A 218536-nucleotide genomic window follows, 5' to 3' on the forward strand; every position below is an offset into this window, starting at 1 on the left:
CGCATTAATCCGATAAACCGTTTGATTCGCGTATACACACGAATTATATTCACACGTAACAAACGATACACGTGCACACGAAATGTATGAAAATTCTATCCAATAGCAATGGGCGAACAAGCGGAAATTCAGCGAGAAAAAAAATTGTGAATCAGAGCGAGAGAGTTTATTTCATGAGCGAATTGTAATTACTATATATACATATATATACGCATATATTATATATACATACTTATATATATATACATATATATATACATCTTGTAACTATACATAGAGTCCTTCAGGAAGAATTTGTACAAACCCGCTGGAATAAGGCACCAGCAAGTCTGTGATTTTAGCTTGGTTAATTCAGTATTTTTTTAAATAAAACGAGACAAAATCAAGATAAACGATAAAAAAACAAGATTCGAACTTTGAAAGAGAACTCGTGCAAGAGAGACGTGAGCAAGAGAATGTGTTTTTTGTATGAGAAAAAAGTATAGTCGTTTATACTGTGTTGTGTGTGTGTACGTGCGTGCGTGCGTGCGTGCGTGCGATGTATGAGTGGGAAAAGTTAGTATGACGCGCGGTTGTGGGAGAAAGAGGAGGGAAGGGTAAAGAGAACATTGCAAACTGCAAACGGGAGATATTTATTGCATGGAAATTGTATAAAAAAAGAAAGAAATATCGTACATGGAGATTACATAGACGCAAAATTTAGAATTTGAAATTTTGACACAGTTGCGTACTATCGTTGTGAGCAATCCGCGTTCCCGATTTTACTACAATTGTAAATATGATATTAATGTACATGTGATGTATTTCCTTTATAAATTAACAACGATGGTGCGTGGAAAAGCGAGAATTATTTATCTTGTTCTTTTCTTCTCTTATAGGCGATAGTTAACTATTTATTTTATTTCATGTTTTAGAGCTATAAATTCGTATGTTGCGCGGATGCAAATACAATTTGCTTGTAAAAATTTCTGTGTAAAAGTATTTTATTTACAATCTCGCATTTATTTGAATGCGCGCGGATATTTATACGGAAATTACATTAGTATTCGCGCGCATGAAAACTCGTAACATTTAATTGGAATTGTACATGAAATTATATGCGTCTTCCGTTCGCATTTTTCATACACGTTCCCTCAGCTTTCTCTGTCCGACAGTCGAGTGTTTGTGTTTCTGCTTGCGAGAAAGAAGAGTCGAGATGTATAGTAAGTAAAAGAGTTCTATAGTGAACGCGTAAATACGTACACTGGGGTTTTCCTCGTTCTTTACAGGCCCACGATATCTTTAATGTGCTAGTGTTGAAAAGAAAGTGCAAAAAACCACGTCTGTGGATCTTGACTGCATTCTGCTGCTTTTACGAGTTCACTATACGCATACGTCTCTTCTATTCGCTATACAAGGATCGTGAAATTAGAGTACATGCTACGTATTTTTCTTTTCTGTGGAATTGATGCTTTTGTTGGGACACCAGGAAGGAGAATGCACGAGATAAAGAAAAGGAGAGAAAGAGAGAGAATGTTTTAAAAGAAAAACCGAGCGATGAGTAGAATTGTTCGTGAGAATGAGAGAGAGAGAGAGAGAGGCTGCGAGTACATCGAGGGAGAAAACGGGGGATGGAGAGTAAGAGAGCGTGAGGCCCGGCAGGGGTGCTCAACTCGGGTGAATTGGACCGTGGGTTCCATCGTGGTAATATAATAATTGTGATGCCGAATTATTGTACTGATTAGAGAGAATTCATAGCGATTTTAACACACGTGCAAGCTAGAGAGACGAATGAAAAATTTGTAAAAAGAAAAAGACATCGACCCAAGGTCATCGAGATCCGAATTCAGCGGCCCTGTTGGCCAGTGCACAAGAAAAAAAAAATAAAATACATCCACACATGCGAACTAATTGCGAGCGAGATGATCTATTCGAGGAAATTCTGTATAAAAGAAATTCGCTTTACCCCCGATAGTCAAAGAAAAAACTGAAACAAAGAAACAAACAAAATTCGCGTTGAAGACGCAAATGCACATACACATGTACACGTACACTTTGATGAGATACATGGAACAGACACGAGGAACACGTTACGTACACTCTCGAATCTGTAGACTAGTAGGTTTACGATTAATTACTATGAATTATAATTATTATATCTATTACTACATCAATGTATAATTATATTTAGTTTTTAGGTTACAATGTCTATCATTTCCCGCTTGTACATATGCCGTGAGCTCGAAAAAATTAAATCTTTATCAAATAAAAACTATAATTTTTTCGACTGTTTTTGTACAGAGATAATAAAAACAAAAAGGCCTCGTGCTTATGAAATTTCAAGAATACAAAACACCGCTGTCCAGTATTTTGATTTTTCATCCACGTCCCTCAGATTACCGTTTCCTCCGCAAACATTTATCGCTGTTTAAACGTTTACAGAAATTGGGCACAATTTTTATAAATTTTTTTTATGTAAACTCCAATTTATGTTCGTTCAGAAATTTTTATTATTATCACGTTGACTCGAATGCGTTGCGAAATTGTTTACAGTAACAGAATCTTAACATTTACGCAAAGGTGTTGCTATTAAAATTACTATAAAAAACAAGTACACTATCGAATTAGTGAATATTTCTATTTGTTACACTATAATTTGAACAAATTGAAGACATTCCAGATATGGAAGACTGGTTTAGCAAACAACGTGTTGACTTTGTAAATGAAAAGTATTTGAATTATCTTACATTTCATAGAATTTTTTCAACTTGAATTTAACTTTTTTAAATAAATATACAGGGTGTTCGGCTACCCCTGGGAAATAATTTTAATGGGAGATTCTAAAGGGCAAAATAGGACGAAAATCAAGAATACCAATTTGTTGATCGAGGCTTCGTTAAAAAGTTATTAACGTTTAAAGTTCCACACGTACTGAACTTTTTTCTCGAACATGCGCAGGATTTCAGAGGTACATATGTGTATTCATAAAAAATGATTGTAATCGAGTCCCGCAATTAAAAATAATTTTTTCAAAATGATTTGGAATTTTTATTAATTTAATTCTTTAATAATTTTATAACGAAGCCTCGGTCGAGAAATTGATATTGTTGATTTTCGTCTAATTTTGCCCTCTAGAATTTCCCATTAAAATTTTTCACAGGGGTGCTCGAACGCCCCCTCCTCCCCAACCTTTTTCATGTTTTTCTGAGTTTTTGATAATTTCAAAGAATTTTAACGTACACGTTAAGAAGTTCTGTTTTATTCGATTAAAATTATCTGTGTGCATGATGGCCATGAAAAAAAAAAAACCAGCCGCGATTCAGATAAGCGTGTATGGCATTGGCGATAAAAGATCATTGGCACTCATCGGATAACGATAAATAAAACGGGAATGCGTAATTGATAAAATGTCGCAACAGTACCTCCGAAGGCTCTTACTTCCAGTGATTATTCACAAAATAAACATATGCCAGACGCTGAAAATATTTGCTATAATTTTCAAGGGAAGGACCGAAATCTTGTCCACCTTCGATTTTAATCTAGTTTTGTAACAGATCTCCGGGTTGCTATGTTTAAATCATTAGGTGTAATAACTCGATGGCGTTAGAGATACGAGTAATTCAAGTGACGTATGTACTAGAATGTGTACTATGAATATAAATCTTTGTCACATTGTTTCGTCCAAGTGGCCGTGGTGCAGATTATACATATGTAGAAACGGGGGGGAGTACATTGCTCTAGGTCGTGGGTTGAAATCTCGTTTACCAAATTCTTCTCTTTTTTTTTTTAGTAAATAGAATTCATTTTTATAACTGCAATAACGATTACTTGCGACGACGAATCGTACTCATATATCTATAAAAAATTATAGGAATATGTACAGAGAACTTAAAAATTTAATCGATACCTGTACTATTCTATAAAATAAGTTATTGGTTACGTAATATGGTATAGATACTACGTTTATCCTGATTTAATAAATGTGCAACAGTTTTATTTTCTATTCGACGCTGAATTTTACACAGTTGCAATTAATTTTATATTTCGCCCATAAGCCTGAAGTAACTATAAACAAGTTGAAAGAAAAAAATTACTTTTTAGCCGATGCAATGATTTTTATTTTATTTGTCGTTCGGGCAGATAATTGTAAGTTTGATGATTTCTCAATTAGCTCGGTTAATCGTCGTTTTACCGTACTTTCCACAAAACGACAGTCGTGGCTAATTAAAAGTTTCGCGCGTCTGTTTGCTTTCTAACGATATTATCCCAACTGTGTCCGTCGCGGCGACTAGTTTTTGCCCATCCGTGCGAACTTGAAGACAGTGGTCCGTTATCGGGGTACCGTTCTACGCAAAAATCGCAGGATGGATGGCTGGGTGACAGGTAAATCGAGAATTGCCGTGAAATTAACGGGCATTAGTTGGTCGGCCGGCTAAACTGGTTCCGCGGGAACGATATACGTATTTGCCATGACCGATGGTAATTACAGCTGGGAGAAAGGGTATCGAGTGCTACCGCGAGAATTCGATACGCCATTTTTACCGCTGTAAGTCGAGCTTTCAAGTTGAAGACCAACCTCGATTCGCGTCGAAAGGAGAGTGCGTCGGGGTGATCGACGCTCGGATATTAAACGTATCTAGGCGAAAAAATGCGTTCTTGTCGACGACTCTGTAACCGGTCTTTCCGTCCGTGTATTATCAGTAAGAAAAATCCGCCGGTATCGATAAAGATATCTTGATACCGACGCAATTAATATATCGTAATTTCAAAAAAAAAAGCGCGAAACAGAAGCTTGCTTTCGAAACAAGAAAACAACCACGAGGCTGAGTCGATTTACAAAAATTGATAATGGAAAAAGATCCTTGTCACGCTTGAATTACGTGTTTATCGTTAACGTAAACTTTCTATATTTTCAATCTCTCCCTATGTACATTCTCTTGTCGTCAAACTTTTATTTTTTATCATTATTATTACGCTTGCGTAAAAATATTTAGAAACGTGTTACGAAACTTAATATCGCGGTGATTTTTTCCAACGCGATAATTCTAATGTGATTTTACAAATTATGAAAATGTCTGTCGAGGAGTCTTGGCGATTTTTGCTATACTTTTCGGTATAATTATTTATTTTTTGGACAATTTTGCTTGCACAGGCGTGCTATTAGAGAAACTTTCACAGTGTTCGGTTGTTTTGTATCATTGACGCAGGTGTTGACGCCTCCTAGAATCATAAAAAAGTGTCAAAAGTAAAAAATCGATAACTCTGCACGTTTGAAAAATTAAATGATCGTTGAATACGTTTAATTAAGAGGATTAAAGGGGCGCGTTTAATCACGAAGCGTCGAAAAATCAGTTTTTATTACACTTAACTTCCGTGCACGCTTTTATTTACCGTAATATTTTGTGAAAATGCATCAGTTAGGGGTGGAAGTAATATGGTAACGTACTGCATTTCACCTAATTAAGAGAAAGTCTGATACACATGAAATCAGAGGACTGCACATAATTTCCAAACGCGCTCCATCAATTTATTCATTATTTGATTTCGTTTCGAATTCATTCGCAATAGCAACGAATCCAAAATTATTGTATTATTCAACGATGCAAACGCAAATGATATTTATAATATTTATAAAAAGGGAAATTGATATTTAAATTTCTACACGGTATTCTACATAAATATTTATACGGATTAATATTAGATTTGGGCATAATTTCGGCGTGACACACAAATCTATTTCCAAAACATCTTTACGTCGTTGGATTACTAAATTTAAACGAATCTAATAACATTTGTGTCAATTTTCACTAATGTACTCGTTCATAAAATAATGAAATGCTCGCTGGTCAGGTCCGATAAGGGTCAATAAAGGTCAATCTCGGTATCTTTAAATTAAATTTTACGCTCGTTGGCCAGTTTTCCGAGCGCGGCGCAAATTGTCGGTGGGTTTAGCGTTAATCCGCAGTATATTGGCTTAGAAACGGCTCGTCCCAGTTTCTAATAATCAAGCCTGTATATTAGATTTTACGGAGAACGTTAGAAAGGCAATGACGTCGGAGAATAGTCTCGTCGGTGGAAATGTATTCGAAGGAAGACCGCCGAATCCACGGGGGGTGCGCGTGTGGCGCGCGAGTGGAGCGAGAATAACTTTATGCAAGTGCAACGCGGTGCTCGGCCGAGCAACAGTTTTTCGGCCGGTACGGCAAAGGAGATCGAACGACGTTCGCTCGGAAGCGAGAGAAGTTCACCGAGCGTGACACTGTTTTCGCAGAAGCGAACGCGCGCCGGAGGTTAAACTCGGAACAGCGTGAACCGCGAAAGATCGCTGTCGATACGAACAAACGATCCTTTTTCTTCTCTCCTCGGTTCGGCTCGAAATTAATTCACGACGGAAGGGGTTAAATTCCATCGTCGAGAAGCGAGAAAACACGGTTCAACAACCCGTTCGCGAGCGTTAAGGTTTCCTCGGTTCGGGGCACGACGATGTGGGACAAATACGAGACGGTATCGCAAACAGGAGAGAGAGAGAGAGTGAGTGGGGTCCGTGGCGTGCGAAATGACGGCGAATTATTGTGCCGAGGAAGAAGAGGAGCCACAAAGGATAAAAGGGTGAAGAAGAGTGGGAGAGGGACGGTGAGGAGGTGGTGGAGATGGAGGAGTAAGAGTAAGAGTAGGAGTAAGAGGAGAAGGTGGAGGAGGCGACCGATAGTTGTCGTAAGGGTCAGCGTCGGTTGTTGCCCTGGCCCCTTAACGTTGCTTGGCCCGCTCGGTTATTGCTTCCCCCTCCCTCTATCGCTTTAGAATCGCAATTCTGTTCAACACCAACACAACGCCGCGATTCCTTCGCCTTCTCCTTTCTCTTTGTTACAACTTCACCCCTTCTTGTCTGTCAAAAAGTAGGGTTTGTATCAAATCGCCGATAATGTTTCAATCGACACCGTTTCGCACCGACATTGATCCCATCACGCACGAAACCATTCGAACGATGACACGTTTATTATCAATATGTACTAGATTCATGGAACCCGGTTCCATGCTCACCAGTTATACAACTCGTAAATATTTCTTTGCAATTTATATTGTAACGGTATGAATATACATGTATCCTGATTTAAAGAAACTACGCATCTTTTATCTTTTCGATAAAAATTTAGCGTTAAACGGCAACACTGATCGTACAGTACAGTGTATAGACATAAATTTCATTTAAACGAAATAACATACATGTCCGTGTTAAAAAGACTTTATTATTCGGTTTAGAAATTAATTCTCGGCCCCTGCATTAAATCACCTATAACATTTATTCAAATTGAGCCTTTCCCCCCCTCCCGTTCCCCTCTGTGTTGATACCATGATGACTCTTCTTCCCTCGTCACAAATGCTTTAACGCGTTCGCTAGCATGACTCACCATCGGGCCGGACTGCAACTTGTTAAGTATTCGCACGTTTCTCATGATTGGACCATTATTGTCAATCATGAACTACGGTCGTGTTAAATAAAAGGTTTATAAATCTTTCTATCGATGTCAGAATTCAAGACGTTGAAAATATACTTTTTTTTGTTATTTGTTACAAACTACGTTGGAACAGATAACTGCTCGGTATATATATAAATAGATTTCTACTTTACATAATAACGTTACAAGTTCGGACGCTAAAAATTACGACTGTACCGTTACCATATATCGAACATCAAAATTTTTCGCTGGTGGTATACAAATCGCGCATTCGGAGATTTCTATGACGCGAGAAGAAAGTTAGTCGATAAAAAGTATATTTTTATACGCGTTGTCCGTTTCCTTCTGACTCCTGTATCGTCCCGTTTCCTTTCACCTAAAACTGACGCAACGATTCCACGCGGCTTTTAACGATATCGAATCTCATTTGCTATAATCTTTGGCATGGATTACCATTATTACGTTACTTCTGTCATTACCTTGGTATTAAAACACTTCCTAGACCGTTCTCGCGTTCTCGCGCTCTCGCGCTCTCGTGCCTTTTTATCCCGGAATCCATTCGTCTCTCCTAACCCGTCTGTACTTCCATTCGCAAGAAAGTTTCTGTTTCATTTTTCGTTCCTTTTACGGCTATACGTTTCACTCAGAGCCTAGACATACTAAGAGAGGGAGCCCTGCTGCGCCATCGTAATCATTACGATCCCCTTCTCTCGACATAAGGAGGAATTGTTGCGTAACAGGTTCAAAAAAATTAATTTCTCAATTTTAGTAATTCGGTTTAATCATTACGGAACTCGTACATGTTATTTTTTAACAATTTATGTTGAATCTCATCGATGCAATAACATATTTATCGAGAACCAAACCTTGACGACTTTGAAAAAAAATAGTCTGCATGGTAGAGTTCGTTGAACGAGGGTTGAAAGTGCCAGTCCAATCACTCTACATGTTCCTGTTAAAGAGAACTCATTAAGATAACAATTGTATGGTAGCGTAACAGTGCAACCTACGAGAACACGTTCCGAAACTGACATACCGATAACGAAATTTACATAATGGATTATGCAATTAAAAAAAAGAACACCTATTATGATATTCAATTCGTAATATAAATTATACATATAACTTGTTCTTTTCGATAAGCTGCTCGATGAATTGGGCTCGAGCTGGTGTGGCGTAACGCAGAATTGTAAGTTGCACAAACAAATAATGGGAGATTCTAGAGGGCAAAATGAGACGAAAATCAAGGATACTAATTTGTTGATCGAGGCTAAATTGTTTTTTTCCAAACCGGTGTGATCGAAAGATGTTAACTCGTTCCCTGATCGATATTCATGGTCCGGGTGATAGAAGTTTAGCCAATTACAAGGGACATTATTCGAAACTGAGCGAGGTTTCCTTTATCCTACGGGCGTTAATGGCGGGTACGGTTACGACGACATGCCAGAACTTGGAACGTTTGAACAAGTTTCGTAACAGCGCGGCTCGCGGCTCGCGGCTCGCGGCTCGCGGCTCGCGTCGCTCGTGTGAATCGCATTGTGTGCGGTGGGGTAAAAATACCGGAAACGGTTCAGTTGACCTCAGCATCCCTCGCTCGATGTGGGTCGCGCGTTACGCGAGAATTTCGAGCTCCAAAGTTAACAAAGCGGCTAAACGCCGGAAATCTTGAGAAGTATGCGTGGCGACGTCGTGTACGACTACCAGGGAAGAACCTACTTATTCACAACATTTACATTGCGGAACGACCCTCTGTAATTTCCATGGGCAAGCCAGTGCGTATCCTGTTTACATTATCCGCGCAAATAAAATTCCATCTTTGCCGCAATCGTATCATTTTAAAGCGATTATTGTGTATTTTTAAATATTAACTGATCTTCATAAAAACGTTAAATACGTCCATTTTGTATATTTGTAAAATATTCGGGCGGTAGTGTTTGCGCGAAACCGGCGACCATCAAAGTGTTAGGTTACGACGTTCTTAATTACAAAACTCGAGTGTTTGCCGACAGATACGTATCCTTGTTGTTCGTAGTTTCACAGTCAACAGCTTGTTAAAGCCAGATAATCTCGTTGCGTATGTTTTGCCGTTTGTTTTCCACGTAGTGCGTTATCTCGGCACGGCGTCGCAACGTTAGAAAACGATTAACGCACGAGGTTGTGTGACGTTTTCTTTGTGTCGTTATCAGCCTGCCCGTCGGCGAATTTTATACCAAAGGGATCTGCGTCGCGTTTTCAAAGTCATCGATTCACACCTGGAAAGTACATCAACCGACGGAGGGGTCTACCTCTCCTTACGCTTCTCTTATTGTCGAACTGCCTCTTCTCACACTTTTCCCGCCATTGCATTGTCCTATCGAGTGTGCTTAGCTTTGCAGACTCGTTCGTGCGAAATTTAAAAAAAAAAATTACGGCTTGCACGATACTTTTCCCTAATTTTGAACGAAGAAACATTCTTAACTCTTTGGGACACGATTAAAACTGGGATTAAAAGTGTCCCACCTTTTTGATGCACCGTGTAATGCATGCTGGGACATTTTATTGCGACAACTATTACTATCTTTTTTTTTATGTTTTTACATTATGTGATTATACCTCTGTTGATATAAAATTTCAATGCAACATGGGTCTGTTTTATTATCTGAAATCCTGTGCGGCAAAGAGTTAACTCTGTAACGGCGAAATTCCCATAAAGCCACATTGTGTGCAACAACGCGATGCTTTGGATATTGGCCGACGCGCGGCGTTCGAGTCTGAAACCGGCCAATGTTGAAGGTCTTCCAGGAAATCTCGTGTGGCCCTTTTCTTCAAACAGTACGAGTAGGACAGAGATGCATAACACGGCTCGTCGATGTCTCGCAGTAGATTTAAAAACATAAACACAGCTGGCTGGCCGCCGCGACAAACTGAGGTTAATTCCAGCTGGAGCTGGTGGGAATAACAACCAGCGGACTTCCAAGGCATGGCTATGTTTAGGGTTATGGATAGAAACGATAGTATAATACGAAGAAAACATTTTAGGAGTTCCGTATCGAAACATCGAGTCGATATTATTTATTGAGTTTTGGTCGTTGCCGTACGAGCGTACCGATCGCGGTAGCACGAACGTTCCGTTTCCAATTATGCGAACACGTCATGTCCCCGCAAAACACGGTACATGCGCTTCTAGCAGACGCCTGTACGTTGCAACGAGTTTCGCAAATACTGCGGTCGTTAACCTTACGCGAAAATGGATAAGGCGGTTCGACTATGGCAACGTCGCCGCTCTTTATAGACACCGAAACCGCGCCGTGAACGTAAGTGCTTTTAAATGTACGTCGAAACGTATGCTCTGCATACGGAAACTCCCGGTAAGCGTTACAATTCTTTTCGATGTACATTTCGTGACATTAAAGGAACCAGCAGCGGGAGTTTGATTCCCTCGCGTTCGCGTAAAGTACATTTTCAACCAAGATACATGAAAATATGCACGTAATCGTGTAATTGGATTCTTTATTTTGCACATATATTATTCTAAAAATTTTTCTAACCTCTTTCCGCTGAACGTCTTTTTACGAAATCTTTTTTTAGTTTCGACGTCACGCTACGTGCACATCGATGCATTCTAATATGCGCTTAACGGTAATAACCACGGTGCTGGTTAAACTAAACGTTTACAAACGTAAAAACTCGCCAAGATTCTCGATCGGTTAGCAAGATGGAGGGGTGGTCGCGACTAGAAACTTTTGTCGTGGAATTTAAACATCGACGTATTTCGATTCCAAAAAATTTATTTATCTTCCCTGATCGCTGGAACTGAATAAATTGTCGAAATTGATACGCGTCAGAAATCTTTTTTCCATCGCGTAGCGAATATTGAAAAGAGAAAAGATAAACGTCAGGTAGGTAGAAAATAGACGAAGCGTTTCGCAAGATAAAAAGAACGGATACTTGGCGTAAAGACACGAAAAAAGATGGTAGCTGGAGCGGAAGTGATTGTAGATTAAGAGAAAATTGTAACGTACGACATCGTTTGGAATACGGGAGTAGTTCCATCCAGTAAGTAAAGTACATAGGTTGCTGAAGTATCTAGGTACATTTGCAAATACTGCTGCTGTGAACGGAAGCTTATGGCACGTAGATACGTGTTCGTGCATTGTTCTACATACGTATTCAACGCAGCATTCGTAACCTCCGGTAGGTCGTACATCCAACTAATACGCGGCGTGAATCACTGTAGTTTACCGCCTTGAATAACTCTCTTGCTTATAATGCTACAGAAACAGTATTTCTACTGGTATTCTGTAAAAACAACATATTTTCACATTTGCGAGGTCTATTCATAAAGTCTATTCTTTTTCCCAACTATTGCATGTATGAATAAATTTAAACAAGATTAATATATACTTGAAAAATTACTTTTAATTAAATCGTACGTTAAGAGGTTAAGGACTAATTTGTTAAAAGCATCGGTATTGTTGTTTATTCGGCACAGTTTACAATATCATATTACACTAGGCACTCGTATGTATGTATGTATGTATGTATGTATGTATAGCCTGTTATCTATACTAACCTTAATTGGATAGCAATCACATAGATAGGAAAAGTTGAGTGGATTTGTAGATGATGTAGTAATGAGTATTTCTAGCGGCGAGTACATATGTATGTATTTCTTTTTCTTGTAACGGAATCGTTTCATCTTAGCGTTGACGGAAGGAGCATAATGCGATAAATATAATCATATCGCGTGTTGTATGGTTTGATAAAGAAGCTTGAAAATAGAACTGGTGTAAAATTACGTCCGACAGGCAGGAAAACACTCGTATAAACATGTTTGACTGCGTCGGCGGCAGCAATTTCAGACATTCCTTCGGACCTATTGAAGTGGTATGAAATGTAATACGTTTGTTTGTGTCGCTACACCACTCAGTCACCATCAATGGCAGCCAATACAGAATTATTCGATGAAATTTCGATGCTCGCGATTCCATGTAAGTACCTTTCGTCACGCTTCGCTCAATTTATTTATTAATAATTAATTGTTACCGTAGCAAAATATCAATAGTAGTAATTTATAAATGACTAGAAAACCAATATTTCTTCGAATATTTGAGAAAAAATTTACGTAGCGCCGCGATGTCTTGAACCCCACCACAGTCTTTTTCTGCGCGATCTTTCGAATCTGTGAAATGTCGGAAATTTGAGAAAAGATAATTGCGTAATCAGTCATTATGTGATTGGGCGTACACATATTGTTAGCTGGTTCAGAGTTGCATAATATCGATGTGCTGCACGATCGTAAGTAAGTAAGCAAGTACGTGTCGTGTTCGTTCCTGCTCGCACGTACGGTCAGGATCAGACATGTTCGTTCATGTTTGCGCATGCGCACCGTGCTCTTTCCATCTTTCAGGCTTCGACGTAGTACAACGAAGCGTATAACGAGATAACTGGTCTTCTAACGAGATTATCGCCCGAGCACCGACGCTGCCGAGTTTTTCAGCTCACGGCGACAAGAAGGGAACAATCACAAGCAAATTGTCTTATAAACGTACTTACTGTCGGTTGTTTCTTTATTTTCTATTATGCTATCGAACCCCTTACAGAGTTACTGGCAACGTTAATATGCAAGGTTCGTCCATATTGACTGCATTGTTGTTACTAAATACGCCTGGATACAATGATTATAGGATTACTGTTATTACAGATGTTAGTCGCATTGGATACAAGATGCAATAAACTACCTACAGGTTCATTCCTAACCTCTTTTAACGTTCAGACGTAAACATTTTTCAAACTTACGGTCCAAAATGCATAAATCTTTTTTGCATGAAAAATATTGAATTTCTAACCCATATAATGGTATATTTTCGTAAAGAAGATGTCGAAATCTACCAGTGTACAAAGTTTCGGTTAAATCGGTGACCCAAAGGTCTTGCTCTCTCCTTGTAAGTAGGTTGCCTAAATATTTTTGCTTAATGTGATGTTTTTCACAACTACGAGCGAAACGCAAATCCAGTTAGTCCTCGCGACGGACCATCGGAACAGATATTCCTGATAAAGAAATGTTTAGTATTTTCTTATACGATGGGACTCGATCTCTCATAGCAATTTCTGTTGCTCGTGTAATTTAAAATAAATAAATTAAATAGAAACAGATATGCGAACAATGTCGACAAATCCGGCGTTAAAAGCAGAAAAAGTTGTTGGAGACGCAGACGAGTTTCTTCTGTCAACTTTCAATTTCTAGTGACAGTCACCTGCTACGTGAAACGTATTTTTTCCGAGGCTGGTTCTGTGTGCAGTTGTTTGCATTATGGGTTTGCATACGAGTGCGTTCATTAGACGTTTCGAAAGTCAGCGTCTATGGTTCACGGACCTTTTTATGGCCGACGTAAGTGACTTCATTTCTGTGACTCATCGTTTTGCGCCTGGCATTAGAAACTCGCCTATAAATGGCTTATCGTTAAACGCGTTAGAAAAATGAAATAACTATTTGTAATGGATGTACCTGTTGCCAACATACGAATTTATAGTGTAACGATATATGTACATACTATGTAGAGAGAAAACTGTGTTTTCGCTTGACTCGAGAAACACGCGTAACAGATATCAGAAAATAATAAAAATTTAACAAGTTATTTATCGATACATTCAGGCTGTTACGTGTCAATGAAATGTGGTTACAATTTATCAATCGACAACAATGTCGGGATCACGTCGTTTCGTAATTTCAAGCGTGACTGTCTACGTAATTCTATACTCGGATTAAAACGCGACTGGTCAGCATTTGCGTGTTAAAAATTTTCGTTTCCAAATCATGAGCGACGGCGTGTGGCCTTTGATCAACTTTCACCGGTTTTTATTAACCGCTAATTTGTCGATATACGTGGTTTTAATGTCAGGAATATTAAAAGAAATTACGACCAGAAAAGTCCGCCCCGCCGAACTTCTTGGAACTCGATCATTATGATACAAAAAAATCTTCCAATCCGTTAATTATCGTAAATTAATTCTGTTGATAATACTTGTAACTTGGCTAACTAGCTATAAAACACAAATGTGTCATTGAATGAAATTCGACATTATGATAACTTTTCACGTAAAACCAGTCTCCTGCGTGAATATTTATTTATTATAATGGTATTAATTCGTCGACCGAATGTTTTATGAAAAATCTCAATATTTCCAAGTCTGCGTATTTATTAACATTTTATTGATAACAATAGAAACATTTATTAAGCTTCGCTACAGAATTTCTGTACAATTTTGCATTTGCTGCTAATTAATTTCGACGTTGGAGTGTCCTTTTATTGAAATTTCAATGTAATTTAATTGAATAGAAGCTAATTTCGTAAATTGAAACTGACTTTTGTACAAAAATACATTCGATTTATTCTATTAATTAACGTTCGATATTTTATTTTTGTATTATTTCTACGCAACAGAATTTTCGATGTTTTTACGGACGTTCGGTCAAGCTATTTACTAGTTATTTTATAAAATAAACACTTATTATATTAAAAATATTACGATCGAAGGAAATATCTATGTATAAAAGGTTTGATTAAAAATAATCAAAGCAACTTTAGTGCAATGCTGGTATATTAAAAACAAATATTATAATATTATTAGAAATTATTGGAAATTGCACGACTTTTCTTTTCTTTTTTTTTTAAATATTTATACGTTTTTGCAGGGACAAAGCTGCTAGCAGAATGAGAATCAGCGAAGGAAATCCTGCGGAGACCACTGTGCTTTCTTCAGAATCGATGACCACTTCCGCCGGAAGCTCCGGCGACGATTATCCGACGATTTCAGAGCCTCCCCTGCCTCTCGCAACATTCTCCATCGAGGACTGTGTTTACAGAGGCGAAGGAAATGCTAACGTCGTTATTGCGCTGTCACAAGTAAGTCGATAAACTACGTTCCTTAGCTTACTTGGAACACGCGATCGATACTTTTCCTATCATTTCGTCGTTCTCACGGGCCACGTATCACACACATTGTTGCGAATGGAAATCGCCGATCAGTTTTGCTCGACACCATCGATCTCGGTGAGAATTATTTTGGTAACCAACGGAGGAAGTTATTTAGGAAAATAACAGTTGGAAGTTGGCGTTAAAGTCCGCCATAAGCGTGGGGGTCTTTATTATCGTTCGTTTCGTCTCCTTTCGATTCATGTCGCAGGGGAAATACTGGTCGATAACAATTTTGTATTGTACCGTGAGTTTTTGTTCTTCTGGCAGTCGTCCATATCCTGTTTCATTCTTTTTTTTTTATTCCGTTGTATCTGGGTTACGAGGTCTTGGTATGGGACTGATTTCTCTTCGTTTGGTGTGGGTGTTGTCGCTTCTTTTGCAATAGTCTGCTTTTTCGTTGCCCCGTTATGCCAGTAAAAATCTCATTCGAGCAACAGATAACAAACAAACGATGGACAATAACTGGTGTGTGTCGGAGGGAGAGAGACCTCCTCGTTGATGCATACACGCACGCACGCAAGCGGCGTACATATAAAAAAATAATCTTATCGTTTATATGCATACTCGTGGCTAAATTCTAACAAATAAGATATAAAATTTCATTCTTACATATTCTAATAGAAATAATAATAATTTACTCGTTAACAACGCTATTTCGAATTCAAACTTGTTTATCATTTAGAACGGGACTTGTGTGCTCGATAGAAATTTTATAATACATTTTGTTTATCATTTTAGGTGTTGGAAACACTGACAGAGTGCAAGAATTAAAATTCAGTGATGGAAACAAACAGATTCGGAAACATTAGATTCTTCTTTACATTTCCATTCTTTTCTGCAGACTCGAAGAATTGTGAAATAAAAATGAAATATCAAGTATTTCTAAATACAGAATTAGGAAAATATCGATAGTACTAAATATTATCACCTTGCTACGTCTCGTTACGTATTCATCATCAGCTATGAAGTCCAGGTAGAGACTCGCACCTTCCCTTCTCCTCAATATTCCTTTCAGGTAGCCGTACTACAGTCGCTTATGAGCGATGCGGTGAAAGAATATCGACGAGGAGGGAAGATGAGTTGTCCGTCCTCCCTGGGATTGCCGCGACAACGTAAGATACCTGCTGGTTCCTTCACCCTCGACACAATATCAAAACACAAGCGAAATATTAATACCATTTTACATCAAGGTTGCAAGTACATATCTGTTTGCGCAAAACTTTCTTTTTATATTATAGACTGTTCGTATGTTATTTGTACCGTTGTTATCTGATCTAGGGTCATCCGATGGACATGGGAGAAGAAAATTCGTGTTATAGAGAGGGTAATCGGGATCGCCGGTTGGCTCGAAAACGGGGAAGGTAGCGATTTTTATCCCGAGCCGAGGCGGCCTATCCACGCATGTGCCGCGTTCGACGAGGAAAGTGAATGGGATACACCGAGAATGAACGAAACAGATCAATAACGAGCTGGTTCTCGCATTAGATACCCTCCGCGGTTATAATTTTAATGCAACACGCCACAGGCGCACCGGCGCGGCGCGGCGCGGCGCGACTCGACGCGATGCGGCGTGTTGCTCGTTGAACCTTTGTGGTCCTCGAGTTCAACTCAATACGGAATGTTTCCCACTAGCATTATTTAATTATTTCATCGGTATTTCTAACGCAATATGATAAAATCGATACTTTTGTTTATTACTCTGTTAGTTATTGTAAAGTCTAGGGATTGATCCAGCTCCGTGTAACAGAGTCTGTAACATATGAGTAATTTTGTTATTCTTTGTTTTTGTCTTACTCGAAAGGGTTTTAAGGAAATGTTTTGCCTCGCGGTGTCGATCACCGGTGACCGGGGAAAGTTTATCGGTGGATATCGGAGCCACAGCACTTTGCGCGTCAAGTATTGTGTAAGTACCTTTTACACATGAGGTGAAGTTCTCGTCTGTAGCAGTTATAAAGTTTTACAACACGGCGACTCCCCGGTCCTGTGTATGCGCGCCAAAGCGAGCAGGGTACGGTTTTTATTCCAGGAATGGGACCTTCCACGCTGGGGTCAAGCTTTGCACATGCATAACCGTTCAACGAGGCGAGTGAACGGGATACACCTAGAGCGAACGAGACTCAGGTTCACTCGAATAGCCTCGGTCGAAAATATGTTCGTTCGGATAGATGAACAAATATTTTATGCTATCTTTTTTATACTGTAAACCGGATAAGCTTGTAATACCGAAAAAAGTATCTCTCATCCCGCGATACCGTCAGTTTGAACGGTAGCTGGTTGGCTATCAAAGGAACATAACAAGTTACGAACTTGACCGGATAGTATACGAAGAATTTTGGGAGCAATTTTATACTACCTAACTGAAACCCACTGGTCAAAGGAATGAAACCAGCGCGTGCATGCATCTGGAGAAACTATGCCAGTTGCTTGTACGGGTAAAGTTAAACAAAATCCGAGTGACCGTTGCCATGGCAGAACTGCAGTTACAACAGAATCACCGTAGAGAAACGACTTAATAGCCGAAACAAAAAAGAAAAAACCACGGCGTTTCTTGCGAAAGAAAACTTGAGCTCGAGCGAGGCAAGAAGAAATAAAAGAAGGCTATTCTTCGTCGGAGAAGGAACAAAGATTCCTTCGGAGGAAGACGCGTTGACTCTGATGCATTTTCCGTGGTCATTTGTTCTCTGAATTCATAGAAGGGTGAGTTGGGTAGAAAAAGGTTGCTCGTACGTGTGCCATTTGTAAATGGTTGAATATCATCTAGCTCCGCGTGCAGGGGCAAGATGGAACATCGTCGAGTCGTTTATCCTTAATAACGTGGTATCGAGAACACCAGAACTCGCATAGGTGGAAATAGGTATGCAGAAAACCGTTTTAATACGTAAAATGAGTAGAAATGTGGCGTGACCACGATAGTTGGTTTGCGAATTTTCAGACTGCTCGGAGAGTTTGGAAACGGTCGATTCCGGTTTGTTGAAAAGATCGGTTATCTGTGAAAGTACATCGAACGATTCGTACGCTCCCCATCCATACTTGAACGTTCGTTTACAATTCGCGGTGTCCATTCAGCGCATAAACATCCGCCTTCGCACTGCCGACGAATCGTAAATCACTCGTCCTCGCCCACTCTCCGACAATTACGCCTATTTCCTATTTGTCTCGCGAAGCTTTATTTTCCGCGCGGTGTTCGTCAAAGTGCAGATAATTACACGGAACCTATCGCGCTTCTATCTAATCGGTTGTAGATCGCGATCCGACACGGTTGCGCAACATTCCACTCGACGTCTTCATGCAAGTGTAAGTACATACCTACACGGCCAAGCGCAAAAAACCCAACGAAAAAACAGTAGAGGAGGGGGACGGAGTCGATAGTACACGATGAGCGATCTTAATTATTTGCATAATAAATCAAGCGACGTTAAAACCATGATCAGTCCCTAGAGGTCGAATAACATATTTTCAAAGGTAAAGTAGTTGGAAATAAATCCACTGGTATTTTGTTATTTTTTTCTATACCGTATACATATGCATCTATAGTAGTATACCATATAAGTAAGTAAGTAAGTACATAGTTGCGCCCGGATACAAAATGAAGTTGAAGAAAATAGAGCGACGGTCAGCGAGTGACTGAGCGAGCTAGCGAGCTTTTGCGTCGCTGCGCACGTGTACCGCGCATATACGAGTGGGAGAATAAGAGATATAGTTCGACTGGCTAAAAGAAAGAAAAAGACAAGAAATGGCCGTTGGCCGTTGACCTCGACAACTAGGTGGGAGGGAGAATTGTTAGGTGGTGGGAAAACTAAGCTGCTTAAGTGGGGATCTGATGAATGATCGATGAACTTTGCATTTCAGAACCGTAGGAGGTTTCGTGGGGGTAGCTTCGCCAAGTCCAGTTCGTGACGTTTATATCGCCGATTTGGTTCGAATTTTACTCCCGGTACAAACTATACAATAACAGTACGCTAAACGCATAGGTAGGGCTGCTCGAAGTTTTTCCGAAAAAATTTCCGAATCTTGTATCGTTCGTCATACGTGTCTTTCAACGTGCGCAAAAAAAAAGTTCTGGTTTTAACAATAATTAATTTTCCTACTCGTAGATTTTTTCCTTTATTATTACAGATAAACGGTTCGTATCACCAGATTTTCTGGTACACGAAAATTCCAATAAAATATGCTTCCTTTGGTTGGTTTTAATAGCATCGTAATTAAAACCGATGAATCTATTATAAAACAATATTAAAACTATGTAAACAATGTTAGCTGTTCCAGACTGTCAAGCATTTTAATTACTTTTTTTTTTTTACCCCGTTGTTTGTCCGCTGTTTAATATTATTCCGCATTCGCGAACGTCTACGTTGTTTCCGGTATATTTAGAAATAATGTACCTATGCTTAGGAACGATTCGATATAAAAATTAATTTTTCCCTGCGACGTCGTTGGAACCTACCTGCAACCCACATACTGTCTTTTAGTAGCTGCATGCATACTTACTTGGCCGAACGTGGGTGACGCACGAGAAACTTGCAGCCACGTCAGCCAACAGACGAGAACAGCCGATATATCGATCGAACGTTTATGAGAAACGACAAGCACCTGAGAAGTTTACATGGACACCAGAAAATCTGATGTTCTAGATTTTATTTTCGCTCGAGTGTGTTGACGTCGCTCTCTTGTACCAACTTTAGATCGATAACGGTTCAATTTGCGGTTAAACATTCCCAAAAATAGAAATACAATTCTGTCGATGAGTAGTTGATCGGTATTGCACGGTGCTGAATACTTGCCAAACGAGTTAAAAGCCAAGCTATTAGAGTAACTTGAATAACTTTAATCGTACGTTTATAAACCGTGTCCATTGTTCTATCAGATTTATCGCGAAGGGGTAAAATTAATTGCAAAAATAGTATTTATACTTTTCGATCTATAAGGACGGAACATTTTTCTGTACTACTTAAGAAAGATAAAAATTATTTTAAGTCCTTATTCATTGTAAAGCATGCAAAGCGATCCAAGCAGCTACGAAGAGAAAGAAAGCGTGTCGGATAAATTTCCTTTTTTCTCTCTCTTTCTTTGTAAACAAAAATTTGTATGGTTCAGAACCACTGATTTATATAATACCATACTTTTGTAGAACTAGTATATGTAGACTATCGTGTATTCAGGCGGTGCATGATCCAAAAAAGGTTGGGAAACGCTGGATCAGTCCATACCCTTAAATAGAAATCAGGAAACAACAAGGTGAACTAACAGGGCGTGTACGGTCTATCGTGCGTCTCCGTGTTATCTTAAAGTTAACAATTTTTCGCACTATTGACCTGCATAATTTCTTGAATCTCACCGACCATTCATTTGTCCCTGATAACAGATAATCAGCTCTGCCGTGCGGGTATGCAAAACATACCGTAATTTGTTGCATTCTGGTCATGCAACTCACCGTGCTTAATGATCCTTTAAGTAATTGAGTTTACTGTCATAAATATTATAGCGCGCAAAGACAAGCAATTTCTTTCTTCCGTAATAACCAGCGAGGCCTCGCGTAGCTTTTACAAAATTAGATCTCAAGAGATAAAGTTCTTTTTCCAGTTTCTAAAGTCGAAGAAAAAACGTCTACTTGTATTGTAGTACTTTCTTGCGACTCGTGAAACTTTAAGTAACACAGCCGAGTATCTCGTGAATATTTGAAATTAATAACAACGTATGTTTCGTGCGAGCGTTATTGATACAGGAGAATGTTGAACCGTGTGGTAATAACCTCTTGTACCTACTAATAATAGCGACCCAATTTACTTGCAGCGAGGCGCAATATTTGTCAAGTGCAACTGCGATTCTCTTTTAAATGGAATCGTGTTTCTACGTTTCTAATTTTTCTTTACGGAATAACCGTATTTGGGTATTTGGTGAACTTTTATTATCCAACAATTTTACCAGTCTCTGGCAGAGTTTTGTTTAGTCGGAATAACGTAGCATGTGTCTGAACCCCAACGCTGTTCCTCTCTGTTTCAGGAGCACAAGGTAATTCGATTCCGGAAGTCGTTGCCGGACGATGTTCCACCGGATGGCGGCAAACAACGCGCCGAACGAGAACTGGAATTCGTCAAGAGCGTAGCTTCCTGCTTTTTAGGCCCGTACGCACAGATCCCTAAGATTCTTCGCTACGACGTGAAAGACATCGCCAGACTTTCGGAAGCCATTCAACCACTTCGACCAGGTAAAAACGTACCCTCGAACATTCTCTCGCAAACCACGCAGAGTGCGCTCCTACGTCTAATCGTTTTTAAATCTCTTCGAAACGCATTCGTGTCTTTTGGCGCTCGTTGCATCGAAAATGATTTCTTTTTAGTAAGCATCGTGACTCACTGGACAAACGTCAAACTTTCAGTTATATCCACCACATGGTTTCATTTAAAAGGAAATTATGTTGGGAAAAAAATATATTCAACTAAAGTAATTTATTTTTCGATCTTTTTCCAAGGACTTGTTGAACCGTCCCTCGTCCCAGGCGTATCGTAAATTGGATGTTCCTTACGACGTGCCACAAATTCAGTGCACAATCAGAAACGCACAGGTAGTGCGGCACATTCAGAATCGATTTCTTTTGCAAAATCCGGGAATGCCTGGGGCTCGTAAACTTGAAAGGGCAACCCGCCACGTGTAACAAATGCAGATGGTCGTCTCGTTGTTACCGGGAACGACAGGTGTTGGACCGAAGTAACACCAAGTCTCGAGTCTCCCATAATCTTCTAACCTTCGTTGACCGTTCGAACAGCTTAGACTTTTTTCATCCGCGTCCACCGGCTGCTTCCAACTTTCTTTTCGGAAGAAAAATGCGAGGCTTGCCACCGCTCGATGATCAATTCTTCGATATCTCCATTGTAATTTGCTATTTATTTACACCGCTCACAGTGCACCGGTAGCCTGAAAACAATGAAAAGAAGGTCGAGTACGGCTGCCGTTGGATGAGAATAGTCGAAGAAAAGTAGCTATAGGTAAAAATGAAACCGTCGAGGAGGAAGGGCCAACGAAAATTTACAACGTGCATCTCGCGTAGAGGGCTACTCCCAGTCGGGCCAGGCGGCAACCGCAGCTGCTGCTGCTACTGCTACTGCTACTGCTGTGCACGCTCTCGAAAGGATGACGACGTCGCCAGACACTCTCGAGAAGACATTAAACCAGCTCCATCCATACTCGTTGGTGCCTCCACGGAGAGACGTTCACACTTGACACGTTCCGTGGAGAAACACACGTGTGCGATCAGTCACTCGTACGAAAAGGGCACGACCCCCGGGGCAACATCCGTCGAGTTCTTCTTCGGGAAAGCTGATGCACGGCCTATCGAATCGCCTCCTTTCCCGCTACCCGTCACTTAAATACCCCTTTCCCGAACAATTAATCCTCTCTGCCCGGAAGTAGAAAAATATTGTCAGACGCCAGACGTAATAAAAGACAATCGTTGCGAGACTCGACTTGACTCCGCGTCGACTTTCGAACGCTGTACACTCGCGAACAAAAAGACAGGAGACGGGTGTCGCGTTTCGAACGGCACACTGGGAGTATTTCGTGACCTCCCGACGAAACGTTTCACGTAGGGTGAACGTGAATCAAGAACGACAGTGGATAACCTTTTGGACGAACGGAATTCCATCGAATCAATTTTATTATCGCAACGCTGACCGTCGTAATATTTTTTTAAACGCACGAGGAATATTTTGTTTGTACCCTGTGCGAGAAACCTGCTTTTAACAAGATAAACGTCGAGCCGACAGGAAGAAATTAGAACGATATGAGAAACCGTTCTTGGAGAATGGAAACCGCTCGAGTTACGAAGAAAACACGTTATACAGGAAGCCCGAATAGGCTCCCCTTCTGACTCTGAGAGACACGGACTTCGTTTAGACTTTGTTTTTCAATAACTCTCCGTCTTACCGACCGAATGTTTAAATTACCAATTATTGGGACATAATGTGCATTGTAATAGGCAATAAGCGCAGCAATAACTTTGGAATATATAATAACGTCGTAAAGATAGTTTTTCAATCCACCTGTTAAGGATAAAATATTGCTAATAACTATTCACGGGTAACCTTCGTTCTTGTTGATTCTATCATCGTTCGTAATAATTGTTCGGCAGAAGCCACCACAGTATCATTGAACTTAAAAAGCGAATAAAACCTACTTGAGTACATATGCTAAATGAAATTACTACGAGTGATCAAAAGAAAGAAAATTTATGCACCGAGTGAAAAGTAATTTAAATTAATAACGAGTTTATATTATACATATATATTTTTTTGTTCAGATTCAGATCCATCGGGGATTGTTTCGAACGGAGCAATATAAATTTGGAAGAATAAATGCATTTTAAAATAAATAAAAATTTCTCGAACTTTTCGAACACGCCTCGTAATTTAAATGCCTCGCCTTCGAGTGGACTATACCAGCATTAGTCTTTGCCGTGTAGGTACTGTTCGCGGAGTTGCAACAGCACGAGTTTCTATATCTTCGAACATACATGTACCAAGAAACAATACAAATTACAACGCCAGTATTCGAATCTCAGTTAAAAGGTCACGAGTCATGAGAAACGGGAATGAGTATGAAACTCTGTTCCCTTTCCTTCAAGTTGTAGAAATCTTGCGCAACCGAAATCCTTAAAAAAATATCAGAATTTCTCTCGCGAGCGATGAAACGCGAGGCAACCGATAATTAAGTAACAGATTCGAAAATAAAAACACGAGAGAGATATTTTCTAGAGGAGATTCTAGAGGGCAAAATAGAACGAAAATCAAGAATACCAATTTGTTGATCAAGGTTTCGTTAAAAAGTTATTAAAAAAATTATTTCTAGCTGCGGAGGTCAATTGGAATCATTTTTGGCGAGTGGACAAATAGCCGTTTTACTGGCGGAACTTTGAACGTTAAAAACTTTTTAACGAAAGCTCGATCAACAAATTGGTATTCTTGATTTTCGTTCTATTTTGCCCTCTAGAATCATCTCCCGTTAGAATGTTCTTCCAGGGGTGGCCAGACACCCTGTATAATGAATTATTTATCGACGCGCACAGGCTGGAAATTATAATATTTTTCGACGATATCCGATCTCGCGAAATGATTGATTTGTTTAAAAGCGAGCAACAGGTATTGTGGTGTTATCAGCGATGCGATATTGCGCACTGGCGATATGGAGATATCGATTTCATGTCCTAGAACGTCAACCGTAGCTAGCAGGCTCATGTATTACTTGTACGCGAAGACGACGAAAAGCGTTGTGTGTTTAGCCATTACGATGCCAAAAATATCAACGTCAACAGAATCCTCCGGGTCATCGGCAACGCCATTTTACGATCACGCGTCGACCGACAGATTAATCTGCTCTTTCAGTCCTTTTCAAATTTTTCCTATTTATCATTAGCCGTTTCTTTTTCTTTCGATGAAGCTTCAAACGTGATGCCACGCCCATAATATTCAATATAAGCTATCTTCGGAGATAGTAATTTTTTGCGCTATAAATGATTACGTAGCTTTATCACATATTTTAATATGTTGTCGAGGAAAAATGATTAAATTCAGTTGGTAGAAATATTTTTATCTTTTTATCGTGTATGCGTATAATAAAAAATTCATTGAAATTTTTTCGTTTCTGTCTTCAGATAAACGCCGACACACGGATGTTACGGAGACTTATGCGACACAATACCCAGACTACACTTTTCTTAGAACGAAATGCGACGAGCCTAATCTATTTCGAAGCAAAAATACATTTTGCGTGGAAATTAAACCAAAGCAAGGATACTCGAGAGACGCCGATAGTAAATTTCAAAAATGTCCTTATTGTTTAACTCAATATTATAAGGTAACACGATGATTCGATAGTAAATCTTAATGTTAACGTATTTTATGAGATTCGATGAAACTTTAGAGAATCGGTATGAAAATCAGATTTTTGTTTGATAATCTACGTATTCTTCGCCATAATTAATGATTGTAAATATTTTTTTTTTTTTATTGCAGCTGCAGAAAAAGGTAATCGCAGCCCGAAGTACTTACTGTCCGTTTGATTTATTTTCTGGGGTAGAGGAACGCATGAAATCAGCATTAAAAGGGCTCCTGATATCCCCACAGAATAATCTGAAGATTTTTAAGGACGGTGTAGTTGTTTACGATCAAGAATCATCGTTAAACGATCTCGTATGTGTTTTAGCGGAATGGCTTCACAATTCTGTCGCCTGCACGAACAAAGAATACATCGATCAATTCTGCGATTTGATCTGTGCTGCCGTTTTGCATTCGTTTGCCAAAGAAGAATTCATGCCATCTTCCGCGTACGAAAAATGCGCGCGGTCTGCCCAACAACAAGATTTCGAACCGATCTCGTACGTTAATCCAGATATAGTAGCAAAGGCCAAAAAACTTGTGCATTTTAGCAAAAAGGTAATTAATATTGGTTTCAAATTGTTGCAATAGACTCGGTTTAAAAAAAATCTAGCCACCCTGTTATGTGGCTAGCAACCGGTGGAAAGGTTCAATTCCCTTCTTACTTACGCGTACATGATTCTTAAAAGGGGGCGCATAAAATTATTGTGCTGCCGACTGCTGGATCGTACGGATAGTAGTAGCAGCAGCATACTCGTGCGTTGCTCAGACGGTAATCAGTAACCAATAGTGTGGGATACTTTTTTTCGGGGCTATTACAGTGGTTGTTTTAACGGGGAGGGAATTCTACCGTAAAACGCGTACGTTTTAGCTTTAATATCTTGTAGAAAAATTCTCCTAAAAATCATGTAATGCTCTTACAGCCGTGCAATGTAAAAGGTGGAACTTTACCTAAAAATTGTGTGCTAGAACGAATCCTCCATATGCAGAAGCTACCCTTTATCAGTTCAGAATACGTTTACAACATATATTCAAAGTTTCGACCATTATTAACGGACGATATAATATATTCTAATTTAATAAGAACACAGAAGTTTCACAAGCAACGGATATTATCTTCTTATAAATCTACAGTAAGTTTTTATGTATTATTTGATTATTTTCTTTTTGGTATTTGTAACCCAGACCCGAACCCGAAATGTCTGATACCCCTAATATTTACACGATTATTTCCAGAGTAATGTTATGAAACGTTCGAACGTGTCGCAGGAGACTCGCTTGAAAACGTATATCAAAGGTATTCTGCATTCCAAAAAAATTAGAAACTAACGATTGTGATAAAAGTAGAAACGTTAATTCAGAATCTATTTGCTTTTCAGACGACGAGCCTAAAGAAAATGTTCCTCTTTCCCAAAAATCAACATCACTGCCCATGTACTTGCAAGACAATAATTTGTCATGTGATAAGTCTAACATAATACATAGCGAAACTAATCCACATTGTAATGAAAAAGAAACGAATCTTTTTATAAGCTCCGAGAACATATTACGCTTACAAAATTATCTTCTGTTCTCGTGTGCTAGGGATTGCTCGATATTGATTGCATTTCGAGAGCTCAATACGTAAGTAACAAAACAATTACTATTACAATGTTCGTTTCAGTCTCTAGTATAGTTTCAAACCACCGCAAGTTAGTTTGAATAACAATTATGAGAAACCGGAATTAATGGATTCGATTTTGATTGCATTTGAATGAAATTCCCAAGTACACTTATATAAAAAGTTATACAAAGGATTTTTCTTAATACAGGAATACCGAATTCTCAACCCTTAACGAGGGGGTAATAAAACTTTCGGATGGGCTATGCTTTCTTTGCAACATTGGAGTTTCAGATTTAGAACCGAAAAGTCTTCGTTGTATCGAGAAACATCGTCAACGGGATACTAATGTTTTAAATGCTGTAATATCTATTTTTGAGAAGGAACTTATAGTTGAAAATCAATCGTTGATGCAAAATTAACCATTGCAATTATAATTTCTCTTCAACAAATGTTAAAGACTTTTATCGTACGACTTTTTTTTTTTTTAATCAAATTATGTGTATCACGTACTTATAATTCGCGTAGATTTTTAACTGTTGCCGACGAGTGTATTCTGTCTTTCAAAATACATTTAACATTTTTATTTATGGTTCTGTACCATGATACTGTAACATGATACTGTTTTATTATGACAATAGAGTAACGAGAAGGAGTAAGGGTGTAGTCAGGGTGGGGAAAAATGGGGCACTTGCCCCCTACTATTTATTTATAAATAAATAAATTTTTTAATTCAATGTTCTCTGGATACAAATGGCCAGAAATGCCTGCTATTGATGCAATCTCGCAATGTTTATCTTTACCGTCATACAACGTTTCTGAAATTTATGATTTCCATATCTCTACAACATATAGTACATACAGCTATGCATAATGGTGAGGAATTTCGAATTCCTTGCATATTTTAATGTTAGATGGATTATTCTTTCTAAACAAATTACCGTGGTAGAATAAATTTTACCAGAAAATACGGAAATGCGAGTTATTCGATTTAAAGGCTATTGACATCACTTGTATCTATTTTAAAATGAACAAACTATTTATGTTAAAAATACATGTACTGTATACGATTTTAGAATTATTTATAAATGTAAACACTAATATTATATTTACAAATAATAACAATACTCCAAATGAATGTTACATCTTTAGCAAAATAATGGACAAAAAGGAAAAGTTATATAATATTTAAATTAAATTTTGTTATCAACGTATATACATATATTTATTCCCTGACTAAAATTTATCTTCCTCTATCTGTCTCCATATATCTGTTGTAAAATAACATGGAAACATGGAAGTCTTTCACCTGTTCTTAACCAAAGTTTAGCAAAACTGAATAATTAATGATCAAAGATTACGATTAATGGTAAAATTATACTATTAATCATGATTATTAAATAACTCTTGAACTATCAGAGCATACGTATCTTAACACATTTTATACAGATTAAAAGGCTGCATTGAAACGATACGATCAAAAATTATAGAGTTCTATTCAAAAGAAGGATGTAGTTGCATCTTTTAGATGCATCAATGCATAAGAATTAATAAGATTACAGATAATTTATGTTCATGTTCACATTCTACAGAATTTCCTTGCACCCAGGATATTGTAGTATATAAAAAATAGCATCTTTTTGTGTGTCTCTTCGCACTAATTGCAAAATTACAAAAAATTCTTTATTTTTATTTCTCTGAATATTAAATAATTCTTGAAATGCCTGCGGAAACATTCTCCGCTGTCAACGAGTATATTTACTTACATTGGCAGGATTTATGCTGCAGTTTTTAACGTCAATACACACCGGAAAATATTAATTTGGGTTCTTGAAGAGAAAATCACTAACCCGACATCCATTAAAATGATGTATTCACGGATATAATGTAGAAATGAACAGTATTTCTCCACGATAAAATTCTAGTAGTTTACATAAGGATTAGTCAAGTTTAACCCGATAAAACTATTTATTTAATAACATTAAAAAAATAGTTATGTACGAACTATTCTCTTATTGGGTATTTTTACGCGGGAAAAAAACTGCGTGGTTATGATGAGCACCAGTGATGCCAGAAAAGCACCGTCGGGTGCACACTCTCGCATGCCAGATACGCGTACGTGAGCTCGTGGAGTTTCGGAAAGACGACAAAGGCAACCTGACGCATGCCCTCTTTCTCGATTCTCCGAAGCTGCCCGAAGTAATTTCGGACCGCTTCGTGGAAGTCGAGAGAGAAAGGCTCACATTTGCCTTCTCGCTCCCACACAACTGAAATCCGATCTCCCGTCAACGGCATACGATTTGGATTCTCGACTGCCCAGGCATTTTTACTTTCCGACCTATGTACTTAGGCGCACATAAGCAAAGTACCCATAATGAAAAAAAAATTTTGTAAAATTTATTTTACGGAAATACACGTTTTAAGACCTCCTGATCATATTTTAATTATTGAAAAAAAAGAAATTTTTTTTTATTCCCATGTATGAGCACACATACATATGTATATTATTAATACGATTTTTGAAAATAAATAAAGTAAAACTTATCTGATTGAAATTTTTTGTAGAAGTTGAGCTGATGAATACCTAGAAAAAAGTATTAGACAACATTTAATATTGATTTCGATTAAAAATCAAATTTATATTGTTTTAAATTCGCAGCCATTAGCTCGGTGTTACCCATAATGAAGAAGTTGTTCTTCAAAGGTAACACCGATTACCAGGTCTCACCACGAGGAGGTTGCTGCGAGTGGAGACCCAAAGTGAGATCGATGGAACAAAGTTCGATCGACCTTCCTTTTTACACACTAGATTACGCAAAAAAAAAGATGCCAAGTAATTACTGTTCTAAAACAAAGGAGGAAGGTAAATTGTGGGAGACGCGACACGACGAAACGCGACACAATACTGCACAGTGCAGTAGGAACATGAGGTGCGACACGTACCGAATAGCGGGTCAAAAGGGGCAGCTCGTTACCTCTTAGCAAGTCCAATTGAAGGGGAGGAGAATCGACGCACCAGACACGGGTTCCCCATTTCTCCAACGCGTCCTGCTGGGAGCCCGTAGGACCCAACCCGGGACGTCTTACACAGGAGAGAGATCCTGAGTCGGGGCTACCGCAGACAGGAACAGGTCCCCTCTACGGCCGATGACTCTTTCCCTAGAATTGTCTCACCAGAGGACGGCAACCGACCCTTCGAACCATCTAAACGGCCGATCACTTGCTTTCTACATTAAAGCAGCGGTGACCGGAGAAACGAGACTGGAAAAGAAGCTATTAATGAATTCATTACTTGGCAATCTACGCAGTAAATAAAATAATATACAATGTAAATTGAAAATTAACGTCGTAGGTGGAATTAATGAGATTAAGGAATTGAAATGAACATAGGAATGAATAAGAAAGGAAAAAGAAATATTCGACGTTAATTTTTACACTCGCGCCGCGCCTTAAATTTAATGCCCTTACGTGCAGATGAATCCGAAGTCCTCCCTCTAAAAATTTATCTGAATAAAAACTAAAATAAAAATTAGTAGTTAAACAAACAAATTAATTAATAATAAATATAAGGACAAAGAAACAAATATACAATCAAGAAGAGAATCATTTGGAAAATAACAACCCCACGATGTTGAAAATGAGGAAAATGAGGAAAATGAGGAAAAATAACAACCCAACGATGAAGAAACCAAGAACAGAATAATTTAAAAAATATCGACCCAACGATGTAAAAAAACGATGTAAAAAAGCTGAAATAAAAATAATTGATTCATTAACGAGACGAACAACCCAAATAGAGTACATCACCTATATATATATATAAACAAAAAAGACAATGTTGGGATTAGTTGTATTAATATAATTACATGTATACCAAACGGTGATCCTTCCTGGTCAGCATCGCAGAATCAGAGAATCTGAAACAGAAAATACGCGTGAAAGTACCCCTGGCGGTTACAGGAGTACTGAAAAGAGTCGATCAGCTGTGCCCGTTTTTATGCAGTCGGACAAAAGTAATCCCTAGCCAATCAGCAGCCAGACCGCTGGGGGCGACACTCCGATAGGGCGGCACTTGCTTCACCTAAGTTGATAAGAGACCCCCCTGTGGCCCTCGCGCGGGAGTTATCTCCCAACCACCAAGCAAGACGGACCGTATCGAGATGAAGAATTTAATCGAAAATTTACATTCGATCAAAATCGAAGATGGCGGCCAAGAAGATGTTTCACGAGCAGCGGCCAAGGGACAAAACCGGTCTTTTTAAAGACCAAGAAAATCTCATTTGTGGGAACAACTTATGCAATGAACTGAACAACTTTTATATTTAACAACTCAGAGACACTTTACATCTCTGTTTTGTAACAACTTTTATATTTAACAATTCAGAGACACTTTACATCACTGTTTTGTAACAACTTTTATATTTAACAACTCAGAGACACTTTACATCTCTGTTTTGTAACAACTTTTATATTTAACAACTCAGAGACACTTTACATCTCTGTTTTGTAACAACTTTTATATTTAACAACTCAGAGACACTTTACATCTCTGTTTTGTAATAACTTTTATATTTAACAATTCAGAGACACTTTACATCTCTGTTTTGTAACAACTTTTATATTTAACAATTCAGAGACACTTTACATCACTGTTTTGTAACAACTTTTATATTTAACAACTCAGACACACTTTACATCTCTGTTATGGAACAACTTATGTAATAAAACTGAACATGGTATATTTGCCTATACATATAGGAAGGAAATTCGTCGTTAGTATTGTCGCCCGTCAATGCACTTAATTATGCAAGATCAGTATACTATCTAATTTTATTTTTTATTATACCGGTTTGTAATATCGTAAAGATCAATGCAAAAACATTATGCACAGCTCTTGTATTTCTTTGATTTATCCAAGTAGTGAAAGTATAATATTTAACAAACTTTTGATTCAAATAACATAACGAATGACACAAAATTTGAGTACCTGTTGCATACAACCTATGTATAAATGCATAACTAATATTGATATACGCATAACGAACTTAGTTTGTGATATGAAACATTAAGAAAAGTGTAAATTAATAAATAGGTTTCAAAATGGGTATTCCGGGTTTAACAACTTTTATAAACAATCGTTCAGATCGTTATTTGGAATATTTCGAGCTACGTGATACGTATTTAGTTATTTAGCTGTCAAATATATAATTCGTACAAGTGCAATTGTGTTTTTGTCGGTGATTACGATAAATTACGCTCAACAAGTATCGGATTTTTTTGACGATTTGATAAAGTGCAATGCACTACCATTAGTTTTGATCGATTGTGGTTGCGAGGATAAGAAACTGCAAACAGTTATATCTAGAACTAGAGAAAAGGTTCGTACAGCATCATCTTATTCTCCGATCTGTCAACAGAAAATGAAATTTTTTCCTTTACATATTTAGGAAGTTTTCAAAGATGTTACGAGAAAGAAGAATATTCGTCATGTGCAATGCTTATTCGAAGCTGATAATGCTATAGCTACTGTAGCAAGGATATTGAATTGTCCTGTATCGAGTTATGATTCAGATTTTTATGTGTTTGGGACATTGTACATACCATTTGATACATTGGACAATTACACGGTGAAAAGTTCAACTGGAAATGGTTACACGAAACGTTGTAAAATTTATAAAGTTGAACACTTATTAAATTCTTATAGAGGTCTAAGTCAATCTACACTGCCATTAGCTGCAATATTACTAGGCAATGATTATGTAAAACGTGGTACATTTAGAAACTTCTTTCGTTATTTAAAGTTACGACGAATAACAAGAAAAAGGTATAGTAATCGACAGTATTGTATAGAAGCAACTTTACAATGGTTGAGCGGATTTTACACCTTGGACAGAGCAGTCATTGGAATACTATGTAAATCACCTAAAACCGTAAGACAAAAAATATTAAGCATAATAGAAATCAATATAAATGGCTATACAAATGCATCTACAGAAATACTTGCTTACTTCCATTGGGGTTTTCACAGGAATATGCAGCTCGTGCCACAACACATTCCATAAACAGAATTTTTAAATTTGATGGAGATGTTAATAGTCTAATGTACATGGAAGAAACTGATAAAAATGGAGACTTTGAATCACCCGAAGAAAAAGAAGAAGAGGAAGAAAACGAAGTTGAAATATTAGACATGCTTAAAGGGGTCAGAATCTGCTACCAATAATGCACTAGCTGATGTACCTAATTTGTTTGTAGATGAATATCTTATGGGCAATTATCCTGCATATTTTATGGACTTGTTGGTTCGACGTTTATATATTTGTCTTGTACAAATAGAGGATTATTCCTATCCATTGAGCAATGTAATAAGTTTAAAAATTATTAGAGTTATATATGCATTTCTGTAATCAGGAATGAATAGAAGGAGAGGTTTCATGAAATACATGATGAGAGACTGTAATAAAAAGCTGAAATGTTACGAACTAGAAGGCACTGACACTAAATTTTCTTCCCCATTACTGTCCCTATCTAATCTTAGAGAAGTACCATTAAGGATTCGAAGAGAAATTTTAAATGATACATTAGAGATTAGAAACATAGAATGTATACATATACGGACTACCACCAGAATGGATGTTGCATATTGCATGTGCTCGGTATTGGATAAAACAGGATCAGTTATACAAATCAGATAAATGTTTGGTGTATTCTATATTTGTCTGTTTATTATTCAATTATAATCGATACAATAATTGGGAAACATAGAATTATACATAATTTTCAAAAGAAATATGGTACAAAAATTCAAAATATAAAGCAGATAAGAAAAACGAGTGCGTGTAAACCACATTATTCAATACATGTTGGTACACTTTATGAAGCTTGTAAAAATGTTGATCCTGATGATTGTTTAATGGCAGCACCATTTCTTATTTCCCATTTCGAGATGAATCGAAAATTGTATACAAATCCAAAAAAATTTAATAGATCTATTGTTCATGCATTTGCGGTGTTTGAAAATTGTTTGAGACACAGTATGAATTTGAATGCATTATTAGGCTACCCTTATCCACAGATTGAAACGGCCAATTTATTCAATGGTACTCTATTGTACAATATAGCTAATAATTTTAAAACACAGTACGACATGGAAGGTTATATAAATACAATCCTCGAAAATTCTCCAAGCCTATGGAGGGTGTTTTTTACACTTTTATCGACAGTAACGCCTTTGTTTGCATCATATCTTCAAAATGAAATCAATCTCCGTAAGAAACAAAGACCAAAGTCCAAAGAAAAAAGCAAAGTCCGACCGAAATACAGACGATAATGATACAGAATATTTTAGTGCAGACGAAGATATGTACTTTCGAATCTAATAGCCAGACTATTCTCGGCGTAAAAACCATGAACACAATGTATAGAACCTAATTTATATAAATTTAATCGTCATTTTTCCTTTTTCTATGCATCATTACTACTTATTATCGAAAATTATTGTCATTATTCATTACAATAATTTGTAAATTCAATAAGAAACGAGTACATTCTCATGCTGCATATATTTATCATTTCTAACCTTTAGTAAAAGCTGAGTGCACAGACGGCAAATTATTCAATCATTTAAACACGTTGTGGTTATTCAGTCCAGGATTAAAAAATAATGTACAAACATGCGTCATTGATTTTTCATTACCATTTGAATTTAAATTCAAGTTATATAGACACAAATATATAACCAAAGCCCATAATGAATGAAAAATTGACACGTAAATACACGTTTCAAGACCCCCTGATCATGTTTGACATAAAACAATACTTTGGAAATAAATCGTTTGAATATAGTTTATCAAGTAAGACTTTCGAAATTATTTTCAAACGATTTATTTTCTAATTGTTCTACTATTTCAAATAATAATTTTTTGATCTTACAGCAAAGAATGTTTACTTAATATCAATTCAATAAATTCAATTTGTATTTGTATATTTTTCGCCTATATAGGCAAATATACCATGTTCAGTTTTATTACACAAGTTGTTCCAAAACAGAGATGTAAAAAGTCTCTGAGTTGTTAAATATAAAAGTTCTTCAGTTTAGTGGTTCCCACAAATGAGATTTTCTTGGTCTTTAAAAAGACCGGTTTGTCCTTTGGCCGCTGCTCGTGAACCATCATCTTTGGCAATCTTCGATTTTGAGTGAATGGAAATCTACAATTAAATTCTTCATCTCGACACGGTCCGTCTTGCTTGGTGGTTGGGAGATAACTCCCCGATGAACGCCGCAGGGGGCTCTTATATCCTAGGAGCACGGACCCTCACGAGAGACCGAGCGACATCTGTGCAATTTTGATACACGAATTGTTAACGAATTGTCCCCCAACATAAAATTAAAGAATCATTATTTCGATAATGATATACTTATAGGTATATATAAAGCATTTCTACATATTCTCCGTCGAAACACGCGTTGTTTGCAACTTGAAACATTAAGATCCTTCAATCCGTTCAAAAGTTATAATGTTTTAAAGATTCAGAAATGTTCGCTCGAAATTTCATGCGTATGGTTAAAACATTATAACTTCTGAACGGATTGAAGGATCTTAATGTTTCAAGTTACAAACAACGCGTGTTTCGACGGAGAATATGTAGAAATGCTTTATATATACCTATAAGTATATTATTATCGAAATAATGATTCTTTAATTTTATGTTGGGGGACAATTCGTTAACAATTCGTGTATCAAAATTGCACAGATGTCGCTCGGTCTCTCGTGAGGGTCCGTGCTCCTAGGATATAAGAGCCCCCTGAGGCGTTCATCGGCGAGTTATCTCCCAACCACCAAGCAAGACGGACCGTATCGAGATGAAGAATTTAATTGAAGATTTCCATTCAATCAAAATCAAAATCGAAGATGGCCAAAGATGATGGTTCACGAGCAGCGGCCAAAGGACAAACCGGTCTTTTTAAAGACCAAGAAAATCTCATTTGTGGGAACCACTAAACTGAACAACTTTTATATTTAACAACTCGGAGACTTTTTACATCTCTGTTTTGGAACAACTTTTATATTTAACAACTCAGAGACTTTTTACATCTCTGTTTTCGAACAACTTATGTAATAAAACTGAACAAATACAAATTGAATTTATTGAATTGATATTAAGTAAACGTTCTTTGCTGTAAGATCAAAAAATTATTATTTCAAATAGTAGAACAATTAGAAAATAAATTGTTTGAAAATAATTTCGAAAGTCTTACTTGATAAACTATATTCAAACGATTTATTTCCAAAGTATTGTTTTATGTCAAACATGATCAGGGGGTCTTGAAACGTGTATTTACGTGTCAATTTTTCATTCATTATGGGCTTTGCTTATATATATGTGTCTATATAACTTGAATTTAAATTCAAATGGTAATGAAAAATCAATGATGCATGTTTGTACATTATTTTTTAATCCTGGACTCGTTAATGGTACTTCTCTAAGATTAGATAGGGACAGTAATGGGGAAGAAAATTTAGTGTCAGTGCCTTCTCGTTTGTAACATTTAAGCTTTTTATTACAGTCTCTCACCATGTATTTCATGAAACCTCTCCTTCTATTCATTCCTGATTACAGAAATGCATATATAACTCTAATAATTTTTAAACTTGTTACATTGCTCAATGGATAGGAATAATCCTCTGTTTGTACAGAACAAATATATAAACGTCGAACCAACAAGTCCATAATATATGCAGGATAATTGCCCATAAGAAATTCATCTACAAACAAATTAGGTACATTAGCTAGTAGTGCATTATTGGTAGTAGATTCTGACCCCTTTAAGCATGTCTAATATTTCAACTTCGTTTTCTTCCTCTTTTTCTTCTTCTTCGGTTGATTCAAAATCTCCATTTTTATCAGTTTCTTCCATGTACATTAGACTATTAACATCTCCATCAAATTTAAAAATTCTGTTTATGGAATGTGTTGTGGCACGAGCTGCATATTCCTGTAAAAACCCCAATGGAAGTAAGCAAGTATTTCTGTAGATGCATTTGTATAGCCATTTATATTGATTTCTATTATGCTTAATATTTTTTGTCTTACGGTTTTAGGTGATTTACATAGTATTCCAATGACTGCTCTGTCCAAGGTGTAAAATCCGCTCAACCATTGTAAAGTTGCTTCTATACAATACTGTCGATTACTATACCTTTTTCTTGTTATTTGTCGTAACTTTAAATAACGAAAGAAGTTTCTAAATGTACCACGTTTTACATAATCATTGCCTAGTAATATTGCAGCTAATGGCAGTGTAGATTGACTTAGACCTCTATAAGAATTTAATAAGTGTTCAACTTTATAAATTTTACAACGTTTCGTGTAACCATTTCCAGTTGAACTTTTCACCGTGTAATTGTCCCAAACACATAAAAATCTGAATCATAACTCGATACAGGACAATTCAATATCCTTGCTACAGTAGCTATAGCATTATCAGCTTCGAATAAGCATTGCACATGACGAATATTCTTCTTTCTCGTAACATCTTTGAAAACTTCCTAAATATGTAAAGGAAAAAATTTCATTTTCTGTTGACAGATCGGAGAATAAGATGATGCTGTACGAACCTTTTCTCTAGTTCTAGATATAACTGTTTGCAGTTTCTTATCCTCGCAACCACAATCGATCAAAACTAATGGTAGTGCATTGCACTTTATCAAATCGTCAAAAAAATCCGATACTTGTTGAGCGTAATTTATCGTAATCACCGACAAAAACACAATTGCACTTGTACGAATTATATATTTGACAGCTAAATAACTAAATACGTATCACGTAGCTCGAAATATTCCAAATAACGATCTGAACGATTGTTTATAAAAGTTGTTAAACCCGGAATACCCATTTTGAAACCTATTTATTAATTTACACTTTTCTTAATGTTTCATATCACAAACTAAGTTCGTTATGCGTATATCAATATTAGTTATGCATTTATACATAGGTTGTATGCAACAGGTACTCAAATTTTGTGTCATTCGTTATGTTATTTGAATCAAAAGTTTGTTAAATATTATACTTTCACTACTTGGATAAATCAAAGAAATACAAGAGCTGTGCATAATGTTTTTGCATTGATCTTTACGATATTACAAACCGGTATAATAAAAAATAAAATTAGATAGTATACTGATCTTGCATAATTAAGTGCATTGACGGGCGACAATACTAACGACGAATTTCCTTCCTATATGTATAGGCAAATATACCATGTTCAGTTTTATTACATAAGTTGTTCCATAACAGAGATGTAAAGTGTGTCTGAGTTGTTAAATATAAAAGTTGTTACAAAACAGTGATGTAAAGTGTCTCTGAATTGTTAAATATAAAAGTTGTTACAAAACAGAGATGTAAAGTGTCTCTGAATTGTTAAATATAAAAGTTATTACAAAACAGAGATGTAAAGTGTCTCTGAGTTGTTAAATATAAAAGTTGTTACAAAACAGAGATGTAAAGTGTCTCTGAGTTGTTAAATATAAAAGTTGTTACAAAACAGAGATGTAAAGTGTCTCTGAGTTGTTAAATATAAAAGTTGTTACAAAACAGTGATGTAAAGTGTCTCTGAATTGTTAAATATAAAAGTTGTTACAAAACAGAGATGTAAAGTGTCTCTGAGTTGTTAAATATAAAAGTTGTTCAGTTCATTGCATAAGTTGTTCCCACAAATGAGATTTTCTTGGTCTTTAAAAAGACCGGTTTTGTCCCTTGGCCGCTGCTCGTGAAACATCTTCTTGGCCGCCATCTTCGATTTTGATCGAATGTAAATCTTCGATTAAATTTTTCATCTCGATACGGTCCGTCTTGCTTGGTGGTTGGGTGATAACTCCCGCGCGAGGGCCACAGGGGGGTCTCTTATCAACTTAGGTGAAGCAAGTGCCGCCCTATCGGAGTGTCGCCCCCAGCGGTCTGGCTGCTGATTGGCTAGGGATTACTTTTGTCCGACTGCATAAAAACGGGCACAGCTGTTCGACTCTTTTCAGTACTCCTGTAACCGCCAGGGGTACTGTCACGCGTATTTTCTGTTTCAGATTCTCTGATTCTGCGATGCTGACCAGGAAGGATCACCGTTTGGTATACATGTAATTATATTAATACAACTAATCCCAACATTGTCTTTTTTGTTTATATATATATATAGGTGATGTACTCTATTTGGGTTGTTCGTCTCGTTAATGAATCAATTATTTTTATTTCAGCTTTTTTACATCGTTTTTTTACATCGTTGGGTCGATATTTTTTAAATTATTCTGTTCTTGGTTTCTTCATCGTTGGGTTGTTATTTTTCCTCATTTTCCTCATTTTCCTCATTTTCAACATCGTGGGGTTGTTATTTTCCAAATGATTCTCTTCTTGATTGTATATTTGTTTCTTTGTCCTTATATTTATTATTAATTAATTTGTTTGTTTAACTACTAATTTTTATTTTAGTTTTTATTCAGGTCAATTTTTAGATAGAGGACTTCGGATTCATCTGCACGTAAGGGCATTAAATTTAAGGCGCGGCGCGAGTGTAAAAATTAACGTCGAATATTTCTTTTTCCTTTCTTATTCATTCCTATGTTCATTTCAATTCCTTAATCTCATTAATTCCACCTACGACGTTAATTTTCAATTTACATTGTATATTATTTTATTTACTGCGTAGATTGCCAAGTAATGAATTCATTAATAGCTTCTTTTCCAGTCTCGTTTCTCCGGTCACCGCTGCTTTAATGTAGAAAGCAAGTGATCGGCCGTTTAGATGGTTCGAAGGGTCGGTTGCCGTCCTCTGGTGAGACAATTCTAGGGAAAGAGTCATCGGCCGTAGAGGGGACCTGTTCCTGTCTGCGGTAGCCCCGACTCAGGATCTCTCTCCTGTGTAAGACGTCCCGGGTTGGGTCCCACGGGCTCCCAGCAGGACGCGTTGGAGAAATGGGGAACCCGTGTCTGGTGCGTCGATTCTCCTCCCCTTCAATTGGACTTGCTAAGAGGTAACGAGCTGCCCCTTTTGACCCGCTATTCGGTACGTGTCGCACCTCATGTTCCTACTGCACTGTGCAGTATTGTGTCGCGTTTCGTCGTGTCGCGTCTCCCACAATTTACCTTCCTCCTTTGTTTTAGAACAGTAATTACTTGGCATCTTTTTTTTTGCGTAATCTAGTGTGTAAAAAGGAAGGTCGATCGAACTTTGTTCCATCGATCTCACTTTGGGTCTCCACTCGCAGCAACCTCCTCGTGGTGAGACCTGGTAATCGGTGTTACCTTTGAAGAACAACTTCTTCATTATGGGTAACACCGAGCTAATGGCTGCGAATTTAAAACAATATAAATTTGATTTTTAATCGAAATCAATATTAAATGTTGTCTAATACTTTTTTCTAGGTATTCATCAGCTCAACTTCTACAAAAAATTTCAATCAGATAAGTTTTACTTTATTTATTTTCAAAAATCGTATTAATAATATACATATGTATGTGTGCTCATACATGGGAATAAAAAAAAATTTCTTTTTTTTCAATAATTAAAATATGATCAGGAGGTCTTAAAACGTGTATTTCCGTAAAATAAATTTTACAAAATTTTTTTTTCATTATGGGTACTTTGCTTATGTGCGCCTAAGTACATAGGTCGGAAAGTAAAAATGCCTGGGCAGTCGAGAATCCAAATCGTATGCCGTTGACGGGAGATCGGATTTCAGTTGTGTGGGAGCGAGAAGGCAAATGTGAGCCTTTCTCTCTCGACTTCCACGAAGCGGTCCGAAATTACTTCGGGCAGCTTCGGAGAATCGCGAAAGGGGGCATGACCGGTCTGTGGACTCTACATATATTAATAACGAATCAAAATCAGAATATTATACGTGCTTTTTATTTTGATTCGTTACCTTTCCATTAATTCTTTGTAACGTTATACATAATTGCAACCACTCTAATATATTACTCATATCTGATTAATTTCTTAACGAGTACCTGATAACATTCTTTAACCATTTTTCTACAGATTTTGTTTCAAATTAATTAATTGGAAACAATCATTCGAAGCAGTAATTCTTTTGCAGTAATCGTTATATTAAAAATTTCGAAAATATATGGCACCATTTGTAAATTGGAATTCGAACTACTAAAATGTTAACAGTAGTCTAGTGAGTCGATGAGGAGATAAGCGAATGAGACTAAAGAAAATTGAGGAATATTGTGCGAAACTTTTTCAAAGTCAAAATATGAAACCTAAAAAAACAACTCTTCTTTATGTGTACAGAATCTATGGAGAATAAATGGAGCTGATGCAAGAACCTTAAATTGAACCGATATACATTCATACATAGTTTGACTTTTAAGTTCTTCGTAACAGTTACTCGATCTGAACTTTTGCTTCAAAGTGATTCGCAGAGTTTCGAGTAAACGATAAAGAAGAATATGAATATGAAGGTTTCTTTCTCGATTTCTCGAAGCTGCCCGAACTCACATGAACAGACTTGTGCATTAGTGTGTAAGAAATGGTGCGAAAGTGAAATGTGCGATTGTTGAAAAGTCGGTGCTGTAATAAATATAATACGTCGTCTGTCCACGATGCGTTCAATTTATCTCTATGAGTCTATGTTTTAACACGGAGTAGAGTTTGATCAGTATCTAATAAAAATAATAAACCGATATCGCAATGATAGAATCTTCAGCATGGAACGCAAAAAAAGACGAGACTATATACAAAGCGGTAGGTTCGATACATTTGCGAAAATATGGACAGTTTTTTGAACAGTTATCAGAAAAAACTTGGAGAAAAGATTCTACGTTAGAATATTTTATGGAAGGTCCTCTTCGGCTAATATATAAACCCGTTGAAGATGTCAGTCTTATATTTTTGATAGAAATGGAAAATAAATTTTTATTAAAATTACTTGCCACTGTTGCTGGTACATGCAGAGAAATTAGACTTCTCGAAATAGAAGCTAAAACTTTCTACAAAAAATTGTTTACGCATGGAGAAAGGGACGTTGAAAATAATCAGAATAATATCACGTCTCTTCTATCCGATTTGCAAGATCTGTTTGTTTTTGTGAACAGAGTATGGACTGTTGCTCATTTAACAACAGAACAATTATCCAGTCTAGCAGGTAATCCTAACGAAGTTTATTTACCTGTACTGATAGAACATTTCATTGATTTATTCGTAATTGTTCTGACATTGGATGAAATTATTGAATCTCAACCGTCGTTGTTGGAACAATGGAAACAGTACAGAATTCATGTGCATTCTATTATGCATAATCCGTCGCAGTTTGGTATAGTAGAATCCAAACTCCATACGTTTGATAAATTGTTAAAGGTACTACAAGAACATTTATTAAAGAAGGTGATATTTTCTAGAACTATCGAACGTGTAATGGACATAAATAAAAGTAGTATGATGAACGAGCAAATTACTAATTATCTCAAAAATATAATGTCGGATGTAGAGAATAAGTCTAACGCAAATGCAGCATCGAATAAAAATTGGATCAGAGTAAATATCGGTGTTGTTGTGTTGACAAAATCATTTGGTACTTGTGATAAAAAATTAATTAAAAGAGTAATGGAAAATAACAAAAAGTTTTATGCCGTAACTTTGATCGGAAATGTTATATGGTTACCCGGCAAATTTTTGAGCGATTTTCTACCAAAGGAAGCCAGCAATTATACAGTTAGTCCCCAAGCGGGAGAAAAACTATTAAGCTTAAGGACTCAAAAATTGTCTCAGACCGTCAATAATTTAATTCATAAGGCTGTCTCATGGTGCATAGAAATGCCAAATATTATGAAAACTCATCTTCAAGTTTCAGACATTGAGCAGAAACAATTTTTACTTGTAGATTTAGTTAATTTGTTATCCCAAATTAAAGAGACTATATCTTTTATAATGAATATGCACGCGACGCTTATTAAACCAATGAATCGTAACACAGTTCATTTGATCTGTAGATTAATAGAAGTAGAAAAGTCTTTAGAAAATACATTTTATATATTGGGGCCACTTATAGTGCAATCGCAAAGTCAAGTGTTACAATATCTGAGTTACAATATTTCGATCGTGTTAGAGAATGCACGGAAAAGTTTGATACAAAAAGATAAAGGCTATAGCAAAGAAAGATTGGACACATTGTCGTTAATAGGTTTAAGCATAAAGATATTAAATGGTCCGGCGAGCGCGGATAGAAGATTAATAATTAGATGTGCATTAGCGTGTGCTACTCAATTAACGGATATATTTAAAGAAGAGGAAACGGTGAAATTAAGATTTTTATTAGACAACTATGATACCATTGCCGAACTGCATGATGTTATTTCCGAAATTTGCGATTATTCCATATTGCTACATCATCAAAACATTATTCCAGCTTACTTCTCTTTTGTAACCGATAGTAATTTAAATATAAATCATATTGTACATCTGTTTGGTGCATTTAACAGTACCATTAGCGAACAGGAAGGATTAGATTTAAAGGAGAAAAGAATCGTGCAATTAAAAGAAATGTTAATTAAAAACATATTAGAACCCGTTTGCAACGAGATCGAAATAGACTTGAGACTTCATGTCCATGCACATTTAAAATTGGATTCTACCAATCCATTTAATTTTGGAGTAAAAGATGGTGGCAGAGTAGTACAATCGTTACCGTTACCTCTGGCTAATAGTATGATATTTGCCAAGAGATTTATAGAACATTATCTTGATGACATGTTTTATAATCTTACTACGGTGAAGCTGCACGATTGGAGGACCTATGGAATGATGCACGCCCTTGCTCATTATAAACTGAATCTTGATACCGTACAAAATTATTTACCCACTCAAACCTTGGAACAAGGTCTGGATGCCTTAGAAATTATGAGAAACATTCATGTATTTGTTTCGAAATATTTGTACAATCTAAACACACAAACTTTCATTGAACATATTAGTAATAATAAACATTTAAATACCATTGGAATTAGGCATATAGCGAATTCTATTAGAACACATGGAACCGGCATTATGAGTACAACAGTTAACTTTGTATATCAATTTCTTCGTGTAAAGTTGCACACGTTTTCACAATTTCTTTTCGACGAACATATAAAATCAAGATTAATGCGGGATATAAGATTTATTAAAGCTCAAAGAGAAAACGGAGAAACGCCTTACACGTACGAGAGAGCAGAAAAATTTCAAAAAGGCATTAGAAAATTGGGAATGACGGCCGACGATTTGAGCTATTTGGATCAATTTCGACAGTTGATAACTCAAATTGGAAACGCATTAGGATACGTGCGATTAATCAGATCCGGTGGATTGCACGCAAGTTCGAACGCTATTTCGTTTTTGCCAAATATCGATTCGCCCGTATCGTTCGAATTATTGTGCAAAAATTTAAATTACAGTATAATAACTCAAGCTGCGGCAAGATGCTTAGAAGATGATATTACCAATTTGGTACGAAATTTTACAGAGGGCATACAATATTTTAAACTTCTCGTCGATGTATTTGCGTCTGCCTTTCGAGATACGGAATCGCACCATTTGCAACAATTTTATGCCATTGTACCGCCATTAACGTTAAGTTTTGTGGATAATTCGATATCGAACAAAGAGAAGATGTTAAAGAAAAATCAAACAGGCGCGGCTTTTACCGACGATGGTTTCGCGATGGGAATCGCGTATATAAATGCTCTGTTGGATCAATCGTCAGAACTCGATGGTTTACATTGGTTCAAAACGGTCGAACAACATATAAATGCTGAAAAACAAGCTGCAAAAAGTAAAAATGATCATGGTGATGAAAAATTGCAGCAAACGAGAGCATTAACATTGAAACGCTTAAGAGAAAGAAGTGCCGAATTTCAGTTACTCTATTACAGTTTGTCTGGGGCCAGAGTATTCTTTAAACAGTCTGATATATAATACTTTAGAACGAAAAATAATGCATATTCAATAAGATTTGAATTGCTTATCGATCTTATACTTAATTTTCCTCGATATTTTTCATTATCGCTGTTTAAAGACCGTTAAATTGTACATTATACGATTATACAATTATATACCTAATAAAACCAGCTTTAAAACATTTTCTATTATAAATTTTATTTTATTTTCGTAATCCTTTTGTAACATTATAACAACGAGAAAATAAAGATATAAATTAGTACGTTAAACAAGGTTTAATTTACCAAAGGGTCTCTAAAGACTGTAGTTTCTTTTTATATCTGTATATTTCAGCTTAGTATTTTTCAAATTTATTTTATGCCTGTGGCACGGTACCATTCTTCAATTTGCAAATACTAACTATGCTCATTTGTATAAATATTTTCTAAACGAACAAGATTATAATGGTTGATATATTTACTTTTAAATAAGTAATGGCTAGATGAATTGACTAGAATTAATTACATTTACAATTATAGCTGTAAAGAACTAAGCGTTTTAGAAAATTTACTTATACACACGAAATCATTATCACTGCTCGCGGTAATAGAAAATCAAGTCTTTTCTACATTAGTGAATTCAAAAGTCTTTCATGATACTTTATATGCTACGAGAAAAACTTTCCTATTATAAATTAAATACAAAATCACAAACCATCGTTTTTATTTTTAACACCTGCACTAACTTTTTTTACTGTTTGTTTAGTATCTGTAAATATTATTTGCCTTATACATTAACAACATTTACTGTCGACTATAAACAGTATATTTTAAATAAATGTAAATTGTTTAAAACTTCTATTTAATAAAATGATAAATTTAAAAAAATAATATTAACATTGTAATGATCAATTTTACAAATAGTGTGCCATGCATAAAATTTCAAATAACCGTCACCATTTTGTGGTAACAGAAAAAATAATTGTTTTATCAAAGCTTCACAGATTTTTATCTTAATAGTATAACTGTAGTAATTATTGTTACTATCTAAGTGTGTACTTATCTGTAGTAAGTTATTAAAATACGAAATATTTTGCAGCTTTCCATTTTCTTTTATAGAATATCGAAGGATACTGTTTTTATATTCTACGTTTTTTGATCTTTCCGAGTTTGAAGTCTGTCAAATCATATCCAAGCAATCCAATAAGTATCGGTGCATAATTACCGCGTATAACGTAAACGTGAATTGCTAATTAATTTCTAGTTTACACAGGTTTTATAAGCAAAACGATTCCAATCTAAATTTTCCTTGTTATTTTTCATTTAATCGTATCGATATAGATATGCTTCTTTGTTGCTTTTGGATAATACACGCTGAAATTGTCTTTCTTAGATAAAATAAGAAAGATGCTAAAATTTTTAAGACTGAGATCTAGATGACTCCTCAGGATCCAGTAAGTCATCGCAAGAAGCTGTTGGTGGTAATAGTTGCCGGCCACCGCGTTTTTTACTACGTGTAAACACTTTGGTAAGTTGTGCAAACTTACGCCGAGACACTACAAGAACATGCTCAGAGTAACAATGAGAGAATCATATAATTATTAGTAACTGTATATAGCGAATAAATAAACTTCCATACTTTTGCCCATATTTTTAAGCCTTTCTTTAAAAAGGTCTTCATCGTCGTGACCAACCTGACCACTGCATTTTTCAAGATTCGTTCCTGGTATTTTTGTATCTGATTAAAAGTAGTAATTATTTTTAAATGTTATTTACACGGCGGTTATAAACTGCAAAGATCGTAATACTACATTGCATACCACTTTCCAAGGTTGATAAGAAATCTTCGTTCCAACGTAATTCAGCCATGAATTCTTCGTTCTGAAGAAACATGGCGATGCTCTCATCTTCCAGCATAGAGTAATCCGTTAAATACGACGAATCAACATTTTCTTTCGGAACTTGGGAAAGTTTAAGAAATGTATCCGGTAATGGTCCTAGTAAAGCAGGTTGCCATTTATGTATAATCCTTAAAGATTTGGCAGCATCTATTTTTGGTGATTTAGAGGTACTTGGTGATTTTTCATTTTGTTCTAATTCGCTTCTGATTTTTTCATTTTCATTGTCGGTACTCATAGCAAGTAATTGATCGATCGTTGTTTCCACGGCCCCTTGATTAGATCTTAATACAGCCTAAAAGACAATTAAATAAAATAATATCGAGCTGCGTGTTACATTAATTTTTATAATTATTATAGTATGAAATTTAAAAGAGCGCAATGAAAGATTTATTATAAATATTATGTTCGTTTATTAAACAAGTTTACCTCGATCACATCGTCATCCATTTGTGGAAACATATTTTTAAAATCAGCCATAGCCTGATAAAATTCTAAGGTGGTTTGCTGTTGTTGTTCCATAGCAGAAGCCATTTCTTAAATTATTACAAAATTTCTAATCTAAATGGTTAATTGTTATTATATAATCTTTGAGAATCGGTCGTAGGTTTCGCGACACGATTATCAATTATAGTCTTACCTTAACAAATTACGAAATTAAAATGTTTCGAAAACATGAGTAGATAAATTGTTGTCCATAACGATATCAGTTTTCGATTACTATATCCACGTTATATTACTTAGTTTGAATGATAATTTACATTTTACAATACTTTCTCGCTTAATCGATTATATTATTATACATCGTAATTAATTAATATTATTATATACCATTAAATTACATAAATTGTCCATGCATATTATTGAATGTAGCATTCGAGATCCGACAATACCGTTTCATAACAGTAAAGGAAGACTTGTCAACTGTCAAACTTCGGCAGATCCTTTCTTATTTATATTATAGAAAACAAACTCGTCATTTTATCTTTTCATTTTAACGATGAACATGGAGCAACGGCATTGTAATAAATCTATACTCTTGCGTGTTACCAACGTACTGTACGACGCGCGCAGCGAAACCCACGCCGTAACGGATCCGAGCAAGAACTAGGTGACCGCCGGCGACGACCATGCCATGCCATGCCACTAACCAAATAAGTAACACACGCGGCTAACACCAGCGCTCCCTGCATTCATTCTAGAAAGTTACAGTATTATTACATTACAGATTACACAGTGACTAGAGTGCGAGGCTATGCTGAACGAGAGGCAGCAAAGCTGCGAGTGTTTCATTATGCATAGAACAGATAGACAGAGACGCACTGAAATCAAACTCATGTTATTTGCAAGTACATATTTCGCAAAGCTACTGCAAACCAAGCTACATGCTAGAATTATTCAACTCTCTCCGAGTCGGGTCCTTCGGGCTCCCGGCGGGCTCCCAGCGGGCTGCGTGCCCGAAAAATCCAGTTATCAAGGGCAGTCGATTCGATCCTTTTAAACAAAATAATTATTTGGCATTGCTAAACTAGAAGATCGAAGGAACTTTGCTTACTTCTATCACTCTAGTTTAGTAATCTGGTTTCTAAGAACTTGGATTTCATCTATCCTTCTTCGGGTCTCTGCTCGCAGCAACCAACCTCTTCGTGGTGAGACCCGATATAATCGGTGTTCCCTTACCCACGATGAAAAGTTCTTCTTCGTGGGTAACACCAAGCTAATGGCTGCGAATTTAGAATTGTTTCTTGAGACATAAGAGGAAATTATACCGTATAAAGTTTTATAAGATCTAAGATCTCATTCCGTTAAAAAACAATAAAATTTCTGTAATTTTATTTTCTGCCTCGCTTCATCTTGCGTTTGTCGTGTAACCTGTTGGTAATGTGTAAATACTTGATTGTAATTAATATTTATATATTTTTCAAATGTTGTCGACGCAATATGTATTTATCGATTCGCCCGCATAAATAACTATTCACCGAGTTTCATAATAAAGGATAATTCCTCAAGTGTTTCTTAATTACGTAAGTAAAGTTTTATAACGAAGAGAGTGATAATTATTTTTCGAATATATTGATATAACATTTGTTTAATTTTAGTCACCGGTTACACACAATTCCGTTTTGTTTGTAAGAATATCATTGCTTTTTAAGACGGATGAATGAATATCAAGGATTTTAATTAAAATAATGTACATCAAGAACATTTTTCAATATTTGAAAGTGTCATCGGTGATGTGAGGCGGGTTGCGAAATGCTAACAGCGAAACCATGCTTCGGCGAACACCCTTGTACCTTACACTGTACTTGGTTTACCGAGAGAACGGCTTATTCAAATCAGAATAGTCGAATAATTTCGTAAAGTACATTAATATCGCTATGGCGTATTGTACGCTTTTTTTCTGTTTTTAACATTTGACAATTGTTCATTTTCATCGGAAAAAAACATTGTTTTGAGAAAAACTAGCGGATATTTTGCAAAACACGTGCGATGCGCCATAGATAATGATATTTTATACGCTTGTGCCAAAGTAAAAGTATGTAAATCCGTTGAACAATTTTTCTGAAATGGTGTACATTGTTTTAAAAAGAAAAGAACATTGTTTCTCGCATAAATCTTTACATTATCTATTTCAATACATTCCTAAACTATAATAGGGTTCCTCTCGTGACACATCAGCCTCTGCTGCTTTCTAAAGTTTGCTATCTAAACGCAATTCGAGCCTCTTTTGCATTATTTGCAGCCATTGCGCGTAATCGTCGTTCGGAAGTCGCTGCACGTGTCTCAGTCTCGGCAAACATTCGCAGCGTTCAGACCAAATTTAGAAATCGATGACCTCTATTAATTGCAAAACGCTATCGTATCTATTATTCAAAACGCAGAAAGCCATTAACACCGCTATCTCAACTATTTCAAAGCCACCCCCCGTTGGTGACTCGTTCACACTTTCTATATTATTTAAAATATTAAAATAATTTCCGATTATATTACAGGACGAAAGGGTGTTTACTGGTGTCGAGTGGTCAGATTGTCGAGGTACCTACTAATCAAATACCATTCGACTCGGAGTGCGCGCTTCCATAAAAGTGGCTACATCTTCCTCGTTGTTTTGCATTTTCAAAGAAACTGTTCGCATAATAATTACACGTCCCACTAAGGAAGTTTATGGCCAATTAATAAAAAGTAATACGATTGTACACTGCCTCTTGTAAATATTAGAACACTCGACCGAAACGTGATTAATCTTTGGATTGTTAGAAATCCAAGAAAATAAGTATTCCGGTAATCTCCTGGGTATCGTTTTAAACTTTCAAATTGAAATAATGTTTAAAAAATTTCGGCCAAGCGTTCAAACACGTACGAGCAGCAGGGCAACGTAATTAATTATTTTGCTATCGAGATTTTACAGAAATAGAAATACATTACTGCCTCGAAAGATGCTTGCCCGTCAGATCTTTGACCTTGTAAATTGCTAGCCTCACCAATCTTCCGACTACATATGCCCGGCGGCCAGCGCCCGAAAACGATAAGGCACGTGCTGAGTCATCCACTAATGAAAAATGAAACTTTTATTTCTTTATTTTATCTTTACGAAAGTACTTTTAACGTATTGGCAAGATGTTTTCCAATAAAAGGGAGACCAAATACGACGTCGTTTCAACGATTTTTAGTCAGTCTGACTATGTATGTACACCGGGCGGTATTAGAACCTTTCGCTACTACCGATAACTTGGGATCTATTCGCATTACCGGTCCGTTCTCGATCATTTAAACTGTACGTATTTACAATTGTATGCGACATTCCCGGTCGAAGCGTGAATCAAACGAAGAAAAGGCAAAAGCGGAACTTGAAACGGACCGGATAATCCGAATAGGGGATCCTAAATCATTCACCAGGAAATAATCTGTGGTCACGTCGTACGACTTCTCGGTGGTCTTTCGCAAAGTATTCTGCACACGGTACAAGAATCGTTGTACTGAACATTTGTTTAAATTACGTTGTTAGAAATGCTCTCTTTCATTTAATACGTTGACTGTCACGGTGGGTGATTACTGGTGGAAAAACCCTTACAATAAACGAATCCTAATACAACAAAATAACACACGAGTACTCCGTTGAATTATCGAACATTTCTATTTGTTACACGTTTGAAAGAGCGTCGATGACGTTTACAGATAAAGAAGAAAGTTGCCCGCTACGTGGCAGTCAACGCGTTAAGAAATAATTTTGAAAACAATAATCGTACATCTGAGACAACGAAGTAATAAAATATTATTGCTTGGGCACATGCCGCTGGCGGCTCGTACGACCAAACTGCGTAGACGTTTCACGAACGAACCGTACGGCCATATTGCGTACCGTAGCGAAAGTATTAATTTCTGTCGCCCAAAGAGAATAATGATTCTTCTCCTTCCTTCTCCTTCTCGGCAAGCTTCGCGAGTCGTCGCGCGGCTACAATTCTACATATACGACAGGCCTGGCCTGGTACAACCTGAACTCCGGAGCTTACAGAGCTTCCCGCCGCCCTCGATTACATCGTAAAAGAAAACCGTCGATACGCGATCATCCACTGGTTCACAGATCATATTCACCTTTTTGCAAATTTTCTTAACCAAGATAAAATCCAATGTAAAGTTATTGTTCCAGAATGAACAATTTTATTGCATCTATGCAACGATACTTAAACGAGGAATAATATAAAATACTTATTTAACGCTACAAGTATCAATTGGTCGCCTGTTGTTTCTGCCACTCGGAAGGTGAATTTCTTAATTTACAAAAAGATGAAAATGATCTGCAAGAGTTAATTTACAATTTCTGTCTCTTATAAGTAATGGTGGGAGACTAAACGGCGTGAGGGACCCCTCTCGTGAACAAGCCTGCTATATCATGTTACTGCAGCGATACATACATATGTATAACGCGATGCGCAGAGTTCCTATAACGCTGACTGCGTGACAAAGCGATTCGTACGTAGGGTATTTCACGCAAGTGGGAAAGGCTAGATCTTTCAGACAAGTAGACAATTTTTTGGATCTCTAACCAACCACGTTTACAGATTATAGCTTTTCCTAATTGCGTGGGACAACCTGTACATTGTTTAGTTGGCGAACAAATATAGCAATCTACTTTATGTCGGTTGAGTACAAACGGCTACGCAGGTTTATAGACGCGTGTTAGCTACAAATTTATAAACGTACAATAATACTTCGCTTTAAGGCGCTATTCAATTCTATTCGTATTTATTAAATATATTAAAATAAATAGATTTTAATTAAAAAAATATACAGCCATCAAAGTGTTAAGGTTTACAATATGTATAATATTATTTCTCTCTCCAATCCATATTATTCATACTTTTGCATTCGTTTAGGCCTATCTTTAGGCATTCTATTTGCAATCGTTTAGGCCTGTTTTCTTTTAGGCCTGCTGCTGTTAGGTATTTAATAAATAATAATGCAAGTACGTTTTCAAGCTTTCGAATACACTGGCATTTAATTAAAGGCTGCGACTCGATTTACAGCGAGAGTTTGGAACCGAATCCGCTATATTTACGAGGTATTATTGTACCGTTTGCTGCCTATACTGTCAAAATTCTAACGCCCATAAAAACATCCCGCCAGGTCCGCTCAGAATTGTTAACAGTTTTTTTTGTTGTTGCGGGATCGCTATATTTATTCCACCAAGTACAGTGAGTCCTCGAATTATGTGGATTTGTAAATAGGCAGTTATACTCCCACTTATTTCTTATTCATATTTTTATGTGCGTATGTATTTACATATTAAATAAAGTTCTCTTTTCTCCAATTTTCTTTCCATAAAGTGGTAAAATTGGATTTGTTTTACTTTAATTAACTTTTATAACGAAAATTGTATAGTAAATGTGTTGCAAGAAGAAAGATCCGTCCTGATAGAAATTGCCAATCATATTTTTAATCTGGTTGCGATCGTTCTTTTTCCTTGCAACGCATTCGATTTATACAATTCGATACACGGAAAGCTCCAGAATGAACCAACTGTGTAAGTGGAGGACTTACTGTGTACCTAAATACCTAATCTACACGCGGCTAACCTACGAATCCAACGAATCGCAGGAATCGCCATGAAATAACAATGCTCTTTCGATAGCTTCGTAATATTTAAAGATTAAAATAAGTTACGAATCCAAGGATTCAAATATTATTTATTTAAACATATGCTTTGAGAACAAACTCCGATACATGTAACCTAGTAACGAGCGTGTATGAAAACGAAAAAAGCACAATGTTTTACCAACAACTTCCTCGATAGTTAAAACTTATAATCAATTGTCGATCCAACGAACAATTATTACTTATAGAGTATGTAGGCATTGCATTTCGAAAATAAATTCTTATATGTGTAACCTAGACACGACGAGTGTCTATGAAATGAGAACAATGCTCCGCGATATTTAAAGTTTAAACTAAGTTATTGAGAATAATATTGAATATATTAATAATTGCAGAATAAAGAACGAGGTTTCTCGGTGAAAAGCTTAAAGCTGATTTTACTAACGAATATAGGCTCCGTATACATACATATAAATTCTATGTATATGCAAAAGAATACATTCTCAAATAGTAATCATATGTATATTTCATAAAGAGCAGTTTCATTCTTGGATCAATAGCTTATTTCGAACTTTAAATTCCATGGAGCTATTGATAGAGCATTGTGATTTCATAGTGATTCATACGACTCGCCGCACCTAGGTTGTTAGGTCTATGGTGGAGTCAAGAAAGAATCGTTGGCTGCTAGGAGAAGTTTAAAAAACACGAGCCACCATTTTCTACCTTACTCCTACCGCCTCGGATATTCATAGCGTAGTATTCCAAACATTTTACGATTATCGTGGTTGTCAAATAACGGTCGTTAATTTTATCCGAATTTTCGTTAATAATATTTCTTGTTACCATTACCGTTGTTATTACTATCACTTACGAATATCGATAAATTCAATATCTAAGGTCCATTTCGCCAAACTAAACTCATAAAAATAAAGATACATGCGATATGCTCGTTCAGTATCCACGTCATCGGCCATGGCAGTAAGAAGGGGAAGAGTTCTCCGGAACAGTGCAAATGGCGGGAAGAAGTCTCCGAAGTCAATTCTGTCGTTGATTACACCACAGGTTAAGTCTTACTGAAGGTTTCTATCATGCGGTCAGTAGTAGCATAATGATTCTGCGCACCTACGTCGCGCAGCCACACGAGCGTGCATCAAGTACCTTCGCCGCGCGAGAACGAGAAGGTATAATGTAAGCTAAACCGTTTGTCCTTTGGCGAATCGAATCCATGTAATCCCTGGTACAAATATCTTGCTTGGTATTTCATTCTTTCTCGCTGCTCACTTTCATTCCCGTCTTCTGCAAGCCGTCAAGAAGCCGTGAGCGTAAGGATCAGCCACAGCCCGAGTTACAAAAGGTCGGTCCCTGGAATAGAAATGATACCAAACCTCGAAAGATGGTCATCGCCAGACCCTAGCCGTGAGCATCTTTCAAAGTAAGTACTACGGTAACGTAACGATGAGACGCCGGTGCTAAATGTAACCTGGATATAGTACGTCGAGACTCCACGTTTCAAAAAGATGCTGCTACGATGAAAAAAATAATCGTACAATATACAAAATTATACTTTCCGTCCATACTTTTCATGTTATCTTTCGAAAAATTATGCTAGCGCATTCTTCAGAATCTTCTGATTAAAATGAGTCCAAACACGACATAAATCAGACTGCTTTAAATTTATTCTCATTAGACATGTTTTTGTTCGACATACCTTAATTTTTGTTGCAATTTCCAACCAACTTGTCCTTTTCTTCCATATTTACTGCACTGTTTCTTCGATTCACATGCCAATCGCTAAGGTTGCGAACTGCTACTGCTACTAGTATTTTCTCCTTGGCTTATAGGATCCAATGAAACGACGTCTCCTCTGCTATCGATACTGCGGCTAAAATTAATTCTATTACCCGTATCGTCCGGTTGTTACTCGATTACGCTAAGAAATGATGCCTCACGACAGAAATCAATCGCTTACTCTCTATGAACAAAAGACGTAATACTTCTATCAGTCCGATCGGTCCAATAAACAGAAGTTTTGCTTTTCGATGCTTCTTCGGATTGATTACCATCCGTTCGTTTACTTTTTTCTGTTGAGGTTTCATTACTGCTCGATCCTTCGGATTCATCAACTGGTAGACACGTCTCTACCATTGCATCCAAGCAACTAACTAACAACTGTGCACTTTTAGCTGTGCAATTCGACTAGAAAATATTATTGATTAAAATTTACGATCTCCGTATTTTTTACATACCAACGTAATTAATTTTACTTTTGATTCTATTAGTAATTAAAATTAAGCATTTATAGATGACATATTTACTTACGTTCGTGTATGGGCCTGCAAATCTCCATAAACCACCAAACCCGCAACTTTGTAAATAATGTAACTGTTGTTGACTTGTATCCTCAGATGCGATCATATTCTGTATAATTGCTTGTACAGAGTTCAGTATACCTTGATCATGACACGAGCAAAGTACACTATTAATTTTTGCATCCAGCAAATTGTGACTGTAAACGAATTCACGCTAATTAAAATAAAATTAAATCATATTTAGAGCGACTTATAGTATATTAGCGTTTAACATATATATTCTGAGAACATTTTTTAAGAATAAAAACTTACATCACTGGAAATACCTTTGGAAACACTACAGAGGCTTCTGCAAGATATTCATAAAGGATCCGTTGCTCATTTTCGTCGGACGAGTTTTTCACCAAAGTAACCAAAACGGTTAAAACTAAAGTTTGGGTTGAAAAGTCTGTCAGCACTTCTGGATCGAGCAATACATTGTTTTCGTTGCTCACGCTTACTCTGGCACTTCGATTCTGTAGAAATTACAAAATCTTTCATCGACGTATAGTTTTTCGTTGCATTTCAAATCAATAAACTGTTTAAAACACTTGGCGGATAATAAAAAGTTAAGCAAGGTACTTTTTGAGGGTATTTTACTTTGTAAATAATAATAATAATAATAATAATAATAATAACAAGTATAAAAATAACAAACGATATAGCTAATTAAAATATGATTAATTGAACCCCTTTAAATGGTTGAAACAGTTTTTTGTCAAAGATTTATACCTGATGAAAATCATGATCCCCCGTGTTAAATTATGGTTGAAAAGAATAATTTTCGTGGATGCATGTATGCATAAGTACTTCCTTGTGAAATAACACTATACATATAAAATAATGATAAATACCTTTGGTTCTGCTTCTTCGGTTGATTTTGTTTCCTTTGCAGTTGGTACAGAAAAGGATCGCTGTGTTTTAAATAAAATCCGTCCAGTCTTGTTAATGACGCGTACATCGTCATTTTTTGATAAATTGATGAAGTATGACACATATAAGTGACAAGTTACATTGTTTTTTACACAATCCAGGCACAGGTAAGGTAGATATATGCAAACGTGAGCATAGACACCGATAGAGTAAACAGAGGTACATACAAGAACACAATACAACAAATAATATTATTCGATATAAGATCTTAGTATTAACGCTACTTTCGTATTTTAAACAAATTTTGAAAACAACTCGTTTGGTCACTTTACATGAATCACTCTGTACGTGAAAATCAAATTCTTAAAAACAAACGATGACTGACATTTATAAAATACAACGTACCTGATGCGTTGAATACTGTTTCTGTTGCCTAGCTTGAGTGAGGGCAGATTGATCAAGCAGATCCCACGATTTTTGACGACGATTAGTCGGATTGCTAGACGTTGCGTTAGATGTATCCTATATAATAATTCACAGTTTGTTAATTAATATTTACTTTTAAACATCTATTATACCTTTTAAGGGTTAAACCAATCTTACGCGTTTCAGTAGTAAATCGTAAAAAATATAAAAACCACTCACTGTATGATGTGGAAGCAAATTATCGAGACAATCTGTGCTACCAGATTCTGCATTTTTGGCGATCGAGTGTCTAATATGACATCTACTTCGTACTTCTTCCGACACAGATACCAATGCTAATTGTGTGTAAATATAACAATTATTAATTTCAATATACGAGCAAGAATAATTAATGCATACTTACCAGCCAAATAAGCTACACTTTCCGGTGTTACTTCAAATTTGTCTCTCCTGAATGGTTTAGCTACAATACCTAATAACATAGTTAGCACTCTAGCTGTTCTTGTAACAGTGGTTGGTGTGGGATGCCTATATCCTTTCAAAAGATGTCCAACTAACGCAAAATGGAAATTGGACTTAAACGAGAGTCCTACGGCTTGATCCAAATGTTTGAAATGCCATTCTAGAGGCTCGCGTGTCGACATCATAACGTGTTCCAAAGTCTGAGAAGAATATTACAATTCTTTGGGATGATAATCACGTACATTATTATAGATGTATACTATAAATTTGTACCTTATCGTCGAAAGTCCCTTGAGAATCCAAAGTATGCAAATTCTGCTCGAGAAGAGCTAAACCGCATGCATACAAAGATGCTTCGTCCAATTGGAGGACAGATGTTGCGACCCAAAATAAATATCGATGTATGGGAGATTCCTTGGGGAAAAATTGAAACAACTATCAAGAAAAATTGAAAACATAGAAAATAACATCGGGAATATTTTAAAAGAGAAGAGAACGTGACTTACGGGTCTGAGCAACGGTTGTAATCGAGTGAGGCACATAATAATTGCTTCGAGCAATGTAATATCATTAAAACTCTCAAGCGCTTTCACTAATATTCTCAGTAACTGCTTCATATCTTGATCGGTTATACTTTTACTGATACATCCGAAAACGATCAAAGCTCTCGGCTGAAGAGCTGGATTGAAGCAGAATGCGAAATTTCTCGCTAAAGAGGTCCAGGTTTTCAACCAATCACACTGTGGAATGTCTCGCATACAAGCCTCCATAATTTCAAGGAGAGCGTCCGTAATAATTTCTAAACTGGTTAACGAGAGTCTTTCTTTGTCATGCGTGCCGGTAACGCTACGCTCGTTACCGAACCACTTATCGTTCGAATGTCTATAACTAGATCTAAATGCCGTACCCGCAGCAGATTTCACTTTACTAATACCAAAAAGTAAATAAAATTTCGGAAGAGAAAAATCAACCAAACTCATTCGCAATATCCTGTATGTATCTTCTGAAAAGGAAGGCGAGCTACAAGTGCAAAGCGAGTGAATGCTGTTTATAACCAAACCATGAGTGGATGCACGCATACTTAGACTTCCAGAGCAAACGAGAAACGTTACCGTGTGAAACAAATAGGGTAGATGTTTCCCTACATCTAGACAGTTGTTAAAAGACAACATGAGTAAATATCTTGCCAAAATGGCTATATCATCCCATCTTGTATGTTGTTCTAGCAGCGGTGTAGGAGACGTGCATGTTTTATCTACAACTCGACAAAGTCTTCCTATTACTTTCTTCGCCACTAACTGAACGTTTCCGGAAGCTAAGGCCACGGCCGTATCGGCCATTATTTCAACCGTTGGAGAACCGAGCCCGAAACTGACGCTACGTTGAATGAAATTATCCAAAACCGTGTCTATCAAATCTGGCAATCTGCCAATCGTACTCCATATCTTGGCTTGTATACTCGGATACATTTCCACCTCGTCGATGGTCAACGTGACCAATTTCTCTAAAATCTTTGTAACTTGCTTCTGCCGATTCCCTCCTCCATCGTTTGGTTTATAGAATCGTACAAGATTGTTCAACCACGGTGTCATATACTCTAAACAGAGATGTTTTAATTCGATGCTCGATAAGCCAAACCCTTGTATACATTCCTCTAGAAACTCTAGCGTAAGATGGGGATCCTTCGCGGCTAAAGTTTCGCTCAGGTGTTTTATGAATATTGTATTGTTCGATGGTATACAAAGTCCAGATGTTTCCAACAGTTGTCCCTCGATTTTTAAATCAAACGTCGCGGTTAACGCGCACAATTGATTGTACGCTGCTGTTCTTAGATTTGGATCCGAACTACCGAGATTCAATAGTGCCATGTTCAATAACGTGCCAGGTACATGTTTAGGTCTAATCTTCGGGTGGACAGACACAGACTCCGGCTGCGACAGTACCCATCGATTTCTTATATGAATTATAGCCTGAACGATATTATCACGGTCGTTATGAATAAAAGACAGCGGGCCAGTTTCGTTTGAAATGGTCAATGTGAATTGATTGTCGTCTAGTAAACAAACTTTTTCTATTTCCGACGCATAATAAACATCGTTTAAAAAAACGGAATGCGACAATACTTTGCATCTCTCCGCCGAAGTAATTTGTATGGCAGTTGGTCCAACTTTTACGGATACTTTCGTTTCCTTGTGAGACAGTTTCAAAGCACTGTTGAATACTTTTAAATCTTCATCGAGAGAAAGTGTCGCGCCGGGCAATTTTTGTTGGTCAACGTCGATCACGTCGTTCAAACGGCCCGGCCCGTCGAGAAACACCACCTTTTTGTTATTTTTCAATGGCGCCAAGATTCTGTCGTGAAACTTTGTACATTCTCTCACCCAACTATTGCAATTGTAAATATACGCAGCGTGAATCTTCTCGTAAGCAACTTCGGGTAACACGTAAAACCATTTCTGTAAATATTCCGTTCGAAACCGATTCTCTGAACACGTGTGGGTAAAATCAACAACCAATTCAAACGGAGAATGACAAAATGGTTTTAGCGTAAGAATAACGTGATATATCAACAAATCACCATTGGTGTCGTCGATCCTAGAAAGATACAGAAATAATATTACATTGCTTTTCTCTCGCTATAAAGTAATTCTAAAAATATTAAGTAGTACATAACAAAGACAAGACACTCCCCGATTAGCTATCTTAGCTGTATTACTTAAAATTTCTTTTCCCGATTTCCCGCTAAATATAACGAGAGAAATGCGATGTCGTAGACCTATAAAATATACCTAAAGCAATGTAAAAATAGGGACACGTACTTGTAACGTCTAGCGATATAATAAAACACTGGATACCCCTGTTTGCTAGTGCCTGCTTGGTAGAAAATATTTAAATTCTTAATGCTCTTAAATTCTTCTTTTTCGTGCATATTGTGTTTCACCATAATTTCTTCAAAATTAGTCGAAGACATATCGATGCTCGACCACGGAGCGTAAGACGATGAAAATAGTAAACTGTTAAAATAAAGTTGTACAATTTACCCCCAATAGGTAGGTAACGCCCTCGCCCTGTATAATAATGAAGAAATTTTTTTTTAACCACGAACACTTACTGTGAATCTACTGGTTTGTGTTCCGGTGGACCAAGGTACGCCAACAACGTGGCCATTTTATCGAAAGGTCTCCTTCCTACCGCCTTATGATCTCGACTGCTGCTAAGATAATCACCAATTCGTTCTTGATGATTCCAAAGCAATCTGTGCAATGCCAAAACATTAGCGTCCGATACGAATGACATCGGATGACTGGCCTGATCTACCGTTTCGCAATCCGATGCTATCTGTATGAAAAATCTTCTCCCGATTTCGAAGTGTGCTCGCAAAAAATCATTGAACGGTAACATGTGTTGTTCCTTGCTAAATTCCACGTGATTTGCAATATTTTGAAGTATTTTAGACATTAGCATAAGACCTCTCTTAACCTGAGGAGGTACGGGTTTATTCACAATGCCCATTTCTTGAGGCGAAACGATAGCTGGATTTATGAATCGCAAAAATATTACAGTCCCGACAGCTCCAATATTATTTTGCGGACATTGTGGGAATCTTTTGCTGAGTACTTGATACAAACAATGGCACATCGATCGCAATTGCGGCGGAAATCTAAAAAATTCAACCGACTGATGATTAAACGAATCAACGTAAACAAAATGGAATGAAAATTAATCTATGGACACAAAATGGGGTTGCGAAAAATAATACATAAATTTCTGATCGACTTACCGATCAGCCGAAGACACTATAGCATCAAATACTTTTTGAGTCAATGCTATTAAATTGCGGCCGTTTTGTTCTATATCTTCATTGGTATCGATTCTTGCGCTATCAACCTCGAAACTAGTCGTAGGATCGTCCAATAATGGTGTAATTAAAGGTTCCAGTAGATTTTGCAAGTAACTCGCACCATAAATTTTAAAACAGAACGCCATAATTTTGCTGCCAAGGCTGTTCCCTCGGAACAGCGTTTGCATACAATCGGAAACCTCAACCTCGCGATAAAACATATTCCACAAAAGAGGCGATAGTAAATGTTTAGCGTCGAACAGCGTTACAAAAACACGCGCCAATTCGTCCATTTGATTTGTCGTTACAACATTAGCCAAAGCCATCGCAATAGGCAATTCTCCTTTATCGCTGATCATTGTAACGAGCTGAACCAATTGCTCGAATCTATCGGCTAATACCGTTTCCGCTAATGTATCAAATTCTGTCCCTTGCTGAAGAATTTTCGTAAGAACTTCCATGAATGCTGCCCGTGTTTGTAAATCTGGATTATACCCTAAACTTAGCGAATGCATCAAACCGCTATCGATGTTTGCACTGAGGAGATTGCTCATTGCTTGTATGGTAGCATTGCGCAACGTAGACAATTTACCACTAGTTAAACGTGGCTGTTGAGATACAATTTCCTTTTCTTCGGCGGCTGCCTCGTTACATTCGTTTAATAATTTCATGAAAAGAGAGAAATATTTCAAGAACAATTGAGACTTTGCATCCATTAAATCACCACGATCAGACTCTTCGGGTTGAAGAGGAAGACCGCGTAATAATGCTCCGATTGCTTCCATACAAGCTTGATCTAAATCCCGCGTGTAAACGGTTAAATCTCCACTGGTTGACGGTGTAATCTGGTGAGTAGCACCCATCACCCAGTCGGTTAAATATTCCACGAGTTTATTTCGAAATTTCATTTCTTGTCGAAATGCTAAATCGTCTCGCCGTTTCATCATCGCTTCGACAAGTTGACATAATTTTGTCTTAATGTGCATAGAATGTACAGTCATGTCCAAATGTCTAACATATCTGACAATTGCCAACATCATCCCTTCTATACTGGTCATTCCAAGGTATTCGGAAGGTTGATCCGACTTCGAATCCAATATATTTTTCATTATAAATATTATATGCTCGATAAATTGGGTATTAACGTCCATAACTATGACTTGGCCTTCTTGATTAAAGAATTTCTCGACTATGCTTTTGATCTGATCGAAAAGTATCGGATACAATGCAGGACTCATTTCGTGACCCACTAGCTCTTTAACGTGTTTCTGAATTTGATTTCCAAATTTTTCATTGTTACAGATTAATAGCCGTAGTAATAAATTGAAAACAAATTGCGTACAATATTGTACTTCTTGGCTTGAATTTGATAAACCAGATGCAGTATCTTGCTGTTTTGTAGAACTTTTCTTTGGTTCTGGATATGTAGGCATGCCCGATAATGGTCTAGTTGGATAACGTTTTTGTAAACACACACCGCCTAGAGCACAGAGAAATCCTGTCATGTTCGCCCATTCGTTAATTTGTTCCTCTAATTCATGTTCCGAATTTTGATGCGACGCTCTACGTTTTCCTGTGCTTCTATGAAATTCCATCTGACCATCTTCTGTCTTAGATTTAGGATAATTCACTAACTGCCGAGAAGTCACTTCCCAATTTCTAAACGTTTCCTCCCATGCCTAAATAAACAACCAATCAATCATACCGTACTACGTTTATATCCGTTTTCTATTCATAAATGTTATATTGTCAAATATTATTTGTCTAGAATTATTTATTACATTATATAAATTACAACAGAAAAATAATGTCTCGAAACAAATTTTAATAAAAATATGAAATACGAGGTAATCTCGATATACATACAGGCTGTACACCGTTTACACAATGTTCTATCTTCCTCAATAAGGCCATAATTCTTTTTTGTAAAGCAGCGCGTCCTAAAAAGTACATGATATACTCGTTCAAAATATTATTCTCATTACGATTGAAATAATGATGAAAAAAAAAAAAGAAAAAAAAATAATACAGCATTGATTCTATAATACATATATGTATACAAATTTTGAACAACACTTACCATAATTATGATCGTGATAATATATCTTACTTTCCCCGCTGGCTGTTATGGTAACAAGGTCTTTAATACTCTACTGCAGCCATATAAGGATTATACTAATCAAAATACAAAGTGAATTCAAAAATTCATGAATGAATGTTTGAATTCAAATAAAAATATCTTCGCTAGAGACCCGAATCGAAATTGATTTAAAAACAAATAAAAAAATATTACTGGGGCGTTTCCCATTTTTCATAAAACTTTTAATAAAAATGCATTAATAATTCATTATTGTTTAGCGATATTTCATTAACTTGGTAAAAAATTATTTAATATACAGATTTTTTGGAAACACATTAGGAATTAGAAAAATAAAATTTTAAAGCAAACAAGATTATCTTTACGTCGTATGCACATAAAATGTGTATTACTAGATTATATTATATTCAACATTACAAATCACACTATTATTTAAAGTTAATCTTCTAGCGATATTTAATTTGGTCGTAATTTCTCGATTCGAATTCCTATTTTCTACTTTGAGAAATGTTATACTCATATTTAAATTTAAATAAAATGTTCATGTTTGAAAATTTCCAACTCACCAGTGATTAACACAGTAGAAGCTTGCGCCAATTCAAGATATAAATGATAGTTAGGAAGTAAACAAGTTACTGCTACTTCATCACTACCACAACGTATTTCTGCTTCTTCGCATAGCAATGCAAAACAAGACATTGATACTAAAACTGCTTCCATATTTATACTCCACAAGTACATGAAAAATACAACCTGAAGAATATAAATATTGTAATTTGTTTATTATTGGTAAAATTTCATCAATTTTTTAAAATGTACTTCTTTATTGTATTTATAAAAATACAAACAAACCTCTAGTTTAATATGTGCCTGCTTACAAATAGCAATCTGGCTACCCACATTCGCGTAATCCTTATGTTGTGCCAAAAAAGCATTTCTACAAATCAGTATTTCTCTAATCCATTTTAATATAGAGGTATAATTAACAATTTGATGTTGAATCAATTTTTGAGAAATCGAGGATAGAACTTGCGAACTAACATCCCAAAATGTATTAATTGGCGCTTCTGGATTCCACGCTTTTATTTTATCTGGATGATGTAATACTAACAATGCTTCCATTGCTTCGTATGCTATATCTAGCATTGTTGGTTGATGAATTAGAGAAACTAAACCATTAATTAATTGCAATGTCGAGCTTTGTATTTCATGACTAGCTTTCCCTTGATTCTGTAAAATGAGTAAAATACACGTAATAATGTAGAATATACATATGATATTCACTTTGCAAGCTGTAAGTGAATCTTTTATACACAAAATACTTACATTCAGTAATAACATAGGGTCAGCATGAATAAGTTTCACCATCCACAAGAGTAAATTTCTATAACTCGATGTTTCTTCTCCGCGATCTCTGTACTTATTCTGTTCTTTACCTTTGAGCGTTAAACTTTGAATCATTCGTAATGGCGTGTGTGATATGTAACTCTGTGTGACTTTATTTAAAATATCAGTAAACATATTCCTAAGTTCTGTACTACGTGAATACAGAAGATCTATTTGAGGCCACCATGACAGTCTTGGTTGAGTTACAATTCTAAGATAAAAAAAAATTAAAATTTGTAAAATCTGATATATTAAAAATCAGGCGTAATTTCTTTTTATTATGACCAATTTTTGTATCGAATCTTCAAGTCCTTATAAATCATTCGATCAGAATAAAAATGTAATTCTATATTTATGTATATCTAATCTAACATTGGGATGACGGATGGTCGGACGGACGACAACGCAGACGGCGATGGTAGGTCCGCGAAGATCCCAATCTGTGTACCCTCATACATGCTATTTCGCTTCTTTTTATTATCACAGTTAAAAATGTACATAATGGCAATTGTTAATAAGAATAAAAATTAAAATAAACGCAGACGAACAACATTTATGTATTCCGATTCGGCACAACGCGTATATAACATTTGTTTTCGCATGTATAATACGTACATAGACATACGTTTACATTTTACTCTATCTTATTATTTCCAGTAGATAAGAAACATCGGACCCAGTCATCGCCGTCCGAGTGTGTTAATTACAACATACGGTTTCCCTTACTTGTATAATGAGCTAACCAAGACGAATTGGTATGTCAATGGAGAATTTAGGTTCAAGCAAACTTTAAGTACTTCGTTATTGTGAGGTTTAATGCGAAAACAGCTAACAAAACAGTCTATCATTAGGTCGATGTCTTGGGCAAGATAGCTTTGACCACGAGAAAATAGCTTTCCTGGATTAAAAAATAATGCCATCAAATCATTCATTACATGTTGAACAAGCGTGAAAATAACGTTGTTCGAATCCTGATTATTTATATAGGTCGATGCTTTACAAAGTTTAATGCAAGTGACTGCAGCAGCTTCTACTAGTTGTCTGCTAGAACTGCCATGCATTCCTAGGCCTCGTTTTACACTGTCGATAAATTGTTTTTTCTTTGAATGCCTTGGCGAACATGGAGCACCCGAATCAGCATTGACAATTTCCTCCAAAACTTTTGGAGAAAGTATAAGGAGCATAATTTGCAAAGGCCAAACAGCTGCAGTTCTCCCCTTTTTATTGTCTACAAATGTATCAAGAATGTCAAATAACTCTTCGCATGCTTTTCCAAGATCCTCGTTAGGTTTCTTTTGAAGATCGGCAAATTCATGTGGATAAGTATCCATCCAATTCCAAATTGCTTTTTCCAAGGAATTCATAAGAACTATAGGTGCTGATTTTTTGAGCTGTTTAAATTTTTGTATCGTTTCTACAATAACATTGTAAGTGGTGTTAGCATACAACCGTGTACAGATTGATTAAAAATAAATATATTAAAATAGCAAACTTGCCGTTTAAAAGTCTCGTTAGCCTATCAACATCCACATTAATGTGCTGAATTAATTCAATGTCGCTATAATCAGCATTCTCGTCGCCACATTTTGCTAATTCCTGAAGTCTAGCTGATATTCTGTTAAATACAGCATTGAAAAAATTTAAGCTCAAGGCAAACAATACTTTACTTGCCAAATTTTTTAAATGAATGTTTTGCAGACTATCGTTCGGTACATCTAAAAATAGTATTTGGTTGTTTATATTTCTAATTACGTAACATATTATATTAATGATACCGAAGTTCTCATTACCTATAAATTGGCATATTTCTCTAAGCAGAAACTTTACGTTCATAGCCTCGTCAAATTTAGCAGTGTCTTTTGGTTGATTCGCAAGACACTTTTCCAAAGTATCCAAAACAATAATAATAGATTCATAGCAATGTTCCATGCTGTGAAATGTACGTTGACCCCCGATACATGGTACCATTTCATTGACACTTTGAAGTATCTTAGTGAGACTGGATATTACAAGGGAGAAACGGTAACGAGAAATTTGTATCAAGCATTTTTTGTTCCTTTCCTCGTTCATACGAGAATGGGTGGTTTGAGGGACACTGTGACACGGCAACTGCACATAAAAGAAAAAAATACAGTTCTAAAAACATTTATACATTGAAATGCATAAATAGAAAATCTATAATATAGCAAAAGTAAAAATACTGGAAACAATATTTCAATCAAATATGTGAAAAATAAATAAATAATATATGATCATTTTTCCAAAGGAATGTTTTTATTTTCAAATTTCCAAACTCTTGTAGTTACATAATTTTTTGTTTTTTTTTATGTATTTTTAATAATTTATAAATTCGTCGATATAAAGGAAATTGTTAAAATCTGTACGTTCGCAAAGACACTACTCTCTATGGTTTAATTTTAATTTTAATCTCTAGTTCACGCATGTATTGTGTTTTACATGTATGGAGAAATTAAAGGCATCGCTAGAATGGTATGTGTCTTTGAGAGAAAATTCAAACGTTACATGCATGCTCGTGTAATTGCATTTGGTAGTATTTAAGCGCATTGAAGTCTACCATAGATTCGAATTCTTCGATAAGCCGTGCGTGAAGCGAATGCAATTTTCATTCACGTATCCGTGACACGACGGAAGCGGCGTTGCATGGATATACATATGTAGAGGGGTTACAGAACGGGGAATGAAACTAGGTATACATATGTATAGGGTATCCCAATAACTCATGCCTGAACCTTTTTTGCAGCAAATATTTCGTTTAACGTTGTTCGATAAATGATTAACATTTTCGCATTAATATCAGAAACGTTAAAATCATTCGGATATACTATTCGTATAGAATGTATAAATTTCTCTGACGATTTGATTACAATTAATTGTACTAAACGGGCGGATGTGAATTTTCTCAATTTATTTGTATCGCATATTACGGAGACAAAGTTTTGATTCTAATCAGACTTAAAGTAAAAGATATTTACCGATTATTCGTATGGAATGTTAAAAATTTAACTCTCTAGACTCGCGTTATTATCACGATCGTATCATTTGTTTAATTTAAAAGAGGGTAACATTCGCGGCAAATTGTTGGGATAAATACCTACATTTTGGAACACCTTGTATGCACCTTAACTGAATAGCTGTGGAGTGGAGAGGAAAGGGAGAAGGGGCGAAGGTCAAACCGTGGACTCCACGGCGTGTAGAGGGAGAAGATCACGAGAAAGCATCTTCCCATGAATGAACGAATCAATCAACGGGACAAACGAATGACGGTATGCTCGCGAGGACGATACCAACACCTAACGACTAAAACAACGAAAAGGAGAATAACAATTAAATTTTCTGCATTAAATAGCACTTTACTGCGAAAGCCACGAGATTGATTTAGGGCCATTGCGTCATTAAAAATCCATTTCGCGTTTAACGCAAGTTCTAGCGTAACAAACGAGACTCGATTGTCGGTGTGCATGGTTCCGAGAATAGTTTTTTTACACTTTTATCATCGTGCGTGTGCATGCTTTTGTAGAAAACAGTTTTAAATAAGGAAATAAAAAATTGAAAGAAAGATAGTAGTGTCCTTTAACGAAGGTAACAAAAACAATTCCAAGAACTGTCCGCTGTTTGTCATGACGTTACGATAATCTTTTACCGTTCTTGATTACAAGTCAGAATCGACTAAAATGAAATGTAAGAACACTGTAAAATTTAACATTCAAACAACCTGACGGCTGTCAAAGTTGCCAATCCGATGTACACGTATTATTATCCGATGTTTGGTTTCACTGCACGCGAACGTTCACGTCTTTCACACTTGTCCCGCAATCCCCATAGAACGAATTTATGTCAATCGGACAGAATATTATTTCTATCCAGATTTATGTAAGCGATCAAAACGATCGCCTGCCGGCCTTTCCGAGTGCGCACAGCACACACACACGGCCTTTCTAATGTTAAGCGTTGGGTTCTTACGATGCGATCCACGATAAATGAAAAACGAAAGGTAGAGTGTGCGAGATTAATAACAGGAAACGCAGAAGAAGGAAGGGTAAGTAAAAGGAGGCAAAGAAAGAAAAGAACAGAGAGATAAAAGAAGAGAAATAGAGGAAGAGAATGAGAACGAGCGAGAGAAAGCACCGGAAAAGGGTAGGTAAGAAAGAGAGGGAACGGTCACGGAGAGGGAAGACGGATGGATAAGACGGGAAAGAAAGCTAAACAGATTTGTAGATCGAGTCACAGTAGATTATACCTGTTCCTCGAAACGTGTGATCAGCAAATTCGCCCATTCTTCCGGCTTTTGCGTGCCCATCGCCGTCCGAGGTTCAGTGACGAGCCGTCATCACGTACGACGATTCACCAATTCGCTACGAACATTCGACATCGGTACGTCGCCATTTACGAACGTCGACTGCCAGCCGAGAGAGCGCCGCGTCGGCTCGCCGCTCGCTCTCGCTCTCGCTCTTTCTCTCCCGTTGGGGAGGGGCGTCGCGACAGAGCCCTCAAGAATTACAGCGGGATCTGGGACGAAGATCCTCGCGGATGGAAACGATACCGACCGAAGCTATGCAATATTCCTGTCTAACTGACCAATCGCGTTCCACTATTTACGAATCTATGAAAATATTCGAATACCCTTACCGATAACAAAAACACTACCTGCTTACAACGAAGTCTTGCAATTCTCAGGGTTGAATGTACAGGATGTATCCGGGTGAATAGTAGTGCATACCGGGCAGGGGATGATTCTACGTTTAAAATTATGTCGAAAAAAAGAAATAACATTTTTTCGAAATAATTTAATATGAAATTTTATCGATCCGGTCTGTCTGTCCATTGATCACTACTCTACTTGTGCTCAAATTCAATTTCTACTCCGTTCTACACAGATTCTACTTATTTTTGCAAGTAGAATAACCTATTGCCAGCTTTTACCACACTTTACTTACAGAGATACAGCGTAGCACGTTGACCGCCACAGTGTTCACTGGTGACCGGCGCGGCGTTTCAAATTTCAAAATCCTTCTTCCAGACATTTATAACGAATGAATTCTAACATTTATAAACTTTAAAATAATGTTGGTATCTTTAAGAATGCTATAAAATGGCGATAACACCATTAAACAAGCGGATATTTCTTCTTTACGTAAAATATTTATATTTATTTGGTATTCGTATATTGTATTATTTATTCAGCTAACGTTGTTGAATAAAATTTACTCAGTTACATCTTTGCTTGAAGATGTAATTATGACTATCTAATTGATAGTCCGATTACGAATAATCTATAACGTCGTTATATGGATATTTGGATACTGATTGATACTGATCTAGTTTTAATATGGTGGACTATTATAGTTTCCCTTTGGCTGCGTGTTCAGGCTACTTTTCATGTAACGACGAGTTTCATGTAGGTATCCTTTTAAGTATGTTAAGAACGCGACGTAATACTAGTTTAGTGCTCATCAGTGATGCCAGAAAAGCACCGTCGGGTGCACACTCCACATGCCAGATACGCGTACATACGTGAGCTCGTGGAGTTTCGAAAAGACGACAAAGGCAAACTGACGCATGCCCTCTTTCTCGATTCTCCGAAGCTGCCCGAAGTAATTTCGGACCGCTTCGTGGAAGTCGAGAGAGAAAGGCTCACATTTGCCTTCTCGCTCCCACACAACTGAAATCCGACCTCCCGTCAACGGTATACGATTTGGCTTCTCGACTGCCCAGGCATTTTTACTTTCCGACCTATGTAGGCGCAAATTCATCTCTTTTTTTTAAATTCCTAATTATAAAAGAAAGTGAAAATATAAATAGTTACTTGCATCATTTGTTTGGCTTTTATTACTTGTTTTCACAGTTTTAATTTCTTGTATCAATCGCTTACTTTTATACAGGCGCGTGATTTTTACAGATTTTAGTAAAATTGATAACTTGTACGGTATATAAAGGCATCAATGAGACCCGGGTGGTTTACGAAAATTATGCCAAAATGTTAATACCGACATACGGTTTTGCCATATATTACTATTACCCCATGCTTGCCAAAACCTATAAAAAATATAATAAAAAATGTACAGATCCAACTGAATGTAAGTTTTTTTCACAAATGCACTTACATTCCAAATAACACTCCGCCCAAATGTGCCGCATGATCGAAATATTGCCAACGTAAGATACATCCTAAGATATCCAATCCCATTACTGCTTTAATTCCCTATTTGTAATAAGCAATTTTATTAATAAACACAATCTAATATGTGCATGATAGTTTAAATGATTGAAATTAAATTATCAGTATACCATGCTTGCTGTAAATTTGTACATGGGAAGAAAAATAATAGCAAGATACGTATCTGGAAATTGAGTACATACAAATCCAAGGATACCCATTACTGCTCCTGACTATATTGCAAATAAGAAATTATTATCATTATGAACAATATTAAATTTCAGTGATTTGCTAGAAACTGCATAAACTTCGCAAGTACTTACAGCTCCTAAACTAAGACTTTGTACACCGAGTGAAACTTTATATAAATTACTGACAAAATTAGACACTACGCCGCTGGTCAAATAAAGTGCCACAAACTGTTCTTTACCCAATGCTGTTACAGCTAAAGAACTGAAACTGTGCAGCACATACATGTTGGTTGCTAGATGTAAAAATGAATAATGGGAAAATGATGACAGCAGCATTGGCCAGCATCTTGCACCTTAATAAAAATGATAAAAATTTAATATTTTTCTTTGTACGGAGTGATTCTAAAAACTGGGACAAACTGTGTGTTTGTTTTAAAAGTTTCTGGATTGAATTCTTTTTTCAGCATGGTTCTGTAAAACTTGAAAGACAGGTGAGATATATTCGATGCGTGCACCTGTTTCTGCTTGACGTTTTTTAGAGGTAAATAGCGACACAGGTGCAAGCACGTTGTCCACATTCGGCTCATCTCAACTGTGGTCGAGATAAAGGAATAAAGAATCAACATCGAGTTGTTGGATTCACCTTTCTACGAATTTCTTGTATCTCTACTTGGAAAAGAGTTACAACTTATCTCAGTTTTGAGAATCATTCTGTATATACTAGAATATATATATATATATATATGCACATTCTATATATACATAACTTACGAGCTGCAGGATTAGTACAAAAATATTGTACCATTATTCTTTGGGATATCGGTAAACGCCATGCAAAAAATACTATGACATTTAGGAAACATATAGGAACGAATATTTTTTCTCCTTCGTTTAAATTTTTCCACCAAATTTCCATTTCATGTCTCCATCCTGTTTTCTGAATATAATCGGTATTTTAATATCTAATAAATGGTACCTGTTATACAGAATTGTACACGCAATCATATAAGATCATAGCTTTGTTATCTGTGCTGTTGGAGAAAAATGTCAAAAGAAGACGACAAATAAACAGTTTAAAGAGTACTACATTCATAGGACCATAGCTTTTTTATCATTGCACTTGTATAAAAAAATATAATCCTACAATTATTTTTTTAACTCTGTCGATAACAAAATTATGACTTAATAAAGTTGCATGAATTATCCATACGTATATATGTTTCATTATACAAACATGTATTCTCCATTGCTTGTAATGGTTCAGCATACTGTAGGTTTTTTCCCTGATACGCTCATATTCCCAAATGGCAGCAGCAGCGAATGTTGTTCCACTAAACTGACATGATGAAAATTATGAAACTCAAGTCGTAAGAAAAATGTTATATTTAAATTTATTCAACATAAATGCAATTGATATATACGTGTAACTGCTTTATTTTCTATTAAGATAATTATTTTCTTTATCGCTCGCTTACCATAATTGTGAAAGCAAATGGTTTCCACATGTTTGAAAAATGTACAGGTCCTTTTTCAATGTAATCATTTGGAAAAGATGGTTCCGATACTTTTGTTTTGCCTGTGAATTTTCTAAAGTTTCTAGTTTGTTTGTATATTTCAAGAGTATGTAATTTAGGCTTAAGTTGTGCAGTTGTAAAAATGCTAAAAAATATGAGAGTTGTTATTATTAAATTCAATATATCAATCTTTATACTTGAATTTTGAGGTATCAAAATATTTCTTACCATTTACATGCAGTATCACCTAAATATAAAAATGATCTGATAGCCATATTATTAATAATTTAAATATCTCAAGAACAATTTATCGGTCATACACTGTTCTTATAAACTGCACGCATATTGGAAGGATGTCAACTTTGACAAAACTGAAATACCCCTTTAAAATGAATAAACATTAGCTTGTTAAGTTGTGAGTTTGACTGAGAAAACACAGTAAATGTAAAAGATTTTATTCAAAGATTTATAAATAATTTAACATTAGAACTTATTTCACCATAGTTGTTACAAATTTGTGGTATGTTACTTTAGTAATCTTGTACAAAATTTATTTTACTATATTACATGTATATTTTGTTCTACTATTTTACCTGAAAACTTGAATAGATAAGAAAGAACACTTTTTAAAATATCGTTAATATAATCGTAAATCAATTAAAAATAACAAAAACAAATTGACTTATTACTAACAAAAAACTAAAGTAGGTAGAGCTCAACTTAGTCAAATACATCAAATACACGAAAATTATATGTATGTACGATAAATATTGTTTTTATATATTTGTTCATCTCATTATAATCAATTGACAATATTAATAAACAAACGGATTTGGTCTATTTTACCGCATATGAGTAGAAAGTTCTAGACAGAAAGGATCCAATCGTAAAAATATACTGCGTTAGTGTTACATTGCGTCAGGCATTAGCTATTCTCTCGAAAAAGTAGGTTCACGCCTTGTTTATTGGTTAGTTCGTGATAGTGCTGATATCTTCATGTTTTACACCTATCATGCAACAATATTCGCAGTGTAGTCTGTGGTTTAATTACTGACAATTACTATACAACTACTGCTATTAATATATGCATGTTTTCCTTATTATACTTATATTGTTAGAATAATATCAACTATTTTCGAGCTCGCATATGGTCGTTAACTTTCGATGACTACTAATTCATAGTGTGTTGAACTCGCAACGAGAAAGTTTACGAACATAGATGTTTAAGAAATTAAATTGTCATTAAAAAAAATTAAGTTGCCCTTCATTTCACCTTGATACCTCCGTCTAAGGTTAGATTTATTTTTATCGAAATAGTATACATACCTTTCAATTCCATACAATCTAGTCATAGAGTAACTTTAGAGATAATGTGTCGCAATACTTTTCGTAACATTATGTTGATTACTACGTACTTATTAGAATTAGAAAAATTAAAAAATTATGAAAAGGAAGGTGAACACAGGAGAAATAAAATAAAGGAAAATTTAGATAAGGAAACAATTTATTTAACTTTTTTTAGATAAAATTTTATTTTCTTTAAGATTTATTTAAAACATTTTTCAAAATTTATACAAATAACGAACATACCAGAAAAACCAAAAAACTACAATAAAATTGGGCTTTCTGGCGGTTTACTAAAAAATGAAATACCTTTTTAAATTAGACGAATTCGCTAATTGAAGCTGTTTGGATATGCTTGCTTCACATTATTAATGGTTTATAAACTTTATCAGTTTACTCGATAATTTTTACTTTTTTTTAATGCTAAACAACTTATAATATAATATACTTTCAGACATGTATAGAAACATATTTTACAAGTTAATAACGTTTCTAAATGTACTTTTTTATTTAATATTTCACATTGGTTTATTTTATTAACAGAAACTTCATGTTTGAATAATAAATAAAACTTTTTAATTACATTAATTTTCTATACACAGATAAAGAAAATATAATTTACACTGTATTTTACATTTTTTAATTATAATAGTACTACAAATAATTTAAGATAATTTTACATTGATCAATATTCTGAATCTGAATTTTTTTTATTCGACGATATATTTTTAGAACTTGACATGTAACTTTTATATAAAATAAGACAAAGTAACAGAGACACTATTGCGTGACTATAATATAGCATTTTAGACTCTTTTCTCTGTACAGTATATTTGTGTTGATTTTCTACAAATTCTTTATATATACTTTGTCTTTTCAAATTAATTTGAAAAGACTGTTTATAATGCTGCTGAGTCCACTCATCGAAATTATAAATTGTTTTAAGTTGAGATGTCGTTTGATATGGTGTTTGCCATTGCTGTCGTGGAGACGCTGTCCGTATATTATGTCTATGCGTAATTGCAACAGATCTATCGTACTGTTGGCGTAATTTGAAATTACTAAGCACATTGTACGCATCCAAGATTTCTTGAAACATTTGTTTTGCAACTGGGCTTTTATTTTTATCAGGATGATATTCTATTGTCAGTTTATAGTACGCTGACTTTATTTCATTGTGTGTAGCATTGGGAGATACTTTTAAAGTATCATAATGTGTTTTAGATTTTGTGGAAAAATTTATTCCCTTATCGACCAACAATATATGTTGCCTTAATGATTTTGTCAGAATTTGTCTATAAATACACATTAATAATTGACAAGACATATTGCCTGTATTTGAAAGTGTAATTTTGATTCTTCTTATTCTAAGAATTATTGTACACTTACAAAAAATGTAATTAAAATTGTTTTGAAAATTGCTGTATGATTCACCATATTTATTAAATTAGTATTGCATATTCTTTCGTTGGTACAATATAATTATGAACTTATTACAACTGCCATTTCCAATAACCTATACGCCAAAGACAAAAACAATAATATCATATTGAAATATACGATACAATATCACTAAAAATAGACCGAATGAAAATAACCAAGTTATATATAATCGTCTAGTAATATTAAAAAAGAATACGTACCTGATTCGTTAATTTAATAAAAAAATTTCATATATTATAGGAGTCACGCGCCTTCATAAACGGCTGCTGTTAAATAGTAGCACAGAGTAACAAATAGAAGCGACAGCGACGTTTTTGTCAGAATCTTTGAGGTTCGACGCTCCAATTTTCGAATAGATACACCTTAGAAATATAGGATAGGCAAAACTTTTCAATCAGTGAATACTCTGTACATGTACAGAATGAACAAAACATCACTCCTCAGTCATACAGATTTAAAAGTATCACATATATGTATTCAAGCCCGCCAAGTTTTATTTAAAGCGGGTTTTAACGTGAAAACGCGGCAATGTCGCTACATGCACACTAATAATAAGGGTTTAATTTCAGATGACGTCATCCCTGGCGAGTCCTATTGGCCAATTCGTGACATGCGCACACAGATTTTGCTCCCTAAAAACTGTGAAGAGTGTCAAGTGTCACTTTTAGTTGTCATTCTCAGAGTACTCGTGATATTATGTCGAGTAATATTATGTGACATTGGGTCAAGTTAACTGTTAAATTGCGTCGTATCAGACACGTAAATAATGCATTATTAAACAATGTATTACTTGGTTATATATAATGCTAAATAATTAATGCTATTTGTACGACGTTTTTTAGTTGTATATATAGTACGTCATATTTGATGAAATTAATGTGTGTCTTTGAAAATTATCAACAATGCCGGAACGAATTGAAATTGGTAAATAAAAACATGTTACGGGTACGAGTCACATAAATATTATCCGTGATCTTAATCATATTCAAAAATTTTACGTTTAGGTGTTATCCCTGATAACTTACGACACGAGGAAACCATTGTTCAAATAGCAGAAGCTCTCGATGATCTTGATTCCGCTGTTTCTTATATATTTGAATGCATCGATAAAAGGCTCTATGAAAATAGTCAAAGGTAACTCTGTTTTTCTTTGGTATCTAGTACTTTTCAATTTGAATATAAAATTTGTACAATTTCAATTTTTAACTAATATGTAGATAACTATTCTAAACTATTTCTTAAGTCCACTTTTATTGAATGTTTTCTTCATATTTGCAACAATTATTACGAATTTGTTGCGAATTCTTTACTTTACAGGTTATCAAATATTAGAAATCGAGCAACAAAACTTCAAGATCGGTTGCAATATTTGCAAACTAATTTAAATTTAAAAGCTGTGAAAATGTACTCTGCTGCAAAGTATCCTGCTAGTCATACATATAAAGAGTATGAAATGGCTATACCACCCAAACATAAAAATACTCATAGAATACCGAATGTTTACAAATGTTCTGTGCCTATAAAAGAAGTACCTGAAGTATACTTATCTTCTAGTTGTAAAACAAAGGACGTTCAGTACGTGGCAAATAATAACTTGCAAGAGAAATTGCAGATTTATCATGTGCGGTCTAAATTAAATAAAGAGATGTATACAAATGGCAATGAAGAATCATTTCCACTTGATTTGTCTTCGATTAGTGCGCTCATTAACAGTATGGATAATCCTTACAAAATATCGAAAAAGCAAATTTATCATCAAACAAATGAAAAACAACAAATCGAAGATGCACCTGATTCAATTATACAACCATGGTTGACATCAGAATTGGAATCATCTTCTAATTATCTATATACACCAACTTTAGGCGAGGTAAAATGCTAAAAAATGTTTAAACTTTATCGATATAAGTAAGTTGTTTTTTGCTTATAAATGCAAAATGTAAAGGAGAATGTTATCTACGTGGGAATCGATTTTAAATCAATTATAATTATAATATTTTATTTTGCAGGTGCCACAAATAAACGTACCACTAACACTTCCTGATTTACCAGGAATTGTAGATGATGAAAAATTTGTTTTAGATCTTAATTCTCAAAGTCCTATTGCACCCTCTTCGGTAGTAACTACGCCTACTATTCGGCTTGATCTTCCAACCCCTACATTAGCTGCAAACGAGAAAGACTCAAAGCTTGAAAAAAGTGTGCCAAATCTACCCGGTTTCACAGACACAGATTATTCAAAAAATCTTGTTCAAGATTCGAGTTCAGTTTCTTTGAATTCCGAAACAGATCGTCGTTCATCGTTGCTCTTAACGCCACCTCCACCGCCACCACCACCACCACCTCCACCTCCACCTTCGCTACAACTACCGCCTCCACCACCACCACCACCACCACCTCCACCTCCACCTCCACCTCCACCACCACCACCACCACCACCACCACCACCACCATCATCACTCTTATCCGAGTCTGAAGTTTTGAAATCTCAAAAAGATTCCGAGACCAATAAAGCTAGCGAGGAAAAAAGAAAATCAATGAAACCTGATGATCATTCGAATTTAATGGCAGCAATTCGTAACGCAGGTGGTGTAGGAAGAGCAAAGTTAAGACGTACGATGCCTGAAGAGGAAGGAAATCGTTGGTCTTCCGCGTCCGTTGGAGGAGATCTAATGGCCGACTTGCATGCGAAACTAGCCCTTAGGAGGAAAGGAATTGCTGGATCAGGTGGTACTGTTCTGGAGAGGATGGCTACCTTGATTCCACCTCCACCGAAACCAAACGAAGCGACCACGTCGGACAGAAATTCGATTACCAGCGAATACGATTCTCAACCAGACACCGATGATTGGGACGAATAATGTTCAGTATCGTTGACTGTATACAATTTAGATAGTTTTTTTCAAACAGTGGATAAACGGTATCCTTCGTCGCATTAATTCTGTCATATGCAAACGAATAGTCTTTTTTATATTGATTGGACTTTTACACGAATTCATTGTAATTTTAAGAAATAACGCATTTATTAAAATATGCGGATAGCACGATAGCTCGCTCGTGTATACCTTCAAGAAAGAGCGGCTCTGTTCAATAGCAGTGACACAAGTTTAAGGATTGAAATTATCCTCAAAAGTTCCATGTCTAAAGTTATATTAAAATCTATGAAAGATACAAGGAAGATTTTGAAGCAAATTCTACATAGTTTGTACTGGAAAATAACATCGGTAAACGTTATATTTCACCTGTTGTGTCGTAATAGGAGCCTAATGATGCGTGTCGTTTAACAAAGAAAGCCGCAAACTGTACTCTTAATATTTGAGTGTTTTTGTTTTATATGTAAGGGAGAATACACCATTCTGGGTATTCTTATTTACATCTAGAACACAAAAATTAGTAAAATATTTAAATATACTATTTTTAGATACATGTGATATAATGTAACAAAAACTTCTCTTGTTCTTCTTTTGTAAAATATCCATACTCTCTGGATTTGTTTTACAGATAAATATTGTGCTTGTTGATTACTTTTATAATAGCAAAGTAAATAAATAATGTATAAATTAAGTTTTGTTTTGTTTTATTGTTAATAAGTGTTACAAGTTGTAAATTAACACGAATAGATATTTTTTGTAAATTCAAAAAAAGCTTAAAACACGCTAAGAATTAAGTGGTTTATATTATTTATCTGTAGACGTATCTATTCAAAAAATGATCGTTAAGATAACAATTATTAGAAATTATGCTTTATAAATACTTACGTTTTTAATATTTGCACGATTATGAACGTGTAAGAGCTTAAAAAATGTTTCAAGGATTTAGACATTTTTTTTTTATTTATGGATCTTTTTTTTTATAGCAAAAGTTAATAATTCTCAGATAGAATTTTCAATATACGAGCAAATTAACTTTTCTCTTTTTTCCCCGTTATGAAAAGTTCATCGTAATTGTCACGAATCTCCGAAAGTATAATAACGATGGAAACATTGATGTAGTTATCGGTTACGATTTAACACTTGACCCCAGATTACTGGACCAAGTGTCTATGTTCATTTGTAAATCTCAGTTAACTCGCGGAATTCGTAGTTTTTGTTTGGCAGCTGACAAATTTTTAGTAAAGATTTATTGTTTATGCCAATGTGTTCCTTATTCGAAATAATTGATATTTTATTGAACGTACGATGTTTCAAACAATAGAACATGATCAGAATTTTTATTTAAGTGGTGTACCTTGAATCTTGTTACTTACATTCAGTAAAATATATATTTACATATGTTGAAGCGTCTAACGTTTGCAAAGAATGAAGAAATTCAATTGACACTCGAGCATTGATATTCCGAAGAAGAAAACTCAAAGAGAAGAAATCTGCAGATGGAATATTTAGAACGACGGATGCCTTACCGAAGAATACGAAGAAGATAATTTAATGATTACACATATCTTACAGAATTCTGGAATAACAGCAATATATTGAGAATAAACAAATGCAAGTAAAATGATAATTCAATGAACAAATCGACGTTGGAAAGTTGTTCAATTTATAATCTGATGAAAAACAAAAAGTGGTATGATCGTTTAGTATGATATTCGCTAACGAATGTTCCAAGAATTCGAACAAAGATCATACATTAATTAAAATATCTATTGATTAGACTTCAAGTTACAGAAAAAAGACAGTCAATAGTCATTCAAATGTCAGCAAGGTAAGTTACCAATATTGATCAGCATTGCCAAAGCAAGAGGAAGACTGAAGACTCTTCTTCTAACTTTACATGGACAATATCATATTTTATTTTTTTCCAAAATCTTTTATATCGGGCTCAAGAAATGGTCGATTTAACGTGAAATGATCCAATATTTTATGAACTGGTCAATTTGCCAAGAAGAAGTTTTTTAAACTTTAAGGAACACTATGGGGAGTACTGTAAAAATTCCTTGTTCTACGGAATTACCCAATTCGAGGACCAACAATTCAAACAATGTGGAGCTACCGATTGATATGCGCTTCAACGAAGGTCACGTTGTTAGTATCATCATTTACAGCGCGTTGATGATAGTATCTGCCGTGGGAAACACAACAGTGTTAGTGTTAATTATGCGGCGTAAACGTGCATCAAAATCAAGAATACATATAATGTTGATGCACCTTGCGATTGCCGATTTACTTGTAAGTATGACTCCAATATCTTTTTTTTTTATTAACAGTCATCTTTTTGGTTTTTCGAAACCCTATGTAACAATTATTTACAGCCATTTAGGACTACACAATTTAAGGGGGGTATTCTGATAAAGTAGACGGGAAAATAGGCAAACTTTGTGAATTTTTTTATGAAAAAACCGCGAGACTTTTCAATACGAATGTTTCGCTTCCTTTGTTATTTATCATTTGACGATATATACAAATTTTTTTAGCATGATATATTAAAAACTATAGGAGGAACTGAACTAAAACAAAATTCAATATCTCGATGTTTAAAAAATTGGTAACACTTTAAAAATGAATTTTTTTCGTCTTTTTTTCCATCTTTGAGATTAAAAAAAAATTATATTAACACATCAAATCTTAATATCCCTAATTCGAGCTGTAAAGGCATGTTATCTATTTATTTATTAAATATTTATTATTAAATTCAGGTTACTTTTCTAATGATGCCACTTGAGATTGGTTGGGCAATCACAGTATCCTGGAAAGCAGGAGATGCAATGTGTCGAATAATGGCTTTCTTCAGGGTATTTGGTTTGTACTTATCATCCTTCATTTTGGTATGCATAAGTATGGACAGGTCAGTATAATTATTGGAAATGATCAAATTTTCAATTTACTGCAACCCTTTTGATGCCAGATAAATCACTGTAAAACAGGGTAACTAGCGATAATACGTACGCTAGCGTAAATCGTCTTCTTCACGCTAATCCCTTTTTAGCTTGAAGGTGTTGCTTAACTACTGGCACCATAAGGGTTTCTATCGTTATTCAAATTAAAACTAAATAATTGTACGAGATCATCGAAATGTCATAAATAAATTGTTAACATTATTTTTTTAATTAACTTCTTATTTTTCTTTATACTATATAATAAACCGCGTAAAATCTTTACAAGTTATTCACTTAGGGATCATTGTCCTTTTCAGTCGTACCACTAATAACAAATCATCCTGTATAATGTAATAGAAAATTATTTTGTCTTAGTGTTCTGTAAAATTTAGGCAAAGGTCACACTTACTTCATAATGGTTCGTAATATTCTACTTTAGATATTATGCCATAATACGACCCCTCCAACTCTGGGACGTCGATAAAAGAGGAAAAATTATGCTATGCTTCGCGTGGGTAGGATCCATGTTATGCTCGATGCCTCAGGTATCAACTAATTAGTATCACTCGTCTTGGAACTCGACAAAAATTATTTGTACCTACATGTATTGCATATTATTTTTAGATGGTAGTATTTCACCTGGAAACCCACCCGAATATCACTTGGTATTCACAGTGCGTCACATTTAACATTTTTCCAACATATACTCACGAAATAACGTATTCCCTCTTTGGAATGGTCATGATGTATTGTGTTCCTCTTTTTGTGATAATATACACTTACACAAGTATTTTACTGGAAATACGTAGAAGAACGAGAAAAAGTGAACACGGTATGTTGAAAAATATAAAAATAAGCCTGAATCAATTTATCTCAATTAATTGTAACTGTATCGTTTTAAGTAGAATATTTTTAATCATAATCGATTTGTATGATAATTATACAGGTTGAGTCAAGGAGAAAACCACCTGAAATATTTCATTAACTATTCACATTATCAAAAAATGTTTCAAATGAAATTTATTGTATTTAAGAGGGGTAACTATACATATATCCATTCGACGATCCCCCTAAAATACAATGTATTCTATTTAAAACATTCTTTGATGCAACGAACAAATAACGAATTATTTCAGATAGTAATTCTTATTAACACTCTGTATAGAAGAAAAATTAGAAACATTTACATCGATTTTAGATAAAATTCGTCGATCCTCCATGGGATTTCTGACACGAGCAAAAATACGAACTTTAAAGATGACGGTAATTATTGTTGCTGTATTTTTCATTTGCTGGACACCATATTACATTATGAGCCTTTGGTAAGCAGAAGTTCGATCTATCGAAGTTCATTTACCCTAGACATATATAAAGTTAACAAAAAAAAGTATGAATGTTATTGCTAGGTATTGGATTGATCGGCATTCCGCATATAAAGTTGATCAACGAATCCAAAAAGGCCTCTTTCTATTTGCGTGCACAAATTCTTGCATGAATCCTATCGTTTATGGAGCGTTTAACATACGAGACCGCAATAAGGTGAATGTCTTTTTAAAAATAATTTTTCAAATATCTAAATATGTAAAAGTATATTATTCTAGGTATCTGTACGACCAGCTACTTTAGAAACTCGGGTCACTCCATTGTCTTTGTCACTTAGACTTTTAGATTGACCGTGTTTATAGATGAGAAATACAAATGTTACAACTAGGTATGTACAATCGGATTTGACTGTAACGTATAAATTACGTGAAATCATTCAAGACGGAATCAATAATATATAGAAATAAAAAATTTAATAATAATAAATTATTATACATCGATAGAGTTAACGTTTATATACTGCCAAGCACTTATTAGGCAATTTAAGAAATAAGAATTAGCAAGTAGAATACTAAAAAATTGTTTTTCCATAATAAGTAACGTTAACAACGGCTGTAAGGCAATAATAATACATATGTTTAAGAATATGAAAGAATTTCAGGCTGTGAACGTGCGAAGCAACATAAGATACAATGTTTTAGAAAACAGAAAATTATGACAAATCGTTATATTTGTGCCATTTTATTAATACATTATCTTTAAAAAACATTTATTACGTTTTCTTTACATTATGCTAAGTAACTTCTTGTCTGAATGTATGCGTTGAATAATTTAAAAAAATTACAAAACTACACCGTCAACATACTTTTTTAATAGGAAACAGTAAAAAATGGAAGCACATGTTCTCATGATGATGCAAGAAAAATGTACTCCAAAATGGTCTATGTACATTCAAAATAATTCTTATAAGATAACAGTCTTTCTTTTTTTTCTCTTTTTTTTTTTGTTTCGAATGTAATATGCATACTTGATCATGAAATAGATGACTTTAATAATTTTATTCAATTTCGCGAAGAACCGATTTAAAGAAAGCAAAACTTAATTTACAGTGACATAAGACGAACTACAATGTAGAAAGTTTATTCGACATCACAGAGGAAACATGTAAAATGATTCCAAATATAATCGTATCTCGATATAGAAAATTTGTTATTTTCATTGAAGATCGTAAGTTATTGACATTATATATTGCATTTAAACGCTTTGTGTATAAACACAAATATTACTTGGAATAATCTCAACGATTAAATAATCTCCATCATAAATACAGTCGTAAATCTTACTCCAATAGTGTTAAAATTATACAGCACCAGTATTCTGCGATTGTTCATAGCCTATAACATTTTTAAGATGACCTGTACCGCGATTTTCTGATTCTGTTCAAATATTCGATTTTCTTTTTTTTATCGAGGAAACCGTAAAAATGACGCGTCTTAACCAGAGTTCGTTAGATACTTAATTTGGCGTGAAATATGCTTCATATGCGAATAACTCTGATACTCACATTTCTTCACCACCGTGGACGAATTTTATGGAAAGACCATTGCTGATACGTATTATTGACATCACATGGCATTAGAGATAATTGTTGAGTCTGAGGATGAAGTGCTATACATTTTTTATGTACTCTGTGCAAAAGCGTTTTCGTTTTCTGTAAGATTAATCAAAATTTTTAATTCTTTTCAAAACGAACTTTTTATTTTATAATGTAAAATGTATTCATTGGTTCTTACTTCGTCGTACTGCCACGGACCATCTACTGTTCCTAATCGACAAAATACGTATTTTACTCCTTGTCCGTCGGCCGACACACATCGTTCTCCTATTCCTAATTGACCTTTCGTGTTTAATCTGATCAACTGAACGATATCGTTATATAAATCACTATTTATATACAAATATAGTAAACTTGAAGGTAAATTAAGCTTACCTGATTGTTACCAAACCCATGGCAGTGAGATGTAGCCATTAAACTGGGAGGCGAATTGCCCATTGTATCCAAACACCTCCCTGTCGCCACATTTCGTAACTAAAATTGAAAAATTCGAATGAAAGAAAAGAAAAAGAAAAAGAAAAGTTTGTAATTAAATTCAAGTAAAATATTATATGTAGGCATTTCAACTGTTACCTCTCCCCAATGAAGATTTGGCGGCAATTCTGGAAATTTATCAAAAACATCGTAAGCCACATTTTCCATATACCACTGAAAACTTTTACATTTCTTTCGTTTTTTAAACAGTAATTGTTCAGTTATATCGCCATGGTCGAGGAGTTGAGCCAAAGGTTCTCTTGTATAAAAGAATTCTTTGTATTTGTCATCGAACCAAGTTTCAATAACTCTCTTGTAGTTCTAAAAACAAATTTATGATCCATACAACTATGCGATAAATTATTATTTAACACGATCTTTTTTATTAGTTATTCTGTGACATGAAAAGAATGCACACATTCTATAAAATACGTATGTTTACTATAAGGATATAGAATTGTTTTACTTACCATGGTTATTAGTGGTCCTTTCTTTTTTTGAGCCAATTTACCGAACGTATAAGGCATAAATCCTCTATATACATGACCAACGTGCGAACACGGTACCCAGAGAATACTTCCTCCACACTGCCATATTTTAAATGACAATTCAAAGTTCTCTCCACCCCAAACGAGCAATCCGTCATCGTATCCACCCAGCGACAAAAAGTATTCACGATTTATTGCAAATAAACCACCAGCGTGAGTAGGGGACCTAAATTAAGTGTTACCTAATATGTACATGCCAAATAATTTTGTACTAACTGTCTAAGGATATCTGTTTTAACAGAAATTACTTGTACGGCATGCTGTTATAAGGTCGGGTTTTTTGTTCTCGCGCAGGGAGCTCATTTTCCTTATATAACATTCCCCATTCGAAAATACCTCGATATAAGTGTCCTTCTTGGTACACGGGCCGATATTCGAAAGTTTTATGGTCAATACCATCTATTATGGGCACTGTCATTACAGTTCTAAAAACATAGAACGTTTAGTGACATTTTCCCTGTTATACACTATACACTAAGCACCAAAATGAACGATCCCTTACTTTTGGCGCATAGTGTATTACGGACATTCGAATTTGATAAACTCTTTCTAAACTCCAACTAGTTTACCAAATCAAAATTTTACTGTATAAGATATATATAGTTGAAACTAAATAATTTCGAAAGAATATTAAGAATATAATTACCTATCAACAGCTATTGGAGCTAAAAGAGGGGGTAACCAGTTAACATTGACTTCACAGTGAGCATCCAAAAATACTATAACTTCGCCCTTAGCCTCGCGCGCACCACGTGATCGTGTTCTTATCAAACCTTGTCTTTCATAATTTCTTATCAATTTAACTTTGCCTTCCCATTGTTCTATGTAGGATTCTAAATCACCTTTCAAATTATCTGTACAAACACGTATTAATTTTGAGAATAATCAGTCTTTTCTCTTCTGTATCGTTTGATATCTATTTTTTAATTATATAACAAATTATAAAAAATTTCTCTTATAAATAAAAATATATTTCATTTACCTTTATCGGAGAAGTCATCTACTAATAAAATTTCCTCTAGAAATTGAGGGGGAGTACGATTCATCACGCTGTGTACAGTTCTCATTAATACAGACCAGCCTTCGTTGTGAAATACTATGATTACACTGGTTTTAGGAAGTACCTCTGAATAATTCCAATGTTTACATCTGATAATTAAACAGATCTTTTATTAGCTCAATATTTTTATAAACTATTGTAAAATTTCAAGTTTGCTAAAAAAAAACAAAAAAGGATGACATTAGTAGAAACTTACTCTGGCATTCTTGTATCCGGAATCGATCTGTCCAATGAAATTTCATCGGAACATACCATGTTCATACCATATTCAGACTCTGACTGTTGAACATCATTTTGTTGGTCGTCTCTTAAAATATGACGTTTACCCCCCTCTCCAAAACCACTTCTAACAGGTACATTTTGTGGATCAAAGTTTCCAAGATCCTTTGCTAGAACTGGAAGCTAAAAGACAATATTAAAATTAACATAAACTTTCTAAATAAAATGTGGAAAAATAATATATAAATTTTGAAGGCAATGTAGGTTAACATTATCTAAAAAAATCAAACATTTCATTTACCTTTTTACTTTTTAGGCTCTCTGACCAATATTCTCTTAAATTAATTGGTTTATCGACGAAAAAATCGAAGATAGCATATAAGATAAAAAGAGCAAGTATACTGTAGACAATAATATTGAAAAAGCGATTCCTTTTAAACTGCACAATTCTCATTTTGCTCAAGATGATTGTATCTGAAAATAAAAATTTACAAGTGTAATTACACGAAACATTTAATACGTTACATACTGGGCATATACATGTATGTGAATATAAGAGCAGCGAATGACCTTTCAATTCGTAAATGTAGTTACAATCAGTCAAATATTGAAAACTTTTGACAAGAATAGAAATTTTTGCACGCGCAACAGAAATAAGTAAAAACATATTAGAAAATATTTTAAACATCCCGAAAATTACCATAGAAACTTATTACTGTTCGGTGTTTACATGATTCTCGTAAAATTATTATATGTGTCTGTTGAAATATTGTAGCGACAGAAGTCGGCAAACATTAAAATATTAGTTACCTTAAATAAAAATGCATGCAATAGGTATACGAACTAAACTAAACTTCAGAAAATAACTTTTCGAATGTATTACAAGAATAGCAAAAACTATATTACAATAAACTTAATCATTTAAAAAAATCTGAAGCTATCATGTATGAACAAGTCCTTCTTGCCACGTAGCCGTACGTATGCAGTACAGATACAGGGTGTCTCGTAAATTGGGTCAGGCAGGTAGATTCCATGGGATGCTTAATTTTCGAAAAGAATTACATTTATTTGTCGTTCGAATACACATATATTTAATTAATAACTGATCATTACAGACCGCTGTTGTGACCATTTATAATGTTATAAGAAATTAATGGAAAAGTAAGGAAGGGTAAAGATAAATAGCATTCAAAATATTATAATTTTAATACCTACACATTGCACAAACATTAATACTAAACACATTTTATAAGTATTTCTATCTAAAATATAAAGGAACAAGGAGTAGTGCAAAGAGAAGTAGTTTTTTAAAAGTATAAATTGCGTACTGTTGGAATGGTTGCAGAGTAACGGTTGAAAAATAAAAATTGCGATAGTGATTTAATTTCAATTGTTTCGGAAATAATTACGATTTCTTTCAATGTCTAATCTTAATTCGAAACAAACTTAATAATAACAATCACGATTTATTACTACCGTATAAAATAACTAACAATAAGCGAGAACAGTGATGCCAGAAAAGCACCGTCGGGTGCACACTCCACATGCCAGATACGCGTACATACGTGAGCTCGTGGAGTTTCGAAAAGACGACAAAGGCAAACTGACGCATGCCCTCTTTCTCGATTCTCCGAAGCTGCCCGAAGTAATTTCGGACCGCTTCGTGGAAGTCGAAAGAGAAAGGCTCACATTTGCCTTCTCGCTCCCACACAACTGAAATCCGATCTCCCGTCAACGGCATACGATTTGGATTCTCGACTGCCCAGGCATTTTTACTTTCCGACCTATGTACTTAGGCGCACATAAGCAAAGTACCCATAGTGAAAAAAAAATTTTGTAAAATTTATTTTACGGAAATACACGTTTTAAGACCTCCTGATCATATTTTAATTATTGAAAAAAAAGAAATTTTTTTTTATTCCCATGTATGAGCACACATACATATGTATATTATTAATACGATTTTTGAAAATAAAAAAAGTAAAACTTATCTGATTGAAATTTTTTGTAGAAGTTGAGCTGATGAATACATAGAAAAAAGTATTAGACAACATTTAATTTTGATTTCGATTAAAAATCAAATTTATATTGTTTTAAATTCGCAGCCATTAGCTCGGTGTTACCCATAATGAAGAAGTTGTTCTTCAAAGGTAACACCGATTACCAGGTCTCACCACGAGGAGGTTGCTGCGAGTGGAGACCCAAAGTGAGATCGATGGAACAAAGTTCGATCGACCTTCCTTTTTACACACTAGATTACGCAAAAAAAAAGATGCCAAGTAATTACTGTTCTAAAACAAAGGAGGAAGGTAAATTGTGGGAGACGCGACACGACGAAACGCGACACAATACTGCACAGTGCAGTAGGAACATGAGGTGCGACACGTACCGAATAGCGGGTCAAAAGGGGCAGCTCGTTACCTCTTAGCAAGTCCAATTGAAGGGGAGGAGAATCGACGCACCAGACACGGGTTCCCCATTTCTCCAACGCGTCCTGCTGGGAGCCCGTAGGACCCAACCCGGGACGTCTTACACAGGAGAGAGATCCTGAGTCGGGGCTACCGCAGACAGGAACAGGTCCCCTCTACGGCCGATGACTCTTTCCCTAGAATTGTCTCACCAGAGGACGGCAACCGACCCTTCGAACCATCTAAACGGCCGATCACTTGCTTTCTACATTAAAGCAGCGGTGACCGGAGAAACGAGACTGGAAAAGAAGCTATTAATGAATTCATTACTTGGCAATCTACGCAGTAAATAAAATAATATACAATGTAAATTGAAAATTAACGTCGTAGGTGGAATTAATGAGATTAAGGAATTGAAATGAACATAGGAATGAATAAGAAAGGAAAAAGAAATATTCGACGTTAATTTTTACACTCGCGCCGCGCCTTAAATTTAATGCCCTTACGTGCAGATGAATCCGAAGTCCTCTATCTAAAAATTGACCTGAATAAAAACTAAAATAAAAATTAGTAGTTAAACAAACAAATTAATTAATAATAAATAATAAATATAAGGACAAAGAAACAAATATACAATCAAGAAGAGAATCATTTGGAAAATAACAACCCCACGATGTTGAAAATGAGGAAAATGAGGAAAATGAGGAAAAATAACAACCCAACGATGAAGAAACCAAGAACAGAATAATTTAAAAAATATCGACCCAACGATGTAAAAAAGCTGAAATAAAAATAATTGATTCATTAACGAGACGAACAACCCAAATAGAGTACATCACCTATATATATATATAAACAAAAAAGACAATGTTGGGATTAGTTGTATTAATATAATTACATGTATACCAAACGGTGATCCTTCCTGGTCAGCATCGCAGAATCAGACAATCTGAAACAGAAATTACGCGTGACAGTACTCCTGGCGGTTACAGGAGTACTGAAAAGAGTTGCCCAGCTGTGTCCACTTTTATGCAGTCAAGCCAAAGTATCAACGAGCCAATCAGCAGCCAGTCCGATGGGGGCGACACTCCGATAGGGCGACACTTGCTTCACCTAAGTTGATAAGAGACCCCCCTGTGGCCCTCGCGCGGGAGTTATCTCCCAACCACCAAGCAAGACGGACCGTATCGAGATGAAGAATTTAATCGAAGATTTACATTCGATCAAAATCGAAGATGGCGGCCAAGAAGATGTTTCACGAGCAGCGGCCAAGGGACAAAACCGGTCTTTTTAAAGACCAAGAAAATCTCATTTGTGGGAACAACTTATGCAATGAACTGAACAACTTTTATATTTAACAACTCAGAGACACTTTACATCTCTGTTTTGTAACAACTTTTATATTTAACAATTCAGAGACACTTTACATCACTGTTTTGTAGCAACTTTTGTATTTAACAACTCAGAGACACTTTACATCTCTGTTTTGTAACAACTTTTATATTTAACAACTCAGAGACACTTTACATCTCTGTTTTGTAACAACTTTTATATTTAACAATTCAGAGACACTTTACATCTCTGTTTTGTAACAACTTTTATATTTAACAATTCAGAGACACTTTACATCACTGTTTTGTAACAACTTTTATATTTAACAACTCAGAGACACTTTACATCTCTGTTATAGAACAACTTATGTAATAAAACTGAACATGGTATATTTGCCTATACATATAGGAAGGAAATTCGTCGTTAGTATTGTCGCCCGTCAATGCACTTAATTATGCAAGATCAGTATACTATCTAATTTTATTTTTTATTATACCGGTTTGTAATATCGTAAAGATCAATGCAAAAACATTATGCACGGCTCTTGTATTTCTTTGATTTATCCAAGTAGTGAAAGTATAATATTTAACAAACTTTTGATTCAAATAAAATAACGAATGACACAAAATTTGAGTACCTGTTACATGCAACCTATGTATAAATACATAATAACTAATATTGATATACGCATAACGAACTTAGTTTGTGATATGAAACATTAAGAAAAGTGTAAATTAATAAATAGGTTTCAAAATGGGTATTCCGGGTTTAACAACTTTCATAAACAATCGTTCAGATCGTTATTTGGAATAGTTCGAGCTACGTGATACGTATTTAGTTATTTAGCTGTCAAATATATAATTCGTACAAGTGCAATTGTGTTTTTGTCGGTGATTACGATAATTACGCTCAACGAGTTACGGATTTTTTTGACGATTTGATAAAGTGCAATGCAGTATCATTAGTTTTGATCGATTGTGGTTGCGAGGATAAGAAACTGCAAACAGTTACATCTAGAACTAGAGAAAAGGTTCGTACAGCATCATCTTATTCTCCGATCTGTCAACAGAAAATGAAATTTTTTCCTTTACATATTTAGGAAGTTTTCAAAGATGTTACGAGAAAGAAGAATATTCGTCATGTGCAATGCTTATTCGAAGCTGATAATGCTATAGCTACTGTAGCAAGGATATTGAATTGTCCTGTATCGAGTTATGATTCAGATTTTTATGTGTTTGGGACATTGTACATACCATTTGATACATTGGACAATTACACGGTGAAAAGTTCAACTGGAAATGGTTACACGAAACGTTGTAAAATTTATAAAGTTGAACACTTATTAAATTCTTATAGAGGTCTAAGTCAATCTACACTGCCATAAGCTGCAATATTACTAGGCAATGATTATGTAAAACGTGGTACATTTAGAAACTTCTTTCGTTATTTAAAGTTACGACGAATAACAAGAAAAAGGTATAGTAATCGACAGTATTGTATAGAAGCAACTTTACAATGGTTGAGCGGATTTTACACCTTGGACAGAGCAGTCATTGGAATACTATGTAAATCACCTAAAACCGTAAGACAAAAAATATTAAGCATAATAGAAATCAATATAAATGGCTATACAAATGCATCTACAGAAATACTTGCTTACTTCCATTGGGGTTTTTACAGGAATATGCAGCTCGTGCCACAACACATTCCATAAACAGAATTTTTAAATTTGATGGAGATGTTAATAGTCTAATGTACATGGAAGAAACTGATAAAAATGGAGACTTTGAATCACCCGAAGAAAAAGAAGAAGAGGAAGAAAACGAAGTTGAAATATTAGACATGCTTAAAGGGGTCAGAATCTGCTACCAATAATGCACTAGCTGATGTACCTAATTTGTTTGTAGATGAATATCTTATGGGCAATTATCCTGCATATTTTATGGACTTGTTGGTTCGACGTTTATATATTTGTCCTGTACAAATAGAGGATTATTCCTATCCATTGAGCAATGTAATAAGTTTAAAAATTATTAGAGTTATATATGCATTTCTGTAATCAGGAATGAATAGAAGGAGAGGTTTCATGAAATACATGATGAGAGACTGTAATAAAAAGCTGAAATGTTACGAACTAGAAGGCACTGACACTAAATTTTCTTCCCCATTACTGTCCCTATCTAATCTTAGAGAAGTACCATTAAGGATTCGAAGAGAAATTTTAAATGATACATTAGAGATTAGAAACATAGAATGTATACATATACGGACTACCACCAGAATGGATGTTGCATATTGCATGTGCTCGGTATTGGATAAAACAGGATCAGTTATACAAATCAGATAAATGTTTGGTGTATTCTATATTTGTCTGTTTATTATTCAATTATAATCGATACAATAATTGGGAAACATAGAATTATACATAATTTTCAAAAGAAATATGGTACAAAAATTCAAAATATAAAGCAGATAAGAAAAACGAGTGCGTGTAAACCACATTATTCAATACATGTTGGTACACTTTATGAAGCTTGTAAAAATGTTGATCCTGATGATTGTTTAATGGCAGCACCATTTCTTATTTCCCATTTCGAGATGAATCGAAAATTGTATACAAATCCAAAAAAATTTAATAGATCTATTGTTCATGCATTTGCGGTGTTTGAAAATTGTTTGAGACACAGTATGAATTTGAATGCATTATTAGGCTACCCTTATCCACAGATTGAAACGGCCAATTTATTCAATGGTACTCTATTGTACAATATAGCTAATAATTTTAAAACACAGTACGACATGGAAGGTTATATAAATACAATCCTCGAAAATTCTCCAAGCCTATGGAGGGTGTTTTTTACACTTTTATCGACAGTAACGCCTTTGTTTGCATCATATCTTCAAAATGAAATCAATCTCCGTAAGAAACAAAGACCAAAGTCCAAAGAAAAAAGCAAAGTCCGACCGAAATACAGACGATAATGATACAGAATATTTTAGTGCAGACGAAGATATGTACTTTCGAATCTAATAGCCAGACTATTCTCGGCGTAAAAACCATGAACACAATGTATAGAACCTAATTTATATAAATTTAATCGTCATTTTTCCTTTTTCTATGCATCATTACTACTTATTATCGAAAATTATTGTCATTATTCATTACAATAATTTGTAAATTCAATAAGAAACGAGTACATTCTCATGCTGCATATATTTATCATTTCTAACCTTTAGTAAAAGCTGAGTGCACAGACGGCAAATTATTCAATCATTTAAACACGTTGTGGTTATTCAGTCCAGGATTAAAAAATAATGTACAAACATGCGTCATTGATTTTTCATTACCATTTGAATTTAAATTCAAGTTATATAGACACAAATATATAACCAAAGCCCATAATGAATGAAAAATTGACACGTAAATACACGTTTCAAGACCCCCTGATCATGTTTGACATAAAACAATACTTTGGAAATAAATCGTTTGAATATAGTTTATCAAGTAAGACTTTCGAAATTATTTTCAAACGATTTATTTTCTAATTGTTCTACTATTTCAAATAATAATTTTTTGATCTTATAGCAAAGAATGTTTACTTAATATCAATTCAATAAATTCAATTTGTATTTGTATATTTTTCGCCTATATAGGCAAATATACCATGTTCAGTTTTATTACACAAGTTGTTCCAAAACAGAGATGTAAAAAGTCTCTGAGTTGTTAAATATAAAAGTTGATCCAAAACAGAGATGTAAAAAGTCTCTGAGTTGTTAAATATAAAAGTTGTTCAGTTCATTGCATAAGTTGTTCCCACAAATGAGATTTTCTTGGTCTTTAAAAAGACCGGTTTTGTCCCTTGGCCGCTGCTCGTGAAACATCTTCTTGGCCGCCATCTTCGATTTTGATCGAATGTAAATCTTCGATTAAATTCTTCATCTCGATACGGTCCGTCTTGCTTGGTGGTTGGGAGATAACTCCCGCGCGAGGGCCACAGGGGGGTCTCTTATCAACTTAGGTGAAGCAAGTGTCGCCCTATCGGAGTGTCGCCCCCAGCGGACTGGCTGCTGATTGGCTCGTTGATACTTTGGCTTGACTGCATAAAAGTGGACACAGCTGGGCAACTCTTTTCAGTACTCCTGTAACCGCCAGGGGTACTGTCACGCGTAATTTCTGTTTCAGATTGTCTGATTCTGCGATGCTGACCAGGAAGGATCACCGTTTGGTATACATGTAATTATATTAATACAACTAATCCCAACATTGTCTTTTTTGTTTATATATATATATAGGTGATGTACTCTATTTGGGTTGTTCGTCTCGTTAATGAATCAATTATTTTTATTTCAGCTTTTTTACATCGTTTTTTTACATCGTTGGGTCGATATTTTTTAAATTATTCTGTTCTTGGTTTCTTCATCGTTGGGTTGTTATTTTTCCTCATTTTCCTCATTTTCCTCATTTTCAACATCGTGGGGTTGTTATTTTCCAAATGATTCTCTTCTTGATTGTATATTTGTTTCTTTGTCCTTATATTTATTATTTATTATTAATTAATTTGTTTGTTTAACTACTAATTTTTATTTTAGTTTTTATTCAGGTCAATTTTTAGATAGAGGACTTCGGATTCATCTGCACGTAAGGGCATTAAATTTAAGGCGCGGCGCGAGTGTAAAAATTAACGTCGAATATTTCTTTTTCCTTTCTTATTCATTCCTATGTTCATTTCAATTCCTTAATCTCATTAATTCCACCTACGACGTTAATTTTCAATTTACATTGTATATTATTTTATTTACTGCGTAGATTGCCAAGTAATGAATTCATTAATAGCTTCTTTTCCAGTCTCGTTTCTCCGGTCACCGCTGCTTTAATGTAGAAAGCAAGTGATCGGCCGTTTAGATGGTTCGAAGGGTCGGTTGCCGTCCTCTGGTGAGACAATTCTAGGGAAAGAGTCATCGGCCGTAGAGGGGACCTGTTCCTGTCTGCGGTAGCCCCGACTCAGGATCTCTCTCCTGTGTAAGACGTCCCGGGTTGGGTCCTACGGGCTCCCAGCAGGACGCGTTGGAGAAATGGGGAACCCGTGTCTGGTGCGTCGATTCTCCTCCCCTTCAATTGGACTTGCTAAGAGGTAACGAGCTGCCCCTTTTGACCCGCTATTCGGTACGTGTCGCACCTCATGTTCCTACTGCACTGTGCAGTATTGTGTCGCGTTTCGTCGTGTCGCGTCTCCCACAATTTACCTTCCTCCTTTGTTTTAGAACAGTAATTACTTGGCATCTTTTTTTTTGCGTAATCTAGTGTGTAAAAAGGAAGGTCGATCGAACTTTGTTCCATCGATCTCACTTTGGGTCTCCACTCGCAGCAACCTCCTCGTGGTGAGACCTGGTAATCGGTGTTACCTTTGAAGAACAACTTCTTCATTATGGGTAACACCGAGCTAATGGCTGCGAATTTAAAACAATATAAATTTGATTTTTAATCGAAATCAAAATTAAATGTTGTCTAATACTTTTTTCTATGTATTCATCAGCTCAACTTCTACAAAAAATTTCAATCAGATAAGTTTTACTTTTTTTATTTTCAAAAATCGTATTAATAATATACATATGTGTGCTCATACATGGGAATAAAAAAAAATTTCTTTTTTTTCAATAATTAAAATATGATCAGGAGGTCTTAAAACGTGTATTTCCGTAAAATAAATTTTACAAAATTTTTTTTTCACTATGGGTACTTTGCTTATGTGCGCCTAAGTACATAGGTCGGAAAGTAAAAATGCCTGGGCAGTCGAGAATCCAAATCGTATGCCGTTGACGGGAGATCGGATTTCTGTTGTGTGGGAGCGAGAAGGCAAATGTGAGCCTTTCTCTCTCGACTTCCACGAAGCGGTCCGAAATTACTTCGGGCAGCTTCGGAGAATCGAGAAAGAGGGCATGCGTCAGTTTGCCTTTGTCGTCTTTTCGAAACTCCACGAGCTCACGTATGTACGCGTATCTGGCATGTGGAGTGTGCACCCGACGGTGCTTTTCTGGCATCACTGAGCGAGAACAATATTCGAGAGATATTCGTCGTATGTACTCGTTAACGAGTGACGTTGAAAGTTTCAACTTGAAACATTGATCTCTATATAAAGATCAGTATGCAGGTACATTGCAATACTGTATCAACTGCTCAGTGCAATTTTCCAAAGCTAGAAAAATACCCTAGATTGTCAGTACACGTACTTACTGATTACGTTTACACGGCTATACAAAGAAATTAGGTATGGGCCGAAGTTTACTCTATATTGAACGAAATGTATTATCATATGTTTCAAGGTATGCAAGTGTACATGCAAAACAAACGCCGGCTGAATATTGTTTTGAATTAGTTAGGTATACTAATTCTCTCTACTTATAAAATAGATTATTTCTTTCATCGTTATACAACGAAACATACAAATTGTAGAATACACTTTAATTGTAAATCATATCGTTGTTTATCTTTTTTAGAAAACATGATTATGAAAATTTTTTGTGTTCATTATTACTGCAACAAAATGCTAGACAATCTGCGTTTGCAATTCGTGCATTTAACATAGAAGTGGCTCAAGTACAAGATCAAGTACATGATCGTAATATAGGAAAAATGAGACTACAATTCTGGACGGATGCATTAAATAATGCATACAAGGGAACTCCTCAAAGAAGTCCTGTCATTTTGGAATTACATAGGGTAAAATTTTCATTTTAGGTTTCCAAATTACTAAAATTATGTTATCGGTATGGATGATGACTAAAATTAGTTTGTAACGAGATTATTTATAGATTCTGCAGAAGCATTCCCTTTCCAAACATTATTTCAAACGTCTAATTGATGTTCGTTTAGAAAGGCTCTGTGGCAGTCCATTTTACGATATTAGCACGATAGAAAAATATGCAGAGTACAGTACTTCTTCCATTTATTATTTATTATTAGAAGCACACGGTATAAAAAACATTAATGCAGATCATGCTGCGAGTCATATGGGCAAAGCGCAAGGAATCATTACCTTAATTCGATCGATTCCTTATAATGCTAGAAATAGAGTAAATATGTTGCCAGAAGATATTTTAATGAAATACGGTGTTTCTACGGAAGCCGTATTTCAAGGTCAACCGAGTAAGGATTTCCAAAACGTGATATACGACGTTGCGTCTTATGGGAAACTGCATTTAGATGCGGTAAATATTTTCTTTACGACGAAATTGTAATGGAACTAAATAATTAATTAAGCGGGGGAAAATTATATTTCGTTTCTTGTACTTTAATTCAAACACTTTTGTTGTTTATAGGCAATTTCTCTAAAAAGTAAAGTGGAAAAAAATGTGGGTTTGATATTTTTACCCATAGTTTGTCTGGAAAGGTATTTGAAAAAATTGAGAAGAGTAGACTTTAATATTTTTGATACGCGTTTACAAACAAGAGACAATTTACTTCCTCTACATTTGTATTGGAAAAAATTGATTTCTTAGTCAATTTGAATATGTAATATATAGAATAAAACGTATATTTATAAAAGCTGTCGGAGTATAACTTTTGTAAAAAGTATTTATTTGCAATTATTTTTTAATAAGTTACATAATTTTAACTCCTGGTTGCTAAATAGGATTTTATTTTCTAATTTAAATAAGTTTAATAAATAGTTTTATTAAATTTAATTCTACACCTATTATAGTTTCATCAAATGTTGATAATCAACAAATTACTAATTTTATTATAATTTATGTTGTAATTTATATGCGCGTTTAAAGGAATAACTAGATTGAAAATTTTCAAAAGAGATTATACAACTTGCTGAAATTTTGTTAGAACGTACAAAATCATAATTTTTAGTGACTTGTGCCAGAATTGAATGTTCCTTTTACAAAAGTGTACGATCTGTTTATAAAGATTAAATAACAATTTTCAAGTCCTTATTTGATTTAAATAAAATGTTTCTATACATTATGAAAATAGCTTGGATAATTCTCAGAATCCATTTCTGTAGAATTAAGAGATAAATCTCCTGTATTACAAGGAATCGTAGGTATACTTGATCCCTGGACAGTAAATCCATGATAATCCTCCTTTTCCGATTCAGCGGTAGACGATGCATTCAAGCGAGTAGATACTGATAAATCGTTTTTAAACTTTTCCTTTTGGCTGTCAAAGTCGCATTGCGTGTCTAAACTTATGAGACTAGTTTCATCCTCTGCTTTGCTCGCATCGAAGCTGTTGTCATCCACCACGAAAGAGGGAAAATCAAACGTGGGCGACGGCGTAACACAATCTTCTATTAAAGTTGTTCTTACGTCGTTTTGTTGCGTAGAATTACTAATTGCGGTAGAACAAACCTGAAATTAATAGTTAAAATTAACTGTTTACCGTAAAATCATTAATTTTAAATAAATGATTTACTTGAGGAATTATCGGCGGTGGTAATTGGTAGCTTTCGATATCTTCGCAATCCAAATTGGTAGGCAATCTTTGACTGTGCGTGATCAACAACGGAGTTCTTTCCAAAACTGTATTTACTTCCGATTCGAGTTCCTCTTGAAATAGTAACATTTTCTCTTTCAAATTCAATGTTATATCCATTATTTCTGCAGTTTTTGCTTTCATTTCGTCAAGAAGCGTTATATCCTCGCACATTAAATGCAAACTCTGAATAAACAATTAACGTGTATTAAGCGAAAGATAGATATTTTAATGAATTGAAAATAATTCGATTGAAAAAAATTCAATATGTACTTCACATATCATTAAAGCAGATTCCCAAGTATTAGCAGGTACTCGTTCTCCGGACATGTAGGCATTGAAATCTGTTTCATCCATGTTCAATGATTCTGCTGTTAAATTTTCAATGAAAGATACAGCGCAACACTAAAAAATGTTATTTACTTCAGTTTATATTTGTATTATTAAAACATGAGAACAACATTTGTGACGAATATTGCTGTAAAATTTACCAGATTCGTGAAGTAATATCCGCCTTCTCCTGTCATTAATCTGCTCGCGTTGCAGAATCTAGTGATGAAATTAATGTTGCTTTTAAGACGGGCAGGATTGGCTTTTAAAACAATGAAAATTAAAGCAGGGAGAAATTCGTCCGCCGATGCGGGCCCACCAACAGACTGTTGCAACATTAAAAATATATTTCGGCAACAATAAATAACGCAAGAAAGTTTTTCTTGAGGAGCCTTTGCAGAATCCATGTTCAGTAAATCTGTAATTAATTGGAACAATTATACAAAATTTTAATTCAAATACTGAATATTTTATGCACGCACCTGTTATGGAAGTATAGACGAGTTCTCTAACTTCAGAACTAGTTTCGTGTATCCGACACTCTAAATTTTTTCCGCTAACCCAATTCAACTGGCGGATTCTATAAAAACATTTTACTTTATTTGAAATACGGAATTTATTTTCTGGTATTGCTTTCATTTCTAAATAAAATTAACCTGTTCTGTATCGCCAAATCCTTTTCTTCGTCGTTTGTAAAGGGAGGACAAAAGAGAATTCTGTAGAGTAAAGTTAATGCATATCTTTCTACATAATCCAACAATTTTTCTTTAATTTCTGATGATATGTCTGAAATCGTGTTAATATAGTTAATATTCTCGTTTCATAAGTAATTTTCTGGTAAATTATTTTAATTTATAGTATTTTTTTTTTTTTCACAATACCTGCATATTTGGTACTATTTTCTAAACGTTTAGCAAACACTTGATAAAAAGTCTGTGTAATTTCTGAAAGGTCCTCTATCCTTTTTACATCCTTGTTTTGAAGTATATCAATTATGAAAGAATGTATACATTTTCTGACATCTCTTTCCACCGGTGTCTTAGCAATCATAGCTATTACTTCACGATTTTCTGTCTTTACTTTTTCCAGGTCTGGGTTATCTTTTGTTAGTTCGTAAAGTAATTCTTGATATCCTTGTGCTTTACGCATAAAAATAATATTTAATAATAATAATTTTTAATTATACAATGTAAATATAATACACTCCTCTTTACTCCTCTTTGAACGTATAAATAATTATCCAAGACTATAAACTATAAGACATAAACACAAATAGAATAAATTAAATTAAATTAAATTATACCTTTTACAGCTGGTTTGCGAAAAGATATATTTAATAATTTATATTTTCTCTCTTGTTGTACTTTCTTCTCTTCATATTTCTGTTGAGCATTAATTGTGCTCTTATTCGAAGTATTGCTGAAATGTTAATTGTAACGCTATTGTTAACAATAATAATAATAATAATAATATTAATAATATTTAATAAGAAACGTATTGAAAGATAAGTGTAAAAAGTGTTTAAATAACCTTTTTCTTTAAAAAAATTACGCATAATGCAAAAAATTGAACATTTTTAAATTTCGAACAGTTTTAATCAGTCGTTGGAACTTTATTAATAAATAAACATAAACATTGTACCTCTCTTCATAAACATTGGAACCTATTTGCGATCTTTGTTTTTGTAAATACTCTCGATGACATTTGCTGCAATAACCTTCCCACTCGACATTTCCATAAAATCCACAACCATTCTTGCACTTAAGATCAGCCTCGTCGATTCTTAAGGAGGGCGTTTTTGTCGAATACATTTTCGTAACTGTTTTTACAAGACTTCTTTACAGTTGTTTTCCCTTACAATGTACATTCTTCTACGTATACGTAAGTAGGTACTTACGTCTAACGCGAAAGCCTTTAACTGATAATATAACTGTCAGTTACGAAAAAATGCATAAATTATTATGAATTTAATCATATTCTCAAAATAACATTTTAAATGATTATTAACGAACAAGATTTAAAAATAATTATTATAATATTTGATATAAATTTAAAAATTAAAAATTTTTAAATCACAATTCTTTCAAATAATGTAGTAACTCCATGAGTAAAGCTTTTAAGGATCATTTATTTATTTATTTAGTTAGTTAAACGAATGTTTTTTTATAATAATGTACTTTTAACGAAAAGAAAATAATCTCGTTCGAATCAATAATTTATTCCGAAACTATACAGTTATCGAAGACCTTGTTATGCTATTGCGTGAACGTAGCTTTAAGATCGTATGATAATCACGATTAAATAAGAGCGAAATTCAAATCGAACAACATTTTAAAAGGTAACTGGAAACGTATATTATTATTCGAGAGGTGTCGAACAAAAATCGTAACTTGTAAACTAACCAGCGTTTTACTTAAGACCCTCAATATTTTCTTAGCGAGAATAAAAGGGTTCATTGACTGATGCAAGAAGAAATATATGTAGGTGTATAAGTAATAGAAAACATTTTAAATAGAATTTGTACTATAGGACTAGAGTTTTAGTTTACACGGTATTCGCAGGCAGCGCTAAACTTGTGTCGCTTACTATTAAGAGATTGTATCCTTTTTACAGATTCTTCGCTCCATCTTTCCCTCTCTTTTTCTCTTTCCCCCTCCCAATATCCTACAGTTCTACTCTTCCTCTCGACTTGTTGAAGATTTGCGCGTATCGAGTTGAGTTCAACATCAGTACGTACCGACTTAAACGTTCTTTATTTCCACAACACCACATTATTCGTTAAATTAATCATTACGTAAATCACGTTCATGTTCTTTTCGTGAATTATTTAGAAATCTTGAACGAAAGTTTTTCCAAAGTTTTTTTTTCTCTTTGTTTGCTGTCTGTCTTTCTCTTTCCCTTCGAATACGCGAGTGCGAGAATAGCAAGATAGTGTACATCGAAGCTCGATCTCGATCAATGCATCGATACTAAAGATTCCCAGTGGTGACGGTTCGAGAATATAGTTACCGAAGTGAGGTTACATGAATTCGTTGAAATGTTGTGGCTCGTCAAACGGCGGACTCACGATTAGCTCAGGTGAGTTTAACATTCATAAACGTAACCGATAGTTTCTTTGCGATGGGAAAATGCGTCTTTCCATTGGTTCAACGGAGCAGGTTTCCCTGTTCGTGGCTGGTTCGATTATTTTAAACGATGACGTGCTGCTTATCTATGTACACCCGGTGGCATGAATTCATGCCATTCGAGGGGAATATAGTATGCTAAACGCAGGTCCTTCTCCTTCGTGGTACACTTCTTTTTGTTGCGTGGTTTAAACGATAGATGGCGATCCACAACCGCCAAACGTAGGCGCGTAAAATTACTATACCGCCTTCGCACGGTACAGCGGCTTCGACTTATTAAAACATTTTAATCTAAATGTGATTAACTTGCGTGAAACGAGCTGTACGAATCGCTGTGAGATATGCATTTAAACTTTACAACAAATTTCTTAGGAATGAGATAATAGAATCGATGCATGATTTTATGTTTCAATAAAAACGTTTAGTTTGCTTTGTTTCAACATAAAATGAGGTTCTACGATCGCTTTTAAATGAAGGAAACTGCGCCTACATGCAATTTCTTCTTAAGAACGAGTATATCCGCTGTCGTCTATATTCATATATCATCTTCTTGCTTCTGCAAACATTTTCGTTTTTTAAATAATTTTCTTACGAGTATTTATATTGTTGCTCGTTTTATCCTTTATACCCTACTTAATATTATATATTGGATGTATTATATACGTATTTTGGATGTTGTTTCGAAAAGCTCCACTGGCCGATTGTGGTATCACAATCGTATTTGTATGGGAGAGAGGGGGCAGGGTGTAGATCTAGATGTGAATTTTGAGACATTATTTTCTACGTCTAATGGCAATGGAAATATTTCAGGTGGACAGAGTTTCTGCCTTGCCCTGTATATTGAGTGGACAATGATGTAGTGGCCGATGCAGTAAAATCACGCATACGAAGAGCGGCCGCAAGTACGTAAGTGTACGACGTAGACTCTCTTGTGTCATTGTTCCACTCGTGCGATTGCTCCCTCCCACTCCCCCGCCTTCCCATTATTTTCGCTGTAACGTCAGACCGTTGCCTGTGCGCATGCTCACAAGGCTGCAACGAACTTGCCGCGCAGTCGAGGGCTGTTCGCCGCGAATGCTGTAACTGTAGGTACATATGTACCTCATTCGGCACCAACGAATCGAGGGAGGAGGTTGTATAACAATAACGTAGTAGAGTAAATAATAAAGGTAGTGAACTGGTAACTTCGTGATTCATACTGGTCTATTTCATCTGACTGTATATACAGTATGTATTCGCAATGATCGGTTTGCATTTGCACGACAAATAGATAGGGTAAATGTACCAAATACATAGAAAGACGAATCAATCGTAAGCGTTTTGGGAAACTTTCGAAACGCATTATTTTAAACAGACCATTTACTCTATTTTAGTTGCGACGATATTAAGAAACATTTAACACAGGGGTCAATTTTCGGGAATATCCAGTTACGAATATTTACATTTGGTATTTAAAGATAAGGAGATTTAAAAAAGAATGTGGCTTAGGGTGAAGCCTTGTCCCCCGAGGGTCATAAATTCCACGTTTCTTACCCAAGTTCTGCTGTCGTCTAATCTTGTGAAACGTCCAAATTTGGAATTTTTCCAAATTCGGAGTTAGATTTCGTTCGGCGCTCGGTCCGCATAGTTGTATAGTCGATGGCTGAGAAAACCTCGTGCGAAGTACATAGTTTTAACAAATGTTTATGCTATTAAACAATATTAAAATTTCTTTTCTCTACAAAATATTATGAATGTTTATATTTTTAATTTGGAGCGGAGTGCAAAGGGCTAACATATCGTTTAAATGGTACTTGAAAATAACATACATAATCAAGTTAGAAGAGTAGATTATAAGATTTAAACAAACTGTATAAAACGTAATAAAACTACTATAATTACAGCGTTTAATTTTCTGTTTTTAGGGAGGCAACATCCGTGAGCAACGACATCACAATGCGCATGTTGCTGCCATTAACGTTGGTTATCGTCGCAGCAGGTTTGCTGCTGGCAACCATCGAAGCAAATGTTCATTTGCACTTGCCTTCCGACACTGCCAGCCACTTTACTATCGGGGAACATGAACAAGCAATCGCTGGAATAGAAGCTAGTCTTCTCTCGCTTCTCGGGTTTGCGAAAAGACCGAAACCGCAAGGTCCAGCATACGTACCAGAATCGTTAAAGAAACTTTTTATTAAACAAAATACCATTGGTATGGCTGATATTGCTAAACCAGGAATTCATGCTAGGTCTGCTAACACAGTTCGTTCCTTTTCTCACGTCGGTCAGTATATCAGTAGTTAAATATAGCAATTATTAATATGAGTAATATATGTATGTGATATAATAAGTATTGTGGCGTCGCCTCCCGTACTCGCCGCCAGAAGAGTTGCGTGCGTTCTCACAAGCGCTCTTGCGACCCCTCTGTTGCTATATATACAATCTTCGACCGGCTTCCGAATATCCCACTCGTCTAAGGCCTGCTAGGAAGCTTTTTACCGATGAGTCCACTAGCAGGCCCGGACGAAATCGCCATCCCCCTGCTTTTTTTACTACTGTTTCTTTCCTACGAAATTCTCCAAGTTCGTACCCTCAGCAAAGCAGCGCGCCACAATACTATTTAAACGTACAACACAAACACACACCCTTTAAGATAATATTTATTGCGCTTTAACAATATTTTTTTTTTTTATCACAGAAAGTGACCTGGATCATAAATTTCAATCTCCGAATCGCTTTCGTCTGTTGTTCGACTTGAGTAGTATACCGTCGAGAGAGATATTACAAGCCGCGGAATTAAGTCTTTCTCGTGTACCTATTTCAAATAAAGAAGACAGCAGTCAAAATTTGGGTAGAATACTTATATACGATATTTTGCGGCCCGGCGCAAAAGGACACAGTACTCCGTTGCTACGTTTAATCGACAGTAAACCAATAAATACCAGGAAGAACGACACAATTAGTTTAGACGTTCATCCTGCTGCGGAGAGATGGATAAAAGATCCAAAGAATAATCATGGACTTCTGGTACACGTGCGTGGAACTAAACAGGAGCATGTACGTTTAAAACGGAGCGTAAACGAGAGGAACGATACATGGGTTATTAGTCGACCGATGTTATTTACTTACACAGATGATGGGAGGTATAAAATGCCTTTACGTACGAACAGTTGCATTATTATATTTTTAATGTCATATCAAACGATAATAAATATTTAGGTACAAAATGTCCTCCGCAAGCCAGATAATAGATCGTCGCGCCAGAAGAGCGGCGCTTCGTAAAAGTCGTCGGAAAGATGGCCGTGAGAACTGCAGGCGGCATCCGCTTTATGTTGACTTTGCAGATGTTGGTTGGAACGATTGGATCGTTGCCCCTCCTGGTTACGATGCTTTTTACTGTCACGGTGATTGCCCTTTCCCTCTAGCGGACCACTTAAATTCCACCAATCACGCGATCGTTCAGAATTTGGTTTATTCGACGAAACCGAGCATGGTACCAAAAGCTTGCTGTATACCTACTGCTCTCAGTTCGATATCCATGCTGTATCTCGACGAGGAGAATAAAGTGGTTTTGAAAAATTATCAGGACATGGCGGTTCTTGGATGTGGGTGCCGTTGACCATCCGTCGAGTAGCTTAGTTAAATATTTTTACGGCGAAGAATTTATGTACAGTAAAAATGAGAATGGTTAAAACAAAAGGTATTAGTAAAATAAAAGAACGGAGGAGTAAGGTTTCGTTGTACCGAACGGATAGCAGGTAATGCCATTTTTCGAGGGTATGTGAAATGTTTATCGAGTGTTTATACATATATAATTAAAGCACGTTTAAGGAGTTTGATTTTTTATTGTATACAAAAGTTCAATCGATTGGTCAATTATTGACACATTTAATTATTATATATTAGTAGTCCTAAACGTCTAACTTTTCTATGCATAAAATAAAGAGAGATACGAAGCAGTTGTATTATATTATGTATCGGGGTTTGAAACAGTTCAGAAAATAACTGAAACAAACTGTTACATATCGGTTTCGGTTACGGGTTTTCAGAACCGATATTATTACACCATAATCAAATCAACCCGATCAAATCCAAAAAACTGTCCAATTTAATATGAAACGAAACAACACGTTTTTAAACGAGGATTTAAATTGAAATCAAATCGCCCCTTCAATTTTAAGTGCCTGTTTCTTATTGAAAAGAATTTCAAATAATTGACCATTAAATTTATTGGTATTAGTTTTAACCGATCGAGTGATTGATAGATGTTCAAATAAAGAAATTTTATTTGCACCGATGTGCAATTAATTTTTTTATCGGCGGTAGGGAAAAATGCTATAATAAAACTTTTAATAAAAAAAACTTTAAATTAATATTTACTCACCAGTTTTCCGTCACGTTTAGTTCGATAATTTTATGTAAATGTTTGATCACACTTTTTGTGATTTATTTCTCAGTAAGCATATTTAACTATTTTCTATAATAATTATAATGTATCTACAAATTCTCTTTGTATTATTAGTTTAGTACACGTATAAAACTTCTAATGATACCGATTTTGAAAATACTTTGAAACAATTATTACGAAACGTCTTTCGTTAAAGATTATTTAATTTCCTATAATTTAAAAAAATATACTTTCTATTATACCAGCTAATCCACGTTAAGATAAAATAGTTTCGATAAGATATATGTAGTATTGTTTTTATCATATATGTATAACGTTTTAAAAATCGCGAGTCTTCTTTATGGGAACCAACAATTTAGACAACAGAAAAATAATATACAGACTTCTTAGTTATAATTGTCGATTCAATGTTTAGAAACGCGTGGAAGATGATAAAAAATTAAGTAAAACAAGCTGTCGGTAAACACAGGTCCATTGATTAATTGTTTTTTAACTATTGGGATGTTTGTAAGTATATATTATAAATTACAAGACTACTTCTTATTTGCGAATAAGATTGAACACTGTGATACGTATTCAAAATCATTTCATACTATAGAGATGGTAACACGATGAATCTGAAACTTTGGTTTAAAAACAGAGGATAAATCTGAAATGTTAGGTATGTGATAAAAGAACCGAATAAAATAGCCCTGTTGAAGGGAATATTGTTCCATCTCTTACTGTCTCGGCCAGGCAGCTCGGATGCTTAGAGTGGCGATAGCATTCGAAAACCTCTTCCCCTACTTTTACATTTACCGATAAAAGTATAGAAATAAAATGGACCACTTGTAAATAGTATTTTATTTGATATTTTTACATTCTTCGATTCTAGTTAAATATTCACTGTGTAAATAGTAAACAAATTTTAATAAATAAATATGTTCGATTACATTTATCTTGTTGTAATTTTATGTAAAATTTTCTATCGACGATAGAAGTTCTGGACCAACTTTTTTTATAATTACAAAATTTTATAGAAAGGAAAATAAACGAGGAGAGGTAAACTTGACAAAACGATCGAATAATTTACCGAGAATTGTCGAATAAATAAAGCAACGCACAAATGATATATAAAATATGTAACAAAAATTTTATTTCTTTATACAATTATGCTACATACATAGGGCAATGCACTTCACATTTCAAATGTAAAAAAAATATAGAATAATTATTTCAGTCTTTAATGCTAAACGAGCATAATAATTAATAGACGTACTTCTTCGAGACTCATATAATAGCAGTGCGAGGTAAAAATCATTTCCACAAACAATAATATGTTGTAGATTTTGTGTACACGATAATGTTGATTTCGTTTTTTGTTTCGCTTTCTCATGATCTTGAATACATTATGGCACGTATCAATTACGAATTTCAGAAACGGAGGTGTATTACATTTACACGGTATTCGAGTAATAGAAATTCATTGATCTCTTACATTCTTATTTAACGTTTAAATCAGAATGCAAAAACAAATATATTTTTTTACTTTCGTTAGAAAACTTAAAAAAATATTATATTTTCCAGGAATACATATTTTAAATGTTCTTAAACTATTTACTTTAATTATTATATTTTCGTTACTATTTATTCAATTTTATTTTTATGAAAAAGTGCGGTAAAACCTCGATTTAGCAGACGAATTGCGGGAAGGGGTGTCTGCTGTACATGAACGTCTACGTTTATACGAAACAAAGTCTGTCGAATAACAGACTTACATATTTTAAGTACGGTGCAATCGGTCTTCGTTTCCTTTGATTTATCATTTTTCATATTTATTTGATAATGTACCGGCGAAACATTAACACCATTTGCTAATCAAGTGCAAAGACGAGGGTAACCACTAAATAAAAAATTCGTTAAATACAGGTCCGTTAAATCGTGGTCTTATCGTATTTTCAATTCTTCTATCCGTTTCAAGAGATTATTATGCTTACTATTTTTATTTTGAGTATAGATTTTTTGATGTTTTGGATGTAAGTATGAAACATATAAAATTAATTTCTCGTATAGCATACCGTATGTATACAGTTAGAGCAAGAGTATAATCGTTAAAAAGAAAACATAATACTTATACATATATAGAAAGGAATCTTCTTTTTAAACAATTTTTATCGCAAAGACTAAAAATCATACAATTTTTTATACATTCTTACAATATTTACAACATTTTACGATTAAATTACCTAGAATTACGTTATAAAGACGATAGGCACAATGGTATTAATTTCTTCGATCGGAATAATCGTAATAAAATTATTCGCGTGTAAATAATATTTAAACGGATTCAATTATAGTAAAAAAGAAGGCACTCTCAAAAGAAATTTTTGTTCTTGTCGTTCCAGTTACTGCTCTAGTTGACTTTAAAAATTATCGAAAAGAAAATATCATCTAGAAAAATGATCTTTTACTCGTTTCATAAATAAAATAAACATTCTGAGAGCTGTCCGTTCTTTCGAAAATCTTCGAAATCTTGTAAAAATATTTGTTTTCGTGGAAAATGAAGTATCAAAAGATTGCAATAAATTCAAGGGACAGGAGAAGGGGGAGGAGGAAGAGGACTAAAATAGGTAGAGGATCTTGAACTAGGAGACGGAGGACAACTAATTCCTGCGTCGCTCTGGTAAACGGATCTTGGAGTAGGAGGCGGAGGAAATGGCTCACTTTCGTATCTATATCTTGCCGGGTAATTACTGTCCGACTCGTCGCAAACGTCTGTACTGCAAGGAGTCGGGGGTGGGGGCTGATTAATACTCCTATAATGCCTATAAGGTTTATATCTAGATGCATTGCTGCTCGAGCACCTGGTAGAATTTGCTGTTGTTGCTGGACTTGGAGGAGGATTTAATGTTTCTTGGGGATACCCTCCTGCAGAGCTACCCCGAGTTGAACTTGATGCACCTCAAATTATAATGTAATTTGTTGTATTTATAAATTACATACGTTTACCTCTTTGTCAAATTTACTTTTATATCTTTAATATTCTTTTATCGGTTAACTTTATTACCACGGAAGTAGAAGATATTGGAGATATTATTTAAAAGGCTGGGTATTAAAGGGACCAATTATCGCATTCGTACGTCGTTATCATAAAAACTCACTCAATTTACGGATCGATCGATTTATCGATTTATTAATAATTTATAAAAATATAAAACTTACCGGTAATATGACTTCTATCGTAGCTCGATTCGATACTGCTCCCATTCAGCATCGACATCCTTACGGTTTCCATTTCTATTTTCAAATCCTTTCTGCAATTTTTCTGTGCGAATATTGGCTTTGTCAATCTGACTGGTTTCGGCGACAAAGGATCCCCGGCAGAATCGTGCAAAATATCTGGCAATTCTTCGTTGTTTATAAATTTTCTCCTACAGTAATAAAATCCAAAAGCGACTGCGGCGATCGTTGCAGTCAATCCGATAGGCACTACAATGACGTATGTAATTTTTCCTGATTCCAACGAGCTGTTTTCTTGTCGTGGATTGTTTGCAGGCGTGCACGCGGACGTGAGCTCGTCGCTGCCGTCGGCACAATCTTCCCAGCCATCGCACAAAGCCGAACCGGATATGCAAACACCGTTTCCAATACATTGAAATTGACCTGGACGACAACAATGAGCTTCGTCCAAACCGTCGTGGCATTGGGCTGTTCCATCGCATACCCAGGACATATCTGTAATAATTTTCTTATTTTTAACTTGTTATACAACTAAGAATTTTCTATTTCATTAATTCGATGAGTTAAATATACATATACCTACCGATACAGTGACCACTTTGGCATTTAAATTGTTCGCTACTACAAGCCGGACAGCCTAATTCGTCGCTTCCATCGGGACAATCTGTTTGACCATCGCATTTCCATGTCACCGGTATACAATCTTTTGCCATTGCAGAACTGGGCGCAGTGCAAGTAAAATGATCCGTTCCACAGACTGGTGCAGCTCTACAAGTTTTTTCATCTTCGGATAGAACCAAAGACTTTGGACAAGAACATCTAAAAAAGAAAAAAATAGAATTTAATATACATGAAAAATACACACGGAAAAGTTGAATGCTTATTCTTACTTGGACAAAGTGGTTCCGATACAGAAATGAGAACATCCCCCGTAATCACGAAAGGGGCTGCATATGTGCGTTTTCATTATATCAATTTGTGGAGTATTCACTGTAATTATATCTGTAAGCATTTTATTCATAATCACTTTTCTTCCGTTTCCAGACTTGTTAATACGCTCTAAGCTTGAAGTTTCTTTATCGAACCAATAAACAAAATCAAGAAAGACGGTTAAATAAATGGTCGATCCTTGTTTCACAAGAGAGACTAGAATTTTTCTGTTATTTCCATCAAAGTCAGCGTACTCGATCCGATTTCCATGCGCCCAGTATACAATATTTGAGACCGCATCGACCGCGATACTGGTTAGTTGTTCGAGATCAACCGCAATTACGACCCTTTCTTCTCCATCCATTTTACTACGCATCACTCTCACCTTCCTTCCAACGTCTGTCCAGAAAAGAAGTCTCTTTTCAGAATGTATTGCAATATTTCTTGGTTTCTCCCCATCACCTTTCACCACGATACCCAAAGCGGAGCCATTGTCAAGTTTCGTGACATTGATGGCATCGTTTATAGCACAAGACCAGAATAACAATCTTCCTAACGGGTCCAAAGCCAAATCCACAGGATGTCCGGAACTTCCGGAAACCATTACGCTCGAATGTGTTTTATTTTCCAAAGTCTTCCTTATAGACGAAGTTCGACCATCTATCCAATAAATATGTTGAGTTACGGGGTCGAATTCTATAGACCGTACATTTTTTAAACCCTGAATTCGCAGAACCACGTCCGAACAATCGCTGGTATCGGGAAGGAAGCGAAAAATTGCATTGCGTAAACTGTACATCATAAAGATCTTTGGCGCTGTAAATTAAACAATATATCTAACTATATTTTACTTGGGCAAATAATAACGAAAAATTGTATAAACTTCAAATAAACCAACCATCGCACGATTTGTTATCTTTTTGCAAGTTATAATGAGTAGGACATTCGCATTTGAAAGAATTAGATACGCTTTCATTTTCTCCGGGCAACGCGATGCAAAGGTGGCTACAATTTCCATTTTTTAACGAACAGGGATTCCATCCTGCTTGCTTAGAAGGATGAAAGACTAACAAGTCCGTCACAGATTCCAACTTATTATGTATTTTCACTCTATTCGCCCCTGTAGTTTTATTAGCTTTCTCTATATCGCCTGTTGATTAAAAAGATATTTATATCGTTCCTATTATAAGTTAAGACATAAAATTAGAATTCTATCAAAATAACGCGGTCAGCTTCTCACCTGTATTCCAGTCTGTCCAGTAAATATAATCTTGATATTGAGTTATGCTAAACGGGTAACCAATATTTTGTGTTACGATTGCGTCTCTTTTCTTTGTATACAAATCAAAACTATCGATGGCTGGAGTATGTAAATCTGCCCAGTATAATTTCCGTGCGGAATGATCGATTGTTAAACCACTTGCTCTTCCGATTTTAAAAAGTAACGTTTCGCGATTCGTACCATCTAAAAACGATCTTTCTATACTGCCGAAATTTCCCCATTCTGTCCAATACATGTGTCTGGGAAGAAATGAAATTTGTCTATTACAAGAAAATAACAATGCGAACGGATACTTTGGACAAATTTTCGAAAAATACACCTAAATAAATGTAGCATAATTACCCTCTACTGGGATCTAGGGCCAGACATCTAGGTTCGATAATGTTATTCCATACGAGAACCTTCCTACTGCAACCTTCTAATCGAACCATTTCTATTCTTCGAGTTCCCGTGTCGCTCCAATACAAATTATGAGCAATCCAGTCTATTGCTAATCCTTCGGGTGTTTCTAAACCAAGATCGACGACTCTTTCCATATCGGACCCATTTATAAAAGCTCTTGTAATTGTTTTCAATTTAACGTCCGTCCAATAAATACGATTGTCCGCTATGTTAAAATCCAAGGCGCTGATAGAAGCGAAAAATATTTACAGTAATAAATTTTCGTTGAAAAAGAGAATTTTAATATTAAAGTCTATGTTGCGTAAGATACTGGTTCCCAATATATTTTAAACGCGCGAAACATTCTAATATTCCTTTTTAACAACGAAAAGTTCATCACCGTAGGTTAATCGGTTAGCCAAGCAGTAAGAAACGCGTTAAATAAGAAAACATTCGATAACTAATTCATACAATATTTTATTTTAAGTTACAAAATTTACCTTGCATCCTTGATGCCAGTCAACGGAATAATGTTGTCGTTATTTGCATTTTCGATACTGATTCTTCCGATGTTTTCTTTCTTTGCGAACAGCATGAACGCGTCCGGGACGATGCAGGTCCTCTTATCTTTCGTTAATTCGTATCCAATCTGGCAAGCGCAAACGTATTTGTTTCCCGGTCGATTTAGACACAAATGACTACATCCTCCGTTATGTTTCGCGCATGGATTTGTACCATTAACCTTTCCCAAGTGTACTGCCTTTAAACCCATAACATTGGGAACTTGATCGACAATCACTTCTCTCTCGCCGCCTGTTAATTTATGTGCTCTGTCCACGCTTCGTCTCTGCCAGTCGGTCCAGTACAAATAATCCCCTAACAAACTCAATCCGAAAAGATGCGGAAGATTATCTGTAATTACTTCTCTCCTGTCGGTACCGTCCATGTTGCACACTTCGATCTTATCCGTTTTCGCGTCGCACCAATAAATTTTCCATCTCGTGAGATCCAAAGCGATCCCGTTTGGCCAAACAATATCTTTCGTTACCAGAAGAATACGCTCGGTTCCGTCCAGGTTGCTCCGTTCTATTTTCGGTCGTTTTTCGTACCAATCGGTCCAGAACATCCAACCGAGTTCCGGAGCCAGGGCAATAGCTCTAGGTTCGATCAGGTCCTCGTTTATCAATACTTTTCTACTCGTGCCGTTTAATCGAGCCACTTCGATTCGATCCGTTCCCGTGTCGGTCCAGTAAAGATTCTGAGCCAGCCAGTCCACGGCTATTCCATCAGGATTTTCCACCTCTGTCGTTATAATGTTCTCTTGATTAGAGCCGTTAAGAGAGGCTCTACGGATCGCGCAAGCTTCTTCGTCGGTCCAATAAAGCATTTCTTGCATAGGATCAAAGTCGATTGCTATTGCATGTTTAATTCCTAATTTCGTTAACAGAAACGTTAAATTTCATTTAATTTTTATTAAACGTTGTCTGGAAAATATTATTAAAGGGAGGTTGGTTCCCCGGTCTAGGATTTTAAAAAACACGATTTCCTTTTGTTACATTCTTTACTCGTGTTAAAACTTAAAAAGTGATATCCTAGAGCGAAACCTTCCTTTAAAAGAACGTAGAAAAACTATAAAACGGAAATAATTATACCTATCAGTGGTAGTACAAAGTTGGTATAATCGGGCGAATCTAAAGATATTCGACAAATTTCGGTTCTCTGAACTATTAACAACAATTCTTCTGGTCCTTCCGCGCAAGTCAAGTTATCTACTAACTTAACGCCCGTGGGACACGCACACGTGTATCCGGGCTCCGTCAAACTTAGCAGACACAAATGCGAACAATTTCCATTATTCTTTTCGCAAGGATGATTCCCGTGCGGTTGTCTCCTAACATCCCACACTTCTATGTCACCAGGAATATATTCTCCGTGCAGCAATTCCCTAGGATGCGCCTGATGCTGACGCACGTCGTACGAGTGTATACACCATGTTTTCCAATCGGTCCAGTACAATCTATGATCAAAAAACGTAACTGCGAACGGATAATCTAATCCTTGTTCAACTACTTTTCGTCTATTTTTTCCATAATAATCCATTACTGCTATAAACTTGAGCCTCCCGTCTACCCAATAAACCAATTCGTTGTCATAATCCACTGTCAAACCATTGGGCCAAAATATATCGTCAGAAATGATCACCTCTCTACTTAAAGGATCTCCGTTCATCGCCGCCCTTTCTATTTTCGGTACATCGCCCCAATCTGTCCAAAATAGTATACTCTTCATTGGTACTAGAGCTATGGCTCTTGGCTGATAAATGTCCGTCCAAAAAAGAACTTTCCTGTGACGCCCGTCGATGCTCGTCACTTCTATTCTATTTTTCTCCCCGTCTGTCCAATATAGCTTTCCTGTGTACCAATCACAGGCTAAACCATCGGGGGATATCAGGCTAGAATTTACTATAATTGTTCTTTCGCCAGTGTGCGTGCCATTTGTTCGAATACATTGAATTATTTCTAGACCGCTATCGGACCAACACACCAATTCTTGTTCAAAATAAAAGTCTAAAGCTGCACCTTCGGAGAGATCTTTTATGATAGTGGTTACTTTATTGGTACGGGAGGTATTAGCCATTCTAATATCCTTTTGTGTAACAAAGAGTAGCGTCGGTGAACCTAGAATAATTATTTATTTATTTAATATTCAACAACTCATACTCAAAGCAAAACAATTTTATTTAATTTTCTGCTGTTTATATCGTTTTAAAGTTCCACAGTGACAGACAAAATCATTGTACAATAATAAGCAATGACTTTATTATCTCTCAAATATGTAAAGAACATAATCATGATATAAGTAAGATGGAACAACAAATAGAAAATCTCAAGTGGTAATATACAATAGAGATCATTATAGAGGATAGAAAATCATCGGATTTTATTCGTATTATTATTAAGATCCTACTTGAACGTTATAATATAATAAACAGTTTGTAATGATAATGCTCGTAACAGGTTAATAAGCAAACAAATAGTAATATAACCTTAATTTTCAAGTGTACGGTTTAAAAGAAAATAATAAATGTAGCCTACCATTACAAAAAAGTACAAGTCTGAAAAAGCACGCAGTCATAATGATTATTAAACTAATGATAGCCATCCTAACACTTTTGATGAGGAATCTTTAAATTCTGAACATTACGAGGAGATCCTAAAGCGTCGTTCGTCAATCTTCAATCATGACGAACGATCGATTCACTCCCCGTGCACTTCGTAACAGTTGCATTTAGTGAATGAGATTTACGTTTCTCTCAACGTAACATAAAACAAAAATTGGACCCCATCGTTTAAATAAACTGTTAACTAAGCAGACGCTTCGTTAGAAGCCAGCGGTTCTCATAACCGATCATTACTATCAGCCGGTTTGGGTACACCATGGATCTAGGGAACGGTGCAGAACGATGCATTAGACGCGGGTTGTGAAACATTCAGAGGAGAACAAGGAAATAGCATTTTGTCCAGGGGTAAGAAACTCTCAAGGTTCACAACTCATAATTGATCAATCTTTGATACTGAAATTAGCGAGTCACTACAACGAGCAATCTAGCCAATAGTAAAATAAAAATATTCCTTTAAAGTGAATCTAGGAAATTATATCTAACAAGCATGGCTGATTTTCAAACGGATGTTATTTTGCGAAGAAAACTCCGTAACATTCAACTTGGTGGTTTAAATTACATTTCTGATGAAATACATATTAAATCTGTTCAATATACTAATTTAACAGAATTAAACGAGCAAGGTTGGCAACTTTAACTAATGTCAGAACGGTAAAGTCAATCAACAACAAATTATCTTTTTCATAGCTTTTTCTCGACTATTTTCCGATGGAAGCTTTGGCATCGGATTTTCAATTAATTAACTAGTCTTTTCAAGTATCGACCCACTCTGTGCTGAATCTACTGTACGTTCCTTAGCAGGTATTCACGTTGCGGACCAATCAGATTGTTTCGTAAGTTACGTGAGTTGTATTACCAGAGTTCATCTTCTAATTGCGATAGATATTAGGTAAATCTGTATTTCTAACAAACATAATTCAAATCGATTATCGATCAAGAATGAAGAAATATTTAAAAGAAAACTCTCTTTTTCAGTGATCGAAGCTTACTAGTACAGTTTATTAATTCTTTAGCACTAAATCGAATACATACATACGTTCGATTGTAAAAACAGCGATACATATTTCGACATTCTTTATTCCTACGTCTTGTAACTTCGGAAGATAATATCTTTTAAACGTGGCGTTTGCGTATATACTTCCAGAGGAAAAAATTATTTGTTTAATGGTTTTATGTACCCACTGGGTGTGTTCTAAACGCAGAAGCTGTACATTTTGTACGAAATAAGGCACGTATAAATATTAAACAATATGTCGCCGCCACAATTTAATTGTATTTTTTTCTTTCTCGTAGAAACGCGGTGAACGCCTTTGAAACAATATCCCCATTATTCTGTTAATACACGGCGCAAATTGTCTTTTGTCCTGTTCTCGGGACAAGTGACCCGTATTTAACAGAATTATTGCTATAATCGCCTCTTGCATTATCGAAGCAACGTTCTAATTTAGGAGCGACTTTCGCATAATTATGCAGCCACCCTTTTCAACGATGGATCGCGGCTGCCTTTATCGATTGATCAACGACATATTTGCTGCGAGCATATGTCAACAGCAACATCCGTGCTCTGGAACAAAGGTAATGGGCCGAGTTTAATGAAGTTTGCCAAGGCATTTATGGCTAAAGGATCGCGGTCCGAAACTGGACCGCACATTATCAAGCCGGCCAACCTCTACTTAATCCTAACCTAATTACAGAACCATGTAACAGCTAAGAAATTATAATTTATCCGGAAGAATATCATTATGGAAGAAAATCATTATGGTTTTCTATCTGGACGATCGACAATAACGAACCTTGTATTAACATTAATTGGCAAATAATATTATATACAGACTTTCACGAAGAAGCAAGCGAAGAGGCTCGTGCGAGTCTATCTCGTCAATAAGTTATTTTACGTAAAGTTAAATGGAATTTCGCGCGTTTTTATTCGATATAAATTCGATCGTACGTAGATTATCGAACGTTCGTTCGTTCGTTCGTTCGTTCGTTCGATCCGGTACATCGGATATCATCCACGGGTGAGTATTTGCGATCGGCGTAAGCGGTTCTTTACCGAAAACCAAATTCGGTATGCAATAACAGAGAGTACAAGTATAATTGGAATTGTGTGTGATTAATCGATTGGTAGGTTAGTCGGCTGTGAATCGGAGACAAGGTTGGCCGTTGCTCGTTAATTATTACAACGGTTGATGGATCATCCGCTCGTAGATAGAGTTAGGCAGACTCGCAGTTGCAGCAGCCGATTGTTTTCAAGGCTTCAAGCCAGGGCCGAATAATCGATAAATTTTCCGCGGTTCCCGTTGCGGGAAGCTCGTGAACCACGGAGTCGGTGACTGGGATATTCTGATAATTACTTGGTCTCGTATTTCCCACCAAGAGAATTCCGTCCTTTGGTTCAGGTACCGTGCTAATTCTAATTATCTTACTAACAAGTTCGTCGATCGTACAAGATAACGTTTGTCGATCTAATCGGACGTGGTTCTCTTATAACAGGCTCGATACACGTTTTATTATTGTTGTTGTTGTCATTCTTTTTGTTTCCGGGACCAGTACCGTATCCAGACATTTTTACGCCCGGGATAACAATGACGTACAGGACAAAAGTTTAAGACGACTACGTTATATTTAATACATCGATGGGAATATTCGTTGGTTCAGCGATGTATCGGAAAAACACTGCGCTATATTCGTCTCTGTTAATTCGACTAATAGGATTTCGTACGGAATAATTAAAAAATCCAATAAAGTTTAATAAAATGAATTTTGGTTTCGAAAATATCGATACACGTTGTTAGGTCTGCTCTTCTTTCGCCAAAAGTTATTTGTTCTTCGAACAAAGAATATTAAACACCATCGCGTTAAAGGAATATCGATATCCTAGCAGTTTTCGGCGATGTGTACGCGCACGGTTGATCGATCTACAAGTTTCTATTCGATTTTCGCAGCCGAATCATCTTTGTCGTTGCCTCTGCGACGATTTCCGATCTAATTTAAAAATACAAGTCTTGTAATTAGAGGATCCTGGCAGCAAACGAATTGATTATTCGTGTTTCCTATGCGTAGCCTTTACAGCAGCCCTTTGCTTTCACGTTGCGCCTATTATTCAACGATCGGGTTGTGTTTGTTCACGCGCGTTTGAATTCAGATTGAAAGCAAGACCACTATTTCGCCTTCAAAGATTTGTCGCGTCGAGCATACGATTCAGGATCAGAGGGTATAGAAATCCAATAACCATAATTATAATTTCTGTCTTTCATGCTGCCCGCTTGAATCGATTCTCCGCGATTGCTCTTATAACAGCATTTACGTCTATAAATACACTAATCAAATATATTCCTTTCGATCGATTTTAATCATTATGCATTACGCGTGGTTTTGTTTCTTTTACCAAATGGTTTCGACCGATGTATTTTATTATGTTTCAAGAATATTTTAAAAATTGTCGACGACAACAGTGTTGTCCAATGCTATACCGGTTTAATAAAATAGTATTGTATTTTCCGTAGTCGAAGGGGTAGGTATGTAATTCACACCTACTTTTCTCATTTCGTGCTCCTTCTGTCTCTTTCGCATCAGTATTATCTATCCTTTCCTTTCTTCGTTACGAAAGTTCCGTACGATCCTTGTCCCTCCAAGGGTCCTTCGCGTACCCATCCGACACACACGCTCTCTCTCTCTCTCTAACATGAGAATTCTAAGCGAACGTTCTTCCCTTTTTTCATATTTTTATCTCGTTCCGACTCTATCTACCCTCGGCGGCTCCATCGTCCGAAGCTTTTTCCTCGGTCGCGTCTCCGTTGAACGCGCGCTTCGAAGCTCGGAGCCTCGGCCTCGGCTCTTTCAGCCTCTTACCTTTCACCCTCGCCAGTTTCTGCAGACGTCTCTGTCCAACCATCGTCCTCCTTCGACGCGTTCTCTCCTCGTATCGTCCCGTCTCCGTTCCACGCAGGCAGTCGTGCCGCGCGGACCGGTCCTGCGCGATGGGGATGCTGCGAGATAATCGTTCCCCCTTTGGCCCGCGAGCCAACCAACCCCTTTCGGTCACCCCCGCGCCGAGGAAGGCACCAGTAAGAGCCAGGCCGCCGCCATAGCCGCTCCCCGGGCAACGAAGCTGGGACAAACCGGCGTACGATTTTCTCTTTTTCTTTTTTACCTTTACTCTCAGCCCGACCTATTATCAGATATTATCCGCGTCGGGATATCGTGGCGATAAAATCGTGCTTCGAACGCGAGACGCGAGACGCGCACCAGATCCCAGGCCTCCATCGCATTCGGTCGCCAGGCTCGGCGAAACGACCGTCGGGGATCATGCGACGCGGCTCCGAACACGCTTGGTTCCCGTTTACGTGCCCGATAACAGCGTACGGACGGTGCTGCTGACGACGTCGCTCTCGCGGAACGTCTTCGATTCGCTGGTGCAAACACGGGGGACGATCGACGGAGCCCCGATGCCAGCGCGCCGTTAACCTCGATAACATTCGTGGGACCGCGATATGCGAGGAGACACCGGGAACTTGTGGATTACGGGAACGGGAACCGAGCCGAAACTCGTGGCCAACAAGTAGAACGCATCGTCGACGATGCTCGTGCAACGAGGAGCCGCTATCCGATGATTAGAGATATCGGCGTGCGTGTTGGGAACGGACAGCAGCCAGCGTTCGACCGCGGTCTCGAGACGAGGCTCGGTCCACGCGATACCCGTTATCACCCTCAAATTGCGGGTTCCGATTTCTCGATAACGACCGGTTGAACGTCGATGGTTCGACGCGTCTGACCACCGACGATCACTCCTCGCTACCGATTTCTTCGTCACCGAGCGTCGCGTCGCGTCGTACGATACGGACCCGACGCGTTCGCCCCGGAGCTTGTTCGTCGGTAACGGAACTGCTGGAAAACGAGAAAAGTTCTTCTCGAGCTTCTCCTCCCACCTTGCCTTCTTTCCGGAGAAACGAAGCAACAAATTGCTCGAGGAGATCGGTACATAGGTCCCCGGAGCCATCGAAGGGAAAGGATGTCCGGGCAAGCATCGAATTATGGAGAGGTGCACACGTGTTGCTTGAGTGTGAGGTAGTCACGGTGTGATTATTTTCTACTAGATTCGCACAGAGCGGACGAACAAAACGTTACATCGCATCGTGCAACGTGAAAATAATAATCATAACGATCCTTTCTTTGAAAAGTTCATTACCCCCGTTTGTTTACATTTAAACGGAGGAAAGTTTAAACTCGCGTTAGTACGGAATTTTCAGTTCTCTCGAAAAGGCGATATTGACTTTGATTTTCAAGTACTCGATTCCATGTAATGCACACGTTTCGTTCATTTGATCGTAACCGTTCGTGATCGAAAGGGACGAAGAATCGGCTGGTAAATGAAATATTAAACGGGTAGCTTAAATGACTATGAAAGTTTTACAGAGTGTCCTCTTGGACGCGACGGATCTGATCGAACGTACAATTGCCAGCTTCCATCGACGAGGCATTTGTTAGAACGAAAGGAAATATACCGATGGGACTGCGTAAAATTATTTCCTGCTCGTTTGCGTACATTTTTCTATCGCAACGCTTCCCCCTATCACTGGGTTCCGCGTACTTTGAATTTCCATCGATTGACGTAGCGAAAACGTGCCGCAACCACTGCAATACAGTACAACCGAGTGTCTTTTGACCATCGCGCGTAATCATCGGACATCGAAGCAATTACTTTCATCGAGAAGAATTCTACCGAACATTTAGACAGCGACTTGGTAAAAATAATCAGGATTCTCGATTACAATTCGTCTCTACCGAACCAGCCCGTTCGAGGTTCGCAAGATACTCGAACGTCGAAAGTAATCCTATTGTCAAGAAGAACGCGAGACGAACGAGGATGAATTTTATCGAACATTTAGACAGCGACTTGGTAAAGATACGTTTATCATCGTGCTCGGTATCGCATCGAGTATAATTCGTTTCCAACGAACCAGGCCATCCGAGGTTTACACGACGTACTCGACATCGAAGGAATCCTCTCGTCGAGAAAAACGCGACGAGGAATTCTATCGAACGCTTAGATAGTTTCGTAAAATACGTTTGTCGAGGTCCTCGATTGTCGAACAGAATTCTGTTCTGACGAGTCAGTCTCTCGTTCGAGGTTTACGAATATCCGACTTCGTGGACACCGTGTTCGAAGAGATCCGGAGTCATCGAACGATCAAGTTCGGACGAGGATTAAGCTCCGGTGCGCGGTTCTATCGTCGATCGAGAAGCCCCGTAAGGTGTCCGGTAAGTTTCGAAGCCTGTGAGTTGCGCAACCGTCGGATGATCCTCGACGAGTTCGATTCAAGGGTAACTCAACTTGTTGCAAGAGAATATACCGCGTAGAAGAGAAGTGCGCCGAGAAAGCGTGTTCTCGCGAAACGGTTCAACGCCATCCGTATCCGTATATCCGGTGCTGATGTAGCGACCAATATACATATATACATTTTCGTGCCGAGTGGCTGTACCGCGACACGATATCGTTGTCCATTCGATTCCTGTCGATCCTTCGGCGCCGCGACGTTCGATCGATACCGCAGCCTCCGGTTTCTTTCGTTCGATTTCCACGACGCTGCAACGACGACGACGACGACGACGACGTTGCCGCTTTTACTCTGCATTTCTGCCCGGTGTCGCACCAGACGAGATCCATCAGCGTAGGTACGTATACCAAGAGATATTTCGATACCTCTCTACATGTATAGCTTTTGCACTCCATATTAATAATGCTTCTGATTACCCTTTCCATAGATGTAAAAAAAAAGGAGAGAACGTAAAGATGGATCGATATAGAATTAAATTGTTAAAAAGCGGCCGATTTCCAAGACCGATTTCACACGGTTTTCCTCTTACGAAGATATTGAATTCTTCGATCGCGACCGCGTACAGATTCTCCGCCTGTCACGAAGATTACGCGATCCCTTTTCCTCGTTTTCATTTAACCGGCGTAACATCAGCATTCTGGTTTTCTGCTTCCCCGGGCAGTTCGATCAATTTCAAGATTCGACGTCGACCGTCTACGATTCTCTTCTTACGGCCAAATCGGACAAGACGTCTTTTAGACTCCAAAGGGATCCGAGCTTCTATATTACAACGATTTTCTGGATCGACGAAAGTGTTTGTTCTCGGCCTCGACTGCCTCTTCCGATAGACGAACTGACATTTGTTGCGGATAGCAACATAATAATATATAAAAACTCTCATACGTTCTAAAGTAATTTGGAGGCTGGACTACGATTAACAAAATATTAAAATACGAGGTCGTAACGTTTCCCCGAGATCCTGATCCGGTGTACCCTGAAACTTGTGATCGAATCGTCTTTCCGCATCCGTGATGCAACCGACGTTTCGGACGTAGATCCGTCTCGATTCCTTTGAGCGATCCGACGTGCAGCGGAAACGACGTTGCAGATTCGCATCTTCGAAGTTCGATGAGTATGACAAAGTTTTCGCGTGCCGTTCAGAAGTATGTATACCCGGCCGACTATGGTAGCGGGAGATCGAGGAAACCGCGGATAAAACGTGTTCGATCTTTTGGGAACGTCGACGTCTTCGTCTTCGTCTTCCGAGTCGCTCTCGCGATATCGGTGCTTTTCGATGATCCGTGGGGCTCTTGTATGGACTCGTATCTCGGCCTAACCATTCGTACGTAGAAAAAACCGCAATATCGAAGTTATACAAATTTATATAGCCGTAATCCTCGACAATTTTCAACAATGCTATCCATTCTTTCCATCTTCTTGTTCTCTTCCCATGTCGGTCACAGACAATGTGTCGACGATCGTCGTAAAAATAGTGTCGACACAAGCATTGTCCTCGACGATATACGCGCCATAGTTGCGAATATACCGAGATATAAAAATTATTGAAAGGATGTTCCCTTTACGAACCGATAAGCAATACGATAACGAAGGAATTCTTCAACGCTTCACGTTCTAATATCTCCATGGCTGGATCGAACAGCGATCGATCGGTTATTATTAACGAGGTAAAACGTATGTACACTAACGTACTTTTCACTGACCACTAAACTGTTACGTTAAAGATTACGCAGTCATGCGGCAAGTCGAGCGAATGGACACTGACGTTGCGAGAAAGGACGATATCGACGTTTTCGATGCATTATTTTACGATAGGTGGTCGTTAACTGGCTGGAAATTTTACGATTTTAGGGGGTACGCGTTTCTTTTGTAGTTCGTTCGGCTAAAATCGTCGGATTCGGACACTGTGTCGTTGCGCCAATACCTACGTTGCGGACCGCCGACGTCATATTGACGTCGCGCCTATTCTACGTCGTCGTTGACGCCGGCGTAGTCGTCGGTGTCGTCATCGTCGTCGTCGTCGCCGGCTTCGACATGTGTAAACGCGACGCGTACATTCTACGTGCAATAAAATAATCCATAATATTAGGGGCATACGAAACCTTTGAACACTAAATTTTTTTTTTGTCGAAAAATTTAGACACATACTCGAATTTTTTTTCTCAAAAATGACTGTAACTGACCCCCGCAACCGAAAATAATTTTCCCAGAATAATTTGAAATTTTGTAATTTAATTTCGTTAATAATTTTTTACCGAAGCCTCGATCGACAAATTGATATTGTTTATTTTCGTCTTATTTTGGCCTCTAGAATCTCCCATGAAAATTTTTCTCAGGTGTGGCCGAATACCCTGTATATTCTCGAATAACGGATATTTCCTAAGAAAAGTAAAAAATCGCTTTCCATTTACCTTCTGGCCGAGCAAATACATAAGATCGTGGATAAACTAGTTTCATCGTGGCGCAACAAAGGCTGCAGATAAATAATACCGATAAGGTGTTTTGCGGCGTGTGCGCGCGTCCGCGACTAAAACGAGATAATGATTCCGATATGAAGTATTGATCAGAGTGGTATAATATGTGTTAGTTTATTCGCAGGCTCCGTAGCGAGCTTTGTCGTTCACGGTCATATGAAATCCCGACAGAACTCATTTACCAAATGTCGACGCACCGCGCGCCTATCGGGAATCGCGTGCGCCGCGAAACAACCTAAGCTTTTCCCACTTTCGATATACATATGTACAGACATTTCCGGTAATCCCTGATCGCGAGGAACGTAGATAAATTCAGCACGTACAAACAACGAAACAGTAGAAAAGTATTCGATCACCCTTCGATCTTTACACGTAGAACGAAACGTAGAAGACGTGTTTTAATTATTAGAAATATAATTATCGACGACGGAAGGTAAAATTTATGACGTTTGGATTTCGAACAACCATCTTTCGCAAGTTAGAAACGACACAGTGGGCTCGCGAAATATATCACACATGTCTTTTGCATTATTTTTAATAAAATCGTTTACTCAAATCAACCACTTTTGGTTATAAATAATCGAACTGATCCTTCGACCGGCGAACACGGAATTGAATGCTAATTTGCTAAGCGTACCCGTGGATATACCACCGAAATTATCAATTTCACGGAGAGGAAACTATTGGAACGCTTGAAATAAGACACGATTCATTTAATTACCAGATCGTTATAGTAACGAAGTAAGTGCTGTAACGTGCGTAGAATATTAAGGAGGGAGAACACAGGTCCCATGGTCGAGGTAAACCCTTCGTTGTTAAATCGATTCGCGCGAAGAAATTGAATTTTGCAAAATAATATGCGAATAAAGTCCCTTTGTGCATGGCGAAACAAGTCGAATCGATGGAATAATAATTTTTTCTTTGTTCGAAGCTTTATTTACGAGATAATTTAATTTGAGCATTCATAGCGCGCCGCTAGAATACGACTTGGATATCAGTGGAAGTAGAAAGTATGATTAATGGTCAGACGCGGCAGACAAATTGTATTAAATTCTACGCGTACGCGAGAAATTTTCTAAATTAAGTTACATTACGTTCTTACACATAATTGCGAACGAGTGAAATAAGTAAAAATAATTTTCTGAAAATCGAAATACTGAGAAAGAAGAATGCAAAAGGAGTACGGTATACATATTTCTAAATGAATTAAAATCTCTTTGGCCAAATCGTACACGGCATCTCTAATTACAATGTAGTTTAAAATTGTCATTAAAAGCTTATTACACCGTCATCCGTTTCTGCAGCTCTAATCTTCTCGTTAACTAAAAAATTGTCCTGGAAAGAACAAGCAGTTTCCGTTTCAAGCAGAACAGCGAGTTGTCATTTCGCTTGATATTATCAGCGAAAGAGTTATTTAAAAAGTGGATAATTTCTTGTAAAAGTTTCCGGTTTGGTTTAAACTTTCTTTCCACGCCCTTTCCTACGGATTTCACGCTCGTAATCTTCCGCCGGATAAAAATCAATTTCAGCTACGCAATGTGTCACAATAAACGGAATACATTTCCTCCAAGTTACAACGATTTATCCTGCATTTTCCCATGTTTTCCAATTACACGTTATCTACCGTTACAGGGCCGGTGTCCTCTGTTTCTCGCGTTTAAAAAAATTCACAACCCACTTCTGCTTCGGGAATGTCACTTAGTTTGATGAAAAGTACTCTCTGTTCCGTGTATTTTTTTTTTTTTTTTTCTTTAAATATAACAGTACTCGATTCATTGATTCGCGACATGTTCTCGATTTAAGCGATCCTTCGAATCATCCAAATTCTCTTTCCGCGACAAATTACTTGGGATCGAGTACTAATTTGACGATCTCTTTTGTTTTCTCTCCATCCGTAGCCTTTCTCTTTTTCATCCCTGTTTTTTCTTCTTTTTTTTTTTGTTTATCATTTGTTAGCCTCCTCTTGTTGCGTGTAACTCCCGGTCTTCTATCCTGGCAACCGGCTGAGTAATTGTTGAGCTCGGTACATCACTTAGGTGATTAATGAAGGAAATGGATGAGCTTTTATTTCCCTGCTGGTACTAATCGAAAGAGAAGCCATGCGCATAGCGCTACCGGCCAACAGAAGGGAAACCATAAATAATAAAGTTTATAGCGATCGAACGAACACTGGAAATTAAGAGATTTATTTTAACGATTTCTCTCTCTCGTTCGTAATAACGCGACACGCTAATGAAACGCATAAACATCCTTTATACAATGTTGATACCAAAGTAGACTCCGTATGCTAAGAAGAACATCATTTCCCGATGGTAAATTTTGCTTTTCGTAATTACCTTCGTTGCGCACAGTCTCTACAGTTAAGCACGATGAACTTTGGAAAATAGTTAGAAGCTGTTTATTAAATTCTTGGCGCAGAATAATTATTAATTTACATTGGTTTCATAGAATATTTCAAGTAACGATGGTTACGCGAATAACAACGTGGAACGAAGTTCGAATGTATTATAAGAACGAGACAAGATAACGATAAAGGTTTAACGATCTCTGATATTAAAACATATCTTTGCCCCGTAGACACGAGAGCAGAAACTTCCTTCCAAAGATACCTTTCAACGTACAATGCGATTTCATCCGCTAACGAACGCGAAAGCTTTTATACTTTTCGATATCTTATTAGCAAAGGATTAACTTGTACTTAACGAAAATAGGAGAATCGTTATCGACTATGCTTTAATAAAAAGTATACGAAAAACGAGCAGCAAAAGCCCACGGTACTTTGTTCTTGGCCGGGAACGAAGTCGATTTAGCAATTTTAGGCGAACCACTGTAGGTGTCGTCGATCTGGACATTATTCCGTCCCCATTTTAACGAACTTCTTAAGAAAGTCTTTACTGGATTTTATAAAACAGTACTCAAGCTCATTTGACTATTTAATTCTGCCCGTACAGTGATTTAAATGTCCTGCCAAACTTAACGACGGAGTTAATTGAAACGCCTCGTTCTTCTTTTTCTTCTTTTTGTCCTGATTTAACTTATCGGCTTCGGGGAAGTACGGCGCCGTTAATTTTACAGCCGAGCAAGCCATTTCACGGGTCTCGATTCATCCTTTTGTACCATCGAAACGTCAAATTTCAGCGGTAAAGAAACATTTCTTTTATTCATTGTTTTATTCAAAATGGATCGTGGAGAAAGGTTGGGGAACGCTGCCTTAAAAGTCACGGTAACCTTTCGCGGTACGATTATGAATCGCTGATGATGATTGATCGATCGACGAAAAACTTTTCTCGTAATTACGATATTAATCAATTACAAAAGTAATATAAACGAAAGTAATCAATTACTGTCCGACTCTGGCCAGCGTGTTTCCTTACATGCTAGAACATCGGTAAATATTTGCATAAAACAGCACCCAGTACCACATTAATCTGCTTCTTCGTTAATGGAAAAACAATTTTTTTTCTGCGGTAGAGAATTAATCGAGTACGAAGGCCGATTGATTGGGAATTAATTGTAAACGTACACAATTCTTTTTCTACCCTCTTGTTTGGCCGAACCTGGCCGTGCTTCCACCCTTTTCGACGATATACATACATATGCGAGGTCGCCTGAAACGATAGAAGCCTACTGTACGGTCTGAAAGGATAAGCAAACGAAGCCACCCCTTATGTACACTCGCGGTTACACTTACCGCCTATAATATTTGCGGATGACTCTTTCTTTTCTTACGAATGTCATCGTTGCAATATATGTACATATGTATACGTGCCGAGTCACGCAACTGTTCAATGTTCTTTGTAAACGATTCGTTGCGTGGAGAAAAAATTTCGTGTCTCGTCTTAAGTTTCATTTTTTAAAATGAAAATGTGCGGTACTTGTTATTACGTGAAATTTAACGATTAATCCGTATTCGGGAAGAAACGTTCCACCTCGAGTCGAGTACCGTTCAAAAGAAGTTAGAAATTATTTGATCAGCAAAGTTTCCTCGTTAGAGATAACAATATTCTTCGTGCTATTAGACCAGAAAGGAATTATAACATGAAATTTCCAGTCGTTAGTTCGAACGCAATTATAAAGTTGAGGATCCTCCCAACGGGGATGAAATTTTCCATTTACGATGTTCGAAAAATGCGGGATAACAGAGGTATTAAAGTTAACATAAGTTCCGCAGATTGCGTTTCTCGAATCGAACATCGAGCAACATCGTTCGCTTCGAAGAGGAAAGATCTTGTCTCCTGTTTCGTAGCGAAGAAGTTTTCGTTTTTTCTTTTTTCAATCTACCGATCGATAACGGGCGAGTAGTTGCCTGTACGATGATGTTTTCGTGTTTACGTTCGAGGAGTAATTTTTATGGAGAAAAACTCAACGTTGGGAATCGAGGCGAATGAGAGTTTTTGACTGACAGTAAACAGAGGAAAATATTCCTGTTTTTAAAGTCGTTATTTCATCGGACGCGCTGAAGAGTCGACCGATTCGTTAATGGAATAATATGACCGGTTCGTACCATTCTTGTTTTCCAGTAATTAACATATGTACGACGGGAGCGGATGAAATTATCGTGCCGTTTCTCCTTTTTGTCGTTTTCCCCGCCCCGCATTAATATCCTTTATTAGTTCAACTTGCGCGACCAAACCGTACGTTTTCGTCGACGTTTTCCCGGGTACGCTTTTGTTTCTCTATTCCCTAAAAAGTTACGTTACGAAACGTAAAATTCGATTCGAAGCAAATGCACGTTATGCTAAAACAGACCATCGCGACGTTACGATGTGTTTGTTCGTAAATTCGTAGGAGGACATTCACGGCTCGAGGGTCTAACGTGGTTTCCAACTTATGCGAGTTTCCCATAGAGTTACCGTTTTGGAGATTCGCTCGCTTCCTGCGCGTGGTACCCGACCGGTGAAACGCGCGGCAAGGTAAACATCCGCGGAGTCGGGCTCAAAAGGACGTCGGTTTCATCTTTCGCCTCTGTGCGAGCGAGTATCCTTCGCGCAGGAATGCAAAAAAGATAAAGGAGCCACGCGAGGATTCCTCGCGACAGAGGGAACGGGACCGAGTAAAGTTCAAATCGTACGTATCCTCTTTGTTATTCTCGGGCTTTATGTAAATTTACTCGATAATTCTCAACATTTTTCGTCTTCTTCGAGTCGCTCCGACCTCGTTTTTCCACCGCCGACTTTCTCATCCCGACCCTCGAGACGGTTTTTATCTTGGAAATTTATCCTCTGTTTTGCTGGAATTTCCCTTTCCAGATCCGTACTTGGACAATTGCATCGTCAACGTGATTTTTTTTGTTATCCACCGTACAAAACCACCAGTACTCCGACGACAAACGTCTAATTATTCCACGGTACTTTTATATTTATGAATATTATACCGTCGTTGAATCTTCGAACCACACTGGAGTTCTAACAATTCGTATTGGTATTAGGACAGATAGATTTAAAGGTATCGAAAGTTCACTTTGGCCCACATAGTTAAGACGTTAGGAACACATGTTTCTCGTATGTGGACCAGCTCACTTTTCAACACAGGATGGTGAGGATTTTCCAAGAAAACCTTTGAGGATTTAACGCGCGGGACGCCAATTTTGACATTTCCTCCGCAGAAGGAATATTTGATCAGAAACAGAAAAATTTATTCGATACGAATGGATAACAGAGTCACGTATTCGACTATGGACTTCCATTTTAACTGCTTGCGATTTATGTCATGCTACCGCGGTAATAAACGCTTCTATATCATGAATAAAAAAATTACTTATACCACCTAATATTTCCCTCTGTACCAAACAACTTTTCCAAGAATAGTTTCTTGGTAACTTTCACCCTTCGTGAGATATACCATGCCTTCCAGGGATGGGGGGTTGTTCACCCCCGGGCAGAGAGTGATTCCAGATGGAAAAATGAGCCCATAAGAAAGAATAACATTTCCTCGTTTGAGATCTCGTTTACGAGAAAATCGACTCGCTCGTCCGCGTAAGTAGAAAGAACGATCTATGGTCAGACGCGTCAGAGAAATCGTATTGGATCGCGCGCGTGTTCGACGAATCTACAAATTATCTACCAACACGAGTCTGTTCGACGTTAATCTTTCCAAAAACATGTGACAAGCCTTTTGTTAACGATTCGTTTCGCAGAAATTTGTAGGGTAACTTGATTTTTGGTCTCCGATGGAAGCTTATTAGAAATTGGTTATGAAATAAAGTACTCCGATTTCCTTTCTATAAACGCTACACTTTATTTCTATTGCGGTTAGAAGAGACATCCTTTCTATATGAGTTTTACAACAGAACTAAACTGCAATCGTACAGAAAGACTGCGGCGTTGGAGATCAATATCTTTGTATAAACAGGAAACCGAATCTTACGAGGGAATATCTCTCTCCTTCGGAACAGGAGACCGGTAAATCCGATTAATTTTGTACTTGGTTTTTAGTAGAAAAGCTAACAAAGCTGACCATTTTTGGGGGTAGGTCCGTGGATAATCGGTAAATGGAAGGAGAAGTAGCGGAAATAGGTATTGTTGGAATGTTCGTACGGTGACGAGGCGCAGCTGATTCGTGCCGGACGACAGATACGCGTGGCTTTCTGTTCCCCACATTCGTGTAGCCGCGGCCGTTTGATTGTGTGGTGCGCAGTTACCTCCCTTCGAGCGGCACGAATCGATTGAGCAGGCTGCACACACTCCTGGGTTTAAAAGTACCTACTTGTTGCGTAAGCTTTTAAAGCAGGCTTTTAAAATGGACAATTTTCAACACGTACACTACGGCGCGAACCGCGTTCACCCGGACATGGACACGTCCAACGCCACGTACACTCCGTATCGACTCGGACACTCGGCGCATAATACAATCGGTGTAATTTCCTACAAATTTTTCATTTACCAAAAATTTCAATGCCCGGCATAGTTTGCCATTTCCTGGCACGAGTTCGATACTCCCATATTCCGAATGAAAATAGAGGAAGGTTGGTTACAGCTTTCCGCAGGGACAGTATTTCACGCGACTTGTTCGACTATAAAATTGTCGTCACCGCGTGAACAGCGGCATCAGAGTCGCGGTAACTTGGCATTGTTCTACGGATAATGGTATAGTTCAAATTGATGTTCACGTTTGGAATACTCTAGCAAGTTTCTCTTGTAGTGGACGATCGCTAACTGCTTTCAGCGAACTACACGTTGGATTATGCTACGGCTGGCCAGAGTCTCAAGTAAATGCAACGCGCAGCATCCGTGTATACGTGTCAGGCTTGTCGAAATATTCCAGCTACAGATCGGTAAAAATCTTCGTCAGTTTTATATAGGATTCTTTAGGTAAAAATATTGAAAATTGTAAAAGATAAAATTCTAGACTAGAATGCCCCCTTAGATATTTCCCCACGCGTGACCCGACTAACAGAAAATACAATTTTCTCGTTAACTCGGTTTCTTCTTTTTGTTTCAGGTAAGTGACGAAAAAGTTAACATAGACGAGTCCGCGTCTACTTTACCGAGACACATATCGTCACAGGTAATTATCATAATGCAAGCAGCGTACAGCTTCTTAAAATACGTACTTAGGAATGGGAACGAATAACTTTTGTTAACGATCGATCAACTTCGACAAACTACATTGGTAACCAAAGGTCGTTCGACAAAGAACATACTTGGTCTCTTCGTTAATATTGTTCTCCATATCGTGTAAAAGAATTCAGAATCCTTTGATAAACGAATTAAAGTTTATTTAAATTCCTCGGTCGGTAACGCTCGGTTCTGGTCGGTTGCGTGGATTTGGACGATCGGTCGCGGACCCGTGTGGGGTGGGGACTTTGGAAAGTGGAGTAGACGGTGGTCGTCGGTGGAACCCGGCCGGGGTTACCTGCTGCACACGGCTCGGACCGTTAATTCCGTTGTGGTCAGCGAGGAAAACCCGCAACTCTGTATACTGTAGAAGCCAGGAACAGAGTCAATAGCAGGTCTCGGAAATTATTTTCCAAAAATAATTATTTAAAACCGTTACAGAAAAGTATCTGGTCCAAACTGTTACGAAAAAGTTCGAAGAACCTAAAAATCAATGCAACTAAGCATTTTCAAATGTACCTCGTCTTAAATAGAGCATCGAAAACATTATCGCCACATTATCGTGCATTAAATTCTACATATATAGGTTTAATGACTAAATAATAGAATCACTGGACCATCCAAGGAATCGTTGGCTATTTAATATCTGTAATATAGTGCATCTATTCGAGGACGTAGCCGTCTCGAACTTTTATCCGTTATCGAACTTTGTAGGACGATCCGATGATCCGACGAAGCAGAAGCGTTTCCGTAAACTGTAATCGCGACATTCGTGATCTGGCAGATTGCAAGGGTGTCGCGTACGCTGGTACGACGCGTCGATGCAATAGGATCGTTTCCGGCGAGGGGTCCGGTGAATAATTCGGCCAATAATATCCGGTATTCCGAAGCAGGTATTACGTGACGAAGCGACGACGCGACGACGACGTCTCTCGAGGCGTCGCGTCGGCGAAAGCACCTGTTCGTGCATGTCGACATCTATAGTTGCCATAGCGACTATTGCTGGAGCATATAGTCCCATTGGGTTCCAATATATCCTAGAATAGACCGTAGAACGTACCCCAACTACTTCGAACAATATTACACTACACACCATTGTCTCGATGCATTGTTTGCGATTTATCGCGTTCCTGCTATACGATACGATCGAAATGAAAACGATCTCTAAACCCTATCGCGGCAGAAGACCTTAATTTTGTTAAAAATCATGTTACGTTATACTAAAAAAAACAAAAAGTTACAATTAATTCGATGACTCTCCCTGTTAGTATACTTTTTTTTAGCGTGTTTAGTGTAAGCATTAAATAATACCGAAATACGTTCTGTTCCGTTGAATCGAAATTTCTGTGGAACGCGTTTAGGTTCAAAAGGTCGATTGTTGTGTTTAATCGGCGCTAAAATGTCCGTACGTTTAAGCGATAAAGGCACTTTGAGGTAATTTTAGAATTTATCGTCTCGCGGGTAACTCCTCTAAGTGGCCGTAACAGAAATCCTTCCTTCGTTAATATCAAACAACACGACTCGCGTGTCCGGGTCAATTCGCTTAACGTTGGTTCAAATGTTCCCGAGGTCCGAACAATCGTCATCCACTCGAGGTCACGGATAACTGATATTAGCAATTTTGGTAGCAAGTTCTTCTAATACCCGTCTCGTTACCTGCCCGTCGGTACTAAATATCCAGTTCCCAAAGGATGGTTCCCGTTTAATATGACTTCCTACTTCTCGACAGCATAAACTTACCCGTATCCAATGATAAACAAGATACATATCGTTCTCGTAAACGAATCGCGAACCTCGTAGCGCTTGAATCGGAAGAGAAATACCGGATGGATAATACTGGATAGAGGGTGGATTCTACCAAAAATAAGTAGAATAGAGAGAATAACAGTTTTTCGTTCGAGGCTGTATCCTCGAGATCGATTCAATTTGAAAATTGATTGGGTACGCATGCAATGGAGTACTGCTTGGATATTAGTCTAAGTAGAAAAGCCGATAAATGGTCAGTCGCGCCAGACAAATTGTGTTTTGTATGGATAGCTTTAACAAGACACACCTAGGGTAATTCAGTTTTTATTAAAAAATATAAAACTTTATTTCCCTACGTAAAAGAAACGGTATTAATATTCCGTGCAACGAAAAATTTCGGATCAATTGGGCCTCGATTAGATCGATCGCTACGTTGATTAAACACGGATCGACTCGAGCAATTATAACAGAACGCCTACCCGAATATGCACGTTTTTTTTCAGATACCAGGAGACGGTACGCCGTTCGGAGGGGCAGTTGACTGTCGTGACTTGTATTCGCGGGGGTCGAACAACAAAGAGGAGCAACTAGTGCGTAACACCGACCAACCGAAGGACGAATAAGTGAACATACACGAGACGAGTGTCGTAGTCGGAGACACTTGTTGCACCGTCGGTTGTCTCTTAAAGTCTGCCACGACCAAGTGTTCCTGACAACGCGAAGGGATTAGTCAATGTCCGACAAAAGAAAGAAGAACGGAAAAGAACGCGTTCGTGCCGTGAATTTTGGTTGATTCCGCGTTCTTCGACGTGCCTGGGAAATGTCGCTCGTACGTCTTTCCCGCGTGGCCCGCGGCGAAAACCGTGTCCGTGTCTCGGCTTCGAGGCTCGTCCGTTAACGCGATGAAAATCCGTCTCGTTGATCGCGCGATATCGATCGTCGATTAACGGGTGACCGTCGAAGTCTGTTTCGATCATCGTCGATCGTTATCGAGACGAGCGAATAACATGGCCGCAATTTCGTGCTCGGGATACCGATAACCGATTACGCGATTTTCCATTTCCGCGCAGACTTGCCGCCGCTTCGTCTAGTCGCCGAATCGCTGCTACGACGGATATTACCGCGCGGTGAGTCCCAATTTCTTATTAACGTAGTCGACGATGCAAACGAGTAAAGCGAGCATTTGACAGTCATCGTCCAGGCTTCTACGATCTGTAACGATTCTGAAACGTACGAAGCCGATCAGAGCGGGTGTGGACCGCAGGGGGACCAAATCGTTGGTTTAAATATTGCAGGTGGATATCCTCGCTCGCGTTTACGAGCGACTTGGGGAAATACAGAGAGTAGAAAAGAAGACCGGAAGGCTGGATCACCTCCGTGGAATGTCTTCGAGCGCTAAGCGACTGGTGCAGTCGCTTAGGGGCCGCAGCGGGGGTAGTAGAGGCAACAGCGGTGCTCGTGGAGACACAGGGGGCGAAGGAAGCGGCGGGGGCGGGGGCGGCGGCGGCGGCGGTGCTAGCACCAGCGCGACCAGATTATGGCATTATGACAGCGGGCACGAGCTCGACGAGATCTCGGTGGTCGGTGCTACCACCAGGGGCAGCGAGGGTCTTCCTACGCCCACGACACCCTGTCACTGCGGTGGCCTCAAGTATGGCAGCGGTCAAACGCTCTACAGTATCGCCGGCCTCGTGCCACCCGCGCCTGCTACGTCCACTCACGGAGCCCATTCAGGTGAGCGACCCTTTCCTGGACACATCTTATCTCCGAGACGTTTCGAATCTCACCTATGGCCCTGGATCAAGGGACCGTAAGGGTCCTGATAAATCGTAACCCTTTGCACTCCTACGTCGAGTGTGATTCGACGTCAATTTTTATCTCAGGAGCTCCCTCGTCAAGTCCCACCCGACACTGTTGTTACAAAATGCAACAACAGTTTAAATAAAACAGATATTTTTAACAGGTAAATTTCAAATAAAACACTTAAAAGCTGCTGGTAACAAGATTGAAATATAATTCGGAGTGCAAAGGGTTAATACGAGAGCGTATTATGGTCGTATCGATGCTTCTTTCAGCGAGCATATTTGCGAAACATATGGCAAAAAGTTGTCGAGGTGATTCCTAATAATTTTCCTAATCGTTGTTGCATAGTGTCGTTCGATGAAATATTTTTGAAAAAAAACACGTTCGAGGCTAGAACACCCCCCTTACGGAAAGCAATTTATTCGAACCTAATATTCTGTAAAGACGTGGTACGTAAGATTGGAGGCGAAGACTATGAAATCTCATTGTTGGAATTTCTGCTAGCCGATCGTATCGATTCTTTCTTTGATCACGGCCTCGAATGCTCGTGCCGTTGGTCCTGTAGGAAGTCGATCCGCTTTCCATGACGAAAGCGGAGAAAGTAGAGCGTGATGATAACACAGAGTCCTTCGTCAAAGGTTTTGCGGTTATTACAAAAGAATCTTCACGGTCGCGTTCAGCTTCCAAAGGCGCCAAGAGTACCCAAGTATTGATCCCCTTCACTCCACATAACGCCTAACGCGATATCAATAGCAACACAGCGAGAAAGCTATTTTAGATCGGTCAGAGAGTGTGTAAGAGAGAGGGACGACGATAAAGTGGCTATTTATGTCGTGGAAAATCGAAAGCTGGACTTGAATCTCGCGCAACGATGAACAAATTATCACCTGGCCGGATAATTGTACGAAATACGCATACGCGTGTGGACGTCTGTAATCTTTTTACGTAAAAGGAATAATAAAAAATCGACGGTACAAACTTTTGTTATACTTGACACAGTAAGCGCGTGGTCGTTGAAGGGATACAAAGAAAACCAGGCGAAGGACTAAATAAATATCGAAGGAACGCGTTCAAATAAGGGAAGACGGAAGCAATTCGAAACGAAATATTTCATCAAAATAATTGCCGTTGATTCGTAAAATTACCGATTATAAACTGTAGAGAAAAATTGAAACGAACTATCGAGCGTAACGAGTTATCATGGACAACGAAAGAGAAATGACATGCGCAATGAGATAGTAAGTATTGATGCGCATGCGGCTTGTTTTACGGTGACGGTTCTCAAGGGGCAAAACAGTGGTAATCAATTACAAACCTAGTGGCACACGGTGGTGTGAAAAAGTTTACTCTTTTCCATATATTAATAAATAAAGAAATAAATAATATTGGTCCACATACGTTTAACCCCCCGGTTAAAAGTTGTTACTTAAATCGTAATGATTATTGAAGTAGTTACGCTATAAATGAGTAAATACGACGCCTACTGTATACGATTTGCAAACAATTTAGTTCGCTATTATAATTCTCAAATCGAAATATTAAAAGAAACAAGTCTGGATAGGATTTTGATGTAAGAATCGATGCATACTATCGATTCGCTCTCGATCTTTCGCATATCGTGCACACGTTGGTCGTGTCGGTGCGTGAAACAAAGGAAGAAAAGGTGAGAACGGATCCTAAATGGACCTTAATCCGGCTCGAACCGGAAGGGATCGATACGCGGTTGTCACGAGATCGCATTAACATCGACGATTTCTCGCGTGAAACGTAACGTTGCCATTAATGACAGTATTGGCGACTCGACGACAAGGTCATTAGCAGTACCAGGCTTAATTATACGATATCCAACGCGTGTTGTTAACTTGTTCGTTTTCCGTTGCGTTTCCAACGATTACTGTTTTTCCACGAATGAAAAAGGAAGCTACGATCGACCGAATCTCCTCGTTGATCGCCGGGCTGTGAAACTTTTGAAAAGGCCCCCGATACTCGAACGTCTGACACTGGATTTTTGTTAGGGGAAGAGAACTCGGATATCGGGTGGTCGCAGAAAATTCGAGTGCGTGGTTAAACCCCGGTGGAGTGCCGCAAGTTGCCACTTTGAGGTAGTTGATTGTCGCGAACGACCTTACCGGAGCGTCGCGATGCGTCGTAGGTAGCCACTAGGGATTGTTAGTAGGTCTCGTAACTTTTAATAAAGTGGTATACTTGGACCGACGCGAGTACAATACAACCTAGATAAATGCAACCTTTATGATTGCGCAAGATCCTCGTTCGTTGGACCGTGTTCCCCGTAAATGGAACGGGTGGCAGATCGGATTAGATATTTTCGAAACGGTCCAACCAATGCATTTTCTTCGATCTTATTACCATAAAAGCTAACAAGACCGCGAGAGAGAAGACCATCTCCGTTCTGTTCCACGTAGGTGTAAATAAACAGGGTTATAAACATTTATAAATAAAACATAGTTACGATCGATAAAACGATGGAACTGTGGTTTGCAATTTTTTCGAAGTTTGTTCGAAACAGTGAAACGACGATTTACCTTTGGTTAACGCGCCATAGCCATATTCCATCGACAGAGACCTTCCGCGACCGTCCACATCGAGATCATTTACCCGACTGCCTTACTTTCGTTCGCAAACGTAAAAGCTCGTCCAGTCGGTAGCGAACCGGACGGTTAGAGCTTGAAACTCGCTAAGTGGATATGTAAATTACGTCCTCTACAAGTACAAGGCCCGGTACACAGGAACGTTTGCAAGGGTTTTCGGTGAAATTTACCTTGGGCCGGCGAGCACGATGGTATTCCGATGACAGGTCTTGTCCTTTGGTTACGAGCCGTGTTTATTCGCCGCAAAAGCTTCAGTTAATAGCCTTCGTTTCGTGAGTTTCGTTCGGCTTGAGCTTTCGACGAGTTAAACGGATTGTTCTCTATTTGGATTAAACTCGATACGGGGCCAGGTTGATCGCCACAGGGTCGCTAGCATAACGTAAACGCTTTTGAGAAGACTCGAGGTAAAAATTTGAGAAATTCTACTCGATCGCCGCCTACCAGTAACCGTGCTGTTTCGATTTTTTTCTTTTACTTTGGAACATTTTTAATTTAAACTGTAAACGATACATTACCTACTATTCCGTTTCTCGCCCATACATTCAGCGTACCGCGAGAAATTAGTTTGATTAAAAAGGTAGCGCTGCTCAGGTAAGGCGCGCAACGCTGACAATGCGAACAATCGCACAGACTCCGTATCTGTTTACAGCGAGGAGCTGAAATTTCCTTCGAAACGGAGGAACTCGTACATAACGTCTGTTGTTAGAGCATTTCAAAGACTGGGTTTGTGATACGGATGCTTCGAACGCGCTACCAGCAACGAACATCTGCAGCGAATATTCATCCTTCGGTTGACTAATTAAGCAAGGGCTTAAAACCACAGAAATTGCCCCATTGTTAGAAAATTCCTATGTTTCTATCAAACGTGTACAACTCTGCTAGCTAATTAAGATGTCAGGGGTTGAAAACACCCAAAGGCCCAACGCTTGAACACCAGTGCACATAACGTTCATTGCTATCTCCAAGATTCGTTTCTTACATTTAAATACTTGTGTCTTCCTTGGCTGATTTCTCGAATAAATTTCAACTTACTCTCAAGCGAATATCAGTGATAATACATCGTGCTTTGTTGCAATGAAATTATTTTTATAGTTTTATTTGTAAAATTACGCGTATCACGATCGTACGTGATATCTGATCCAACGTGTAGTATATTTGGAGAAAGAAGCAAAAAGAAAAGTCTCATAAATTGGACCGTTACGACTTGATTACCGGCAGTATCATAAAATTCTAATACCGTTTGCACTGACCACGCCTGGAGGCGTAGATAACCCCCGGAAATTACACTCGTGGGTTCGTTTTCCGCAATACGTCCCGCAGGAATAATTCTCTTTCGCCTATTGCCTCTATCTGCACAATCTGCGCGAAACACGCAATACTCAAGAGTTTGGAACTTTTGCTTGCACATGAGAAATAAAGGACTCTCTCTCTCTCTCTCTCTCTCTCTCTTCGTGACTGCTAACGTTCTCTCTTTTTTCACCGACGTTCGGGGATCATGGAAAGGCGTCGTTGTTCGCCTCTGATCGCAATTAATTCAGCGTTTAATCAACGTTACGTCGTAAGCCCGACCGGTCAATGGATTCGGAAAAAATGGTCGTGTTATAGGCGCAAAGACAGATTGAAAGTTAACGAGCATTTAGCCGTCGATCGTTATTCATCGATCGTTTAGAAACTTTGAAAACAATCAGGCTTCCAATAGTTAACTAGTTAATTAGTCAGTTTAATCGTAGGAATACTCGGGGCCCCTTCCTGGAGTTACACAAGCAATCAGGCTTCGTCGATTAATCAAATAACCGATCAGCTTAGCGAGCAATTAAGTTTACTCGTACTGCGAATAAGAAGTTCTGTGTAACAGATCGTGACTGTAATAAACATACTTTTATGAATATAGAAAAAGCTTGTACAAGGTGTACCGAAAATAGTGGTCCAATTAAAGAGGGAGCGATTCGTACAAAATTCGATTTGAAAATTTGTTAGATACTTCTTCGCGCGTTGTGATCCAAGTTGTTCACAGGATTTAACAACAATACGTTCCACATTTCCAGCAAAACGATCGACTTTATCCGAAGAGTAGCCTACCTTACCAGCAATGTACATACGTTACTATACCGGGTGTCCTACCACAGACAAAATATACGAGTAGACCCTGCACCCTATGGACTTTCATGGCCCTCTCTGACTACCATACCGACCTCAAAATTCAGGAGGTGATTTTAACGCCCCCTCCTCATGGATGGCGGTCAATTGAGAAACTATTCATTGAATTGGTATCGATGGGCATCTCTGTACAGCTTCACACAAATTCATTAAAAATCAAAAACCAATTTTAAAAAAAAAATCGACAAGAGGTAGGCCTTACTTTTCGGCGAAAAAAAAAATTTCAAGTTGTTCTGAAAAAATTATTTTCGGTTTCGGGGGTCGATTACAATCATGTTTGGTGAAGAGACATACCATCGAAATCAAACGCGTTTTCGAGAAAAAAATTCACGAAGGTGGACAAATTTTTCAAAACGTTGAAATCGTTCTAAAAAAATTATTTTTGGTTGTCGGGGGTCAATTGCAATCATTTTTTATGGAGTAGACATACTCCCGAATTCCTACGCACTTTCGAGAAAAAAATTCCTAATCGAAAATTTCACATTCGAGAATTTCAATGTTTCAGAATGCAAACAACGCGTACTTTGGTGTAGAATATAATAAGGTCTACTCATATACCTCGTCTGCGACGTTATTGTACCTAACGAGTGCCCTTCATTAACCAGTATCGTATTTTACATTTTCGACATTGGAAAACAAGTTCTGAAAGTAATCGCTAGACGTATTATGTCAGTATTATTACTCAGCGTTCGGTTAGATCCATGTCTAACTAATGATTATCCGACACCGTCTACATATATCTTCATTAATCCACCACTGATTTTTTTACGTGGGAGCAAAAAAATGCCAACGGCGATATAGATTTCAAATTAATTGGCGTACGAAGAAATTGATAAATTATTTAAACGCTATCAAGAAGAAACTATCAACGAAATTGGAGCTGTCGATTTAATAAGCGACGACGTTGAAATTTTAGTGGAAAATTCGTCGAAAAAAATGTCGATGTTTCGACGGGCCAACGACGCACTCGCGAACATTTGATTTCAGTCGAAAAACTATAAACCGGTCGTTTGCCTCGCTTTTTCCTCTTTTCTCTTGCGCGTTGTTTCCGCGTTTACTAGGTTAACGTATCGTATGGACGATACACGTCGAATACCGGGACAGCAAACGAACCTGGACATCGATTCGAATAACTGAAGTTTCGCGAGCATTCCTCACCTTCGGCGAGAGCGTAATTGACGGGGCAACGAAAAAAATTTTCGGTAAAATGAAGAGAAACGACGCCAATTAGCTACACGTCGATAAATCAATATCGACTTGGACGGGTTTAGACGGAAAATTAATTTAAAGCTCCCGCGTCGTGTTGCTAGACAAGAAAACCGATCGCCTTACGCTCTATTTATTAACAGAATTCCTTACTAGTCCGGTACCAGCGACACCCTGTCGCGAAAGTGAATAAATATAAAATTGATTTACATAGATGGCACGAGGGAATCGAGAACGTAAGTTCTCTGTGTATAAAACGACGCTTCGAACGCAATTTGGATGAACGCTGTTCATGTAGGATACGCCGTTTGGGAAATACGATGGCAGGAAAAAAGTATGAATTCGATTTACAAAAAGAAAAAAAAAAGGAATACGAGGGACAAAGATTTAGTCGAAGAGTTTTCCTTCCGATCTCAGGGACATTAACACCCATCTCGCATACTTTGCCACCTTGTCTGTATAGATACAGACCCATTCGCTCGCATCACATTTTCGACGAGAATATCGAACAATGAACTGGTATCTGGAGTAGTCCCTTCTCTTGTTGGCTTTCATTCTTTTGAAAAAGTCTGATGAACAATTAGGTCGTTTCCAAGACAATGAAACCACTCCGTGTCACTTAGACGGCCGTACTCTTTTCGTTTCGTACGACGCGACGCGGAGGTTTCTGCAGTGCTTTTGCAACGGAAACGAGATAATATCTATAACGATAGAAAAAGAAAGAGACCTGGAATTTATAAGGTTACTTTCGTTACTTTAATTTCAATCTTTTCTACGGGGACAAAGCAGTCATTAATTTTAAATAACGACGAGAACGTTTCAGACTCGTCGATCGATAGCCTCGATATTAATTAAATTTATTTAGCAGACAATGATTTCGCGATTCATGTACAACGTTACGTATGTTACAAGATCGACGTGCGCCGTGTTTTAACGAATTAATACTTTTCACTTTATCGCGATGTAATTTTCAATTCCGCGCGTAACAAGCAGAGTATGTATCTATTGTTAGAACTGATTTCTTGTTCGTCGAAGATACGACGATAAACACGGACTGGATCGTAGATTCTTCGATAAAATTTTTATCGGGAATCCGGATAACATCCGCGAAAGGGGGTTAATATTTTTCTTGGGACAGAGGTGTTTGAACCCGAAATTACGATGGCAGTCGTAAAAGAAACTTGGCTTCGGACGTCGCCCGTAGGAAATGGTAGAACGGCTCATTTGCGATAATAAATGAAACCCGTAAATTAAACGTTACGAGCAATATGCTGAAATCTAGTTTTACTTCTGAAAGGCGTAAAAAGGAGACGCATCGGGGGAAGCGCGGCACTAAAACTCTCATAGATGCTTCTGTAACATGTACTTTAACCGTCGATCGTTTTACATTTTCAGAAAAGTAATCATAACTTTCAGTGTGCTGTTTCGAAGGTTGTTCCTACCAATGTTCTATCTTCTGAGCGTAGAAATTAGTTGAGAACGTGCTAGAGAATATTTAGCATCGAATACCTGTTATTGGGTACAGAGAATTCGTGTTTCTCGAGAATGAAAAATAGAGCGATCCCGCTTCCGGATTCGTGTTTGGTACAAGGGTTTCTACCAGGAGCACCTAGCGGATATTGCGGAACAAAATTCGCGTCGGAGAGTGTAACGGATGATCGATTGGTTCGCGTTGCCAGTTGCCAGCCCTTTGGTGCTCGTTGAAAATCTAAAAAATAGATCCGTTGGACGTTACAGGTGTTATCACGTCGAGCAGCGGCGGCGGTGGTGCAAGAGATCGCTTCAGCGGTGGTTCCACTTCCGCTCTGAGTTGCGGGGGCGAGAAGCACCGCGAGGACAAGCATGGAAGGACCGGGGACGGGAAATCATGCGTTAGAAGGGAAAGGGAGGAGGACACGAAAAGCGCGGACAACGTGTCCAGGAGTGCTTTGCAATCCAGACAAAGTCTCTTGGAATTAGTCAGCGGTAAATACATGAATCGTCACACGCCCACGCATCATTATTATCATCAGCAACAGCAGGTCAGTTTTATGACCGCTTTGGTCGTTCTCGGTGCTTACTTTGTTGGTTACGCGTCGGTCAGAGTTTGGGTAAAGAAATATCCATTCGCGAGCAACGAGCAAATACTTAACGTTCTTGCAGAAATTAGTTTTTAGACGAAAGTAACGAAACCGAGTTCTATGCGTTGCCAATCGTTACATTTTCAAATCTAAATAAAGCTACATTTTAATACTATCCATCATTTTTACCGAATCCTCCCATTCTTGTCAACGTTTACGTTTTTAAAATTCAAACAATTCCATTAATTTTAAAGAGAAGTTATTTGTTTCGTTATATCCTACGCAAAAAAAAGAAGAGTATTAAAATTTGTTGACCGGCGTTATTATCAGAGGCGCGTTCGCCGGGCAGCCCGCTCTTTTCGATCACGTCCATCCTCACTCTTTTGATTGCATTTACGACGACAAACAGGAAAACCTAGCGCCAAACTGTCGCGAATCGAGGAAAAGCTAATCCTGCCGGCAAAACGAATCAGAAACGTATCCGACGGACTCGCCATAAATTCCGATTGCGTTCGGATAGACGCGACGAGGGTGCACGACGAACTGTCAAAAACTCGTAAATTGAAACTGTTCGGTGCAGGTGTACTCTGTGCCGCAGCGATACTTCAGCTCGTCCCGCGATTCGCTTCAGGGAGCTTATGTGAATCGAGGGGCGAGCGAGCTCGACCTGAGCCGCAAGCCAAAAAGAAAGGACCAGCTCAGAGGTAGATTCAAGCTGCCCTATGCGGTCACCCTGACGCCGTCGCGCGACCAATCCCATCTTCATACGCCGGCGTCCGTGAATCATCTGAGTAATAGCAGCTGCAACGGCACCGAGACGTAAGTGTAACGCTCTGAACAATCACGTACGTACGTACAAACTTTCTCTGCCCTTCTATCGTCAACGTTACGTTCCAACATTCCGTTCAAGGAAAAATTCCTTCTACGATTTACTGTATCATTGCTTTCCTGTAGTAGGTACACCGTGCAGCAGCAACAACAACAACGTGGTAGCAGGGGTTACCCCGGCCAACCGGGTACAAAGGGTTTTCGAACGGGCGCCCCTAACTGGTCCTTCATCTTCGATCCCGCGGGACGTCTCTGTTACTATTGGTCGATGGTGGTGTCCCTAGCCTTTCTGTACAACTTTTGGGTCATCATCTACAGGTTCGCCTTCCAAGAAATAAACGGTTAGTCTTTTCTTTTATTTTTTTATACAATTTGGTATATTGTCTCGAATCAAGCACAACGGGGACACGAAATACCAATCGTGGCCTTTCCGCTACAGGAATTGGCAGAATCGAAAGCCAAATATACTACAATTCGGTATAGCTAAGAATATACAATAATGAATTGGGCGTGTGCAAAAGTTTCGATGGTTTCTCTTTATTAAAATTCGTTGAATATTAATATTCACGATAAACGACGATAAGCTATACCCTTAAATCTGATAAGTAACGTATAGATTCGTTTAATTGGCTGGCGAGCATAGGACGGTGTTAAGAAATAGCGAGAATAACTAAAAGTGCACGCGTAGTTTTAAGAAGAAACTGCTTTTACGTTTTACAGGGGAAACACGCTGGGTGTGGTTCTGCTTGGATTACTTCTCCGATTTTTTATACGTGCTGGACATAGTATTTCATATAAGAACGGGTTACCTGGAGGACGGCGTGTTGCAAACCGACGCAACGAAACTGCGGAACCATTACACGAACAGCACCACATTTTACATGGACATCCTGTGCCTGCTGCCCCTCGACTTTTTATACTTATCTATAGGATTCAATAGTATACTGCGAAGTTTTAGACTTGTAAAAATATATCGGTGAGTTGTGCGTTTACACGTTTGTTGCAACGTCGTTTCAGAATTTTCTAAATCTCCTTCGCGAATATTTCTATAAGAATTTTTCAAGTTCTACGTCCATTGTCACGCAGGTTCTGGGCGTTCATGGACAGAACCGAACGACACACGAATTATCCGAATTTATTCCGCTCCACCTCCTTGATACATTATTTACTGGTGATCTTTCACTGGAACGGGTGCCTCTATCACATTATTTATAAGAACAACGGCTTCGGCAGTAAAAACTGGGTGTTCAGTGACTCCGAGACCGCGGATGTTGTAAAACAGTATTTGCAGAGCTACTACTGGTGCACGCTGGCCCTCACGACCATCGGTGATCTACCCAGGTAAATTTCTTTACTAATACTTTATGGGACTACGTAGAAAGACGATTAAGAAATACCATTGTAACTCGGAAAGGAACGTTAAAATGAAATATGACTGTCGACGGATGCAAATGTAATTTTGAAATCAGCCCTTTAGATGGCTCGGGGCTGTTACGAAGATTAAATTTCTAAACGGTACGTGTTATTTTCTAGACCAAGAAGCAAAGGCGAGTATTTGTTCGTAATAGCTCAGCTGCTGTTCGGTCTACTGTTGTTCGCCACCGTACTCGGACACGTGGCCAACATCGTTACTTCCGTCAGCGCAGCCAGAAAAGAGTTTCAGGGTAAGTGAAAATCAAATTAAACTATTCGATTTGTACTCGGGTCAGCGCGAAGCTAAACGATGCAATTTCCATCGATCAGGTTGGACAATCGACGTTCACGGTTCCAATTCTTAACAATGTTTTTATGTTTACGTTTTTATTCAAAAGAAATGGCGTTTATGCGATCGTGAAATTGTCTTTATCGTAGCGTAAGAAAGAGAATTTCTTCGTTCGCGGAGCAAAGTCGTTATTAGCGCGAGAGGAAAATTCGTATTCGTAAAACGGCATCGTTAATGTTGGAATATTTCGTTTGCGTTAGCGATCCCTCTGAGGACGAATGTTACGAATGTTATTCCGGACTCGGTGGTAAACGCTGAATGTATTTACGAGTCCTCCAGTCTGCGAACAGGTTAATATTGTAAACGTAATCCCGCAGAATCTAAAGAAACGCGAAACGGTTGTAGCGAGTTCGTAATGGAAGGCATCTCGTTCTTACAATTCCCCACGGGGAATTGGATTACATCGCAGCGACATGACGCTTGATGGGATATAAAATTTCATTTTATACCAACGTGTCCAAATCCGTTTTTAACGCTCGACGTTCGCGATCTTATTTTCGTTAATTCCATTCTGCCGTCATAACGATTATTATCGTTATTTTCAAATACGTTGCATCTAAATAGATTACCGTTCGAACCGAGCGTGCGTCAGCGACAGAATTCGCCTCTCCCGAGCACGATAATTTTCGGATTCGATTTAAGAACGATTTAAATCGTAAGAATATTCGCATTTCGAAACTAAACGACCCGGAGCACAGTCGGCGCCGGTCGTTACCGGCTAAAACGCCGATACTACTCGTTACAAGTTAATAGTAATTTGCAGCCAGGACGCAATTTGCATTTGCAAATGGCGCCACAATTGCAACTTCGTTTAATAGTTGTAATACGAAGCTTACGGTATAGAAGTCAAAATCTAAAGTTATAATTAGCCTGACGAATCAACGCGTTGCATACAGAGGGAAACATTGTGTCGGCACTTTCGTGAAATTTCCACTTCGAAACCACCGTGTATAATTTTACCGGGAAAATTGTGTGCGAAACAAACTGTTACCTCGAATATTAGTTGCAATCGCGCATTAATAACGTTTTGGAAAGATAGTAAATTCGTATTACCATCGTTATTTTTGGAATTTCCATTAAACATTAGCACGCCGTACGAACACGAGTGAAAGTAACTGTAAGTAGGTCCAACAAACAACACGTACACGGACTATGTTGCACCGGTCACGAGTAAAAAGTGAAGTTGCAGCTTTTTTTATTATTTTATAATACCGCAGCACACCACAGATTGCTACGTCCCTACACTAGCAGTCGCTGGTCCGCTAGAAAATCGTTAGGACACACTGGGCAAACGGCCAGAACGCAGTGCCCGCATAGTTTTTTTTTTTTTTTTTTTTTTGTTTTTTCTTGCCTTCCAAGAATGCACGTAGGCAGTTTCGGTACAGTAGCCACGTGCGAATCAACTTAATATTCGAACGCTATAAAATGTTCACTTTGTCGCCCGAATATTAATTTCATTCGCCGTATATTCCTGGGGAGGTGTCGAACAATGTGTACGTAGCTTTACGTTCGACGTTTAACAAAACATGGACGCGTTGCCCAACGCGACGATAATAACGAAACGTCAAATTAAAACAAATCTTTAGTCGTCGATACGATCGCACACCTTTTGGCCTCAAAATTCGCGGTATACGACCGTCAAAAAAATTTGTTTTGGCCTTCCAAATCTCGAAGAATCGACAAATTTTCAAAGCGAACGTACGAATTCGTGAGTGCAATTTCAGAGAAAATCGGACGCTTCCGTTAAGTGTGACGATATTAAATTTGACTCGAAACCGATTCTTAAATGCTTTTATCTAATAGGTTATCGGATAATGCCCATCATCGGATGTACCAAAGAGTACAATTGCAGGAGACTCGCGTTCTTGAAAGCGAAGATGATCGAAGAAGAACAAGCCAAAGGTTCGCTTTATCGTATAAACGAATTTCTGTGTAATTAAAATTAATCGACGAACGACGGCGATTGATTAATTCCGAAGGGAGAATTGCCTGTGCAAAGAATTCAGAAAGGTTCGAGAATTTATAGTCGTACTCGGACGAAATTTGTATCCCCGATATTTAATAAAACGTAGCAAGGGATTATCCGATCGATTAAACTTCAAATTTCAAATTTTACATGGCAAATTAACCCCTTTGCGGATCGTAATCGTCTATTTGCAAATTAATTAATTTCAAAAGTGAAGTAATACAATATCGTTTTATCACTTTTTGTGATTTTATTCGTGATCGTGCGGTCATGGGAACTAACTTGGATTCTATGCATATGGAAAAGGGTTGAATATGATCTGCTGAAGGGTTGATTTGAAGTGGAGAACTATTGGTAGAAAGGGACGAGAGAAATTATGTAATCGGTTTAATTCGAACCTAGAGAAGAATGAAAGTGCATCGGAGGGCAGTAGTTTGCAAGATTCCGAGAAAGTAGCCGAGGATTTATCCGATAACGAAGTCTCCAGTGAAATTGGTCTTAAGCCATCGACTGAGGCGAACGAAGTACAGCCGGAAGATAAGCAAGAGGAACTCTCCCAAAACGAGATCGATGCTACGGTCGAAGAAACGATCGACGAATCTCGGAAACCAACGATCGATGATAACGCAAGTTCGCACGATACCTAACGAGGTTCAGATTCATATGTGATAACGCTTAAAGGTAACTAGAAAGATCAATACATACGTTAAAATGTATTCGTTTATTTCAAAAACATTCACGAAGCTTGTTAGCAGAGTGAAACGAAATCAACGAGAAATAGAAGACTGCTCAAAGAAGAAGAGACAAGGTACGATCCCTGGGTAAATTTACCGATTACTTTACCAAGTAAGAACGTGCCAATTGACACGTTTCTGGCTCGACGACGATCTAATCTATCTAAACCTTCTAAAATATTAAAACTTTTTCGAGTAGAGTTCGAAGGGCTATTCGAAGCGACCGTTGTACCCGTTTCAGGACATGGCTGACGAAAACGACGAAAACGACGAAAAGGATGAACCAATAGGTACAGAAAGAAAATAACAAAACAAGTATGAAGTATCGTTTATACGTCACGGATAATATTTTATGAGAATAGAAGGAGCGTACGTACTATTTATGTATAAGGCTTAATCATTGATAGAATCCACCGAAACAAAAGTCGAGAGCGAGACAAGCCAAATGCAAGCCATTGCAAGCTCAACGACGAAGAACGAATCCGTGGGAGCAATGTCCGACGCAGAATGTGATCAGTGGTCCGAAACGGCGAAAGAAAGTGAGATAATTTTCATTTACGTCGATGACACGCGTCGCGTACGATCGAATAAAAACCGAAGCGAACGCGTCGTTTCGATAATCCAAATGCAGAGCCTTTCGCTTTTGTCGTCGCAGGATTCGAGACTGCTGTCTTCACTTTGGCCACGTTCGCAGCGGCTTTCGTCGTCTATGTTTGCATCGTGTACAGCTTGAGCAGCCCGCCGACCATTTTGCATCGTGTCTAGAAAAAGTGCCTCGATCGAACAACGCTCAGATCATCGGAAAATTATCCTTCGAACAGACACAAAATATGAATTTTATAAACGTGAATGGAATATGTCTATATGTGGAAGAACATTCGAAGAAATTCCACATGAAAACAGAGAATTCGACCTTCCAAATATTGACAATGAAAAATGTCCTAAACACTTTGATACTAACAACTACACAGAATACAGCACGTATGTTACCCGCTCGACGGAAAGGTCTGATAGCGACTGACTCTGGGCCTGGCTGGACTCTGATGCTCAATCCCTGCTCCCCACCACTCTAGACTCTCTCATCACTCTTTCATTGCTCTCTATTACTCGCTACAATATACAAGGTATTTTAGGTATTTAAAATCATTTTACAAGTCAGTTAATCTGTTTCTCCGTTGTTTCTTTTTCATTTTTTTAATTTAAACGACGACTGTAATCGTGTTATTATACACGTGTACCGTCTACGTAAAAGGGTTAAAAGAATATCTACGTACCAGTCGATTGAACGGTGAAAAAAATTAACAGCATGTCGAGATACGTAAATTGTACCGCTCGAAGGCCAAAAACCACTCAGATTACGTTAACGTAGGGTGTCGAACCGGTTTGAGAAGTTAATTCTAGCATGACCACTTAATGTTGATGCTTTAATACCTCATTATGTATGCGTGGATTCGCGTACGTTGGAGTCTGCCAGGATTAGGCACTACATATTCGGGCAAACGGCGCCAAATTGTTCCAATCTGGTTTAACATTGAGCCCTTAATCTGTACGTTATGCCTCTTATCGGTGCGGCTACCTAAACGGAATCAGCTGTGTCAGATACAAAATTTGATAGAGACTATTCATTACACAGGGTAATCTTTGTAAAATTTTTCTGTATCACAAAAAAGAAGTATGTACTATGTAAAGGGTTAAAAGAATATTACGATAATATGGTAGGACAACTCCGGAAACTTTCTGTTTTAGAGGTTTTCCATGGTCTTAACAATTTCAACGTGCATCTAATTTTTGGTAACTGTTTCTTTATTCCAGCAAAATTAGACGGCGTGAAAACTTACATGAGAATGAGAAGAGTACCGAAACATCTTCAAGTGAAAGTGATCAAATGGTTCGACTACCTCTGGTTAACGCAAAAATGTTCCGACGAGGAGAAGGCTGTCAGCTGTCTTCCCGGTGAGAGTTTCCGAAGAAAAAGCTGTCTTTCGCGATTTTTTATTAATCCCAGCTTTGAAGTAGTACGGTGGATGCGGTCAACATTTAACCCCTTCAGTAACAGAGATTATAAGAATCGTGACCAACTCTTGTGGCGTACGCATAGAAACTAAAACTCAGTCACGATCGTGATTTGTTGTCAGTGAGATTAGCTCGTGATATTTATATTTGGGCCAAAATCTTCATCATGAGTCAGACTCGTTAAAGTAGGGGAAAGGGTTGATGTAGCTGCATGTTCTCCGAACGATTTACGTAGATTTAGTACACGAAAATAGACAAAATCCTCGGAAATTATACATCAAAGCAAAGAGCTTTCGCTCCTAATTATTCGTTCCATTATAACGTTGCAGACAAACTAAAAGCTGAGATCGCGATAAACGTGCACTTGGATACGCTGAGGAGGGTGGAGATTTTTCAGAACACGGAGGCTGGTTTCCTGTGCGAGCTCGTCCTAAGACTGCGGCCCGTTCTCTTCTCACCTGGCGATTACATTTGTCGCAAAGGTGAGACGTACTACCAGGCGTTTCTTCACCCGTGTCGGGCTGACATTTTTGCCAAATAAGATGCGACTCGGTGATTTTGGAACGTACCACATACTGGAAGTACGCCAAAAACACGCAACGACCGGGCAAAGGATTGGAAAGCGAAGTGCCTTTCCTTTCCACTTGGTTTCGCATTGCCAATGGCGCATCCAGATGACCCATTTACGGGTCAATTTTACGAAAAACGAAGGCGACCAATTTTTTTCAATCTAATGACATACGATATTCTTCGAGGTTATATGTATAGAATCGGAAACGAAAAAAATTTTCTAAACGAAATTGGAGGAGCATAAAAATTTGGTAAATGGTAACTAATGGTAGCCGTCGTATTTAAACGTACATAGCGAAATGTGGTACCGTTTGCATTGTTTCTGAAATTTCGAATTCCCGAGGATACGAACGAGCTTTGAGAAATGATTTTGCTTCTGGAATTTGTTCGCAGGTGAGGTAGGAAAGGAGATGTACATAGTGAACAGGGGCCGACTGCAGGTTGTGGCCGACAATGGGAAGACGGTCCTCGCTACCCTTAAGGCGGGTTCCTACTTCGGGGAGATCAGCATACTCAATATGGGGACTGCAGGTAAAGAGTGCGGTAAATATTCCAAGCGGACCAGGGGCCCGTGAGCTGTCCCCCTCGTATTTCACGATCACGTTTTCACGTTTCACGTTCTTACCACTCTGTGAGAGGGCAAGCCGTCGAGCCGGTATGAGCCGATCTAAGACCGATTCTTTCTAGTAACTTTTGTTTTACTCTTGTACTCTTTCCGTCACCGACATTCCTATTGTCGATTTTCCACCTGCTGTTTCCGCGATTGACGTTCGCGCAACGAATCGGCCCTGTTTCCTTCTCTAAAAACATACCACGACGCGATAAACGCCTAGAGAAATATCGTTGCGAGATCGTCGATGCGTTTCAAATAAAGCCCGTGACACGTATTGCCCTTTAGCCTTCGCCCTTCTATCTTTCTCGATTGTTGTCCACCAGCTGATAAACCGACACGGCCTAAAGACAAATAACAGACGCGGTGCGAAACAATTATAATTATTTCTGCCCGCGTCGATCCTGAACGACCGAGAAGCTCGATACGGTCGTGTCGGTTCATCGATTAAAGAGAAAAGAAAAGACACTTTTTAGTCATTCGTCGTAATTTTTATCATGCTTTCGTAGCTACATTAGAAAACTTAGTTTAGACTTTTACCATGTAAAAGTAGAGCGTGCTCTTGAAGCATTCCTTTTAATTTACTTTTCATTTCATTTGGCAATCGACGCTTTTATATTTTACTACTGTTGCTCAAAGCACTGTGTTCCTCTATCTATATATTTTCTTTTTCCACAACTTTTCATTGCCATTCCTTAACGTAGCCTGTGAATAATGATTGTGTAATATACTGCTGTAATGCATACACACTTGACGGATGTGATCAACCTGCATTCGAATTTGATATTATTTTTATACGTCTATACATTGACCACCGTAGTTAGTTCCCTGTATACTAGACGATCTTTGTCATATAACAGATATCTTTCCAACGTATTTATCCGCGAAGGGTAGTCAAAATGTACTTCGATTTAAAGTTTCAAATCATTGTGGAATATAATTCCATAAATTCCGCGCGTTTAAACTAAAAATTAATATTTACGATTTTCACTTCACGACATATGTATACATATGTATACATACAGGGTATTCGGCTACCTATAGTAAAAATTTTAATGAGCGATAGTAGAGGCCAAAATAAGACGAAAATCAAGAATACTAATTTATTGATCGAGGCTTCGTTAAAAAGTTATTAACGTTTAAAGTTGCGCCCGTACTGAATTTTTTTCTCGAACCTGGGTAGGATTTCGGGAGTACGTCTATTAACCAAAAATTATTATAATTGACCTCTGTAACCAAAAATAATTTTTTCAGAACGATTTGAAATTTTTTAATTTCGTCCAAAATTTCAGTACATACTCGAATTTTTTTCTCGAAAATCCGCAGGATTTCGAGGGTATGTATATTCACCAAAAATAATTGTAATTGACCCCCGCAACCGAAAATAATTTTTCCAGAACGATTTGACATTTTTAAATTTTGATGAAAAATTCGTCCACGTTCCTGAATTTTTGATGGCCCAATTTTTTATTTTGCCCTCTAGAATCTCCCATTAAAATTTTTCCCAGGAGTGGCTGAACACCCTGTATACGAAAAGTTCTTCTAAAAACTTATACAATTAATTAAATGCCATCTAATTTTCTATCAAATGACTGCCTTTCTTGAGAACAGCTTGATACCACACCCCTTGTCATTGAATTTTAATGTCATGGGAATGACCATGGAATATGGACACGGCATTTGCAACCTACATACCATTAAATGCTTCGAACCTATTCGCAATTAAGTTTTGAATTTTCTATCGATTACCTACAATTTTCGACGAACGTACGAGCAAATTTTTAAACGACTAATCTTTAAATTAAAAAAAAAAATAATGCAAAACCAAAATCACAATCCGTCGCCGAATATTATTCGTACCGTATTAATATCGTCGAGTATTTTCAACGAACCGAAAATATTTCCATCCATTGGCACGGTAAAAAACAAGGTACACGAATATTAAATTAATTTAAATCAAATTAAATTATAATCAATAAATAATTGGCGTTTCATCTTGCAATAATATACATTCGCATCGCAGTAATCAATATTCCATTTTGTAAGGGGATGGCCGGGATTCGTGGTAAAGTGCAGAAGACCGAAAATTATATGACTTTATTCGTGTTTCCTCGACAACGACCTGGACGAGACTGCTCCTCGATCGTTCGAGCATTTCTAAAAAGAACTGCCAAAAGAACGGCCAACGTCTTACAATTTAAATGCACAAAACGTTGTAATGCTTAATATATTGGTGAAAAAAATGTTACGTTCGCTGCTCGTATAGTATTATAGAATGCTGTTTCATATATTACGACACAACCGACATTTATCGTTGCGCCGTTATTGGTATTTGTGTATGTGTATACATATAATGTCGTTCGAGGGAAACCTACTTTTTCCAAATAAAAAGCGTACACGATCCCCTTGATAATGCGTCGTAAAACTATAACGATGCAAACACTCCGAAAGATCTTAATTTTGCAACTATCCTTTACAACTTTGATACTCCTATAAAATTTTTGCTGCGATATAACTAATTCCTACTTAATGCACCAAAGTGAACAAAATGTAATAAAAATTTGTCAAGCATGAGTTTTGCGGCGAATGAGCCAAAATTATATTCTAACACGTTTGCTGCCACGCCTAGCGCATGCTAGCCGACAAAAAACGAAACTTTGGTCAAAATATCTTGCCTGCTACGTGCAAACATCGTCCGGAAAGGGTTAAACGATCAGGGCAGTGGTAATCATAGATGGTGAAGATATCTTGGTTGTTGCAAGAGATTTTAGACCTATTTTTTTATTCTAAGAGTATTTAAATTTGTTGTTAAACCTTACCAACACTGTTTAAACTTCTCGTCGCAAATACAGTAAGCAAACTCAGAAACTCGAAAGCGTGACAGAACGCGCGCGGCAGCGAACGTGTTAAATATAGAATCGAGGATGGGTTGCAAGATACAACAAGATTTAAGGTAGGCCCGCGCGACAGATACGAGTCTGTGAGATCGAGGAACGATCGATGGATCGATTCCGAGCGAATAGAAAAGAAAGCTTGATGCACCCTAATAACCAATAAATGGCTACATCGACGCAGGTAACCGACGAACAGCCAGCGTGCGCTCGGTGGGCTACTCGGACCTCTTTGTACTCAGCAAGAAGGATATGTGGGACGTCCTGAAGGAATACCCTGCAGCCAGAATCCGCCTCGAAGCCATTGCAGTGAAAAGACTCGAGAAATATAAACGGGCACCGCTTGAAAAAGGTAGCGAGCATTTATGTTATACTTTTTATGCGCCAATTATTTCAAAATAGTCAAAGTCCCGACTCGAACCCTGTCGAACATTCATGGTACCAAGTAGAAAGACATTTAGAATTAGTGATTCGAATGGTTTCGTGTATCGAGTGTACGTAGGTATAGACGTAGATGAAATGAATTTTTAGCTGCGATGGGAAGATGCCAGAGCACACCAGGACTCGTGGAGTCGCGAGGACGTATATCGCTGGAGGACATGTGGGTATCGCCCGTGGACGCAAAGTCTGCTCATACGTATTCAGCAGGGCACTCGTTGTTCTCTGCTAGTCCAAGTCCGGTGATACCACGCGGTTTGACTAGCACGGGTAACAACATCAGCTCGAACAACGTTGCAAGAAGCATGGACAGCCCGATGAGTGCCACCAGCAGCGGCCACAGTAGCGAGGATCAGACCGCCAGGGCACCGCAATCTGCTGCCACACAAATCTCCACTGGCAGGCAATCTACCCACTCTGGCAAGTATCTCGTAATTTGGAAGACCAAGAATTCGGCAAGGGCCAACCACGCCATGTTTCCCTATGGAACTTTTCAAGTTGGATGACCAACACGACCAGACTTCTAATCCTTACTCATCCTGAACCTCGTACCCTTCCTGAGTGACACTATCCCTTGACCATCGTCCCTGCCTCTACCCATCTCTACCAATAACATATAAACGCCTGCAATACCGAAAAACAGGCAGAAAGAGTCTCGTCTTCAGTCGACGTAAAACATCCAAAGTCTATCCTTGATCTTGTTTCTACTACTGATTTTGGGTCGACCAGGATACGTTCTCCGGGTGCCCCATAAGCGAACCAAAACCGTTCTTTCCAGGCATGACCTGTAACAGCATCACGCAATTGGTCAGCGAAGGTACTACGCCGCTATTGGATACCCACGAAGCGTTGCTGGCCGAGATCAAACGGCTTCGAGAGCGGCTGGTTTGCCTGGAGACCGAGAACGCGACGATGAGCGTGAAACTGAATCAACAGCAATGGGAAGTGGAGCACCGATTGGCCGAAATCGAGATGCAGATCTGCGGGGCCAGCTCGACGTCGAGCGTGGAAGACAACAACGAGAGAAATCGAGAAAGTATCATTTAACAAGAAACAAGGCCGCGAGAGCGCGGCAAAACCAAGACGGGCCGAATGCGACACTATCTGACGGATGTCACCGACGACAGGTAGATGAATCGATCGAATCGAATACACTCGTGGACATTGCGTGTACGATATTGTATTTCGTCGAATCTTATTGCAGGTACGTTGGAAACGATCAAGACGATCCGGACGGGGCCAGAGTGTCCGGCAGATCCAGCGACACGAAATCGATCGGTAGCCTCAGTCAACATTTCTTCGAAAGCGACGAGGACGAACAATATTACGGAACTTGTAACGGTTACGCCTCGCAGCCCGGCAGCAAGTCGAACTTGCTGCTGTGCAGCGAGTGCGATCAAAAGTCTCAGACCTGTACGTACAAACCGCAGGCGCCTGGCTCCGACTGCAGCAGATACGTCGAGGAACGTTTCGACGATCGACTTCAGGATCCAGGTATCGCTCGTACATACAAAAGCCCGATTCACGTCTCTTCGCCGCGATCGTTGCATTACGACGTGGATCACAGCGGTCAAAGTTGTTCGCCCAGGTCGCCGTACCACGATCAAGATTATCCGGGTAGAAGGAGCTGGCCGAAGAAGCAGAAACAAGAACACGACCAAGAGCACTACGTGGACAAGGATTTGGAACAGAACAACGACAGCCCGGTCTGCGAGCTCTGCCATGGAAACGGCCACGTCGTTCAATGCGAGCATTGCGACTTCTCCAGCGAAGGGGATTTGATATGCTTCCGATGCCAGAGCGACGAAAGCTCGTCGAACGGTCAGAGCTGTCCCCGTTGCGAGACCAACGAGAGAGCAATACCGAGCAGGCTGACGGTAAGATCGCAAAGGGGGGCAAGTTCTGGCGACGAGGGAAAGTATCCGGTGGATGCTGTGGTCAAGATTCAAGTTAACGATCATATGATCGACGTGGACTCTGATGAGACGGCTGAAAGCGACTTGTCGAGCAGCCACCATCATCAGAGGAGTACGCTGGATCGACTAGACACTATTGTCGAGGCAAAGGGAGACACTGCCAGTGAGAATGACGAAGAAAATGAGGGTACAAAGATAAATGGAACTAACAGCGCAAGATATCTCAATTACATGATCGTATTGTTTCTGTAAATAAACATGGTAAAAAAAAAATAGCTGCGGTTAAGCTACGGATTGTTACGCTGGCACATGGAGAGTATTTGTCTTGTTGAAAATTTCCGGTCGGCGGTACCGATAAAATGTAAACAAAAGTTTTAACGTTGTTATACAAGTTTTAAAAGTCTCGAATGATTTTATAATACGTACCTGTATATTTCTAGTCTACCGTTATAATATTGTTATACATAATATCATAACTATTTGTACTAGAAGTATTAATAACATACTATTAGAAACATTTTATATTCTATAAATAACTTTAAAAAAGTTTTTGTATCGTTGTACTTTATTATTGGATTTGACTAAAACGGTACGATAGACGGAATATAAATATAAATGTATCCTTTGCCGAATAATACTCGACTTTACAATTAGATAAGTACGTATAGTAGGACTAACGAATTCAACCGAGCGTAAAATTCGTATTTGCAGCCGCGTCGTTCGACAAATTACTATAACGCGTAATTTCTAGACGATTAAAAGTAACATTTACCCGTCGTTTCCTTATAAAGTAAAAGAAAAAAAAAACATATTCCTTCGTATAGTTTTTCGATTTAAATTCAAATTAATAATTCTTTAAAAATCGCTACGATTTAATAGGAAGCGTTTGGTGGAAAGATAAAACGATATTTCAATTGTTTCTACCATCGACTCGGTTTAGAACTCCAAAATTTATAACGATAGTTTGAAAGATCGACTCGTTAATAACCCAAGAACGATACTCTCCATTCGAAATGAAACAATTTCAAAAGTATTGTCGCACCACACGAAACAATCTATTGATTTTAACGTGCTGTAACTTTTCAGAATGTTTCATAGTTTACAGATTGCTTGACATCGAAAATTCTATTACAATATCTATTCGTCGCCGTAGCTCAACACGCATGTAAATAAACTGCCAAAGAACCTTATATCCTAGAACCGAATAGATTAATAGGTAACTCGTAATAGTTAAAGTGCTATGTGAGAGAGTGAGTGAATGAGAGAGAGAGAGAGAGAGAGAGAGAGAGAGAGAGAGAAAAAAAGAAAGAAAAGTAACTATATTACATTCGACACGTGATGCAAGGATCGACACGATTCCATGCGCGACTAATAGAATGGATTTGTGCAGAAATCATATTATTTTATCATATACAAGGCGTCTGGTAACATACTATACAAGCAACGATATGGTGTTTCTACATGAAAAAATGAATCGAAAATACAAAGTAAACTTTTTTTATACTGGATTTCATTTTCAAGTAAAACTTGTTTTTCTCGAAAACAAAGTCGCGAATGAAAAACTTTCGCTCTATGTATATTCCCGATTTGCTTCTTCGCGTAGAATCATCGCATTAGAACTTATACCACCGATTTACCGGACACCCTGTATGTAAACATTTTCATTTTTCCACAATTTTTACCGCGATTCTTTATTCCTTCGTGTAAATTTTAATTCAATTTAATATTTTAATATAGATCAGGGTTTGAAAAGATTTCGAAAATAATTGTAATAAAAATGTTCTGGTCAAAACTGTTCCAAGAACCTAAACTCATAACAGTTTTCGAACCCTGATACCAAAATTTATGCAAAACAAATCGTTTATATCAATTACATATTTGCTCGTATGGATTCGTTTGAATTTTTTACATGTTTTCGATGCTTTATCGTCAAATAATTAAGGTTTATACACAAATCCATGGTAACTCATATTCGGGACCAACTAAAGTCACAATCTTCATTGCTGCTTTTAATTTCTATTCTAATTTCCGATTATTATCTATTACATACCGCTCTCGCGCGCAGAACATTTCGATCGGTGTACTTTATCTAATCGCAATTACAAGACTCCTTTTTTCCGTGAACGATTCCTTGTAATTCCGTTATATCGATACAGTAACGTCGAAGAATAAATATGTGTTTGATGCAACAAAATTAAACGAAAATTTCGTTTGTTTTCAAAAAGTAATTCAAACGATATAAAAAATGTATTTCCATTTCATTTACTTCTGTACACATGGATCAGCGAATTTGTGCTACTCGAGGAGAATATCGTTTCGTATCGCACAGGTAGGGTTGTCACCGTTTAAACAGTGAAAAGTAAACGCTTTAACATTGTTTAAATATTCACGTTTAAAAGCGTACGTTCGAAGCATACGCTTTATTTTATCGAAAGTAATGTGTTTGTTGAGTCGATGCATTTAAGTACAGTGGAGTCACGTTATGTCGCCACAAACGAGCATGTAAAAGCGAACAAGTTTCAGAAACGGCGATATAATAATTGTAAGTATCCGTATGCGTGTGAAAGAAAAGTCAATCCAGCAGCAATATAACGCGACTATACTGTAACAATTATTAACGCTTAAATGTATACTTTCTGTTGCTCTCCTTTATTGGGGAGGAGGGGGGAGGGGCTGGACTCGCCTGTTTTTGTATCGTAGGAGAAAATGAAGGAAAAAAAATAAAACAGAATAAATCCTCCGAAATACAAAGTACGAAGCAATTTGTAATATGGATAGGGATTTTTTTAGTATTTATAAATCATCGAATAGATTTTAATAGTTAAGTAAATTTTTTTAATGTTCACCTTTCCACTTTGTAAACGTATCGCACGTTTATCGCTTGAACGAATAACAATCCGATTTATTGAACGAATAAACGTAGTCTTTGGGTACGGGACGAAAGAGAAAGCCCCGCTAAAGAAACGTGTAATTAGCTTCGAAAATGGCAGAAAGGTACGCATCGTGCGACAGATTTTGTGGGACTAGATTTACGTCATCTGTATAATACTCACGGCGATAGACATTATCAACAATATAACGTACAATTTAAGGAAATAATTATTAAGGTGTATCAGTATCCAGTAAACTACTTTGCCTCGAAGCAAAGACGTAATAACTCGAGCGAGAAAAGAAATCCTATTCGATTACACGGGTCAACAAATTGTAAACGATAGTTTATATTCTTTATGATCGAGCAATCTTCTTATTTATTTCTATATAAAGGAAAGGAAATTATTTGGCTCCGGTTCGAAAAATATGAGTTGAGAAACTGAAAATACTATGTTTCCATTCAGTTTCCAGCAATATTCACCCTTTTCAGGTATTAAAAAATTTCCACCCTTAGTTTGTGTTTTAGAAAGACTAGAGTCAATATTTTTATTTAACTTTCATTTTCGTAATTAGAATCATAACGAGGACTAGAATTTATTGCTTAGACAAAAAATGTACATTTGCTGTTAACCAGTGTTATCGAAATGATTCAGTTCTCAACGATCGTCCTTAGAGATCTGCAACGGTAAATGCGTACTAGATCATGCGCTGTGTTCTTTGCCAAATAAATAAATCGGGCGTCGATCTTTACCGCGTGTAGATCTCGAGCAACGATCGTTTCTATGGCTGCCCCACAATCTCGCGACAGAATCAATGTTTTGATGTATTTCTGTCAATTTTTGTAGAGAAACTGTTTTGAAAAGGATTTTTACAAGATATATGTATATATATATATATATATATAGACGAATCCATAATTCGTAGTACAACGAAGAAAGGAGATTGATATTCTTGTCCGAAAATGAATAGAAAATATAATACGAGCGCAAGACCGCCTTTTAAGTTGAGTCACTTATTCTCTGTGCCTTTCTCAGTATTTTTCAATACAAACACGAGAAGATTAAGGTCTATAGTTTAAAAACACGTTTACCCAAAAGTCAAGACAAGTATAGAAATACGTATTAGGTAAGTCTTAGAAACTAACATTTTTCAAAAATGAAATGTGAAAAATAATTACGCGTACAACGTATTTTTGACTGAATAATCGGCCTCCCTTCGGTTGTACTACGAATTAGGGACATTTTATATTTGCTTGACTCAGTGCCAAAGTAATCTTTCTTTCGTGATTTTTTCTGTACGCTGGCGGTTTCTTTTACGAAAATTTGTCCAAGCATTATCGTTTACGGTGGAGTCAATGAAAGAATCAACGCCCGAACATTTCAAGAACGAGAACTAATTGTTATCAAAATAACATTGCCATTACTGTTCCCGACCTTTCGTTCGTAATATTTCATCATTGTTCACCTTTTCTGAGAAGAGAAAGAAAAATTGTATACACTCGTACATATATAATTGTTTTTTTTAACTTACAACTATCATTAAAGCTAAGATATGCCTATCTTATTAGCTTCTCCTTGTAATTCATGTTTTTCAATTAATAAATTTTAACACGTTATCGTATATATTATACTTGAAAGTTACAAGGTTATTAGCAAGATCAATTACTCGAGAGAAATGACTATTGAATGGTATTTATAGAAACCCTATAAATACCATTCAATGATCCCATTAATACTTGACAATAAAAGGGAAAGAGTTTCCTTAACAGGGCAACTTACCAGAGATCTTCTAAGTGGATTTCTTTGTTGACTCCACTATAATATCATAATTAAAAGAAATTCAACGAGCTACTCACGGTTGTTGAGGAGCCATCCCTGCTATATCTATTTATTATTCAACCGCTCTGGTCTCTTGTTCCTTTGCGAACACCTACATGCAGACACACCCTTTCTGCCTTATGGTACAAAAGCAGAAATTGTGCCTGGTGGGTTTAATAGCTGGAAAAATATCATAAGCGGCTAGTTTATTTTTTCTCGACTATAGTATTCTCGTAATTAAAATACTAGAACCAATGAAATTACTTTGTCTTTGTGGAAAGGTATCGTAAGTATTACTCTACCACCACGATCTAAAACTAAAAACCTTTGAAACCATTGTATACCTAGTTCTATACATGTTGCAAAAGCATTACTTAAAAGAATACCGGGCCATTAAATTCTCTCTCTGTTTTATCAAAGTTTTACATCCAATTACATTTGTTATAAGTCAATGCCCTGTTTGATGTAAAATATAGCATTATATTGTAAAATCCATTTTAATCATAGATATTGTTTAAAATCGGATAGCATTGTTTGGGAGTATAATAAAATGGGGAGAGAACATTTGATCCGATTCAAATGGAAAAGAAGTCTGTTGAATCAGCCTTACTTATACAATTATTATCTATATTATTATACAAAAGGCCTTATTCTCTTTCCATAAAGAGCTATCCTAACAATTTTTAAAATCTATATGCGAGTCATTGTAATAGAATACATTATAAGTTTTAAATGGCAAAAAATATTTAATTAATGCCTTCTGTTAAGTACCAAACATCTAGGTCGGTCTTGTTGTGTGCAATTTATACACTTTATATTTATTTATAGAAAGTTTTTCGTCATTGTTGTCTTAATTTGGATAAATTGACAATAATATTTATGCCAAATGCAGTCCCGACGGATTTCGAGTTGCTTAAAATAACATAAATTGTCTCTCAAAGGAACGTTTCGTTTAGTAATTAGTATTTCATAGGCGTGTGTACCTAATAATTACCAATGACTAGTCAACAGAACGTAAGGCTATGTCACAAATCATTAAAAATTTGAAAAATTCGTAATATTATTGAATCGCAATTAGTAGTTATCGACTACGTAACTAAATAAAATCAAACTTCTTGCTTCGCGCTTAATTTGCACTAGACAAAGTATCTTCATCAGTCGTGAATTTTTGTAACTTTATTTTATCGTACACGTTGTACGAGAGCAGATGCACATGAAACTATAGTGTCAACTGCTTAGTGGTGCAGTCTGCAATGCATTGTGCACAAAAACCGGCACACCACGATTCTCAGATCATGCTGCCCATGTTACTTTTAAGCAAAAGTATTTCTTCAATTTTTACCCGTTTGACAAATAATTACCTTTACCGTAATACAAAGAAATAACGATGTAATGATATTATGGATTAGAAAGAGTTAACGAAGTCAATTGAACAAACAAAAACCTATTAAGTTTAATTTGATTTTTCGCGGCCCTAAAATGTTGTAGAAATGATCGTCTCTGACTTTGAAAAATGTCGTTTACGCGTTGAGTAAAGATTCTTAAACTGTAGTAATTGATAATAAAAGTAATTTCTGTTACATAGAATACCTTTATTTTGAACCTTTCGCTGTTTTCTCCGTAAGTAGCGAAGAGAAACTTTAAAATTGCGTGGCTTGTTAGCTTGGTCTCTTGATTCAATTTGGGTTCTGAAACTTTCAGCGGAGCGCGCGCGATTTAGCAACTACGTCGCACGCAAACAGGAAGTAGGCGCTGTATCGACGCGCGTAATATAAAATGAACAAACGCAAATCGTCTAAGATTTGAAATTAAAACAATTTGTGTCTTGCCCTTTATCGATTACCGATAGAAAAACCCACGCAATTTACGCTGCTATCTTTTATACTTTGTGAAACGCTTACATTCGTTTTCTATTTCTTCGCCGGATAATGTTCAGACGAGGTATTAAAATCATGTCTCGATGACTCGCATTATACCTAGATCCACAAACCTGCACAAGCATAAGAGAATCCGTGTTTGGATCGTTTCTTACGGAAAGTTGATAAAGTGCTTTGTAAACATGGTTCATGTACGTAAGTACTTACACGTATATGTACATATATTGACGTACTTTTAATTACAACCGTGAAAGAATGCTGTGAACAACGATAATCTTTGAACAACGCGTGGGTTAATCAATTTATATGTAATTATTAAATGTTATTTTGCAACGGATACGTACAATATCTATTATAATATAGCTGCCTCTTTTTATCGTTTAATAAACAAAGTATTGGTAAATGTAAAGTTCTAGACTACTTACATATCTGTAATATGTAAACTTTGATATTTTTATTATTGTAATCTTTTTATTTAATTAACAATTTATCAATGTTTTATCATTTTTAGCTTGTTTTTTATTCGTCTTTTGTACGCCATATCGTCTATTTCTTTTACTTAATTTATTAACCGATTGTTCCGCGTTAATATATTTTACAATGTAAAATAATCTAAAACACGAAAACTAGTGGCAAACAATTTACGAATGTATTTGATATTGTAAGCCTTCCAATATCTTATTATGTACCATTATGGTTTCAGGGATACTATATGCTTATAATCAATCGCATTCTTGAGCCAGCATCTTTGAGAAAAATGCAAAGTTAAATAATAATATGGAGTTATATTAATCGGTACAGTCCTCTTGCCAAGATAAAATTCAAATTTTAGTTATATCATCAGAGTATCAAAATAATGACACGTATGTATAAACTAAGATAAAAATGTAGCATCTCTGAAGCTCTTGAACGCGTGTGTGGAGCAAACTTAAAGGTACAGAGTTCACTCTGATTTGCCTTGGCTTCTATCCAATTTTGAAGAAGAAATGTTTAAGCGATCTATACGATTAATCGAATTATCGTTGTGGTATAAGTCACCTCGTGATTGTTTGCACGATATTGATTTTATTCAAATGTTTATTGGTGTTGAAAGCGAGAAAAACCTGTGTACAGTAATGGTAAATGTCTCACATTTGCAGAAACGGTTTGTTAATCAACAATCACACGATATTGTTGTATAGACAAGTCCATTCTCGTTATATTATATTCGATTGTACCTTACGAAACCTCCCGATTGCCTAATTAATTACGATGCATGATAACTTTATGCCCGATGTTGCGATAGTCCCGACAAGAATTTTTCTGATCATTTTGTGGATCGTCGAGGAATGCAAAAACGATGAAGTTGCGTCGAGATTTACGATCGTCTTCCTTGCGTTTCTTGCGTGGAAAAAGTTTGTCGGTTCTTACTGTCAAGTACGTACTAAAAACACGTGGATTGAAGATATTGGAATTGCGCGAATGGTTATAATGCCTTGTGACCACTGAAGAGCAACTTCCGAGAAGCCCGACTCGAGAGTACCTATCAAGCTTATATCTCATATGATCAAATGTTATAATATTTTCTTGTGTAACAATGTTATCGCTGTCAATTAATGTTAACCGTAGGTGCAGTTTTTTTCAAAATTGATTTTCTTGCTTTACACTCGGATATAAAAAATCTAAAACTAAAAATGGATTATCCAGAGAAAAGTTCTAGTCTCGAGAGCAACTCTGCAGTAGTTCCTAGACATTATGCCTGCAGAGTACTGCAGTACCTGAACGAATTAATGTTACCTAATTTATAATTTACTAACTTTTGCCCGTAGCTTTGCCTACGTGGATGTTATACCTTATTGTCTCGGCAACTACGGTACTGATTCTAATAAAACTTTCACTAATATTCTCAGAATCTAAAATTGTGCAATATTTAATGTAAATCAAACTTCCCGTATATTGCTTTAGCGTGCCCCTTATAATTTGACCAGCGTTTTGCGTTTTGCCTGAAATGGAATTCTACGATTCTTACAATTTCGGTCCTAGTTATGGTTGAATAATGCTATGTTCAGACCAGAAAAATAAACTATGTATCGGTGAAAGTTTTATTTAAACCGGTCCAGTGTTTCTCGAGTTTATCGTGTGCAAACACACATAATGTATAAATACTGAGGGTGTGCGGGTACCCGAAATTTCGAATACTTATGTATACCCCTGATAGATACATAACATCCAAACGAACTAATTTGTATAATGATATAGATTGAATTACTGTAAGTATTACATTTAATATAAACATTATTCCGACCATGAAAATCAACTTTTATATATTACACATTTATATATTATTTTATATATTACTCTTATTTATAACTGATACAGACAGAAGTTTAGAAGACGAACTCGTGTACAAATAATATCGTACCATTAGATCGGTAAAGAAAAAGGTAATGCTTTCAAACTACGTATTTAACTTGTGTATCATGAGATACAGCAGACAAAGAAATTTAATCGTCGATGAATGGCACGTTTGAATTGAACTTTTCGTTTCGTATTCAACTAATGAATTTTCAACAAGTATTCCTCCACTCGATTACCAACGACGCTCGAAGGAATAAATTCATTATAATATTAAAAATATTTACTTCGCAAGAATCCTACTAACACGATAAACTTTTCGTCAAAATACATAATACATAAATAAATATTCTACCTCTGCATCTACATACTATCGATTCCTAAATATTATAGTGTTCCGTTCCACAAACTGATTCAGAAAAATCTCAAATTATATTTAAATGAAAGTTTATATGTATAATAACGCTAGGCCACTTCATATCAAGTCATTGATTGCCTGTAAATATCTCAAATAACGTTAATAATACGTTTGTTCGTATTCGTGTGAACATTGTTTTACGTATTAATAATATAATTTACGTCATGTCGAATTAACATTCACTCGTTAAACTTATTCGGCTTACAGTTTCAAGGAACTTCTTCGAGTAGTATAATATGAAGAAAATATAATAAATTTTCATATGTCATAGTTTTTTCACAGTATCTATTGAAGGGCACGTTAAACGAATCGCTTAGAATTAAAAGATCATTGATAATTTTCTATGTTCCAAGACAGAGAATAGAAAGTGTAGAATTTGAAAAGTAATTGATAAAGATTTCGTATAAACACTTAAAAGATGCCGTACTTGTCGAAACTTGCAAAAATTGACATTAACGCGCACTTGTTTATTATTGTTCTTTGTACTACGAGCTGAGTACGTTTGACCGTGGTAATATCTGTGAAAATAACGATCTCCGAGAAAAACCAGACAGGAAATCATGTAATTCTATCTGAAACGTTGAATTCTGGATGGCTTATCATTAATAGGCTTGGTCCGCGCGTATAACTATTACTAAACGTGGTCTTAAACAATTTGTCATCTCGCTATACATATAACTTCGGTTTCTTATCGCAGCGGTTTAGCGTGAAACAAACTATCCGACAAAGTAAAAGAAACAAGAAGGAAGTCTCTTAATGAACGGTCACTCAGGAATAAAGCTAGAATGTAGTAACAATTGCGATATCGAATATTAACATTTAGCGAGCAACGTTTTGTAAATACGAATATAATAATAGTAAGAATATGTACGGAAACTGTGTACAGGGTTGTTCAAGATGTACCGTACGATCGGAGTAAATATCGTTTCTTTAAACAAAAGCCATATACCATTTAAAAGAGGACATAGTAAACGACTAACGAGAAACGAATAGGAAATTGTGCATGCCAATAAAAATATTACTCGTTGTTAGAGTAACCAAAAGAATATCAACGTATTTGTACGAATTTACTTCAGATATTGTTTTTTTTTTTTTTTGCATTTGCGTCTCTCCGATGAAAACGGAAAAGAAAAAAAAAAACGAAGGAATCACCCTGTACTTTACGATTATCCCAATAAGGAATAACAAGCCTGAGATAACGATGTGTGAATGGAGAAGTATATAAAATATAAAGTGGGTGAGAATGTATATAGAATGGGGAAAAAACGTTAAGCGAGAATTTACTTCTGATTAAAAAAAAAATTGACCAAAATGTCGGCATTAAGATAATATAACGTGTGTTGTCTTTCGTGATTTTCGAAAGGGAAGCATCGATAGGGAAAGTGGATGTCACGAACAGAAGTAAACAAATGAAACATAATGATGAAATACGACTGTACCACACGATTATCAATTACATTACGCAACGATTATACATTGCGTGTATCATAGACTATAACTCGAACATGAAATACCGTTGCATATTTGCTGGGATTTTTATCAACTTGTATGTATACGTATATCTGTTTCTTCCTTAACGATACAAGTTATTTTTTAATTTTTGAAACTTAGTCGCGCCGCTCCCGTATACACATACATATACACATGTATAGCCCATTGAAGCTAGAAGGACGATTTTTCTTTAAAAATACCCTCATAATCATACTCATAAAGAATTAATTGCTTCTTTCGTTTCCCTTTCTCGTGCACTTACTGTGCAGAAATGGAAAGATGATTAGCGAGACGGCGAGAGATTAATTGGACTTAGTAAGTAAATGTATGTAGCTTCGGTCTATAATAAATCGCAACCAAAAATGCGTAGTGGGCGTGACCAATCCCCTACGACCAATCCGTACTCGCATTCCTTCCGCTAATTATCTTCTCAGTTCTGCACAGTACACAAGTATATGACCATTTAAAAACGATTACCTTCGAACGCATGAGTACGTGATACGAACGATTATTTATTTGAAACGATAAAAAAAATATAAATAATCACTGGATAAAAAATATATATTACTGCTAAAATCAATCATTCGTTTATTTTTCCCTACCTTATAACGCATATCCATTCTAGTAACGTAGAAAAGTGGCAAAATAGTTTAATTACTCGTTTTAATTTACACGAATTAATTTTATTTCATGGTCGCGGAATTTCACCCCGTTGAGAAAAAAAACTAAAAGAAGAAATTTACCGACAGCAACCTACCATTCCAGAGGACATGATAAATTGTATAATTAGAGCATATGTGGTATCGCCACTAGAGACAATTGAAACAGCATCGCAATCCGTGATTGTTCGATACAGGAACTGTACCGCTGCAAACAGATATCATTTTGAGCATTTTAAAACTTCTAAAAAAATGTTTTAAATAAATTCGAGAAAATATTATATTTTCTATAAAAATGTTAAATAAAATTTGTCTCTACCTTCTCTGATAAAGAAGAGATTTGATGACATTTGTTTCATAACATAAAGTCAAACCATAACGTACAACATAGATGTTGTAATTGAAATAACGTTAGATAAATATTTGGATAAAATGCAAAATATTTCGCCGCGTAATGATCTTTATTCGTTGGATTGCATCGTAGCCATGCTGCATTAGCACCGGTACAAACGACTAGCATGATCGTATTGAACTCGGCTGCACCATCTTTGATCAAATATTTTGATGAAAAGTTAGTCTCGAAGGAAATCGAATGATACTTCGCATTATCGTTTAACATCTTAAAGTACAATGGATCCATGGTTGTAATATCGAGCCTGATGTTACGACGCACGAATGTATCTCCGATCATACAACTTAGCACTCTGTCTTTTTCGCGACTCCATGCTCACACAGATGCACACTTCTACGCCGCTTAGTATATATACATACATAAACACGTATGTATGTGCACAAGTTCGGCGCGCCTGATGTTGCTGCGTAACCGTAGCCTTGAATCCAGCGTTCCATTTATTAAAGACTCTAATTTTTGTATTCGTCGAAATCTACGATTCTATTAATCGCATTGTTAAAATAATAAAACAACCTTTCGGTTACTTAATGAAAAATATTAATAACGAAAAAAAGATAATAAATAATGTGGAAAGAAAGGGTTTATTGGCTCGTAAGTGATCGATATGGTGGAGGCGCTGGGTTCGAGACTATGGTCGGAAGCCGTATGCGCATGTCACTTCACTTGAACGATCTCTTTCTGTCGTGGCATCTGGAGGTGAGTGGTTGTTCGTGGCCTTAGCACAGGACTATAATCCGCTGATTTTCTTACCGAAAAGGTAGCATCGAACGTCAGGTACAGAATAAAACAGCAACGGAAATATCAGCGAATTGTGTTGTGACAACAGTTTCCCCGAAATATTGGTTTTTCCCGGTGAATTACAACGTTGGAAAAGAAGCGCATGGTCGATCCTCTGATATTAGCCGGCTGTTCAATTGCGGACCACATGCTGATCTTCGTAAAAGTCGTCCGATATATATTTCGAAAAAAGAACGTTGAATCTCGCGATTAATATTGTCGACCGCACGAAAAGATCCACGCGGAGAAAGTAAATTACGCTCCGCACTTGATTCTTTAAGCTTGAAAAGTTGAGAAAAGACAAATACCCGGATACAGTATGGCGGTCGCTTGTCAGAGTTGGATATTCGGTCACGAGTTCGTGCATAATTGGAGATATATTCGTAGTGTAAAACGTTCAATTGTGCGCTCTGCGACCACGCGAAAACATCGACAATAGTAGTTTTAATGTTGCAACTGTAGAGGTGTTGTAGATGATACTTCATCCTGAGTAACTGATCTATCCATACATGCATTACGAATCTGTTAGAAATTCTGTGAAACAACGACCTTGTGGGACGACTTGTCGCCGACAATGGAGTTTGCTCACCGATTTTCATTGTGACGAATTGTTATGCTGATCTTTTTTCTTAATTGTAAAAATGGTTATCTTCGTATCAAAGTGATAACAAGTGAACATTGTATTATTGAAAGTAATAAGTGATTAATTTCGAACCGTGTGGCATTTACTGCACATGATATTTACTTCAACATTCAATATGCTGTTGCATAATATTAATTAACATTTTTCTACAATATTTGCATTGAATATATGTTTGTTATGTTGATATTATTACTTTTTCTTCAACAATTTAAAAACAAATTTTCATTGTGAAAAGTAATTAATTTTGTTAATGCATTTTGTGAACGTAGGAATAATAGTATGTGTTTGGTTGATAGAATCTTGTAACTTCTGGCATAAATTTTAGATTAATGACTTTGAATATTTAAACAATAAAACAGCCTTTATATACATATATATAAAACACAATTATGCATAATATGGCATCATGCAATGGCACAGCGTCAAGGAAATCGCGGCAACGTTGCAATGTTCTCGCCATCTACAAAATGGCTGCCAGTTCCGTTCTCGAATATTCAGATATCGCCACGTGGACGTTAGGATGAACATGACTCCTTTTTTTCATTAAAACTTAATAATTTCTAGGTTTACTTGATTTTAATAAAAGTCAATTTTCTATAAAGTCGCGTAAACATTTTCTTACGTTTGTAAACTAAATTTGAAATATTAACTGGACGATGGTGCGTTCACGTAACTCCTTCAAATTGAAGAGACTTTTTAAATTATTTTTTTCAGTAATATAAAGGTGTAAATATTCAAACATTTTTGTTTCGTTAGAGTTAACCAGTAGTCTCGCCATAAATTCACCATGGGTAAGGAGAAGGTACATATTAATATTGTGGTGATCGGACACGTCGACTCTGGCAAGTCCACAACCACTGGTCATTTAATTTACAAATGCGGTGGTATTGACAAACGTACAATCGAGAAATTCGAAAAGGAAGCGCAAGAGGTAAATAATGGATATGGCCTGATGTATCTAACAAAGTAAAGAAAATTCTAGTATAAAATATCAATTCAGCGTCACTGATCACTTGATTTGTTTTGGTCCAGTGATGATCAAAAATCTAATTTATATTTAACAATAGAAATTTAGTGTAAAATTATTAAAAAATTAACGATTTCTATGGATTTTTAGATGGGTAAAGGATCTTTCAAATATGCGTGGGTATTGGACAAGTTGAAGGCTGAACGTGAACGTGGTATCACTATTGATATTGCCTTGTGGAAATTTGAAACCTCTAAATACTATGTTACTATTATTGATGCTCCTGGACACAGAGATTTCATCAAAAACATGATTACTGGTACTTCACAGGCTGATTGTGCCGTATTAATTGTTGCCGCTGGTACCGGTGAATTCGAAGCCGGTATTTCTAAAAATGGACAAACCCGTGAGCATGCTCTGCTCGCATTTACTCTTGGTGTAAAACAACTAATTGTTGGTGTTAACAAGATGGACTCTACCGAACCACCCTACTCCGAAGCCCGATTCGAAGAAATCAAGAAAGAAGTATCGTCCTACATTAAAAAAATTGGTTACAACCCTGCTGCCGTTGCATTTGTTCCAATTTCCGGTTGGCACGGAGATAACATGTTGGAAGTTTCTTCCAAAATGCCTTGGTTCAAGGGATGGACCGTCGAACGTAAAGAGAATAAAGCGGAAGGAAAATGCCTGATCGAAGCGCTTGATGCCATCCTTCCGCCTACAAGACCTACGGATAAGGCACTTCGTCTTCCACTACAGGTAAATTTCTCGACAAATTGCAATAACATTAGGTTTTTTTTATTGGTATCGAATGATGATAACACTTACAACAACTCATTCGCGGTTTCCACCGGAGGATTTTTTAATTCGCTGATGGTCGGAGGTGTCTGACTAAAATCAATTATTGTACAAAATTATTAATCCTTTGAAGAAACATACGATAACGTTGTGTCGAATTTAATTGTAGGACGTATACAAAATTGGTGGTATCGGAACAGTACCGGTTGGTCGTGTCGAGACTGGTGTACTAAAACCAGGAATGATCGTTACATTCGCTCCTACGGCTCTGACCACTGAAGTTAAGTCTGTTGAAATGCACCACGAAGCATTGCAAGAGGCTGTTCCTGGTGACAACGTTGGTTTCAATGTTAAAAACGTACCTGTAAAAGATTTGCGTCGTGGTTTCGTAGCCGGAGACTCTAAGAACAATCCGCCTAAAGGTGCTGAGAATTTCACTGCACAGGTATGCGTACAAATTAATATTACAAATTGTGGGCAAATTTAACTATAGATCATAATTGGCATAATGATGAGAACTCGTGCATTTCATTCGCGGTTTTCACCGGAAGATTATTTAATCCAATGACGGCTTAAGAACGTCTGAATGCCAATATAAATTATGGATGTTTAATTTTTGTAAAACATTATCTGGAAAAACGTTTAATCTCGTATTCTTGCTCTCTGCTGTACAGGTAATTGTGCTGAACCATCCGGGTCAAATCAGCAATGGATATACTCCAGTGTTGGATTGCCACACTGCTCATATCGCGTGTAAATTCGCTGAAATTCGAGAGAAGTGTGACCGTCGTACTGGAAAAACCACCGAAGAGAATCCGAAAGCTATTAAATCTGGAGACGCTGCCATTGTTGTGCTCGTTCCGAGCAAGCCCATGTGCGTTGAGGCTTTCCAAGAATTTCCACCTTTAGGACGTTTTGCTGTTCGTGACATGCGTCAAACTGTGGCTGTCGGTGTCATCAAGGCTGTCAATTTCAAGGATGCTACTGGCAAAGTCACCAGGGCTGCCGAGAGGGCCCAGAGAAGGAAATAACTAGTTTCCGTACACGTGTATCGCCAGATGATCGTCGGCGTATAGTAGCTGAAGTAGTTGACCTTCTTTTTTCACGTTTTTCGCGCGAGGACAGCGTTATGTTTTTATTGCCTTCGCAAACTACAATATTTTCTACAAACTCGCAACCAATGAACAAGAATAACAGAATTGATAAGGAATCGCGACGACTGGCTTTTCATGTGCGTGAAATTTCACATTCGCCACATTTTTTCGACATTCGCGTATTTCGTTTATCAAAGTGGTTGCTTCGACATTTCTCTCATCGTAAAGAATTCCGTAGGAAAGGTCAGTTGACCAAACGATGCGAGGAACAAGCAACCTCTATTTTCGTTTCCACGAATTCCGTGAAAAAAGAAAGTAAACTACAAGAACTACTTTTAACATCTGTTTCACAACAACATCAACAGACTTCATAATTTAGCTCGGCTTAATTATATTTTCTAATTATACGGAAATAAATCCTATATCTGCGATATTCGAGAAACATTTCATTTTTTTTGTTGTCGTTATTACTAATTAGTCATTGCCATCCTTATCGTAAAACTCTTCGTATTTCCGATGTTACTTAATATTTTTATATTTACTCGAGTTGAAAAAAAGAAATTTATTATAATTGACATTTCATTTTTCCATCGTGAATCAAACTTTTGTCGATGCAACAAAACTAAATTTAGAGGGGGGAAAAAGATTGGTAGTTTCAGTGCAGATTTAGATCGGAAAATGGGACCTGTTTTTTATTACTTTTCGATTACCGGATTAGGTAAGGAATTGAATTGTTGAAGATATATACACAAAACATTTTTCTACGAAATATTTCTTTACAAGGATTTACCTTGCATTTTCACACGCGTCCTATATTGAAAGGAAGTATGTGCGAAAATACGATTGCTCTGCAATCCTTCAGCACTTTTAGCCCGCGATTCTCCTACAATTGAGATTGGTTAATAACGGTTTTCTGTACATACATATAAATAACAGTAATAACGAATGAAAGTGAATGAAGGAGCTACGGAAACAGTTATTGATTCATTCTTCTACCGTTCAACTTCCTATTTCTCCTAGCATAAAATTGAGCAAATTTTTTAATCACTTCTATACGTCATTTACGATACAAGAACGGTTTTTTAAACGAATATCTAGACTAGCGAAACCATGGACGAAACCTAGACTACGACGAATCGAAAATTACTCGTCCATAGATAAATTTGCTCAACTTTACCTCCCAATTATTTTTCTCTAGTACTCAAAATAATATCTAATTGAATATTTTTAATGTAATTGCTTAAACGTTCATAAACTCAAAATATTTCAAAATTAATAAATGTACTGTTTCAAGAAAATAAATGTTTTTAAATACTGTGGGCTTGGACTTCTGGTTAATCCGAAAATATATATACGCTACTGTGATAAAAAAAAAAAAAAACACGATCCTCTCAATCACACATTATTTCTAAGGTAACCGTTAATAAAACGAACAACCGGAAATCTTAAACGCTACAGTTTCTATCATTGCGTGTATAATTTGCAAAAATGCTCGGTATTACAGTTTTCGTTAACTGCAAAAGTGTTTTAAATATTTCAAGTAATAGAAACTGTGCATAAAATTGATGAGATGTTTAACACAATAATATCTAAACTCCGTGGTTTGCCTAGTCTGATTTCTGACGAGCGTATTTATGTTACAATTCTGTTCATATAATAGGTCATTATTTGTTACGTACAAACGAAGTATATTGTAAATAAATATACTTAAATATTTTAGAGATAACCGAACAAGGTCGAAAACATTAATAAAATAGATCACTAAACATTTTTATTAATTTGCAATCATTGTCGCTGTACGCAATTTTGAAAAAAAAGCGAAATATTCCTATGAAACAGTAGCACGTAGAAAATGTTTGTGATTTTTAAATTTTGTTAAGTATATTATTCTCATAGTTGTACTCCTACTAATTGTGAGAGTTGTTACAAGTTAAAGAGGAATGATCGTGAAATATTAGTGAATTTTAAGATTGTAATACCGTGGAACACTTTTTCTATGAAATTTTCCAATAGATAAATTAGTGAACATATATAATAATCTTTGCGAAAGATTAATCGTCTAAAAAAGACCACAGAAAAGTACATGCATATATACAAAACTTATAAATGTAATCGATATTCTTTACGTATTTCTATGATGCACGACTTCGCAGCACAAATCAAAGAAGAGAGTCTGTTCAACAGACCTTAGTATACATGGTCTAAGGAACAGATGGTTTATCAAACATGGCTACCATAGCAAATAATTTGTTAAGATTTTCAAATTTTCTTTCGAAAGGTACAAATTTAACGGTGTTTGGTTTAAGTACAAATGTAAGTAATAATAAAATATACGTATAGATTCTATGATTTACAGTTAACAAATTTGACTTAAATGTTAACTAACTCGCCCTTTAGTATCAACAAGTGCGTAATAAATTTCTTGGTCGATGGATGATTCGTGACATGAAACGAAGAAAGGTAGCGGAAGAGTATGGACCTGAACGACTTCGATTGGTAGCCATGAAAAGAAATAATATTTTACCACGTGAAATTATAGTACGTCTATTTAACCAAAGTTAACCTCAAAATATCATAGTTTAATTATTCGGTGATCGTTATTGATCGAACTAAAAAGTTTTACTCGTACAGGAAGCTGTTGGTCAACAAATAGACGAAACAATTCCACGTCAATCGGCCAAGAAACAATTAACAACACGCTGTGTAATAACATCTCGACCGCGTGGTGTTGTTCGCAGATGGAGATTGTCAAGAATTGTATTCCGTGATTTAGCAGATTACAATAAATTAGCTGGCATTCAACGCGCTATATGGTAAAATATTATTTTAATAGTCTGTTAAAATCTATATAATCTTTAATGTAAAGAAACAAAAGTATTGAGTAAATTGATAAAATAATAAACAGAAGTGTATATATAATCTTTCTCTTATAACTTTGTTAGAATGAATTTTTATATTACCCTAAGAAGGATATTAGTTTGAATAATGACCAGTATTTTATTTTATAGGGTCCACACTATAGTCTTAAATTCTAAAAGTTTATAATTTAATCGTAGGAAAATAGTAATTAGTGAATAATCAAGCTGTGATTCGATTAATCGAAATGGCGGGAAAGGATACTAGCTGTCGTTTTGTCGCACACTGTATTTCCGTTTCCTTCTGGTCGGTGAATTTTTCATTAGGTCGCGTGAAAACGGAAGCGAAGGCGGGAGGTATGAACGTACGGACACCAGTCAACAGGCAACAAAAGGGTTTATTTTAGCAAACAGAACGATCGAACGTGTAACAAATAACGAACAGCGAATAACAATGATTTCGTGGCCCGTGGCGAACTCGGAATAAATCGACCGCGGTTTTCGCGTAATGACCTGGCCCGCTACGAATAAAAACCGAACGATTAACGATTGCGGAAAACTACCAGACACGGCAACCGTTTTTTACCATTGGCTCCAAAGTCAGCGTAAAAAGAGGGCGCGGCTGTAACTCCTGCTTCCGGTTCCGTGGCCACAGGTGTTCTCTCTGTCCTTGTTATATTGCTCCCTTTATTTTTATCGCATATTATTGCTCTCTCTTCCTATACTAGTAGTTAGAATCCTCATTCATAGAAGGCAGCACATTTTCCCCCGATTATTTTAGGTAACGCTGAACGACTAAAACCGAAACTGATTTTTTACGGGATCGATATTTCTAGACACCCTTTAGCGCTGTAATTAGCGAAATTTATTCATAAATAATGAATTCGAATTTTAATTAAAGTAAAGGAAAATTAAATACTCTGTTTACAAGACAAAGATGTAGAACAAGTGATATTTACTTGGTAAAAAGTCAAATGTCAGTTTATGTTACAAATATGAGCGCGCTTATTTTCGAGTTAAAATATTCGTTGCATTTCCTGCGACATTGATCAAAACTCTATTTCGATGATTGTTGTCAAGGCAACGCGCCATAATGGCCATCTTTGAAATATTTTCATGCTCCGTCAATTATAAATATAAAAGTAATATATGCTCCCTAAGTTTCCTCGTCGTGTTACTTTTTGTAACACTGTCGTTGCTTACACCATTTTTCATTATTTATAACGCGGGAGGTATGTATTCCTAGTATTTTATCGTTTTCATTTGTTTATGTTCTTTTTGTAATTTTTTAAATAATAACAGTATTAATAACGGTATTACTCTGGTATAAGAATATTATATATTTTAAGCATGGTTGTTTATTTGTTTCATATTATTATTAATGTTTAACTTTCAGGATTCTCTTTGAAAAATCGTGTATATGCAGAAACACCCAATGTATTGTTCACTTATAAATATCTACTGTTAGCTTACAGGGATTATAACATTAATCCAATAATTTGCTCGACGTTCACATCGTACAAAAATAATAAAATTACAGATGACTGCATATTAGTAAAGGTCTTTTCATTATACGAGTATAATATTTAAGTACGACTCTATAGAATTGATATCTATGCGTGTTAATTATTTTATGATAATCCTTAATATTTCATAATTATTGTTTTAGGTGCAAGAGATAGATACAAATAACGATGGTAAAAAGGATATTTTAAAATTCGAGGCCCATTTCTATACAGATAAACCGATCAAGTCTCTTAAGCTTTTACTTTTCTTTAATTTTAGACTAAAGGTAAATTTAAGTTATTATTTGGTCTTTTTTTCTTTGTAAAATATTGATATAGCTATTACTGATTTGTTGTAGCATTTGTTTAAGGTAACTGTAGAATCTATTGCTGTGTTTAATCATGTATTAAACGAAGAGATTCAAAGCGTACAGTTTTCTGGAGATTTAACCTTGGAGCAGAAAGGTCTTTTTAATAACGAAGGTTTACATGAAACGTATAATCACAGTATAGAAATGGCCGATTATTCGCTAGAAGAATTACTTATGAAAAATGCTAACAGAAAACGTTTGTATCGTCTCTTTATATTTCTTTCCAAAATTAGAAGAGATTGTTAAATTCGAACATCTTACTTTAGTTTCAGCAAAAATCAACAACGAATACGTAACGAGTCAAGTCGGTTATTCGAACAAAGATGCGGTAATTGTCCGCGGAGAGATAATCTATCAGGGACATTTAATTTATTATCAACCTAGTATCTGGGAAGAATTAAAATGGGCTTGGGTTCAATATTTATCATGCTTTCTCATCTTTCATTACGTAACGAAACAAATTTTGGTCTTTTTATTTTCGAATCGGTATTTGAACTGTTATGTCGTGGTCCCATGGAGAAGTAAATAGTTTGTAAAGATATTGTACAGGCAAAGACATGCATATCGTATAGATGAAGGTACAGATATCCGTATATTTAACTGTAAAAATTTACTTATCATTCTCAAGACACGTTAATACGGTCACTCGGTAACAATCTATAACATGCAATCTAATGTCACTCAACATTAGATAACGTAAACGGGATCGATATTAACTTGTTAAATTTGTATGGACTAGGCAGGGCCGCAGTTTCTGCAAATTTTATACGCCTTATTCGTTCCTTTAAAAACTAAATATGTTGAAAGAAAAATACAAACCAGACCCGAAGTAATTACAAAGAGATTGTTCGACCGATGGCTAGGATTAACAAAGTTTGCTTGTAATTTATTAGTCGTAGAGTAAGTGTTTAATTCAAGTCCGAATCAATTACGCACGACGTCGATTAAATTATTTTGAACTTAATATTTTGTAACGAACATTACTATGTAAGATTATAATGATTCTAACAAAGAAAATGTACAACTTTTCTTCGTTATTAAACAGTAATCGTAGAGAATGCATACAGCAATAGCAACATTGCTGGTTGGAAGGTGCAAAATTATTTATCCTAACAATAGGGTCACTAATTGGCAAACTACTTTCAAAGTGCCCCTTCCACTAAATCCACTAAAAAAAACAATAAAAATTTCAGAAATAAAATCGGTGGTTTTTATCAATTAGGATATATATTCGTATCGTTACATACATTGCTAATAAATATTTATTAGTTCTGTAGCTTTCCTGATCGATGGATTCCGTAAATCTAGTATCAGATACACGATCGAAAAAGTACTCGAAACGTTTCTTGTAACTCGTGAAGTTGGGCAAATTTTATTCTCGAATAACAAATAAAAATATTAGATCTGCTCGTAAACTAGCTTTTGCCCACGGTTTTGCTGGCCTGAATATTAATTTGAAATATTAATTTCTAAATGAATTTATGAACCAAAGATACGTACAAGTTAGTTTACGAATCAATATAAAATTTGTATTCGGTTATTCGTGAATAAAATTTACGTCTACGTGTTAACTAATGTTTTGTGGACGAAAGGTATTTGTTCGTAAGACGGCCCTGGTAAACGAAGGTAGCAACCCTTTCCGAACTACGCGCTCGAGCAGTTCAATGAGGGTGGAGACTGCGCCGTGTTCTATCGTGTCTTTCGTCTCCCGTATCCTTGCATCTGATACAGTTTTTCCTCCGAGTTATTTATTCTTCGAAAAACAAAGTGTTATATGTTAACGACATTAAAATGTTTTGCAAGCAATTGGATGTCTCTTCGTGGAGGAAGCCTTGATCTTTGTACGAAAAAGGGTGAGCAACGCAGTGTAAAAATAATACTAAACAGCTGCGGATGCTGCTGTGACGTTTACCGGACCTTTATGCAGCTTTTCTCAGACGTTTCTTTCGTAACGATAACATTTACCATATTTACAATCTCCCGGCATTTAACAAACATTTCGTCCATAAAATATAATATTTTCCCGATTTGTATAATAACAATCGTTAAAATTCCGTTTTCAGAATGAAAATAACAATATAGATAATGATATCGATAACGTTTAAGATGATTAAGATTTCGGAATAGCGAATTTTAATCGTGTAAAATAGTTCTTTATCTAAAACAATGTATCCGTGTTTGATTTAAAAATCGCTGCGATTTAGTAAAATAAATTTCCTTTTTTTTTGCGAGCATTGTATGTACGGACAAATTTAAATTAATTTAAATATTATTCAGGGGTTAACAGATTTTAATAAAATTTAACGGGTTAATTTAAGATTGTAAATACAGAGCGTTAAAAGTAGCCGCCAAGCCATGTCTACGAGATCAAAGGAGAAGGTCGTAGCCGCTTTTCGGAAAATCTTCCGAACCTCTGAGAAAATTTCCGACCAGGAAGCAGCGAGCAGTTCAACGAGTTCTCCGTCGAGAAGGCTTCTAAGTCGACATCATCGTCCCGACGCAGTCACACCGTCCGACGGCGTGTCGACCGAAAATTCAGACGCCAGCAACTCCAACTACGGAAGTTGCTTCTTTAAATCAAAGAAAACCGCCGGCAGCACCGCTCAGGTATCTTTCAAGCAGGCGTTTCGATACTAACGCTGATTATAGTCACCCGTTAAAATTTATCAAACTACATAATTCTGAACGTCGAACAAGATCACTGACCCTTAACTCGTCAAAATACACGTCTGCGTACATACTTGTGCATAAAGTACAATTTCTAGAGTACGAATCATTGTGCAATATCTATCAGTCGGATAGTTTCTTTACTTTCTACTGCTACTAATTCTGAGAACGCAAAGGGTTAAAAAGTATGTATATTTCGATCGTATTAACCTGAAACGGAATTGTAATTCTGAATCCATTGTAGGGCGCTGTTGTAGTACCGGACAAGAGGGTTCGTCTACGTCGACTAATGAAGGAACTCAGCGAAATTCAAAGGACGCAACACCGGCTCGAATCGACCTTCACCGCGGAGTTGGTCAACGACAATTTGTTCGAGTGGCACGTGAAACTGCAAAAAATCGATCCGGAAAGCGAACTAGCAGCAGACATGAGGGAGCTCAATATACCTTACATACTTCTACACGTCGTATTCCCGGAGAATTTTCCGTTCGCCCCTCCTTTTATGCGTGTCATTTCACCTCGAATCGAGAGAGGATTCGTGATGGAAGGCGGCGCTATCTGTATGGAACTCCTCACACCCAGAGGATGGACCAGCGCGTATACCATCGAAGCCGTCATCACGCAATTTGCTGCTAGCATCGTTAAAGGCCAGGTGAAATGATTTTAACTTTTCTTACGTACATACTGACTCGATACAATTACAATTGCTTTTTGGTCTTTACGACTATCACGATTCTGCATTTCTTACTGTTAACCGAGACGAAGAAAATGATGGTTTAAACATTAATCAAGCCTCGAATGCTCCCTACTCTTTTCTTGAGGTTATAGAGCCAAGTTGAACCTATCTTTTCGGGAGATAGCTCGTTTTAACGACGTTACAGGCTGCAATACAACCTGGAACGTCGTTTCCAGCAGATTATAGTATCTAACCACCTGCACTGGCGGTCGCAGGCCGGTTTTATCGCGTACAAACATAGTTATTAGAAATTGTTTCGTTACTCTGATCTGGTCGATCAGTTTAACAACACCTTGTACTAACAAGTCTAAGCACAATTTATGCAACTATATTACGATCAATCGTATCGATGCTCGAATAACTGTTTAATCAACGTCTTTAAAAATCTGCTAAACGCGTTCAATCTTTCAGGGTCGTGTTGCGAGGAAACCAAAAGCGAACAAAGAATTCAATAGGCGCTCTGCCGAAGAATCCTTCAGAAGTCTGGTGAAGACTCATGAAAAATACGGTTGGGTCACGCCACCGCTTGCCGAGGGTTGATCGTTCCAAACTCGTTAAAAGAACGAAAAACACGATTGCTATTTGCAGAAATAAACCGCTACATGCAGGTTTTTAGTCTGTGAACTATATTGGTTTCATAATATATATATATATATATATATATACATACATACATATATATATATATATTTTTTTTATGGACCGTGAAATTGCAGCATGATCTCGTTACGATTTCGCGGTGCTTGTACGACAAATATACTGCACGATAGTTGAGAGGGGAACGGAAAGCGATAGTGAAATTTATAAATGGTTCTAGACGTTTGTCAATTCGGTTGAAACAATAGTGATAATGTTTACGATTGTTTGGTCATTAAACCATTAGTGGCTTTTGTTTAAGTTTCGTATTAAATCGATCGTCGTGAAATTGCCACTATTTTTGTTACACATATGTATACATAGTATATGAATAGCGAACCTTTTGGACTGACAAGCCATTTTTTAATCCTTATACAAAGAGCTAAAAATAATATATAAACATTTCTGTTGATGTATTATGAGATTTCTATCTTTTAACCCTTAATTCTTTCTCATTTAAGAATGGAAATAGTTAATGTTAGAGAAAAAAAAAAACAAGAATTTTATGGAACATAATTATATCTAAAGATAGAATGATTCTGTGAATGTAAGTCACAAATTTGATTATGCTATTAATTGAGATAAACTACGTTATGATAAAAAAAAAAAAAAAAAAACATACAAATATAAAAATGTAATACAACGATGGTGTAAACCAACAGAAGCAGATTTTCAATATACAGGGTTTTCCGAGGAGGAGGATTATAGACTTTCAGGGTATATGTATAGTAGTCGCTAAACAAAGTAAAAAATGCTTTGTCAATGTAGTATTAAAAAAAAAGAAGCCTAGTCAGAGATGTAAGGGATTTTTAATTTTGGCAACATAGGTGACTTCTTCGGCAGTAGGATAAATGTTATAATATTACACAGTAAATAAATAAATTAACAATCGTATTTAATTAATATTATAACGAATAATTATTGTAATAGTATAAGTATTTTTTTGCTCTGACAAATAAAATATGTCTATCAATTAATTCGAACGGTGCCGGGAAATTTTGAAAGCACGTATGTGGAAATAAAAGATAGACACAGAATATTTTTCGTAGACATCAAATTATAGTAATATAATTTTATATTTAGAAATGATATATATATATATATATATATAATAAACAGCAGTAAGTAAGTCACTAATATGTTACTATAATCAAAAATCGCATTTAAATCTGACTAAATATATTTTACTCGATTTAGCGAGTATTACGTGCCATCAAAGTCTCTAACCTTCTATTCAAATAGTCTACCAGGAAGCATGCAATCTTCAAATATAACATTTTATTTGTTTATTGAAACACTCGACCTCATTAAAAATCTAACGCCACGGAAACCCATAATACATATTTATATTACGATAGTTAATATTTGCGAGGATAGTAGAATTAACTTTATTCCTTGTTTTGCAGGCGATGTCTAACATGCCTACGATACAACAAATTTGAAATTACAATTATGTTACTTCAGTCGTATTAATATGTAAAACATCTTGTATTTATTATATAGTATTGCAAATATATATTGCAGTCTTTATTTGATACTTTGTATTTATTAGCACTTTTGTCAAAAAAGTAAAAAGTTACCCAATAAAACTTTCATTTATAACTTACCATTTTTATTCGAACTTGTTTCGAAACTGTCGTAAAAAATTAATTAAATGAGAAATTTGTTTCGTCGATACATTATTTATTATGTTTATCGCTACAATATTTATTGCTTATACTACTCTCACCTTTGCACACGTTTCCTATTAACATTTTATACTTTCTTCGTCGTACTTTATTTGCAAGTTATTCTTTTTATCATTGCAAATTATTAACTTCTGATAAGTTCAATATATAAATCTACAAAGTGATCTCATTTCGTGAATTAATATATGCTCAATTAATAACAAAATTCTGTATTTCATTCGCTGGTTTTACTCTACTCTCCCCTACTTACTCTAAAAATATGGTGTAAAAAATACAGCTGAATTTATTCTAGTCCTTAATAAACTTATTATACAGGTTTAATCGTCAGTTAGTTACATGTTCTTTTTAATCAAATATGTAACATCGATTAAATTTAAACGCAACTATATTTATATTTAAAATATAAATATATTAACTAAATTGGTAATTAACTGTTTTACAGCATTAAATTTGGTTTAAAAAAAGTATACAGATTTAATAACATATCCCGAATAAAAGTGTAGGTAGTCGCTTCAAGAAATCTTTGGTAATAAATTCTTTGTTTGCACGACACATAAGGCACATTATCAGTCGTTGTTTTTATGAATATACGATCATTGCAATTTATTTTTCCTCGATGTTAATACAAAAGATAATCCAGAGTAAGACTAATGGTTTTTTAATGCTATTAAACCAATCAAATATTCCATTAATTATTAGTTATTGTCCAAATTAAATGCAAGCATTGCGATGATACGAATTTAACAATATACAGCTAGAAATATTCAACGTAGTTATACACAATATAAAATATTACAACTTGACACTACTTGTTTACGTTGTATAAAATATTAATTATCTCTTAATACAATATGTAAGACACTATTTCGTTTTCCTATTTTTAAATGCACAATTTGACCAGATATGTCATACAGTAAGAAAAATAAAATTGCGAACTAAATGAATTTCGCAAACGAACAAAGAATATTTTTCCTTATACTTTAAAATGAGAGAAAAATGTTTTCTCACAAAGGTCAGATTTCTGTGAAATATCGAACAATACAATTCTATTATTTCTCACTTGGATATTCTATAAATAATTTACCGATAAATATAATTTAAAATAAAAATATGGCAGATAAAAGGGATATACAAATTACTATTAGTAGTTTGTCAACGATGTCGGTAGTAATTAGCTATAAAACAAAGCAATCTATCGATACATAAATTGTGATAAATAATTGATAATTGCTCGTATTGTATATACAATTAAATAGCATAAATATGTAGGACTACATTTTTATATTACAATATTATGTGCGTTCAATTGATCAATTTGTCATCGCTATAATTACCATTATCAAACACAATTATTCATAAACAAATAAAATTAAGATAATCGTGCATAAAAGTTTCCTAAAAGTATCATTACGATTTAAATAGCTCTGTGTGCGTTATTAATTTTGCTCATTACCGATTAATTACAACCATAATACTTATTTAAAACATATTTGGCTAATCCATACAACTCGTGAAAAGAGACAAAGGAAGTTTAGGTATTTTGTTAAGACCTTTTTGTGCCTCCTTAAGAATTTCATTATTCGGTTATATTTATATTATAGTTTAGAGACAACCTTATTGGCTATAAAGATTCGATGAACACAATCTGATAGGAATTAAGAGGTAATTTTTATAGAATTAAATGTAGACGATATCTTGTAATTATTCTACACAATTCTCACGACTAAAAATTAGTAGAAAATTATTGTATATGATAGAAGGCTCTGGTAATTGACACGGTCAATGTAAATTTTACATACAGTCGGACATACAAATCCACAAACATCCATCTACATATACATAACATAGTATGAAATACCAAAGTAAGGATGCATGCTATTATAGGACTGTTTATGTTTGCAATAGAGCACCAACGAAACACGTATGACACGAACAATTTCTGTACACTTTAGTATACTTGTATGTAGATTTACTCGTTACTGGTTGTACGCGATATAGAGCGAGTGTAAAAAGTATTCGCGCAAATAAATTCTGAGATTTGTATAGCTCCGTTTGTTAATAAATTTTCATACAACAAACAATTTGTACACGTTTCTAAAAATGTTTCGAATAAATGTGTCGCGTCGATTATAGCTGAAGATGTTCAATTTATTCCCGTTCATAAAAATTCCAATTCCAATAAGTATTTGTATACTTTTTTTTTATTTGGAAAAAAATCTTTTCAATTAAGAAATAAATGTTATTTCCCGAAACAAGCAGTATTTAAATTTACTATTAATTAACATAAATATGCGAGTTCATTTTATATAAAATTTATTTTAGACGTTTCCAGAAATGTGCACAAATCTTTTTATTAAAATTTACGAATGAGCGGAACTATAGAAATACTTTTAATTCTCAGTGTAGATAGATCGTGTATAAAAATGCGGTTCACTTACCGTCGCATGATTCGTTCGTTTCTACATTCCGCGTGAAGCAGCAACAGATTTCATTGGAATGTTGTAGCCAGCTCAGTCGAGACCAGATGATTACTTTTCTCAACGATAAAGTGTAATTATCGTCTGGCATTAGAATTTACAAGCAATCGAGTCGATGGACCGAACGCAGCACACATTCATACTATGCAAATTTCGTATAAAAATGTACATTGGCATATGGCATTTCGTTATCAATCATTTTTCTCTTCTTGCACGCACATGAATAGTTTCGCGCACATCATGTTAAAATCATCTGTAACAGAAAGAACGAAAAACCTGTTATCCGTACAATCCGAAATAGATTATTTTTCGAGCAACTACGAAAATTAATTTTAACACGAAGTCTTTAAATAGACGTTACTTACGAGACGTCCTTACGAGCCATTTAGGTTTCCTTTTCCAGTGAATAAAGATCCAGTATACAGGAAAGCCAGATAAAATAATTATCACTCCCACGCCAACCTCCCATGGCGATACGTAGCAGGGAAGCGTTACCAGAAAAGCACATATTATAAAAAATATAATAGGTAAGACGATCGAGACCTGTAATTACACGAGAAAAAAAAAAAAGAATGTTTTTTTTTTTAACACTACATCCAACAATTCAGTTTTCATGAAACAAGAAACGAGTTCTTCTTTGTCCTCGAGTATAATTTGTTTTACAAATTTTTCAAGACTCTCGAGGATACCGATATAAACAGTTTTGTAAGAACAGCAATTTTTTTATGGAATAATAAAATTAAATTGCTACAAAGTACACGTGTACAAAAGATACATACTTGAACTTGAATTGCTCACGATGATATCGCTACTTCAAACAACTACATACTCTTTCGTTTATCGATGTTTACTTGTTGATTATTCTAGACATTATCTAGTTCCAAAACTCATGGGAATACAAAAGATATGATAACATTTCTAACGGTATCGACGCAAATGTTGAAAAATATTTTCAAATTAATATAGCAGAACGTCGATTCCTCGAATAATCGATTCGGGAAAACCAAAGTAGCGAATATGTAATAAAATAATTATGAAAAAAGTCAATCAATATTTCCAACGCTTTGGCAGTATAGATCATCTTGATTTTGAATTCTGATAGTTTCGATTTCACGCGTTGCGGTGAAATTAAAAAAAAAAAACGATTGCAGAGCGACGGAGAAGGTAAAATTTTTTACGTACCTTTATTGGTCGTTCGCGATCGGGACTTTTGTAGCGAAGCCAGAGGAGACCAGACACGGAGAGCGTGGTGAATAGTGCCTCAACGAAGCTGACATAATTGATTAGCACATAGACATCCTCTATGATCAGAAGTGCCAGGGTGATAATGCACTAGAAACGGAAATTATAGTTTAACGCTTCAGCTCGAGTTCGAGTACAAGAGTGAAATAAAAATTCAACTGTAAATTTGTTGTTGTTGTTTTTTTTTTTAATTACGTCGAGGTCTTCGGCCGTGAAACACGCGTGTGTTTTACGAATACATAGCGAACGTGAAAATTCGTTGATTTTAATATTGTTAGGCTTTACGACGAATCGGACTCGTAATTGCGCGACAAGCGTTTGATATAATTTAAAATTTGAATAATCGAGTTACTCGTGCTTCAAAAGGCTGCCATTATCGATCATCAAAGAGACCGTTAACGGAATGAAAGATCCAATTTATTGCTCTCAATTAGCAAACCGCAAATCAAGATGACGGTGAATAGATCACGTTATGCACATAATGATCGTATAATGTTCGTTTCTCGCTCGAGTTCTTAGTATTTCCCAAAGAAAAAAAAGATGTCTTCGAGAAGAATGAGCACCGATCTATATCGTCGAACGCTTCCAATGTCGAAAAGTAATACATATCTTGTTGTACTTAATACAAACACTTCTCGTGATAAATGTATTATCGTTGTTTGTTTGATCCAAATATGTCAATCAATGACAGCGTTATCTGTTATCTCGTACACTTCTAACTGAAACGCAGAGAAAGTTCACAAGTTTTCTACAAACACGAGATAAATTCGCCTTCAACCTGGATTTTTTTCGAGTATTTTTCTAAACTTGCAGTCCGCGCGTATCATCGAGAGTTTCAAAATACGATCGATCGTTCGTTGGATAGAAAAATCAGACATCGTGACTCGCTGTTTGCTTAATTGCGCACGCTACCAGTGATATATACATTATTTAGCTGTGTATAGTAATTCGCAATTTTGTATACAAGTAAAAACAGATTACAACATAGAGAATGGAAACTTTTACATACATCTGATGGTTGAATTCTCAACCCTTGCGTATCGTTGGTGATATAGGACGAAAACGCATGAGAAGACACTTACGAGGAAGATGAGCGACGGCATCGGTGTCAAGTTTCGAACATTGATGAGGGAAATTGCGGATGGTAAGTGGCCGTTGCGCGCACCTACGAAAAACAATCGCGACGATGCGAAAATCGCACCGTTGAGCGCACCAAACGTCGAACAGGCCACGAAGAATGGCATTATCCACGACATCACGCCCAATAATTTGTCGCCGAAAGTCTGCAAATAAAACGATCCTCGTGTACGAAAGATAAAACTGTTTAAATTGTTACAATATTCGTTTGCAATGTTACTCGATCGACTATTGCCCGCTCGTTCGTGTCTCGAATACAGTCAAACGAGACAAGACACGTTGTGGCGAACAAAGCGAGACGTTTATTCAACGCCTTTCAAAGCCAGTAGATGTACTTTTGTAATTTTAGTATGTTTCTTTTAAACAACGAACGTGAAACGTCATTTTACACGAAACAACTAAAATGTGACTTACACCGCTGTATGGCTATCGTGAGACGGAGACCATTTTATGGCGTCGTGAATTCGCTGTTTGGACTTTAGACAAGTTGCCAGGCCAGTTTTATTTGGGAAAGAAAATCATTTTCAGCGACGAGGCTCATTTCTAGCTCAATGGGTTTGCGAACAAACAGAATTCTCGCATCTGGGGACCTTAAGGACAACATTACTCGTGTTATTGGCGAAACAGAGTCCTCAGTTATGCGAGAATTGTCATAAAACATCGAATCTCTCGGATACAAGCTACCAAACGAAGCCGTGGAGGATATTCAAACGATATTGTTTTCCATACTCAGTGGCATCGAATGTACTTTACGTTTAAACAAAGATTTTCACAATACTTCGCATACAACTTATTTTATACAGGATAAATCGAACACGAATTTATCCAGATACGAGATTATTTAAATAAGAAATTTATCTGAATATTCATAAAGATGTACAAAAACTTACGACAGCGACAGCGTCCGATGAAAGAATTTCATCTTGCGTTAACACCACGAAGTAGGCAACGTTCGCTAGGACATAAATCACGGTCACCAGGGGTAACGATATACAAATTGCCTTCGGAAGATTCCTGGAAAAATAATAATTAAACGTCGCACACGATTCATACGCAATAATTCACGTATTCAAAGTCAAATCTTTATCAAAATTTTCAATGGCGTCGAAAAATAAATAGTACAAGATTTAATCGTAAAATGACAAAATGAAACAACGCGAAATTTACTTAGATACGCGAATATGTTATCCCCGGCTTAAATATAGCTCTGTAACTGCATAAAGATCCTTCACCGAGGCACCACTTTTATCCCGATTTAAATATAGCCTTCTTCTTCGAGTTCGCGGACGTCTTTGTTTCGGACAAGATGCAAAAGTTCGATCTACTTAAATCCTTTTCTTTCTTACGCGTACGCGTACGCGTGAGAACACAGTGTGAGTCAGAAAGCGAGAGAGAGAAATATAAATGGTAAAAATGGAAAAAAAATTTTGGAACCAAGGGTTAAAAATAATGATAAAAAAAAAAAAGAAATTTCCGTTCTCAGATTGCACGTGAGAAGAGTTAAGAGAAAATTGTTCCGCTAGCTATGTCTCATAAAATCGGTAGTTTAAGGATCATTTCGAACGGTATTTTTTCCCCATGATATCAGATTTTGAATACAAATATTAACGAGCGTAATTATTGAACGATAATTACTTGTACGGGTCTTGCAATTCCTCGGTAACAAAATTTAGGTAATTCCAGCCCGAATACGAAAACAATCCCGAATAAATGGCTAAAGCGATATATCCAGGTTGTGTGCTGGTCCCGTCCATAGGATGACGGAAATTCTCTGCGTGGCCCATGCAAAGCCACCAGAGTCCAGCGATCATGATAATCAACAGCGCGAAGATTTTAGTCCCGGTAAAGATGTCTTGCACTCTGGTGGCCCATTTCACGTTGTAACAGTTGATGGCAGTCAATATACCTGCGAGGAATAATTTCATTATCTTATCTCGACTCGACGTTGATTCTTTACGCGATACAAGATCTACGTTAATTATTAAATTTCCATGATCGACGAACGAAAGACGGACGTTGCTCGAAACACTTGGCGTCGTCCCCGTGGATCTCTGACACAGGTTTTCCATTCCTTTTACAGATCGTGTCCACCGTTTTGCAAATAAAACATTCGTTCGAGTTCTAAAAATTTTCTAATCTTGCTAATTGTTTCGAGCAATATATTCGAACCGATCTTTAAGTACATATCTTACAGGTAATAACAGCTGCGAGTAAACGAACTGCTGCGTACGGGGGCACGCAACCTGGCCAGACTGGTTGTAAAATGTATTGTGCGAAAGTTAAGGCTGTAATTGCGTTTCCGGTTGGAACTAGGATGAACAATGCTACCCAAAGGTACAGGAACGCTGGTAAAGGTCCAAAAGCGTCGCTTATGTACGCGTAATCGCCTCCAGATTTTGGAATCATAGTACCTGAAAATTATTATCATAATTCTGACTATTTCCGATAAATAAGTCCGGAATAAACGGTCCATCGATTCGCGTAAATTTTACTTTACTTTTTATTTGCCTGTATCGTAAGGAAAACACAAAAATTATTTACGCGCGACGGTATCTTGCAGAATCAATAATCAGTTAATATGAGGAAACACACAGTGCACAAACTGTTTCTATTTTTAAAAATTCCAACGACAAGATAACGGTCGTATTTATTTTAACGAAACATACTTTTACCGCTTTAAGATACACGCGACAGTAGACAATTCGATAAGTGTGTTCTTGATAAGATTATAAAGAAGAAAGTTCGAACGCAATAAAAGGGTTAACAGGGTTCAACGAGACGTTTTCTGTCCACAAGTTCCACGAGAAGAAGGCACAGCGTGTTTACATCCCCACTGTTGCTTGCAGCCCGCTGATTGGCTGTCGCCGATCTTCGTCACCGTTCTTGACCAATGCTTGTGAGTCAGCGGAGTGCAACAGGAGCGGGGAAGTAAAGATGCTGCGCCTTCTTCTCGTGGACGCACGGTAGAACCGGCGGAATTATATACAATTAGTTGCGTCGGTAAATTAATAAAGCATCGTTTGACCTTTTTCTAGAGCTCAAAGATCAGGTCAGATTGACTGCGTCGCTGCGATACGGTTTAATTCTATTAAACCGTCTCTCGCGGGAACTAAGCCATGCGTGCATATGTCATTACGACAACTCGATTATTTTGTAACTAACGTAGATAGATCGCGGTTCGTAAAGGCGTTAAATGATTCAGTGACGTCGGTGAACGGCAACGAGGTCCTTTGTGGAAACAAGCCGTGGCAGGAAAAATCGCGAGAACCCCCCCACGAACCGAGCCATAAACGGAGAAAGAATGCATCGTAGAGCCGAGATTTCATACGCGACCGCGTGTTGGTCGTAATTAGGCAGCACGAGCGGACGACCAATAAGAAACGTAGCCAGATAATCGACGGCGAGATCGAAGAACGCGTGCATGTATACGCGCTCGGTTCCTTCTTCTCGCATCGAAAGGACGAGCGACTATCGTAAAATCAATAAACCGAGGAAACAAAAATATACGTTTTACCGACAGAGGAGTGACAAATGGCGAAAAAACCCAGCAGATCGCGCCCTAACAAAAATTCCATAAATAGAAACCTATTATGCTTGACCCTGCAAGTTTCTATTGCAGTTATATAAGTGTATTTTTGTGCCTATGTCTACGGGTTCGGTCCTGTAAGCTGAGATCTATTTATTCGATAAAAACAATGCAATTATAGTCGACCCTAAATCTGCAAAGTGCCAGAACTCGCAAGGAAAAGATGTGGAAAATGATTTTTAATCGACAGTAATTAAACATCGTAGTATATTTACATCTAATGCAAGAAAACTCTGAAGAGCTATTAAACAGACCTTTTAAATATTCATAGACTAAAAAAACGATTAATGTTGGTGGTTAACAGAAGTTCTTTCGATGATTCAAGGTTTAAATATTCAAAAAAAAAACGGACTATTGAGGCGTCCATCAGCCCCCTAATATAGCCTTAATCAAATATAGTTATGATACCGACAACCTGTAGTCGCCCCTGTATATATTGTATACATATATATAATCTAATTATAAGCTCCATGATTAATTTTAAATTTCACTAATATGTAAGTCACCGACCAAAGATTATTATGCTATTGTACTTTCATAAAGAAATTAAAATATTTTAATAAACATCAGGTACTTGTTAAAGAATTCTTAATTATCAAATAAATTGAAAAATAAATAGATAATAAATATATAAAATATGACTTTGTCGGACTAAATTAATGCACTGTTTGATGCAGTTCAACATTACGGACATATAAATGCCATTCGACGTCCAATCCGTTTTCCCGCTTTATTATTCTGGCTGAATTTTCATACCACGACCTCCATAAACTATTATTGATATACGACTTTCGAACTTGCGTCGATGTTAACTTTTAACATTGACGGAAAAATGTATCTGTCGTAAGTAAACTAAGAAGCCCACACGATTGTTAAAAGTAAATCTTCTACCGATAATGTATTTAATATTTATTATAATTATCAATATTTAACTCGTGATAAAATACGAATCTACTTCCAAATATTTTTATGACCGCGTTAACTGATATATATTTTATCTGATTTCTGTATCCTGCTGTAAACAATACTAACTCTCGTTATCTCGTCCACGAAGTCTAATATTAATACAAAGTAAATGCAAATTTATAATCTTCAATTAGTAACATGTTTTGCATGATATATATACATGTGTGCGTAAGTTATCTTATGTCAGATTATAAACAGGAAAATGCAAACTTCGTATACAATGTAATGCTATTAGAATTTGCTATTTTCTCTACTTCGAACGAAAGAATTTGTGCAGAAAATGTATTCGAATTAGATTCTAACGATAAGCTCTAAAGATATTTCAGTCCACGGAAGAAAAGTGTTCTGCACTACCTGCTACGGATATCGAAACGATAACATATAATCAGAACGAGTTTACAGCAGTAAAGCAGTTACGAGTACAAAACAAAAAGCTTACACAAAGGAAAAGTAACAAATACATTCGTTCGGGACAAACTTTGTTCGAGTTAGTAAAACAAAAGCTTTCAATTTCTTAATACCGGAGTACCTGAGTCGCCTAACGAAGGATGATGATGCAAGAGTCGAAAGGTCTGTCTTCAGACACATGGCATTGCAAATATAAAATATCGAAACATTGATAAATGGCATACTCGTATCTTTTATTTAAACTTACTGAAAAAAAACACACGTATCGCAATAAGCACGATAATATTCATTAGAGTGCGCGGTAAGCGTGGTAGTAAACTTTGTAATAAACTTTTATTTGATTGTTTGTTTGAATTTAACCGTTTGAGTGCCACGGAGCGATTTTGCGCATCTCCTCTGTCTCTCGAACAGTGCCAGCGCTCTAGGCTGCGAAACCGTAGTGAAAATAGTAATAGTGAATATTTTAATAGTGAAAATTTTACTGTACATACCTTTTATATATGCAATAAAATATTTAAATTATATTCTTATATTATATGACGCAACCCAGACGCCGATAAATCTGTACTTACGCTCAGAAAGATGGCAGAACAACAATGAATTGAAACAATTACAGCTACTGTATAAATCTGAAAACAGCGCAATAGCGCTCCTTGGCATTCTTGGAGAGGGAATAAGACAAGCGCTATCGCGCCGCTTGGCACTTTTGGACGGGAAAACAGCAAAGACACGTGGCACTCAAACGGTTAAGCAAGTGCAACGTTATTTACGTAATTGTATACGACTTTGATATATGTTTTATACTTCCAAAAATAAATATCACTTAATTAGTATTCATATTAGTCGATTGATAGAATCGTCGGATTCAATTGTCTCTATGAAACAAGAAATTGTTCGATACTTTCTCACGAACTTCCATTCGTTTCCTGATGAAAGAACACAAACGAGACCGTACGCTAATTATAAATTAAACGTTCGTGTCATTTGCCGCTTGAAACAGCTGGTTCGTTTCTAACACTCACCTAGTTCCGCGTAACATAATGCGCCAATGAGCGACAACAGTCCAGAAAAGATCCAGACGATCAGAGCCTGACCCACGCTTCCACTGTTCTTTAAAACACCCTTCGGCGAAACGAAGATCCCGGCACCGACGATGATGCCGACGATGATCGCTACACCGTCCCACAGTCCGAGTTCTTTTTTCAGCTTCACAGTCTCGTCGTCATTGTCGGTGATTCTCAAGCTCTTCAAGACCTGCTTCTCGGCCGGTGCAACTTTGTCCGGCATCGTGTCCCGTCTTCCGGCTCTCGAAAATTACTGCTCGTTAGATAATTTCTTGTTAACAGTCGAAACGGCACTGAGCGACGCGATCATACCGCGGTGCCCGAACACGCTCGATACACGTGTGAAATAACGCAGAGAGAGAAACGAAATGCACGCACACAAACAATACCGGCTTTGACCGCGTGGCGTCGTTTACTCGGCGGATACACGTGCGCGACTGCGGTCCACTCTGTAATACCGAAAGTGGCGCCGTCTCTCGGCGATCATAATTCACAGTGGACGTTGCGCGGAAGTTAGCGCGGGCTTGTTTACCGTTATACATACACCATATACGCGTCACACGCTTCGCCCTTTTCATTGAATTCCCAATCAGCTGATACCCTATTTATTCCTATAGAAGCGCGGGAACTTGCACTCTCCAAACAGCAACTCGTGCATACGCTAGAAGAACACAACAATATACACCTAGCGATACACGAAACTATCCGAACGCTTGCATTTATAATGAAACACGTATGTTAGTTAAACCGAACCATTTGACATAATACGATACATACAGTTAGGGACAAAAAGATAAGACATCCTATGTTCCTTCATGTTTCGCTATATTAGCCGACGAAAATGTACATTTTATAAAATCAGCTACATTCTGCGTACCTACGGGAGTAAATATATCGAAGATTACACGTGATACTTATTTCTAAGAAATTCTGTAGAAGAAAACGTAGATACTGCTGTCCCCGAATAATTTCTATCAACTAAATCGACAAAATTTGCTAACTGCTATCGTCGAAATAGTAAAGGACAAAAAGACAAGATGACAATAATAAGGGAAAAAAATTATTGGAAAAACGGTGAATTCCGATTGTATATAATATTTATATTTTTCCCTCAAAAAATCGTACTAAATATTAACACGATGATTTAATCAATAAATTGTAACAGTGTCAACCGAGGCAAATGTAACCATAAATATATTCGTTATCCAAATTAGCATATTAAAAATATCACGTTTACAACAGAACTAAAAACCATTAACGTGTATCTACGCAATATTACAGTCTTCCGCGTGACTAAAAATTCTAATAAATTCCACCTCGGGTTCCCGCGTGGACGTGCGTTTGTATTTATATTTCTCTAATCGGAATGTTTTCACTGCGCTATATTGTGCACATTATAGCAATTATGCAACCACTCGAAACGTGTTGAAAAACCGCGTTCGAGCGCACGCCTTCCCGATCAGCCTGTTCATAGAGCTTGTACTTTGAATTGGTAACATTTGTCCCCCCGTTGTCACGTGCAACGAAAAAGAAACAAAATAATGAACACAGGTTTTGTTTCGCGCAACTGCACCGTATGTTAACGCCGCCCATACTGTGTGCTAATGCATCGCATCGAAACGCTGGGAACGATACATTGCATTAGCGTCGGCTCTGCCTCGAGTGGAAACGAAATTTTGCAAATTCCATTCAAATATAACGAACTATTAACAGAAATATTTGTTATCTCGAACAAAATTTATTTAAACGTTCGATGACTAGAAAAACGAGTCAAATATACTAAATCACGGTACCAAAAAATTCCCTTAGAATTATTTATGGATAAATGTTCCAGAATACCTTTTACCATATTCTTTTATCATACGTTGTGTTTAATTTTTAAGTCATCTATAACGTCGAGTACTTTTAACAATTCCTTTCAGTATTACTGTGATCACAGTCGTCGATATTTTGTTGTATACGAATTTCGTAGTCTACACCAGTGTCTACGTCCGTTGTGGTAAGTGCTATACACTTCCTTTCGTTTTTCTTCATTAATGAAATATAAAAATTCAAAATTCGAACCTTGGAACAAACGATTTTCATAATGGAATTGTTATACTTTCTTTTTTTTAGCCTGAAAAATTATTTATTTTATAACAGAGAAAAAGCATATTTATGAAAATATTGTTCAATTCAATATAATAGTAAAGTAAAATAAAACGTTTAAAACAAATTAGTATCAAAAATTAAAGTTAAAATTATTAAACAAAATAAAGTATTAATTATTAAACAATTTCTAAAATAATTTACATAATTTGCAATATTACGTGTCACTGTACGACGTAAAATAACACTATTTGATGATATGTTATTTATGGTACACTTTGTATAATTAGACGCTGTAATTTACTGTCCTATCAGTCTGTTGTCGACACCTATTTATCTTCCTGTAAATGACAATTTATTTTATTCAAAGTAAATAACAGAAATTTCAAAGAAGACTAAACAAATAAATTTCGAAATCGATACATGCCCGGGTACGTTTAGAGCTGCTCCTGAGATCTAATTTTGATTGCTTCCGAAATAATAAAATTCTTCTAATATTTAGTCTTAATTCCAAACACTAGGAGTGCTAAATTCGAATTCCAGTGAGAACTGATAACGTTCGAATCTGACTGCCATACCGACCTGAAAATTCGGAGCTGATTTTAGCCGACCTCTTCCCATGGATGGCGGTCAGTTGAGAAATTATTCACTGAATTAGTATTGATAGGCAGCCAGCTGTAGTGTTTGCATAAATACATGTGAGTTGACTATGGAACAGATTAAAATTCATTTCTGAATCTGTTGGTAACGTTGCGAATGACACGAAAATGGTAATGGGGTTTCGAGACCCCATAAAAATGGGCCGAAAAAATACATTGAGTATCACACACACACACACAAATGCACACGAAGTGTACGAATAGACCGGTCACCTTATGGACTTTGATCATCCAATCAATCTGACTGCCATACCGAGTTATTTATTAAATAATTAAGGATTTTCGGTGTAGTTGTCAATGAGGTACATCCTTGCGTATTTTAATAATCTTAATCGATTGGTTACTCCAATGAGATTAATCGATCGATGCTCAATTCTGTACCGTACAGCTTTCATTCTTTATAAGTCATTAAAACTATGTATTTAACAACAATAAAAAAATACTTCAGAGTGTACAAAGTCACTCTGCCAAGGCGCGAACTAAAATGAAAAGCTTGGCATCACTTTTCTTACAAAAAATTTCATTACTGTCGTAACTATTTCTTTATTGGCTATTTTTACGCGGGAAGAATACTGCGCAGTTATCATGCGCACTGAACTAATTATGGTGAGTTCTAAACGTACATAGAGGAGTACTTACATGTAGCAACGGCCATTTTTACGCGGGAAGAAAACTGCGCAGTTATCATGCGCACTGAACTAATTATGGTGAATTCTAAACGTACATAGAGGAGTACTTACATGTAGCAATTGCTATATGGCTATATCACACTATCCAGCCGAGTCGGCTATGGTTAAAACAGCAAAAATAGACCGCGTAGTTTGTAATGAAATTATCATACAAAGCAAAACAATTGTCCGATAAATTAGACCTTCAGTAAATAAAATTTATGTGTTAAATATTCCATTAAATTGAAAACATATTTTTTCCCTTTATGTACATTTATTTAAACGAAATGGGAACGCTTAATTGCATTGGTTCTATTGTCATACATTTATATTAGGCACACATACATACTATCGAAAAATATCGTTGGTCAAATGATATAACAAACTCTTTTAATGTTGCTTTCATAAATAATCTATGTTTCAATCAATTTCCCGCACGATGGTCAGAAACTTATGTATGACATAACAACCAGTGTCGTAGATCTACTTTAATACAGAAAAATGGCTGGTGCTACATGGGCCGAAGACGAAATTGGACGAAAGTGGGATCGATGTTTCACAGATGCTCTATTTAAATTCGGTAAATATCATCTAATATTTTTAATCATTATCTAAGTTTGAAAACGTATTAATTGTATTTTTTGTTGGTAATACGACTGTATTTTCTCAGGAGGAGGAGTTTTTCTTGGTGGTGTATTCTCCCTGTTTTTTTTCAAACGTAAGACTTACTTTCTTCAGTACTACTAGAAATTGTATGTAATTTTTATACTATTAATCAAACATGCAATTTATACGACAATACATTTAATCGATATATCTTTACATCTGTACTGTATAATGGCAGTAATATTTTTAAAGGTTAATATTCAATAATTTTTGATTAAAAAAATGTGTCTAAAGTTATATTTTCAGTGTTATCGAGCATGTTTATAACCTGGATCTACGTGTTTGATGTTTAACTTTACATTTTATTGTTAAAAATTGCTTTGGTATGCACGTGATATAGGTTAAGTGCTAAGAACACATTTTATTTTGTTTTTAATCGTAAATATAAAATAATTTTCATTGCTATCTGTTATTATTTGTTATATTTATAATTCATATTAATATTATAGATATCCTAATATAAAAAATAATAGTTTCTTAGAACAAGCGTAGTAAAATTAATTATTAACATATATTACATATTAATGTAATTTTAATAAACTTTTTAGGGAGAAAATGGCCCATTTTATCTGGGGCTGGTTTTGGATTAGGTATGGCATATTCCAATTGTCAAGAAGATTTGAATTCCTCGATAAGATCGCAACAAAAACCCAAAGATTGCAGCAAGATTCTACCCAAAGATGACGCAAAAAAAAGTGTTTAGCAAGTTCTATTTAAAAAAATTGTTACGCTGTTAAAGAACTACGTATAATATACGAATAAACTAGTTGAACTTGTATTATAGTGTTCTACGAAATAAAATCTTCGATAACTTTAAATTATTACACATAATTTACAAAATACATTTCTATGAAAATTATCTATATTTGCTTTATTATTCGTAGCATTTAAAACAGACTATTAAGAATACGGAAATAATCTATATTAATTTTCATCTGCATTTTATTTCTTTCAATTTTGTAATCGATGGTACAATAAAGATAATAACAAAGAATGAAATAAATTAGGATTTATAACTGGCAAATATAATGATCGGGATGTCTACAAAACCTTTTTTTAGTTGAACTTAATATATCATTTTATTTCTCTGTAAATTAAAAGTTAAATAGAGACAAAGATAAAGGTATCGGATAAAGTTTATTCAAATAGCCCGCTCGCTGGACAATTTAAAGAGATAAAATCGAGCAATGACTTGAAAGATTTTGGCCCAAATGTTATCTTTTTATATATCTACTCTTTATAAGCGATTTAATTAATACCCCGGTAGATGATTTTCCCATAAAAGGCAGAAATTAATGTTCCTTAGTGTACACATCGATATTATAACTTGACAGAGCTAACTTTACTCTACTATGAACCATGCTGAGCGAGACGGTAAAGCTGCGAGAGTCTGATTTTGCACCGAATAGACAGAGACACATAAATGCTGCGTACTTTTTCTATCAAGTGCAAAATCAGACTCTCGCTGTTTTACTGCCTCTTACTCAGCATGGCTGGTACTGAAGTCAGCTGTGCAGTCGCGTAAAATTGAACCATGTAAACGAACCATGTAAACTTAATAACTTGAGCAGTCGCTTCGTGAAAGTTTCAACGTTTCGATTGACATTTTAACAGACACCGTAGCCTTGTAACTTGAAATTGCAATCGTAGCAAAGTATAATGCATAAAATAAAGGCATTCAAACAAAACTAGTACCATTAGAATTGCATATCGAACTTTATTCTTTTAAATATTGATTCGATATATTTCGATATACAGAGCGAGAATCTTACGGCGAGTAGCTGGTACGGTCGTACGGATCTAAACAGATCTAAACAAGATGGATATGTGTTAACACTTGGTGGTAACGTCTTACGGTAAATTTGTCAGATATTTGGTCAATTATAGCGAAATCTGCATCGAAAACAGAAAGGAATCAATTATTTCGTATTACCCGGAAAGAAAGAAAATGTTAACCGCTGCTGCAAATTCGTTATCGAATAACGGAGGGTCGTATAGCAATGATAGACCGTCGAGTACAGCAGATGCAGAACTTGCAACCGATCCTGCGTCTGGTGGATTTTTTCATTCCGATTACAAAAAGTAAATAGATTACTTTTTATTTTTCTTATACTTCATTTATGAAAAATATTTTAATACAATGATATAAAATATACATAGTTAAAATTTAGAAATTTAGCGATTCTTTTTAAACAATGCTTTCTCTTTGTCTCAACTTTAATTTTGTTACAACTAATATTTTCTAATGTTACGTTGCAAATGTGAAATACAACAAATCTAAAAATGAATCACTATGAAATATGTTTATGCATGATGTGCAGTTACATATATAAAAAATATTCTTTCTTTAATTTAGACACGAAGATTTGAAACAAATGTTGGACAGCAATAAAGATGGACTTAAGCTAGAAGCTATGAAACGTATAATCGGGGTAATTAATCTTTTCTATCCGTTATATAACTTTATTGTACAATTTTGTTATAAATGTTGGTATATTGATATAGTATAGTTTGTATATTTTATACCAATATATTACAAAAAACGTTATTAGCTTATATACATCTGTTATTTAATTAATTTGATTTTTAGATCGGATCGTAAGTGAAATAAATTAAACGAGATACATTTTTCAGATGATAGCAAAAGGAAGGGACGCGTCGGAACTATTTCCAGCTGTAGTAAAAAATGTTGTATCGAAGAATATCGAAGTGAAGAAATTAGTTTACGTCTATTTAGTTCGTTATGCGGAAGATCAACAAGATCTAGCACTTTTATCTATTTCTACATTCCAACGAGCATTGAAAGATCCTAACCAGCTAATAAGAGCCAGTGCTTTGAGGGTACTCTCGAGCATACGCGTCTCTATGATAGTGCCTATCGTAATGCTTGCTATTAAGGATTCAGCTAGCGATATGTCGCCGTACGTGCGAAAAACTGCAGCGCACGCGATACCTAAACTTTATTCTTTGGATTCGGAGCAGAAAGAAGAGTTAATAAGCGTTTTAGAAAAGTTGTTATCCGATAAGACTACTCTAGTCGTCGGTTCCGCAGTAATGGCTTTCGAAGAAGTTTGTCCCGAAAGGATAGACTTGATACACAAGAATTATAGAAAACTCTGTAACTTGTTAGTAGACGTTGACGAGTGGGGCCAAGTTGTTATAGTGAACATGCTTACAAGATACGGACGTACACAATTTATTAATCCTAACGTAGATGTATGTATAATTTTCTAAAATTACGTACAGCACAATCAAGATATATATTTTCTGAAAATAATTTTTATAGAATATGGAAGAAGATGAAAACCGCCCATTCTATGATTCCGATTCCGATTCGTCTAATGCAAAAAAAACCAAATTATCGTTAGATCCTGATCATCGATTATTATTACGAAATACAAAACCACTTTTACAAAGTAGAAATGCTTCTGTGGTAATGGCAGTGTCTCAATTGTATCACCACACAGCACCACGAAGCGAAGTAATTATTGCTGCCAAAGCACTCATAAGGTTATTAAGAGGACACAGGGAAGTGCAGAGCATAGTTCTTCATTGCATTGCTAGCATATCAATTACCAGAAAGGTAATGTAAGTACTAATATAATGATAATACGATTTATTGTACGTATTGAACAAATGTACGCAAAATATTATATTAATATCCATGTAGTTTTATAACTGAGAATTTTTTAAAAATCATAATTTTTTAATATTTCTGTACAGGGGATGTTTGAACCTTTTCTTAAGTCATTCTTTGTAAGAACTTCCGATCCTACGCATATAAAGCTTTTAAAATTAGATATTCTGACCAATTTAGCAACTGAAACCAGTATCGGAGTTATACTGAGAGAATTTCAAACATACATTTCCAGTAGCGATAAAGAATTTGTGGGAGCAAGTATACAAGCAATCGGTAGATGCGCAAGTAATATAAAAGAGGTGACAGACACGTGTCTGAATGGATTAGTTTCATTATTAAGCAACAGAGACGGTGAGTATTTATCAATCAAATATATAGTTACACGATCATCCATATTATGTAATTATAATATTTTGCGTGATTTTGTATTCAGAGGCGGTCGTAGCGGAAAGCGTTGTTGTTATAAAAAAACTCTTACAGACTCAACCAAACGAACATAAAAATATAATTACTCATATGGCCAAGTTAATGGATTTTATAACTATACCGCAAGCGAGGGCATCCATTTTGTGGCTGTTGGGCGAATATTCGGATAGAGTACCTAAGATTGCGCCGGATGTTCTTAGAAAAATGGCAAAAAATTTTATAAACGAGCAAGACATCGTAAAGCTACAGATTTTAAATTTAGCTGTAAAGCTATGCTTAAATAATCCTACACAAACTAAATCATTTTCTCAGTATGTCTTTCAACTTGCAAAATACGACCAAAATTATGATATCAGAGATCGTGCACGCTTCTTAAGACGCTTTGTTTTCGACGACGACGATCAAACAAAGAAACTTCCACAGCTTGCGAAACGAATATTTCTAGCTCCAAAACCTGCACCAACCTTAACATCTAGGTTCAAGAACTCGGAATTTCAATTGGGCACATTATCGCACTATTTGGATATGCCATGTGCCGGTTATCGACCTCTACCACCCTTTCCCGATGCAGCTCCTGATCCATCCGTAAGAGACATTGCAACCGGCAATATAAGAGATACAAGAGAAGAGTATTACAAGAAAGATAAGAAAGACAAAAAAGGTAAAGAGAAAGAGAAACCTTTTTACAGCGACGAAGAAAGTGTCGCGGCAGAAGGTAAATTTTACGCGAGTACTGAAATTTCAACAATACAATTTCCAGATTAACGTATTGTAAAATTTTAGAATTGGACAATGAATCTTCGAATACTTCGATGAACGATTCTTCGGACGAAAATAGCGATTCGTCTGAATATACATCAGGCTCTAGTAAGTCTGAAAATGATAACGGGAAAAAGAAATCTGCAAAAGACTCGGACGACTCTAATAGCGAGTCTGAAAGCGAAGGATCAGATTCTGAAGAAACTTCTGAAGATTCTGAGGAAAGCGAGGAAGAGAAAAAGTATAAACTTTCAAACCAAGATGCAAAAGAAAAGCCAAAAAGTAATATCGATCTTCTTTTGGATTTAGACGATGGTAAGATGGTAGAATCAATCGTTTACAATCGTTTACAATATATATATTATCGATGAAATTAAATTTACATTATAATTGCAGTCGTCCCAATGACACCTGTTATGCCATTGAGCGCAGGAGGTTTTCTTATTCCCATGAATTCAAATATTACAAACGATGTTAGAGAAGTATCATCTACGTTTATTCCATTAAATAAGTCTGAATTGTTAAATAGTATTACCGGTCATGGTTTGAAGATCGAGTTCAGATTTACGAGATCCCAACATTTAGTAAGCGCTCATTTCGTTACCATCGAATTAACATTCTCTAACGAAGGTAACGAGCCTATCAAAGAAATACAAATGGGAGTAAAGGTAAATTTTGAACGCGTTAACAAATTTCATTTATTTTTAAATATATTTCCCTTTTAAATATTTATATTATTCGATCTCTTTAGAATTTACCAAAAGGTATGCTTATCCATGACTTCACACAAATACCATTATTGGAGATAAACTCCAATTTATTATCTACATTGGGTATAAATTTTAATGATTCCACACAACCGGCAAACTTCAATATCGATTTTGTAATTGGCGAAGAAACGTATTCGTGCCCGGTTACTGTTAAAGCACCTATCGGGGAAATAATACGAGCCGTGATGTTGCCAGAATCTATGTTTACCGCTGAGAAAATAAAATTAAAGGGTATGAACGAACACGTAGCAAAAGTACAATACTCGGGAAATAAAACAGCTCTTTCTCAGACGATTATTGAAACTACAAATGTTGCAGTGATATCTAGTAGCGACGAAGAAATAAGGTTAGTGAGTTATGTATTTATCGTCGAAATAAATTATCATTTCTTTTATCGAAATAAAACACGGAACAAGGCTGAAATATTTTTTTAGCCAAGATTGACTTCACTTTTTGAATTTTTTTAATTAAATTACTCGATTTGATAAATCAGCAGCACATGTATTATTTCATTCTAACATACTAATTTCATTTTGTTTACAGATTCGCCGCCCACACTTTAGCATCAAACTCATTAGTGTTAATAACGATAAAATTTTTAGGCGACGAATGTTTGGAAATCTGTGTAAATTGTGAAAAAATGGTAATAGGTTCTATCTTATTGAATGAATTAAAAAGCAACTTAAAATAGATTCAATATTTTATACTTATAGGCAGAAATATATGCTAAATATATTTACAATACTTGTATAAAATAAATGTAAAATGATAATAATATATATATATATATACACATATACATATACACATAATTTCACAAATACATGTTTATTAAATATAAAAATTCAAATATAATGTTCATTACAGCATTATTAACATTTTGGTAATAAATTGAATTTATTATTTAGGAGGAAAAAGTATTAATTCTTTAAACTGTACTAGATAAATCTTTGAAATTTATACATATATCATAACTTGTACTTTCTTAAAGACTTCTAGACCCTAAACGTGTAATTCCAATCCCTACAATAGTGAATATATTTCAATGAAACTTTTTTATACGGCGTCAAATAAAATTACTAAAAATCAAAAACGGATTTTTAAGGAAAATCGACAGTAGGTGCCTAAATTTTTCGGCGAAATTGAAAAGTTTCAAATCGCTCTGGAAAAATTATTTTCAGTTGCGGGGGTCAATTGCAATCATTTTTGGTGAATACACATACCGCCGAAATCTTACGTACTTTGGAGAAAAAAATTCTTTACTGAAAATATAATGTATGGCCAGGAATGTTGTGTAATTTCATTTTCTGTCTCACTTCCTCTTATGTTTATTTCTAAATTTGTTGGAACTGCTAACCCGTGCTCGACACTGCAACACATATTCTTAGTCTCTACGTTTCTTTGAGTAAATCCACGGTTTCACAACACATCGAGCATAATACACATTAACTTGAGACTATATGTACTTCAGTCTAATTAATAAACAGTGTCTAAAGCTTATTATTATTATAATAAATACAGTAGTGTCTACATAAAGTGACTGTATTCTATTGTCCATTTAGTTTGTCCGTGATGCTCCCTGTCTATAAGTTAAAGAAAGTGTGACCCATCGGTGGTACATGATTTGCACAGCCATCTACGGCAAAACGCCCAAGTTTGTCGTGGAATAGTTAAATGAGGTCGGTAAATAAGCGCCATCTATCGTTGAAAATAACGAACTATTCCACGACAAACTTGGTATACCTCGTCTGTGATGGGGCTCTAGATCTCCAGAAAAATGAGCCGAAAAAATACATTGGGTGAAAGCACAGACGAGGTATATGAATAGACATTTCACCTAATGTGATTTTTCGGCCCGAGTTTCTGGGGTCCCGGGACCCCATTACCATTTTCGTGTCATTCGCAACGTTATCAACAGATTCAGAAATGAACACAAGAGGAAGTGAGACAGAAAATAAAATTACATAAATTTTATTATTTTTGTACGGAATTAAAGCTGTAGGGTCCATCATTGGGCATTAATCGATTAATTTCATTGGAATAACCAATCGATCGAGATTATTTAAAGATTTCAAAATTATTAAAATACGTAAGGATCTCGTTGATAAATACACCGGAAATCCTCTATTTTTTATTTTAAATTGTAATATATTATTTATTCAAAAACTAACTCGGCAAAAACGTATTTGCGACTCGAAATCAGTGTTATTAGACCGCACACCAGGACGAACAAGGTACGTGGAACTATAAGAAGAACGCAGCCATTAGCTCATATTATTTCCTATGTAATTAATAATTATATTAATTATATAGTAAATAATATGACCCGGGTCTCACCACGAGGAGGTTGCTGCAAATGGAGACCCGCCCTAGCCTCGCCCCAACCACCCTTCCTTTGGCGAGGAATTCGAATACCTATCCAAGGGAGAAGCTACCGAAAAGTTCGAAACGAGCTAGAAAAGGAGAGTTCTTAAAAGAACTGCTCAATCAAGAGACGAAGAACCTAACAGAATGTCAATACATGTGAGATGATACACATGTTTTCTAAAAACGAAATTGAAATGTGCAACTGCACGCACGAACTCTGACCGATCAAGAGATCAAAAACCTAACAAAATGTTGATACATGTGAAATAATCCATCATGTGTTTTCTAGAAACGAAATTGGAATGTGCAACTGCACGTACGAATCCTGATTACTAAAGTACCAATATGTACTTTATCATTAATTGTTCCTTCTTAAATAACAAGACACTCGTACAAAACGAAGAAAGGATCCTGAAGATCCAACCAGAAATGTGCAACTGCACGTACGGACCTTGCATATTAGAATACTAATATGTATCTTAATATTAATCATTCCCACTTAAATTTACGCACACGTTTCGGTAATATTTAATAAACGGCATCAGAACGCTTTTTTATCTTATAATCTATATACATTTGTACTTATATTCTAACGCAATCTGTAGAAACATGAAGAAATGTGAGGAAATATTTTCTTCTTGGTGTCTTCATCAATCCCACGATGTTTTTCTAAAACATACACTCATATACAATAAATATAACCGACATGAAACAAAGAAATATGACAAGATATTTTCTTCTTGGTGTCTTCGTCACTCCCACGATGTTGTCCTGAAACAAAAACTCATATCCAATAAAATATATAACTCGTATAAAACAAATAAATATGAGAAAATATTTCTTCCTCGTGTCTTGATTAATCCCACGATGTTTCCCTGAAACATAAATCAGACGATAAATAAAATTGTATGAAATATTTCTCTAAGAGCGATCAAGATGGAATCCGTGTACCATTTTCAATTCCATTCTTCGATGATTATATGTATATTCTGTAACAAGAACTTGTTCAAAGGATTAAAAGCTGAAATGAAAGTGTATTAATGGACACAGAAAAAAATAATTATGTACCGTCACGATAGACTCATGGTAAGCGATCATTGTAAAAGTGATATTATGAAATTAATATTTTAACTAAAGCTTCCACGAGTAAAAATTGATATTAAAAGTTTAAAAACATAAATAATACGTGAAATTGAATGAAAAGTTAAATTCGTCCCAGTGTTAAGATAAATAAGAAATAGATTGAAAATTTTATTCATTTGTTACCGTTGATTTTATTTTTCAAGAAAAATATTTTCAAGACGTATACATTGCAATAATTATATTTTACTGTATTCAAAACTAAATTACGTTCATGCAGAAAAAGCAATAACGAACGAAAATGTCGATTCTGCGCGGAAATTAATTCTCAATATGAAATATCGAATTGCAATTTGCATATCCTTTTGATGCAAGCATTCTATTTTCCATCGATTAAAACAATGATCGCGAATAAACTTTGATTTATGCAAAGAATACAGAATATTTATAAAAAAATTCGCTATTTATAAATAACAATTGGATCGCAAACGTTATTATATCCCGTAAAAATTACCAACTCTAAGAATGAATAATTAGTGATATAGATATCTATGTAGCAATCATAAATTCAATTTACAATAAAATTAATCATAATATAGAATTTTTAAATGCATCAGAAATCTGTGATTAAAATACATTCCCATATATTACAGATTTTAACACGTTACGAAGAATAAAACAATTGGTCTATTCACAGCAGTGCTTTCAAGCAGTATTTCTTTTGAGAATGAATTCATAATTGGAATAAACGTCCACTCGTGTTAAATTCAAACAACCCGTGAGTGGACCACTCTTTCTTTCGCAACGCTAATTTATAAAATAAAAAACTATACGCGAATGGTGCTTGTTATTCGTAAAATGAACCACGCAGGGTTCCTTTATTAATTAAATCGCGTGCACCTATATTCAATCATGCGCAACACTAATTTTAATAACGACGTTGAGCCATTCGAGGCTTTGCAGTATCTCAGCTTGCTTCTAGATGATCCTGGTGCAGTGAGCAGCGTTTTGGCCAGCTTTTGGGCATTGAATCGCAACTCTAATTAATAAAAAACGCGACAAGTCAAGATCGCAACGCTAATTTATAATAGAAAAATTCCAAACGCGATTTCTAACAATAAAAGCAACCGCGAATGATGATTATTCGCAACGCTACCCTGAAAAGTAAACGCGAAAAATAGTAATTCGCAACGCTATTCTTAAATAACGATAAAAGCAATCGCGTATGGAATTCGCCACGCTACCCTGAAAAGGAAACGCGAAAAATAGGAATTCGCAACTCTACGAGCAAACGCGATTATTGTATATTCGCGACTCTATCTTTAATGGAAATACATTTATGTTTCGCAACGCTAATGCAAATCGCGTTGCCCAAAAACGCTGGATCAGGTGCTGGCGACTTTGGTTGTAACTAGAAACATACATGCACAAAATAATCTAACTACATCAAGCTACTTCAAACTACGATAGAGTGGCACATATGGGGATGAAGTTAGACGTTTTAAATATCGCAACACTACGGGGCAACAACGCGATAAATCAACAATCGCAACGCTAATTTATAATAGAAAAAATTCCAAACGCGATTTGTAAGAATAAAAGCAACCGCGAATGGTAATTATTCGCAACACTACCCTGAAAAGCAAACGCGAAAAATAGTGATTCGTAACTCTACGAGCAATCGCGTTTACTAAAAATTCGCAACGCTATTTTTAAAGCAAACGCCCGGTTCCTAGGTTTGCGTAAAGACAATCGCGAATCGTATTTATTCGCAACACTGATATATCAACGCGATAAATATTTGTTCGCAACTCTACGAGCAAACGCGAACATTGTATATTATTCGCAACTCTAACTTTAATCAGGGGCTATTGGTACATGTGCATAGACATGTACTGGCCACAAAATAAACTAACTACTACTAGTACTACAATTGGGGTAGAATTTGGGCATTGAAAATATCGCAACGCTAAATAAAAAATCGCACGATTGATCAAGATCGCAACGCTAATTTATAACGTGAAAATTACAAACGCGGTTGACATCCATTATTATATATATAAAAGAGTAAAAAAGCAACGCGAATCGTGATTGTTCGCAACACTACCCTGAAAAGCAAACGCGAAAAATGGTAATTCGCAACTCTACGAGCAATCGCGTTTATCAATAATTCGCAACGCTATTTTTAAGCAAACATTCGGTACCTAAGTTTGCAAAAAAGCAATCGCGTATCGTGTCAAGGCGCAACACTACCCTGAAAAGGAAACGCGAAAAACAGTGATTCGCAACTCTACAAGCAAACGCGATTATTGGATATTCGCAACTCTATGTATATCATAACCGCGAGTTATGGGGAGGGATGGTTGGCATGTATGGTGCAATCATGTACCATCAGGTACATGCATACGTGAGCCAGTCAGAAAAATAAACTAACTACAACTACGGACGAGTTAAGTGACAAAGTAGTAATAGGAATGACTTTCCATTCTCATCCGAGGATGAAGATGAAAAGCCATTCGTTGTAGCCCACTCTTGAGACAGTTTGTCAGGGCCTCTTCAACTCACATAGAGTCTTTTCTTTCTTCGGCGGTCCTGCCGATGCCTGAAACTTACGAAAGACCGGGCTCGAGATTTCGTGCAATACGTAGTCTTCCAACAATATACGAATTGTTGCAAGAGCATACGTGGTGAATCTCGAGCGGGACGAACGTTTCGAAAGGGGCCTGATCACGACCGCGAGCGCGAGAGAGCGACTTTAAGAGTCGCGCGATTCGAGGAGTCGAAAATAAAGCCGAAACAAACAGCACAAGTGCACCGTTTGAATCAGCAACATTTCTACTCTCGAAATCGTAACTACAGGAACAGAACTGCCACGCGAAAACGCGCCTACCCGAATTACTAATGTGGACAGTTCTGCCCTGACCCTACCTACTTAGGTTTAAACACACACACCAGAGAATAAGTTACCTACCTACCTAACCCTATATTTAAAAAAATGCAAAACTCAGTCTCTCAAACAAACACTCCACGGTTCTCATTCTGTATGTCCGGGCGCGACCTAAACTAGAGAGGACTCCCCGGGGTTCCTCCGACACCCGGACACAACCTCATTCATACTCTAATTGTGTACGTACCAGTTTTTGCAGTGGACTGACAAAGCTAGTGCCCATTGCGTACTTTTATTATTTTTGTAAAACATTTTAATATATCTGATATAGTCTTTAGTAAAATATACTCTATAATATACTCTATATAAGATTGAAAAGCTAATTCATTATGCATTTTGCAATATTATTGATTAATATGCAATACGAACAATTGCCAAGTAAATAATAACTATAAGTTTAATATTATTATTGTGACTGATATGAATCTAATGTGAAAAAATTCTGTATCTGAATTGTAATGAACTTTTGAAACGATGCACTTCCACATCCTAACCACAAACACACATATGTGGACAGTACATCGTGCACGATACACTAGCATTGTCAGTCGCACGGATAAATTCTTATTATAAATGTTACAAACTAAGTCATCGTGCCCCGTTGCCTTCGCTCGTGCAAATAACACTTGGGCATGTGCATGAACTTAGGCAACGAACACGGAAAAGTATCCTGAAAATCCTGACTAAAACAACTGGTTATTAGTAATTAACTAAACGGTATCTATTCTCAGTTAAAATGACTCGACTTGTTATATGTAATATATCAACAACAGAGTACGTTAATATCGAAAGATATTATTATTCAAGACAAATTTGTAACTGAAATTGAATTGTTCAAAATGGAAGACTTTAATAAAGATATCGTAATAAAATAATTTACTTTGCAAATTGAAATAAGTTTGTTAAATTATTATTCAAAATATTCAACTATCCCTGGTCGTTTCTGTCGTCAAAGTAAATTTTTTAAAAGATGAAACTAACATGCATGTTCCTTTGAGTTGAGAAACGACCAGTCGCGAAACGCCTTCTTGCACATAAAATACATCGTATGATGTATTAATCGATAAAACGAATATTTAATAATTATATCAATGATGTAAGATATTTTACTCAATCGTACGATTAATATAATGTTTTCACATTATATTAATTCATATTCTACTCGATTATTTAATTCATATAAAGATAATAAACATATTTCATATATTTTATCAAAATTGTGTAATAATCATATTGTGTAATATTTATTGATAACATTAAAAAACGCGAGTGCAAGAAGACCCTAGCCTGCACTAACAAAATATAATTCATGGGTATTTTTCATACCCGCGGTCACTTAACTCGTCAAAAATACCAAGTATACAACTGGTCACCCGTGTTGATTCGGATCTTTCATCCTACAACATGGTTGGGGACCAGAGGAACACAAATAGCATGCGGCTCACGAGTGATGAACTTGTGCCTCTGGGATGACTGCATAATGATGCTGCTGCTGCCCGGTGGAAGTCATCAAAGCCCCCTGCATGCTCCTGCTATAAAGAATAAGAAAGCAATTATAATCTATTGTTAAAATTATAGAGATTTTTAATCAACAAATTTCAAAGTATAAATTTATACTTACGTTGTTCGCGCGTGGTCCACCGCCCGATACCCCCCGGGTACTGCTGCTGGTTCCCAGGATCATGTTCAGAAACTGTAAGAAAACTGTAAGAAAACAATTAGAATCTATCGTCGAAACTGTAGAGATTTTTAATTAAAAATTTCAAAGTATAAATTTATACTTACATTGTTTGCTCGTGGAGCATCGCCAAATAATCCTCTTCGGTGATGCACCGACTCTAATTCCGGTAACGAGGAGTTTAAATTTCAAATTGAAAAAATAATTAATTTGATTGGAAAGTAATAAATTAGATTACCGCGACCGAAGATTGAAATCGGCGAACAAATGATTCTATTATCGCGATTCAGAAAACAGAAAGAGCCCACGGTGCTCTGTAAATAATTTAATACCGCGTAAGAAACACTGCTTCTATTCTCGCGTTTGCCTAACACCGTGAACGATAACGAGCTTGGGGTCACTTTGCCCCGAGAAATAAACTTGTTGCTACGTACGATCACTGAATCTACCGGCCGCATTGCGCGCGGCCAACAAATTTCCTGGAAAGAAAAGAGCTGAAAAGAAAGGGACAGGAGACAAGAAACACAACAAGCACACCTGTGCTTTGCCTATCGATTTTCTTATTTCTTCTTACAAGAGTTCGTCAACAGATATACTGCTTTACTTAATACTACTGTATGCATAGTTTGCTACGTAAAAATTCAATGCCACGAAGGCGAAATATTCTCAATCAATGAGAATTTCAACGATAAAATATTATCTACGAAAATAATTACGTACAAGTAATTATTCAATTTATAAATATTATATCACTAAGTTTCATCGTTAGAGTTGTAAGCATGATTATGTTTAGTTTCTCGAACGTTAGAATATCCCGTAATTTTTATAAATATTCCGAAATTTGCAAAAATCAAAGTTCGTTAATTATTTATGCTTTAATAGCATATTCCAACTACGTGGTTTCTACGTTCTCTTAAACTTGCATCGAAATATATATGCAAATTGCAATTACAACGATTCATAAAGAAATATGAACGATCAATTAAATAAATAACACTCGGAAATATTTAATCGCGATCAGAATACAGTTAAATATAAATTATTTCAATTTATCGTCGATATCTACCGACGCCATTTCTCTATACTTCGATAGATATCGAAGTGGATAAAAAGTTTGTCAAAGATTTTCATAATTTATCTTAACAATGGCCGATTATAAAATTATGACCATGCTTGCATCGAATAACGTAATAATGAGATAAAAATATATAAATATTTATATGGATATTAATGTTTGTTATAATTGTTTACAAGTTACCAATATTCCCTCCAAAATTTGTCGACTCGTCTGCCATCTGTTATGGTGTCGTTTACGCGCCAATGAAACTTTCCATGGCGTCGAATTTCAATCCGAGACTGCAACAGAAATGAAATACAAATTAAATCATAATTAAACAATAATTGATAATAACGAAGAAATATTAAAAGGTTAGAAACACGTATGTACCTCGTTGGTCGCGAAACGCCGACACGTCTTGGCAGGTTCCAACAAGTCTTATTATTTCTTAATCTCGAGTTCCAATAAGAGACTGTAACAGAAACGAAATAACGATGCATTAAAGTACGCAAACGATTATTAGAATTAAGTAATGATTAAATCGAAACCGTATTGCAAGAGATCGTAAGTAGTAATACGCGAGAAGTAATAGTGGAAGGATATACAGGTTAGAAATACGCACCTCGATCGCGAAACGCCGATACGTCTCGACACGTCTTGCTATGTTTATTTTCAAAGTATGAATGATGGCCGTCCTCTGTGCTCGGCAACGCTCGCGAATTAGGCGGCGGGGTGGGGGACGCTCCGATGTCTCGCGAAGCTTGTTTACGAACCCGAGGGATACCTCGGATAGAAACCGCGGATAGACTGATTTTAGCAAATTATTTACAACTTTAACTAGTCAAGGGAACGCGAATAATTCGTACTTTTAAACTCGTATGCATTTACACGCAACTAGTCGGTTGCCTATCACACTAATTCAGTGAGTTTCTCAACTGACCGCCATCCATGAGAAGAGGCCGCTAAAATCAGCTCCGAATTTTTAGGTCGGTATGGCAGTCAGATTCGGCCGCGAAAGTCCATAAGGTGAAAAGTCTACTCGTATACCTCGTATGTGGTGAAAGGTCAACTTGTATGTGGCCTGTGGTATTGTACGACGTGACACGTGTTGTGAAACGGAAAATCACTAGCTTTATCTTGACGGTAAAGGTTTACCCTTAATGTTCATAGTTGTGCAGCTGAAGAGGTAGATGGAGTCGCGATGAAATATTCTAAATCATTAGAATCCTGTCGAGTCTTCTAATACAAAAGTCCAGCTTGTAAATGCTCCCATCCTATTCAAGATGCAGATTATGCTCTATAATATTGTCCATTTACAAATATTCACGGACATATCAGCAATCGTTTTAATATTTTTTAAATTTAATTCGGGTCTCGATTTGGGTACCGACCGTAACACTAACAGAAAACGTCAAAAGGTAAACTTGTCCATAACATTCTAATGGATTTTATGGAAATATTTTAAACAGAAATTGTCTGTATTTAAACGCTGCCTAACAAGAAACACCATTCGATAAACTTTTTTCATACCGATCGGAAGCGTAGGTGTCATCGATCACGAAAACGCAAATTAAAAATACCGTTGAAATCAAGTTTGTTTATAAGGAGCAAACAAAGGACAAGAATAGATCTATTTATCGATTGCGTAGTATTCCGTGGTGTGTATTAGACGCATGCGTGGCGTGCCATGCCACGGATCTACTTTCTTCGAGAGCCCGCGTGAATACATTTGCAAAAATGCAACACAGCAACACTGTCATTGTTATAAAGATTATTAGAACGTACTAGGAATTACGTTTATATTAAATATCGACGTGCTAGTGTTTCTCAATTTTATATCTACGAGGCAAATGTCAGAAACATTCTGCCAGCCGTATTACCGAGCAAATCATGCGAAAATTATTTTTGCTTCGATCACATTTTCATTTCTCCCGATTCACAAAATTAGTTTGGCGTTCAACGTATCAATTTTGTATCGACAAATGTGTCGTCGCGGGCAGGTTAGAAGGTTAGAAGTTCCGAACTGCCGGGACTCTGCTAATCGTGACACCTGTTAGTAATAATAAGTAAGTACGTAGTGCATAGAATCACGTGATCCTTGATACCAGTCATTTCATTACAGTTTTCAGATCTTACGCCTTTCTTCGTTTTGACAGTAAATGCAACACGTTTACTGTATTTGTGAAATATATAATTATTGTTTTTTACGCAACAACGTGTTCCTTTAAAGGGTAAATTTCCCCATCGACGATGTCGAGCGCGTTGCAGGCTTGTTTAGAAGAAGAAAGGGTAGCCGGAGCTGATGAGTTTCCCCTTGGACGACATGAATTATTGCGATCGATTGTACGCCGTGGGCGCTGCTAAAGGTGACCGATGTGGAGTTGACACTCAAGGAGCCTGTGGGACCAACACATGGACGTGTGCGTGCGTGCTGCTAGTCCACCGGAAACAGATACCAGACTCTACGATGATTGGTACACTCGCGACCCAAACTTACGTACCAATTGGTACCAGAATAGATGGCGTGAGTTGTAAAAGGACGCAATACGAGACAGAACGATAGCATGCGTGATTTTTTCTCGGAACAGTCCCCTGGGGCCCCGAACTTAACCTAAATGTCCCGGTTTTTTTATAGAAATTTCGTTTCTTAGCACAATGTTGGTAACAGCCCGTAATATCAAGAGAAAAAGAACTCGATCAAGTTCATATTTACTTAGTAAATTCGTAGAATTTTGATCGATATAAAATACAGTAACAAAGCGTTCCGGAATGACAAGAATTCATAATAGAAAGGAAACGTTCTGCAGGTTGAAACTTACACAGGGCTGAAACTCGTCCGTATCGAGGGGTATTACATTTATCTCGCCGGAAGTTTGCTGAAAGACATCCGGAAAGAGGAAAATGCTAAACAAAAGGCATTCTAAAGTTTTAATCCGTCGCGAGAGGCCTAAGCCGAAAAGCCTAACGCCGAGGACGTCATCACGCTCGATCGTGCTCGTCTAGCTATTCCTTCAGATTACATTAATTCGATCAACGAATGCCGCTTATCGTACGCGCCATGATCCCGCGTGAAAAATTTTTTATTCCAACGATTGTCATCTCGACATTTACCTTGAATTTGCCGCAAGGGTGAAAATTCATTTATTTTCCGATTTCCTCTGACTGATAAAGCCATTTCAATTACATTTTAATCCCACAATTTTCATCCAGTCTTTTAAAATTACAAATAACACGCCTGGAACGGTTTATTCTTTTTTTATAATTTCACTAATTTACTTCTCATTTTTGCAAAGAGGAAATCGAACGTAAATTTCCATCGATCGAGAAAACAATAGGTGGGATAAATCCGTGGGCTATTTTGCAGATCTTTACGAATCGGATTATAAAGAGCACAGGGGAGGGTTGCCTTAATTGGTTCGTCGCCTACGTTGAACCACTGCTCTAATCTAATGAAACTACTCAATTCGTTCTAGCAATCATTATTCACAGCTGGGAGTTGGGGGCCAGCGTGTTAGTTAGCGGTCAAATATTTAAACAACAGATCAAAACGTTTGTTCTATAAAAAAAAAACATCGAAGCCCTTGGGCTACAGGAACACCGTCATCGTTGTTTCAACATTTTAATCCAGAATTAAATATATATCTTTCTATTCGTTGTCGAAAGAAAAGCTTTTTATTTTTCCCACTTTGCTTCGATAACCCAACACCCGTCAACTCTGACAACATAAAATCTCTCGTAATTGTTATTCCAGAACCTTTTTCTATTTTTGTTACAGCAGTTTCGATGTTTCTTTCGAGGCACGAACTTCTTCGGGCAGAAAATTCGAGCGTGTTTAATTCACGGCGATCCGGACAAACTAACAAGAGCCTTTCTTCGAGGATCGCGAAGGATCGCGTGACGGGCCACAGAAGCATCGGTTCTATTCTCTCTTTCTATCTTGTCGTTCTTGCTTTTTGACGTCGTATCTTCTGCATTCCCGTTCTGCTTTTTTTCCCCACTCGCCAATTCGACCAATAGACCCTCGGAGAACCCGCTCCATAATCCATGCACGCATCAGGACCTGTCTTCTCATCGAATCGACGGAAAGGAACCTTCGTCCGCTTTCGGGTTACGGCTCATCGCGAACCAGGATCTCTACGCTAAATTCCTCGAATTCTTTCCTTAATTTCGGGTTATCGAGAACTATAATTTGATTCCACGTTTTACCGCAGAACCTCGTTCACACGACCACTTGTCCCTCCCGGGACATGACAAATTGATAATTTACAAAATATACATCTCGTACCTTTCGCACTTCCCTCGAGGCAGACAATAACCACAGGGTTTCGCAACCGGAGGGCCACGGAACTTTTAATTGTCATTGCTCGCGAGCCATCGTCGAGAGATACACGGTTGCTCGAAGCTTATTAAAATTTATCTAGCGTTATCGCTCCAATATGTATTCGAGAGCTTTACCTTGCCAGCGAATCGGAATTAAAACAAACAGTTTCACGAGAATTTATTCCAATTACAAAACGTTACGTTATAATTTATACACGATATTCCCCGTACAGCTTTTCGCTACGGTCTTGCACAATCACTTATGGTGTATTGCACTTTCTAGAAAGATTTACTCAACAACCAGGAAAACTGAAGGACAACGTATACGAAGATTTTCGGAGCGTGCTATCATTTTATCTGCCGGTCGTTCGTGTATTTACATTTTTCTTCGGAGGAATCAGTTCAAGGTAATTTTACCATATCTGTACGAAGCTACTATTTATACGAATTTTTAACATTCTACTAATATCAAGTATGTTGAACCGGAGTATTTCATGTAATACGGTACATATGTAACGAGGGATAAGAAATGATTTTTTAAACGATGTCATTGAGTCAACGTTCACAAAAACAATTATTATATTTTTAATTGCAGCGTTGCTTTGCTGGTACAAGTAACGAGAAAGATAACAAGGAAGCAGAAAAGGAGAGGAGAGGGAGTGTTGCGTCTGTATTAGGGAATAACCTTCCTGTAAGTTGGCAATGATGTGTATATACGTATGGTGAAAGAGTAGTGGTCGAGGAGCTGAAAGAGGCGTAAAATGTAGATAGAAATGTGGAAGTAAAATGTGTTAAAGAGTACTAAAAGAATTCAAACAAAAAGGAGAATATTACTTAAAATTGTTTATTCGTTAATCACGTTTATTGAATTTAATAAAGTATTATTTATGTTAAAAGATAATTCCGGGATCTGAAATTTATTAGAACCACGTGCTAACGCAACAGTCTGGAGCCTTACCTGGAGAAAGCCTTACAACGGACAAGTCCACTAGCAGGCCCTGCCTTGGACGACAGAGTATCGGGTGAAGAGTGTACTTACATATAGCAACGAAGGGGTCGTGAGAGCGCTTGCGAGAGAGTCGAGTGCGTAGCCCTCTGGCGGCGAATACGTGAAGTGACGCGATGTAGTCATTGTTGCAATTACTAGCATATCTAGATGGGAGATCGTTCATACTCACCGCTTATCGAATATTAATAAAATTCTCTGGATATTTGTACCGTGGATCAATTACTTCCGGAAGCTCTTCTACGATATAATTAAACGGATGTCGAGAAAA

General features: G+C 36.6%; 21 protein-coding genes, 2 long non-coding RNA genes and 1 pseudogene across 42 annotated transcripts; 16 read left to right on the plus strand and 8 right to left on the minus strand.

Annotated features, from left to right (window-relative positions):
• The first annotated feature begins 9118 nt into the window (after window positions 1–9118).
• On the plus strand, window positions 9119–27624 carry LOC122400585 (inositol-pentakisphosphate 2-kinase). 2 transcript variants are annotated; one of them, XM_043402107.1, is made up of 10 exons: window positions 9119–9208; window positions 12120–12406; window positions 15112–15322; window positions 21395–21599; window positions 25038–25240; window positions 25399–25818; window positions 26184–26393; window positions 26497–26557; window positions 26640–26883; window positions 27072–27624. In XM_043402107.1, coding segments are annotated over exons 2-10 (1767 nt in total). In that variant the 5' UTR covers window positions 9119–9208; window positions 12120–12404; the 3' UTR covers window positions 27283–27624. The 2 variants fall into 2 exon arrangements, with proteins under 2 accessions (XP_043258042.1, XP_043258047.1); XM_043402112.1 differs by lacking the exons at window positions 9119–9208; window positions 12120–12406; window positions 26497–26557 and adding an exon at window positions 14980–15014 and having other exon boundaries at window positions 26558–26883.
• A 2062-nt stretch (window positions 27625–29686) lies between these two features.
• On the plus strand, window positions 29687–33403 carry LOC122400189 (protein asteroid-like). Its single transcript, XM_043401522.1, has 4 exons — window positions 29687–29723; window positions 32084–32238; window positions 32308–32790; window positions 32889–33403. Exons 1-4 carry the CDS (start codon window positions 29687–29689, stop codon window positions 33081–33083), a joined length of 870 nt encoding a protein of 289 aa, XP_043257457.1. The 3' UTR covers window positions 33084–33403.
• Window positions 33404–41377: 7974 nt separating this feature from the next.
• On the plus strand, window positions 41378–45609 carry LOC122398946 (WASH complex subunit 4). The gene has a single exon (XM_043399219.1). It carries the CDS (start codon window positions 41547–41549, stop codon window positions 44802–44804), a length of 3258 nt encoding a protein of 1085 aa, XP_043255154.1. The 5' UTR covers window positions 41378–41546; the 3' UTR covers window positions 44805–45609.
• An 88-nt stretch (window positions 45610–45697) lies between these two features.
• Window positions 45698–47759, minus strand: LOC122400066 (CUE domain-containing protein 1). Of its 5 annotated transcripts, none has more exons than XM_043401311.1 (6): window positions 47494–47759; window positions 47303–47382; window positions 47092–47198; window positions 46585–46957; window positions 46404–46502; window positions 45698–46320 (listed from the first exon to the last, which is right to left on the minus strand). In XM_043401311.1, exons 3-6 carry the CDS (start codon window positions 47194–47196, stop codon window positions 46184–46186), a joined length of 714 nt encoding a protein of 237 aa, XP_043257246.1. In that variant the 5' UTR covers window positions 47197–47198; window positions 47303–47382; window positions 47494–47759; the 3' UTR covers window positions 45698–46183. The 5 variants fall into 5 exon arrangements, with proteins under 5 accessions (XP_043257246.1, XP_043257237.1, XP_043257219.1 ...); XM_043401302.1 differs by having other exon boundaries at window positions 47303–47401; XM_043401284.1 differs by having other exon boundaries at window positions 47303–47759.
• Window positions 47760–48837: 1078 nt separating this feature from the next.
• On the minus strand, window positions 48838–68589 carry LOC122404431 (neurofibromin). 2 transcript variants are annotated; one of them, XM_043408383.1, is made up of 23 exons: window positions 68448–68589; window positions 65980–66298; window positions 65686–65904; window positions 64916–65603; window positions 64130–64400; window positions 63656–64033; window positions 63370–63556; window positions 62786–62827; window positions 62572–62645; window positions 60646–62384; window positions 59977–60525; window positions 59684–59878; window positions 57371–59459; window positions 57138–57278; window positions 56806–57064; window positions 56622–56737; window positions 56382–56498; window positions 55958–56044; window positions 55377–55579; window positions 55075–55261; window positions 54725–54951; window positions 54464–54637; window positions 48838–54117 (listed from the first exon to the last, which is right to left on the minus strand). In XM_043408383.1, the coding sequence occupies exons 1-22, from the start codon at window positions 68505–68507 to the stop codon at window positions 54547–54549; spliced, it is 8238 nt and encodes a 2745-aa protein (XP_043264318.1). In that variant the 5' UTR covers window positions 68508–68589; the 3' UTR covers window positions 48838–54117; window positions 54464–54546. The 2 variants fall into 2 exon arrangements, with proteins under 2 accessions (XP_043264318.1, XP_043264316.1); XM_043408381.1 differs by having other exon boundaries at window positions 57138–57299.
• A 1423-nt stretch (window positions 68590–70012) lies between these two features.
• LOC122399033 (presenilins-associated rhomboid-like protein, mitochondrial) lies at window positions 70013–73449 on the minus strand. The gene is made up of 11 exons (XM_043399356.1): window positions 73396–73449; window positions 72916–73076; window positions 72298–72451; window positions 72031–72214; window positions 71790–71891; window positions 71323–71492; window positions 70688–70901; window positions 70496–70597; window positions 70312–70409; window positions 70091–70243; window positions 70013–70047 (listed from the first exon to the last, which is right to left on the minus strand). The coding sequence occupies exons 3-10, from the start codon at window positions 72342–72344 to the stop codon at window positions 70147–70149; spliced, it is 1014 nt and encodes a 337-aa protein (XP_043255291.1). The 5' UTR covers window positions 72345–72451; window positions 72916–73076; window positions 73396–73449; the 3' UTR covers window positions 70013–70047; window positions 70091–70146.
• Window positions 73450–74576: 1127 nt separating this feature from the next.
• On the minus strand, window positions 74577–75282 carry LOC122399039. Its single transcript, XR_006259241.1, has 3 exons — window positions 75057–75282; window positions 74803–74929; window positions 74577–74708 (listed from the first exon to the last, which is right to left on the minus strand). It is a non-coding gene; the product is annotated as an uncharacterized LOC122399039 (long non-coding RNA).
• Window positions 75283–75454: 172 nt separating this feature from the next.
• LOC122398863 (WASH complex subunit 1-like) lies at window positions 75455–78192 on the plus strand. Its single transcript, XM_043399112.1, has 4 exons — window positions 75455–75780; window positions 75861–75990; window positions 76174–76726; window positions 76866–78192. The coding sequence occupies exons 1-4, from the start codon at window positions 75759–75761 to the stop codon at window positions 77715–77717; spliced, it is 1557 nt and encodes a 518-aa protein (XP_043255047.1). The 5' UTR covers window positions 75455–75758; the 3' UTR covers window positions 77718–78192.
• Window positions 78193–78906: 714 nt separating this feature from the next.
• On the plus strand, window positions 78907–82470 carry LOC122398867 (gonadotropin-releasing hormone II receptor). The gene is made up of 8 exons (XM_043399126.1): window positions 78907–79557; window positions 79760–80021; window positions 80489–80637; window positions 81108–81213; window positions 81293–81500; window positions 81867–81990; window positions 82075–82207; window positions 82270–82470. The coding sequence occupies exons 1-8, from the start codon at window positions 79547–79549 to the stop codon at window positions 82339–82341; spliced, it is 1065 nt and encodes a 354-aa protein (XP_043255061.1). The 5' UTR covers window positions 78907–79546; the 3' UTR covers window positions 82342–82470.
• LOC122398840 (N-acetylgalactosaminyltransferase 7) lies at window positions 81285–86872 on the minus strand. 4 transcript variants are annotated; one of them, XR_006259226.1, is made up of 13 exons: window positions 86718–86872; window positions 86209–86381; window positions 85885–86090; window positions 85611–85777; window positions 85275–85482; window positions 84877–85053; window positions 84551–84794; window positions 84180–84401; window positions 83982–84080; window positions 83785–83910; window positions 83556–83702; window positions 81380–81463; window positions 81285–81307 (listed from the first exon to the last, which is right to left on the minus strand). XR_006259226.1 is itself a non-coding variant. In XM_043399078.1 (12 exons), the coding sequence occupies exons 2-11, from the start codon at window positions 86359–86361 to the stop codon at window positions 83562–83564; spliced, it is 1743 nt and encodes a 580-aa protein (XP_043255013.1). In that variant the 5' UTR covers window positions 86362–86381; window positions 86718–86872; the 3' UTR covers window positions 82756–83385; window positions 83556–83561. The 4 variants fall into 4 exon arrangements, 3 of the variants coding, with proteins under 3 accessions (XP_043255013.1, XP_043255021.1, XP_043255030.1); XM_043399078.1 differs by lacking the exons at window positions 81285–81307; window positions 81380–81463 and adding an exon at window positions 82756–83385; XM_043399086.1 differs by lacking the exons at window positions 81285–81307; window positions 81380–81463; window positions 86718–86872 and adding exons at window positions 82756–83385; window positions 86478–86544.
• Window positions 86873–90400: 3528 nt separating this feature from the next.
• LOC122400971 lies at window positions 90401–93344 on the plus strand (annotated as a pseudogene).
• Window positions 93345–95732: 2388 nt separating this feature from the next.
• Window positions 95733–97144, plus strand: LOC122400196 (NADH dehydrogenase (ubiquinone) complex I, assembly factor 6). The gene is made up of 4 exons (XM_043401534.1): window positions 95733–96025; window positions 96143–96365; window positions 96458–96853; window positions 96965–97144. The coding sequence occupies exons 1-4, from the start codon at window positions 95916–95918 to the stop codon at window positions 97142–97144; spliced, it is 909 nt and encodes a 302-aa protein (XP_043257469.1). The 5' UTR covers window positions 95733–95915.
• Window positions 97145–97310: 166 nt separating this feature from the next.
• On the minus strand, window positions 97311–101151 carry LOC122398348 (rab5 GDP/GTP exchange factor). 2 transcript variants are annotated; one of them, XM_043398114.1, is made up of 10 exons: window positions 101046–101151; window positions 100101–100377; window positions 99763–99878; window positions 99341–99598; window positions 99116–99245; window positions 98942–99039; window positions 98621–98877; window positions 98403–98534; window positions 98070–98315; window positions 97311–98005 (listed from the first exon to the last, which is right to left on the minus strand). In XM_043398114.1, exons 2-10 carry the CDS (start codon window positions 100268–100270, stop codon window positions 97610–97612), a joined length of 1803 nt encoding a protein of 600 aa, XP_043254049.1. In that variant the 5' UTR covers window positions 100271–100377; window positions 101046–101151; the 3' UTR covers window positions 97311–97609. The 2 variants fall into 2 exon arrangements, with proteins under 2 accessions (XP_043254049.1, XP_043254058.1); XM_043398123.1 differs by lacking the exon at window positions 101046–101151 and adding an exon at window positions 100862–100942.
• LOC122398360 (protein decapentaplegic-like) lies at window positions 101132–105966 on the plus strand. 8 transcript variants are annotated; one of them, XM_043398164.1, is made up of 5 exons: window positions 101132–101188; window positions 102395–102486; window positions 103489–103847; window positions 104262–104706; window positions 104783–105966. In XM_043398164.1, exons 3-5 carry the CDS (start codon window positions 103520–103522, stop codon window positions 105180–105182), a joined length of 1173 nt encoding a protein of 390 aa, XP_043254099.1. In that variant the 5' UTR covers window positions 101132–101188; window positions 102395–102486; window positions 103489–103519; the 3' UTR covers window positions 105183–105966. The 8 variants fall into 8 exon arrangements, with proteins under 8 accessions (XP_043254099.1, XP_043254090.1, XP_043254072.1 ...); XM_043398155.1 differs by having other exon boundaries at window positions 101133–101188; window positions 102395–102490; XM_043398137.1 differs by having other exon boundaries at window positions 101161–101537; window positions 102395–102490.
• A 2388-nt stretch (window positions 105967–108354) lies between these two features.
• LOC122398342 (low-density lipoprotein receptor-related protein 6) lies at window positions 108355–115118 on the minus strand. The gene is made up of 10 exons (XM_043398102.1): window positions 114879–115118; window positions 113436–114461; window positions 112284–113214; window positions 111745–112029; window positions 111361–111641; window positions 111019–111270; window positions 110081–110936; window positions 109774–110009; window positions 109173–109685; window positions 108355–108911 (listed from the first exon to the last, which is right to left on the minus strand). Exons 1-10 carry the CDS (start codon window positions 114943–114945, stop codon window positions 108538–108540), a joined length of 4821 nt encoding a protein of 1606 aa, XP_043254037.1. The 5' UTR covers window positions 114946–115118; the 3' UTR covers window positions 108355–108537.
• A 5088-nt stretch (window positions 115119–120206) lies between these two features.
• On the plus strand, window positions 120207–133689 carry LOC122401375. Its single transcript, XR_006259436.1, has 3 exons — window positions 120207–121639; window positions 131214–131279; window positions 133579–133689. It is a non-coding gene; the product is annotated as an uncharacterized LOC122401375 (long non-coding RNA).
• Window positions 133690–133816: 127 nt separating this feature from the next.
• On the plus strand, window positions 133817–156052 carry LOC122401382 (cGMP-gated cation channel alpha-1). Its single transcript, XM_043403472.1, has 15 exons — window positions 133817–134202; window positions 134371–134809; window positions 142588–142871; window positions 143491–143729; window positions 143865–144079; window positions 144459–144714; window positions 144825–145079; window positions 145272–145402; window positions 150013–150153; window positions 150543–150695; window positions 151177–151326; window positions 154469–154636; window positions 154816–155146; window positions 155478–155849; window positions 155927–156052. Exons 2-14 carry the CDS (start codon window positions 134458–134460, stop codon window positions 155767–155769), a joined length of 2967 nt encoding a protein of 988 aa, XP_043259407.1. The 5' UTR covers window positions 133817–134202; window positions 134371–134457; the 3' UTR covers window positions 155770–155849; window positions 155927–156052.
• A 13142-nt stretch (window positions 156053–169194) lies between these two features.
• Window positions 169195–173227, plus strand: LOC122401489 (elongation factor 1-alpha). Of its 2 annotated transcripts, none has more exons than XM_043403648.1 (5): window positions 169195–169291; window positions 170694–170868; window positions 171055–171663; window positions 171872–172147; window positions 172377–173227. In XM_043403648.1, the coding sequence occupies exons 2-5, from the start codon at window positions 170725–170727 to the stop codon at window positions 172731–172733; spliced, it is 1386 nt and encodes a 461-aa protein (XP_043259583.1). In that variant the 5' UTR covers window positions 169195–169291; window positions 170694–170724; the 3' UTR covers window positions 172734–173227. The 2 variants fall into 2 exon arrangements, with proteins under 2 accessions (XP_043259583.1, XP_043259592.1); XM_043403657.1 differs by having other exon boundaries at window positions 169222–169274.
• A 1576-nt stretch (window positions 173228–174803) lies between these two features.
• Window positions 174804–175698, plus strand: LOC122400113 (28S ribosomal protein S14, mitochondrial). The gene is made up of 3 exons (XM_043401363.1): window positions 174804–175109; window positions 175194–175334; window positions 175428–175698. Exons 1-3 carry the CDS (start codon window positions 175023–175025, stop codon window positions 175611–175613), a joined length of 414 nt encoding a protein of 137 aa, XP_043257298.1. The 5' UTR covers window positions 174804–175022; the 3' UTR covers window positions 175614–175698.
• Window positions 175699–175847: 149 nt separating this feature from the next.
• On the plus strand, window positions 175848–178609 carry LOC122400104 (transmembrane protein 231-like). The gene is made up of 6 exons (XM_043401349.1): window positions 175848–175962; window positions 176307–176883; window positions 177048–177211; window positions 177321–177443; window positions 177516–177723; window positions 177794–178609. The coding sequence occupies exons 2-6, from the start codon at window positions 176745–176747 to the stop codon at window positions 178054–178056; spliced, it is 897 nt and encodes a 298-aa protein (XP_043257284.1). The 5' UTR covers window positions 175848–175962; window positions 176307–176744; the 3' UTR covers window positions 178057–178609.
• A 508-nt stretch (window positions 178610–179117) lies between these two features.
• Window positions 179118–182893, plus strand: LOC122400057 (ubiquitin-conjugating enzyme E2Q-like protein 1). The gene is made up of 4 exons (XM_043401265.1): window positions 179118–179380; window positions 179846–180134; window positions 180439–180846; window positions 181342–182893. Exons 2-4 carry the CDS (start codon window positions 179883–179885, stop codon window positions 181468–181470), a joined length of 789 nt encoding a protein of 262 aa, XP_043257200.1. The 5' UTR covers window positions 179118–179380; window positions 179846–179882; the 3' UTR covers window positions 181471–182893.
• A 973-nt stretch (window positions 182894–183866) lies between these two features.
• LOC122404421 (Y+L amino acid transporter 2) lies at window positions 183867–194951 on the minus strand. Of its 2 annotated transcripts, XM_043408359.1 has the most exons (9): window positions 194912–194951; window positions 194093–194795; window positions 190303–190521; window positions 189746–190016; window positions 189001–189124; window positions 188056–188256; window positions 186914–187063; window positions 186097–186274; window positions 183867–185984 (listed from the first exon to the last, which is right to left on the minus strand). In XM_043408359.1, the coding sequence occupies exons 2-9, from the start codon at window positions 194355–194357 to the stop codon at window positions 185923–185925; spliced, it is 1470 nt and encodes a 489-aa protein (XP_043264294.1). In that variant the 5' UTR covers window positions 194358–194795; window positions 194912–194951; the 3' UTR covers window positions 183867–185922. The 2 variants fall into 2 exon arrangements, with proteins under 2 accessions (XP_043264294.1, XP_043264295.1); XM_043408360.1 differs by lacking the exons at window positions 194093–194795; window positions 194912–194951 and adding an exon at window positions 193643–193802.
• Window positions 194952–197824: 2873 nt separating this feature from the next.
• LOC122401044 (MICOS complex subunit Mic10-like) lies at window positions 197825–199107 on the plus strand. The gene is made up of 3 exons (XM_043402952.1): window positions 197825–198129; window positions 198220–198267; window positions 198764–199107. The coding sequence occupies exons 1-3, from the start codon at window positions 198051–198053 to the stop codon at window positions 198916–198918; spliced, it is 282 nt and encodes a 93-aa protein (XP_043258887.1). The 5' UTR covers window positions 197825–198050; the 3' UTR covers window positions 198919–199107.
• Window positions 199108–199843: 736 nt separating this feature from the next.
• Window positions 199844–204501, plus strand: LOC122398777 (AP-3 complex subunit beta-2). The gene is made up of 10 exons (XM_043398959.1): window positions 199844–200297; window positions 200572–200647; window positions 200850–201431; window positions 201502–201798; window positions 201939–202206; window positions 202289–202996; window positions 203065–203355; window positions 203437–203708; window positions 203792–204156; window positions 204354–204501. The coding sequence occupies exons 1-10, from the start codon at window positions 200164–200166 to the stop codon at window positions 204499–204501; spliced, it is 3141 nt and encodes a 1046-aa protein (XP_043254894.1). The 5' UTR covers window positions 199844–200163.
• The last annotated feature ends 14035 nt before the right edge of the window (window positions 204502–218536 follow it).

The sequence above is a fragment of the Colletes gigas genome, unplaced genomic scaffold (genome assembly GCF_013123115.1).
Source record: "Colletes gigas isolate AHSC1104 unplaced genomic scaffold, ASM1312311v1 Colletes_gigas_Sc00002, whole genome shotgun sequence".
Classification (NCBI taxonomy): Eukaryota; Metazoa; Arthropoda; class Insecta; order Hymenoptera; family Colletidae; genus Colletes; species Colletes gigas.

Excerpts from the sequence above, each read along its gene's own strand:
- LOC122400104 (XM_043401349.1), top strand. The coding sequence starts at position 176,745 with ATGGCCATCTTTGAAATATTTTCATGCTCCGTCAATTATAAATATAAA. Across the intron at positions 176,884-177,047 it reads CATTATTTATAACGCGGGAG|GATTCTCTTTGAAAAATCGT; the intron begins GTATGTATTCCT and ends TTTAACTTTCAG. Across the intron at positions 177,444-177,515 it reads TCTTTAATTTTAGACTAAAG|CATTTGTTTAAGGTAACTGT; the intron begins GTAAATTTAAGT and ends GATTTGTTGTAG.
- LOC122398342 (XM_043398102.1), bottom strand. The coding sequence starts at position 114,945 with ATGGCTATCATTAGTTTAATAATCATTATGACTGCGTGCTTTTTCAGA. Across the intron at positions 111,642-111,744 it reads GCCCTAGATCCCAGTAGAGG|ACACATGTATTGGACAGAAT; the intron begins GTAATTATGCTA and ends ATTTCTTCCCAG. Across the intron at positions 109,686-109,773 it reads CCAAAGTGGTCACTGTATCG|ATATGTCCTGGGTATGCGAT; the intron begins GTAGGTATATGT and ends AAATTATTACAG.
- LOC122400057 (XM_043401265.1), top strand. The coding sequence starts at position 179,883 with ATGTCTACGAGATCAAAGGAGAAGGTCGTAGCCGCTTTTCGGAAAATC. Across the intron at positions 180,135-180,438 it reads CCGCCGGCAGCACCGCTCAG|GGCGCTGTTGTAGTACCGGA; the intron begins GTATCTTTCAAG and ends AATCCATTGTAG. Across the intron at positions 180,847-181,341 it reads CTAGCATCGTTAAAGGCCAG|GGTCGTGTTGCGAGGAAACC; the intron begins GTGAAATGATTT and ends TCAATCTTTCAG.
- LOC122404431 (XM_043408381.1), bottom strand. The coding sequence starts at position 68,507 with ATGGGCACGCAAAAGCCGGAAGAATGGGCGAATTTGCTGATCACACGT. Across the intron at positions 59,460-59,683 it reads TATATCGCTAGACGTTACAA|GATCGACGACACCAATGGTG; the intron begins GTACGTGTCCCT and ends GTATCTTTCTAG. Across the intron at positions 56,738-56,805 it reads AAGTGTAGCTTATTTGGCTG|CATTGGTATCTGTGTCGGAA; the intron begins GTAAGTATGCAT and ends ACACACAATTAG.
- LOC122398840 (XM_043399078.1), bottom strand. The coding sequence starts at position 86,361 with ATGAGAATTGTGCAGTTTAAAAGGAATCGCTTTTTCAATATTATTGTC. Across the intron at positions 86,091-86,208 it reads AGAGCCTAAAAAGTAAAAAG|CTTCCAGTTCTAGCAAAGGA; the intron begins GTAAATGAAATG and ends ATTGTCTTTTAG. Across the intron at positions 83,703-83,784 it reads GTCCGTGGCAGTACGACGAA|AAAACGAAAACGCTTTTGCA; the intron begins GTAAGAACCAAT and ends TTAATCTTACAG.
- LOC122398867 (XM_043399126.1), top strand. Across the intron at positions 80,022-80,488 it reads TTGCGATTGCCGATTTACTT|GTTACTTTTCTAATGATGCC; the intron begins GTAAGTATGACT and ends TATTAAATTCAG. Across the intron at positions 80,638-81,107 it reads GTATGCATAAGTATGGACAG|ATATTATGCCATAATACGAC; the intron begins GTCAGTATAATT and ends ATTCTACTTTAG.
- LOC122400066 (XM_043401311.1), bottom strand. The coding sequence starts at position 47,196 with ATGGCTTCTGCTATGGAACAACAACAGCAAACCACCTTAGAATTTTAT. Across the intron at positions 46,958-47,091 it reads TGGATGACGATGTGATCGAG|GCTGTATTAAGATCTAATCA; the intron begins GTAAACTTGTTT and ends ATTGTCTTTTAG. Across the intron at positions 46,503-46,584 it reads CTTATCAACCTTGGAAAGTG|ATACAAAAATACCAGGAACG; the intron begins GTATGCAATGTA and ends ACTTTTAATCAG.
- LOC122398348 (XM_043398114.1), bottom strand. The coding sequence starts at position 100,270 with ATGTATTCGACAAAAACGCCCTCCTTAAGAATCGACGAGGCTGATCTT. Across the intron at positions 99,599-99,762 it reads TCGCAAACCAGCTGTAAAAG|CACAAGGATATCAAGAATTA; the intron begins GTATAATTTAAT and ends TTATGCGTAAAG. Across the intron at positions 99,040-99,115 it reads GATTTGGCGATACAGAACAG|AATCCGCCAGTTGAATTGGG; the intron begins GTTAATTTTATT and ends ATGTTTTTATAG.
- LOC122400113 (XM_043401363.1), top strand. The coding sequence starts at position 175,023 with ATGGCTACCATAGCAAATAATTTGTTAAGATTTTCAAATTTTCTTTCG. Across the intron at positions 175,110-175,193 it reads TGTTTGGTTTAAGTACAAAT|TATCAACAAGTGCGTAATAA; the intron begins GTAAGTAATAAT and ends CTCGCCCTTTAG. Across the intron at positions 175,335-175,427 it reads TTTTACCACGTGAAATTATA|GAAGCTGTTGGTCAACAAAT; the intron begins GTACGTCTATTT and ends TTACTCGTACAG.
- LOC122404421 (XM_043408359.1), bottom strand. The coding sequence starts at position 194,357 with ATGCCGGACAAAGTTGCACCGGCCGAGAAGCAGGTCTTGAAGAGCTTG. Across the intron at positions 190,017-190,302 it reads ACTCGCAGCTGTTATTACCT|GTATATTGACTGCCATCAAC; the intron begins GTAAGATATGTA and ends TATTCCTCGCAG. Across the intron at positions 185,985-186,096 it reads ATGGCTCGTAAGGACGTCTC|ATGATTTTAACATGATGTGC; the intron begins GTAAGTAACGTC and ends TTTCTGTTACAG.
- LOC122400585 (XM_043402107.1), top strand. Across the intron at positions 25,819-26,183 it reads TTGTGCATTTTAGCAAAAAG|CCGTGCAATGTAAAAGGTGG; the intron begins GTAATTAATATT and ends ATGCTCTTACAG. Across the intron at positions 26,558-26,639 it reads CTTGAAAACGTATATCAAAG|ACGACGAGCCTAAAGAAAAT; the intron begins GTATTCTGCATT and ends TTTGCTTTTCAG.
- LOC122401382 (XM_043403472.1), top strand. The coding sequence starts at position 134,458 with ATGTCTTCGAGCGCTAAGCGACTGGTGCAGTCGCTTAGGGGCCGCAGC. Across the intron at positions 150,154-150,542 it reads GGCTGTCAGCTGTCTTCCCG|ACAAACTAAAAGCTGAGATC; the intron begins GTGAGAGTTTCC and ends ATAACGTTGCAG. Across the intron at positions 154,637-154,815 it reads ACGGGCACCGCTTGAAAAAG|CTGCGATGGGAAGATGCCAG; the intron begins GTAGCGAGCATT and ends ATGAATTTTTAG.
- LOC122401044 (XM_043402952.1), top strand. The coding sequence starts at position 198,051 with ATGGCTGGTGCTACATGGGCCGAAGACGAAATTGGACGAAAGTGGGAT. Across the intron at positions 198,130-198,219 it reads AGATGCTCTATTTAAATTCG|GAGGAGGAGTTTTTCTTGGT; the intron begins GTAAATATCATC and ends GTATTTTCTCAG. Across the intron at positions 198,268-198,763 it reads CTCCCTGTTTTTTTTCAAAC|GGAGAAAATGGCCCATTTTA; the intron begins GTAAGACTTACT and ends TAAACTTTTTAG.
- LOC122398863 (XM_043399112.1), top strand. The coding sequence starts at position 75,759 with ATGCCGGAACGAATTGAAATTG. Across the intron at positions 75,781-75,860 it reads GCCGGAACGAATTGAAATTG|GTGTTATCCCTGATAACTTA; the intron begins GTAAATAAAAAC and ends TTTTACGTTTAG. Across the intron at positions 76,727-76,865 it reads ATACACCAACTTTAGGCGAG|GTGCCACAAATAAACGTACC; the intron begins GTAAAATGCTAA and ends TTTATTTTGCAG.
- LOC122398946 (XM_043399219.1), top strand. The coding sequence starts at position 41,547 with ATGATAGAATCTTCAGCATGGAACGCAAAAAAAGACGAGACTATATAC.
- LOC122398777 (XM_043398959.1), top strand. The coding sequence starts at position 200,164 with ATGTTAACCGCTGCTGCAAATTCGTTATCGAATAACGGAGGGTCGTAT. Across the intron at positions 200,648-200,849 it reads CTATGAAACGTATAATCGGG|ATGATAGCAAAAGGAAGGGA; the intron begins GTAATTAATCTT and ends TACATTTTTCAG. Across the intron at positions 203,709-203,791 it reads AAATACAAATGGGAGTAAAG|AATTTACCAAAAGGTATGCT; the intron begins GTAAATTTTGAA and ends CGATCTCTTTAG.
- LOC122400189 (XM_043401522.1), top strand. The coding sequence starts at position 29,687 with ATGCCAAGTAATTACTGTTCTAAAACAAAGGAGGAAG. Across the intron at positions 29,724-32,083 it reads TTCTAAAACAAAGGAGGAAG|TTGTGTTTTTGTCGGTGATT; the intron begins GTAAATTGTGGG and ends GTACAAGTGCAA. Across the intron at positions 32,791-32,888 it reads TATGTAAATCACCTAAAACC|GAATATGCAGCTCGTGCCAC; the intron begins GTAAGACAAAAA and ends GGGTTTTCACAG.
- LOC122398360 (XM_043398164.1), top strand. The coding sequence starts at position 103,520 with ATGCGCATGTTGCTGCCATTAACGTTGGTTATCGTCGCAGCAGGTTTG. Across the intron at positions 103,848-104,261 it reads TCGTTCCTTTTCTCACGTCG|AAAGTGACCTGGATCATAAA; the intron begins GTCAGTATATCA and ends TTTTTATCACAG. Across the intron at positions 104,707-104,782 it reads ACTTACACAGATGATGGGAG|GTACAAAATGTCCTCCGCAA; the intron begins GTATAAAATGCC and ends ATAAATATTTAG.
- LOC122399033 (XM_043399356.1), bottom strand. The coding sequence starts at position 72,344 with ATGGCTATCAGATCATTTTTATATTTAGGTGATACTGCATGTAAATG. Across the intron at positions 71,892-72,030 it reads CATTTGCTTTCACAATTATG|TTTAGTGGAACAACATTCGC; the intron begins GTAAGCGAGCGA and ends TCATCATGTCAG. Across the intron at positions 70,902-71,322 it reads ACTAATCCTGCAGCTCGTAA|ATGCTGGCCAATGCTGCTGT; the intron begins GTTATGTATATA and ends TTAAGGTGCAAG.
- LOC122400196 (XM_043401534.1), top strand. The coding sequence starts at position 95,916 with ATGGGCCGAAGTTTACTCTATATTGAACGAAATGTATTATCATATGTT. Across the intron at positions 96,366-96,457 it reads TCATTTTGGAATTACATAGG|ATTCTGCAGAAGCATTCCCT; the intron begins GTAAAATTTTCA and ends GATTATTTATAG. Across the intron at positions 96,854-96,964 it reads GGAAACTGCATTTAGATGCG|GCAATTTCTCTAAAAAGTAA; the intron begins GTAAATATTTTC and ends TGTTGTTTATAG.
- LOC122401489 (XM_043403648.1), top strand. The coding sequence starts at position 170,725 with ATGGGTAAGGAGAAGGTACATATTAATATTGTGGTGATCGGACACGTC. Across the intron at positions 170,869-171,054 it reads TCGAAAAGGAAGCGCAAGAG|ATGGGTAAAGGATCTTTCAA; the intron begins GTAAATAATGGA and ends ATGGATTTTTAG. Across the intron at positions 172,148-172,376 it reads CTGAGAATTTCACTGCACAG|GTAATTGTGCTGAACCATCC; the intron begins GTATGCGTACAA and ends TCTGCTGTACAG.